Genomic DNA, 237,274 nt, shown 5'->3' with positions numbered 1-237,274 from the left:
TGGTGTTGAATCAGAAGCGCCAGCTCACAGCAGGTGCGGCCAGAGCAGTCCCGGCTGAAGCTGGGCGCTGCTGAACTTGGATTGAAAATCTTGACTTGGGCTCAGCCAGAGAGTGTATTGCTTATCAAACCACGACTTTTCCTTTCCGATGCGAGGACTTCTAGGACCTTGAATTCGGTTCTCATATAAAAAGACGAGAGTGCTGTTTTACAGAAACACAGGGAGGCTCAGCCTGAGGCCACATGGCACACCACGGCTGGCTCTTGGGACCCGCAATTCAAGCCCGGAGCCAGCTAAGGCCTCTGAGGGCGCAGCTCCCACGCCCCTCACAAACGTGGGTGGAGCTCGGTCAGCATCTGGCTCGGCATCCCCATCTGCCGTGCACCCCTGCCTTTCCAGCCTGCGGCTCGGCTCCCCTTGCCCAGCCCCACGGCGTGATGTCCTGGCTGCATCCGCCTTGGCTGGGGCTCCTCTGGGCATCCGGAGTTGCTGCTTCCTGGCTCCTTCCAGATGTTTACAGAAACTGCAGGTCCACAGAGGACAGATGGCTCTGCCCGCAGGGAGGACAGGCCCCTGGTGCCCCTTCCCACACATACCTGTGCCACTGGCCCCAGGTCTGGCTGTCCTGAGCTCTCCCTGCCTGGCCATGCTGATGAACATGCTCTTCCCAAGGAGCAGAGTCGGCGGGAAGAGGCAGTGGACCCACCCAGGGCGTGAAGATGCTTCTCAGAGTGAGGCCTGGGAAGCAGCTTTTGGCCCCAGGGCCAAGCAGTAGGAACTGACAAAGCACAGAGAGTCCACCTGTGTGCATAGCCGAGCTGCAAACTCAAGGTTGTCACATGAGAACCCTACCCACTGCCTCAAGGGAGAAAACGGCTTGGCTCTAGGAGTCAGGCCTGCGGTGGGGCCCAGGCAGCCCTCACTGGCTGAGACCCTTGCAGTGTTCTCGATGCTCAAGCCTTGTCCGCTTCCCTCGGGGCAGGGTATTACCTCGGCAGTTGGTGTTTGCGGCCGGGTGAATCTGTGCGCCGGGCTGCTCTGTGCGTTGTGGGAGGTTGAGCAGCATCCTTGGCCCCAACGATGGATGGCAGTCCCTCCCACCTGTCAGCCAACAGGCCCCAGAAGGTCAGGTGTCCCCCAGGCCACTGGGCACTACTGGGTTGTTAACCTGCACCTCCCATGCGACAAATGGTGCTAAGCATTGGGGACATGGCAGTGAACAATGACAGCTCTTCCCCAACATGGGCCACACATATCACGTCCCGGAATATGTGCTCTTGTGGCCGCCCCTGATCAGATACATCAGGAGACAGTGGACTCCCAGGTGCAGGGAGGGTCAGGGCTGAGGTGGAAGTGGGCAGGGGCAGTCGTGTGCTGCTTGGCTCCGGTGACACCTGGCCCAGCACCTGGTGGGTGAGGAGAGGCAAGTGAGATGCTGTGTCCTCAGTTGTCCTCCTCTCCACCTGGGAGGCATGTAATTCCCAGAAACCTCAGCAGGGGCTGACTCCGCACTGGCCAGAGCCGGCCCTACGCCACCCAGGAACCAACTGTGGCCCAAGGAAAGGGGTTTCCGTGAGGCTTGAGTGTGTCATGGCGCCCCTGCAGTTCTGGGGCTACCTTCCCTGGGCACGTTCCACCCAGTTCCTGAGCAAAGCAAAGAGGCAATGGCCACTGGGTCACCATCTACCATGAAGTCGGATTGCTCCCATGGGTTGGGTGGGTGTGAAGCTCGGCATCACCAGGGAGCTGTCGGGAGAGATGCTCACCCCAGTTCCCGCCTGCTGAGCTGTGGCTTTTGGGGAGGTGGTTTGAGCATTTGTAGTTTCCAAGGCCCCCAGAGCAGCTGTCCTGTGGCCGTTATCTGCCGCCACCGCACTAAACAAAGCACCTCCATTTCAACATCTCTGGGGAAGAGGATTCCAGAGAACACACTTCAGGGAAACGCACAATTTTACACGCCCAGCTAGCAGCCCTTTGCCCTTTAGTGAGAAAGGGTTGAGCTGTCCTTTTTCCTTCCTTTTAAAAAACATTTGGGCTGCGAGCGGTACCTCACGCCTGTATTCCCAGCATTTTGGAAGGCCGAGGCAGGGGGATCACTTGAGGTCAGGAATTTGAGACCAGTCTGGCCAACATGGTGAAGCTCTGTCTCTACCAAAAAATACAAAAATTAGCCAGGTGTGGCGGCGCACGCCTGTAATCCCAGCTACTTGGGAGACTGAGGTGGGAGAAATGCTTGAACCTGAGAGGCAGAGGTTGCAGTCATCTGAGATTGTGCCACTGCACTCCAGCCTGGGTGACAGTGGGACATCCTGTCTCTTAAAAAAAAAAAAAAAAAAAAGCAAGATGTGTTTCCCCCATCCCCCAAGGACCAGTGTTTGCCCGTCTGTGGGTAGCAGCACTGCACTGACAATGTGGGACTTTGGCCCGATGCCCTGAGATCCATCCGCGGTGTGACTGCAGAGCAGGATTCACAGGGTGGAGGCGCCACAATGGATCTGTGTCCCCGGAAAGAATATTTGCAGTTTCCAGTTGGACACTTTATGAATAAAATCACTATAAACATCTGTGTGATCTTTTCTGTGGACATAAGTTTTCATTCCTTTAAATAGTTAAAAGTGGGACTGCTGTGTCACATGGTAAGCACATGCTGCATCAGAGAAACTGCCACATTTTCCAGAGCAGACGGAGTCCCCTTGTGCCACATCGTTGCCATCCCTTACGATGTACTCAGTATTCTTTTTTTTTTGAGACGGAGTCTTGCTCTTGTTGCTCAGGCTGGAGTGCAATGGCACAATCTCAGCTCAATGCAACCTCTGCCTCCCGGGTTCAAGTGATTCTCTTGCCTCAGCCTCCTGAGTAGCTGGGATTACAGGCATAAGCCACCACACCCGGCTAATTTTTTGCAGTTTTAGTAGAGACGGGGTTTCACCATGTTGGTCAGGCTGGTCTCGAACTCCTGATCTCGTGATCCGCCCACCTCGGCCTCCTAAAGTGTTGGGATTGCAGGCGTGAGCCACTGCGCCCGGCCCTCAGTGTTCTTTATTTCAGCCATTCTGAGAGGTGTGTGGTGAAAACTCATTTTGAGTTTAGTCTGCACTTCCCTAGGGACTAAAAAGTTCAGCCTCTCTTAGTGTGCTCAGCTGCCATTCATGTTTGGCAGCATGTCTGTTCAAAACTTTTGCACAGTGTGCTTGTAGTCCCAGCTACTTGGGAGGCTGAGGTGGGAGGATCTCTTGAACCTAGGAGTTCCAGGTTGCAGTGAGCCATGATTGCATCACTGCGCTCCAGCCTGGGTGACACAGCGAGACACTCACAAAACAAAACAAAACCTACAAAAACCCAAAAACCCCCAAGACTTTTAGCACATTCCTTGATAGAAAATTTGAATTAGGGGAGGCAAAGGGAGACTGAAGACACACGGAGTTGGAGGGTGAAAGGGAAAAGTGCAGGGACAGAGTGGGGAGCTTGGGAGACTCAGGACAAGCCCCTGCATGCGTGAGCAGCTTGGGGGAGCTGGAAACTGACGGGCAATTCTGCAGAGAGTACAGGAGCTTTTCCCGAAATTCACAACAGCCCAATAAATCCTTCTTGCCTCTCAAGTGTCCCTAGGAGCACAGTTTGGGTACTAAGAAAAAAGTCTGTTAGTGAGTTTCACTTGCCCAAGACAGGGAATTTTTAAAGTTTCCTCATCTGTAAGATGGTGACAGTAACCCGCCTCATAGGTTACTGTGAGGAGTAAATGAGTTAAATACAGAGAGCATCCAGACTAGTACCTGGCACATAAGAAACTTTCACAGTATTAACTACCATCACCATCATCATCATCACCACAACCATAATCGCCACCACCATCGTCATCACCATCCCATCACCACCATCACATCACTATCATCACCATCACCACCATCCTCACCACCATCGTCACTATCACGATCATCACCATCACCATCGTCACCATCACCACCATCATCATCACCACCATCACCACAACCATAATTGCCACCACCATCCCATCACTATCATCACCATCACCACCATCCTCACCACCATCATCCCTATCATGATCATCACCATCACCATCACCACCACCACCACCACCATCATCTGAAAACTCTAAACCTGCTTTGCCCAAAGTCTACTCTTGGTGACACACCCGTTGTGTGAACCTTAAATAGGGAGCTCAGTCAAGGCCTCCTTGAGAAGATGACACAGTAGAGACCTAGATGCAGTGAGGCAGCCCTGAGACACTTGGGGAAGAGCAATTCAGGCAGAGGGAGCAGCAGGTGCAAGGCCATGGTGGTGTAAGAAAGCAGCACTGGGCATCGAGGCTGGAACAAGGAGGAGGAATGCAGTAGGAGATGAGGGCAGAGCAGGAACCAGGGCGAGGGTGCATCAGTGTGCGGGTGTGTGATGTGGGAGCATGCATGTGTGTGCGCACATTTGTTTGGGTGCATGTGTGTGCTGTTATTAGCTAGACATAGATCTCACAGTGCTCTGTGGGTCATAGCAAGGACTGTGGCTGTCTCTGGGCCCCACAGGAGCCCCTGGAGGCTCCACATTGAGAATGGTCTTCAGGCAAGGAAGGTGGAGGTGGGAGACGCCCACTGAGACGGCTGCTGCATGCATTCTGGTCTGAACCCAAGTGGGGTCGTGAGAGTCCTGGGAAGTGACGAACTCTGGGTGGAATTGGGGACTCCAGTAATTTCAGAGACCGTGCTAAGATCGCGGGTCCTCGGTGCCATGTGATGGGGGTGGGAGGATGACATGTAAAAGAGGTATCTGGAAATTAGCAAACTCAGAGTGTGGCTGTTTTGCGTGGCTATGCCCCTTTTCATGCTGCTGTGGTAACAGCAAAGAGGAGGATGATGACGCTGTGTCTGCCTCAGCAGACGGCACAAAGATGAAGTAAGGGAAGACCCAGATGGCCCTTGGAAGACATGTAAACTGTCACGATTGGAGCGACTGAGAATAAGGGGAGATGATGAAGCCAGCAAGCCCTAGCGGAACGGATAAGGGTTCCTCTAGGAACCAGCAGAGGCGCCCAGAACAACGTCTGTGCGGGCATCGGTCACATGACACAGAGAATTAACGGGCAGTGAACACAAAACGCAGACACACACAAGTCAGAGGCTCCTGGGTGATCTTGACCTCATCACTCTGGGATCTGGCCTGGGAAGGGACTGTTCAAAGAGACCCCAAAAGTGTCTCCAGTGAAAGGCCTGAGATTTTTATTATTTTCATTTCTTTCTTTTTTTTTTTTTTTTGAGACAAGAGTCTCGCTCTGTTGCCAAGGCTGGAGTGCAATGGCATGATCTCGGCTCACTGCATCCTCTGTCTCCTGGGTTCAAGTGATCCTCGTGCCTCAGACACCAAGTAGCTGGGATTATAGATGCGTGCCACCATGCTGGCTAATTTTTAAATTTTTAGTAGAGACAGGGTTTCACCATGTTGGCCAGGCTGGTGTCAAACACCTGACTTCAAGTGATCCACCTGCCTCGGCCTCCCAAAGTGCTGGGATTACAGGCGTGAGCCACCACAGCCAGCCAAGACCTAAGATTTTTTAAAATTACAGTTCTTATTTAGGTTTCATTTCATTTTACTTTTTTGAGATGGCGTCATGCTCCGTCGCCCAGGCTGGAGTACAGTGGTGCGATCTGGGCTTACTGCAACCTCCACCTCCCAGATTCAAGCGATTCTCCTGCCTCGGCCTCCTAAGTAGCTGGGATTACAGGCGTGTGCCACCACACCCAGCCTAGGTTTCAGTTTAAAAACCACATTTTTACTTTATCTCCAAGACTTGAGTTTGTAGAACTCCTTTTCTATGCCTGCCATGGGTTGAATTAGGCAAGATTATCCTGGGATAACAAGCCAACCTGAAAGAAAATGACAAAGTGTCAGTTCTTTTCTGGTTTGGCAGTGCTGTGTGCGTCTGTGGAAACGTCTGCAAAGCTAGAGAGAGAGAAATGCGCAAATGTGTGGAAGTGGCGTCCTCCCCCGTCAAACCTCTGGGGGAAGCACTGTGCAAGGTCTGGTGGACCTCTCCCAGGCCCTGCTTTGCACACTGTCACCGTGTGGCTGTGTGGCTCTGCACGGGGGCTGGGGCAGCACTGAGGGTGGCTGTTCCTGGAGGACGTGTCTGTCTTCCTTGCTCCTCGTCTACCCACAGGGCCTTAGGGGCTGAAAACTCACTTTTTTTTTTCCCCTAAAGGATGTGATGCCTTTTTTTTTTTTTTTTTTCCTAGACTGAGTCTTGCTGTATTGCCCAGCCTGGAGTACAATGGTGTGGTCTCAGCTCACTGCAACCTCTGCTTCATGGGTTTAAGTGATTCTCCTGCCTCAGCCTCCCAAGTAGCTGGGATTACAGGCATACAGGTACCTGCCACCACATCCAGCTAATTTTTGTTATTTTTAGTAGAGACAGGGTTTCACCACGTTGGCCAGGCTGATCTCAAACTCCTGACCTCAAGTGATCTGCCTGCCTTGGCCTCCTAAAGTGCTGGGATTACAGGCGTTAGTCACTGTGCCTGGCTGAGGATGTGATGCTGTCTTGGCGACCAGCTGTATGGTACACAGAGAGGTGTCTCCACTCTGTCCCCCACCCCTGGCCTCTTCAAATCCTGACAGAGGGTCAATGACAGCTCTTCCCTGTGGGATTAAGCCTTCATTTTCAGTGGATGACGAATCCTTTTCCCTCTCCACGGGAGCTTTACATCTCTAAGAAATCTCGAGTCGGAAAGTAAGCGTCTGGAAGGGAATGTGCCACCTGTCGCCCTCCTGGTGTTCTGGAAACCTCAGCAGGGCCACTCCTGCTCTCCTTCCTGCTCATTTCCCGGCATCCACACAGGGTGTTTTCTTCTAAAGATCTTGCTGGCACTTGCTGAGCCTCATGCTGCTGCAGCCAGCCAGTGACTCTTGCATCAGTGACTGGCACACATCTCCCTCTGCCCACCAGGTCTCAGAGGGTCACTGCTCTCAGCTCTGAACCAGCCCTGGCTTTGGTCGCTGGTGTGTGGCACAGATGCAGGTGACATGGAGCTTCGTAGTAGTCAGAACAAGCCCTTCCCTGCAGCAGCATCATGGTCACAGGCTGTCTTTGTCTGGGTTCCCCTAAGTGGGGGACAGACCTTGAGATGAGGATCTGCAAGTGGTTTATTGGGCAGATGATCTGGAAACATAGGTGGTGGGTGGGGAGGTGGAATGGGAAGACAGGAGGCGGAACAATAGGCATGACCAAGAAGGTCAGGACATAGGCGGCTGGAGCCGTCCTGCGGGGGATGCCAGGAGCCAGTGCAGAACACGCCCTGAAGTTGTCCTGACTGCAGAGTGGAGTGGCTGGAACATTCACCCCACCCTGTCACTGCTGAAGGCTGTCCCCACACATGGGTCAAGCAACTCTCGTAGCCGGAAAGAGCCATTAGCAGGTGAAAGTGAGGCTGTTTGCCTCAGTGGCCCACTGCTTCTCTGCCCTGTCTAGCCAGGTTGATGGTCCCCTCTGGTCTGGGGTAGCTCCTGCTGCTCAGGTGTCAGGCCTCTCTGCAGGGCCACTGCTAGCCCAGTGTGCTCCTGTGTAAACTCACACATGGTGCTCCTTTGGAGCAGGCTAAGGCCCAGGCTGGGGTGCATGACTGGGTGAGCTGAGCATGGGGGAAATGCAAGCCTCACTTGGGTTCTTGGCAAGGGACCCTTGATTGGTGAAGAAACCACACAACTGTGCCCAGGAGCCCTGCTTCTGTCTGGGTATAGGCTGCCCGGGGAGGTGTGATCTGGGAGGAACCTGCAACTCTCTCCTTGGAATCAAGGAGGTTCTGTAGGCATGACTTGGGTCCCCATTACCTTGGGTTCACAGAGATCTCATTCTGTTCCGCTTTCCCTCTACTTGAGGGTTTTGGAAACAAAAGCCTAGAACAGGCAGTGGTAGTGGCCAAACTTCCAGCCTGAAGCACGCTCACGTCACAAACTGACGTGTGCTGGACTCTGTGTCTAGCCTTTTTTTTTTTTTTTTTTTTTTTTTTCTTGAGACAAGGTCTGGCCCTGTCACCCAGGCTGGACACAATCATGGCTCATTGCATCCTCAGCCCCGCGGGCTTAACTGATCCTCCCACCTCAACTTCCCAAGTAGCTGGGACCACAGGCATGTGCCACCATGCCTAATTTTTAAATTTTTTGCAGAGACAAGGTCTCACTACGTTGCCAAGGCTGGTCTCGAACTCCTGGGCTCAAGTGATCTTCCCACCTTGGCCTCCCAAAGTGCTGGGATTACAGATGTGAGCTACCATGCCAGTCCCTGGTTTTTAAGCACTTCTCATGCTCTTTCATGTCTGATCTTCTCAAACTTGGTTCTATGGTTATCATTATTTTACACACAAAACTAAAGCTCAGAAAAGTTAGGCAACTTGTCTGATACCTGTCTCTGGTAAGAGGCAGAGCAAGGATTGGGATCTAGGCCTTGTTACTCAGAACACAGGGCAGGGTGGCTGGAGTTTCCTTCACATCCCCAGCCTGTGTCATGATGGATTTGCTTTCCTGGTTTTGAACATCACACACGTGGAATTTTCCGTACATCCTGGAGTGACTTCATTGTGCGCTTCATCCACATTGTTGCGGGTTGTGGTTGTGTGCCCTTTTCCATTGTTGCACAAAATCTCCTCTCTGTGAACATGCCACACTTACTTTTTAAAATCTTTTCTCCTATGGATGGACATCTGGGTCATTTCCAGTTTGGGGCCATCAGGAGGAAAGCTGCTGTGGGTAGTTTTGTTAATGTCTTCTGGTACACATAAGCTCTCATTTCTCTTGGGTGAGGTGAGGAATTAGTCAGTCATGGGATATTCGTATGTTTAGGTTTTGTAAATACTGCCAGTTTGCCAATGTGGTTGTATCAATTTTATGAGCAATGTATGAAGGTTCCAGCTGCGACATCCTTGACAAACTAAGTATCGTCAGTCCTTTTAATTTTAGCCATTCTTGGGTGGGTGAGAGCAGTGAAGAGCCATTCTTGACATGGAATGACAAGACCTAGTGTGCCAGAGGTGAAGGCCTGAGCGTCCAGGGGAGCATGAGCCTGTCTTCTATGCCCTGCTGTGCTACAGCAATGTTTCACTGTGCTCAGGAGGAAAACAGAGACAGCAGAGAAGCCGAGTGCTCCAAAGTGGGCAGAAATGAGACAGGCATAAATAAAGTGCTAGGCTAGGCCGGGCGCGGTGGCTCACGCCTGTAATCCCTGCACTTTGGGAGGCCGAGGCGGGCGGATCACGAGGTCAGTAGATCGAGACCATCCTGGCTAACACGCTGAAACCCCGTCTCTACTAAAATACAAAAAATTAGCCGGGCGCGGTGGCGGGCGCCTGTAGTCCCAGCTACTCCGGAGGCTGAGGCAGGAGAATGGCGCGAACCCGGGAGGCGGAGCTTGCAGTGAGCCGAGATGGTGCCACTGCACTCCAGCCTGGGCAACAGAGTGAAGACTCCGCCTCAAAAAAAAAAAAAAAAAAGTGCTAGGCTAATAGTGAGACTCTTAGATAATTTTGTCATTAGCTACAAAGAGGGCAGTGACAACATGATTTACACACACACACACACACACACACACACACACGGGGTGGGGTATCTGAAATATTAAGCAGCTAGTATGGTAGGGGCACTGCCTAATCAGTATGGATGCTGGCCAGGAGAGGATGTGTGTATGTGCTGGCTGGAAACTCAGTCCTGCTCATAGGTCATGATCTTAATGATTAAATAAGCCAAGAAATCCCAGAGGGCAGTGCCCGAGAGCACCCTGTTTGCTCTGTGGCTAGAACGCAGCACCCTGAAGTATCACCCATCAGGGTTAGAGGTGCTCGTGATGGTTTGGGCAAATACAAATATTAATCCAGAGTATCAGAGTCTGCATGAAAATACTGAAAAGTGAGGGTATACTCAACCGTTTGCAAGAAATACAAATGGGAACTGACAATAACTTAAGATAATTAGAGAGGCAGAGAGCACTGGGTTTTACTAAAATATTAAGACATTAATATTTCATGCGTCCTGTCTCCATGTCGGCAACTGCGCAAAGTACACGCGTTCAAGCGAAAGTGGGAAGGCTAATGGCCAGCCAGAGCTTCGGCGCTTGCACGCTCAGGCCACCGGGTGACGACTGCTTCCAATTCCGCGGCCTTTAAACCCCAGGTTGTTTTTTAAAAAACAAAACAAACAAACAAAAACACTATTTCTCTAAAAGTCACGATTCGAGCCCCACCTGAGGACGCAACGATCCGGCGCCAACTCCTTTATCTATAGATGAGTGACTTTACCAGAAGCGCCTATGCAAGACGCAGGGCCCCGCGCGGGCTGCTCCCACCTCTTTCTCTCCTTGCAGGGTACCGAGACCCTGGCTGGTGCAGCCGGCGGCCCCTCCGGCCCATCCGTCGGAAATGGTGAGTGGCTCCAGGGGCCGGGGTCTGCAGAACCTACCCCAGCGGGAATAGCAGCCCTACACAGTCGCGCTTAGACCCGCTGACCCCGCGTCTCTGCGCGAGGGACCAATCAGCCGCCAGCTAAGTTCACATACCCAGAAGGCCATTTTTGATTGGCTGGGCGCGGGCCAATCAGCGGGACTGGCGGGCGCGCGGGGACTGTTGGGCTCCTCAGAGGGTTTGATGTTGAGGTTTGGGTTGGTCTCGGGCTGGCTTCGGGCTGAGGCAGGAGGGAAAGGCGGGAGCCCGGGCGTCAGGGGCTGCGGACGATGTGTGTGTGAAAGGGCGCGTCAGCCATAAGAAGCCATACGCGTGCGAGCCGGTCCCCACTGCCCCCGCGGCGTTGTCACCATCATCATGAGGCCACTGGAGCAGCCTCGGGCGCTGCTGACGGGGATCCGGGCGCGGGGTGCGTCGGGCTCTGCAGGTTGGCACTCACACCCGGCGCGCAGGATGGCAGGCAAGTGCGTCCTGAATCCTGCCCGCGGGCACCCGACACCGCGTCTGTGAGTTCCCGGCCCGGCATTGCTGCATTACCTGTACGTAGGCAGAACTCTTGACCGCGACCCACAGGAACCTCACATTGGCATAAGCACAAAAACGCAACTGATGGTTCCACATAACTGAAAATACCAGAAGTAGGGCTTCAGGCATGGATGTATCCAGGTACGCACTGACCATGGTCCTGGAAGGTTTCTCTCCATTTTTCAGCTTCCTTCCCTTTTACTGGCTTCCTTGCGAAGGCAAGATGATCACCAGGACCTCCTGAGGTTTACATGTTATCAGATTATCAACCTCAACAGAAAGGAGTTTCTTTTTTCCCCAGCCTTCCAGGCTGGGCAGTGGTGAGTTGGGCCCACCTGAACTACCTGAGATGGGTGTGGGCCCCCTCCCCTACCAGGAATATAGCAGTGCTGTCTTTACCAGAAGGGGCCTTGGATGCTGTGGAGGGCAATGCCCCTATCCTCTGTTTTCAAGCATTAGCTGGGAGAGTTGATGCTTGAATCTATTACTCTAACAAAAAACAGCACTAATAATAACGGTTATTATGACAATGAAACCTGAAAACACTTGTATCACTCTTACGGTTTCCACAGTACAAAGCACTTTGATCCACCACTGTCAGGGAAGCAGGGCTTTGCACCCACTGGAGACGCTTTATCGGCCAACATTCAAGCAGTTTGTTGTGGGGTGGAACAGGGAAGAGTAACACAGGCTGTGTAACCCCAAATGCTTTGTCATCCCAGAGACAAAGCGCCTGGTTTTTTATAGTAGAAGGAGGTTTGTTAATGGACAGTTTGACGATGTTTTCCTTCAGTATTTCAGTAAGTTGGGGATGTCTGACAAACCATCCTAGGTGATGTGATTGGCAGCTCCATGTCTAGGAAGGTTCTCACCAGGTTGGAATGCTCCCATCTTTTCTGATGGTCCAAGCGCAAGTTTAGCTGGAGTCAGCTTGAAGTTGGTTGGCTTGGGAATGCAAGATTCCATGACAGCCAGCCCCCAGGATCCCCTAGACATGAACGCGTGAGCAAGCACACACCTGCTTCTGATGTCACCCTCACTCTTCTTGGGCTCAGAGGATCCTCCCCTGTCCCCTCCACCCCTGGGCTTTACTGTTAAGAGTCAGTTCTGAGAAGGCAGGCCCAGGCCTGTGCCCTAGCATCCCTGCCCCCTAGTTTACACAAACCCTAAGCTTTTCTGTTCTTCTTTTCTAGGAATAGCCCATTTCAAACCTACAAGAAAGAAGTGTGCCTCCCAGGTCATTCGGTAAGGAAAGCAAATCCTCAGCCACTTGGCCGTGACCCCAACATGCCCCTGTGGGGTGAGGAGAGCAGAGAATGTGGGTCCAGAAGCTGCATCCCATGAGAGAATGCTCCAAACACAAAAGTGTGGTTGCAGGAGCTATCCCTGGGCCTCCAGAACACCTGCCAGGCTGTCACAACACCTCAGAGTTCAGGAGGCCACCAAATGTACCTGCTCTGGGCATCAGCTTCTCCGTCTGCCCCTGGAGGTGATGGCAGCCCCTCTCCTTCCTGCCTGAGGGTGTTGCGAAGGTCACACGGGATGGATGTGGAAGCTCTTGCAGACCAGAGTGAGACAGATGGCCATAAAGGCAGTACTCATGGGCCCATAAGCTCTAAAGCTGCTTGTACATCCCCATTTTCAGAGGGGACCATGAGACTTGCTCATTGTAGCATGGCAGTAAATGGCCGAGAATCCCAGTGCACCTGGTTTGCAAGCTCTGGCAGATCCCCCTCCAAATGACCTTGGAGGCCTCAGGGCAAGCCATGGTAGCCTGCCTCTTTCCAAGCTGCAGTAGGAGCCAGGGACCCTGCCCCCGGACACCATCTTCCTGAGCACGGATCTACTGTGCCTGAGAGCCTCCTGTATCCCTGCAAATGCAGCATCAAACTCAGTTCTGTTGTTTCTGGATCTTACTCAGATGCACCCTGGCCCCTGGGCCGTCTGCTGTGAGTGCCAGACCAGATTCGGGGGCCGCCTACCTGTGCCCAGGGTGGAAGCAGCACTGCCTTACTGGGTCCCTCTGTCCCTGAGACCCCGAAAGCAGGTAGGTAACTTGAACCAGGAGGTCTTCACCTAGGGTCCAGGGTGAATGTCAGGGGACCAGTCACCCCTCAGAATTAGAAGTATTATATGAATGGATATTTTAACATTTCAAGAAGACAGTTTGATATTATTTATTTATTTTCATGTCAGATGGGTAATGTGCTGACATCGTAGCAAGGCCTGAGGGAGGCACACCTCATACATGTGCGTGAGTGCCCAGTTATCATACTTATGAACTGTAAAAGGATCTGTGATTTTTAAACAGTTTTTTCTAAAAACTAGACTTTTAGAGGTTTGATTGGCATATGATAAACTGCATGTGTGGAAAATGTACCATCTGGTAAGTCTTGCCATAGGTATTCCCCCCTGAACCCACCACCACCATCAAGATAATGAGCATATACACAACCCTTAACCATGTCCGTGGGCTCCTTTTAACTTTACCCAACATTCTGTACCCTGACATCCCCAGGCAAACACTGACCTGCTTTCTGTCACTGTAGATTAATTTGCATTTCTGAGAATTTTATATAAATGAGGTCATAGACTGTGTACTCTTTCGTCTGGCTTCTTTCACTTAGCATAATTATTTTGAGATTCTTCTACGTAATCATGGGCATCAATAGTCATTCTTTTTATTATTGAGTAATGCTGCATTATGTGAATAGACCATGGTTTATTCATTCACCCAGAAGGACATTTGGGTTGTTTCTACTTCTTATGTGTTACACACAAAGCTGCTATGAACATTTGTGTACAAGGCTTTGTACGCACATATGCCTTCATTCTTCTTGGGTAAATACCAAGGAGTGGAATTCCTGAATCATATGGTAGTTGTATATTTAACTTTAAAAAAGAAGTCTGTTGACTGTTTTCCACCATTTTACATTTCTACCAGCAGTATCTAAAGTTCCAATTCCTCCACATTGTCACCAACACTTGGTTTGGCTGATCTTTTAATTTGAGCCGTCTTAATAGGTGTCTATCTCATTATAGTTTTCATTTGTATACCCATCATAATTGGTGATGTCAAGGATCTCTTCATGTGCTTTTGATATCTGATGTCTTACTCGATGAAGCATCTGTTTAATTGTTTTGCCCCTTTATAAGAATTGCTTTTTTAAATTACTGAGTTTTGATAGTTCTTTATATATTCTAGATGCAAATTATTGATCTGAGATTCAATTTTTAAATATCTTTCCATGTCTTTGGCCTGTCTTTTTTTTTTTTTTCTGAGACTGGGTCTCACTCTGTTGCCCAGAATGGAGTGCACAATCTTGGCTCACTACAAACTTGAACTCCCCAGCTCAAGCAATCCTCCCGCCTCAGCCCTTCAAGTAACTGGAACCGCAGGTGTGCACCACCATACAAGGCTAATTTTGTTTATTTTTTATGGAGATGAGGTCTCACTTTGTTGCCCTGGCTAGTCTCAAACTCCTGGGCTCAAGTGAGCCACCTGTGTCGGCCTCCCAGTGTGCTGGGATCAGGGTGCGAGCCACCACACCTGACCTGGCTTGTCTTTTTATTCTCTTATCAGTATCTTTCAGAAAGAGAGAAGTTTTACCTTTTGGTGAAGTTCAGTTTATCAATTTCCATGTTTTCTGGATCTTGCCTAGATGTGCCTATCCCCAGCACAGCAGTGGATCATGCTTCAGGTGTCGTAGTTAACAGATCTTTGCTGAGCCAGAGGTCAGAAAAGGTTTTTTCTTATGTTTCCTTTTAGAAGTTTTATAATTTTATGTTTATTTCTGTGATCCATTTTGAGTTAATTTTTGTATATAGTGTGAGGTATGGATTTAATTTCTTTTTTTGGAGATAGAGTCTTGCTGTTTCGCCCAGGCTGGAGTGCAGGGGCATGATCTTGGTCATTCTTTTTATTACTGAGTAATGCTGCATTATATGAATAGATCACAGTCTATTCACTCACCCAGAAGGACATTTGGGTTGTTTCTACTTCTACCTCCACCTCCCAGATTCAAGCGATTCTTCTGCCTCAGCCTCCCAAGTAGCTGGGACTACAAGCACACACCACCATGCCTGGCTAATTTTTTGTATTTTTAGTAGAGACAGGGTTTCACCATGTTGGCCAGGCTGATCTTGAACTCCTGATCTCAGGTGATCCGCCCACCTCAGCCTCCCAAAGTGCTGGGATTACAGGCATGAGCCACCGTGCCCAGCCTTGAATTGGGTTTGTTTGCATATGACAGTCTAATTTTTCTAGCACCATCTATTGTAAGGGCTGTATTTTCTCTACTGACCTGCCTTTATACCTTTGTCAAAGATTAGTTGTTGCTGTAGTTTAGATGTTTGTCCCCTCAAACCTGATGATAAAATTTGATCTCCAGTGTTGGAGCTAGGGATCCCCAGTGTTGGAGGTATTTGGGTCACGGGGGACAGGTCCCTCCTGCGTGGATTGGTGCTGTCCTTATGGTGGTGACTCAGTTCTCTCTCTTCTAGTTCCCAAGAGAGCTGGTTGTTAAAAAGAGCCTGGCATCTCCTCCCCTCTTTCTGGCTTCCTCTCTCGTATGTGATCTCAACATATGTGGGCTCCCCTTCACCTTCCACCATGAGAGGAAGCAGACTCCCAATCTTGAACTTTCCAGCCATCAGAATCGTGAACCAGATAAACCTCTTTTCTTTTCTTTTTCTTTTTTTTTTTGAGACGGAGTCTTGCTCTGTCGTCTACACTGGAGTGCAGTGGCATGATCGATTTCAGCTCCCTGCAACCTCCGCCTCCCAGGTTCAAGTGAGTCCCCTGCCTCCTACCTCAGACCCCTGAGTAGTTGGGATTACAGGCACTCGCCACCATGCCCGGCTAATTTTTATATTTTTAGTAGAGATGGGGTTTCGCCATGTTGGCCAGGCTACTCTCAAACTTCTGACTTCAAGTGATCCACCTGCCTTGGCCTCCCAAAGTGCTGGGATTACAGGCATGAGCCACCACCACACCTGGCCAAGCCTCTTTTCTTAATAAAATACACTGCCTCAGGTATTCCTTTATAGCCACACAAGTGAACTAAGACAGTTGTTCATATATCTATGAATTTATTTCTGAACCCTCTTCTGATCTAATTGTCTATCTTTATGCTAATACTACACTGTCTTGATTATTGTGTCTTGACTTTATAATGTCTGGAAATCAAGTAGGGCTCATTTTCAAGCTTTGTTTTTCAGAGTTGGATATATATATATATATATTTGCATTTCCTTGTGAATTTTACAATCAGTTTGTCAATTTCTGCAAAAGCACCCTACTGGGATTTTGATTGGCACTGTATGGGCTTTGTAGATCAGTTTGAAGAGAATTGTCTTGTGAAAAATATTGAGTCTTTTGACCCATAAACATGATACATTTCTACATGTATTTAGGTTTTCTTTAATATTTCCCAGAAATATTTTGCAACTTTTATTATATAGGCTTTATATATTTTTTTGTCAGATTTACCCATAAGTATTTCATAATTTTGATGACATTGTTTTTGAATTTCAATGTATGACTTTGCATTGCTGGTATTTAGAAGTACAACTGATGTTTGTCTGTTGTTCTTGTATTCTACAATATTGCTAATCTTATTTATTGTAGTAGCTCTTTTTGTGGATTCCATCAGATATTCTACACAGATGATTGTGTCATCTGCAAGTAGAGATGGCTTTCTTTCTCCCTTTTCAATTTGGAGACTTTTATTTTTCTTGCTTAATACACTGGCTAGACCTTTCACTACAGTGTTGAATAGAGCAGTGAGGAGACATTCTTACCCTGCTTATGAGGGATGGCATTCAGTTTTTGTTTTTCTTTTCTTTTCTTTTCTTTTTTTTTTTTTTTTTTTTTTTGAGATGGAATCTCACTCTGCCGCCCAGGCTGGAGTGCAGTGGCATGATTTTGGTTCACTACAACCTCTGTCTCCCAGGTTCAAGTGATTATCTTGCCTTAGTCTCCCAGGTAGCTGGGTTGCAGATGCCTGCCACCACTCCCGGCTAATTTTTGTATTTTTAGTAGAGATGGGGTTTCACCATATTGACCAGTCTGGTCTCGAACTCCTGACCTTAAGTGATCCACCTGCCTTGGCCTCCCAAAATGCTGGGATTACTGGCATGAGCCACTGCTCCCGGCCTTCCCCCATGTCTGATAGCCCCTACCACTACGTGCAGGGCTGTAACTCCTCCTTCTGCTGTAACCTCCTCCTCATCCTGTTGCCCAAACCATATGCCTGGTCGAACCCGCAGCTGAGAGGTGGGACCACCCTGTCTTTCCGCTGGAGAGGCTGCAGGGTCACAGTGCCAAGGGTGGGCTGTAGGGAGGGTGAGGAACTGAGGCAAGAGTGTCATTTGCTATAATTCACATACATACGATTGTGTGCACATTCTTTTTTGAAAAATGCAAATGGTAGTGTACTGAACTCACAGTGCTGCATTTTCCTCACTTTACATCCTGTCTCAGAGTTTATTCCATGTCAGTCCAGACAGCTCTGTTCCATTCTTCCCAAGGCTGTCTATATCCTATTGCCCGATGTCTGTCATTTATTGTCTCTTACTGAAAGACATTCAGACTGTCCAGTCACTCCTGATAATGGTGCAGCGAATATTTCTATACATAGTAACTTTGCAGATGTGAAAGCATCCTCATAGGAAACATTCCTGCAAGTGGAATTGCCGCATCAAAGGCTGTCTGTTTTAGAACCTGATAGACTTTGTTAAGATGCCAGCAGAGCCCTCTTCATAGCTGAGAGCACCGAGGCACAGGGATGCTAAGTGTCATGCCCAAGGGCCCCAGCTGGAGACCACCAGGCCAGGACAGAGCCAGGTCTTCCAATACCAACCTGCGTGCTCTGCCAGGGCACAGGTGCAGATGAGGGGTAGGGAAGCCAGGTGAGCCACGGAGGTCCCGTGTTTCCCAACAATGGACATGTTGTAGACGGTAGACCACAGTCCCTTATCTGGAGTGGTTGGGTGTGCTTGTGGGTGGGAACAGCTCTCCAGGGCCTGCCCTGATACTAAGACCGAGCCAGGAGTCTTCTGGGGAATGGCTCCATCAGGGAGTCGCTTCTGGGGAATGGCTCCATCAGGGAGTCGCTGGGGGCAGGAGTGGCTCCATCCCCTTCTGAATCTTCTCCTCCCATCCTCTCTGTTAGAGTCAAAAGATGGTTCAGTTTTATATCCCCCAAACCACCAAGATGTGCCCCTGCCTATGCCATCGCTTTGGGGGCCGCCTCCCGATGCCTAGGGACCAGGCAGTGATGCCCTACTGGGTGCCCCAGGTTCTGAGGTCTCAGCAGCAGGTAAGGAGGAGGCGCACACTGCAGTGAGGACTGAAGAGTGAGGTGGGGGCCGGGAAAAGGGGAGACGGGAGGAAGAAGGGGAAGAGGGGTACCTGGGCTCTGCTCCCACAGAGGCCTCTGTGGTGTCCAGAGAAGATCCCCTGGCAATTGTGGCCATGGGCCTGGGAGCACAGAGGGCAGGTGTGGCTTAGGGAAGCCGGCTCAGTCTCCCACTGTGGTGTCCAGAGAAGATCCCCTGGCAGTTGTGGCCATGGGCCTGGGAGCACAGAGGGCAGGTGTGGCTCAGGGAGGCCAGCTCCGTCTCCCAGTTGGCACTGGAAGGGCAGGGCCGCGCTGCTTTCTGCAGAGGGCTGATTGTTCTGGCCCTCACTGCTGCTGCTGCTGCTTTCCTCCCTGTCTTCCTCCCACTCTGCATTCTCCTCGACCTCTCTCACCTCCCTGCCTCCTCCTTCTCACACCACCTCCCTTCCCTGGCCGGGCCCCTCCTCTGACTCTCTCTTCTGGCCCTGGCTGCATAGAGGGAGGTGAGAAGGAGGGTGCCCCGGATGGACCACCACCAGATGGCCTGTCCTCTCTGCTCTTGCTGGCTGCCTCCACAGCACTAGTTCTGGGCAGCGGCAGCAGGCCTCTTCCTAGCCCCCTGGGCCTCTCACTCCCCTGCTTTCCCCGTGTCCTGGGTGGTAGACAAGAGCTTCCTTCCTTCCCCCTGACTTCCAGTTGCTGGTTTTCCATCATTGGGTGGCAGGCTGTCCTCAGAGAAAAGAGCCTGCAGGCCTCATAAGGAGGAGCCCAGGGCTTTTATCTTGAGGCAGCCAGCACCCCTCCTGGAGGTTTGGAGTCCCAATCACCAGGCTCTCCCCCCTTGGAGGGTCACCAGGCTGACTGCTTGCCTCCATTCTTGTCTTTTAGATGGTCAGGAGGCAGGAGAGTTTGAAAGGCATCCAAGGTAACTCCAGTGTGCGTGTGTCTCATGTCATCCCTCTCCCCAGAAAGGCGGGGTTCGTGAGCATCATGGTGTATGGCGGGGGAACCTCTCATCCCCAGACACCTGCCCATAGTGTAACAGTGACATGCATGTGGCTTCCCTCCCCTGCTCAACAGCCATCCCTTGTCACCCACTACCTTCCCCCAGTGAGCCCAGAGAAACCTCTGCTCTACAGCAGACCCTACCCATCTGCCAGCAGCGGCTCTCCGGATGAAGCCAACTCCCAGCCTGGGCTTAGATGAGACCTAAAGTGGTTTTATTAAGCTCTAATCTTCTATAATTTATGACATAGTATGTGTGTGTATATATATTTATGACATAGTACATATTCCTATATATATCCTATTATATCCTCATACATTCATATATTCATGGCACATTGTATATTCAAAACACAAAACTTACGTCTCTATTCATTACATAGTATGCTCATACATTCATACATTTGTGACCTGGTGTATATACATTCACATGTTCATGATAGTCATAGTATATACTCACATTCATGTAGTCACAATACAATATGTATTCATATGAGGGGCCTTGAAAAAGTTTATGGGAAATGCATATAATATACCAGGTGCTGTGGCTCACACCTGTAATCCTAGCACTTTGGGAGGCTGAGGAGACTGGATTGCCTGAGCTCAGGAGTTTGAGACCAGCCTGGGCAGCATAGTGAAACCTTGTCTCTACTAAAATACAAAAAGTTAGCTGGGCGTGGTGGCACATGTCTGTAGTCCCAGCTACTTGGGAGGCTGAGGCATGAGAATTGCTTGAACCCGGGAGGCAGAGGTTGCAGTGAGCTGAGATCATACCATTGCACTCTAGGCTGGGCAACAGAGTAAGACTCTGTCTCCAAAAAAAAAAAAAAAAAAAAGAAAAAGAAAATGTATATAATTAAAAAAGCAATGAAACAATGTATGGATTTCAATTTTTTTTGCACCAGACTAAACTCATATTAACTTATTATAACATATCTGAACAGGGTCTAGTTTGAGGTGCTGAGAAGGAGAAGACATCAGTTTAAAAAGAGTCCCTGGCCGGGCGCGGTGGCTCAAGCCTGTAATCCCAGCACTTTGGGAGGCCGAGACGGGCGGATCACGAGGTCAGGAGATCGAGACCATCCTGGCTAACGCGGTGAAACCCTGTCTCTACTAAAAAAATACAAAAAACTAGCCGGGCGAGGTGGCGGGCGCCTGTAGTCCCAGCTACTCGGGAGGCTGAGGCAGGAGAATGGCGTAAACCTGGGAGGCGGAGCTTGCAGTGAGCTGAGATCCGGCCACTGCACTCTGCCCGGGCGACAGAGCAAGACTCCGTCTCAAAAAAAAAATAAAAAAATAGAAAAATAAAAAGAGTCCCTTTCAGAGCAGCATGAATTCTGCTAAGATTGAAGCCAGAACAAACATCATCTTTATGGTGAAGCTTGGGTGGAACAATGGTAAAGTCATTGATACTTTATGACAAGTTTATGGTGACAATGCACCACAGAACAGCAGTTTCCAGATGGGTGACTCATTTAAGAAGGGATGAGGCGATGTTGAAGGTGCAGCCTGCAGTGCCAGCCCATCCACATCAGTTTGTGAGAAAAAACATTCATCTTGTTCATGCCCCAAATAAAGAGGACTGATGATTACCAGCAGAAACACTAGCCAACAGCACAGACATCTCAACTGGCTCAGCTTACACAATTCTGACTGCAGAATCAAAGTTGAGCAAACCTTCCACGCTGAGGGCACCAAACCCATTATGTTCAGACCAGCTGCAGACAGGAACAGAGCTTTCAGTGGAAATTTTAAAGAAGTGGGATCAAAATCCTAAAATATTTCTTTGAAGAATTGTAACAGGAGATGAAACATGGCTTCGCCAGCACCATCCTGAAGACAACGCACAACCAAAGCAATGGCTGTCGAGGGCTGAACGTGGTCTTATCATGATAAGAGTGGGTGGGACAAGAGCAAAGGTCATGGCAACAGTTTTTTGGAATGCTCAAGGCATTTTGCTGGTTGACTTTCTGGAGGGCCAAAGAATGATAACATCTGCTTATTGATTGATTGATTGATTGACTGAGATGTAGTCTCGCTCTGTTGCCCAGGCTGGAGTGCAGTGGCACAATCTGGGCTCACCACAACTTCTGCCCCCTGGGTTCAAGTGATTCTCCTTCCTCAGCCTCCCGAGTAGCTGGGATTACAGGCGTGCGCCACCACCCCTGGCTAATTTTTGTATTTTTAGTAGAGACGGGGTTTCACCATGTTGGTCAGGCTGGTCTCAAACTCCTGACCTCATGATCCTCCCGCCTTGGCCTCCCAAAGTGCTGGGATTGCAGGCTTGAACCACTGTGTCCGGCCAACATTATTATGGGAGTGTTTTGAGGAAGTTAGCCAACGCTCTAGCAGAAAAACACTCTGGAAAGCTCCACCAGAGTCCCTCTCTACCACAGCAAGGCTCCCGCTCATTCCTCTTGTCAAACAAGGGCAAGTTTGTGAGAGTTTTGATGGGAAATTATTAGGCATCCACCTTACAGCCAAATTACAGTCCTGATTCGGCTCTTTCTGTCTTCTTTGTTTTCTAATCTTAAAACATCTTTAAAGGGCACCCATTGTCTTCAGTTAATAATGTAATAAAAGACTGCATTGATGTGTTTAAATTCCCAGGACCCTCAGCTCTTTCAAGATGGACTAAACGGCTGGTGTCATCACTGACAAAAGTGTCTTGACCTTGTGGAGCTTATGTTGAGAAACAAACTTGATATTTTTTATTTCTTTATTTTTATTTTGTTTTGGGATGGAGTATCATTCTGTCACCCAGGCTGGAGTGCAATGGCGTGATCTCGGCTCACTACAACCTCCGCCTCCTGGGTTCGAGCGATTCTCCTGCCTCAGCCTCCTGAGTAGCTGGGACTATAGGAGTGTACCACCACACCCAGCTGATTTTTGTATTTTTATTAGAGATGGGGTTTCACCATCTGCCAGGTTGGTCTTGAACTCCTGACTTCAGGTGATCCACCCACCTTAGCCTTCCAAAGTGCTGGGATGACAGGCGTGAGCCACTGTGCCTGACCTATTTTTATTTTTTAATTCCATCTTCTACAAACTTTTTACAGTCCCCTTATGTATTCGTAGTTAAGTATATTTACGTTTTTCTGTGTCTATGACCTGGTATGTAGATTGATCTATCTGTGACCTGGCATATATGTGTATTTCTGCTCTCATGACATAGTATATGGGGAGATCAGGACCTCCACCCCCACCATTACTTTCTTTGTCTCTAAAAGGAGTGGGCTGGATTTGATCTTGAAGGTGTTTCCTGGTGCGAAGGGCTGCCGTGTCTGTGTTTTCTGGGCTGGCATCACGTCCTTCCCTTGGTGCGCCGACTCTTTGCGGTGGGTTTGCTTTGATGGAATGTATGAATGAGTAAATCTATGAATGGGGTTGGGGTCCCTGGAAAAGGTGAGTGATTTGAGTGGAACCCCCGGAGGCAGGAGTCGGGGAATGCTTGGGAAACAAATAATCACCAACCAACTGCTCACCTCTTATGGCTCTTCGAACCGTATAATCACACATTTTTGGGTTTATTTTTATTAAATATTTTTGGCTTTGAAAACTTTGCATCTTTTAAAAAAAGCTAAAAGCTTAGTTGACATGCATCATCTGGTATCTGATACTTAAAATAAAAACAGCATTAATTTTTACTCCAATCATTGCTTTGCAGTTTAAGTGACTTATGTAAGTAACGTTTCAAGCCTCAAACCCATTCACGCCAGAAGATTTCCCAGCAGAGTTAAGAGAGCAGGGCTTGTTGCTGCCAAGAGAATTATGATCGTTCTCCCCTTTGGCCTCCAGTAGGGAGTGATTTAAAACTGTGAGACATTTTCTTTGGCCTCAAATCTGACTGATTTCCATTTTAACAAGAAAGTTCACGTTTCTGATCTTACATTTTTTCTTGTAAAGACGGACTTAGATGCTTTTCTCCTCTATGTTTTTGTGCCGTAATTTTTCATAAGGAAAGTATATTTATGATATTTATGTTAACATAATTAGTATATATTTTATATTAGTAGCATATTAACAGTGTAATAAAAAATAAAAACAAACTCTGGTATCTGGAGGATCACGTGCTGACCAGACCCCGTGTGGAAAGTGCTGAAGAGCATCAGGGAAATGGAAATGCCAGAATTCCATCTGTGCTTGTGGCGTTCCTTAAATTTTTATTATGGAAAATTTAAAATACTCCCTGAAGTGGAGATTGGCTTAAATCAGCATCACTCGGCTCCAGTCATTATCCAGTGTGGTTCCTCTGATCTTCACCACCCACTCCCGCTCCAAAAAAGATGATTTGGAAGCAAATCCTAGTTAGACGTTGTACATGTTCCATATGCGGTTCTAAAAGAGAAAGCCTCTTGAAAAACAGCCCCAAGGCCGGTGTTACCCAGGAAATCATAAACCCGCAAGATGGCCTTTATCTCGTTAGCTCCGGATCAGTGTCCCCACCCCGGGGCTGTGGCTGGGCCCTGGAAGTCCCCGTTTCCCAGAGGCTCTAGGGCTGGTGTTGCAGCCTCCTTGTGGCTCACAGAGTCCTGGGGAACACGCCCTGTCCTCATCCCACCTTTTCTGTGCCTAGCACCCCCGCTGGATGCATGCTCCTGGCACAACTGCTGGCGGATCTGCGGTGACGAGCGCCTGCTGCCCAAGTGCCAGCAGCTCCAGGCCCCCGACCAGGACGAGCTACCGGCTCGCCCAGTGTGTCTGCTGCGCCTTGCCCTCCTGACCCTCCTCCAGGCCATCCCGAGGGTCATTGTGGCCATTCGGTGAGCAGGTGGGGAATGGGGGACAGCGGGTGGCCCTGGCATGGTGATGTCCACCTGAGGGACGCTTGGTGACCGAGGGAGAGTTAGGGGCAGGGGTTAACTTGACAGGCAGCCGAGGCGGGGCGCTGTGAGTGTGTCCTGTGGCACTCTGCACGGCACAGGCTCTGCCCCGCCTCACCTAGAGATGCCAGGGCAGTCTGGGGGCGGCGGGGGCCTTGTAGGGGCGGCGGGGGCCTCGTGGGGGCGGCGGGGGCCTCGTGGGGCACTTCCACCCCTTCTCTGTTCCCAAGTTCTAAAATGGCCCTGCTCCCAGCAGGACACGGGTCCCAGTTTCCACACATTTCCGTTGTTATGTTGGGGTCGATGGCGCATCTTAACAGCCACTCGCCCTCCAGCCTCTGAGCTCTGAGCACCCCCTCAGGTATAGGGACCTCCTGCCTGTACCCCCAGCTCGAACCCTAGCCACCAGGCTCCGTACTAGAAAGCCCCTTTCCCTGGTCTCTAGTCCCTAGCCTCACCTAGGCTTCGAGTTTTTCCCCTGGCACTCTTGCTGCTCACAGCCATGGCTTTCTGCTGGGATCCCTCCCCCAGGAAGTCTCCAGGGCCACTCCCCAGGCCGCAGCAGGACTTCAGGGAACAGTTGCTTCTTCCTCCCCATTTACTCTCGGCCTAGGCAGTGGCTCCTCTGCAAAGCCTTCCTCCCCTCCTCCTCCCCGTCATTGCCCATTGCAGCTCCTTCCTGCCTGGAGGCCTGCGTCACCCTGCATGGACGTGGAGACCTGTGAACAAACGTGCACACACCATCGAATTTACATGCATTTACTTGTTTGCTCCTTGTCTCCTCCACGCAATTGGAAGAGGAAGATTCAAAATGTGCAGTGTCTGCAGATAGCTGCCAGGTGTCCTGCCCTATTTTCTAGTTGTTCACAGCAGGAGCTTAGCCCGGTCTTGGTCACTCTGCCACGGCTGGGAGTGGGAGCCCCTCCCCTGTTTTTTGGGTTATCCATTCTCATAGAGTTGGACATTACCTCCCGCTCCCTGGGCAGTCACAGTCGAGGCTGTGATGTGCATCAGGTAATGTGCATCAGGTATGGGTCCCTTGTGGGCCTGGGCGCCAGCCTCTCCAGGCCATGCATGGGGAAGGGGGCTGGGAGCGGGTACAGTGAGCTCTGTGTGGTCTCCGAGCATAAGCAGTACCTGGGCAACAGTGAGAGCTTTCCTTTGTCATTTTTCTTGTGGATTTATCTTTCTTTTTGTGTTTGGCAACTTGATGATCACATTTTGTTTGACTCCTTTGTACCCACACTGGGAGGAGCAAAGAAGAACACTTGGCCTTCAAGGATGGGCGAGGCCGGGTGCTGTGGCCCACACCCGCATCCCAGCCTTAAAGGATGGGCAAGGTGTGGTGGCCTACACCTGGATCCCAGCACTTTGGGAGGCTAAGGTGGGAGGATCACTTGAGCCCAGGAGTTCAAGACCAGCTTGGGCAACATAGCAAGACTCCATCTCTATACAAAATTAAAAAATTAGCTGAGTGTAATGCTGTGGTCCCAGTTACTTGGGAGAATGAGGTGGGAAGATTGCTTGAGCCCACGGTGGGAGGATCACTTGAGCCCAGGAGTTCAAGACCAGCTTGGGCAATATAGCAAGACCCCATCTCCATACAAAATAAAAAAATTAGCTGACTGTGGTGCTGTGGTCCCAGCTACTTGGGAGGATGAGGTGGAAAGATTGCTTGAGCCCAGGAGTTTGCAGTTGCAGTGAGCTGATTGTGTCAGTACACTCCAGCCTGGGCAACAGAGCAAGATCTTATCTCTAAAATAAATTTAAGAAACAATTTTAAAGGATCAATGTTAAGTAGATGGTCCGGGAACCCAAAAGGGAATTGCTGAACCCTGGCCTCAAGCTCAAATTACCTGGTAAGATGGAAGGAATGGAAGGAAGGAGAGAGGAAGAAAAAGAGAAAGATGCCTGGGCTTCATCTAGACATTTGGAGTAACTGTTCTGGGGAGGGCCTGGGCATGCTTTTGTTTTGAAGTTCCCCAGAAGTGCAGTCCAGGTGGAGACCCACCTGCATGTCGGTGCAGCTTCCTGTTTTTCCAGCCCCCGAATCCTGGCACTTGGAGGCCCCCATATTTTCCCATCCTCATCAACAGCTTGTCTAGAAAGTCCCAGGAAGCCACTCACCCTGTGGTGTTGGTGGTCCGTACGCTTCCATAGCAGGTGTCTGCTTCTGAGCCAAGCTGCCAGGGCAGCGGAACAGGCACCAACCAGCATCCCAGGGGAGGGCACAGCTTGTCCGGCTGGGATGTGTGGGTGCCCTGTGAGGTGCCGCAAGCCACACACCCAGCTTATCTCAGGGGAAGCCTCAGCTGCCGGTCTGCTGGCCTGGAGAGATGTGCTGCAGCAGCTGGGGGTGGAAGGAGAGAGTGGACTTAGGATCTCTCGGCAGGGAGCCCCCAAGAGCAGGGCGAGACCTGCCTTCATTTCACCTGTTCCCTTTACAGTTCTGCAAAGCCAGCATTATCATCCCTTTTCAGAAGAAGTGGGCACTGAGAGGTGGAATGCCTTGCCCTGGTCCCACAGCTGGAAAGTGATGTGGCCAGGACTGCATCCCACCCCTCGTCCCCGCACCCCTTTCCTGCCTGGGATTCCTCCAGCCCTGTGCACCGCGGAGTGCCTTTGCCTTCCACTCCTGGAGGTTCCCCAAGGGCATGCTGAGGGCAGCTGGTCTCAGCCTGGGGCCGGGTCCTAGTAACTGTCTCTCGCTTTGCTTTCCAGCCAGTTTTTTGGGATTTGAAGTTGGAATCTTCAGCTACTGTCAAGAATATCCACAAAAATATGTCACAATCAAGATCTTTAACGAGAGTCCTCCAATCAGGAGGCGTCTGTGACAGCCGCTGTTTTCTCATAGAACAGAATCCACACCCAGGATTCAACCCAAATTATTTCTCATCAGGTGATTCTTGGTTGTAGCGACGTTCATATGAATGTGGGTGAGATTCTGTTATGAATGTGGTCAATAAATGTTATTCGTGAAACTCTAAACTGGCCACCTCTTAAATGATATCCTCTGATTTCCCTTCATTAAGGGGGGACTTGTCCCCATCTCCGTGTCCCTGGGGGAGGGCAGCCATTTCCGAGTGTCTCTTCAGGGACAGCAGATCCACTGGACAAGGGTCCGAAAATGGTATCAGCACCTGTGTCAGGTGGGTCTCACTTTAAGTAGCAGAACATTGTATATGTGAATTGAATTTTAAAATCTGAGCTCTCTTTTACGTGTCATAAAATTCACTCTTAGAGTATACAATTCAGTGGTTTTTAATATATTTACAGTGTTGTGCAACCATCACCGTTCATTCTAGAACATTCACTGCAAAAAGTCCCATACCATTAAGCAGTCACTCCTTCCCGTCTCCCCCAACCTCTGGTGACTTCTGATCTACTTTCTGTCTCTGGATTTGCCTGTTCTGGGACATTTCATCTCAATGCTGTCATCCGATGAGTGGTCTTTTATGACTGCCTTCTTTCACTTGGCATTAAGCTTCATCCATGTTGAGGCGTATGTCAGTATGTCATTTCTTTTGATGGTTGAATTTTGGGTTGTTTCTGCTTTTCGGTGATTCTACTTTGTGAATAATATGGTTTGAACATTTACGTGCAAGTGTTTGTGTGGACAGAGGTTTGCATTTATCTGGGGTGTACGCCTGGGAGCAGAGTTACTCCATGTTTCATGTTTTGAGGAACTGAGCGGAACTGCTGGATCATATGTTACTCCATTTTTCATGTTTTGAGGAACTGAGTGGAACTGCTGGATCATATGTTACTCCATGTTTCATGTTTTGAGGAACTGAGCAGAACTGCTGGATCATATGTTACTCCATGTTTCATGTTTTGAGGAACTGAGCAGAACTGCTGGATCATATGTTACTCCGTGTTTCATGTTTTGAGGAACTGCCCAGCTCTTGTCCACAGCAGCTGTGCCATTTTCTATGCCCACCAGCAGTGCACCAGGGTTCCCATTTCCCTGCATCCTCACGACACTTGTTTCATCTGTGACTTTGCTGATAGCCATCCCAGCAGGTATGGAGTGGTGTCTCATTGTGGTTTCCATTTGCATTTTCCTAATAACTAATGATGTTGAACGTCTTTCCATGTGCTTGTTGGACATTTGTATAACTTCTTTGGAGAAGTGTCTATTCAAATACTTTGTCTATATATAGATACATAGATACACACACACATACACACACACACACACATATATATATAGATGTGCCCCTACACACATATATGTAGTTTTTAGACAGGGTCTCACTCTGTCACCCAGGCTGGAGTGCAGTGGTGCAGTCGTAACTCACCAAAGCCTTGGCCTCCTGGGCTCAAGGAATCCTCCTGCTTCAGCCTCTCATGTGGTTGGGAACACAGGCACATACCACCATACCCGGCTATTAATAGGTTTTTTTTTATTTTTGTGGAGACGGGGTCTCGCTTTATTGCCTAGACTGGTCTTGAACTACTGGGCTCAAACGATCTTCCTGCCTCTGCCTCCCACAGTGCTAGGATTACAGGCATGAGTCACCATGCCTGGCCTTTTGTCTACATTTTAATTGAGTTGTCTGTCCAACTTTTTATTATTGAGTTGTAAGTATTCTGTGTATATTCTGGATACTAGACCCATTTTCTTGATGATGTCCTTTGAAGTAGACGTGGGTTTTAAATTTTTGTGAAACACAGTTTATTTTTTCCTAGGTTGCATGGACTTTAGGTCGTATGCTTATAGCTAAGAAACCATTGCTGGATTCAAGATCACAGGGACTTGCACTTGTGTTTTCTTTTTTTTTTCTATTTTTTTTGAGACAGAGTCTTGCTCTGTTGCCCAGGCTGGAGTGCAGTGGTGTGATCTTGGTTCACTGCAGCCTCCACCTCTCGGGTTCAGACGATTCTCCTGCCTCAGCCTCCCAAGTAGCTGGGATTACAGGTACCTGCCACCATGCCCGGCTAATTTTTGTATTTTTAGTAGAGACAGGGTTTCTCCATGTTGGCCAGGCTGGTCTCGAACTCCTGACCTCAAGTGATCTGCCCGCCTTAGCCTTCCAAAGTGCTGGGATTACAGGTGTGAGCCACTGCACCTGGCCCTGTGTTTTCTTCTAAGAGTGTTATCGTTGTAGCTCTTACATTTAGGTTTTTAAAATCTATTTTGAGTTTAGTTTCTGTATATGGTATGAGGTAGATGTCCAGCTTCATTCTTTTGCTTGTGGATATCCAGTTGTCCTGCATAACACCATGAAATGATAAAAGTATAGAAATGGAGAGCAGATCAGTGGTTTCTGGGAGCTCAGGAAGGATCTGGGTCTGGTGGGAAGGAAGGGCCTGTGGTTATAGAGGGGCAGCATGAGGCCTTCTTGTGGCTGGAAACACATCAGTGGCAGTATTCTGGTTGCAGTATTGTACTGTGGTTTTGCCATGTGTTACCAGTTGGGGCAAACTGAATAAAGGATAACATGAGGTTTCTCTGTATTATCTCTCTCTTTTTTTTTTGAGACCGGGTCTCACCCTGTCGCCCAGGCTGGAGTACAGTGGCACGATCTTGCCTCACTGCAACCTCCGTTCCTTGGGCTCAAGCGATCCTCCTGCCTTAGCCTCCTGAGTAACTGGGATTACAGGCTTGCACCACCATGCCTGGCTAATATTAATATTTGGTTTCACCATGTTGGCCTGGCTGGTCTCAAACTCCTGACCTCAAGTGATCTGCCTGCCTCGGCCTCCCAAAATGCTGGGATTACAGTTGTGAGCCACCATTCCTGGCCTGTCTGTATTATTTGTTATATGTGTATGTGAGTCTATAATTATCTCAAAATGAGAAGTTTAATTGTAGAAGCAACACAATTCACTGTGAAAGACTTTAAGGATACAGAAAGGTACAAAGAAGAAAATAGAAACCACGCAGTTCCTCCCCGTGAGCAGATCTCTGTTATTACTGCCTGGGCAGGAAGGAAAGGACACATTCCTCCGGGGGTGACCAAAGGGAGGACGTAAAGGTGACAGACAGGCTTGGACAGTAGTTCGCACCTGTAATCCCAGCTACTCAGGAGCTGGGGAAGATTACTTGAGGCTGGGAGTTCGAGACCAGACTGGGCAACATAGCGAGAGTCTGTTTCTACAAAAATATAAAAATTAGCCAGGCATAGTGGTGCATGCCTGTAGTCCCAACTACTTGGGAGGCTGAGGCGGGAAGATCTCTTGAGCCCAGGACTTTAAGGCTACAATGAGCTGTGATCACACCGCTGCACTCCTGCCTGGGCAACACAGCAAGACCCTGTCTCTCTAAAAAAAAGTGTCAAACAGGAACCAGACTCTGGGATGCTTGAACTGGGGGGTCCACTTTAGAGACAAGGAAGAAAGATGTGGGGGTCTGAGATACACAGAACAAAGAGGGCTACAGTGAGTGGGCCAGGGCCTCGGGGTATCTTGGGCACATCCGTATCTCTGCAGTGGCCACCATGGAGGGCCTCTTGTCTTCCCTGGGGGAATGGAAGCTGTGTTCTCCTGGGGCACATCTTCAGTGGCCCTAGGGCAACATTAAACATAATTTATTCAATAGCAGATATTTATTGGATGCCTGGCACCAGGGAGACAGCATAAGAAGACATATGCTGCCCCCAGGATGCCACTGGGCTGCGGGGGTATTGTAATTGAGGTGAGGGTCGTTGTTGTCATGACTGAGGCACACATGAACACAAGGAGGGCCCAGGAGCGCTGTCAGTGACCTGCTATCCATTCCCACATTGCCACAAGGACCAGCAACCTCTGTCTGGGGTGTTCTTGCTGCGGGAGCCACTGCAGGGACAGGCTGGATGTACAGGAGGTGATGCCCCAGGAGCAGCCCTTGGTCGATGATGGGTGGGAGGTGTGGGTCAGCACTTCTGTCCCCTCACCCTTCGACAGGGATGGCTCTGGGCTGTGTTCCCAGCAGGACTGAGCCCCTACCACCCACAGGGGCCACCTTCTTGCCAACGTCCTTCATCCCAGCTCTCCTTCCTTGCCTCACCTCCCCACTCACTCACAGGGCTTCCTGCATCACCTCCCCCAAAAAACACTTGCACTCAATCCTTGCCTCAGGCTCTGCTTTTGGGGTGAAATCAAGATAAGACAAGGTGAGCAGACCCCATCTCACCAGTCAGGGAGGAAGCGCCATTGGAGCAGAGATCTGAAGACAATTCCAGGTAACCTGGCAATGAGAGGTGATGCCAGAGTGCCCGGGCACAGGCACAGCAGGGGGGGACAGTCTGGAGGTGACAGGTGGGGGCATTCCAGCCACATAAGCCATTTAGGGTGGCTGGGTCGTGGCATGGGCAGCCAAGAGCACTGGAGGATGAAGCGGATGGCAGAGAGCCGGGGAGGCTGCCAGGGCATCACACTTGTGTGGCTAAAGCCTGCACCACAGCCAGGTTGAGGGCATATTCGAGAAGGCTGTGAAGTCCTGGGCCCCCTGGCCCTGTCAGTGGCCGGGGAGGACAGGTCAAGGCAGTGGCCACAGCAGCCTGTGCCCACAGGCTGCATTTTGGAGAAACCACTCCAGCTGAAGTGTGTTGGATGGAATAGAGTGGCGAGAGTGGACACGGGAAGCCAGCTTGGAGGCTGCAGCAGGAAACCTGGTGGGGGACAACGGTGTCTGGACCTCGGTGGTGGTAGCAGTGGCTGTGTTCCAGGTGCATAGGGGTATTTGGCTCTGTTGTCTACATCTGTGAGGATGTGCTCTTGGGGAGTGGTACCTGAGGCTGCACCACATGTCCTGATTAACCCAGGGACAATGTTGCTGCAGCCCACACGGGACCATGGCTTCTATAGACGGACCCCAGGCAGCCCTCTGCCTGCAGGCATCGTCTTGAAACTTGGCGTTAGGAGCCACAAGAGGGCACTGTTGAGAGACTTTCGCATAGAAGCCCCAGAAGGCCAGGGCTGGAGGGGGCTTCAGTTGCCCAGGTCAGCCCTTGGTTTGTGGGAGAGGGAGCTGTGACTTCCTGGACCTGGTGAGGCCCAGGGAGGTGAAATGTGGGGTAAAGCTGTTTAAAGGGTTTTGGAGAAGATGCTCCTGTTGTCTGTACCCCAGACTCAAGTCAGGAGCCCAGAGAAACACTCTGTCCCTCCCTCCCCGTCTCCCCTCCACCCAGCCACACAGCCCTCCCTTCCTCCTCCCCTGCTCCCTTCCTTTATCCTCCCCTCTGCCTCTCTTCCCCTCACTCTGCCCCAGGCCATTAACTGGGTAATGACCACACAGCCCAGCCCTGCCCAGTGGAACTTTCTGCGATGGTGGAAAAGGTGGTCTGTACCATCTGGTTCAGGGGCCATGAACCACATGTGGCCGGAATCCCACTGGCCCAGCCAGGCTGCCATGGCAGGTGGAGGCACTGCAGTCTGCCCAGCCCAGCCCAACCCAGGTCTTGGTGGCTCCTCGGGCTGCTCCTGGCAGTGCCTGGCCCCATCTTCTGAGAGCTCTCTGGTGACCTATGTGCCAAGACTTGGGGCCTGGGAGGGGCCATGGGGACACTGGTCCAATCGCCTCATTCACAGATGGGGACACTGAGGCCCAGAGAGGGCCATGCCCTGTCCCAAGCCACACAGAAGCTGGTGGCACATGCGAGACTTGGCCTTGGCTCTCCTGCAGCCCATCCAGGTCACCTTTCCTTCGGCGGCCTCCCAGTTCCAGGTGGTGCCTCTCCATTTGTCCACTCTGGGGAGACCCTTTCTAAGCCTCCCCGTTGGAGGAACTGCAAATGGGTTGTGCTGCCTGGACACTGTAGCAAAGACCCCTGAGGTCACCCAGGCCCTTGAGGAAGCACCTCTGTGATCACTTAGTGATGTTTGGTCCAGGCTGGGCTGAGGCTCAGTGATGTGAGTATCATGGGGCTTTTGCGGCTGTCCCGGGGACTCTTGCTGTGCTTGACACACAGTAGGTGCTGCGTCAGTACTTGTTGATTTTGGATACCTGCTGTTTTCTCTGGTGGGCATTGCACTGGGGGGTCTGGGATCCCTGGGAGCCCACCGGGGCACTTGGAAGCTTCCTGCTTTCGTCATTTCCAAGAGAGAGAGTGCTGTTTGAGACCTGGTTTTTTTTTTTTTTTTTGAGACAGAGTCTCGCTCTGTAACCCAGGCTGGAGTGCAGTGGCGCGATCTCGGCTCACTGCAAGCTCCGCCTGCCGGGTTCACGCCATTTTCCTGCCTCAGCCTCCCGAGTAGCTGGGACTACAGGCACCTGACACCATGCCTGGCTAATTTTTTGTATTTTTAGTAGAGACGGGGTTTTACCGTGTTAGCCAGGATGGTCTCGATCTCCTGACCTTGTGATCTGCCTGCCATGGCCTGCCTCAGCCATGACAGGCGTGAGCCACCGCACCCGGCCGAGGCCCCGTTTTTATGTGAAAACAACAAACCTTCAGGCCAACCCATGGGCAGTGGAAGGGGCGGCATTCTGGAGGAGGCCAGCCTGGCATTCCAGATGTGGGGGATGTTGTCTCAGCACCAGTCAGGCAAGTGTGTCCTTCCCAGCACACTGGCAGGGTGTGAGATTCCAGGAATCACAGGACACCAGCTCCCGGGTCCCAGGTGGGAAGCAGGAGGTGGCGGAGAGCAGGTCTCCGTGTGCGTCTTCGTCCACTCTACCCTGGCTGCTGGGGTTCGTCCCTCATATTGCCGACAGCATGGGCTTTGGGCAGTGGGAGATCCTGGGTGCTGGGGTGCTTATAGCGCCAGGCAGAGTCCTCTAGGAGGTGATTGTAAAGCACAACTCCTCACCCATGTGAGCTTCAGGAGCCTCAGCCTCCTCCCTGCACCCCCAGCTGACCTCTGCTCTCTGTCTGAGCAAGGCCCCCCACCCACTGCCCGTTATCCTACCTTCTCTCCTTCCTCCCAGAAACCGTTCTGCCTATAAAAACAGGTATATGGATCTGAAATTTTTAAAAGGGGCAAAGATTAAAAAAAGAATCTAACCACCATGCATTTTCCCTCTTCTCTGCTCTGTGTTTCCTGTAAACTTATAGTTGACCTAAAAGTTTGATAGACTGGCTTGTCATATTTTCTGTAAGGTAGCTTCCTGGGCCGGGCTCTGTGCCCACCATACATGTGTCAGCAGGCTCGCGACGCTGTTGGCCTCACTCTTGAAATGCAAAGACTGACCAGGAGGCCCTGGCACGTCAGCCTGGGCCCAGCAGACCTTGCCCATGTCTGGCATCCCTTGGTGATCACGAACTGGATACACTGTTTCACTGGGGGCTACAGAATAGGACTGAAAAGCTTTTAGAGCCGGACACAGTGGCTCATACTTATAATCCCAGCTCTTAGGGAGGTAGAGATGGGAGGATCGCTTGAGCCCAGGAGTTTAAGAACTGCCTGGGCAATATACCAAGACCCTGTTCTCCACAAAACAGGGTGTAAGCTCTTGTGGTGTAATGAATATTCAGCAGGCTCCTCTGCTTAGATAAGGGAGTGTGTGTAAATTCCTGTGGTATAATGAACCTTCAGTAGGCTCCTCCCCCTAGATAAGGGAGTGTGTGTGTAAACACCTGTGGTGTAGTGAACCTTCATCAGGCTCCTCCGCTTTGCTGTCTGTTTCAGACATGAACTGTGAGTTGAATAGTCTGGTTCACATCCTGATTCCACAGCTTACTGTGTGTTGGATCTCCATGCCTCAGTTTCCTCATCTTTAGAATGAGGATGATAATAGCTCCTACCTCATAAGGTTGCTGTGATGATTTAATGAATTAATAATTATCAAGCACTTTTAACAGTGTCTGGCAGGCAAGTGCTCAGGAAGTGTTTGATAAATAAATGACTAAATCGTTGGTATTTACCATTGAGGTGCATTGTTTGCTCTGTGTGTTCACGAATGGTCCTGGACTCTGAGCATTGTGGTCCATGTTGCACGCGGCCCAGGGGATGGTGAAGGGCAGCGTTCTGGACAGCCCTGTCGTTGGACTGCTAATCTGACTCTCTTGTTTTGGTTTACACATTTTACGAGGTGCCTACTATGTGCTAGGGGACGCCTCAGCACCTTGTGGGCTGCTGACAACCAGTGTGAGGCCTCTTAATTGGCTTCTAACATAACTGCACTCTTCCTGAGCTGTTTAATGGCCTTGGATAACGAGCTCTCCCCATCTCAGTATTTGTTTAATGCTGTATTCATGGTCATGAATAGTGGCACCATTACTTTCAGGAGAACTGTAATGATGTATGCGTTTGGCGAAGTTTCCAGCTCCTGACCCTTAGGTGCTAGATCTGTTTGAGGCCATGTGAAATGTTTTGCGTCACTTGCAAGAAAGAAAAAAGAGGTGCTGTTTTTCCTCAGAAAAGGAAGAGGCATTTTACAGCCAAACCTTGTTAAACTGTGGAATATTTGTCAAAGACTATAGAAAACGAAAATGGACATTTCCAGTACTTCTCCTAAAGGAAGGAGTTGGACTTCTTACAACCAGAACAATGATTCTGTTCCTCCATTTGCTAATCTGTTCATCAGTACCCTCGTCCACTCATCCATCCATCCATCCATCCATCCACTCAACCATTCACCCAGCCAGCCAGCCAGTCACCATCCATTCATCTTCCTATCGCTCATCCATCCACCCACCCATCCACTCAACAATTCATCCACCATCCTTTCATTTACCCCTCCATTTACCCACCTACTCACCCACCCATCTACCCACTCATCCATTCATCCATTCACTCGCCCATATTCTCGTTCACCCACCCACTCATCTGTTCATCCATTTATCCATCCATCTATCCATCCATCCATCCATCCACCCACCCATCCACCCACCCATCCACGTACTCACCCATCCACCCAACCACTCATTCATCTATTATCTGTCTATCCATACACCTACCGATTGACTCATCCACCCATCGATGTAAAGTCAAAACATGGTTAGACCCAGCCATCGTAAGCCAGGGCTGCCTGTGTGTTTTTTTCTTTTGTGCATCTTGTGTCCCGTGTGTCTCCTTGCACTGGAGTGTCAGCTTCCAGAGACTGGGTACCGCAGATGATTTGCTCATCCTGAATGGGACACAGGTGGGGACAGGATGGGGGAGGGGGCAGGTAGGGCTGTGTGGGGGAGGGGTGGGGGCAGGGGAGTGGAGGAGAGGAGGAGCTTAGTTGGAGGGGCCTCTGAGACACTGAGGGATGACACTGGCTCGCTGGTTGGATGAAGAGTAACACTGAGCTGCCCAGGCTGAGACGCAGTCTAGGGTCCAACAGCCCTGGGGACAATTGGTGAACGTAGCCCTCTGGGCAAGGCCAGCGACTTCAACTTTCTGGATGTTCATTTTTCACCTGCTAAGTGAGGTAGTGCTGGTGACATGCTCAGCCAGTGCCAGGCACAGAGTGAGCTGCAGGTATTGAATGCATCCTCCATAGTAAGGTCATACTCTGAAGCAGGTACCACTGGCATCCCCATTTTCCAGATGAGGAAACGGGGGCACACAGCTGGACTTCGGCTCTGCTGCCTCTCACAGCGTAGATGTGAAATGTGCAGGGCCTGGGACAGCCGGAGCCCTGGAACTGCCCTTTGCTACCCAAGTCACTGTGACTTCCTTCCAGATCCCTGGGGTCCCTTAGGGTCCTGGTTCCAAGGGCTTGCTTGGAAGGAAGCCAAGAGGCTGTAATTTTCTACCTCTGGAAACAGTGAAAAGATGAAAAATGAAAAGATTATCATGTCATCATTTCTTTTCTATGGAAATAGTTACTTTCCTTCCCACCCACCCCACCTTCAACCACTCTAAATACGTTTCTTGGGATTTCCAAACATCTCTTTTACTTTTGTCCTCCCAGGTGAGAGAGAAGCTGATTACGACCAGGTCTGGCACAGAAAGCCCCTGTTTGTGCAATCCTGCATTCTTCCTTTTTAAATAAAATTTAAGACCATCTGAAACGACTTGCCATCTTGACCTCCCGGCTCTGGTTCTCGCTTGCGTTTCTGAAATGCATGAGTCCAGCCTGCTAATGTGCTGAAATGACTGTGCTCACCTTAGGGAAGTGTTAATGCCTTGAGCATTTTCCCACCAGTTGTCTTGCAGCTGGTGAGAAACATACACAACAACCTCGTCCATGAACTATGAGGTCACAGCCTTCCCATCCTTTTCAGGAGCTGCCATCTCAGCTCTTGATTCTAATGGATGGCAGCCACACTTGAAGATGCACCAGAGGAAGATGTAGATGCTCCCATCTGTGTTACCAGATGGGATGGTGTCTTTGGGAACTGATCTCAGACATGTCGTGGTGGCCAGCCTCCAGGATAGCCCCCAGATGCTGCCGTCCCTCTTTATAGAGAAGGCTATAGAAGCCCCCAGAGCCATCAGGAATTGGAGCTGATGCCTAAAGCCGGCAGCGACCAGAGCAGGGCGTTCAACCTTGCAGAGTTGTTAGGGCAAGAGGATGGCGGCAGGGGGTGGGCGCAGCACACCCTCCTCCCTATACCACCTCACTTTGTCTCCCACTGCCCCTCCCAGCATCAGCAGCCCAGGCCACTGTGTGTGCCAAGTCTCCTGTATACCTTTCTCCTTTTGCTGAGGAAATGCTATTATGAAGACAAAATGAGAATCAGTTACTTAGGGGCCAGGTGCAGTGGCTCATGCCTGCAATCCCAGCACTTTGGAAGGCCAAGGAGGGCAGATCACTTGAGCCTGGAAGTTTGAGACCAGCCTGGTCAACATAGTGAGACCCCATCTCTATAAAAATTAAAAAATTAGTCGGGCATGGTGGCACACGCCTGTAGTCCTAGCTATTCAGGAGGCTGAGGAAGATCTCTTGAACCTGGGAGGTCAAGCCTGCCATGAGCCGTGATCGCGCCACTGCACTCTAGCTTGGGTGACAAAGTGAGACCCTGTCTCAAAAATAAGCCCCACCCCCCAAAAAACCCAGTTACTTAGAGCTTTGCAGAAATCTTCAAAATCTATCAAAACCATCCCATCCAATATAAATTACTATACACATTTTAACGAGCTAAAATTTGCACATTTTTGGTAAATTATCAAATTTGGTAAGTTCCACAAGTTGGTTTCATCCAGCAAGATGCTCCCTTTGGGTAAGTGGCACGAGGAGAATCAACTCCAGTCAGGGCTGCCGCTCGCCCTGGCGGGCAGTCGGGACCCAGTTCTGTTGGGCTTTCTGAGGATGTGTGCAGGCTGCACCTAGGAAACTCGACAGGGGTTACTGCTGTCTGCCCACACTGTTGTGGGCTGTCCCACAGGGTGACGTGTCCTTGCATTTCTGTAGCTGGATGGCTTCTGCAGGTCCCATGAGGCAGTGGCAGAGAGGCTGGGCTGAAAGCAAGATATACATGGTGCAGATAGGCAGGGTGTTGGCTATACCCTGTGCACAGCTGGTTGGTGCAGAAATTGCTAGAGCAAAATGGCATCAAGGGCATGGAGTGTCCAACATGCCAGCCTCCAAGACTGACCTGCTCCTCCCCGCCATGCCCCGGGCTTTCCCACACACCTCCTTTGCTCACACAAACTCCCTTTCTATCCAAGCAGGATCACGTTTCTCCGACGCAAAGTGGAAAATGGGCCATTCCGTTGACCAACAGCCCGTTTGAACATCTTTCCATGGACTTTACTGACTGCTCCTAGGCCTAAGATTTGGGCGTAAAGCCATTAAGATTCATGGTAACATTTACATGTCAAGGGCAGTTTGGAGAATATTTACTGGCTGGTTTGCTGTGAAATTTGCGTGTGGTTTATACATTTGTCTTCAAACCGGCCAGACTTTCCAGGGTCTTCCCAAGGTCAGACACAGAAGTGCAATTGCTCATCACAGGATAAATGTGCATTACAGATGTCGAGGAGATGAAAACATTCCTTTTCCCGACATAAGCTATTTGTGGTTCTCTTTGTCCCTTTCTCTAGGCAAGTTTATTTTTCCTGACTGCCATTACTAACTAAACTCTGTCTGCCTCACTTACAAGCTCCTGGGAAGGAACCGAGTCTTGGGAGGTAAAATTGGATGATGGACTGTTTTCCAGACTAGGGCTTGAAGACACAACGCTTGTTGGCAGTTAACCAACTTCCTGGTGAGCCCCATATAGGAAATCTACGTTCAGCTTTTTAGGGAGAAATCCTGACTCTCTTATAGTGAATGAATATATGACACCAAACACTTCACTTGTCCATTTAACAAATATTTACCAAGCACTCACCACACATCAAGCGCCAGGCTTGGTACTGTACATGTGTGAAGTCATTTAGTTCTTTTCATAACCCTATGACATAGACTTTCTTCTCATTTTACAGGTGTGGTTAGTTGGTCGAAGAGAGAAGAGTAAACATTTCTTCCACCCTTACCTTCCTGCTATTTTTTCATACATTTCACTTCTACATGTATTACAAATGCCACAATACATTGTTATTGTATTTGCATTTTTGTTATTTCAGTATTTTATTATTAGTAGTAGTATTTGATATGGAGTCTTGCTCTGTCACCCAGGCTGGAGTGCAATGGTGCAGTCTCGACTCACTGCAACCTCCGCCTCCTGGGTTCCAGCGATTCTTCTGCCTCAGCCTCCTGAGTAGCTGGGATTACAGGTGCCCACCATGCCTGGCTAATTTTTGTATTTTTAATGGAGATGGGTTTTTGCCATATTGGTCAGTCTGGTTGCGAACTCCTGACCCCAAGTGATCCGTCCACCTCAGCCTCCCGAAGTGTTGGGAACACAGGCATGAGCCACTGCGCCTGGCCAGTATTGTTATTTTTAGACCTGTTTTTCCAAATAATTGTATTTGTATTGAACAGTTAATGATATTTCTTTGGCTATCCTAGGGTTTACAGTATACATCCATCTTTAATTTTTCACCATCTACCTACAAATAAGATATCATGCATGGATAATGTAAGAATTTCATAGTTCCAATTTCTTCCTCCCATCTTTTGTATATTATTGTCATACATGTACTTCTGAATCCATAATCCTTTGCTTCTATTTTTGCTGTAGACCAGGGGTGTCCAATCTTTTGACTTCTCTGGGCCACATTGGAAGAAGAATTGTCTTGGGCCACACATAAAATACACTAATGCTAATCATAGCTGATGAGCTAGAAAAAAAAAAAAATCACAAAAAATATCTGATCATGTTTTAAGAAAGTTTACAAATTTGTGTTGGGCCACATTCAAAGCCACCCTGGGCTGCGTGTGGCCTGTGGGCCATGGGTTGGACAAGCTTGCTTTAGACATTAAATATTTTTAGAGTGATTTAAAAGTTCTTTCGTACAAACCTTCGTTTGAACAATTTCCAGAGCTCTTCGTTTCTGTGTATAGAACCAAGTTTCTGTCTGGTTTCATGTTCCTTCTACCTGAAAAAGTTCCTTTAATTTATTGTAGCACGAGTCTACTGATAATTATTCATCTCAGATTTTGTTTTTCTGAAATGAAAAAATTACTTTCACTTACGAAAGATATTTTTCCCTGGGGTAGAAGTCTGTGCTGACAGTTATTTATCTCTCAGCACTTTAAAGATGACACTTCACTGTCCTCTAGATTATGTCGTTTCTGATGAGAAATCTGCTGTCATTCTTAACTTTGCTCTTTAGTTTCTTGGGCTGCCCTTAAATATGTTCTCTTTCTCTTTATTTTATTTATTTATTTATTTATTGAGACGGAGTCTCGCTCTGTTGCCCAGGCTGGAGTGCAGTGGTGCGATCTTGGCTCACCGCAAGCTCTGCCGCCCGAGTTCACGCCATTCTCCTGCCTCAGCCTCTGAGTAGCTGGGACTACAGGCGCCCGCCACCACGCCCGGCTAATTTTTTGTATTTTCAGTAGAGACAGGGTTTCACCGTCTTAGCCAGGATAGTCTCGATCTCCTGACCTCGTGATCCACCCGCCTCGGCCTCCCAAAGTGCTGGGATTACAGGCGTGAGCCACCGCGCCCGGCCTCTCTTTATTTTTTAGTAGTTTAAATATTATGTGTCTTTAAAATCCTGCTTGGGGTTCTCTTATCTTCTTGGATTTGTGAGTTGATGTCTTTGATTAGTTTTGTAAAATTCTCAGCCATTGACTCGGCAAATATATCTTCCACTGTTATTGTTCCCTCTTTTTCCTTCTGAGATTCCAGTCACATGTGTGTTAGATTATTTATATTGTTCCAAGGGTTTTAAAAACATCATTGTCATCATTGTTGCCCTCCTACCCCCCCTTTCCCCTCCTTCTTTTCCCCTTCCCCCTCTCCTCTCCTCTTTTCCACTTCTTCCTCCTTCCCTCCTCCTCTTTTCCCACTCCTCCCCGGCCCCTTCTCCTCCTCTCCCACTCCTCTCCCTCCCCTCCTCCTCCTTTTCCTCCCCTTCTCCTTCCCTTCCTCCCCCTCCCCCTCTCCTGCCCCTTCCTCCTTGTGTTTAGTTTGAATAATTTCTATTATGCTGTCTTAAGTTCGTTGTTCCTTTCCTCTACTGTGTGGAGTCCACTGATGTGCATGAGAAGGACGTTCTCTATCTCTGTCACCACCTATTTTTTTTTCATAGGGCTCACCTCATTTGTTTCTCCTCCCTCAGGCATGATCTCTTGAATTGATAACCGTTTCATCAATTTCATTTTCTTAGCTGTATAGTATGGCAGGATGAGTCTGGTATTTATTATTCTAGCATTGCCAGAACCATGCTTTTATTTCAAACTTGTCTATGCCTTTAATGTTTATTTCTTGTAGGTAGCATATCACTATATAGCATAAAGTAAGTAAGTCTCCTACTTACTTGGATCAGAACGAGCAGGATTTTTCTGAGTCTAGGCCAGCATTGAGAACAATCTCAGATACATTCTTTATGTGCTCATAGAGACTAGAGCTGGATGTTTCTGATGTGAAAAGGGAGTGATGGATGTGCAGTGTCAGGACTGCTGACTCTGGGATCAGACAGACCAGGTTCACATCCCAATTGGGCAGGACACTTAGCCTGTCTGAGGCTTGGTTTCCTCATGCATGGAAAGGAATGACAAATGATTGTTGTGAGAATTTTTTTTTTTTTTTTTTTTTTGAGACGGAGTCTGGCTCTGTCACCCAGGCTGGAGTGCAGTGGCGCGATCTCGGCTCACTGCAAGCTCCGCCTCCCGGGTTTACGCCATTCTCCTGCCTCAGCCTCCCGAGTAGCTGGGACTACAGGCGCCCGCCACCTCGCCCGGCTAGTTTTTTGTATTTTTTTAGTAGAGACGGTGTTTCACCGTGTTAGCCAGGATGGTCTCGATCTCCTGACCTCGTGATCCGCCCGTCTCGGCCTCCCAAAGTGCTGGGATTACAGGCTTGAGCCACTGCGCCCGGCCTGTTGTGAGAATTAACTGCAGTGATCCCTATCACCCTCTCTCTCTCCTTTACCACAGGCCTGGTGTTCAATAGATGCTGTTTTCTTTTTTTTTTTTTTTTTTGAGATGGAGTCTCACTCTGTCACCCAGGCTAGAGTGCAGTGGCACAATCTTAGCTCACTGCAACCTCTGCCTCCCTGGTTCAAGGGATTGTCCTGCCTCAGCCTCCTGAGGAGCTGAGATTATGGGTGTGCACCATCATGCCTGGCTAATTTTTGTGTTTTTCATAGAGACAGGGTTTCACCATGTTGGCCAGGCTGGTCTTGAACCTCAGGTGATCCACCCGCCTCGGCCTCCCAAAGTGCTGGGATTATAGGCATGAGCCACTGCACCTGGCCTCTTCAATAGGTGCTTGTTAAATACTTTTGAATGAATGGGAGTTTTGAAGTTCTATTGGTTTCTTAAAATAAATACCTAGTCTCAATTCATTCATTCAATTCCTTAAGATCCTGTATCTGGAAGATTCCACATGCCTTGCCACCAGTTTTACTGCCTCTCCTCATGCTTGCTTTCTCCAACCTGCTTTTTCAAATTAATTGGAGTATGTCAGTTTATGCAGCTGCCACCCTGTGATGATGCCATTTGTACTTTCTTTACCTGCTAATATAGACGTTCGATTTAGGAGACTCTGATAGTATAGAAAGCACCTGACTTAGGAGTCAGGAAAACAAACATTTTTTGCCAGCTTGTCTGCCATGTGACCTTGGACAAATCCTTTAGCCTTTTCTGAGCCTCAGTTTCTTAAGTCTGTAGAAGAGGGGGATAATAATTATAAAGAGGGATAAGGGGCCTGAGGTGTCGGAACCAGACCTAGAGGAGGTCCTCAAATACTTTTCTTTCTCATCCTCCAACCCCCAACCCCCACTTCTCCTGCGATTCCATTAGATGTAGGCAGGGGCTCCAGCCATCCAAAGATCCCCAGTGAGGATGGGTGGGAGAGGTAAGGAAAGAGAGGCGGGCACTGTGTTTTCTGGTCATCACCCGGCATTAGCTGTTACTTTTTTTTTTTTTTTTTTGAGACGAAGTCTCGCTCTGTAGTCCAGGCTGGAGTGCAGTGGCACGATCTCGGCTCACTGCAACTCCACCTCCTGGGTTCAAGCAATTCTCCTGCCTCAGCCTCCCGAGTAGCTGAGACTACAGGTGCATGCTGCTATGCCTGGCCAATGTTTTTGTATTTTGGTAGAGACGGGGTTTCACTGTGTTGCCCAGGCTGGTCGTGAACTCCTGAGGTCAGGCAGTCCGCCCACCTTGGCCTTCCAAAGTGCTGGAATTATAGGCACAAGCCACTATGCTGGGCCTTTTTTTTTTTTTTTTTTTTTGAGACAGTCTCTGTCACCCAGGCTGGAGTGCAGTCGTGCAATCTCAGCTTGCTGCAACCTCTGTCTTCCATGTTCGAGTGATCCTCCTGCCTCAGCCTCCCAAGTAGCTGGGATTACAGGTGCACACCACCACGCCTGGCTAATTTTTGTATTTTTAGTAGAGAGAGGGTTTCACCATGTTGGCCAGGCTGGTGTCGAACTCCTGACCTTGTGATCTCCCTGTCTCGGCCTCCCAAAGTGCTGGGATTATAGGCATGAGCCGTCGTGCCCACCCTAACTGTTACTTTTGATCTCCTTTCATACTCAGCTAAACTAACTTTTAATTCACTTCCTGTATTTGTCTCTACCCTCCTGGAAAGAAAGCAGAATATCAACCTTAGAATGCACAAGAATTGCAAAATTCTATCCCTAAAGAAAGATGGTCGTCTTTCTTTAGAGAACAAGCTCTGGGGGTGGGAAATTACTCTGCTGGTGCTCCCCAGGCTCCTCGCCTTCCGTATCTCCAAATCCTGACAGCCTGATTGTCAGCAAGGAGACAAATACGATCCCCGGACACTGCCCACAGAGCAGAGCAGCCTCCCCAGGGCCTCTGGACAGCGTGGGAAGCAGGTGGTTCAGGAAGAGAACCTCGTATCCCATTACTTGACTCAGTAGTAGGGTTTTCATGATCTTGTAACTCAACGTGTGTTCCATGGACCGGGTTTTTGCCTCCCTTGGAACCTAGAACAACAGAAATGCAGCCTCATTCCTGACTCCAGATGCAGAATCTGCACCTTAACCAGACCCAGGTGACATGTCTGTGCATTAAGGTTTCAGATGTCCTGCCTTGTATGGTCAATGAGGGGAGGTTGGGACGAGCCAGAGCTGCAGGCATGTAGGAGTGGGTGGCATTTGGTACAGTCTGGGGCTGTCAGGCAGGCTGGACAGCAGGTCCACAGGAGCCTGTGGAGAGGTGGCTCAAGTGGGAACAGCTCTGTGCCCAACAGGCTGTGACCCAGTTGAAAGCCTGCCTCCCATTCCTCCCCTAGTTATGGGGGCAGGGAAAGTGTCACCCTGTAGACAGGGACAAAGAGACTGCCCGGGTGTTCAGGGGATGCTGGAAATGCCAGTCTTTTGGCACCTGGAGACCTGGAGGGGGTCTTGTGCCCTGGTGGTGGATGGGGGTAAGGAGCAGCCTCTCCTGCTGCAGGGAGAGGAAACCCAGTTCAACCCTTTTCCCCAGCCTAGTGAACAGAGAGTCCCTGGCAGCTGTTCTTTGGAGATTTGCTTGTCTCTACTTCTTTTCTTTCTTTCTTTTTTTTTTTTTTTTTTTTTGAGACAGGGTTTCACTTTGTCACCCAGGCTGGAGTGCAGTGGTATAATCTCAGCTTACTGCAACCTCTGCCTCCCAGGCTCAAGCCATCCTCCCACCTCAGCTTCCCTAGTAGCTGACACTATAGGCACACACTACCATGCCTGCCTAATTTTTGTATTTTTTGTAGAGACAGGATTTCACCATGTTGCCCAGGCTGGTCTTGAACTACTAGACTCAAGTGATTCGTCCACCTCGGCCTCCCAAAGTGCTGGGATTACAGGTGTGAGCCACTGCACCTGGCCACATTATTTCTTTTTAAGAGATGGCACCTTGCTCTGTTGCGCAGGCTGGAGTGCAGTGGTGCAATTATAGCTCACTGCAGCATCGACCTCCCTGGCTCAAACTATCCTCGTGCCTCAACCTCCTGAGTAGCTGGTACTACAGGCATGCACCACCAAGCCTGGCTAATTTAAAGAAAAAAAAATTTAGAGATAGGGTCTTGCTGTGTTGCCCAGGCTGGTCTCAAACTCCTGGCCTCAAGTGATCCTCTCACCTTGGCCTCCAGAAGCATTGAGATAACAAGTGTGAGCCACCTTGCCCAGCCTATGTACATGTTTTTTAGGGACAGAGGTTTGCATTTCTCTTGGGTGTATACCTAGGAGTGGAACTGATGAATCATATGGTAAATCTATAGCTAACATTTTGAGGCACTGCCAAGCTGCTTTCAATAGCAGCTCCACTACTGCCTTCCCACCAGCATTGCGTGTGGAATCTAATTTCTTCTCATCCTTACCAACTATTGTCTGTCTTTTTTATTCTGGCCATCCTAGCAGACATGGTGTGGTAGCTCATTGCGATTGTGACTTGCTTTTTTCCTGATACATCCTCTCACGTGCTTATTGGTATCTATTCATTTCTGAAGCTTCTTTGGAGAAATATCTCTTCAATGCTTTGCCCCGTTTGTTTGTTTGTTTGTTTGTTTGTTTATTTAGAGACAGAGTCTTACTCTGTCTCCTAGGCTGGAGTGTAATGGCGCCATCTTGACTTACTGCAACCTCCGCTTCCTGGGTTCAAGCAATTCTCCTGCCTCAGCCTCCTGAGTAGCTGGGATTACAGACACGTGCCCCCACCCAGCTAATTTTTGTATTTTTAGTAGAGATGGGGTTTCACCATGTTGGCCAGGCTGGTCTTGAGCTCCTGACTTCGGGTGATCAGCCCACCACGGCCTCCCAAAGTGCTGGGATTACAGGCGCGAGCCACTGCCCCCAGCCCTTTGCCCCATTTTAAATTAGTTATTTTATTTTTATATTGTAAGCATTCTTTCTATATCTTGGATACATGTCCTTTATTTGTTATATCTATGTAATATTTTATAACCCACTTTTTTTTCCCCCACTACACAATATGCTATGACAATTTCCATGTCAGAGTTCCTTTATGATTTCATCTTCAGAAGCACAGCACTCCATGGCATGGTCTGGGGCACCGTGATGCATTTAATCACTACTTAATGTTAGTCATTTAGGTTACATGCCATCTTCTGATATTATGAACACGGCTACAAGAAACATCTTCATCGTCCAGTCTTTATATCAATCTGTGAATATTCCTTTGGTGTAATTTTCTAGAAGAACTTTCCTGGGTAAAAGGGTGTACCCAGGTTTAAGGCTTATGGTTGATAAATCACCCTCTAGAAAGATGGTTCCAATGTTCATCCCCCACCCAGGCGTGCATGAAAATGCTCATTTTGCTCATACCATATTGAGTCTTGGTCTAATTTTGGCAACTATTGAGAGTCTCGGTGAGCAGCAAACTCCTGGTCTGGAATTTCCCAAACTTTGTGCTATGAAAACACTAATCTAGAAGATGGTTGTTGCAGGGAAATCAATGCTAGTACAATAGTAGTTTTCTCTCTTAAAATGACTATTGTCTTGAAGGTAAGCACCATAGCAAATTTTGTGTGTGTGTGTGTGTGTGTGTGTGTGTGTGTGTGTGTGTGTGTGTATGGTTTTCATTAATTCATTTATTGAACAAGTATTTATCAGGCACCTGGGTTATCTTTTAGTTATTGAGTTTTAAAAATTAATGATATATTCTAGGCACAAGTCTCGTACTAGATATATGACAAGATGTCTAGTACAAGGTATTGCAAATATTTATTTCCATCCATGGATTATCTGTTCCCTCTTCGATAGTGTCCTCTGAAGCTTTTTGGGTTTGATGAGGTTTATATATATATTTTTCCTTTTGTTGCTTGTGGTTTTGGTGCCATAGCTAAGAATCCTTTGGAAATCCCCAAGGTCATGAATATTTATCCTCATGTTTTAAGAGCTTAAAGTTTGGGCTCTTACATTTAAGGGCTTGATCCACTTTGAGTTAATTTCTTGTGTATGGAATGGGATGGGGGTTCCCCCTTCACGCTCTTGCATGTGAACACGTTTTGGCTTCCTCGTTTAGAAGCCCTCTCTGAGTATTGTGGGGAGAACAAATCGTAGGAATGAGAAGGATGCCGGGAGATGGATTTCCCAGTCTTCGGTGAAAATCAGCCTTGAAGAAGGTCTGCTCCAGAGCCAGCCGATGAAGAAAGAACGTGATTGGAAAACCACAACTCAGCCACCATCATGGTAAGGATTGATTTTGGAAAGAGTCATCAGTAGATGCTAAAACTAGTGGGTGAACATTTCATGGGTAACAGGAATTTTACATGGTCTCCAAGAACCTCCTCACAGGATACTAATTACAAAGGGTGAAGTCTTAACTTTCAAATGAAGAAAGCTGGCAGACACCACCTTGATCGATGTCAGCATCTTCCAGGTGTGGACAGACAGACTTCATGGCCTCCCGACATGCAGCACCGAGAAGGATGCAACGTCACTTCTGCAGATTTCCTGCCTGGAATGCAAACCCTGAGTCTAACCATCGGGAAACATCAGGCAAACTCCAGCTGAAGTTATTCTGCCTAATAACTGGCCTGAGAGAAAGGCCAGAAAGACTGAGGAATGTTCCAGATGAAGGAGACTAAAGAGATAAAAAAGATGTGACAAGACTGCAATGCATAGTTCAGTATTTTCTTTGGTACACGAGCCTTTATTGGGACACTTGGTAAAATGGGAGACAGGTCAGCAGATTTGATAGTAACATTGTATCCAGGCAATCCTCCTGGTTTTGAGGATTGTGCTGTCTTGAGAAAGAGAATGTCTGTGTTTTCAGGAGATACACACTGAAGTATTTAGGGGCACCAGGAGTGTTACATCCTGAGTGTCAGATCTTTTTAAATTTTCACATCAACTTACTTTTATCCCTGTTTTCCAGATGATAAAACTGAGGCTCAGAGCCATGAGACGCAAGCTAGGGTGGAGGCAGCTCTGCTTGGTGCCTCTTCTCTTGCTGGTTTGTGCATCCACGCCTTCCCTCTGCCCATCTCCTTGGTGTGAGCAGGTGCAGCTCTGTTCTGGTCCCCGGTGTAGTCCCTGAGCCTGGCTCAACTGCCTGCCCTGTGATAGGAGCTCAGGAAATACCTTCTACATGAAGGGCCACTGTGGAACTTATCACAATTAATACCTCGACTTTGGGGCTGAACCTTGGCTCAAATTCCAGCTCTGCTACTGAGCTGTGTAACTTTGAATAAGTTAGTTAACCTCTCTGGGACACAATTTTCATATCTGATTCCTATCGCATGGGGGTTATGCTGAAGATCTAATAACACAGGCTGGGCATGGTGGCTCATGCCTGTAATCCCGGCACTTTGGGAGACTGGGGTGGATGGATCACCTGAGGTCAGGAGTTCGAGACCAGCCTGACCAATATGGTGAAACCCCATCTCTACTAAAAAAAATACAAAAATTAGCCGGATGTGGTGGTGTGCACCTGTGCACAGGTGGTGAACAGTTGTAATCCCAGCTGCTCGGGAGGCTGAGACAGGAAAATTGCTTGAACCCAGGAGGTGGAGGTTGCAGTGAGCTGAGATTGCACCATTGCACTCCAACCTGGGTGACAGAGCAAGACTCCTTTCCAAAAAAAAAAAAAAAAAAAAAAAAAAATCTGATGATACAATGATGTGGATAAAGTGCTTACTGCAACACCTGGCCTGGCACAGAGGTGCCGTTCACATTTAGTGAATGAATGAGCGAGCAGGTGAATGAATGAATTAAAGTTTCAAGTGGCCTCTACCTCCGGGGGACCCTGGCTTGTCCTTCAACAGTATTTATCGGAAGTGCCAGGGAGGAAATTTAATTTAACAAATGATGCATCCCCATCGTCTGTGTGCTTGTGCGTGTCCTTCCTGCTCTCTCTCCCACCCCGTGGAAGCTCCAGGCAGCGGCCCCTGCCTGCCTCATCCATGTCTTTCCCCAGCACACACACACTGTCGTGCGTGGCCGGCACACATGCCTCCTTGCTGACAACTTCTCCAGTTTCTCTTCGTGACATATTGGCTAGGTGTCTCCTGGTGCAAGGTTGTACCCAGGGCACTGAGAAACTGCGGCTTCCGATTTTGTCTGCCCTGCACCTCTAATTTCTTCTCCTGGCCCCCCTCCCCACCAATCTTGCTCATGTATGGGACTCCCTTGGCCCAGTCGTCCTCCTCCTGGAGCTCCCTTGGGCTCCTCTCCAGGGTGCTTCCCGCTCCCAGCTGCAGGGAGCCCACGTCCTCTGGTTCATGGGCCAGGCTTGGGCCTGCCCTTTGACCGGTACAGCACCTGCACTCTCGCATCACTGCCTGAGCCCAGCGAGGCCAGCCCACCCTACTTGCCTTACGGGAACCTCGTGCCTCGTTGACTTCCTCTGCTAACTGGCACTGGAGAGACTGGCAGCTCAGGACGTCCGAGGAGGGCTGCTGGGGTCCTGCAAGCCAGACACCAAGCAGGTGCTGCATCCCTGCCGGCCAGGAGGTGGTGCTGTCCCCCGGTTTATGGCTCGAGGTGAAGGGGAGCAGAGACTCTCCTGCTTGTCCCGAAAATGCTACCTTAAGATCAAGGGAAAACAATAGATATTTGGGCCAGTTATCTAGAAGGAAAAGTCAAATCAATGAGCACAGGCCTCTATTCAGGTCCAGCATCTGGGCTTTTAGGAACCATCTTAGAGTGAGGAAGGGGTTTTTTTGAGCCCTGCTTGGGAATCCTGCAGGAAAGGCTGAGACCCAGGGCTGCTTTTCTGAGGAATAGAGACGGTGGCTCTGGGCTGTGCACAGTCCCTGCCTCTTGCCCAGTGCTCCTGGGAAAGTGATGGGGCCCCCCGAGCCTCAGGTCCTCACCTGAGAAATAGAGATAAAAGTCTAGGCGCCATGGCATGGTTGAGGCATGGTCAGGCACCGTGGCATGGTTGAGGCGTGGCCAGGCGCCGTGGCATGGTTGAGGCGTGGCCGGGCACCGTGGCGTGGTTGAGGCGTGGTCAGGCACCGTGGCATGGTTGAGGCGTGGTCGGGCACCGTGGTATGGTCGGGCGTTGTGGCATGGTCGAGGGCTATAACTGAGCCCGTGAACATGCAGCATAGTCCCGGCCTGCTGCCTGGGATGCCCCCACTTCGACTGGGGTGTTTGTCCTGTTGCTATGGTCAGAGACTGTGGGGGCTCTGAGATACACTTGTCACTGAGAGGGGCTTTGTTGAAGAATGCAGCCCTCTTGATGTCTAGGGGAGTGGGCCCAACATTTATGGAACACCTGCCATGTTCAGGGGCCAAGCACGCAGATGAACACCGGACCCCGCCTCTGAGACTCACAGGGGTAAGCGTGTCCTGCTCCCTTTGGAGTTTCTGCAGAACACGGGCAGAGTGTGGTCTCTTCTGTCCCAGGTGCATTGGAGGAAATGACTTTTGAGCTGGGTGTTGAAGGACAATTAGGATTTCTTAGGGGGAAGTCATGTGGGAAGGGCATTTGACAGAGGGAACAGCCTAGATGGAGGTGTGGAGGCGGGACAGCATCCTGCGTGGCTGAAGGGCTGCGGGGCAGCCTGGAGGAGGAGGACAGGCGGTGTGTGCTGGGTCCCTGCGAGTGTGGGCATCGCCCTAGGCCCATTAGTGCAGGCTGGGATGTTCTTTAAGCCAGGGCAAAGAAATCCCTTACAATAAGGGACAAGCGCAGGCTGCACCAGTGTTTGCTCTCCTCTGAAAAAGGGCGGAGGCCACTGGCAAGGTTCCAGGTGGCTCTTCTCAGAGCCCAGAGATCTCAGCCTGAAAGTGCACAAAGAGAAAGAATTCTCGGATTCAGCAAATCTACTATTTATGTCTCTTCTCTTCCTGCTCCTTTTTTTTTGTTTTTGAGATGGAGTCTTGCTCTGTTGCCCAGGCTGGAATGCAATGGCGTGATCTCGGCTCACTGCAACCTCTGCCTCCCAGGTTCAAGCAATTCTCCTGCCTCAGCCTCCCGAGTAGCTGGGATTACAGGTACCTGCCACGACACCCAGCTAATTTTTATATTTTTAGTAGAGAAGGGGTTTCACCATGTTGGCCGGGCTGGTCTCAAACTCCCGACCTCAAACGATCTGCCTGCCTCGGCCTCCCAGAGTGCTGGGATTATAGGCGTGAGCCACCATGCCCGGCCTTCTGCTCCTTTATTTTTCATTTTCATTTTTATTTTTTTATGGCGATGGAGTCTTGCTCTGTTACCCAGGCTGGAATGCAGTGGTGCAGTCACAGCTCGCTGCAGCCTCAACCTCCTGGCCTTAAGCGATCCTCTGGCCTCAGCCTCCCAAAGTGCTGGGATTATGGGCGTGAGCCGCTGCACCTGGCCGTTGCCTCATGGTTTCTCCCTCTGCTCTCAAGGCTTGGGTGTTTTTTCTTTTCCTCCGACACTCTCTGCAGCTTCACGCTTGGGCAGGCGACTTGCGGAGCTGTCTTTGCTTTGGGTTCCTGGGCCTGGGGCCTAGGATACCTCTGTCCCTTGGACACCCCAGTCTTGTGCTCAGAGAACCACCCCTAGACTTCGGAGGCGGTCACAGGAGGTGGTCTTAGGCCCCAGGCCCCTTCCGACGCCTCCTCTGTGCTTTCTCCCACCCACCTGTGCCCACCACCCAGGCAAGGTTAAGTTTGTAAAAGCCCCTTTTGAATCTCCCAGAGTTTTATCTGGAGGGCCGTCTAAATCACTTCGAAGGCTGTTGGCTGAACTCAGTAAATAAACACAGGGAGCCCTGGGGTCGCTGTGACTTACGGTCTCCTTGTCATTTCCCTCCAGAATGCGCGTCAGCGAACAGTGCCTGCCATTCTAAGGGGCTCTTTGACTCTGAACACACACAGTCCCCTCCTGGGCTGATTCCCTGCACGCTGGCATTTGGCTTTCTGTAGAGAGCCAGCGTCAGCCGTGGCCAGGGTTGATTCACTGTGGTGGGGACAGTGCCAGGGTTGTCTGGGCTCAGGACGCAGGGATGGTGTGGCTGCCCTGCTGTGTCCATGTCGGGGGCGGGAGGGATCCTACTGGTGGCAGCACCCTTGGATTTAAATGCTTCGAGGTGACGCAGGGCAGGATGACTCTCCCCAGTCACGAAATCATCTCACTGGAGTGCTTGGGGGAGGGGGCAGGGCCGAGCGTCCGCCTTGCCTCGCAGAACAGCATTTTGGTTTTCACACTCACCACTGAAAAGTCATTAAATTGAAAGGAAACGTGCGCCCCATTCCCTCCGCAGTCACGCCAGCGCCGTCCCCAGGCACCCCACAGTGTAGCTTTTGTTCGGGGGTCCAGAGTGTAAAATTGGAGTGGCAGATTGTCGGTGCACACATTTAGAATTTCCTGGCTTTCATCAGCTGCGCCACTCAGATGACAATATTTAATCCCAAATGTTTCCTTCCCTTCCCCTACCGCCCATTTCATAAGTCAGAGGGCTTTGCCCCCACATTTACAAAGTAGACTTCTCTTCCATTTCTTCAACCATAATCAAAAGTATATTTACGATTTTTTCCCCCATGTATTTGCGATTATACAAACTCTCCTGAACATTTTAAGGGGCCTTTCTTAGGAGAAGTTGACTTCCTGGTTTTGAGTTGAATGTAACTCTCCTTTGCTGGCTTCTCCGCTCCCACCATTCATTTCATAAGGACAAGGTCATGCACATTTGAATTCTACGGGTCGGATCGCATAGCAGCAATCTTGTGCCATTTCAGTCCTTGGATGTGGCTGGAGTGATATTGCTCATTGATTTGAGTCAGGCAGTTTTTCTGTTTAGGAAGTTTTTTCATTGCAGTCATTTTTATTAAAGAAGGGTTTGTTGTAGATGAGAGAATTAGCTGAAATTTAAAACTTGAAGTTTCTTTTTGTTGCGTGGTCACTTTGTAGAATCCCTTGTTTAGCAAAACAGCCCTTCTGAGGCAACCCCACAAAAAGATTTTAAACAGCACGTCGCATCTGGATCCTCTGATACACAGGCACATATGCATACAATCACAGTTTACATTTTGCAGTGTGCTGGAGAGTCTCCCAAGTAACATTTCATATCAAAGAAAGCATGTGAAAGCACGTCTCCGGGAAGCACTTCGGAGTGAGAAGCAGGTGTGACTCCTTGGTGTGTCAACCCGAGCAGGTTCCGATCCTCTGGTATCACTGGGTCCTGGGTTCTGACACTCGAGTGGGTTCTGATACCTGGCTCAGACCCTGATGGGCTGATGGTGAGGTTCACATGTCCTGTGGCCAGGCTTCCGTGCCCAATGGTCCAGTCAGACAGCCATATGGGTGCTGCTGAGAAGGTGCTGGTGGACATGGTCAGCCTCTCCCATCAGCTGTCCTCAAGGGAAGCAGATTACCCTTGACAGTGTGGGTGGGCCTCATCCAATCAGAGGAAGGCCTTATGAGCAAACTCCGAGGTTTTTCTGGGATGGAGGAATTCTGCTTCAAGACCGCAGCATCAGCTTCTGCCTGGGTTTCCAGCCTGCCGGCCTGCCCTGTGAATTTCAGACTTGCCCGCCTCCACGGTAATTCCTAAACATCTCTCTCTCGCTCTCCACACACACGTGCATGCACATATTAAACCTCCTGTTAGTTCTGTTTCTCTGGAGAGCTGTGGCTGACACTGGCTGAGAGGAGCAAGGGCTTCAGGCTAGAGCTGTATAACAGTGGTCTCTGGCCACTGGGTGTCTGCAAACATCAGAAATGTGTTCTCCACGCCTCTCTAGGTCTCCTAGGGATTTTGGGTTGCTTTCCAATACACACATGTTCATGTGCGTGCATGTGTGTGGGCAGTGGCGTGTGCATGTTCATTCAGGACACACGCCACTGCAGGTGAATTCCCTGGTGGACACACCCCCTTCAGTAGACACAGGCTATAACGCCCACAGTCACTGCCTTGGGCAGGGTCCTGGGAGAGGGCGTCTCAGGCAGTGAAATTCTGAGTGGGTCATGATGACCTCTTATGGACCAAGGCTAACTCAATGGCGGCAAGCCCCGAATATCTACTCAGAGCAGGTGGCATTGTATGTGGGCCAAATGCAGAAGATGCTGGGGGACCGTGCAGCCTCATCGTCAGGTCCCCACCCAGCTCCTCCCCTTGTGAACTTGTACCTGAGCCAGCTGACTGACCCCCTACCCACCGGGCTGCAGGTGTAAAAGGGGGGTGAAATTAGCAGTTGTCTCATCGGAGGGTGGGGAGCAGGGGGTGGGGATGCGTTATGCAGGTGAAGCCCTCAGAAAGGTCCCCCACTTTGGGGCACTACATAGGATGAGTGCTTTCATTCTTAGGAGGACTAGCTTCTGCTTGGGGGTCAGGTGGAGTTGGGCTCATACTCCAGGCTGGCCCCTCACATGCTCTGTGGCTTTAGGGAAGCTCCTAAACCTCTCTGAGGCTCATCTGTAGGAAGGAAGTTAAGAGACCGAGATGTCTCATAGGCTTGCTGAGATGATTATGTTCAAAGAGAAGGAGGACAGTCTGTGGTGAGATGCCAGGCCTGGAGGAAGCTGTCATTGGCAGCCTGCTGTGCAGGGCACTGCTGTGTGTGCACACCTTGTTAGGGCCCAGCCAGGGCCAGGACAGTGAGGCACCTAGGTGTAAAACTGGAGGTGACGCGTGTTCTCAGGTGTCAACCCTGCATTGTATGGCTTTGAGAGTACCTCCTTAAATTTTGCAGCGGTGGGCACCTCTCTTGCTTCACCCTAGTCCTGGACCTGCACATTACCCCATGGAAATGCCAAAACAGTTTTGTAAGGCCAGGGGATCGGCCCCTTGCACAGATTAGGACAGAAGCTCAAAGAAATGGGAAAACAGACCCAAACCCCCTGCCCCCCGACCTCCCGGGCTACTGAGATCTTTGAAGTTGGTGACCGCACCTTATTCATCTCATGTAATCGCATACAGCACCTGGCATGTAGTGGGTGTCAAATAGATGCTTACATGTATTCAGTGAATGAAAGAGAAGAGGGAGGACTCAGACTCTGATATGGCTTCATAGGAACCTGGCCATCCACTCCACCCACCTGCCTTAGCAAAGTGCCCTTGGTGAGGCTGAGGGACTGGGCAGCCAGGACTCCCAAGGGGACCTTGTCAGAGGGGGAAACCACCTCCGACTGAGTGGCGAGTGCTGCTCTAGGACTGCCCTAAAACTGGATTTGAACAAAAGACCACATGCCGTATGACTCTGTTGGAATGAAATGTCCAGAACAGGCAAAGCCACAGTGGCGGGAAGCAGGTGAGTGGTTTCAGGGGCTGGGAGAGTGGGGCCAGGAAGTGGCTGCTCAGGGAGTGAGCGTCCTTTTGGGGTGATGAAAATGTTCTACAACTAGAGGGTGGCAATGGTGGCGTGGCTTTGTAAATGGGCTAAATGCCACGTACTTCTACATTTTAAAAATAGTTAGAATGATAGATTTTTTTTGAGACAGGGTCTTACTGTGTCTGGCAGGCTGGAGTGTAGTGGTGTGATCGTGGCTCACCGCAGCCTCAACCTCCCTGGGCTTAGGTGATCCTCCTGCCTCAGCCTCCCAAGTAGCTGGGACAACAAGTGTGTGCCACTACATCCCAGCTTTTTTTTTTTTTTTTTTGATAGAGGTGGGGTTTCCCTGTGTTGCCCAGGTTGGTTTTTTGTTTTTTGTTTTTTGTTTTTTTTTTGAGACAGAGTTTTGCTCTTGTAGCTCAGGCTGGAGTGCGATAGCATGATAGCTCACTGCAACCTCGTCCTCCTAGATTCAAGCAATTCTCCTGTCTCAGCCTCCTAAGTAGCTGGGATTACAGGCATGCATCACATCCAGCTAATCTTTTGTATATATTTTTTTCTTTTTGTAGAGACGGGTTTCACCTTGTTGGCCAGGCTGGTCTCAAACTCCTGACCTCAAGTGATCTGCTTGCTTCTGCCCTCCTTGGCCTCTCAAAGTGCTGGGATTATAGGCATGAGCCAGGCTAGTCTTGAACTCCTGGGCTCAAGCAGTCCACCTACCTTGGCCTCCCAAAGTGCTGATATTACAGGTATGAACCACCATGTCCAGCCTAAATTTTACATTATGTATATTTTACCACAATAAAACCCCTGGAATCAACAGAACACTTTGGGTGTAAGTGACAGAAACAAGATTGAGGCGAGGCAGTGAGTAGTTCCTAGAATGGAAGCTGAGGCTGAGCAACCAGATTGCAGGAAGGGTCTCAAAACTGCCAGACTCCGTGGCATCTCCACTCCTGCCTCGTTTTCCTCCATGACCAGCGTCCTCAGGCCACCAACACCTCTGGAGCTGAGGCTGGCAGAACGTGGTGGGGGCTCCTTCAAGAGCATGGCAGCTTCTAATGGACCCGCATGATTAGTTTCGGAGAAGCAGTTGCTGGAAGACAGCCGTGTGTGTCTGGGCTGGGGAGACCCAACATTTCAGAGCCACCAACCCTGCATCACTGACTGACAGGTGGCTGGGTACTGTGTCACCACTGTCTTCTAGGAATAAACATTTCTCAGTGACATCTCAGCTTTCCATGGGAAGTCTCTGTCTGTGTCTTGTTCTGGCTCATTTAAAGCAACTATCATTTATCAAATATCCTCCCCTCCAAAGCCTCCTGGATGCCTCCAAAGGCTTGGGCCAGATGGCAGAATTCACCAAAGATACAAAAGCCCCAACACGGGGATGCACTTGGAGAGGGATGAGAAGGTTCGTGTGGGGAAGGGGTCATGAGTGGGAGAGTTGGAATGGGAGAAGGAGAAGATGCTTCTAAGGTTCAATCTGAGATGCAGCTGGGGGTTTTCCAGCGAGAACTGGGCAGTTAAGGGATTATCTGGGGACTTGCAGACTTGCAGCTCTGCTCACCCGCAGCGTGGTCCCAGGAGTGCACAGCGTGCGTTTGGGGCGTGGCTGTGCCGGTTTGCAAATCCGTAGTAGGTACTTGTCCAACAATGGGTCTGTTGGTGGTTGGGTCTGTTGCTGCTGGAATGTCTGTTGGCTCAGCTTTTGACTAAAAGCCAGTGGAAGATCTCCTTGCCGGATCCCCCAAAATGTTTCACCCATTGTTCAGGAAAGAGATTGTGAGAGCTCTAAGAGAAACAAACAGAAAACCAACATCAAACATGAGTAGTGTCCTAGGGGATTTCCTTCCTAACCTTGGTTTTGGAATTAATCTGCTTTAGAAGTTCTTTGGTGTATGTGTGTGTATGTATGTGGGCACATGTATTTGTGTGTGTATGTGGGCACATGTATTGTGTATGTGTGTGTATGTGGGCACATGTATTGTGTATGTGTGTGTATGAAAAGAAAAATACTGAGAATAAAATGTTCTTATTTATTTAGTTATTTTGAGGCAGGGTCTCGCTCCATCACCTAGGCTGGAGTACAGCGGCCCAGTCACGGCTTGCTGCGGCCTTGCCTTCCAGTGATCCTCCCACCTCAGCCGTCTGAACAGCTGGTCCCACGGGTGTGCGCCACTACGCCTGGCTAATTTTTGCATTTTTTGGTAGAGATGGCATTTCGCCATGTTGCCCAGGCTGGTCTCGAACTCCTGGGCTCAAGTGATCCTTCTGCCTTGGCCTCCTAAAGTACTGGGATTACAGGCATGAACCACTGCACCCAGCCTATCATGCTGTAATAAAGAGCAATGTTGCTCGCCAGAGTTTCCTCTCTGTACGTTGGGGATACCCCTTGCTTAGGTAGAGGGGAGGGAAATTACTTTCCTTCTTACCTCTCCATTCTTCTTGTACACAGGCTTTGAAGGAATGAGAGAGAAGTGGGCCACTGCATTCTCATTCCTGTAAGGCTCTGTGCCAGGATTCGCTGCATCTGTGTATTTTGAGCCTTTTATTATTAACCAAAGTGATCTTGGTTGATAACAATACAAAGGCAAAGCTGGGAGTGCTCTGATTTCTAGCTTCAGCCCCTTATTCATTGATTCATTATTCGTTATTGATTAATACATAGTAATTCTTTATTTTAGTTGTCTTATCAGTTCCTCACTCCTGGAAGGTTGGAGAAGGGAAGGGTGTGGCACAGATTTCTTCTTGGAATTTTAAATTTTACTTTTAAATTATGGGTCCTTAATGACTCTTTCTAATGACTCCTGAATTCTTGTGATTCAACAGAGGGTATTAATCACAAATGTGTTTCTTTCTCCTTTTTTTTTGGTGAGGGTGGAGTCTTTATTTCTTTATAGATTGTTTTATAGATTATACAAGCCATGCAGTAATATATCTTCAAGGTTAAACATTCAAATAATTCTGAAGTTCAGAGAAAAAGGTGATACCCCCTATCCTCCCCAGATAATTGAAACCTGAATGGTTTAGGTGGCTCCTTCCTGGGCACTTCTGCACGTGTATGGAGAGTAAGCCTTTTCTCATAGGTTGCCGCATCAGTGGAAAAATCCCATACCTATTAATGGGTTCACTGGTATTTCCTAGCACCTGTTGTGTGTCAGGTGTAAAGCTGGGAGCTGAAGATTGAATAATGAACAAAAATGGTCCCCTCATTCCACAGCTCACAGGCTCCAGGCATATGATGCTGGAACTTAGTTTTTCCTTCCCATTTCACAAAATATCTAGGATTTCTCCCCACGTCTGTCTGCCCTGTACTCTTTAATGTCCAGAGGTAACATTGAATTTTGATGGACATCAAGTTGACTTCTAATTGATTTGCCATTATTAAAAAGCACAACAGCGGAAGTCTTGGTTTACGTCGCTTTGAGAACCTGAGTGTTTGATAAGATTTAAAATTTTTTGATGGCAGGACACAATACCCTGATAGGACAGGACACTATTACTTACAGCTGCAAATGGGAGCTGGCTGCCAGGGAGGACCATGCAGGGGACTGCACCCAGGGATGGGTAACAGTGAGCAGCTATAGCCAGCAGCTTACGTGTGGTCAGTGGAGTGGACTTAACTAGTTTTTGTGGGCTCCTGTGGACCAATTTGAAAAATTTCATGGGCTCCAGAGCATAGGGCTGTCCCTAGCTGTCAGGTTTACCTGGCCCTGGGGAGATAGGTAAGGTGTGTAGGGGCTCAGGGCATGAGCTCTGATAGGGCAGTGGATGGAGCATGGGCTTGTTCAAGAGGGGACTTGACAGCATCTCAGACTGGTTCGGGATAGGATTTTTATTTTATTTTATTTAAAAAAATATATATATATTTATTTATTTTTGAGATAGAGTCTTACTCTGTTGCCCAAGCTGGAGTGCAGTGGCATGGTCTTGGCTCACTGCAACCTCTGCCTCCCGGATTCAAGCGATTCTTGTGCCTCAGTTTCCTGAGTAGCTGGGATTACAGGCGCCATCACACCCAGCTAATTTTTGTATTTTTAGTAGAGACGGGGTTTCGCCATGTTTTCCAGGCTGGTCTTGAACTCCTGACCTCAACTGATTTGCCTGTCCCAGCCTCCCAAAGTGCTGGGATTACAGACGTGTGCCACTGTGCCCGGCCAGGACAGGACTCTAAAGGAACACTGTACTACACCTGGCCAATGCACAATAGACTTTAAATGAGTCTCAAGCAGGGGAATCACTGCATAGATTTCATTTTTTTTGGAAATGAAAGGTCTTGTGTATTTATTACTAAACCTAGGCAAACAACGTGTTCATAACAGATTCAGAGAAAAAGAAGTTCCCAGTAAAACATGTCTGACTCTCCAGACAGTGGTGACATTTTCAGCTTGATATGGTAACATGATTGTGACCTTCAGACAGCAGAAGTATGTGTGCCATCTCACGTGCAATTCCTGATAGACCCAGTTTGGTTCTTCTCCAGTGTCTCCTTTTGGAGTCGTACCTGACTTTGTTACCAGTTTTCATCTGAATCCACTGAGGAATGGGACGATTTTGTTTTTGTTTCTTGGCCAGGAATTGCTTAATTCTGAAAGTCTCATGAGAAGACATGGCAAGAAGTGGAGTCAAGCACACACCACAATGGCAGAGAAAGGAAGAGCGGTGGGTGGCTACTCCATAGATTTCTGAGACTGACCTTCTTTCCTATGAAGCTTCACTCTCTACACTCACAGTGAGTGAGTGAGAAGTGGTATATCTGGGTCATTCCTGGGCATGAATGAAAAGAGAACAAACAAATCCATTTTCTGGGTAAGAACAATAACAGCTCCCATCTGAATGTTGTGTAACAGTTTATAAAACATCTTCAGGTCCAAGGTCTCACTGAATCTTCACTGCAAACCTGTAAAACGGGTAAGGATATTTCTATCATCAAACAGATAAGGAACTGGAGACTCAGAGAAGTCAAGAAACTGGCCCAGGGTCACACAGCTCAGAAGTGGAGAGTGAAGGCTGGAATTGGGGTTTTGTGGTGCTTCATCTATGAGCTTTAAATTTCAGCCATCATGGGTTGTAGCTTCTCTGCTCCATGTTTGATCTTTGCTCCACGTGGGTTTCTCTGGCTGTTGCCATGAGTCTGAAGAACATGCCCATGGTCACACAGGACAACCACAGTCTTCAACAGAAAGTGCCGTGTCTCTGCTTCATGCCCGTGGTTGATTTTATGCCTGGAACAAGGACACTTTCCTATTCTAGGGGTACTATGCCATGGCAACCTTGAAAGGTTATAATATCACAGTATGAATGATTTCCAAACGTCCCTCGTAAACGCCCACCACGGCCCTAACACCTGGAGAAGTGAAGAAGGTCCAGAAGAGGAAAGACGCCCATTTCGTCAGGCGCATGTCACTCCACTTGAATTGTTTTTCATGAAGGCGAATGCTTTTCAATCGTCCAGGGCAGGGGTCCGTCACTTTCAAGCACACGTGATGTGCTGCTGTTTTAAAAATTAAATACGCAGAGTTGGCAGAATGGACACGGCCTTTCAGTTTTTTAATTTAAGGTTTAAAAGTGCTTTCACGCTGTAATCCCTGGGGGGACAGGAAAGGCTGTTTGCTACAGCCCGTGGCCTCCAGGAAATCTGGCCAGACCACCTACGGGAAATTAGCCTCCAGCACTCGGCTTAGCTGGGAGGTGACAGCAGCCCCCTCTCTCCACTGTGGCCCCGAAGTCCGAGCTACATAATCTAATCTTTCAAGATATTTTTCTCTGGAGAGGTAGGGAGCTGAGTAACTAAACAGACACACCACTGCTAATCCCTTTTTCCTGAGGCTGAAGGGTTTAACTCTTTGCCTTCTGTGTTAAGGCAGTGAGCTCAAAATGGGCTATTGGGATTGACATCAGAATTTTTTTTTTTTTTTTTTGAGACAGAGTCTCGCTTTGTCACCCAGGCTGGAGTGCAGTGGTGTGATCTCGGCTCACTGCAAGCTCTGCCTCCTGGGTTCACGCCATTCTCCTGCCTCAGCCTCCGAGTAGCTGGGACTACAGGTGCCCGCCACCATGCCCAGCTAAGTTTTTGTATTTTTAGTAGAGACGGGGTTTCACCGTGTTAGCCAGGATGGTCTCGATCTCCTGACCTCGTGATCCGCCCGCCTCAGCCTCCCGGAGTGCTGGGATTACAGGCGTGAGCCCCTGCGCCCGGCCGACATCAGAATTTTTTAAACAGCACTTGGTTTTGTGTTCTTTGTGCAAATGGAATAATCAGAGCTGACGCTCCTCCATTTCCCTGGACCTACCGTGTGTCTGGCACTGCTTTAAGTGCTTCAAAGAGAGCAACTAGGTTACTCCTACCTCAAGAAATGGGTACTATAATTATGCACAGAGATGTTAAGTACCTTGCCCAAGGTCACACAGTGGTGGGGAGCGGGTTCAAAGCCAGACCACTGCATGGGAGTCTGTGCTCTTCATCCCTGTGCTCCTTGTTAAACAGGAAGAGCTCAAAATGACTCTGAACTGTCCCCTCGTCAATTTTCTTTTACTCATTCATTCGTTCACTCGCCCAGTTTGTATTCAGCACCTTCAGTAAGCAAATGCCAAGATGGTTTAGATCAAGGCACCCATGGTCTTCCCAGGAGCTGACAGCCAGCTGTAGAAATGAACAAATCCATAACTAATTATGCTGCAGAAGGCAGAGGGCACCCACAACTGTGCTGGAGCCAGTGGAGCAAGGGGAAGATTTAGCCCAGAGGAAGCAGGAGAGTCAGGGAAGCCTTTTCTGCAGGATCAGGAGGAGGGAGAGCAGGCACCTGCCAGGATGAGGTGATGGGGTACATTCAGGGCAGTGCACTCTGGGAAACTCCCTGGGCCCAGCTGGTGTTGCCCCCTCCCTTGGAAGCTGGTAATCAGCATGGGGCCTACAAGAGGGAGCAGAGCCAAGGCAGAGAGGAACCTACGTTTTATTAGCTTGGCATGGGCAGGGTCTTAATCAGTCTCTTGAAAAAGCAGGCCAAATGAAGGATTTCACCTGACCTTATAGGTCAGTGTCTTTTGAGACAGCATTTCCAGGTGGTGTATGGTGCAGGGGATTCCCTCCTGACATCATAGGATGTAGGACTCTATTTCTGCTTGTCAAAGTCTGCATAGACTGCCCCTGACAAAGGCTTCTTTAGATAGCAGCTTTTGCTGTGAGGCTCAGCTGGCTTTATTCCACCCTCCCAACCCCAGAAGACTCTGGGGCTCCACTGAAGCCCCTCCCACTCCAGGACACAGGCTGGGGGCAGGTTCTTGACCCTCATCCATCACAATGCATCTACTTGCTGGTGTAGGATGTGAGTGGGTTCCAGCTGGTTCCATCCCAGTGGCAGCAGACAAACCATCCTTGCATTCTCTCTCCATGGTCTCAGCCTGGGGTGGCACATGGAGGGACCCCAGTGGAATGCCCCTCTCTTCAAGCCCAGGCTGAGATATTTTCCTTCAGTTTTGGCAGAGCTAGTGCTGAAAGCTGCTCTCAGCCTGCTGGGTTTAGAGGCCAATAGGCTCTGCAACAGGGGAGTACAAAGATATTTGGAATTGGAAGTTGCTGTCTGTTGTTTTGAAAGGTGCAAAATGTTTAAGTAATTACTTCCAAACGTGGAGACCATTTTCCTCCTCCCACCTGAGCTGGGTGTGCCTTCCTCCAGATTCGCCTGGTTTCTCCCTGCTCGATTTCCTTCCGCATCTTTATAGCCCCTTTCTTCCACCTGGTTTCTCCTTTGCTCCTCTCCCTCCCACTTGGAGCTTGGAGTGATTTCTAAGGGCGCCTCATTAATGACTTGGATTTCTCTTGACTACTTCTTTCTTCTCTTGTTTGTTTTCACTGTTTCTCTTAAATAACCATGTGGAGGGGGCCCTATTTGTTTTTCTTGCCTAGTGTCTCCCTGCCAGTCAGTTCTTCAGCAAACAAAGGCTTTGTGAGTCCCCAGGGCTTGCCAAGATGAGAGGGAAGGAAAGAGCTTTTCCCAGAGAGGAGTCCATCAGACACACCTGGGGGAAGGGCCCATTTGGAAGCACTCTTTTCCAGGTGGTGGAGCCTGCGAACAGCTGTCAGGTATAGATCAGGAAGCTGGGCATGCGGGGGCAGTTGCCTAGGGTCACACAGTACATGATGCAAGTGGTTTGAATCCATGGTCTGTCTACCCCAGCACCGTCCTATAGAGACATAATATGATCCATACGTGTGATTTTAAATTTTTCAGCAGCCACATTCTAAAGAGTGAAAGTGAAATTACGTTTGTTTATTTATTTATTTAGAGATGGAGCCTCACTCTGTTGCTCAGGCTGGAAGGCAGTGGCACAAGATCTCGGCTCACTGCAACCTCTGCCTCCTGGGTTCAAGTGATTCTCCTGTCTCAGCCTCCTCAGTAGCTGGGATTACAGGCACCTGCCACCATGCCTGGCTAATTTTTGTATTTTTAGTAGAGATGGGGTTTCTCTATGTTGCTCAGGCTGGTCTCAAATTCCTGGCCTCAAGTGATCTGCCCGCCTCGGCCTCCCAAAGTGCTGGGATTACAGGTGTGAACCACTGCGCCTGGCTGAAATTAATTTTAATAATATATTTTATTTAACTCATCATATCCAAAATATTACCCTGTCCACATGTAAGCAACAGTAGAATATTAATGAGATATTTACATTCTTTTTTTCATATGAAGCCTTTGAAATCCAGTGTGTGACTTACTCTGAGGTCTGTCTCAGTTCCAGCCATGTTTCAGGTGCTCTGAAGCCACAGCACGAACCATTTTCCACACCATGGTGTTTACGACTCCTTCTGTGTCCCTCATCCTTTGTTCCTGGGGAGGCCTATGTCTGCGTGGCTTAGTGGGGCTGGTGCTGACTCCAGGGATGGACAGCGCCATCTGAATCCTGCACTGCCTCTGGGTGGTTTGGGGCTCTTTGAATCTCAGCCACGTGCTTCCCCTACGTTTTCTCTCACAACCTTCACAGTTCTGCAGTGGGCCTCTCTCTTTTACAAACGAGGTAACTGAGGCTCAGAGGGGAAGAGCTGCCGACTCACCCAGGGTCACACAGTACGTGGCAAGGTGGGGACAGAAAAAAAAGCCCTTCCATCCCAGTTCACCGGACGCCAAGTCCTGCCCTCCTGATGATGTGGTTTGCAGTGTCAGACCCTAGAAGCTTTATGGGTTCCAGGATGCCCGATGCCCTTTGCATCTCCTTCTGAGACATTCTGGGCTTCCCTGGCTTAGGGCAAGCAGCAGGACTCAGCCTTCCACTGAGGGCCCCCTTTTGCCAAGCCCCAGAGCTGGTGGTCCAGCTTTCCTTGTGCCCAGTGCTCAGGGAATGCCCTGGCAGGCTGGTTGGCATAGTGCATGAGAACGCACCAGGGCGTCAGATTCCTCCCCACAAGAACAGTTACTAAAGAATGGGTCACCAGCCAGGCACAGTGGCTCACACACCTGTAATCCCAGTACATTGGGAGGCTGAGGCAGGAGGATCCCTTGAGCCCAGGAGTTTGAGACCAGCCTGAGCAACACAGCAAGACCCATCTCCAGAAAAAAAATACAAAAATAAGCTGGAGATGGTGATGCACACCTGTAGTTCTAGCTATTTGGGAGGCTGAAGTGGGAGGATCGCATGAGTCTGGGAGGTCTAGGCTGCAGTGGGATGTGATCATGCCATTGCACTCCAGCCTGGGCAAGAGAGCAAGACCCTGTCTCAAAAAAAAAAAAAAAGGAAGAAAAGAATGGGTCAGCATCCAATGATAGAATCTAACATTTATGGAACAATTACTAAGCATAGTGAACTGGGCAGGAGATTATAGACCCCCTCACATGGCATCCCTTTGATGTGTTCTGCCGGCAGTCTGGGAGCTGGCGCAGGATACCTCTCTGGAGTGTGTACATCATGTCATGTCTGTGTGAAATCAGCCGGGCTGGTGGCATTCATACCACAGCAATTGGCAAATGCTGCAAATCAGGGTTCCCTGACTTAAGAGCCGCTTGTTGGACACTGGCCTGCACACCACTGTGTCTTCCCAGAATAGGATCAGTTGAGCCTCTTGATTTTGTGGAAAGAAAGCTGAAGCAGCGTGACAAGTTCAAGTTCGACGTAAAGCCTGCCTAGGACCATTTCAAGGTATTTTTTTAATCAAGAAGGTAAAATTAATTTCAGACCCTTTCCTTGTCAAAGACAAAGAAAAAAAAAAAAGAAAAGTGGTCATGTACGTTCTTAGTCTTTCACTTTTATTTGCCTAGAGTGACCCTGGTTTTTTTTTTATTTCTCGAGAACTTTATTATATATTTTAATAACAAAAAATATTACTTTGGAACAATGGGGAAATATTGAAAGCATATCGTAAAAATAGTAAGTTGTCCTTAGAGGCAAATTTGCACACATGTGGATTAGTAGTTTTATAAAATGTATAATGTAACTATTTTTTTGATGCTAATTAAATGTACCAGTCACTGAAAAACTTTTTTTTTTTTTTAAATAAAGAGATTAGTCCTTTATGTGAACTCACTTTACCTAGCTTTCTAAATTTGGAAAGCAAGAAAATGGGAAGATATAAGAGAAAACAAGGTGAAAACATTACTTTTCGTTTTGATGTAATGCTGCTGAGCTTCAGCATCATCTTTGGAATCAGAGAATTCTGCTTGCACATTTATTCAACAAATATCTACGTCAGACTTTGTGCTAGGAACTGGGGAAACCCCAGAGAATAAGACCAGCGTGGTCCCAGCTTACATAGGCTTGAGCCCAGGAGGGGAGATGGACAAATGCTGTAGAACCACAATGTGGTTAGAATTATAAGGGGAGGCCGGGTGCGGTGGCTCAAGCCTGTAATTCCAGCACTTTGGGAGGCCGAGACGGGTGGATCACGAGGTCAGGAGATCAAGACCATCCTGGCTAACACGGTGAAACCCCGTCTCTACTAAAAAATACAAAAAAAAAAACTAGCCGGGCGAGGTGGCAGGCGCCTGTAGTCCCAGCTACTCGGGAGGCTGAGGCAGGAGAATGGCGTAAACTCGGGCGGCGGAGCTTGCAGTGAGCTGAGATCCGGCCACTGCACTCCAGCTTGGGCGACAGAGCGAGACTCCGTCTCAAAAAAAAAAAAAAAAAAAAAAAAAAAAAAAAAAAAAAAATTATAAGGGGAAGGTGCAGGTGCGCGGGAGTTTGTGAAAGGGAGCCCTAAGCTAGTAGAGGGTGGGATTGGTGTCTGCGCCCTGGGAAGTTGTCCCTGGAAAGTCATACTTATGCTGAACCTGAGGATGGAAGGAGATGGCTGGTGAAGAGCAGAGGAAAGGATGTTGTAAGTTGGGGGAACAGTGTGGGCCAGTAGGAGGGATAGCATGTGCGAAGACTCTGAGGCTGGAAGGCACTTGGTGAGTTTGACGCAAGTCTGCCCCAGGTGTAAAGTGATGGAAAAAGCCCCTTGTGGGAGGCCTAAGCTGTGGAAGGAGCCATATCTTTCAGTGCCCCGTCTGCACCCAACTGCCCAGTGGGCAGGCTTCGTGCCATGGTTGCCTGTGTTGTTAGATGCCAAGTTTCCATCCCAGAAGGCAGACCTGGAACTGGGTGTGTGGAGAGTCCTGGGAGCAACATGGAGAAAGGATGTCTTCCTGTGACAGCCTCTCCTTTCCTGTGAGCACCGTGAACCCCTGGCAGGGGTCTTCCTCCACTGGGCAATGCCTGGTTCTGGTTGTCTGCTGTGCTGTGCATCTCCTGGCACACAGATTTAGCTCGGTGGTTATGGCATATTCTGTTACTACTTTACCCAGTATCCATCCCTCCTTTTCCTTTCTGCCAAAACTGTCCCTCAGGGCACCCAGCCCCACTGCTGGCCTACGGTATGGTTTGGTCCCCACCCAAATCCCATGTCAAATTGTAATCCTCAGTGTTGGAGGAGGGGCCTGGTGGAAGGTGATTGGATCATGGGGGCGGACTTCCCCCTTGCTGTTCTCATGATAGTGAGTTATCATGAGATCTTGTTGTTCGAAAGTGTGTAGCACCTCCCTCTTGCCTCTCTCTCTCCTGCTGCCCTGTGAAGATGTGCCTGCTTCCCTTTCGCCTTCTGCCATGACTCTAAGTTTCCTGAGGCCTCCCCAGTTATGCTCCCTGTACAGCCTATGGAACTGTGAGTCAATTCAACCTCTTTTCTTCATAAATTACCCAGTCTCAGGTAGTTCCTTATAGTAATGTGAGAACGAGCTAATACAGACCATGACCTGTCTGACCCTGCAGCCCCCATTCATAAGTGAAGTATTACTGGAATGCAGCCACCCTTATTCATTGAGGGGCTGTGTCTGCTTTTGCATTACAGCAACAGGGTTGAGTAGTTTTTGTTTGTTTGTTTGCTTAATTTGGGAAGGAGAGCTTTATTTCTCATAAAGGGTTACAGCCTGCAGGGTGACCATTCTGACAGGCTGGGAAGCAGAAACAGACACTTCAAGGGAGGGGAGAAGGGAACAGGAATTTATGTAGAGCAGGGAGGCCAAATATACATATTCAATACGCTATAGGAGGAGTCATGAGTATTTATGAAAGGAGAAACACACATATGCACAATTGAGCTTCATGCTCCTTCATGGGCGCCATGTAGAAAAAATGGCGGCCTTGGCATAATCTGAGGGTGGAGCTTTCAGCACTCTGACGTCAAAGGTGAAGTGGAGGACAGGAAAACCCTCACTGTGCATCCTCCACACACTGGCCAGAACCACTCCGTGGTTGGTGGTCTCTTATCAGGCATAAAGGAGGAGCAGCCTCAAGTGGTAGGTGGATGGCTTTTGTAAGGACTGCTTTCTGTTTTGTAAGGACTCTTTCTGTTTAGCCCTTAGGGGAGAAAGTGAGATCATGGCTAGTGAGGGAGGGGTATAAGGAGTGTGTCTGACCCCCCAGGCCATCATGGCTGAGAACTCGGTTTTCAAGTTTACTCTGGGGTCCAGGGTTGAGTAGTTTTGATGGAAACTTTTACTTCCTCTTCCCAAGTATTATTATTATTGATTGATTCATTGATTGAGATGAGGTCTCGCTCTGTCGCCCAGGCTGGAGTGCAGTGGCATGATCACGGCTCATGGCAGCCTGGAATTCCTAGGCTCAAGTGATCCTCATGCCTTGGTCTCTCAAAGTGCTGGGACCACAGGGCTTAGCTACCACGACCAACCTCCAATTATTTTGGAGGCCCACAGATTTCTACCATTTGGTCCTTTATGAAAACGTTTGCTGCCCCTGGTCTAAGTCAACCATGATGATCCTGTTCTCGGATTTTCTGGTGTCCCTGGTGGCTGGTGCGCAGACCTGGAGTGTGAAACATTGAATGAATTCAGTAGCTTCCCTGAATCTCCATCTGGATCTGCGCACACTCTACGTACGTTATTTCAGATAATAGTCACAACAGCCTGTGAGGCAGGCACTATTGTTATCTGGGAGCTGGGGAAATGGAAGAACAGAGAGGCCTAGTAACCCACCAGAGATCACATAGCTTGTGAATGGTAATTGGGAATTTTTTTTTTTTTTTTTTTTTGAGACAAGGACTTGCTCTGTTGCTCATGCTGGAGTGCAGTGTGCAGTGGTGCAATCTCAGCTGACTGCAACCTCTGCCTCCTGGATTCAAGCAATTCTCCTGCCTCAGCCTCTCAAGTTGCTGGGACTGTAGGTGCGTGCCACCATGCTTGGCTAATTTTTCTATTTTTAGTTGAGAGGGGGTTTTGCCCATGTTGGCCAGGTTGGTCTCGAACTCCTGACCTCAAGTGATCCACCTGCCTCGACCTCCCAAAGTGCTGGGATTACAGGCAGGAACTCCTGTGCCCGGCGAGTAGCTGGGATTTGAATCCTGCCTGGCTCCCGAGTCTGGGTCTTAACCTCAGAACCCTGGAGTTGATGGCAGGTGGGAGTGGGCAGGAAGGTGGCAGTGCCGATTCCTACTGATTCCCAATAGGAATTAGGGTTCATGTTTAGAGAATGAGTTTGCCCAGGTCCTTGTTCCTGACCCTTCATGAAAGATCCATGTAGCATGGAGTAGGGGTTAAGCTCGGGGGCTTTGGGTCTGACCACCTGAGTTGAAATCCTAGTTCTACTGCTTACTGAGCCTCGGTCTCCCTATCTGTTGAATAGGGAAATAACATCAGGAACTCACAGGACTCCTGAAAGGGGTAGGTGGCTGATGATAGGATAAACACTTGGTATATAGTAAGTGTCCAATAAAACCAGCCATGATCGTTGACTCAAAACCAGTCTTTGGCAAAGAGAAAAACACAAGCTTAAACTCAACCATTTGGTGAGTCATTTATTAGGTCAGTACAAAAGTAAAAAGTAATCACGGTTTACTTTTGCACCAACCTGATATTAAAAAAATAATTAGAGGCTGGACATGGTGGTTCACATGTGTCATCCTAGCACTTTGGGAAGCTGAGGTGGGAGGATCGCTTGAGACTAGGAGTTGAAGACTACACCACTGCACTCCAGCCTGGGTGATGGAGCAAGAACCCACCTCTTAAAGGAAAAAAAATAAAAGACCAAAAAAAAAAAAAAAAAATTGGGAAGAGGAAGTAAAAACCATTGCATGAAGTCCAGTGTGGGGTAAACCTTTGACCTGTGAGTCCCAGTTTTATCAGTTTTTTCTTTTTTCTTTTTTGAGACAGAGTCTCACTTTGTCACCCAGGCTGGAGTACAGTGGTGCAATCATAGCTCACTGCAGCCTTGGCCTCCTGGGCTCAAGGGATTCTCCAACCTCAGCCTCCTGAGTAGTTGGGACTACAGGCACATGCCACCATGCCTGGCTAATTTTTGTTTTTTTTGTAGAGACGGGGTTTTGCCATGTTGCCCAGGCTACTCTCGAGCCCCTGAGGCCTCAGCCTCCCAAGGTGCTGGGATTACAGGCATGGGCCACCATACTTGGCCCCCTGTTTCATCTTTTAAAACATTTTTAAACTTTTTCCTAGCCTTCCCAACTCACGCACCAACCCCAGTTTTGTCTCGTTCATTTTGATAAGGGGTGCTTTGTTACTCCCACTTTTCTGCAGAGGAAAGTGAGGCTCGGGAAGGAACATTCTCTAGCTTGTGGTCTTTAGTGGGTGAGTGGCAGGTGGGTGCTGTGTGTGGAGCCCCGACCTTGCCCTCTCTGCCCAAAGTGGACAGCAGGTGGGCACTATGTGGCCAGTCCCAGCCCTGTCAGCAGAATCCACAATGATTTTTAATTCTCTCTGCAAAGAAGTGGAAATCCAGGCCCGAGTCACCTGCCAAGGACCACAGTGGGAGTTAAATCTGAACCCAGAGCAGAACTGGGAGCCATGGGGTTTGTGGTGTGAGGCCAAGGTTACCAGCTCAGGACTCATGATTTTAGCCTATGAATTTCTGTGGAGTCCGTTAATAAGCAAATGGATCTATTTAAGTGAAAATGCTTAGAGGCAGGGAATTTAATTACTCCATGACTTTTTCTTTTCTTTTTTATTGCTGAAATTAATTAAAAAATAATTTTGAAATGTATGGCTGACACTTTGCCAGGAACATGCTATGTGTAAAATCATTCCTCTCTACATCACGTATTCATAAACTCATTTTCATGAATTCATGTGTTCAGACTGGTCACCTGTTTCCACAGATCTTTTGGAGCCCACCTTCAGGGATGTTTTTTTTTTCTCAAACAAATTAAGATTTGTAACTTTTCCTTGAGGGAATAAAATCCTGATTGATACACACAGACTCACATTATCTATCTATCTATCTATCTATCTATCTATCTATCTATCTATCTGGTATATATTTATGAATGTGCATATATGTATGCATATATGTACTCTGTATGGATAAGTATGTATATTCAAATTATCTTGATACAGTTTTTTTTTTTTTTTTTGAGATCTCACTCTGTCGCCCAGGCTAGAGTGCACTGGCATGAACTCGGCTCATTGGGACCCCTGCCTCCCAGGTTCAAGCGATTCTCCTGCCTCAGCGTCCCACGTAGCTGGGATTACAGGCACACGCCACCACGCCTGGCTGATTTTTATATGGTAGAGATGGGGTTTCCCCATATTGTCCAGGCTGGTCTCAAACTCCTGACCTCAGGTGATCCGCCCACCGTGGCCTCCCAAAGTGCTGGGATTATAGGTATGAGCCACCTCGCCTGGCCCCTCTTAAAACTTTTTTCTACCTACTACCTAAAGTATACATACTCATTAAAGAAACGCATTTCCATCTTTTCAATAGGCAACCCTATTAAATGTGATGTCTTTCTTTCTCGTATCTGTTTTTTGATGCCTCAGTATGCATAGTTACAATTTTATAGTTTGCTTCTTTTGCTTGAAATTATAAGCATTTCCCCAGGTATTACACAATCTTTAAATTATTTTTGGTGGCTGCCTGATAGTTCATCAATTGGATGCTTAGGTGAATTAATCACATTCCTATTACTGAACCTCGAGCTGCTTCTAACTTTTCAATATTACCAATAGCATACAGCCATAAATAGCACAGTATAACATATTTTCTCCCTGCATTTAGTTTTATTTTCTTAGGAGTAGATTCCCCAAAGTGGGATTGCTGAATCAAAGAATGTGAATATTTCCTTACATGTTTTAATTTTTATTTTTTTGAGACAGGGTTTTGCTCTGTGTCCCAGGCTGGAGTGCAGTGGAAATCACAGCTGACTGTAGCCTTGACCTCCTGGCCTCCAGTGATCCTCCTGCCTCAGTCTCCCAAAGTACTGGGATTACAGGCGTGAGCCACCATGCCTGGCAAAGTATGAATATTTTGGAGGCTCAAAAATAACAGGAATAAAAATCATGACAGGAATTGATGTTTATTGGCATCACTGTCAATGGACGGGCCCTGCACTCTGTCTTTTTATCAGCATGAGCTCGCTGACCTTTCACAAAACCCCTCTGAGGAAGGTCCTGTGCTCCCTGAGCTCAGTGAGACCCTGCATCTGGGGAGGCTGAGCCAGACCTGAATCCACAGGCTTCACCACTGCCACTGGGCCTCCCACTTGTTTACAGCTTGGCCCATGTCTACACATCACCAGTTTTGCATTTTATTTTTTAATTAATTTTTTTTTTTTTCTGAGACAGGGTCTCACTCTGTTACTCAGGTTGGAGAGCAGTGGCATGATCCCAGCTCACTGCAACCTCCACCTTCTAGGCTCAAGCAATCCTCCTGCCATAACCTCATGATTAGCTGGTGCTGCAGGTATGTGTCACCATGCCCGCCTAATTAAATTTTTTTTTTTAAGAGATGGGGTCTCACTATGTTGCCCAGGCTGGTCTCAAACTTCTGGCCTCAAGCAATCCTCCTGCCTTGGCCTTCCAAAGTGTTGGGATTACAGACATGAGCCACTGCGCCGGGCCTGGCTTTGCATTTTATGGAACAATCGAGGGTTGCAATGAGGAGCTGTGTTGCTTCAGTCACAAGGAGGGTCCTTCCCAGGAGTCGCTGCAGTAACAAAACGAGGCACCTGCTCAGCTAGGCTGGGCCCCTCAGGTGGGGTCCTTCTTCTGAGCCGAGACTGGGGTGTCTGTGCATCTCAGGGGTCCTTCTTCCGAGCTGAGGTTGGGGTGTCTGTGTGTCTCGGGGCTGCCATAGCAAAGCGCCATACATCTGGAGGCTTAGAACAAGAGCCATTTATTGTCTCACAGTTCTGGTGATGAGAAGTCCAGAGTGGAGGTGTCAGTGGGCTGGTTCCTGGTTGTTATGGCCCCTTTAACAACGCGGGCACCTCTTAGGTTGTTCCCTGCCAGCTTCGGAGTGGTGGCTCTGGTGAGACGCAGTGGCTGCAGCTGTGATCTGGCTCCACACGCACAGAAATGCCATCCTCTCTCCTTGCTCTCTGGTGCCTCCTCCATCCCTTCCTCTCTCTGGAGCTTCTCAGGCACAAATGCATCAACCAGACAAGCAAGGGTCAGAGAGAGGAACATGGAAAAGCGAAGAAGGAAAAGCTGGCCCTGCCTGCCCACCTGCCCGAGGGGGAAGGTGCCGCGCTGTGGTTTTGTGGTGCGGGGGGGGTGGTGTGAGAACACCAAGCCGGCGTGGGGCTCAGTGAGGAAGGACATGCCAGGAGGAGCAGGTAACCTTCTCTCGCCACTGCTTCAAGACCCCCCAAATCCATCTCTAGGAGGACCCCTGTGTTGCCCTGTAAAATGTTGAACTGACCTCCTCTGAGACTCCACCCACTCAGCACATAATTTTGGAGGCCCACTTGGTGCCAGGCCCATGGTCCCGGGCAGTGACCACAGCAGCCCCCAACCTTGTTCCCGTGGACCCCCACTCCTCAGCCAACAACCCCCATGCATGGATTCATGTCCTGTGGTTGCAGAAACAGGGGGCTTCCAATAACACGAATCAATTCTTTCACGGTTCAGAAAGCCAGAAGTCACATTTCAAGGTGCCGCATGCCCTCTGAAACCTGTGGGGAAAATCTGATCTGTGCCCTTTTCTCGGCTTCTTGTTCCTTGGCGTTCCTTGGATGGTGGCTGCGTCACTCCAGTCCTGGCTCCGTCTCCATGTGGCCTCTTCCCCATGTGTCTGTGTCCTCTCTTCTTACAAAGACAGCAGTCGTTGGATGAGGGCCCACCCGCCTCCAGTATGATCTTGTCTTCACTTGATCACATCTGCAAAGACCCTCTTCCAAATAAGGTCACATCACAGGTACCAGCGGTTTAGGACTTGGGTATATCTCTGGGGACATGATGAAGCCCACCAATGGAGAAAATAAAGCAGGGAGAGGCAGTGCCAGGGTTGGAGGGGGAGCGTGATTTTGGAACCAGGGCTGCTCCAAGCATCTGCACGGTGTGGCTGAGGCGCCAACATCCCCATGTCCATGGCCTTAAGGTCCAGGACGAGTGACCCACCTGCTTCTGACCCAATGAGTACTGCTGTCCATCTCCACCCCCTTTTCATTTTATTCTTTCCCTTTGAAGCTGAGATGAAAGTCCCCGAGGGTGTCACTTGGGCACCAAGACCCCCCCGCCACCTCCCATTTTCTTGCCCCTTCTCTGCGCCCCGACGCTTGCCTGGCTTTGTAGGGCAGGGCTCTTTTCAGCCTGGGCTTCAGGTGAGAAGTTGACACATTCCCACCAAAGCTGCCTCATAAAAGCTGGAACTATATTGAGCAAAGGATTCCATCTCCTGTCCTCCGCCAGCGGCAGTGTGTACCCGGCTTTCATTCCTGGCCAAGTACTCCAGGGAGGTAGCACTGCAAGCCAGGTTTCTGAATAAATGTTTGCACTGTATAATTTTCCTTTGGTGTAAAGCATTCTGTGCACGCAGCAAGAAAGGTAGAAATAAAGCCAGTCTGGCTGCATGAAGATAGTGAATCTACGAGACTGAGGAAGGAGGAGAGGACGGACACTGAAGGAGGGAGGTTCACTGTGGCTGCTTTGGACGCCCCTTGGGGTTCCTTGTTTTTGCCCTGGAGCCGTGAAACAGGGCACCCCATGATGTATTTCAGGAGGGTGGAGAGAGGGACACATTTGTCCAGTTTCCCCTGTGCCTATTTGTTGCAAATGTTTCAGATAATTTTTTCACTTGTTAATGCTCCTTTTGTTTGAGATCATGAACTAGCTCTCGGATTTTCTTTTCTTTTCTTTGTGTTAATAGACTGTTTACTAGAACAGTTTGCAATTTATAGAAAATGAAGCCCTCAGTAGAGCTCCCCGCCCAGCCTCCAGCATTTTTACCATCTTGCCTTGGTGTGGTACGTGTGTGACAGGTGATGAGCCAGCATTGACACATTGTTATTGAATGAAGTGCATAGTTTACACGAGGCTTCCCTCTGTGTTGAACATGCTGTGGGTTTGGACACATGCATCCTGACACGTCTCCAGCATCGTAGTATCCACAGAGGAGTTTCACGGCTCTAAACCTCCTCTGTGCTCTGCCTGTTCATCCCTCCGCCTGTTCCCTTTCACCCTGCCAACCCTGATCGTTTTACTGTCTCCATAGATTTGCCTTTTCCAGAATGTCCTAGAGCTGGGAATCATATAGCATGCAGCCTTTTCAGGCTGGCTTCTTTCTTTCTTTCTTTTGTTTTGTTTGTTTATTTGTTTTTTGAGACGGAGTCTCACTCTGTTGCCCAGGCTGGAGTGCAGTGGCACAATATTGGCTCACTGCAACCTGCGCCTTCCCAGGTTCAAGCAATTCTCCTGCCTCAGCTTCCCGAGTAGCTGGGATTACAGGTGCCCACCACCATGCCTGGCTAATTTTTGTATTTTTAGTAGAGATGGGGTTTCACTATGTTGGCTAGGCTGGTCTTGAATTCCTGACCTCAAGTGATCTGCCCACCTTGGCCTCCCAAAGTATTGGGATTACAGGCATGAGCCACTGCACGTGGCCAGGCTGGCTTCTTTCTTATGCATTTTTATGCATTTAAGTTTCTTCCGTATCTCTTGAAAAAGCGTTTTATGGAAGTAAAACATGCATGCAGATAACGTGCACCAATCATACTTGTCAGTGCACCAAATTTTCACAGCATGAATCCACCCGTGTAATCAGTGCCAGACTCAGTGGCAGTCAGTGGCCAGCCCTGGGAAGGCCCCATATGCACTCTCAGTCACCCCCCGTCTCTTCTCACTGGAGGTGTCCACTCTGGTGGTCACCATGGTTTTTCCTGTTTGTGCATCTTTCCGTGTCTGGCTTCTTTCACTCACCATCGTATCTGTGAGATTCATCAGTGCCACTGGGCATGGTTGTAGGTGGCTCCTTTTCTTCTCTTTTCTTTTTTTTTTTTGAGACGGAGTCTCGCTCTGTCGCCCGGGCTGGAGTGCAGTGGCCGGATCTCAGCTCACTGCAAGCTCCGCCTCCCGGGTTCACGCCATTCTCCTGCCTCAGCCTCCCGAGTAGCTGGGACTACAGGCGCCCGCCACCTCGCCCGGCTAGTTTTTTGTATTTTTTAGTAGAGACGGGGTTTCACCGTGTTAGCCAGGATGGTCTCGATCTCCTGACCTTGTGATCCGCCCGTCTCGGCCTCCCAAAGCGCTGGGATGACAGGCTTGAGCCACCGCGCCTGGCCTTTCTTTTCTTTTTCTTTTGAGATGGAGTCTAGCTCTGTCGCCCAGGCTGGAGTGCAGTGGCATGATCTCTGCTCACTACAAGCTCCACCTCCCGGGTTCACACCATTCTCCTGCCTCAGCCTCCCGAGTAGCTGGGACTACAGGTACCCGCCCCCACGCCCGGCTAATTTTTTGTATTTTTAGTAGAGACGGGGTTTCACCATGTTAGCCAGGATGGTCTTGATCTCCTGACCTCATGATCCGCCTGTCTCGGCCTCCCAAAGTGCTGGGATTACAGGCGTGAGCCACCACGCCTGGCATGGTGGCTCCTTTTCACTACTGTCTGCTACTCCATCGCAAGCCTCTCCCTTGACTTTTTATTCATTCTATTACTGCTGGGTATTTGAATAGTGTCTAGTTTGGGACTATTATAAATCATGTTAGACCTGACTATGGGGGAGTGCAGATATACAACTACTTTCAACCCATGAACATGGCAATTCCAGATGGCTCATCTAATACATGTCTTTTGGCGAGCACATGCCCACATTTCTGTTGGGTGAGAGCAGGTTTCAATGACACCATTTTGCAGTAAGCATATGGTGAGGGGCTGGCTGCCACCATGCAGGCACTCTTCTCTGTGCATCTATGAATGATACACAGTTTGGCATCTCTTGAACTCTGAGGCCGACTAAGGGTGGGCTTTGGCTTAAAAATAGTTTTTCATTCTTTATGTCTATTGTCTTGGTTAATCTTTGAGCGTTAGGAGGTATGTGGGTGTGTTGACTTTGAGTGGGACTTCAATGCATGCCGTGATCAAGTAGGTTCTGGGGAACCCCAGATGTTTGCCCCGATACCCCTCCTTTTGTCCTCAGCTTATGTTTGGCTGTGGCCGCGTGCGGTGGCTCATGCCTGTAATCCCAGCACTTTGGGAGGCTGAGGTGGGCAAATCACTTGAGGTCAGGAGTTTGAGACCAGTCTGTCCAACATGATGAAACCCTGTCTCTACTAAAAACACAAAAATTAGCCGGGCATGGTGGCTCACGCCTGTAATCCCAGCACTTTGGGAGGCTGAGGTGGGCAAATCACTTGAGGTCAGGAGTCTGAGACCAGCCTGGCTAACATGGTGAAACCATTAGCTGGCCGTGGTGGTGCGCACTTGTAGTCCCAGCTACTTGGGAGGCTGGGATGGGAGAATTGCTTGAACCTGGGAGGTGGAGGCTGCAGTGAGCTGAGATTGCAAGACTGCACTCCAGCCTGGGTGACAGAGCGAGACCCTGTCTCAAAAAAAACAAAAAAGAATATTGGGGGGCCCTGCTCCTCACCTGGTTATTTCATGGTCCAGCTTTGAGGGTCCTGTCACTTGATTTTCAGTTTGATGAAGAAGCCATCAGGATGGGGAAGGCTTGGATTCCCCTTCACACCCAGAGCCATTCTCTCCAACAACCCAACTGGAGGTATTGCTGCCTCCCACAAAGAGATGAGAAAGGGTGTCTTGGCAATAATGTAACTACTGTTGATTGAGCACCTGCCTGGAATGTGCTGTATCCATACCTGAATATGAACACATATTCCAGGCACCATGCTGAGGATGACTGAGCCAGGTGGTTGGACTCTGCAGCCCACGTGCTTAGCTGTACCTTTCACAGGTTCTCAAAGCTCATGAAAGGGCAGCTGGGACTTTCTCAGATGGCATTCTAGCTTCTCATTGGTCAGTTTCTCATAACAGTGGTTGCATTTTCTAATTCTTCTGAAGACCTTAAAATTGTTCTTAGCATCTGCTCCCCTCTTCTGAAGATGCAGCCTCTTGGAAATTAGACGGAAGGTGCAGGCATCTCATATGGCCTTCGGGTGGGGCGTACCAATTCCCGGGGGGATCAGGTTTTTCTCAAGTTTGGGGAATTTTCCCCCCTTTTAGGTTCAGTGTTGAGTGTGATTCCCAAAGACTGCTGTGTGCCTTGATCTTGGCTGGTTCCTGTCCCTCTCAGCTCCCGGAGTCAGCGGTGTGTAGGGGACCTCCATCTGTTTCACTCTGCACTTGGCTGAGCCCTTTCAGCCCCATTATCTCAGTTGATTGAATCTTTTCTGCTGAAGTCCATGCAGCTGTAATGATCCCTCCAGCCTCCTGCCCAAGTTCACTGCCAGCCTTGGCACTTCTGTGTGTTCACACACTCCTGAGTGTTCTTCATCCTTTCACATGAACTAATTGTGTTTGGCTGATGGAAGATAAATAAACACGTCCAAGAACCCCAGGGATTTAAAATTGGCCAGATTATTAAGGCTCAATCTCATAATATTTTTGGCATAAGTATAAACTTAAAATTAATTTTGGTTGAATATCCCACTGGTAAAATCTGGACTTCTCCATTGCATTAAATATAATCTAACTGGATATGTTAAGTATCCTTTAAGTGAGTATTTAGTGGAATGTGCCGATATCATGCTGGCAGGGGCGGGAATACGGAGATGAACTAGAGCTGGGTCTTGCTGTCGAGTTGCTCACAGACTGATGAGTAAGTTCCATCCGTGGGGTACTCACTATGTGCAGATCCTCATGCTGAGACCCCACCTGTGTTAGTGCCAAGCTCAGTCCTATTATTTTCTAATATTTCAGGTGTTGAAGAAAGTGATCCTTTTTGTTTTGGCATTGATGGTAAAAACCATTTCTTCCAAGTCATTTTCTGCCAACAATTGCTTTTTCTTTCTTTTGGGCTATGTTGTTAGGATACATCTCTCCAAATGGGGTTATATGGCCATGGCAACATCTTTTTTTTTAGATGGAGTCTCACTTTCTCGCCCAGGCTGGAGTGCAGTGGTGCAGTCTTGTCTCACTGCCAGCTCTGCCTCCTGGGTTTATGCCGTTCTCCTGCCTCAGCCTCCCGAGTAACTGGGACTACAGGCACCCGCCACCGTGCCCGGCTAATTTTTTGTATTTCTTGGTAGAGATGGGGTTTTACCGTGTTAGCCAGGATGGTCTCGATCTCCTGACCTTGTGATCCACCTGCCTCAGCCTCCCAAAATGCTGGGATTACAGGCTTGAGCCACCATGCCCGGCCAGCAACATCTTTTTAAAAAATATTTACAATTGTTTTACAAATGTCATAAATTTTTTAAAAACTTTTTAAAAACGTTTAGGTTTAGGGTACACGTGTAGCTTCATTATATAGGCAAGTTGCATGTCATGCGGGTTTGGTGTAAAGATTATTTCGCTTCCCAGGTAATAAGCATAATATCTGATAGGTAGTTTTTCGATCCTCTCCCTCCTCTCACCCTCTACCCTCACATAGGCCCCAGTATCTATTTGATCCCTGATCCCTTCTTTTTGTCCATACATACTCAATATTTATCTCCTACTTATAAGTGAGAACATGCGGTATTTGATTTTCTGTTCCTGTGTTAGTTTGCTGAGGATACTGGCCTCCAGCTCCATCCATGTTGCCGCAAAGGACGTGATCTTGTTCTTTTTTGTGGCTGCACAGTATTCCATGGTGTATATACACCACATTTTCTTTATCCAGTCTACTGCTGATGGACATTTAGATTGATTCCATGACTCTGCCGTTGTGAACAATGCTGTAATGCAGACGTGTGCGTAAGTCTTTCCTGTAGAATGATTTATACTCCTTCGGGTATATACCCCATTATGGGGTTGCTGGGTTTTAAGTTCTTTGAGAAATTGCCTTACTTCTTTCCACAATGGCGGAACTAAGTTACATCCCCACCAGCAGTGTGTGGGCATTCCCTTTTCTCCCGACCTCAAGAGATCCACCCGCCTTGGCCTCCCAGAGTGCTGGGATTACAGGCGTGAGCCACCGCGCCTGGCCGATGGGTTCCTGTGTAACAGAGTTGCTGGTCCACCCCGGCCAGCTGAACTAGAAGGTCACTGATTTGTCTGCAGTGACTCAACTTCTGTTGCTCACAAAGCCTCCGCTCCCCTTCTCTCAGGGACAGTCTCTGGCATGTTGTCTAAACCTTCCTGGTGTCTCTCTTGAGTTTTGGCTTGCCATTGTTCATCTGTGGAGTTACCAGTGCGATGGTGGGTGACTGTCGTAAATGATGTATTCACTTACTGAAATTTGGTTGTGTCTGCCGAGTGCTTGGTTCAGTGGTGGGGCAGGCAATGCAGGGGTGAGTGCCGTCAATGTGGCTCCCTACTCCGAGTGCCCAATCTCGTGGATGAATCTCGGCAAAGCCTCAGTTGCTCCATTTGCAGAAAGGGCATGGGGTTATTTCCTGGCCTCTCTCCAGAATGAAACCGCTGAAAACACACTGGAAGCCCAATCATTTTAGCCTCCTCATTACCAAAATAATTTTGGGTGTGTCACGAGTTACAAATAGTGCAACCCAAATTAAGTGGCAAGAAATGTATTGGAATAGATGAAATTGTGGGAGGGATTTTGTTTTTCACTTTTGCTTTTGAAATGACTACAGCTTCATAGGAAATTACAAAAATAGCACATAGGGTCTCCTGAGCTCTCCCCGCAGCTCTCCCCAACAGGGGTGTCTTATGTAACAGCCGCAAAATAGCAGCCCCAGGAAATTGACGTTGGAACAATACTAGACTCCAGACCTTGTTCAGATTCCACTGGTTTTTACATGCATGTGTGTGTGTGTGTGTGTGTGTGTGTGTTTCTGTGCTCTTGGTCTCTTGTATAGATCTGTGTAACCACTACCACCATCAGGATACAAGATAATTTAATCACCAGAAAGGAGCTCGCTGGCACTACATGGGGGAGATTAAAAAAACTGACAAATAGGCTGGGTGCGGTGGCTCATGACTGTAATCCCAGCACTTTGGGAGGCTGAGGCGGGCGGATCATGAGGTCAGGTGTTTGAGAACAGCCTGGCCAACACAGTGAAACCTTGTCTCTACTAAAAATACAAAAAATTAGTGGGACGTGGTGGTGGGCACCTGTAATCCCTGCTACGCGGGAGGCTGAGGCAGGAGAATGGCTTGAACCCAGGAGGCGGAGGTTGCAGTGAGCCGAGATCACGCCATTGCACTCCAGTCTGGGCGACTGTGTGAGACTCCGTCTCAAAAAACAAACAAATAAATTTAAAAAAACCCCAAAACAAAAAACTGACAAATACAAATTGCATATATTTATGGTGGAAAACATGTTTTGAAATTTGTGTACATGGAGAAATGGCTAAATCAAGCTAAGTAACATGTATTACCTCACATACTCTCTCTTTTTTGTGTGTGTGTGAGAACACAATCTACTCTTGTATCAATTTTCATGTATATGATACATTGTTATTAACTATAGTTACCATGTTACTTAAATAGCTCTCTTGAACTTATTCTTTCTATGTAACTGAAATTTTGTATCTTTGGCCAACATTTTCCCAATCTCTTTCCCCCCACCCCAGCCCCTGGTAACCACTATTCCTCTCTACTTCTGTGAGTTCAACTTTTTCAGATTCCACAGATAAGCGAGATCATGCAGAACTTGTCTTTCTATGCAATATTATGTTTGTATTTTACTTAACATAATGACCTCCAGGTTTATTGATGTTGTTGCAAATGATAGGCCGAATAGTATTCCATTGAGTATATACAACACTACTTTTTCTTTGTCCATCCCTCCATGATGAGCACTTAGGTTGATCCTATATCTTCGCTGTTATGAATAGTGTTGCAATAGACACGGGAGTGCAGATGTCTTTTCAACATGCCAATTTCCTTTCTTCTGGATCTATTCCCTGTGGTAGGATTCCTGGATCCTATGATAGTTCTATTTTTAATAGTTTGAGGAACGTCCACACTGTTTTCCATAGTGGCTATACTAATTTACATTCCCATCAACAGTGTATGAAGGTTCCCAGGGGGAGAATTTTGAATGTTAAAAAATGTGATGTGATTAGAAAATGTTTATTATGAGAGAAAGACTTCTGATACATGACCTCTACCAGTCAGAAACGGGGATGATCTCTTTTTAGTTGTCTGCCAATTTTTGTTGCTTCCTTACTTTAATAACCTCTTCTCCATGGCTCCTTTCATTTTATTTTCCTAAAATTTCTACTTGCGTGTTGACTTGCATATCCATACCGCCTTTGCCGGACTTGTTTTAAGCAGGTTAGGGCTGAGGGCTTGGTTTCCTCATATCCTCCATGACAGCTAGGACTCGTGGTGGTTCAATAAATGCTTCAGTGAGTCTGTTCCTGTGAGGACAATGGGCCCACTGTTGGAGGGTGGAACGTGCAGGGCTCTGAAGTCAGAACTGCTGGGTTCAATCCCCGTTTCACCTGGTCATGGATGGGAGGGCGATTTGCTTAGCTGTCCTGCACCTTACCTCATCCTGAAAATGGAGGGAATGTGCTTCCTGGTACCCGGCCCTCGGAGGGTGCTCAGAAAAGGCTCGGCGGCTTCCTTCGTGTCCAGGGCAGAAGGATCTAGGGCTGCTTGAGGTATGGTTCCCTCAAATCCAGAGGTGCCACCCTCACTGTGTTTTCCTCACGGACTGGGAAGATGGAGAGAAGGACCGTGGGGGACTGGACAGAGCCGACGAGACTATCCCAAAGCGGAGGTGGCCCCGGCTGCGTGACGCACAGATGAGCACTGGGTGTCTCAACCTACGGAAATTCTGTGGATGTCTTGCTGTTTGTCTCCCGTCTGCACGATCGATTGTGTCAACAAACAGTGGGCAATTAGCTGCCCTCATTTTCGGAACCAAGCCACCGGGGAGCTGGTTGAACAGTCTCCCACTGCTTTGATTAAAGAGGTGCAGTTGCTGAGCCTTTAGGCCTTATTTCTGAAAAATGGATATGAAAGCGGTGGTTGGAGCTGCTTTTCCTCTTGGGATTTTCACATAAAATCAGAGACTAATCCCTCATCTAATACCAGTTTGGTAAGGGCTGGGTTAGAACATAGTCAACTCCACTTATGAACACCGGTTAAGATTTCTTTATAGAAAGCTATACTATTTTCAGAAGCATTTCAGACAAACATCCTAAGAAGACTTAGCAGGCTCAAGATGTTTACCTTGGACCTGAATCTTATTTCTAATTAACCGAGTCTTCAACAGTCCATCAGAGAATGCAGTTACCTGCCAAATTTCACACCTAAGGGGAAAAAATATTCCCAATAAAATTTTCCTTAAAAAAAAAAAATCCACTCACTTTTACCACTAAGACGTTCTCGGCATATTTAAATCAATCATTTTCCACGAACACACAGAAAACTAATGTTCTGGATCCCAAGCCTGTCTTTGTGGGTCATAGGTTTCCAGGAAGCCATTTTATTTGACGCTAAGCTTTCAGCAGACACTAAGGCAGGATTCAGCCGAGACCCAGGGGCGTGGAGCGTGCGAGTGCAGCCTGTCCAGGCTTTCCCGGCTGTGAACGGACATTCCTCTGATACCACATGTTTCGTGGGGAAAGTTTAAATGATCACATTGTTTTAATTCACCTTACAGAAACAACCGCTAATGGAAAGCCAAGTTTTCCTTTCTTTGGGTTAAAAAAGAAATCAGTTTCATTGAGAGGCTGGGGGTTTCTCTCTCCAGTCCACATTAGAGTTTATTTGGAGACATTCGGTTGGGCACGGTGTTTTTTCCTCAGACGTAAGCTTCCTGGGGTTGACCTGTGAGCTCCCTGGGGGTCCCACTATTCTCTGTTTTGTTTACTGCTCTCCACCTCCGTGGCACTGCGTAGACTCTTGTTGAGTATTTATCGAAAAAAAAATTTAAATGAAGGTGTCACAACTTGTTTTAGCAACAATTTCCTATATTTTAAAGATTTTACACACACACACACATAAACACACACACACGCACATACACACACACACACACACACACAGAGAGAGAGAGAGAGAGAAAAGCACAAGTTTGGATATTGTCATGGACCAGTCAGTAGAAACAGTCTTTTTCCTTTTACCTTTTACGTTGGCCTGAAAAAACAAAAACAAAACTACTCATGTCAGTGATTTAAATTCCTGAGTCTGTCCCACATGGTTTGGTGGTATTAGGCACATTGAAGAAGGAGGGTATGATACTCTAGAAAGAACCCTCAGCGTCACTGCTTTCAAGCTGTGTGGCCATTGAGAAGTTGCTTGCCCTCTCTGGGCTGAAGCTCCTCATCTGAGAAATGGTGGAGCTGGAGTTGGTGCTCTCGGGGGTTGTCAGCTCTCCAGCGCTGACATCCTGAGTGCAGAGGGATCAAGTGTACACAGGCCCAAGGTTAAGAATGAGAGGTGTGCTTTACTGCCTCTGTGTGGTGGTTAACCACCAGAGTAGGACAGGAGGTGACAACTATCTGATTTCCTAAAGGACTGGCCATTAATGAACATATTGAATTTCTTTTGTCGGCTTTTTTGTGTGTGTGTGTGGAATGGGAGGGAGTTCTTTTTATAATTACTTTTTTGTTTTCCTTGCACTTGGCTATCTAGAATTGAGGGATTTTGTCACTTATTTTCGTTTGAGATCTGAGATAACAAGTGTTTATTTATTTTTTTGTATTTATTCTTTATCCATTTTCAGAAAAAAATGGACATGTTTTACTTAAAAATACAAGACCTAGAAAGCATTAACCCAGAATAAAAGGCAAGTGAGAAGAGAGTAAAGTGGCAAAGATAGAAATCACATTAAAACATCTAGACTGAGGAGGCCGGGCGCGGTGGCTCATGCCTGTAATCCCAGCACTTTGGGAGGCTGAGGCGGGCGGATCATGAGGTCAGGAGTTTGAGACCAGCCTGGCTAACATGGTGAGACCCTGTCTCTACTAAAAATACAGAAATTAGCCCAGCCCGTAATCCCAACTACTTGGGAGGCTGAGGTAGGAGAATTGCTTGAACTCAGGAGGTGGAGGTTGCAGTGAACTGAGATCACGCCACTGCACTCCAGCCTGGGTGACTAGAGCAAGACTGTCGCAAAAAAAAAAACAAAAAACAAACAAAAAAAAAACTAGACTGAGGAAAGCTACAGCAATTAAAGACAAAATTAGCTTTGTGCTTCCTACCAGCCAAAGCAAAGAGCAAAACTAGGAAAATGCTGCTCTTGACATGAAATGCAGGGAAGCAAAAATCCAGAAGAGGGTGATAGTCCCGGGTTGCTTCACCAATTGCGAGCCCTCAATAGTTCTGGAACCTTCTCGCTCCCAGTATGAAAGGAATATTTTTGTGAGAGTTTGGAATCTGTTGCTAAAGTTCAAATGCAAGAGGCTGAAAGTTGTTGACCTTCAGTTCTAGGTAGTCAAGAAATGTTAAAATTTGCTGCCAAAAGTGTAGATAACGTTTGTTCCAGGAATTAAGAGTTGATAAAAACAAACTTTACTAAGAGGGCTCATGAGACAGGGGAAAAAGAACCTTGCAGGCGACGAGGCCTAGATTGGAATGGCAGCTCTGCGGATCATCTTTGTGTCTCAGGGTCAGCCCTGCAGCCGCTGTGAGCCTCAGCTTCTTCTTCTGCAAAATAAGAAAGTTCAGCCACGCTCCTTTGAGATCTGAGATAGGACAATTATGTGCGTGGGTCTATAATGAGCATCAGAAGGGAGCTATTTTGTTGTTGTTGTTCTCTGCAACCAGACTTGCTGAGGGCACAACACCCGGATAGCAGCAGTCGCCTTCAGACCTTTGTGTCCTGCTCCCTAGAAAGGAAACCGGCCTCTGCTTTTTACACCTCTTGAGAGGAAAAGGATCATTTCTCAGCATGTGGAATTACCCAACTGAAGCACGTTTCTGCGATCCGAGGCGCGCACGCTTGGCCGCAGGTGAAATCACCTCATGTATTCTCAGGCCCCACCACAGCTATCCCAAGGCTGCAACCTTGCAAAGATACTTCTGCAAGAAACTGTCCCTGGGCAAAAACGTTGCCACTTTCATTGGGGGAAAAATGGTTTCAAATATTGGCTTTTGTTTTTATGGAAAATGGTGAAAAATTTGAGGGAAAACCACAAAATGTTTTGCTTTTATTGAAACCACAAAAATTGATTAAATTTTTAGTCTAAAAAAACCCATTTTTTTGCTGAGCACTGAACTTTCTTCTTTGAAAGGCTCTACTTTACTTTCCTTTTTTTTTGAAATATCTCCTGAGAGCCTAATGAAAGGTCTTTCTGTTAGCTTGGCTGAGCCAAGCCCAGGCGTTCTGAAACTCAACACAGAAGTGTAGTTTTTGTGCCCAAACACAGCCTTGTGGGGATGTCTTCATGCACAGACCTCCAGACGCTGCTGAACTCTTCCCAAGTCCCCAGTGGGGCAGGAGCCTCTGAGGCTGTGAGCATTCCCTGGACAGCGCCTTGGGCACTCACTATTGATGGCGACCTCAACCAAATCGGCTGGTTTGTCTTGTTGGGCATGGCCGCTGCCTCCTGAATAAATGGAAAACCGTGTGCACAGTTTCTGCCTTCGCTAGCGAGGGCCTCGAAAGCCGACTTCACGAATTAATTGGTCCCCTGCCTGGTGGCTGGCTCGGGCTGTCCCTGGGCAGGAGACAAGCTGTCTGTCCAGGCTGAAATCTGTCTTTCACTGCGTCCACGGTGGACACATCGCTAGCTCAGCCAGGGCACCGCTATATTCACAAGACATTTCATTTTTCTTAATAAAGGAAGCTGGGGAATTCTTCTATGCCACGGGAGAGGGAATTGGTTTCTGGCCACCACAACAGGTTTGGTCTTAAGGCAAGTTGGGAGGTGCAGGAACCAGAGGCCCCTTGGGTATCTTTGTGGGTGTGGGGGGTCTAAATCAGCTCAGAGGCAGTCATTCAGACCTGGCGTGCAGAAGGGCCTGTTCGTGACCCAGAGTTATAGTGTTCCATCTACCCTGTCTCTATTTACTGATGTGCACTTTACCACAGGGACCTTCCGTTCCCGGCGTCAGACTCTTGGGCGTGTGTTCCGATTGCTCACCATCTCCTCCTGGCAGGTTCATTTGTCCTTCTGGGTCATGGCTTCCCCTTCTGTGAAATGGGGATCATGAGAGCCCCTGCCACATAGACTTATTGTGAGAGGTGAATGGAGCCATGGCCGGCGTGTAGTAAGTGCTACGTGGTATTATTTTAATGTTATAGAAATCATTATTCCTACCCTCCCTGCTGAATCCAAGTCTTATTTTATTTTACAACTGAAAAGATGACAAAGCAACAAAATTCAAGACAGATTTGAAAAACTAATTATCAATGATCTCCCACGTCCTGATGCAACAATCACATTCAACTTTTGCATTTTGCCTTAATGCCATTACCACGAATCATGATCACCTCAGTGTTGGAGCGCCACTGAGTAAGAGTTCCAGGTAAGCCTGGCATCACGCAGCCCGCTCACTGGCCCCGATGCTGGGAGACGTTCACTTCCCTTCCAGATGACAGACTAGAGGTTTGGAAAGTTGAGCCAACCCAAGGTCAATAGGCAGAGGCTGCAAGAATGTGATCCCTGACTTCAAGCTCTGCGTGTTTAACCACAATGCTACACAACTTCTGTTCCTCGTATAAGAGTTTTAAACCAACCGGCTTGCATCGTTTAAAAGAAAAAAGCAGGGAGTTTAAGTCTGAGCATTATTCTGATGTCTTCATACGAGGTGCAAAGCTGGAGAAGATTCAGTCCCTTGTCCGTATAGGAAAATCTTTCAACCTCACGGAGGTCCAGAGGGAATGGAGCCAAGAGCCCACCAGTTCTGGTGGATGTCCCTCCCCTGGCCAGCCCTGCACTGCATGCACTGCCCCCCGACACCAGTATCCCAGAGCCCATATCCAAAGTCCAGGAAAAGGCTCCAGAATGCTTCCCTCCTTTTCCTTCTCGAGGTCACTAACACTGAAATGATCCTCGGATACTTGATCTTCCCACAAAAGCTCACCCCTTCCCCGTTCTGTCCTGGATTATTATTTTTCAAAACACAGCCTGCCCATTTGTCCGGGTAAGAAGAGCACGTTAACAGGCAAAAACTGCTCTCCTGTTGGCTGACCTGTCATTTCATTCACTTTTGAATTTAATGTAAATATTGCACGATCACGGGCTTGGGTACAGTTCAGAGCAAATCTCTCTTTTGCTTCCTTATCTGATTATCTTTTAAGAAAACACCTCATTGTTCAGATTCAAGACTAACAAGTTTCCCCACATCCAGCTCCTCACCTCTTCATTTTTGTCTGTCCTGCTTAGCATCCTGTAATTACAGAAACATGTCTGTCAGCGATTTGCACATCTGATCATCAGATTTTCTCTTGTTCCCAGCTCTTCCTCCATCCACACCCCACCCCCACCCCATTCTGCCACATCTGGAGCAGTCCCCTGCCACTCCTTGCCCAACTGACTACTGACCTGTCTCCAGATCACATCTGTCTTTCCCAGTACTGGCTTCCTGACATGCTGGATCATAAACCAGTCAGACCCTAAATTCTGGTCATCTTGAATTCCTCTCTCCATAGACGGTAACTGTGGAACAGAGCTATTGCCTCATTTCTTCTAGTCTGGTTTGGCCATGCTAAACGATACGATTTTCAAAAGGTAAAATCAAGGCTCTTATGCAAGTATAACATGGACACATTTAAGAGATTTTACATACATCATTTATAAGTGATTGAGACACGAAAGCTGACTCAAAGAATGTGAAGAACAGGCATGAGGAAATCAGGAAGAACCGAAATGAATTCCTGAATAGGCACACACCTAGTTCATACCTCTAGGGCTGAAGATGTAATGCTTGGAACCAAGTTTTCTACAGGGCGAATTAATTATATCTCCATAGGGCAGAAGTAATTTGGATTCCTAGGGGTGAGACTCATGCATTACTCTCTGTGTTCTATAATGTCCAGAGTGGCTGAGCAGCCTGCTCCAGCAGCACACAGCTCTGCAGAACCAGATGACCCACAGGGCTTGCTAGACAATTCTCAGCATTCCAATTCGTATCATTGGAATCAATAAAATTAACTGATTTAAGTATCCACTGATACATGATGGGATATCATTGGAATCAGTGAAATTAACTGATTGAACAATCCATTGATACTTGATTGAATATTATTGAAATCAATAAAATTAAAATTAATTGATATTAATTGAGGTATCACTCCAATGATATCCAATAACCTTTTTTTTTTGCCCACTTCCCACTGTTTTATAATTTTTCTTCACAGTCATTTCCTGTTTAAATCTGTTCTGAATATTCAGTTGAAAGAACTGGAGTTTCCAAACCTCATTTTAGGAGAAGCTTAGGAGAACACAGGCAGGCAAGGGGAGCGGGAGGGAAATCACTTGTTCCAGGTAAAAAACGACACTTTTGCTCAGGAATTTCTTGGCGCAAAACCTTCCATGGTTCCCTCCTCCTGGCATGATAATTTCAGATTCTTCACATAGCATTTAAGCTTCTCTACAACCTGGACGTGATATGTGTTTGATCCTCAAAAACATTTGTTAAAATAATACTGGCAATGGCAAAACTTAAAGATTATGAAGCCACACAAAATGAAGACTAAAAGGCTCCCTCACTTCTGAAATCTCAGCCTGGACACAAGAAAAAAGAGTAACTGGTTAATAATCATTTATTCTTGACCGAGGGTCGACTTGAAGTTTATCTGAAAATCAACTTAACACATTTCATAGAAACACCCATTTCTTCCCTGAAGGAGGCTGTGAATAACATCAGTTCTTTCCCAGGACAGGTTTGGGGCAACTTTCCATTGTTCTCTCTAGAAAATTTCTGATGTATAAAATCATATTTATATTTACATCTGTACTTACATAGTTTTATACATAAATAATATCATTCTTCCTGTACCATTTTTTCAATACTTTAAAAAAATGTTAACAATGGATCCTGAGTATTGTTATAAAATATGTTTAATCTATCTTAGAGCTTTCTCTGTATCAGCACAGACAAAGCTACTCATTCTGGAATACAGACTATTGCACTGTTTAGAGGTTTTTTAATTTATTTATTCCTCACAAATTCTTCCAGCCTAATTTCCAACTATGTGGCTTCTCCCACTGAAGCCAGATACATTTATCCCCTTTCCTTAAAAACACCTTATCCAGGCCCGGCCTGCAATCCCAGCACTTTGGGAGGCCAAGGCAGGCGGATCACTTGAGGTCAGGAGTTTGAGACCAGGCTGGCCAACATGGTGAAACTTCATCTCTACTAAAAATACAAAATAATTAGCCAGGCATGGTGGTGTGTGCCTGTAATCCCAGCTACTCGGGAGGCTGAGGCAGGAGAATTGCTTGAACCTGGGAGGAGGTGAAGGTTGCAGTTAGCCGAGATCACACCACTGCACTATAGCCTGGGTGACAGAGCAAGACTTTGTCTCACAAAAACAAAACCAAAAACAACAACAACAACAACAACAAAAACCCCAAAAAACCCCCACCTTATCCATTCCTGTGAAGCTATCTTTCCATCCAATATTATTTTGTCTAATAGTAACATTCAAAATACAGGCACTGTTATGAGCCCCAAATTCCTGTGTTGAAGCCCTGACCCGCAACGTGCTGGTATTAGGAGCTGGGGCCTTTGGGAGGCGATTAGGCTTAGATGAGAGTGTGAGGGTGGGACCCTATAAGATACGCTAATCATGGGATTAGTTTCCTTATATGATGAGGACGAGACCAGCACTTCCTCTCTGTCTGGTGAGGTCACAGCAAGAAGGTACCTTTCTGCAGGTCAGGAAGAAAACCCTCATCAGGAGCGAAATCTGCTGGCACCTTGATCTTGGACTTCACAGTCTCCAGAACTATGAGAAATAATTCCTGTTGAAGTCACCCAAGCCATGGTATTTTGTTGTGGCAATTCAAGCTGCCTACGACCAGCACCAGCCAAGTGCAACAGAATGATTGGCATGGGTGTGGCTGTGCTGGTGGAGACTGGAGTCCTGCCCCTGCCTGGCATACCCGCCCTACTCAGAGGTCTAAGCCATCTGTCCCAGCCCAGCTGAATGTAGACCTTCCTTAGGAAGCCATCCTTGATGATATTTGCTAAAGTATAGTATTACAATTAAAACCATGACTCCACACAATTAGAGAATAAAAACATACCAGAGACTGATGACTAACTGATTGGGAAGGGAGACGATATGATGGCAAGACTGGAAACAGTAAGATGGCCAGGTGCATTCAGGAACGGGGGTTTGTAGATTCCATCGGGAAAGGCTTTTGGAATACGGTGTGATAAGATTAGCTACAAAGCTAGTTAATGTTATATGGGGCAATAAACAGTAACCTCTGACTGGGCATGGTGGCTCATGCCTGTAATCCCAGCACTTTGGGAGACCGAGGCAGGCAGATCACCTGAGGTCGGGAGTTCAAGACCAGCCTGGTCAACATGGTGAAACCCTGTCTCTACTAAAAATACAAAAATTAGCCAGGCGTGGTGGCAGGTGCCTGTAATCCCAGCTACACAGAAGGCTGAGGCAGGAGAATCACTTGAACCCAGGAGGTGGAGGTTGCAGTGAGCAGAGATCACACTACTGCACTCCAGCCTGGGCAACAAGAACGAGACTCTGTCTCAAAACAAAAGCAGAAACAAAATAAAAAAACAATAACCTCTGGGGTTGTTTTTTCTACCAACCAGGTTCATTTGCTACCCAGACAAAACTCATGTTCGTTTCTGTCAGTGTCTTTCAAGTGCCTCCCTTCCAAGAATGGCAACTCTCACCAGTGCCCACACCTCTCCTGCCAAGGGACAGGCTTCTCAAACAGCCTTTGGAAGCCCTGCACCCTCCCACTTCCTTCAGAGTGCTGGATCCAGAGTCCCAGCACCTGCCTGGTCAGCCCCCGGGGGTCCCTCACCTGCCCGGGTGCAGCTGGAGGTGCGGGAGGGGCTGAGGCTCGGGTCTGTGGCTGCCCCACTCTGAGGTTGGGGACCTCCCCTGAACAGAGGCAGAGTGAGCTCCATTGTGCCATCTGGGGAATTAGGGTTCCCCCAATACTTGCAGAAAATGTGAGCGTTCTGTGTGAAGCGGGAGGGTGGCAGGGGTACAGGGTGTCCCCAGAGGACCTGGGGGAGAGGCTCTGTGGCCAGGGCAGGGTGAGCGCAGCTGCATCATTCAGCCTTCTTCGGGCCGTGGCCGCAAGTTTGGACTTGATTGGATATTGAACCCGAGCACGATGTGCAGACTCACAGCCTGACCTAACTGGGCTGCATTTTCCGGGTATCTGTTTGGGGGGGCATAGGCTGATGTGGTTCAAATGGGGGCTCAGGAGGCCGGTTATGAGTTCAGAACTAGGGGCACTGCCCCTGGCCTTGTGGCTGTGCTGAGGCTCCTCCCCTGTGCACCTTTGCTTCTTTGTCACTGAGATGGGCACGATGACCATAGCCCTGATGCTTGGGGTGAGGCCAGGCCAGTCCTTGCCAATGCGCAGTGTGGCAGTACCTGCCAAGTGTACCGTCATTGCTGCTGTCCTCATGGGGTCTTCCTCTGAAGACTTCAAGATGCAGGTCTCTCCCCAGGCAGAGGGAGAGGTGGCACAGGTTTACATGGAGCTTGCCCGCCTCTGCGGATGGTCCCTGTGCCGAGTCAGGCCCGTGTTTCCCTGCAGGGTGCAGGGGATGTTAGCATCCAGTGGGGCAGGTGGCTAAGCATGAGACACTTCTCTATGGCACAAGCTGCCCAGACCAAAAATGGGAGAGCCAGAGGCAGGCCCACAGGGCAAGGCCGGTCTCAGATCCTCTGGAATGGAGTTCCTGAGTGGAGAGCACTGAGCGTGGAGGCATGGGGAGTGAAGCTGAACTCGATGGACCAGTTGGGCTCACCTTCCAGGCGACCCATCTGAAAACAAGCTGCTCCTGGAGGCCCCTGCAGGCCTGAGTTGCTTCGCTTCTGCAGCCTCCCAGTGGCCGCCTGTGGCTGCTGCAGTAAGGGCTTTCTTCCCGTGGTCTTCACAGCACTGCCAACCCTCCGCCCCCACCCAGTCTCCCCGGCTGCCCCCACACCTGCCTTGCTCATCCAGGGACTGCTGCCCACTGGCCTTCCCCACCCTGTGTACCGCATTCTATTGGCCAAGCAGGCCCAGGCTAGGGTCAAGGGCAGGGCCTTGGTCTGTGCTCTGTCCTCTGCCTGGAGGCTCTTTCTCCTTCACCTGCCTGGTTAATGTCTGTGCAGTGTTTTGATTTTAACTCCCAGGTCATTCCACCCCGACCTGCACTACACGTTCTTGGCGTTGGGCACCTTTCTCTCATGGGGCTTCCAGAGGCTGGGATTTCATCTGTGACTACTGCCTGTATTTGCCCCTCTCACTGGGATAGCAACATCCCAAGGGCAAAGGTCAGGCCTCCTTCCTTCCTCCTTCCAGGCCTTAGGTCCCCCTCTAGCACCCTGTCTGGCACGCTGTAGGTGCCCAGTGTATTCGTCGACTGACAGGATGAGCAGTGGCTCCAGGAGGAGAAAAGGAGCAGACAGTGACATTTTGTGTGACCCCCTTGGCCATTATTAGTCAGACTGGGGATAGACATTTGACTCCAGGTTGGCCAACAAATTCTCTCACTTAGAAATTTGGGATTCAGAGACACTGCTCTCTGGGGGTGACCTGAATGGTGGCACATCATTTGGGGGCCGTGGGGCATTCATATTCCACTGTGTGCATTCACAACCCCAGAAAGAGGGTCTGGAGTGGGAGAGAGGCAGGAGATACACACCCAAGAACACGGGACGCAGAGGTGAGTGGTCAAGTGGAGGGTGGCAGACAGACAGACAGACCGTGCCTGCCTCAATTCCTAAAGGCCTCTATCTGCCTGAGGGTCTTGTGAGCTTCCCGGGTCCCCTTACAGCAGAGCCTTCTCCTTGGCCCAAGCCAATTCAAGTCCGAATCTGTCCCCTACAAGTCTGCATCTGTTCCCTGCAACCCTAAGGGGCTTTTCCAAGACCCCTGTGCTCCCTAAAGCCAGCTACTGAGGGAGCAGGCCAGAAGGAGGCCAGAAACCCAGACAGCCTCATGTGTAGCACGAGCTGTCTTCAGCCCCAGTGTGAAACCCTCCCTCCTCCCATGTTCTCAGACAGCTGGGAGCGAAAGGGGCTCCATTCACCCTGTGCTCCAGAAAAGGATTTGCAGAACTTCATAAAGGGACAGAGCAGCCCAGTTGGGCAGGGTCTTGACAGGCATTCCACCCAGGGACATGTGGGCACTTGCGGAGCTGTGCAGACCTCCTTCAGGGTCCTGCCAGGGCCAGGACGCCAGGCCTGGCCCCAGGAGCTTTTATTGGCACTAACTTTCCATTTTGATCCACGTGACTGCTCCAAGCTTCCCCCCAGGATGGCGCTGGCTCCCCCTCCATATTCACACCTTATAAACGACCGTGGTGACCCAGCTGGGGTGCTTTTGGGAGGCGATGCACAGTCCTTGGTAACAGAGTAAATAACTCAGCAACATGTCCTTGCACTTTTTCAGCCTTCCTTCGGTCTCAGAAGAAATAAAACAACTTACTTAATGGCGTTCTTTAATCTTCTGCACCAGTGGCATTCTTTACAAGGTGTTATACAGAGTCCGTGTAAATCCAAACTGTGCAATGGGGTCAGTGTTTCTCAACAGGTGTTGGGTGGGTCTGGGGTAGGAGGTGCTTCCCCCACGGCCTGAACAAATACAGAAGCCGGAGCTTGCTTTCCAGCACCGCTCTCATTTACAAGTGAGAGAACGGCTTGCAGCCAGCTGCTAGGACCTTTTCTTCCTTCACACCCTACTTCCACTCCAGCTTGATACAATTCCAGACCGTGGAGATGGCAGGAGTGGACCTGGATCTCTGTGACAGTTCAACTAGGAAGCACGAAAAACCTCTGTCTCTCTCACACCCATTTCTCTCTGCTCGCCAACTCTGTTCTGTCTCCAAAACAGCTTCTTCCACATGGGAGCAGAAATTGAGGAGAGAAGCCATTTATTTCTCTTACTGTCTCCCGTCTTTGAAGAGGAGGAGGAAGTAGAAGTTGAAAAACAACAGGAATGAAGTCAGTGGCAAGACCAGCTGGTGCCACTGATGACCAGGCCTGAGGTTAAACTATTAACCCCACACTCTAACCACATGTGGTCTCAATCTATGACGACCCTTTCACGTGGAACCCCTAGAGCTGGAAGCCCTTAAAAGGGCCAGGAACTCTGTCTTCAGGGAGCTCGGCTCTTAAGACGCGAGTCCGCCGATGCTCCCGGCCGAATAAAAACCTCTTCCTTCTTTAATCCGGTGTCTGAGGAGTTTTGTCTACGGCTGGTCCTGCTACAAAATGCCTGCGCTAGAACCACGCATCTGACGGCTTCTGCTGGCCTTGGATGGGAGGGACGGCTCCTGTAACCAGCCCTGTGAAAAAAAATCTCAGAGGAAGACTCTGATTGGATCATGTGGGTCATGTGTCCACTGGACCAATCAGCTGTGACCATGGAGGCAGAGTCACAGGTGAATATGGCGGCCCCCACAAGAAAATGGACTTGGAGAAGGGAGAGAGAAGTGGTTTCTATCAAGAGGTGGGGTCATGCCTAGATGCTGGGTGACAAGACAGGAGAGGCCACTGCATGCCCCTAACATGGTCTTCCTCCTCCCTGGATCCCAGGGGGCTTCAGGGCTCCTGGAGCCCACAGCATCTCCAGCTGACAATGAGGGCATGGATGAAGGGGCCAAGCGTGGTAAACAACGTGTCCCCATCCTTGCCTCAGCCTTCCTGGACTCCATTACTGCCCAGCCGTGCACACAGTCCAAAGGATTATCCCAGCTTGGGGTCCCAGGATTCTCATTTGTGAAAAAGCCCAGATGTCAACAGGTCCTGATGGGTGAGTCACCCTACTGCCCCCTGCACCCCATGTGTGGTCTCTCTGATGCTTATGCTGATGTTCCACACGCTTTCATCTGCAGTGCCCAAATCTCAAGAGATCAGTACAGCAAAACAGTTTTTGTAGGTTTGTCTCAAACTAATTGGGTGGCAAAACTTGACCTGAGCTGATACGAATCTATTTAGATCTTTGTTTATCCCAATTAGTGAGGGATGTTCATATGTTTTCTTGAAGAACTATTAATGCGCTTGATTACAGGTACTTCTCCAGGCGCTTGTGAGGTGTTAAGATATACCTTATTGACTTCTAAAGTCCCCACACTCTAAACTGTGAAACACATCTGGCCCCAGAGGTTGCAGATAAAGGTTTGTGGACTGGGTAGAGTCCTGCCTCCTTGGCATACTGCTGGCAACCTTAGGTGGGGTAACAATAAAGCTGTCCTCCTAGGGTATTTTGACATTAAATGCAGAGGAAGCACAGAACAGAGTGGAGCAAAGTGCTCCTCTCATAAATGTTGGCTGTTAGCAGAACATGCTTTAGGTTGTTCAGTCTTTGTAGCATCTCTCTGAGGCTTAGTCACAGTCCATTTTACCCACGCAAAAGCTGAGGCTGGGAGAGGTTAAGTAACTCGCCTAAGGCAGCAAAGCTAGGAGGCAGGACCACCATGATGGCTGATTCCAGAACAAAGCAATTCTTAAATCACCTTGCAAGAAGTTGCATGGTTGCTAGTCTTTCTTGTGCTCACTGGGATTCATTTGTAGGTGAAACCCTCAAAGGTCATGTAATGGAAGCCAGTACATAATATGCTGGTCTTGTCCTAAGCAATTTATGCACATTACCTAATCCAATTCTTGCTACCCCTCTGTGAAGTCACTGATCTTGTTATTGCCATTTAACAGCAGGGAAACTGAGGCACAGAGCAGGTGAATAACTTGCCCTGGGTTATACAACCAGAAAGGGAGGAGGCCCTGATTAGAGCCCAGGTGGTCTCTCATTTTGCTTGAGGGTCTGCAAGCTTATCCATTCAACTGGGTTGCCTCAGTGTGAGGAGTGAAACACCTGTGTAAATAAGACCTTCCTTCCACACTTCCCCACTGTGCTTCAGTCTTCAGTTTCCAAAGCACTTTCCCTGGGTAAGTGCAAGGAGAAGGTGTTCTGTGTTATGGAGGCTCAGACAAGTCGAGTGATTAGCAAGAGGCACACTGACGATGTAGTGTATGTGCCACCCCACACTCCTGGGGGCTGTCTGATCAAGCTGAAGGGACTTAAGAGCAAATAACTCAAGGTGATAAGAGTGGCCACCAAGGTGATTACAGCACCACATGCACCTGCTGTGTCAGCCTTTGCTCAGTGAAGAGACCCTGGTTTCATGCTGAACAGTGCCTGGGAGTGATGTTTAACACATCTCCAGAATAAACCAGTGGCTTAGCATGGAGCATCAACACTGCTAATATCACAATACGAGAGACCAGACACTCTTGATGGCAAAGCACACCATGGTTTATGAAGCAGCTTTGCCCAAAACCTCAGCCCTGAATTTAATTGGGCCTCCTGATCCAACCACCAATTTTCAGGAAATATGAAGGACAGAAGCACAGGTTAGATGACACCATGGTGATGCAGCCAGCTGCACTTAGGCTATGGGAGACTCCGTTGGACAAATGTCCTGTTTTCTTTAACACTTCTTTCTCCATATATATATATGTATGTATACACACACACACACACACACACACACACACAGAGAGAGAGAGAATGAATAATCCATATAAGAAAAAGACAAAAGTCATATCAAGCTATTATAACTTGGGGCCTTTATTTGGATTCTGATTTGAACTGTTAGAAATAATGGATAATGTTATGAGGGACTGGAAATTAGAACACTGCCTAGATATTTGATAGCATTAAGAAACTACTGTTATGTTTGAGTGTGACAGTGGCACTGTAATCTGGGTGGATAGGGTAGGGGTGAAACAAGATTGGACAGGAGTTGATCACTGGCAAGGCTGGAAGCTGGGGAGAGATACACTGGGGTTTGTTACACTGCTGTTTGTATGGTTGCATGTATTTGAATTTTTCCATCAGAAAAAGTAAATAAAGGATTTGTTTACTTGCCTAAAGCAGTACCGCTCTTGGAAATGATTCAAACAATATAAAAGCAAAGTAAAACATTAAAGTGTCTAATTCTTCCAGTTAGTTTCCCTTTCAGGTAACCACTGTCTAAGAGTTTGATGTAAATCCTTCTAGGCTTTCTAATGTCTCTATAAACAATCATGTATCTTTATACTTTTTTTTTTTTATACAAATGGGATTATACTACACACATGTATCTGCAATGTGGCTTTTTCTCTGAGCAATGTCACGGCCAATCCTTCATGGTCTAGCTGCTTTTCTTTCTTTTTAACTTCACTGTATGCGTTTGTATGGATGTACCATGATTTATTTCACCATTCCCTTTGGGTAAACTTTTAGATTGATTTGAGCCTTTTGCTATTACAAGTCATGCTTTAGTGAATGTCCTTGCACATATACCTTCATGCATGTTTGTGAGGATTTGTGTCAAATGTGGTCTTAGAAGGAGAATTGTTCTGTTGGAACATGTGCGGCCAGAATGTCATCCATAAAATTGTCCTCTCTGATGCTAATGAAGTGGGCTATGTCCCTGCCCAGCCTTAAAAATATGGTTGAGTTTTCCCCCGATCATGTAAGAAGTACATGCATTTTAAAGGAATTTGGCAAATATAGAAAAGGAAAGAAGAAAGTAAACACCAGCCAGATTTCCACTTGTCATACTTATTGCTGTTCATTGAGATTGTTTCCAAGTGTTTGCTATTGAAAGTCATGCAGCAAGAACAGCCTTGTGTATAAATCTTTATCCACATTGTGCTCATTTCCTTAGGGGCTATTCTGCAGCAGGAATTACTGAGTAAAACGTTTGGGCTAATTTTAGGTTACCTGTACTATGCCATCAAGGCAAATACTAGGATGTTTGTATGAATGTTGACCACCACAAGCAATGCAGTAGAGGGCGTGTCTTCGTATATCTTGTCCAGTGTTCAGTATTACCACCAAACTATTATCTTTTTCTTTATTGCCCGTTTGCAATAAAATATGCTCTTTTACTTTTTCTCCTTTTGATTTGTGATGATCAATCAAGACCATAGGTTAATTACTAATATGGTTAGTGACACAGGCTCTGAACTTGGGCTACCTGAGCTCACAACCCAGCTACACCTTGTGGCTCACCTTTTTGCAGCCTCATCTTCTGCAGACTGGGAACATCATCGTATCTATTATGAAATGAGGCAATCCACATGAAGCACGGGGTCGAGTGTCTGAACACAGGGCAGGCGATGAGTTGTGACGACGGTGATATTGTCTACAAGAAAAACATGAGGTATGGGATTTTGGAGCTTGGGAAATAGCTGAGAAAACAAAACTTAGAAAGATTAGATTAGAGGTTAGGGTTATATGAGCAGTATCTTAAGGTATCTGAATTGGATGGAGATGGGGGAGAGCTCCCTGAGGGCTTCCTGGAAGAAGGGGAAGCTGAGCAGAGCCTCGAAGGGCAAGGACAGGGAGGTAGGGAAATGGAGCCAGCAAAAACAGGATGGATGGGGGTGTGCGTGCTCCCCTCCTTCTCTCCTGCCTGTCATTGTTCACGCTGGGCATCCATCACCCTGATGAGGGCCGAGGGGAGAGCTGGGCCAACGACCAACCACTGCACAGCAGGAATAAAAACACTTGACCCTCTGGTGGGAGGAATTCAGTTGGAGTGGGAAATTTTATTTTGAATAATTAGCTAATCACTGGGGAGATTTCATAACAAAGAGAAATATGGAAAAGTACTTTGCAGCAGAAAAAAATGAGCATCTCCCCCACCCCAATTCCATTAGCACCGACAGGAATAAAGCTCCTGTATTATACAATGCCTTGGTTTCTCAGAGGAAGCCTGCAGAGTGCGGAGTGCGTTTGTAAGGCGTGAAGAATGGGCTCGGCTGACTGCATGGCTGCTCTTCCGCTTGGGCTGGGTGGAGGTCCAGGAAACAGCAATGTCATCTTGAGAAGCCTCCCAGAAGCTGAACATGCCTAGAATTGGCACATGGTGGGGGTGGGAAGAGCTTTGCTGGTAGGAGGCCCCGGGGTGAGCAGAGTGGCGTTCCCCAAGGGCTGGAGGCATTGATGGCTGGAGGCATTGATATCGGAGGCTGAACTGGGCGATGGCAGTGGGTTCCTCAGTTCTTCTGACAATTCGGGGCCAGCTCCCTTGGGTCCAAGAAGCCCTAATGGGCAGAAGGAGGAGGTTGAGAAGATCACACGCAGAAATCCTGAGACACAGCCGGTGCTTTCTGAAGATCTGATAAAGAGTAGGGGGTCTGACAGTGAGGGTCCGAGGGAACTTGTGGGTTTGTCTGTAAATTAGGATGTTTTAGGGGTCCGGGGTCCTGGTTAGGCTGGTCTTGAGTGTTTAGTGTGGTTTTGGACAACATCATTATTTGGAGTCTGTAAAACGGGTATCATGATGTCCACCTCACAGTTGTGGTGGTAAGGAGGGGGACATATGTCAGGTGCTGTCTGGCCCTCTGTGCTGGGTGACAAGCCGTCCCAAAACACAAAGGCTTATAACAACAACCTTGAATTGTGTCTTGTGATTCTGTGAGCCGGTGGGGCCTGGCTGGTGGTTCTTCCACTGTCTGTCTTGGGGTCTCTCATGAGATTGCTGTGAGGTGGTGGCTGTGGCTGTGGCAGGAGTGTCCTCTCTCTCTAGGGATAATCCATGTGGCTGTTCTCTCCAATGGAATGACCTGGATTTCTCGCCTGACTCTCCAAGAGAGAGGAAGTGACACTGCTAGGTCCTTTTAATACCTGCTATGGAAGACCCAAAGGTAGCACTTCCTCTGCATTCTATTGGCCAAGCAGGCCCGGCCCAGGGTCAAGGGCAGGGGTGCAAGCTCAGCTTTCAATGGGTGGCCAGGGGTTCCTGTGTACAGGGTGGGTGGAGTCATTTGGGGGTATTTGGCGATCACCTTGCCCAGGGGCTTTACCCTGGGCAGACACTCAGATGCAAGGCATCTTACCATGACTGTGGCTAAAAGATTGGATTTTGCCACACTTGTTTGAAAATAACCTCTGCCCTGAGGCCCTGGACCTTCCTTTTGCAGCAGCTGTCCCCCAGTATCTCCCCTCCAGATGTCCTCATAATCCAGCAGCTAAGGGGGTAACACCTGGCATAGCTGGGGAGAACGCTGCTGGGACCAGTTCCAGTGAGTTCTGATCTGCTGCTGCCTGTGGTTGTTAAGTATTTTGTGTATCACCTGCAGGGCGGTCTCTCTGTATAGTAGCTGCTCGAGTAACGGGAGCGTCTTTCATTCCTACTCGTGTTGCTATTGTTATTTTGAGACAGGGGTTTAGACATTGCACTTTGGGAGCGAAAGAGAATCTGCTGCCAGCCTCCAGAAATTCTGCACGATTCAGTTTTCCTTTTGGAAAAAGCCCTAGGTGTCAAAAAGGAAAATCAACTCTTTTGGCTTGATTTTCTACTTGGTCAAGGTAATGAAAGCCCCAAGCTGCAAACTGAGAGAGAGTAGGACGACATCAACACAAAACCGACCTCTGTCCTGGCGGTCCCTTGGCTCTCCCTCTCTGACGGCCTGTTCCAGGCAGCCTTCACGCTGGCCCAGACCTGGGCCCTGGCCCAGCCTTCGGCCCCATTTCCTGAGCTTGCTGACTGAGCCGTCTCCTCAGCACTCGGGTGCACATTCCAGGGAATCTTGACAGCGAGGCCCTTTCTCCCAGCCCAATTTCAACAAACACAGGCAGACCACCACAATCCGGCTCGCGACGTGGGGCTGGCACCGCAGGCCTTGGCAGTGGGGAACACACATCTTCGGGCCAGGGCAGCAGATGTGGGCCTTCCAGGCCGCACCACCTCCAGGCAGAGCAGGAGGCCCTGGGGGTGGCCAGGAGGGGCTCAGAGCTGTTGCGGGGGCTGCGGTCTCTGCAAAGCGACTCTGGCACTCCTCCCTCGCTGGGGCGAAGCTGGTCTGTCAGGGCAGCCCATCAGAATGTCCAAATGCACTCTGCGATTCCCATGGCTGTGGCCCAAAAGCAACCTCCAGGCAGATGGGAAAGTCTGCCTTTTTGTGTGAACGTGAAACATTCTTTGAAGACTGCTCATCTTTGTGTCCTGTTTGGAAATGTCGGAGGCCTGAGAAAGTGGAAACTGCCTGTTCCATTAGGTTCCCAGGTCTGGAATCGGGAAGGATGGAATTTGGACTTTTCTTGGAAAGTCCACAAGAACTAAACCTGTTTAGAGAACATTTCCTGTTGGGAATGGCTAATGCCTGGAATGTGTTACTGAAGGTCTCTCTTTTTGGAGATTTTTATAAGGAAAATAACCTGACAGTTCTGGGGGGGATGATCATAGCTGTTCTTTTGGAGAACTGACCTCATCTGTATAATCTAAATTCCCCAACCTTTAACCACAGCAGACATGGCTGGTTGATCTCAGAACTCTGTCCCACTGACCTTAGATTTAGCCTCAGATTCCTCCTTCACACAGTTCTCCACTTTTAATCCGTCAAACTTGAGTGGAGACCTTTTTTTGTCACTTCTGGATTCCACTTTTGCTGTGTGCAAGGTTCCTTCCATGACCTTGTCCCTTGGGATGGTCTCTGTAGACCGTATTCCACCTGTCTTGTCATTACACCAAAGGTAAGGAATTTTTTGGTTTTAATGGTATGTTATTAGCTTTAATTTATTATAGAATAAATACTTGGCTTCAAGGCATTGAATTTAATTTTTGGTAAAATAATGGTATTTTACTGGTTTTAATAATGGTTTGTGCGTTACCGAAAGTTGCTCAGAACCTCAGGTCTATGATGGAAGGACATTTACAGAGATCTCCTGTCTTCTTTAGTTTCAGCTCCTTGTCACTGGCTTGCTTCCAGTTTCAGAGTTAACTATTAGAACCCCTGTTCCTAGGTGGACCATCTCCTCCTGGGCTCTGATATGAGGCCAGTCTATTTTTCTTTCTTTCTTTTTTTTTTTTTTTTTGTGAGACGGAGTCTTGCTCTGTCACCCAGGCTGGAGTGCAGTGGCTGGATCTCAGCTCACTGCAAGCTCCGCCTCCCGGGTTTACGCCATTCTCCTGCCTCAGCCTCCCGAGTAGCTGGGACTACAGGCGCCGCCACCTCGCCCGGCTAGTTTTTTTTGTATTTTTTAGTAGAGACGGGGTTTCACCGTGTTAGCCAGGGTGGACTCGATCTCCTGACCTCGTGATCCGCCCGTCTCGGCCTCCCAAAGTGCTGGGATGACAGGCTTGAGCCACCGCGCGCCCGGCCGAGGCCAATCTATTAAGACATTTAACGAGAGGAGGCTTAGGATTGCAGCTGAAAACCACCAAGGCCTTTGTTATACACTAACTTTCCTTTGTGGGCTTAAAAAATTACAGAAATATTAGAGTGTTATCTCAGTAGCTCCAAGAATCAGAGGGAAATTTAGGGGAAAAGTTTATTTGCGTAATACTTGTTCTTAGGAGTTCCATAGATGTGGGCATATTTTCAACCCAGGGATGCGTGTGGACGCAGTGATACATCGCATGCATTTGAGTTTATGTAAGCCAAACAAAAGCACAGGCGGCTGCTGTCTCTGAAACATAGCATAATAACACGATAAAGGGCAGCTGCCATCCACTGCACGAGAAACATGGAGTAGTGGAAGCATCTTTGGGGTTGGACTTGGGCAGATCCAGGTTCACATCCTGCTTCTACCAGGGAGCAACCGTGTGGCTCTGAGAACGTTTACTTCTCTGAGCTTTGGTTTTCAAATTAGTGCAATGGAATGATGATATGGATTAAATGAGATAGTAGTCACAAAAATGCCTAGCATGGTGTAGATTATATCTTAATAAAGCTGTTACTTAAAAAAGGGTGATGGGGTCCTGCTGAAAGGGAAAATATTAAATGGAAGGACATGTTTTTCTTTGTACATGGTGACCCTTCCATTGGTGCGTTGAGTTGAGAAGGTGTTAAAATGCTTGGAGCGTCTTAAGTTCTCGGCTCTGCTGCTGTGAGTGGTGCACAGCTATTCTGTTTGTCATTTCTTTCAGTGGGAAGCAGACGTGGTTTTTGTCCAACGAGGGCCGCCGTCTTCATCTGCTGCATGTTTCAGGGGCTGTGACTTGGCTGCTGTCGGCTTTACTTATGATGTTTACAAAATGGTTTTATTTTGGCTAAATTACCCACTTTGGTTAGGAACGATTGTTGCGAAGTTCAAACACATCAGAGTTGGAATTGTTGGCTCTGCTTCTTAAAGGATATGTGACTTTGGGCAAGGCTTCTTACCAGTCTGAGCTTCAGATTTCTTATCTGTGCAATGGGCACAAGAGCACCTAGGACAGCGGGTTGCCTGGAAGATCAGTGGGATCGTGTATATGCCCAACGGTATGTAGGGAGGAAAAGTGTCAAAGGGTTTCATAAAGGGTTTTATATATTCTATCGTGGTCATTAAGTTTGCGGTATTTAAAAATAGGTGTGTAAAAGATACACAGTGCAGATGTCAAGTCATTTTATGCACCAGTAACCCAGCATTCCCCTGAATGGGCAAGGGGATGTGACATTTGGATGAAGTTTTAACAAAACGAGTAAGAAAACTTGAATGGGAACCTCTGCGGAGAGCAGGGTCTTTTAGGAACTGATGAGCTGGGTTGAGACATCCTCCCCATCCCCCAGGAAAGAAATGTCCAGCCTCTCTAATATGTCCAGCCTCTCTAATATGTCCAGCTTCTCTAATATGTCCAGCCTCTCTAATATGTCCAGCTTCTCTAATATGTCCAGCCTCTCTGATGCCACCTGGTGGCTACCACTGAGGAGGCGAAAGAGGAAGAGGGTGTTTGAATGGACTGATGAGAGCAATAACTGACATTTGCCGAGCACTTTCTAGAAACACTGAATTGTGTTACCCTGCTGAATCCTGCCAATGACCGTAGGAGGTGTGACTCCAGGGACCACACTCTTAGCCCCTTGCTTGACTGTCATTTTGTCATCTAGTTTTGCACAGACACTGTCCAAACTGCATGTGTTTTGACTCGGCTGAGGATGGAGGGTAGGGCCATTATGTCTAATTATTCAGGTTGTGCACTGCACAACCCCAAGGGCTCCATTCTCTTCACAGATACAGATAGAAATGCTTATTATGACACTTTTCTGGCAGATGGCAGTCAAGTGACTTGTTCCAACAAAAAGTATATTGTGGCCATTTTTCTGACAGATTGAAGAAGGAAAATCTCTCTTGAATTCACACCAAAGTTCTGTATGGGCTGGTTGTAGCACGATTATTGGCTGGAGTCCCTGCCTGCTTCATCTGGAGGGAGGGAATTGTATTCTAATGGGGAAACTGGGGGCCATAATGTTGTCTCTATGTCTGCTAGCAAAGTCCCTACAGTCAAGTACAGCCTTGCTGTTATAACAGAGGCATTCCCAAGAGGCAGGGGAGCAGGATGGTTAAGAGCAGAGTGCCGAGATAGTTGGCCGGAGTTCAAAGTCTGGCTCTGCCCCCTATTGCTGTGTGTCTTTGGGCAACTTGCTTAATCTCTCTGGGCCTCAGTGACCACATCTGACATTGAATGACAATGACAGCACCTGCTTCACAGATCTGTGCTGAGTCTTAAATGAGCTGCTGTATATAAATCAGAACAGTACCTGGCTTGCATTAGGTGTTAGCTGTTTTTTTTTTTTTTTTTTTTTTTTTTTTTTTTTTTAAAGGTAGCCTAAGGCCTTTCTTACAGAAGTGTGGCTTTAAGAACATGAGCTGGTCCTTGGAATTTTTGTAGACTGACTTTCACTCAGTGGTATCTGGTCATTTGTAAGTTCCTGCATTTCATGAAGAAGATAGGTTTACAACTGGGGCAACTGTAAGGAAGAAGACCCAAATATTAACTCATGCAGCTTGTTCAAAAGAGGACTGACTTAGTACATTTCAGGCTCCCTCCATCACTGCCTAACAGCAACGACTGCACATTTTTACCTCCTAGATTTTGCTGTAATTTTGTAGATGGAATTTCATAAAGGGTTTTATATATTCTATCGTGGTCATTAAGTTTGCAGTATTTAAAAATAGATGTGTGAAAGATACACAGCGCAGGCTATAAAACACCCTCAAACGACATTAAAATGGGAACGAATCCATTCATTTGGGTTTCAGCTGAGTTTATCTTGTATTATGTATTTTTTAATATCCAAAGACCTGTAGAAATAGGTTATTGAGTAGGAAGTTGGCCAAGCCAGAGCTCTACACCATGTGGGCACTTGTGGGCACTGGCAAAGCCCTTGGAATTTGATCCTGATTGCAATGCAGTCATTTTCCACCTGCAAAAACAGTTCCTCCAGCATACCTGGGGTGGGGGTGGGGTTTATGTACTCCCACCTTCTCCAGCCTGGATCTTTCACTTTCCATTAGGCTCAATGTCCTCACATCGATGCTTATATGATGGACCTCTTAGAAAATATTTAATACATGTTTGCATTTCTAAACTTAAAAAAGTTTGCCCTGGTATTTGCCACCAGAACGCGATTAAATGAGCCATGTGAAATCAAACTCCAGGTCTCTGGGGTCTTGTACAACCCCTAAGATCTAGTAGGTCTTAACGAACTTTTGTGAAATGTATAGTTGGATGTATTTGGGCCCACATGTGAAGAGGGTGGACTTTAAGGTGGCAAATCTGAAGTCATTTGGCAGAGAACTCAGCATGACAGTCATGAGCCAGCACCTAAAGAGGACAGAGGGTGTGGGTGTGCACCAGTCCTGGTGTCAAACCCGTGATTTTCCAGCGGTGGTACCAGAGGCAGGTCTTATAACCTCTGTGAACCTCAGCTTCTCATCTACCAAATGGGAGCAATGATTCTACCTAGGCCTGTGAGGGTTTTTCTAAGAAATACATGAGTGAATGTAGACAAAGTGCGTAAGATTAAATGTGCATGGTAAGTGCTCAGTACGTGCTAGTTGCTACTGTTTCTAGAAATAATGATGATGCTGATAGTGATGGTGATGGTGAGGGTGATGATAACGGTGATAATGATGGTGGTGATGATAATGGATGGTGATGATGGTCGTGGTGGTGGAGGTCGTGAGGATGGCGATGATGATGGTGAGGGTGATGATGATAATGGATGATGATGATGGTGGTGGTGGTAGTGGTGGTGATGGTGATGGTGGTGATGATGATGGTGGTGGTGGTGGACCACCATGATAATGGTGAGTGTGATGATAATGGATGATGGTGGACGACAATGATGGTGGTGGTGGTGGTGGTGATGGTGGTGATGTTAATGATGATGGATGATGGTGGACGACGATGGTGGTGGTGGTGATGATAATGGATGGTGATGATGGTCGTGGTGGTGGAGGTGGTGAGGATGGCCATGATGATGGTGAGGGTGATGATGATAATGATGATGATGGTAGTGATGGTGATGGTGGTGATGGTGATGATGATGGATGATGGTGGTGGTGGTGATGATGATGATGGTGACAATGGTGATGATGGTGAAGATAATATTATGGTAATAGTTATGATGATGGTGATGACGATGGTGATAATAAGCGTTTCTTGGTAGGCTGAAGACTTTGACAGAATTTATTATTGCTTTCTAGGATGATTTGAAGGAATTCAGCCATTCCTGGATGTTTTCTCTGCTTATTACTGAAATGCCACTATTGATTTCTTCAGTGGGGCTCAGCCTCATAACCCTCCTCAATCCCCAAATGTATTCATTTTTCCTTTATGATATTGTCTTTACCTCTTGTTTAAGAAATCTTTTTCAAAATTTATAAAGCTATTTCCTATGTTTTCCTCCAAATTTTTAATTTTTTGCCTTTCATATTTAGTTATTTAATGTTTTCTATGAGACGAACTAGGAATTTAATTTTTATTACTTTATAATGGAATTCCTACATTGCCACATCTCCAAGTATCCTTTAGTGCTTTTTTTGTTGATCTGAACAGTTTTCAGATTGTTAGGGTTTTTTGTTTGTGTGTTTTGTTTTGTTTTTTTGAGACAGGGTCTCGCTGTGTCACCTAGACAGGAGTGCAATGGTGCAGTCATAGCTCACTGCAGCCTTGGCCTCCCAGGCTCAGATGGTCCTCTCATCTCAGCTTCCCAAGTAACTGGGATAACAGGCACTCGTCACTATGCCTGACTAATTTTTTTTTTTCTTTTTGTAATGATGGGGTCTTGCTGTGTTACCAGGGCTGGTCTTGAACTCCTGGGCTCAAGAAATCCTCCCACCTTGGCCTCCCAAAGTGCTGGGATTACAGACATGAGCCACCATGTCCAGCCCATTTGGGCTTTAAGACATTGGCCATGTGCCTCAGTATTGGAAAGGCAGCTTGTATCTTGTACTCTGCTGTGTGACTTCAGTAACTTTTCTTCTCTGAGCCTCAGTTTCCTCATCTGTAAATGGGGAGACTAACTGAGCCCTGTCTACCTTTCAGGAGTGCACTGAGGGCACATGACATAATATATGTGAAAGTGCTTTGCAAACTGCGAAGTGTTTTGGATGCTTCTGAGTCATGTGCTGGTGACCTTTGGAGAGCCTTCTCTCTATGAGATATGTGCATTTCGGGCTAGTCATTAATCCCAAATGGCCAGAGGAGGGGGGCTTTGAGCTCCATGGGCTTTGAAATTCCTGCAAGAGTTCTGTGTACTTTGTAAGTTATAGGCTGACTCATATTGTGCAATGGTTGTGACTCCTATTTTTTAATCATGAGCCTATGTGGAGACGGTGTGCAGAATCTCGAGTGATGTCACGTTGGGGGTTGCAGGAAAGATGTCTTACACACTCCAGAATCTAATCCTTCGTTTCCATGTTGGAAAATTAGTGACAGTATCTGCCATTTACTGAGTGCCCTTAATGTCCTAGTCACTTTATTTGTGTTAACTGCAAAGCAGCTACCATTATCCCTGTTTTACAGATGAGGAACCTATGGCGTGGAAATGTCAGTGTGAAGGGGCTGTCTCATGACCACAGAGCTTGGAAAAGGCAGAGTTACGAGTGGGATTCATGCTCTCTGACCCTAAAGTCCATGTTCTGTTTAGGGTACCATGGTGGCTTATCCGGTTTTTGTTTTCAGCCAACCAACTAACATCACTAACCAACCAACCAATGAACAATGATCCACCCACCCAACCAACTAACCAACCAACCAACCAACCAACCAGCTAATCAACAGCCAGCCAACAACAAGCCACCAACCACCAACCTTGCATGTTAGCATCAGTCACGTGCTCAGCCCTGAGCTTCGGGAGGGAGAGGACATTCTGTCCCCGCCCTGGAGGAACTCTGGGTCTGTGCCTCTTGCGCTGCATTCGATTGTCACTTCTTTGGGGCGGGAGTTACAACCTCGTGGCCTCTGTATTGTTAGTGCCCAGCACAGGGGTGCGTGGCCGTCTAGGATGGGAGTGGGTGTGGGGCTCAGTAAATATCACACACACACATGCTGTCACATACCCTCTCACACATGCACTCACACTTATGCACTCTTCACACACACTCGTACACATGCACTCACATTCACACACACACACACATGCTCTCACACACTCACATACATGTGCACTCACACACTTATGCACTCTTCACACACACTCATACACATGCACTCACATTCACACATACACTCACACATGCTCTCACACACATACATGTGCATTCACACACACACTTATGCACTCTTCACACATACACTCCATCACACACCTGCACTCACACACACTTATGCATTCCTCACATACACATAGACTCACATTTACAAATACACACATGCACTCACATTTATGCACTCTTCACACATACACATAGGCACTCATATATTCACACACACACTTGCACAAACTCACATTCACACATGCACTCACACATTCACACACGCACAGTCTCACATTCACACACACATGCAGTCACACAAACACATGCACTCATGCACTCACATATTCTCACATACATATGCACTCACACACACTCAAAACACATTCACCCTCAAAACACATGTCTGCATGCACACACTTGTCCAGAGTCACGCTCATACACTTGCACACTCCCTGTCACAAACTTTCACATACACATTCATTCTCAATCTCACACCCTCACTCTCATACTCTCATACACATATCCATGTACACTCTCACAGATAACTTTTATCTCTCTCACACACACACATACACACCCTTCCTTGAGCATGAAACACAACACGTAACACACTGTGGGAGGAAGGAAGGGGCCACACAGCTTTCAGAGCCTGAATTGGATGTGTTCAGGAGTCAGATCCCTACTAGGTGTCAGATCTGCGCTCTGGGTCAGATCCACACTCTGGGGTGAGATCCACGCTCAGGGTCAGATCTAAGCTTAGGGTCAGGTCCGAGCTCGGGGTCAGATCTGGGCTCTGGGGTCAGGTCTGTGCCCGGGGGTCAGGTCTGTACTGGGGGTTAGGTCCACACCTGGGGGTCAGATCCGTGTTGGAATCAGATCTGTGCTCTGCTTTGTGGTGGGTTCCATGCCATGCTGTAGGGTCAGCTCTGCCTCAGGTGGCTACGTGAAAAGCAGGTGGGATGGTGCCTGCCTGGAGCCCTCCCCTTCTTAGGGGAGCAGAGCAGCCTCTCTAGGGCCGCCGCCTCGCTTGGGGAAGCTGTCAGGGGCTCTGCGCGGGTGGTGGGTGGTGGGCTCGCCATAGCGGAAGGAGCCCTGAATTGGGGTCGGAGGTCTGAGCCCAGCTGTGCCACTCACACCTTGGGTGGCCTGGGCCGGCCTCAGCCACCGGGCTCTGCCCTCATTTTCTGCACACGGCCACTGAGGCCCAGGGCCCGAGCGCCCGCTCTCCAAAGCCCCTTCCTGGAAACTCTGGCGTTTCCCGTCTTTTCTGGCTGCTCATTAACAGGGCATTTTCATTTTCCAGTCCGCATTCCAGCTTCCTCCCGTGGGCCTCACCCCCTGGCAGGGAAGCGGGCGCTGCGCGGATTCTCCGAAAGGCCCCAGGAAAGGGCGAGGGGCCGGCAGGCGCCTTAAATGCCAGCCCCTCAGTGGGCACCAGGGACACCGCGCCTGGGTTCCGGGCCCCTCGGTCCCAGTCTGCTGGGAAACCGGGTGTTTTCTTACCCAAGCCTGAGTCACCGCCGGTGAAGTGGACGGTTGGAAAGTCTGGGGCTCAGGGCAGACCACACAGCGAGTGCGCGCAGCTCAGCCCCGGCCTGGACGGCCCCTCCCAAGGCCCCGCTGCGGGAGGGGCTGTGGGAGACCCGCGTGTCTTTCTCCCGTTTCTGGGGCTCGTGTGAGCTCCCTGGAGGCTGACAGATGCCGCCAGGCTCTGCTTCTCAGCCTGGCCTGGGGTCCCGGCGTCGAGCCGAGGAGAGAGTGAGAGATCCGCCCGCCCGTCGTGCGTGGCCAGCGGAGCCAGAGCCGGCGAGGAGGACAGCCTGGCTGCAAGGTCCTGTGCCACATTCGGGGAGGCTGCTCCCCATCCAGCGCCGGCCCGGTTTCAATCAGCCTCCTTCATCCGCACAGGCCAAGAAAAAGCTATAAAGTCAGAAGCCGCGCTGGCATCTGCTATGCGCGAGAACAGAGCAGATATTGTCCCCGGCTTCCAGTTCTCGGCGGCCCTCATTCTTGTTGGCCACACAAATGGTTCTAATCAGTTTTCAGAGGCTCTCCGTGGTGTTTTAAGATGTTTGCTCGCTGCATTCTTGGGCAAATTACCCTCCAGTCTTGAACGTCACCTTTCCACCTCCTTCCCCAGCTGAAGTGAAAGGGAGGATGAGGTGTGAGTCAGACGTGTGTGTGTACACGCCCGTGTGCCATGCATGTCCTTGGTAGATTTCAACTTCTGTGAGCCGAGAGGCAAGTCGGAGGAGCTGCCACCCCTGCCCAGGGCGAGGGTGTGAGGCTTCCTGATTATCTGTGGGACATCCATGTGGACGTCTCTCTCCTTGGAATTTGGGCAGTGTGGTCCAGCACCTTCCAGACTGCACCTCACCTCTCAGGTGACCCTTACCTGTCTGTGTGGCCACGTCCACTTTCTGGCCTTGTCCCCAGGGGTTTGGGGTCATTCTGGTCTGGGCCTCCAGGTTGGGGGTGATTATCGCTGTGTCAGCCACCCTCCTTCTGGTGAGGAAACAGGGCCTCAAGTCCTCTCTGATGTTGTCCTCCTGCTGCAGAGCGCTCAGAGGGTGGTGGTCAAACCCAAAGGCCTTTTCTGCTGAACTGTCAATGGAAAGGTGAACCCCGTGGGAGGGATGAGGGTCTCCTTGTTACCAAGCAAAGTGGGATTTGTTGACCCCGCAGCAAGTCGGAAGTCAGGCCCTAAGACGGGAGATTGAGCTCTCTCCCAACACCTTCACAAAAGTGTGTGTTGAAGAGTGAGGTCGTGTACACGTAAGACTTATGGCCTGATGTGCTTTCATCACACAATGGAAATGAGCCTGCAAAATCCCTCACGATGGGGCAAGAGCAGCTGCTGCCACACAGGGCCTGGGTGCCAGGCTCAGCGTTAAAGACCTCCGCGTTCCTGACCTTCTTCTGGTCTTTAAGACATTTTTCTTTTCAGTTGGGAAAAGGAGTGATACATTGATTGTCTGCAGTGTGTTCAGTCAGGAGGGAACTGTGGGGTCTGGGGAGGTGCTGGCTTCTTCCCTTCTCTTTCCCTCTCTCCCTTCCTCTTCCCTCCTCTTTTCTTCCCTCTTTCCTTCACTCCTTTCTTCCTTCTTCCTTTCGGTCTCCATTGTCAACCCACAGCCCTGACTCAGAGAACTGAGGGTATCAGAGATGGGTTTGGGAGGATGTCTAACAAATGTACCCATGATCCACCCGCCCCGAGACTGTATAACTGAGGGCAAAAAGTACAACATTCTTCACCGTACCTGTCACAGGTTGGGCTCTCTGGGAATCGATTCTGAGACAGTTTGGGGTACAAGTTTTTCTTTGGATCAATACCCGTGAAAGGAAGGCAGAACAAACAGGGTTGGGCGGAGGGAGAAGTAAGACTTTGACGTAATCTCATAGAACCTTGGCCAGTCTGGTGGGGTGCCTGGAGCAAGAACTATCTGTCCATCAGAGCATCTGCCTTGGACTAAACGCCAAGGTGCTTCCACTCCTGCCTTTTAGACATGAGATGTGGCTGCCCCAGGAAGGGTGCAGCTTGGGATAGGTGGCTCTCTGAAGCTGGAATAGGCCCCCAAAAGGGCCAGATGGCTAACTGACCACATTCCCTGCAGCTGAGGACCTCGGTGGTGCACCTTCATGTCTGAACAATTTTATTCTAGATCAACACATCCCATACTGCGCCCTAGAACCCTGAGAGCTCTGAGAAGGTGATAAAGAAGGGCCCATGAATTGTTTTAAAATTCCAAAACATGTCTTTACACTGACATAAAGCCACAGCCAAGAGTTGGCTTTGTCTTGGGCCAGACATGATGAGCATACACTGGCAGCTTCAGGTTACACAATGGAGATGTGCGCAGGGTGGAATCCCAGCTCAGATATTCTCCAGCTGAGGGAACTGGGGCAAGTCACTTAACCACTGCTTTGTAAAACGGAGTTGAAACCACACAAGCCCATCAGAGCTATGTGGATGAAATTGGAGTTAAATGAAATGGTACATGGGAGACGCTTGGTATAGATCCTAAGTGCATGTGTCTTTCGTTATTGTTATTTCTGTTGCCATCACAGTTACGCCAGCTGGAACTACATTTCCCAGATTTTTGTGTCTGTGGATCCAGGTCAGTAGGGGCTACAGGAGACCCTTCTTTATGCCCCGAAGGTGGCTACAGGGAAAGTCTTGTTGCAGCTCACACACATTGTCACCGATCTTTTCTCTCACCTGGCTGGTGTGGGGTGGCAGTTGTTTGTGGCTTCTCCAGCAACCTGGATTTTCCACTTTAGGTTTTGAAATCTAGGAATGGGGTGAGAGCAGCTTCATGATGAAAGGCACCATCTTTTCATGTGGGAGACCTGGATCAGCAAAATGGGAGACTGTGAGAAGCAGATGCGGGGCTGACTTGTCTTTGCTCTCCCTCATTTCACATCCATCCTCCTGACTGTCTGCCCTGCTGACTTCAGGCCCAGCACCAACCACAGCCCACAACCTTCCATGGAAGTCTTGGGAGTTTAACAGGCTCCCATGAATGAGTGACATTGAGTACCTATAACAAGTCCCTTGTTCTATATTTCTCAGTGTTTCCACTTCTGTGATTAAACCCTAAATGACACCACATCACCATCAGCACCATCATCCTTATTAGCACCATCACCATCATCATCACCTCACCATCAACACCGTCATCCTTATTAGCACCATCACCATCATCATCACCTCACCATCAGCACCGTCACCATTATTAGCACCATCACTATCATCACCACATCACCATCGACACTGTCATCATTTTCACTATCGCCGTCGTCACCTTCACCATCATCATCACCATCACCATCACTGACATCCTCGCCATCATTATCACCATCCTTACCGTAATCCTTACTGTTACTGCCACCATCCTTATCATCATATAAGTACTGTGTGCAGAACCGATTGCACCACTGGAGCTCCCATCCTTATCATCATTTACCATCCTCACTGTTACCATTATCACCATCATCCTCCTTACCATTACCATTCCCCCATCCTCCTTCTCCTCACCATCATTAATGTCACCGGCATCATCATCACCAACCCTACTATCATCATAATCATGATCATCTTCACCACCATCACCAAAATCATCATCGTTTTGCCATTGCCACAGTATCACCACCGCCACCATGATCCTCATCATCATGGGAAAGATGAATTAGACAACATCTATGTACAGAAAGTAGAGCTATATCAAGGAGGGCAGAAGTCACAGTTCACTTTTACAAAGAGCCACCTGACAATTAGGACTAGCATTTGGTCATGAACTCTAATGCCTGTAGTAGCCAGGCAGATAACATACCTGATTGGAATTTGGGGGTACATGGAAATGTGGAATGGTGAGACTATGACAGGCTGCCCGAAGATAATCAAATCCAAATTTTTACCAAACAAGGTGGTGGCCAAACAAGCCACCTGAGGGGTGAATCCAACTGAAGTCCCCAGTTTGCACCCACTGGACTAGAGGGTCGTTTTATTTAGTTTCAGTGATATTTCCATTCCTAGGTGAGGAGACAGAGAAAAACCATTTTTCAGGTAGTGGGAGGCCGAGGATCTGGTGGGAGGATTGCAGTGTAAGAAGCAGACAGATTTGGGTTTGGGTCCCAGGTCTAGATTGCAATGTTGGCCACTTTGGTCAACTTTTCTGAGCAGCAGTCCCCTCATATGAAATAAATAACCACAATAGTCCATCCCTCACCCCATTTGGCTGCCCTGAGATCAAAGGAGACAAGATTTGGAGAGCACTCACTGCATGCTTAGTGCATAGGACATGCTCAATGAATGCTAGCGATTATCGTAATTAGTTTTAGAGGATTCATTTCTAGGATGACCTGAAGTCTCCCTACACTCTCCCTCTCCCTGCTCATATAATATCACACACACATACATACACACACCCTCTCTCACACACACTCACATACATACACATTTTCACAGATACACTCAAAGTAAGGTAGACTCTTTAATAATCCAGTGTGCTGAGTCTGTGGATTACTGAGTAAGCATACAATTTATCCACTATATAAATTAATGAAACTGATGTCAAGAACAGTATCTCATGCTAAAAGTCCACACTTAATTCTTTCTCCTTCTACTACACACTCACACACATTCATTCACACTCCGCTTTCAATTCTGCAGCTCCTGTGATCTGCCTAATGTCAGAAGCAACCTTTCAATTGCGCATTCCTGGGGGAAATACTTTCTTTCCTCCTCCAGAAGAAAGATGCCTCATGATATCACTTGAGAAGAATGAACTCAAACTGAGGGCTCTCCGGGGACAAACTTTGACCTGGTGGTTTGCTGGTGCTGGCCTTTCTGAGTAAGGAGACCCACCCAGCATACCTTGCCCTCAGGCCACCCAGTCTTTCCCGCTGTCCTACAGGAAGGCTTCGGTTAAACATCCACAGTCGTGGGTGGGCTCCTTCCCATCGCGCTGCCCAACTGGGCAGTTCCTCCCCTTCATTGTGAGTTCATTGCTGTAATGGAAGAACCAAGGAAGGGAATGTCTTCTCTCATCCAAGGCTGTGGTGGCCTAAGCTTCTCTCTTAGGGGCTGGGTAGGAAGCCCAGTTTCTTCAGTTCTACTTGGGTCTTCGGCAGGAGATAGGCTGAAGAGCACAACACCCTTGCTTGGTGTATGGCAAACAGTCAACAGGTAAGTAGATGTTTTCCCTATTGAGCAGGCTTGTCCATTATTGAGCATGCAGTGCTCAGCTGTTGATTGTGCCCTCTCAGCACTCATCTCTCCTGTTACTAGCACCTGAGTTTCCCTTAAAAGAATCATGTTCCCTCCACTTCCAGTCCACCTGGTTTGAGGTGGGCATGTGACCCAGTGTCAGCCATGAGAACACTCCATCCTAGCCTGGGTGCGGTGGCTCATGCCTGTAATCCTAGCCCTTTAGGAAGCCAAGGCTGGAAGATCCCTTGAGGCCAGGAGTTCCAGAATACTCCACCCTTTCTGACCATTGTGATTGGTCCAGAAATGTTATTTATCCCAAATGACTAATTGAGATCCCTTGAGGAATCTTTTATTGTAGCCCTGAGAAAGAGAAATTCTCTTTGTCCTGGGATTGCTGAACTGTGAGGATTTGAGCTTGAGGATGCCAGAAGTTCCTTACCACCCCCAGGGATAGTCTACTTAAAATGACCCTGGCTCAGAGAAAACCATCAGAAGGACAGATTTGGAGACCAAGATTTGGAGACATTGTTTGAGCCTCTTCGTCTATGTTAATGGAAGCTAGACCTTCTGGTTAAGAGAAGCAGTTAATTTCCCCAATTGGCAAAAATCAGCTATTTACAAACTAAAGGGTCTCAGCTAATACAGGTCACATATTGAGGGATGCTTATAAATATACATAAAATTGCTTAGTCAGATTTAAAATCAGAATCTTATTGCGATAACAACAGTCATCATAGCTGGCATTCACTGAGGTCTTAGTGCCAAGAATTGTAGAAAGCATTTTTAATACTTTTCCTGAATAAATCATTAAGGCCACCCTGTGCCATGCATATTGTCACCGTCTCTATAATCATCATCATCATCGTCACTATTATGGACTGAATGTGCCCCCCACCCCAAATTTGCATGTTGAAGCCCTAACGTCCAACTTGATGGCATTTGGAAATGGGGCCTTTGACAGGTAATTAGGTTTGGATGAGGTCATGAGGGTGGAGCCTCCATGATGGGTTTAATGTCAGTATAAGAAGAAACACCAGAGTGTATGTGTACTGTCTCTCTCTCTCTCTCTCTTTCCTCCACTTCCCCTTCTGTCTCCCTCTCCCTTTTCCTCTCTCTCTTTCTTTCTCCTCGCCCTGTGAAGACACAGGGAAATGTAGCTGTCTACAAGTCAGGAAGACAGCCTTCACCAGAACCTGACCATGTTGGCACTGTGATCTTGAACTTCCCAGCCTCAAGAACTGTGAGAAATAAATTTCTGTTATTTAAGCCACCCAGTCTATGGTATTTTGTTGTGACAGCCTGAGAAGACTGAAATAGTCACCATCATTGCCATCACCACCATCATCATCACCATCACCATCACCATAACCATCACCATCATAATCACAATGGTATTTTGTTGTGACAGCCTGAGAAGACTGAAATAGTCACCATCATTGCCATCACCACCATCATCATCACCATCACCATCACCATAACCATCATCATCATAATCACCATCACCACCATTATCACCATAACCATCATCACCACCATTCACCATCATCATCATCACCATCACCACCGTTACCATCATCACCATCATTGCCATTATCATCACTATTATCACCATCATCATCACCATCATCACCATTATCCCCACCATCACCATCATCATCACTACCATTACTGATGCCACCATCATTACCATCACCATTATCACCATCATCACCATCACCACCATCACCATTGTCATCACCATCACCACCATCATCACCATTGTCATCACCATCACCATGATCATACCATCATCATCACCACCATCATCACCATCACCACCATCATCATCACCATCACCACCATCACCATTGTCATCACCCATCACCATCACCACCATCATCATCACCATTATCACCATCATCATCACCATCATCACCATTATCACCATCACCACCATCACCATCATCACCATCACTATCATCACCACCATTACTGATGCCACCATCATTACCATCACCATTATCACCATCATCATCACCACCATCATCATCACCATTATCACTGTCACCACCATCACCATTATCACTATCATCATCTCCATGATGCAAGTTTTGCATATTTCTACAAACATACATGTATTTTAATTCTCTGCTCCTTTGCTCAGGTGAACTCTCTTCACCTGGGAGGTGGTAGAAGGAATGAGTATGAGCTGGGGCTCTGGGGTTAGGCTGCCCAGGTTCACGTATGAGGTATTAACTGTAACTCCTGGATAAGTGGTTTAGCCTTCCCAAGACTTGTTCATACAATGGGAATGAAACCAGGCTTGCAGTACCGATATTGACTCACAGTTTCTAAGTCAGGTGTGCACAAATGTGTTTTTCCTTATTTGTAAATAATTAAACTGAACTCTTGAGGTTCTGTTTTCACTCAGAGCTGTGAGATCACATCTTTCTGTTCCAAGGAACTCATCCATATCTGGTTTAAAATTCTATCTCTTTTTTGTCAGGGGGTCAATTTTTTCTGCACCCTTTTTCCTTCCCTTTTTGCCAGGGGATGTAAGTTCCTACAGGGTTTATGCATCCTTCTAGCATACAGGATGGGACCCCTGGTTTGTGTCTTTCTCTGTTCTTGTTGGTGTTTCCTAAATGTAATTGCTGAGGAGGTATTTTAAAAATTGAGGTGACATTCATAGAAGTGTACAAACTTAACCATTTTAAAGTGTTCAGTTTGGTGAATTTAGTATATTCACGGTGTCCCCCAGGACTTTGGTGACACCCTTCCACATCAGGGTGGAGGAAGCAGTTGCTTCTGACTTAAGCATCACTCTCTTTTCCTGACCTCTTGAACAGTCGTTAATTGGGGGTGGTACCACCCAAGGGCTGTTGGGAAATGCACAGGATGGTTTTGGTTGTCATAGTGACTGGAGGAGCTGCTACATCTAGGCCCTGGGGCCAGGAGGGCAAACTGTTCTGCCATGATTGTGGCAGCTCTGCAGGGTCAAGAACCATCTGATGATGGCAGAGGTGCCCAGTAGAAACAACGTGGGGAATTTTATCCACGTCTGCCCTTTGCAGCAGATGTCTACCCCCACCCCCATCACTGCAGGGTTCAACAGTGCCCTGGCTGAGAACTTGCAGTCTTCCGAACGAAAGCAGCCGCAAGACTTCTGGTCAGGCTCCCGTTTCCCAGTCTGGGTAGAACTTCTCCTCTGCTGACTTTTGCTGGGGTTTCTCCTCCATGCTGTTCAGATTCCTCAGGCTGTATAATTATTACGTCATTTGGAGGTTCCAGATCCAATTGTCTGAGCAAGAGAAATATAGTTGGCCGGGCGCGGTGGCTCAAGCCTGTAATCCCAGCACTTTGGGAGGCCGAGGCGGGCGGATCACAAGGTCAGGAGATCGAGACCACAGTGAAACCCCGTCTCTACTAAAAATACAAAAAATTAGCCGGGCGCGGTGGCGGGCGCCTGTAGTCCCAGCTACTCAGGAGGCTGAGGCAGGAGAATGGCGGGAACCCGGGAGGCGGAGCTTGCAGTGAGCCGAGATCACGCCACTGCACTCCAGCCTGGGCAACAGCGTGAGACTCCGTCTCAAAAAAAAAAAAAAAAAAAAAAAGAGAAATATAGTTATGCAACTTCCAGCCAATATGCAAATTGTCTCCAGTTTGCAAGGGCAGGAGCTCTCCCCTCTCCCCAGACATCAGCCAGTGCAGTCAGGGTCGCACTCTGCTGGGCCTGACTCCCGTGGTTTGGGGGACATTTCTGTTCATCAGCACTGGGTCTAGGGTGGGGGCCAGTGGGCCGGGGAGCTGTGATGCTAATCACTCTCTTCTGCTTGCTTCGTTTTGTTTGTTTTAAAAATGACAGGAACATTGACTTTCTTTTTGTTGTACATGTTAACACATGTGTAGATTTGTGCAGCCCTCATTACAGTCAGGACACAAGCGGTTTCATCACTCCAAAAACTCCCGCGGGCCATCCCTGTGAAGTTTCACCCTCCCCTCATCACTCACTCTTGGCGCCCACTAATCAGTTCTTCATCACAAGAATTTCTTCTCTTCCAGAATGCCTTATAAATGGAACCCTAAGGGTATGGAACCTTTTGAGCCTCACTTTTTCCACTCAGCATAAGGCCTCTGATCCATCCGGGTCATTGTGTGTATCACTGATTCATCTGTCTTCTCTTTCTGAGTAACATTTCATTGTTTGGACGTACGACATTCCGTTTATCCGTTCACCAGTTGAAGGACATTTGGGTTCCTTCCAATGTGGGGTGATTATGAATAAAGCAGCTACAGACATTTGTGTGCAGGTTTTTGTGTGAACATTTGTCTTTATTTCTCTTGGGTAATTACCTCGGAGTGAGATTGCCGGGTCCTATGGTAGGTATATATTTAACTTTTAAAAAAACTGCCAGACTTCTCCAGGGTGACTGCACCATTTTACACTGTGAGCAGCATATGACTGTTCCTGTTTCTCCCTTTCTTCACTGGCACTTGGCATTGTTGCATTTTTCGTTTTAACTGTTTTAGCGAGTGTGCGATGGGGTGTCATCCTGGTCTTAATTTGCAATTCCCTGACGTCTAATGAGGGAGACCTGTTATGTACTTACTCATCATCCATGTATCCTCTCTGATGAAGCAGCTGTTAAAGTCTCTTGTCCATTTTGAATTGGGTTATTTTTCTTCCTGTTGAGGAAGAAAAATGAACTGCACGTATTTAGATCATAGAGTTTGGTGCTTTGATGTATGTAGTCACCTATGAAGCCATCACAGCAGTTCAGACAGGGAACATGCCATCACCTCCAGAGTGTTCTGGTGCCCTTTTGTCTTCTCTCTCACCCTCCCCCAACCTCTTTCCTGGGCAACTATTTTTTTTTTTTTTTTTGAGACAGAGTCTTGCTCTGTCACCCAGGCTAGAGTGCAGTTGTGCAAGCTTGGCTCACTGCAACCTCCGCTTCCCAGGCTCAAGCGATTCTCCTGCTTCAGCCTCCTGAGTAGCTGGGACTACAGGTGCCCGCCACCACACCCGGCTAATTTTTGTATTTTTAATAGAGATGGGGTTTCACCATGTTGGCCAGGCTGATCTTGAACTCCTGAGCTCAGGCAATCCTCCTGTCTCAGCCTCCCAAGGTGCTGGGATTACAGGTATGAGCCACTACACCTGGCCTAAACCTCTTTTCTTTATAAATTACCCAGCCTCAGATGTTTCCTTCATAGCAATGCAAGAATGGACTAGCACAGTAGTATTCCCTGATTATCCCTTTAGTGTCTGAGGGTCTTATTGAATACTTTCTTGAATTTCTAATACTGATAATATATGCCTTCTATTTTTCCTTGTCATTCTTGCTAGAATTTTATTAATTATTTTGAGTCAGCTTTTTGTTTCATTGATTTTTCTCTATTATTTTTCTCTTTTCAATCTCTTTGGTTTCTGCTTTTCTTACTGATTTCCTTCAACTCGCCCTGGCTGATTTTGCTCTGCTTTTTATAGTTTCTAAAGGTGGAAGCTCAGATGATCAGTCTCAGCCCTTTCTTCTTTTTTTAATGTAAGCATTTGATGATATAAATTTGTCTGCCAGCACTTTAGCTGAATTCCACAAATTTTATATCTTGTAGTTTCACCCTCATTCAATTAAAAATACTTTCCAACCTCCCTCCAGAGTTTCTCTTTGACCCATGAATAATTTAGAAGTGTTTTGTTTAATTTCCAAAGTTTTGGAAATTTTTTTATTTTTCTGTAACTGACTTCTGTTTTAATTTCATTATTTTCAGAGACCATACTTTGTATTATTACAATTTGAATTTTTTAAAATTACTTTAATTCTTTTAAATTAGTTGATGTTTTGTGTTAGGAACCAGAAAAATCGCTTTGTAATTTTTTTTTTTTTTTAAGAGACAAAGTCTTACCCTGTTGCCCAGGCTGGAGTGCAGTGGTGTGATGATAGCTCACTGCAGCCTCAGTCTCCTGGGCTTCAGTTACCCTCCTGCTTCAGCCCTCTGAGTAGCTGAGACCACAAGCAAGCGCTGCCACACCAGGCTAACTTCTAAATTTTTTGTAGAGACAGGATCTCACTATATTGCCCAGGCTGGTCTCAAACTCCTGGCCTCAAGTGATCCTCCTGCCTTGGCCTCCTAAAGTACTGAGATTAGGCAGGGTGTGGTAGTTCGCACCTGTAATCCTGATGCCCCTATCTCTACAAAACATTTAAAAACTAGCCAAATGTGTTGGTGTGTGCTTGTAGTCCCAGCTACTCAGGAGGCTGAGGCAGGAGGATCGCTTCAGCCCAGAGGTCGAGGCTGCAGTGAGCTGAGATTGTGCCACTGCACTCCAGCCTGAGTGACAGAACAAGACCTTGTCTCCCTTGTCTCAAGAGAAAAAAAAGTACTGGAATTACAGGTGTGGGCCACCATGCCCAGCCGTTGTGAATGTTCTATTTGTACTCAAAGAGAAGGTTTTTCTTTTTCTTCCTTTTTTGCTGTTGTTGGTGTGGTGTAAATGTAAATGACATCCAGTTGCTTGATGGTGCCATTCTGTTCATTTTTATCTTTGCTGACATCGTGTTTATTCTCTCAATTACCTAGAGAATAAGATTGAAGTCTCCAGCTACAAGTGATCATTTGTCTGTTTCTTCTTTTGGTCCTATCAATTTTTGCTTCATTATTTTCCTGATACATTGTTTTTCTCTGGCTGCTTTCAAGATTTTTTCTTTGTTTTTTGCTTTCAGCATTTTGACTCTGATGTGTCTAGGCATGGGTTTCTTTGAGTATATCCTTTTATGGGATTCACTGAACTTTTTGAATTTGGAGGTTTTGCTTTTTGACAAATTAGAGACGTTTCTTTCCTCCCATGTTTTTCTCTCCTGCTTTCTTTCCCTTCTCTGTCTAGAATTCCCACGATGTGGACATCAGGCATCTGGTACAGGTGCTTCAGTCTCTGTTTACTTGTCTTTTTCTGGTTTTAAAATTTTGCTTCTTTTTCCCTTTGTTATTCAGATTGGATGATTTCTATTAATTTATCCTCATATTTAATGACTCATTGCTCTGTTATCTTGATTTTGTTATTGAGCCCATCTGGTGAGTTTTAAAATTTTGGTTATCATATTGTTTAGTTCTAACAGTTCAGTTTGGTTTTTTTTTTTTTGCATACCTTCTCTTTCTTTACTTACACTTTCTATCTTTCCATTTGCTTTACCAGTGTTTGCCCTTACTTCTTGGAGTATTTCTATAATAACTGCTTCGAAGTCTTTTCTGATCATTCTTCTTCTTTCTTCTTTCTTCTTCTTTCTTCTTCATTTTTTTGAGATGCAGTCTCACTCTGTCGCCCAGTCTGGAGTGCGGTGGCATGATCTCGGCTCACTGCAACTTCCGCCTCCTGGGTTCAAGCTATTCTCCTGCCTCAGCCTCCCGAGTAGCTGGGATTACAGGCACCTGCCACCATGTCTGTCTAATTTTTGTATTTTTAGTAGGGACAGAGTTTCACCATATTGGCCAGGCTGGTCTTGTACTCCTGACCTCAAGTAATCTGCCCACCTCAGCCTCCCGAAGTGCTGGGATTACAGGCGTGAGCCACCATGCCTGGCTTTTTCTGATCATTCTAACGCTGTCATCATCTTGGTGTTGGGGTCTGTTCCTTATCCTGACTTGTGCAAGTTAAGACTTTCCTGTATTTTCATATGCTGAGTAACTTTGATCTGTATCCTGGAATTTTGCATCCTATATTATGAGGCTCTAGGTCTCGTGTAAATGCCATGGAGGATGCTGACAGTTTGGTTTCATTGGCCAATCAAGGTGTTTGGATTCAGGCAACAAGTTCCAAGCAGCCTTTGTGAGCTGTGCTCCCAGTGGTCACTCAGTCGTTGAAGCAGGGCAGTGCTCTTCAGAGCTGGCCTGTGCGTGCACCACCCAGTGGCCAGGCCTGGGCCTGGCGATGGTTTATCCTCGAGCTCAGTTCTCAGTGTCTTGGGTCTGCTGTGTAGGGTCAAATGCGTGCCTGTGCGGTTTAAGGGTGAGCCCAGGATTCATGAACAACTTTAAACTCTCTCTTTCCTGATCTCTGCCCTCTCTGCAATGTCCCCGGCATTTTTTGGGCTCCCTGGGGCTTCCTTTTGGGGTCGTCCACTCAGAAAGCTGAGATGTCAGTTATTCTGTTTTGCCACATACTTCTCATGACTGTGGCCAAGTCCGGGACTGGGAGGTGGGAGTACAGAGAGAGAGAGAGAGAGACAGAGCGAGAGAGAGAAGAGAGAGAGAGACAGAGCGAGAGCGAAAGCGAGAGAGAGGAGAGAGAGAGACAGAGCGAGAGTGAAAGCGAGAGAGAGAGAGAGAGAGAGAGAGAGAGAGAGAGAGAACACCTGGGGTCCCCCCGACCTCCTGCAAACACAGATTTTTCTTATCAGAGAGGAAGGTTCTGCCTACCCTGAGTTTCAGGGGCCCATGGGCCATGCTGTAGTCATTGTCATTAGTAAAGCCACGGACTTGTTGGACAACTGGGGGGTAACAGAACAGAAGAAACTAAAAAGGAAAATGGGATTTCCCTAATTGTCTCCCTTCCCTCTCTTGAAGCACTCTTTCTCTGAGCCTGATACCCGTGTTCAGTTTCAGGTCACTTTGAGTCTAGGCTGGGGATACTGGGGGAAATAATGGGAGACTCACCTCTAGTTCAGTGAAACTGAATTTTTTTCTAGTCTGCCTGCTGGGTCTACAGTTCAGAGTCCTCATACGACTGCTTCATGCATTCTTGTCGGACATCCCGGCTGCATTCAGTGGAGAAGACGGTGGAGAGTGCTGACTCCACCTCATCCTCCATCCCAGGCCCTTCTGATGGCTTCTTCACTGTTTTGGTTGGGACAGTTATGGCTGCAAGTGGAAGCCTGCTAAATTCAAAGCTTAAGTAAAACAGTGTTCATTTACTCACTTAACTGAACCGGGGAAAATGTAGGAATGGCTGGTCCCAGGGACGTCTAAATCCAGAAATGCAAATGCTGTCATATTGCCATCTCTCCCCTCCATCACAGGTCTCCACCTCTCTCTGAATTGTCATTCTGTTTCCTCAGCTGTGTTGAGGCTTGCTTCGTAAGTTGGGGTGCCTATGGCCAGGGAACACTCTGAGCTCTTATCCTTCCAGCATCGTCCTCAAATTTCCCCCAAATTCCAGATACAAATCAAAGTTACTCAGCATACAAAAAAATCGAGGGAAACCTTAACCAATTTAATGCATAAAAACAAGGAAGGGACAGAGAATATCTGTCCTGTTCTATGGTGGAAAATCCCAGGGCAGACTTTCACTGGACTGGCATAGATCACATGCCCACTCTTTGGGCCAATCATGTGCTGACATGTGTGGGTGCCCCGAGACTGGAGCTGGGCGGGGCAGTTTCCCCAAAGAAGGAAGCGAGGATAGAACACAGAGTGGAGTGCCTGTTACACTCCATGGTTTTACATGAAACTGAGTGTGCTTGAGAGAATAAAAGTCACTAGGGTGTGGCAGTGCCAGCAAGGGGGCGCGAGGGACTGGAACACAGGCAGGGGCAGGAGCTGGGAGGTCAGAGGCGGGTGGTAGAGTGGTTGTGATGGGATTTGAGGGGCCAGGAGCTTTTAAAAGTAGCATGAGAGCCGGGCCCGGTGGCTCACGCCTGTAATCCCAGCAGTTTGGGAGGCCGAGGCGGGTGGATCATGAGGTCAGGAGTTTGAAACCAGCCTGGCCAACATGGTGAAACCACATCTCTACTGAAAAAACAAAAATTAGTTGGGTGTGGTGACATAAGCCTGTAATCCCAGCTACCTGGGAGGCTGAGGCAGGAGAATCATTGCAACCCAGGGCGTAGAGGTTGCGGTGAGCCAAGATGGCGACAGAGCAAGACTTTGTTTAAAAAAAAAAAAAAAAAAGTAGCATGAGAAATTCATCGGGCCTCACCTCCACAAGCGGTTAAGATGGATGCTGCTCTGCTCCCTGGGGACTGACTCATTCCAGGGTGTGGGCTGCCAGTGTGACGTGGCTCAGCCTCCTGAGGCTCCTGAAAAATGTATAGGCTTTGGAGTCGGAGAGCTCAGGTCCAGCTGGACACTGCTGCTTATGAGCTGTGTGGCCTCAGTCTCCGCCTCCTTAAAATGGGTGTAGTCAATAGCAAAGAGATTGAATCAACCTAAATGCCCGTGAATGGTAGACTGGATAAAGAAAATGTGGTACATACACACCACGGAATATGACACAGCCATAAAAAAGAACGAGATAATGTCCTTTGCAGCAATATGGATGGAGCTGGAGGCCACTATCCTAAGCAAATCAATGCGGGAACAGAAAACCAAATAGTGCATATTCTCGCTTATAAGTAGGGGCTAAACATTGAATGCACATGGACACAAAGAGGGGAACAACCCACCTTCCTCCCATCCCATCTCCCACCCCTCTCCCTGACCCCTGGCAACCACTTATCTGTGTTCTATTTCTAAAATGTTATGTAACACTTTAAATGTTATGAAATGTTTTATGTAACGTTTCAAAAATGTTACATAAATGCAATCGTAGAGTAACCTTTTGGGATTGTCTTTTTTCATTTATCATAGTTTCCTGGAGGTCCTCCCAAGTTGTCCTGTGTGTCATTAGCTCCTTCTTTTTCTTCCTTTTTTCTTTTTTTTTTTGAGACGGAGTCTCGCCCTGTCACCCAGGCTGGAGTGCAGTGGCGCAATTTCGGCTCACTGCAAGCTCCGCCTCCCGGGTTCCTGCCATTCTCCTGCCTCAGCCTCCCGAGTAGCTGGGACTACAGGCGCCCGCCACCTCGCCCGGCTAATTTTTTTGTATATATATATTTTTTTTTTAGTAGAGACAGGGTTTCACCGTGTTAGCCAGGATGGTCTCGATCTCCTGACCTCGTGATCCGCCCGTCTCGGCCTCCCAAAGTGCTGGGATTACAGGCTTGAGCCACCGCGCCCGGCCTAGCTCCTTCTTTTTTCTTTTGTTCCTTTTTCTTGCTGAGTAGCACCCCACAGAGCGGATGAACCACAGTTCATGCCTTCACCTGTTGAAGGACAACTGGGCTTGTTCTACCTCTTGGCAATTACAGGCAAAGTTGGTATGAACATTTGTGTACAGATTTTGTGTGAACCTCAGTTTGAACTTCTCTGGGGTAAATGATCAGGAGAGCAAAGATCTGTGGACAAACGTGATCATTCTCTCCACTTTACAGGTGAGGGAGACTGTGGTTAGGGGAGGTGACTTGGCTGAGAACACTGGGCGGAGAGGTGGCAGGTCAGAGTGGCACCTGGGTGTGTCTGACCCAGCACCTGAACGCTTAGTGGCTACACTCAATGGCCTTCTTCCATGTCTGTCCTAGCCCAGACCCAGCACTGAGGGATGGAGGGGATGTAGAGTGGATGGGACTACCCCTCAATCACATGTGGCTCTAGTGTCCCCTCAGAGTCTTCTTCTCTGTCGCAGCTCTGGCTGTGGTAAGTGCATCCTCAACATTGCCTTTCTCATTTAAGTTGCAGCTCAGACTTCTCTTTGGCTGATGATTCTGGCTCAAGGACCCCCGCCCGGGCAGTGCTCCCGGGGGCCACAGCTCCAGTCCTCAGCAGGGCTGCCCAAGGCCTGTCCTGGCCATTCGCAGATGTGCCTTTTGTGTCTATTCCCTCGTGAGACTGGGAGTTGAGGGCTGGGTCTCCATTCGCTGACAGGTCCCTGGGGCTGTCACCCAGTACGTAGTGTGCCCGGTACGTAGTGTGCTCTTAGTAAGTATTTTACTACTGCCCAACAGCATTGTTTAGGAAGATGCGTGTTGATGCTGGGAAGGCTGGGCGGGCTGCTCTGGAGCTCTGAGACTGTGTATTACTGAAAATGAGCCCAAGAACGAACGTTCAGTAGCAGGAGTCTGAGGGTGAGACTTAGTGCCTGAGAATCTCTCATGATGCATCCAAAGTGGTGTGGGTGTTTTTTTGTTGTTGTGGGCTTTTTGTTATTGCTGTGGTTTTTTTTGTTGTTGGTGTGGGTGTTTTGTTGTCATTGTGGGTTTTTTTGTTGGTGTGGGTGTTTTTTTGCTGTGGGTGTTTTTTTGTTGGTGGTGTGTTTTTCGTTGTTGTTGTGAGTGTTTTTTGTTGGTGTGGGTTTTTTTTGTGGGTGTTTTTTGTTGGTGGTTTTTTTGTTGTGGGTTTTTTTGGTTGTTGTGGGGTTTTTTTGTTGATGTGGGTTTTTTGTTATTGTTGTGGGTGTTTTCTTGTTATGGGTGTTTTTTGTTGTGGGTGTTTTTTGTTGTTGTGGGTTTTTTTTGTTGTGTTTTTTTGTTTTGGTGTGGGTTTTTTTGTTGGTGTTTTTTTGTTTTGGTGTGGGTGTTTTTTGTTGTGGATTTTTTTGTTGTTGGTGTGGGTGTTTTTTTGTTGTTGGTGTGGGTGTTTTTTGTTGTTGGTGTGGGTGTTTTGTTGTGAGTGCTTTTTTGTTGTTGGGTTTTTTTTTGCTGTTGTGGCTGTTTTTGTTGGTGTTGGTGTTTTGTTGTGGGTTTTTTTTGTTGTTGACATGGGTGTTTTTTGTTGTGGGTGTTTTGTTGTTGTGGGTGTTTGTTGTTGTTATGGGTGTTTTTTTGTTGGTGTAGGTGTTTTTTTGTTGTGGGTGTTTTTTTGTCATGGTTTTTTTTTGTTGTTGGTGTTTTGTTGTTATGGTTTTTTGTTGTGGGTGTTTTTTTGTTGTTGGTGTGGGTGTTTTTAGTTGTCGTGGGTGTTTTGTTGTGGGTATTTTTTTGTTGTGGGTTTTTTTGTTGGCAGTGTGGATTTTTTTGTTGGGTGTATTTCTGTTGTTGTGTTTTTTTGTTGTTGGTGTGGGGTTTTTTGTTGTGGGTTTTTTTTGTCGGTGTTTTTTGTTGGTGGTGTGGGGTTTTTTTGTTGTTGTGAGTTTTTTTGTTGTGGGTGTTTTTTGTTGGTGTGGGTGTTTTGTTGTGGGTGTTTTTTGTTGTGGATTTTTTTTGTTGGTGGTGTTTTTTGTTGGTGGTGTGGGTGTTTTGTTGTGGGTGTTTTTTGTTGTGGGCTTTTTGTTGGTGGTGTGGGTGTTTTGTTGTTGTTGGTGTGGGTGTTTTGTTGTTATTGGTGTCATTTATTTTTGAAGCAGGTTTTGCTCTTTTGCTTAGGCTGGAGTGCAGTGGTGCAGTCACAGCTCACTGCAGCCTTGACCTCCTGGGCTCAAGTGATTCTCCTGCCTCAGCCTCTGAGTGGGACTACAGGTGTGAGCCCCCATGCCCGGCCTGGGTGGTGTTGTTTTTAGAGAGACTGTCCTTTGTTGAAATTAGATAACTCTGTGGTGTTTGTGGGTTCCACATGGTCAAATACCCCTGTATTTTATCTTACCAGTTTCAAGGTGCCCCCTGCACTGCCCCATGGTCGTCTTTGGTCGTTTTTATTGCAAAGTTTTGAGAAGTAATTTTCAAGCAGAAGTGGCACCAACTAAAGGGCCCGTGAGCGGCGATCTGTCAGTGATTGAGCCTGAGATCCGGGCTTTGTCTCCAGGGCCCCATCACCATCACCGCATCTGTCACCAATGGGCTGGGAGAGGTAAAACCCCAGGGATGCTCTCCTGTGGGTCCTGCAGTACAGATGCTGCTGAGCACCCTGACTGGCCAGGAGGAAGCCTGTCTTACAAGACCAATGTAATTGGCAAAAGCAAACAGGATGAGGCATTCGGTTGATTGGAAAACGATAAGAGTTCATGCTGGCCCACGGGGCTCAGGCAAGACTCTTCATTTGCAAGTCAGACAAACCACTTCGTTGGTCAGAATGGGCTGGGCTCTGCGGCAGTGGGAAACAGTTCCACGTGTCAGTGTCACAGTGCAACCAATGCTGATTTCTCACAGAGATATAGTCAACTGTGGGCGGGGGCTCCCCGGGACAGCTGCCGCCTATAAATGTGCTCAGCATCCAGGTGGCTTTGATCTAGGGGCACCTCCGTGTCAGCACGCACTTCCTCTAGGCTGGGCGAGGGAGAGCTGAAGAGCAGAGGTTCCAGCCACAGGATGCTTCTGCCCAGGGGGCACATGTCACCTCCATTCCCATTTGCTTGGCCAGAGCAGGTCATGTGGCCACACTTTACATCCAGGCTCAGGAAGAGGTGACTCTGGCTGTGGGTTGGCAGTAGTGGCTCCCACCTTCGAGGCTCTCCTGAACCGAAGAATACCAAGGCAGCAGAGAGGTCTGGCTTCAAACCCTGGCTCTGCTCACTGGTTCTTTTTTTCCTTTTTTCTTTCCTTTCCTTTCTTTTTTTTTTTTTTTACAGTCTCACTTTGTCTCCCAAGCTGGAGTGCAGTGGCACAATCTTGGTCACCGCAACCTCTGTCTCCCAGGTTCAAGTGATTCTTGTTCCTCAGCCTCTGAAGCAGCTGGAATTACAGGCATGTGCCACCACTCCTGGCTACTTTTTGTATTTCTAGTAGAGACAGGGTTTTACCATATTGGTCAGGCTGGTCTCAAACTCCTATTCTCAAGTGATCTGCCCACCTTGGCTTTCCAAAGTGCTGGGATTACAGGCATGAGCCACGTCACCTACTTGTTCTTGTGAGCTTTGTGCCCTGGTGTGAGCTGTTCACCTTTGTGCTGATGAATTTAATGTCGGCTTGACTGGGTGAAGGTAAGCCCAGGTAGCTGCTTAAACATGATTTCCAGGTGTGTCTGTGAGGGGGTTACTGGAAGAGGCCAGCATTTGAATTAGTGAACTGAGGAAAGCAGGTGGCCCTCCCCAGTGTAGGTGGGTGCCATTCAATCCATTGAGGGCCTGAATAGAACAAAAAGGCAGGGGACAGTGTGGTTTGCTCTCTGCCTGGCTGCTTGAACTGGGATATCCATCTCCTGCCTCAGCACTCCTGGTTCTCAGATCTTCAGATCTGGACTGGAATCTATGCCCTTGGCTCTCCAGCTGTCAGGCCTTCCCACCACACCGCTCGGAGCAACTATAACTGGACCAACTTCCAACTATAGCACCACCACCAGGCCTTCCTGGACCTCCAGCCTGCAGACAGCAGATTACGGGACTCCCCAGCCTCCATCGTGGCATGAGCCAATCCTTATAATACGTGTATATTGGTTCTGTTTCTCTGGAGAACCCTGATGAATGCAAACTCTGCATGCTTTGTTTCATCAGCTATAAAATGGGGACATAAATAGTGTTTCCTCGCAGGAGGGCTTCTGTGGGGTCGAATGTGTTAATCCACGTGCAGCACCCAGGACGGTGCTTGACATCTTGTAAGTGCTTAAGAAATGCGCATGGTCAGAATTCATACGAGACAGCATAAGGCAAGCAGGGCACTGCCTCGGCTCATGGGAAGGGCAGGTGGGGAGGTGGCTTAGAGGTGCCCAGAGCTGGAGACTGCAGCCTTATCAGGACCCTGTCTCTGTCTTCCCTTTCTGTTTTTGTGTATTGGTTCCCGTCTCTCAGGACAGCTATCCCACAGGAGTTCTTTTCCCCCTAGATCCACATAGAAAAATCCCAGGGAATAACATGATTGGTCTAGCTTGAGTCACATGCTGTTCTTTGGCTAATCACAATGGCCAGAGGGTGGAGTCCTATGATTGGCAACCCCACCACAAGGGAGGAGGGGCCATTCCACAACGAAGGGTTATGGGTTGGAGGAGGGGAAAAGAGGTGCTTGGCTGCTAAGGAGCCCCCGGACTCAGTGGATTTTGCTCAGCTAATGGCCCACCTCCTGCTGGTGGCTCCCTTGGCTCCTTTGTCTTACTGGCAGGGGTCTGAGGAAGAATGGGGCTCTTCCTGGCTACTCTCCCCTGCCTGTGCCTCATAGAGGCAGATTTGAATGGTAGCCTTCCTTACAGGCTATGAAGGGGATGGCTGGAGCCAAACTCAGACGGTCTAGATTATTTTTGTGATCACGCAGGAGCCTCGAGACCATGTAGGCGCCCAGTCGTGGTGCTGTGGGGTCTCTCCTTCCAGGCCTGGTTGGACTGGGCGTAAACCTGCCCAGCAGGCTTGGGGTCGGGGCGGAGGCTGACTCACTGTGTCCAAGCTCAGGACTCACTGTGTCCAAACTCTTGGAATCCAGGCTGCAGGCCCACACCCTGCACCTGCTGAGCCCAGAAGGCTGTCAGGCTCAACGCCCGGCCCCATGGCTGCAGATGCGACCTCGCTCTGTGAGGCCGGGTCTGCGAGGGAGCAGGACTGCCGAGGAGGTCTTGGCAGCCTCTGAGCCCCCTGCTACCCAGCATGGAGTGTGGAGCTGCATTCCAGGACATGTGAGATGCTCTCTGCAGCTGGAGAGGGGGCAAAATGAGGCTCTAGCAAGAACGGGGTTCAGGATCCGGCCAGTGGCCAAGAGTAGCAAGCCCTGGTGGACCCTCCAGCCCTGGAGAGGGGTGCTGGGAAGTGGCTGGGGAGGCCCCTGAGAGAGAGCACTGAGGGGGCCAAAGGGGATAGCCAGCCCCACCCACTCGTGTTCCCCATCTACTTTTCTGTCTTAAAGCTGCAGCATTGGTCCTAGCAGCATGACTGGCAGAAAGGGGGCCTTCGAGAAGTACTTGTTGAACACTGAATTTATTTAGAGCCATCCCAGGACCTGCCATTCCAACCACAGGACCTCAAGCAAGCCACATTGCCACTCTGAAACCCCACTTTCTCATGGATAAACTGGAACCACAAGGCTGATCTTTGCAAGGTGCTGCAAAGCACATGGTGAGGAAGTGCGTGCTCTGAGTCCCTCACATGCACCGTGCATACCTGGTTGCCTCTGCCCTCTCCATCATCCTAGGGCTGTGGAAAGTCTGCTCAGAATGTCTTCCGAATCCTTGGTTCATTAGCACTTGCAAAACATTATTAAATACACAACACCCTGAAAAATATTCAGTCTTGCTTTTGCCAGAACGTGTGGGATATGAAACCCACCCGGCCAGAGTATGTGGTTTTTCCCAGGTCTTTCTTTTTTTTGAGACAGAGTCTCGCTCTGTCACCCAGGCTGGAGTGCAGTGGTGTGATCTTGGCTCACGGCAACCTCTACCTCCCGGGTTCACACCATTCTCCTGTCTCAGCCTCCTGAGTAGCTGGGACTACAGGCACCCGCCACCACGCCTAGCTAATTTTTTGTATTTTTAGTAGAGACAGGGTTTCACCGTGTTAGCCAGGATAGTCTCCATCTCCTGACCTCGTGATCCATCCGCCTCAGCCTCCCAAAGTACTGGGATTACAGGCGTGAGCCGCTGCGCCTGGCCAGTTTTTCCGAGGTCTTTGTATCCAGGTACTGACTCTCCTCATCTCCAGCTATTCCCTGTTCTGGAGATGCCCCTGAGGTACTGGCATGAATCATCTTTCAGCCTAGCCGTGACCACCCTGCTGAAAAGTGGGGGTTCAGGGAAGTCAGCAAAAGCCATGAGGTCATGAAGGTCTCTCTGTGACAATGACTCTGGCCATTTTGTCCCGAGGGGTTTCTCTTTCCTTTTGTGGCTTCCTTGATCTCAGGCTACATTGTGGCTTTGTGGGTATGAAAATCCAATCCAGCCATGTCGCCAGAAATGTGTTTGGGGTGTTCATTTTCTACACCTTGAGCCAGGCACCAAGTGCGATAGAGCCTGCCAGCCAGGAGGTTCCACTCCATTTGTGGGGTGAGCCACATCCACAAGTGACAGGATACATCACGTGCTGTGAGATCCAGCAGGAAAGGAGAGGGACACAGAGCCAGGTAGATGTGGGTTCACATCCTGGCTTTGCACTTGATGGCTGTGACCATGGACAAGTTCCTTAACCTCTCTGAGTCTGTTTTCTCATCTGCAAAATGGAAATCGGAATATGCAAATTAAATGCAAATCTCAAATGCAAATTAAAGCCACAGTGGAATATATGCATTTCTCACCTATCAGATTGGCCAAAATTGAATAACTCACCATACTGGTGATGCAGAAATGGGCATTTTCATAAATTGTTGGTGAGAGGATAAGCTGACAGCATCTCTAAAGAAAGCACTTTGGAAATACCTATTGAGATGTACAGTCACATATCCTTTGACCCAGCAATTTCAGTTCTAGAGATTTATATTAAGATTATACTCATGGGTGCAGCACACCAACATGGCACAAGTATACATATGTAACAAACCTGCACGTTATGCACATGTACCCTACAACTTAAAGTATAATAATAATAAATAAATAAAAAAATTATACTCATACACAGATGGAATGATTATAACTATTTCAATTTCAGCATTGTTTGTGATAGCAAAAAAATAGAAGCACCCCAAGGATCTATCAATAAAAATATATTAAATCATTGTCGGTTTAGTCACACAATGATATATTATGTGGCTGTAAAATGGAATGAATCAGAAATTTACAAACTGACATAAAATGATTTCCATGTTGCAGACCATGTGAGAGCTTTCTGCTACATCCTGCCAGCCCACTTCTGATTTCTGTGGACAGTTTCCATGTATGCCAACTGCATCCCTTCCCAGGACTCTGCAGGCCTCAGGAATCTCCAAGCTGCAGCCAGAAGGGTGGGGAAGGTGAATTCCCCAGGAGGTATCCCTAGACCCATTAGGGAATGGGAGTCCATCCCTGCCTCTTGTCCTTTAGAGTAGGGGTCCCCAGTCCACCAGGCTGAGGACAGTACTGGTCCATGACCTGTTAGGAACCAGGCCACACAGCAGGAGTTGAGCAGCTGGCAAGTTAAAATTACTGCCTGAGCTCAGCCTCCTGTCAGATAAGCAGTGGCATTAGATTCTCATAGGAGTGCAAACCCTACTGTGAACTGCATATGCACGGATCTAGGTTGTGTGCTCCTTCAAGAATCTAATGCCTGGTGGTCTAAGGTGAAACAGTTTCATCCTGAAACCATCTCCCCCAGCCATCCATGGAAAAACTGTCTTCCATGAAACCGATCCCTGGTGCCAAAAAGACCGGGGATGGCTGCTTTAGAGGACAACTCAGGTACAGCTTGAAAAGTTCCTCGGAAGCTCCCAGCAGGGCTGAGTCCCAGCTTCCTGTGGCAATGATGAACTCAGTGACTAGGGCATGGGAAGAGCTCAACAAATGTTCTCTGAACTGAGCAACTGGTGATGAGAACTTGTTTTCACTGTATTAATTTTTTATAGTTGATTTCTATTTATGGTAAGTGATAGATGGCTTCTATTGTTTTTCTTTACTTTTTTTTTTTTGAGATGGAGTCTCGCTCTGTCGCCCAGGCTGGAGTGGAGTGGCACAATCTCATCTCACTGCAAGCTCCGCCTTCTGGCTTCACGCCATTCTCCTGCCTCAGCCTCCTGAGTAGCTGGGACTACAGGCGCCCGCTACAGCGTCTGGCTAGTTTTTTGTATTTTTAGTAGAGACGGGGTTTCACCATGTTAGCCAGGATGGTCTCGATCTCCTGACCTCGTGATCCGCCCACCTTGGCCTCCCAAAGTGCTGGGATTACAGGCATGAGCCACTGTGCCTGGCTGGCTTCTATTGTTGATGATAACATGAAGTTTCATTTTAAGATGCATTTAGGCTGGACCTGGTGGCATTTAGGTTGGAAGGCCAAGGCAGGAGGATAGCTTGAGCCCTGGAGTTTGAGACTAGCCTAGGCAACATATACTAGTGAGACCCCTTGTTTACAAAAAATAAAAAAATTTAACTGGGCATGCTGGTACCTGCCTGTGGTCCCAACTACATGGGAGGCTGCAGTGGGGGGGATTGGTTGAGCCTGGGAGGTTGGGCTGCAGTGAGCTGTGATTGTGCCACTGCACTCCAGTGTGGGTGACAGAGTGAGACCCCATCTCTGTATATGTATATATACATATATATATGTAGGTATATATATATATGTACTTATATCAGTTTGAAAAGTAATGAGTGAAATAAATCAGTCACAAAGGGTCACATATGATACAATCCCACTGATACGAAATGCCCAGAAGAGGGAGATCCTAGAGACAGAAAGTGGATGAGTGGTTGTCAGGGGCTGGGGAAGGTGTGCGGGGAGTGACTGCCCATGGAGATGAGGTTTCCTTTCGGGGTGATGAAAAGCTCTGGACCCAGATAGAGGTGATGGCTGCACAACACTGTGACTGTACTTAATACCGATGAATTGTGGACTTTACTGGGGTTAAAATAAATGTTGTTATGTGCATTTTACAGTAAAACGACAATAACAAAGTAATGGATGGATGTGACGTAAATGCCAGTACAGGTGGCCCTTGGTTAGGCGTTGTCCTGATGGGGTGAGAGGGTGGCTGAGGCTGGGGGGCCTGGGCTGGCCCCATCAATGGGCGGGCAGCTACAAGGTGCTCTTGCCTTCCAGTGCCTGGCCGTGCCCGCCCTGTCCCGTGGTTTCCAGCCAGGCTCCCTTTGATCTCCTGTCCGGGTTTCTTGTTGATGTTCTGAAACGGCAGCCCTGAGCGGGCAGCCCACTCTGTGAGGCTCAGTCTTGGAAGCTGGCCCTGCCTCAAGCCAAGTGAAGGTCAAAGAAAACAAGATTCATTTCCAGGGAGAAGCCAAAACTGTGTTTGCTGTAACATCAGGAATCAAATGACGATGTGGTCCCCCCCACCGTGGAAAAATACTTCCATCTAGTTTCTTCTATTAATAACGGTGGTCAGCCCGTAAAAATTAATGTGTCAACTGCCTCAGAGCCGAGCTGTCTCACAGCCTTTGATCCCCTCATCGCGGCTGCTGGCCCTCAACAATGTTTTCACTCCATATTTTCCCTTGATGGGTTTGCAGGAAGGTAATTAAATTATTAAAACTTTAATTGCCTTCCTGTATATAATTATCGCCTGCTAAAGGACACTTTTTATTCACAGGCTGAAAAGCCTGAGTTTTTCCCCCACTTTTTCTCTCCAGAAACAGCCTTGTGATGCATCTTCTGAGGCATTCCTGTGCTGTGGGATTTTTTTTTTTCTTTTCTGTCTTTAACATGGGTGAATGGGAAGTGGTGCTTTTTGATTCTAAGGATGAAGATGGAAGCTTTCTCTTTTCCCTCCCAATGCCCAGACCTTTTCTCACCCTGGCTTTTGTATGGAAGGGCCTGTCATCAATAGGGGCCAAAATACCATCTTCTGGGTATTGCTTTTTGTTAGGGATTTTGAGTCCCCCGGAAGGTGTTCTTAGTACAGACAAAAAAAGCCAGAGCTCAGAGAGGGGCCTGATTTGCTCCGGGTCACACAGCAGTTAGGCGGCAAGGATGATAGCCAAGGTGTGCTCTGGGCAAGTCAAAGACATATTTTGTCAATGGATTTTACCCTCTGCATACAGGATTACAGCATCTACAGGTTCTTATGATTTTTTCAAGAAACTTCCACCCTTCCCTGGATGGCACCATGGACCCACGCCCATGTAGCACAATGGTTTTCAACCTTGTCAAACCCAAGGATCCCTTCTAATGCAACTATTTTATAACAGTTCCTTTTTATTCTGAAATGGAATTCATATAACATCATGTACCTACAGATGGAATTTCAAAAATAATGTTGTAACTCAAATGAAAAAGAAACAAAAGGATCTTATGTATTTGAAATATGTATTTCAATATGTAAGGGCTCAGGGTCACCTATGCTAGAAGTCTTAACCAAGTAGTCAGCTGCTTCTACCTATCATGAGTGAATTTGGACTTTAAAGAAGATACTACTCGATGACATATTGTCAGGCCTGTCTATTGATACTTAAGATTTTTAGATAGGGATTAAATAAGTATATTTGCATATGGGCTCGCAGACTTGCCAAGAGGGTGGTAGCCTCAGAAGCAGCTCCTCTGAGTGCATGTGGGTGACTCAGATACCACAAGGGCTTGCCAACTTTCATTGTAATTTTCTGAACAATTTTTAATGAGGTTATGAGCCAAGCGAGTTGTAGTCTTCCTTTGATTTATGTGGTAGTTACATATTTGAAATATTCATAGTATGTTAAAATTATTTAAAAAATGCTTTGCATCTGTATATAAAAAGAGCCATGTCCCAGGCTCAGATAATTACTCAATGAACATTCATCTCTATGAGTGCCAAAAGTTGCACAGGGTGTAGGTCAAATTCTTGGTTGAATGAGGCTGTCTTGCCCATTGCAGGATGCCAAGTGGCCCTTGCTGCACCTCCTTCTGTAAATGCCAGTAACACCCCAGCAATGTTTCAACCAATAATGCCCTTAGTTTCCAAAACACCCTCTACGCAGCAGTATCACCCACATTGAGAATTTCCAATGCAAGGTAACATAGTGCCAGGAATTTGGGTAGCAGGAATTAGGAGTAAAACATTTAATTCTGTATCTTGATTTTGTGGGTCAGGAATTGGACAGGGCTCAGCTGGGTGATTCTTCTGCTCTTTGTCACATGGATGGAAGTCACTTGGTAATATTCAGCTGACAGATGGGTTATTCTGAGGGTCCCAAGGCTGCTTTACTCTCATGTCTGGCACCTTGGCAAGGAGAGCTGGAAGACTGGCTCAGCTACTGTCATCTACAGATGGCCTCTGCAGGGTGGTCTCAGAGTGGGTGAACTTTTTACATATCAGCTCAAGGTTCCTTCAGTGTGTTCACAGAAAACACTGAAGGTGGAAGCCTGCTTAGGATCAGTCCTTGGATGTCCCAGCTCATCACTGTCACAGTTCATTGGCCATCCAAGTCACAGGGGTGGCCTAGATTCAAGAGGAGAAGAATTAGACTCTGCCTCTCAAAGGGAGGAGGAGCAAAGACTTTGTGTCCATTTTAATTGGCCACGGCCCCTTCTTTTAGGCTATCTTCTATAGAATGAAGCTGACTTTTCTCAGTACAGCCATTTAGGTGCTGGGCTGATGCAGATGAAAAGGTTTCACTAACCATTAAAAACACAGAGTTAAAGCCATCCACACACCTACTTTCCAAACACAGCTCCAAAGCTGCATTCCCACTGCTGTGTTACAGCTCAGCAGCAGCTTCCAGCTTTGTCCCAAAGGCCTACAGTCTCAGCTCATGGGGCGGCCAGTCTGGAACCAAAGAAAACAAGTTGCGTTGCAGAGCGGCAACTGCACTGTGGAGCAGAATCCAAGCAGAGGTGATTCTCCTGAGGAACCCTAAGAAATTAATACCCAACTGGTGTCACTCTGCAGAAACCTCTTGTACTTTGAGTTGTCTCTCCAGAAATCTGATGTGCCTGTGGTAGGGTAATGGCCACCCAGGAAACCTCAGCCAACCTCAGGGCCACCCAGGCACTGGAACTGGAGGGCCTTCAGCAGGGGCTGGAGATGCTTGGGGGGCAGCAGCCAACTATTTTTTTTGAAAGCCTTATTGAAATAAAATTCACCTACCATACAGTGTGCCCATCTAAAGTGTATAATTCAGCAGTTTTTAGCATATTCACAGAGCTGTACCATCATCACCACTGTGTAACTCCGAAGCATTTTCATCATCACAAAGAGAATCCCTGCACCCAGTGAGCAGTTGCTTTCCACTTCCCGCTCTCCCCAGCCTGGGCAGCCACCTCTCTGCTTTCTGTGCCTGTGGATCAACCTGTCCTGGATGTTTAGAGAAATGGACTCACACACAATGCAGCTTTTGGTGCCTGTCTTCTTTTACTCAGCATCATGGCTTCAAGGTTCATCTATGATGCAGCCTGTGCCAGAGCTTCATTTCCTTTCATGTCTGAATCATATTCCATTGTGTGGAGAAACCTCGTTTTATTTATCTGTTCATCAGCTGGACATGGGGCTTGTTCCACTGTGAGACTATTAGGAATCAGGCTGCTGTGGACATTTGGTTCCTCGCTTGACAGACTGAGGTGCTTTGACGGGTGCCTGCCACTAACATGGGTGCTGGTGAGCAGCTCACCATGGACCTCACGTGTGGGCAGAGCTGTGAGGCCGGGAATGAGAAGTAATGTCCGGTCCCACTGGGTTCGGACATGCCCTTGGGCTTCTAAATACCTAAAGTTTTCCCGCTGAGATATTGAGGAGGCGTAAACAACAACATTCAGACCCTGCCCTTGTGATTTACCGCCTGCTTTCTGCTTAGGGAACCTGGTGCCTCCTGCCCATGCTCCTTCAAAATTCAGAACTAACTGTTCAATTTTGGAGAATGTGGGACCCAAAAGGAAGAATGATATGTACTTTATTTTTTTCTCCCATTGGAGTTTTTGTATATTTATGTAATTCCTTACAAATATGTATATATTATATATCTAAAAGTTATATATGTATAAATATGTATAATATACATATTTGTATATATTTAAAGCACACAGAATCCATTAAGGAAGATGTATTTCATAAAAGTTGCTTTGAGAACTTGCTGGTCATATGATGGGCTCTGTCATCTGTCTACACATGCACACGTACAAACACATACACCCACACACATGCACACACAGACACACATACACCCACACACGCATGCACACATGTACACACATCCACACCCACACATGCACACATGTCCACACACATACACCCACATGCACACGTACACACACACCCACATGCACATGTACACACCTGCACCCATATGCACACATGTACACACACCAACACATACATGCACACATGTACACACGCACACACCCCCAGACATGCACACATGTACTTACATCGACATACAAGCACACCTGCACACACGTGCACACACCCACACGTACACACACCCGCACACATGTACACACCCTCCCACACACCCACACATGCACACACATGGACACACACACCCAAACACATACATACATGTACACACCCACACCCACACACGAACACACACATGCACACAGGTACACACATACACCCCACACATGCACACATGTACACACACCCACACACATGCACGCATGTACATACACCCACACCCATGCACACATGTACACACCCACACCCATACATGCACGCATATACACACCAACACACATGTACACACCCCCACACATGCACGTATATACACACATGCACACACATGCACACGTGTGCACGTATATACACACATGCACACACATGCACACGTGTACACACATACACCCACACCCACACATGCACACATGCACACACATACACCCACACACGTACACACATACACCCACAGTCACACATGCACACATATACACACACACCCACACACATACACCCACACCCACACATGCACGCATATACACACACGCACACATGTACACCCACACACATGCACATGTATACACATACACCCACACACATGCACACACGTACACACATATACCCACACACATGCACACATGTACACACACATATTCATGCACATACGTGTGAACTCTACCCTGTCTCCAGGTCACACATGCATGAGGTATAATAAGAGGCATGACCAGATGTGCAAGGCTGAGGAAAGCTCCGTGAGGGTCATGGCTGGTGTAGGGTGGCAAGGCTGTGGTTTTGTGACAGGGCCATGGTGTGCCCTTGGCTCTTGGCCTGGGTGACCTTGGGAAGGCTAGTCCCCTGAGGTCGTCAATCCCTACTAACAGTGTGGCTCATGCTGTCCTGTGTGCCCCGAGAAGGGGCCCCTGACTCCAGGAGGGCTCCCTCCTCCAGGAAGCCAGCCTGTGGCATAGGCTGGAACTCCTGCTGGGGGTGTGTGGGTGGAAAAACAGCTCACAATGGGAAATGGGCCGGACCCGGCTGGGAGAGAGGAAGTGCCGTCCGCAGGCCCGTTTGGTCTCGGGGTAAGATTTCAAAGGTCTCTGTTTTGAAATTATGAGACCACCAAAAAAGCATGCCAGGGCCAAAAATGACTGTAAAAGGTAATAATTGTTAATAACTTGGCATCCACTCGGTCATTCGAGCAGCCTGGTTTTGGCAAACGTAAAGGACAACATTGTAAGCAATAGGAAGGCAACAGCCTGGCCCATAAAACCATTAACCGCACCATAACTGCATATTAAATGTGAGTTTTAATTCAATTTATAGTTTAAATAAGGATCTTTGCACCGGCTTAGAGGGAAGGAGGGATTGCGAGGCTCATAAAACACACGGAAACAGCGCTCTGCCCTTGGATCATCGCACAACGTCCTCAACCCTGGCCCTCCTGGGAGGTCGCCCTGGGTGTCCCTGTGTGCGGGGGACATTTTCAACACGGAGGGAGCCCAGTGGTGAGAGGCGGGTGCCCACGCCTCCTGGCTGGTCAGGACGGTGGGCCTCGGTTCTGTGGCCTCCAGGTCCACCGTCCCTCCTAGGTGGGCCGCCAGGTGCCAACCACTGCCGGGCGTTCTCTCTAGGTGGGATTTTGGTCTTGACCTTCAAGCTGCCCCAGCAGACCCCCGCGGCTCATTAGGGCGGGATTTGAGGAGTCATGGAAAGAAAGAGTCCTCACTTTGGGTGTTGGCAGGATTGTGAGCTGCTTTCCCTGGGGCCTGGGAGGAGCCGGCGCTGACTCCTGCGGTCCTTCGCTGCGCGCTTTCCGTCCAAGCAGCGGAGGTCAGGACTGTCAGATGCAATGGACTTCCGTCTAAAACACTCGCGACTCGCTCCTTCTCATTCCGTAAAAATTACATGTTGATAGTAGAAAATGTGGGCAATTCAGAACATTATCTTTAAGAAAATAAAAATCATGTGATTCTAATCCTTAGGGTAAATTCTAACCCTTAGGGGTAAATTCTGTTAACATTTTGATCTATTTGCTCTCGTTCATTTTTAAGCAAAAATATCTTTATTTTGCAGCAACAATAGTGGCCGCAGCCTGTTCTTACGGCGCACCAGGGACTGTGCCAGCTGCTTTCTGGAACTGGCTGCTTTAACAATGGGAGTCCCCTTGTGGGGTAGGTTTTTATGGACCCGTTAACCGGAGCCCAGGGGTACCAGGCAGCTGGTTCGTTGTACAGGGAGCATTTGATGAGGTTTGAATCCAGGTCTGCCCGATTCCAAAACTCATCCAGTCATTGCGCTCTGCGGATTCCTTAAATCCAATGGCTTGTTCAGGCCGGTTCAGCAGTTAGTTATGTCATTGCTATGTTTACCTGTGGATTTGTCCCTGTGGTTTCATGGGCTCGTTGAATGAGCGAAGCAGTGGATGGACGAATGTAGTCAACAGTGCACAAATGGCATTTCCAAGCTAGCCCCCTGCGGGGAGCCACGGGGATAAACAGTGCACCCCGGAAGTCCTTTTGCACTTGGGAAGCTCATTTTGTATGTTCCTAACAAATATAATGCTTTACATCATTATTTAATATTAACATTATTATCCAAGTTGCATTGCTTTCCAGCCTTTATCGTGTAAGGTTTTATTCCCAATGTTGGCTCAAATTTTTTATACACACACAGACACACACACACACACACACACACATATTTTTTTTGAGACAGGGTCTCACTCTGTCCCCCACGCTGGAGTGCAGTAGTGCGATTGTGGCTCACTGCAGCCTCAGCCTCCCAGGCTCAAACAATCCTCCCACCTCAGCCTCCCGAATAGCTGGGACTACAGGCACACACCACCATACCTAGCTAATAATTGTATTTTCTTTTTGTAGAGGACAGGGTTTTACCATATTTCCCAGGCTCAAACTCCTAGGCTCAATCAATCTACCAACCCCAGCCCCCAAAATACTGGGATTACAGTCAGGATCCACTACACTCTTCCGGCTCAAGTTATGTTTTTGGAAGGGATGTCATTTCATTTTATGAATAGTAATCCAAATAAAGAGATTAACATGTTAGAAAGAGAATTATCCAACACCAGGGACCCTGGAGCCCTCTCCCCACCTTCCCTGCACCCACGGCCCCTCCCGCTTCAGACCTCCACGGGAAAATGCCCCACAATGGCATCTCTGTTTTTCACTTCATTTGCGTCTCCCCTGCCTTGCCCATCAGTGTCTCAGTCCAACTCTTTCCCATCTGCAACCCCCTCCCAACACCACACCCACACATTCCTTCTGCCTGGAACACCCCTGGCCCTTTCCGTGGTCGACTCATTTTCATCCCCCATGTTTTGGCCTAAATGCCCCTTTCCCCACCACCCAGTCCAAGGCAGGTCCTCCCCTTCCTCAGTGCTTTCTGTCTTTACCTTCTGTCCCTTCTTTACCAGCTCCCATTGTGGTTTGCAGCCTGAGTTTTTATTTGTCTCACATCTGGCTCCTCCATCGGACCGTGAGCCCTGCAACAGTAGGGGCTGCTGCCTCTTGCGCACTGCTGCATCTTCAACATGTAGCACATGACCGTAAAGATTTGAGTGAATGAACGCACGAAAGGTCATTTCCAGGGGTTACTTTTCTGCATTGGGCTGATCTTTGGGATTTTACTACCCAGAATATGCTTGTAGATATTCGAGAGAAAAAGCTCATGAGCACTCGGGGTGTCCCTTCAAGTGGACACCTCGGCGACAAGTGGACACACTGAGCCGAGTTTCCTTGCACCTGCCCTGTGTCTCAGTGCTCTGTTGGGCAGCGGTTATGGCCAAGCAGCTATCATCATGGATGGACACCAGGTGGTGCAGCTGGCAGAGGGCGCTCAGTGCTGGTGGCCTGAGAGCCCTCCCTTCTACATTCTCCTATGGTCTGGGGGCCACGCCTGTACCCACCTTGGGGTTTTGCCTGGTGCCTCCTTCCTAGAACCTTCCCACCCCCACCCCAAGGCTCAGCTGAAGCCCACCACTCCAGTAACTGGTGAGTAAAGAAAATGTGGCCTATCCACACAGTGGACTAATACTCAGACATACAAAGGAATGAAGTGCGACAACATCGATGAACCTTGAAAACATCAGGCTAAGTGGAAGAAGCCAGTCACGAAAGACCACCATATTAGACTATCCTTGGCGTGCTCTAAAGAAATACCTGAGCCTGGGTAATTTATAAAGAAAAGAGTTTGAATTGGCTCCCAGTTCTGCAGGCTGTACAGGAAGTGTGGTGCTGGCATCTCCTTGGCTTCTGAGGAGACTTCAGGAAACTTACAATCACAGTGGCAGGTGAAGGGGGAACAGGACGTCACATGTCTGGAGCAGGAGCAAGAGAGAGAGTCAGGTGCCACACTTTTAAATGGCCAGATCTCACGAGAACTCACTCAGTATCTGGAGACCTGCACCGAGGGGGTGGTGCTAAACCATTCATGAGAAATCCACCCCCATGATCCGATTACCTTCAACCAGGCCCCATCTCCAATACTGGGAATTACAATTCAACATGAGATATGGGAGGGGACAAATGTCCAGACAATATCAGCCATAGACTGCATGAGTCCATGTCTGTGAATTTTCCATAAGAGGCAAATCCACAAAGACAGCAGAAAGCAGGGGCCAGGAGGAGAGGGAACAGGGAGTGGCTGCCAGTGGGCATGGGGTTTCTTTTCGGGTGATGGAAATGTCCTGGAATCTGATAGTGCTAATGGTTGCACAATTTTGGAAATATACTAGAAACCACTGAATTGCATACTTTAAAGGGGTGACTTTTTAGTATCTGAATTTTATCCCAATAATAAATAATCCATTTCTTCTTTGTGTCTGACTCCCACCCTTGGACTATAAGGCTATTGTTTTTTTCCAGTGAAATATTCCCAAAGTGTTGGCTCAAGAATAGCCAAGAAGGCTAACACATTGTACAGTTAAGTCTGAGGTCCTCCTGGGCAGAACAGTGGGAGTCTAATTAAAGGGGCTGGGGGCTTCTAGGGTTGTGGTTTTGTTTAGACTGGGAGGCACTGGTGAACTGGGGAGAAGGGCTTCCTACTGGGCCTCCCAGTTTCTCTCTGGCTCCTCCAGAGGGGCAGATGGGTAAAGGGCCTGCGGCCACTTCTGTGCTGGGAACAGAGCGTGGGGCAGGAGGTCTAAGTCAGGAGTTACCTGGTGCCTTCGAACTCTACAGCCCTGACGGCCCTGGGCTCCCTTAAGAGGCACCTGAAACTGTAAATCATCGGATCTCTGCTCCACCACTTCAGCTTTTTCTTCTTTAACATGGGGATGGTGATGAGGAGGGCTCAGTGAGTGAAGATGTTTCGAGTCCTCCCACCCAGGCTCGTGGTTGCAACTGCTGTGCCTAGAGGCTCTCAGCAAATCGGAGGGCAGCCACTGAAGGCAGCAGTCCTTCCCCTCCTAGAGCAAAGGAAGAAAAAGCACTAACCAGTTCCCCTTGCTTCCCCACCCAGTCTCACCATGATATGCACTGGAAGGGCTCAGGAGAACTGGGATCCACTCCTGGGTTAGCACCGGGGGAGCGTCGCTCTGTCCTGGGTTCTGGGATGGCCACGTGTAGGATGTGACGCCCCTCAGATGGACATTATTTTGTTTTTACCTAAAATTGGTGAATCTGAATGGGCAAATGTTCCCACAGTTTGAAAGTCAAGCTGGGATGGGCTGCTGAGACGCTCTGCTCCAGTTCCCATAGGTCCACCCGGACTCCGCCCCCTGCGCAGGGCAGCAGCCTCAGTGGGATCCGCTTCTCTGGGGCCCTTCCTGAGCCCCTGCAGCACATGTGGGCAGGAAGCAGAGTCTCTTTAAGAACAACTTGATTGCGGGAAATTTTATTCATCATAAAGTTCACTCATTTCAGGTGTGCAATTCAAAGATTTTTAGTAATTTTATCAAGTGGTGCAACCATCACCCCAAATCAGCTTGATAGCATCCTTACCGCCCCCCACTAAGTAAGATTCCCCAATGCCCATTGTCAACGAATCCCCGGCCCCCTGCAAACATGAAGCTCCTTCCTCTCTCTATGGATTTGCCTTTGATGGATATTCCATAGGAATGGAAGCTGCACTGCATGGCCTTTGTGACTGGCTCTTCCACTCTGCGTCATGTTTTCAGGGCTCCTTCAGGTTGTTACATGTGTCAGCCCTTCTTTGCTTCCTTTTTTTTTCTGAAACAGAGTTTCTCTCTTGTCGCCCAAACTGGAGTGCAGTGGCACGATCTCAGCTCACTGCAACCTCCGCCTCCACAGTTTAAGTAATTCTCCTGCCTCAGCCTCCCAAGTAGCCACCACACCGAGCTAATTTTGTATTTTTAGTAGAGAAGGGGTTTCACCATGTTGGCCAGGCTGGTCTTGAACTCCTGGCCTCAGGTAATGCACCTGCCTCGGCCTCCCAAAGTGCTGGGATTACAGGTGTGAGCCACCACACCCGGCCTCCTTCCTTCCTTGTTATGGTAAATAATATTGTGTGGTCTGAATCTGCCGTGTTTTGTTTATCTATTCATCTGTTGATAGACACTTGGCTGTTTCATAAAAGCAGATTCTTTTTTTCCCTTTCTTACACCCTATGTATATATGATTACATAAGTGAATACACATATATGTATCTGTGTGTATGTGGGTGTCTGCATCTGTGTGTGCATATATGTGTGCATATGTATATGTCTGTATGTGTGCATATATGGGTGTACTGTATGTATATATACATATGTGCGCATATGTGTGTGCTCAGGTATGTGTGCATGCACACACAAGCAAGTTTACATGCACGTTTGTATATATGTGTGCATGTTTGTGTGCATGTATATGAACATGTACACGTGCATACTATATAGCACGTAAATGCATGTTTATGCACATATACACACGTGTGCGTGTCCCTGGAGTGTGCCTATATGTTTATGTATGCGCATGTACACACGTGTGCGCGTCCCTGGAGTGTGTCTATATGCTTATGTATGCGCATGTACACACGTGTGCGTGTCCATAGAGTGTATCTATATGGTCTTGCACCTTGGTCACTTCACTTAACAACACACATGTGATGTGATTCTTCTTCAAATCATTGCCAGCACTGATTTACTGCCCTGCTTCCCAGCTGTGGGCACAGGCCCCTGGTGCATTTTCCTTCCTCCTGGTCTCTGTGTGTGGGGGTGCAGCCTTTGTCCCATCCCTTGGCCATGAGTAATAATACACCCAGTATGACCTTGTGCTGTTGGCACGGCACCCGGCAGTAGATGGTGAGCCCTTGGGGGCAGGGGCTGCCTGTCTCTGCCCCCTGAACCTGTCTGGCATGTGAAGGAGCTCGGGGCTTGTCTGTTACTGATCAGAGGAAGGTGCCTGTGGCCTTCACACGTGTTCTCCGAGGGCTTATCCTGGCTCGGATACTCTTGGCTTCTTTGATAAGGGAGGGGTGGGGCTGTCTTCCCGCTGCTGTGCCGCAATCTTGAGGACTCTGAGAAAGGACTCGTATTGGTGGGGAGACCTCCGTGGCCCCTGCTGCAGGTGCCCATGGCACGCATGTGATGTCCGCCCTGGAGGCTGTGGAAACTCCGTGGGGCCAGAGCAGAGCTTCACAGGCTTCTGATGGTGATGGAGGTGAGGGCTGTGGCGATGAAGGCAGGAGCTCACATTGGTGGCACATGTTCTGTGCCAGGCGCTCTTCTGAGCCCTGCACATGGATGGACCCATTGATTCTGCCCGAGGACTCCATGAAGGAGGTGTTGGTGCCATTTACAGACGAGAACAGTGGGCACTGAGCTGACACTCTGTGCACCTGCCGCGCCTCTTCCTCCCGCTTTCCAGCCTCACGCCTGCTCTGAAGTGACAACTGGAATACGGGTGACAACGAAACAAACCACGCATGTGCCAGGCTTCCTTAGGGACTTTACGCGTGCCCCATGGCAGTGCTGCGCCTTCCCATTCACAGATGAGACCAGCAAGGCCAGCAGGGAGGATGAGGGGCTGAGGCTGCACAGCTGGAAGGGGTGGCTGAGCAAGGCAGGATTTGAACTCAGCTCCAAGCCAGAGGTCAGCAGTGTCCTCCCCGTGTGCATTCAGGCTGTGTAGGGGGGTGGAGGGGAGCCGTAGCTCTGCCTCCCTGGAAAGTTCCCATTTCCTGCAGTGGGCTCTGGTCAGTGACCGGGCAGGTTCCTGCCCCTGCCCTCCCGGCCCCTGTCCTGGCCCAGGGCCCAACACTCCAGTCTGTTTTCCAGACAGGAAACATGAATCAAGATAGCATGACACACGAAACCGTAATTAGGGCTGTGCTGTGAGGCCCAGGGAGCCCTAACGAGTAGAGGCCTTTGCCATCGAACCTGCTGTGGGTGCCCTCCTTCCATCCTAGGAACCCTCTCCCCTGAAACAGCATCCCTCAGCCTCACTCCTCACCCAGGAGACCAACATGGGGAAGGGGTGGGGTAGGGAGGAAGAGGGAGAGGGAAGGAAAGGGAGAGACACACAGAGACAGAGGGAGAGAGAGACGGAGAGAGAGACGGAGAGAGAGACGGAGAGGGGGGAGAGAGGGAGAGAGAGATGGAGAGGGGGGAGAGATGGGGAGAGAGAGACGGAGAGAGAGACGGAGAGAGAGACGGAGAGGGGGGAGAGAGGGAGAGAGAGACGGAGAGAGAGACGGAGAGAGAGACGGAGAGGGGGGAGAGATGGGGAGAGAGACGGAGAGGGGGGAGAGATGGGGAGAGAGAAGGGGAGACAAAGGGAGAGATAAAGAGGAAGAGAGAGAGGAGGAGGAGAGAGAGGGAGAGCAGAGAGAGGTAGAAAGGGAGAGATTCATAAGAGGAAGAAAGGAGGGAGAGGGAGAGAGGGAGAGAGAGAGATGGAGGGAGAGAGAAAGGGGGAGAGGGAGAGAGAGACAGGGAGAGAGAGAGAGAAAGGGGGAGAGAGAGAGAGACAGAGGGGGAGAGAGACAGAGGGGGAAAGAGACAGAGGGGGAGAGAGAGAGACAGAGGGGGAGAGAGACAGAGGGGGAGAGAGAGAGACAGAGGGGGAGAGAGACAGAGGGGGAGAGAGAGAGACAGAGGGGGAGAGAGACAGAGGGGGAGAGAGAGAGACAGAGGGAGAGAGAGAGAGACAGAGGGGGAGAGAGAGAGACAGAGGGGGAGAGACAGAGACAGAGGGGGAGAGAGACAGAGGGGGAAAGAGACAGAGGGGGAGAGAGAGAGACAGAGGGGGAGAGAGACAGACAGAGGGGGAGAGAGACAGAGGGGGAGAGAGAGAGACAGAGGGGGAGAGAGACAGAGGGGGAGAGAGACAGAGGGGGAGAGAGAGAGACAGAGGGGGAGAGAGAGAGACAGAGGGGGAGAGAGACAGACAGAGGGGGAGAGAGACAGACAGAGGGGGAGAGAGACAGAGGGGGAGAGAGAGAGACAGAGGGGGAGAGAGACAGAGGGGGAGAGAGAGAGACAGAGGGGGAGAGAGACAGAGGGGGAGAGAGAGAGACAGAGGGGGAGAGAGACAGAGGGGGAGAGAGAGAGACAGAGGGGGAGAGAGACAGAGGGGGAGAGAGACAGACAGAGGGGGAGAGAGACAGAGGGGGAGAGAGAGAGACAGAGGGGGAGAGAGACAGAGGGGGAGAGAGAGAGACAGAGGGGGAGAGAGACAGAGGGGGAGAGAGACAGAGGGGGAGAGAGACAGAGGGGGAGAGAGAGAGACAGAGGGGGAGAGAGAGAGACAGAGGGGGAGAGAGAGAGACAGAGGGGGAGAGAGAGAGACAGAGGGGGAGAGAGACAGACAGAGGGGGAGAGAGACAGAGGGGGAGAGAGAGAGACAGAGGGGGAGAGAGAGAGACAGAGGGGGAGAGAGAGAGACAGAGGGGGAGAGAGACAGAGGGGGAGAGAGAGAGACAGAGGGGGAGAGAGACAGAGGGGGAGAGAGAGAGACAGAGGGGGAGAGAGACAGAGGGGGAGAGAGACAGAGGGGGAGAGAGACAGAGGGGGAGAGAGACAGAGGGGGAGAGAGAGAGACAGAGGGGGAGAGAGAGAGACAGAGGGGGAGAGAGAGAGACAGAGGGGGAGAGAGACAGAGGGACAGAGGAAGGTGGGGAGAGGAGGGAGAAAGGGAGGGAGGGAGAGAGAGGGAGTGGGGAGAGAGAGGGAGGGGGGAGAGAAGGAGGGAGAAAGGCAGGGAGGGAGAGAGAGGGAGTGGGGAGAGAGAGGGAGGGGGGAGAGAGAGGGAGTGGGGAGAGAGAGGAAGAGAGAAGGAGGGAGAGGGAGAGAGCTACACAGGGAAAGTGGAAGAGGGATGGGGAGGGAGGGAGAGCAGAGGGGCTCTCTGTGGCTGGTTTGATTGTGCTGTTTCTGATAACTCTGGCCCGACCGACTGTTGCTTATTCTGGACGTTTGCAGGGTCTCCGCGTTTAGGGCCCGTCTGAAGGTTTCTGTGACGGCCTCGGCGGCTCTAAGGGCAGGTGGCCCCGTGGCTTGTCCTAACTCTGAGGGGCTCCTCTCAGCCTCTGTGTGTTTTTGCCTCTGCCTCTGCCTCTGTCTCTGTCCCTGTCCTGTGCCTGCATCTTTCTGTTCCCTTCCCTATCTCTGTCATCTTTGTTTCTCATTTTCTTTTCTTGCCTTCTCCCTCCCCTAGTTTCTTGCCTCAAATAAAGGACACGGGAGACAGAAGGAAGCTTCGGAGACCTTCGCGCTGTGTGGAAGGCCTCTTCCGACCCAGCCTCCTCCCTGCGACCCCCACAGCTGCGCCCCCTGTGCCCCTCATCCCATCGCTCTCCTCTGTCCAGCCTCCCAGCCCTTCCTGCCCGCTGCTCCCTCCCTTCCTGCCCGAGACCCCCCAGAATCTTCCTCCTGGAAATGCCATTGCCCCCCTGGGGCCTGACCCTCGCTGGCAACCCTCCACTTCCCTGGTGGTCTTCCCTCTGGTCAGGCGGGTGAAAGGTCGCCAGCTGTTGGAGGGGCCAGGGTCTTTGAGGGCATCTAACTGGGTGTTCCCCACATGGGGGCCTTGAACCCCTAAGGGGCCCCGAGGGCCGCCGCAGCCATGGGGGGAGGATCCGTGCTCAGTTCCCTCCTTCATTCGTGATGCGTCCTCGCTCTGCACACGCCATCTCTGCTCCTTATGGGAAAACGCAGGCAGGCCTAGTGTGAAGTGGAGCCTCATCCTCTCTCTGTCCAGAGGGGACCACTGAGGACCGTGGAGTAAGGTCCGATGGAGATGGGCTGTTTCATCCCTGATTTCCTCACTTGGCAATGTAGTTTTGTAGCTCAGAGTGCAGCTCTTAATGGTCAGATCTGGGCCAGGCTGCTTAGCCCCCCTAAGTTGAGGGCACTTCCGTGAGCAGGGCAGGTCTGTTCTTTACCCTCGAGGGCTTTCCGTCCAGCGAGCAGACGTTGGACACCGTCCCGCGGGGACCTTCCATGACCCAGCTCAGATCTGTGAGAACGGCTGACCCGGCCTGCGGGTGAGGCAGGGCTTCCCTGAGCGGGTGGCCGCGGTGGGAGGATTGGCCAAAGAAGTCAGCGAGGGGCAGCAGGCAGAGAGACAGTGCGGGCAAGGGCCCTGTGGTGAGCAGAGCTTGGCGTGATCCTGGAGCAGGACCAGAGTGAGCAGAGAAACATGGAAGGTGAAGGCCGGGGTGAGTGGCAGAGCAGACCCTGCGGACTTTGCAGGCCCCCAGGAGCCTGGTCTTCCCCAGGCTGGGGTGGCCATGCCTTGTGCTATGGTGCCCGGTCTTGCCATGAAAGTGCCAGATGTCACCCCCTCAATCGGGGGAGGCTGTAGGGAAACCTGAAGTCCAGGCCTGCCTTGGCTGCCAGCAGCCTGGTGTCTGACAGTGCACCCAAGCTGGCTGGTGGGAGTCCTCTGAATGTCTGTCTTCAGTCCTTAGACTCTCAAGGCATGTGGCCTGAAAGGTTAGTGAATGCCACTCTGAGGCTTAGTGCTAGCGACACTCCACGTACCAGGGACTTGACCCTTTACCAGGAAGCCATGGATGGGACCCACCACAGCAAACCCGAGTTTCCACCTGTGGTGGGGGGTGGGGGCAGGCATTTCTCAGCACCCCCGCCTTGGGGAAGAGGGCTCCTTTCTTGAGGGGCATTCCCTGTGGTCCTGGGGGTAAAAGGGCCACTCTGTTGAACACAGCCCTCCTCAGGCAGTCTAATTGCCATTTAACCTTTGTGGAGCTTAATTAAGGATGTTTAGTCTGGGCAGCCTGCACTTGACTCAGTAGGTCACGCCCGTGGCCTTCCCTCCAGCCCACAGTGGCCCAGACGGACAGGCTATAGAGGCGTCCCAAGAGGAAGGGGAAAGGGAGGGTTTTGCTTCTGCACTTCTCAGCCCACGGAGGGTGTGGCCCGACAAGGGGGCCCTGGAGGGTGGGCTGGGAGGATGGCTGCCCCCAGATACGGGCACATTGCCCAGGGTGGCAGGGAGAGCTGAATGCATGCTCAGTGATTCACTCAGATAATATCTGACCTCAGAGTGTGTGTGTGCGCGTGTGTGCATGTGGGTGTGTGCCCACACCTTCCTCCCTGCTCACGCAGGAGGGGGTCAGAACTAGGGGTTTCCTCTCCATAGGTGGAGGTGTGGAAAATGGCAACTCCCAGCAGATCCCAGAGGCTGTGTAGTGCAGGGGTTGGCAAAGTCTTTTTTTTTTTTTTTTTTTTTGAGACGGAGTCTTGCTCTGTAGCTCAGGCTGGGGTACAATTGCGTGATCTCGGCTCACTGCAACCTCTGCCTCCCGAGTTCAAGCGATTCTCCCATCTCAGCCTCCCGAGTAGCTGGGATTACAGGCACCTGCCATCATGCCTGGCTAACTTTGGTATGTTTGTAGAGACGGGATTTCACCATGTTGGCCAGGCTGGTCTTGAACTCCTGACCTCAGGTGATCCGCCTGCCTTGGCCTCCCAAAGTGCTGGGATTACAGGCGTGAGCCACCAAGCCCAGCCTGGCAGTTTTTCTGTAAAGGGCCAGGTAGTGAATGTTGTAGGCTTTGCTGGTGTCTGTCCTGGTGTCTGCATAACTACTTGACTGCCTTGGGAACATGAAAGCAGGAACGGTGGATATGTAAATGAATGGGCGTGACTGAATGCCAGTGAAATTCACCACAAGAGGCAGTGGCCAGATTTGGCCAGAGGGTGCAGTGTTGACCACAGGTCTAGCGCTGGCACGACTTTCTGTGAGGAATCAGAGGGTAGAAAGATGAAGTCCCTGGTTCAAAGGCCCTGCAGGTTAATGTAGAATTTGCTCAGAATTCAGAGTGACCCTGCCATATAGATGTTCAAAACCCAGCTCTTGGAACCAGACAGGCCTAGGATTGAGACCTATTCTAAATTCTTAAGCCTCAGTGTCCTAATGGTAGACAATGCCGTGTTATCGGATCCACCCATTCCATTCATTCAACACACATGGTCTGAATCAAAGTAAACACATCCTTCTTTTCCTCCATTCCATGGCTATTCGTTGGATGTTCTCACTGGTCAGGTGCAGAGCTAAGGCAGTAATGAGGACATACGTGGTCCCCGTGTCCTACAGTGCCATCTTCCCTGAGGAAGCTTTGCAGACCATCAGCTGTGCAGTTCCTGGTGCTGGTTACAAATGTGATTCTGGGCCCTCCCTGAGTTTTGGAGTTTAGGAATTCCACAATCTCCCTACCACAGTCAGTTCTGCTAGGATGCTTGTCTAAAAACATGAATTTGTTCCAATATGATTGATATTTTAGGGAACAATTTGAACATCATGTGGATTTCAGCTGGCTTATACATGATTTTGTTGGGGAGAAACACTGGGTGGACACAGATGACTGCACTCAGCTGAGTCAGGCCACATAGGAACATGCAGGACACACAGACACACACGCACACACACACATGCACACATGCATGAACACACACATGCACCTCTGTATCCACACAGACATGTAAACGCATGCACATGCACACAGGTGGATATACATGCACGCACATGCACACACGCACAAACATGCACACATACATGCATACATGCACACACATGCACATACATGAACACACACATATGAATGAACAAGTGCACATACCCACACATGCACACATGCATACACACTTGCACACACACATGCATGAACACACACGTATGCATACACACACCTACTGGCCACTCAGTGCACCTCAAGTGTTAGGGCCACACCTATCCTCATCGGAGTTACAGCTTTCTATTTCATACAACTCTCCTTCTGCCATGCATAATAACTCAAAAACTGCAACCCTGCTCGAACCCCCTTCCCCAGCAAACTTTGCCTTTTTCAAGGTGAAACATTGTATCTGTTGTGGTCTTTATGTACTGTGTAACTATTGGTACCAATTTAATTAGATTCCTATCATTTGTAACGTGAGGTGTCACTGTTGAGGTTTCTGAATGCTGTTCTCCTAATCCCACTTTCTCCATAAGCTTTGTGACTTTGATATGCAGTCTTGCACATAGTGCAGTGATTTTAAGGAAAAAATATGCTACTTTGCAGTAACTGTATTTGTCACTGGGGCTTCCTGAGTTGTAATCCAGTATTTTTCTATCTGTGTTAATTAGGATGGGTTAGGCTTTACTGCAGTAAAAAATACGTCCTGAAATATCAACAGCTTCGTGCCATAAAGATTCACTTCTGTCTTGTACAAAGGCCAGTTCAAGTGAGTAGCTCTCCAGGGTTGCTGCCTCCATGCTGAGACTCAGGGATCCAGACTGTTTTCATCCATGGCCCCCACCCCCCACCATGCAGCCCCCATAATCACTGACAAAGTGAAAGAGAGACTTGCAGGATGTTTCCTACACTGGGCCTGGGAGGGGCCTCAAACACTTCCACCAGCACCCCATTGGTCAGAAATCAGTCTCATGGCACCCACCTAGCTACAAAAGAGACTGTGTGTCCAGGAAGGGGACCAGGGTCAATGAATACATCACAGTGTCTCAGCCACATCACGTTGTCTTGGTTCACTCACCTTCCAACATTTCCCTGGCACCGACTCAGAGCCAGGCAGTGCTCCAGGCTCTGGGATATAGTAGAGAAGATGAAAACCAAAATAAAACAGGACTATAGAAACAAATCCTCCCTCCATGGAGATTACATTCTAGGGGATAGGTAGATAGGTAATAATCTTTTAAAAGTAAACGTGATATTTGTCTGCTGGTGACATGGAGCCAAAAAGAACACATGGAAGTGAGAGAGAGAGTTTGCGGTGGAGGGCAGGCGGTGAGGGTGGCCTTACAACTTTAAATAGGATGGTTGCCCCACAGCCCTCTTGGAGAAGGTGGCATTAGAGAAAAATATTTAAAGACGTTAGACAGGGAGCCATGTGGAAACACGGGGTAAGAGTCCGTGTTGGGTGAGCAACAGTACAAAGGCCCTGGGCTAGGAGCAGACCTGGAAAATACCATGGGCTGCAAGGAGGCCAGTATGGCTGAGAGTGTCTGGGGGGCGTGGCTGTAGCAGGTGATGAGATCAGAGCACCATCAAAGCGCAGCTTGCTAAGGAACTTGCAGCCTATTTTCAAGACTGAGTTTGAGGCCGCTGAGAGTCATATGACAGCTGCCCTTATTCTCCGGGCACCCCATTCTAGCTCCTGACTCCCCTGCTGAACCCTGGGTGCCAGGTCCTTTGACAGATGGGAAATATGGGGCTCATGGAGGTCAAAGATGGCCATTGCCCAGAATTATTATAAGATGAAAATGAGAAAGCAGCTATATGTGCTGGGTCCACCCAGTGTCACTTTAGTGTAATGTGTAATGAATTCTGAGGCAGGTTTGGAGTGGTGGGTGGGGGGTTGGTAACCAAGGAAACAGCGAGTTACCCCTGCTACCTCTTTTTCCAGCTGGAAGTTTAGCATTCAGACCCTCTGTCTGAGGACAGCATCTCTTGCACACACTTAGGGCCCTCGGAGGGCTGCAGCCCGGGTGAGGACACTCTGTGATAGCCCTTCCTCTCCGGGAAGACGGCAGGCGGGGAAGCAGCAAATAATTAAATTGATGTCGACATTTATTGCTTGTGAAGCCGGTAAAAGCATCACATGGCCTGCTCATATAGCCATATGGCCTATTTACAGTCTCACATCATTTTTCTGGTAATCCAAACCAGCAAAGCGCTCTGATGCTCCTGTGTGTTCGGCTGAGAACTCCCCGCCACGAGGAGCTGGTCGGGGATGCGCTAAACCCTCCCTCTCTTGATGGGAGGGGGGGACCTTATTTACTTGGGTTCATGTGTTTTACTGATTGAGGGAAAATACCTTTTGGCTCTTGTCCAAAAGGTCAAACGCTGCAATCTTGGCATTTCTTGGACAAATGGCAGGGATCCCATGCGTGAGCTGTAGAAGCCAGCAACCTCGAATCAACAATTGCCCATGATGCCATGTCCCATGTTGATGCAGCTCAAACTTCCTCCAGATGTGTTTGAGTAAAGTATGAAGTGGGGTAGGCTCTGAGGGGAACAAGTCAATCACATGTTTCAAAATTTAAAATTCATGTACCTCTTCATCTGGCAGTTTCACCTCTAGGAACCCATGGTGCTAATTAACTTACAAATGTACCAAAGGCACAGGCGTTATCGCAATGGTTATTTAATTTGAAATGTTCAAATGAATATATTTCATTTAAAATTTAATGAATGAATATATGACGTGAATTGAACATTGGGATGCTGGCTGGGCGTGGTGGCTCACGCCTGTAATCCCAGCACTTTGGGAGGCCGAGGTGAGACCATCCTGGCTAACACGGTGAAACCCCATCTCTACTAAAAATACAAAAAAAAAAAAAACAAAACAAAACAAAAAACCAAAAAAACCCACAACTCAGCCAGACGTGTTGGTGGGCGCCTGTAGTCCCAACTTCTTGGGAGGCTGAGGCAGGAGAATAGCGTGAACCCGGGAGGCAGAGCTTGCAGTGAGCCGAGATCATGCCGTTGCACTCCAGCCTGGGCGACAGAGCGAGACTCCGTCTCCAAAAAAAAAAAAGGAAAAGAAAAGAAAAGAGATGCTGAAACTACTGGGAACTACAGAAGTGTCTGTTAGTAGATGATTATAAATAAATCAGGGCACATACCTGTGATGCAAGAATAGGTAGCTGTTAGAAATCGAGGGTGGTCTCTGAGAGCACAGGCAGCATGATCTCTAAGGTACAAGGTTTGAAAGAACGAGGCAGAATAAAGACTGCATTTAGAATAGGCCCATTTATCTAGATTTAAAAAAAAGAATCTTGATGCTGGTGTACACAAAGACAAATTCTGCAATAATAGGTAAGTTTTTTTGTTTTTTTTTTTCTTTCTTGAGACGAAGTCTCATTCTGTTGCCCAGGCTGGAGTGAAAAGGTGTGATCTTGGCTCACTGCAACCTCTCCCTCCTGGGTTCAAGTGATTCTCTTGCCTCAGCCTCCCAAGTAGCTGGCATTACAGGTGTGCACCATCATGCCCAGATAATTTTTGTCTTTTTTGTTTTACTAGAGACAGGGTTTCACCAGGTTGGCCAGGCTGGACTCAAAACTCCTGACCTCAAGTGATCTGCCCACCTTGGCCTCCCAAAGTGCTGGGATTACAGGTGTGAGCCACTGCACCTGGCCTCAGGTAAATATTAAAAGTGGTTTTGGTGATAAGGGAAACAGGGTCTTTAAAAAAAGTAATATGTATGCATTATTTTGTAGTAATAAAATGATTCCCATCCTGTAAAGGCAACCATTATAGAAGAAAGAATACTGGAATTGAACCCAGACCTTCTAAATCTGATCCCAGCTACCCACCTAAGAGCTGTGTGGTCTTGGGCACATGACAGTCTTAACCACTTTAAGATGTTATTTACTTGGTAGGGTTGGTGTAAGGTTTAAATAAGGTGATATTTGGTGACACTGTTAAGTGTGATATGATGTCACCCCATGGTCGGCAGTCTTGATATTTTTTCATCTTTATAATGTGTGTGTATGTGTGTGTGTGTGTGTCTAAGAAATAGAAATGGGCTTGGCCAACATAAGGACAAAAAGTGGGAAGTGAACAAAGGGAAGTTACTTGGAGGAATAAGATGGGAACACAGAAGAAAAGCTTAACAATCAGGTCCTGGGAAAGACTGGAACTGGAATGCTCTTATGACTTGGGAACTGGGGAGCAGGATCCATTAATTAGAGGAATCAGCTGTAACCATTTGTCTTCTTCATTTACTCTGCTCAGGATCCAAAGTCCCAGGACAGAGGCTGATTGGCTTAGTTTGGATCTGGTGCCCACCCCCAGACTTACAGAGGGTGGAGCACCTTGACTGACAGTAGGATTCACTAATGAGGGAGGAGGAAAATAGAAGAGTGGTCAACAAAAGAGAGATGGATTCTGCGTGAGCAGAAAGCCAAAATGAAACACATAAAATAGTGGTTGTTTTTCTTAAACAGTATTGAATTAGCCATGGTAGGCCAACTGCTATAATAAACAACCAGCATTGCAATGGCTTAATTCATATGTTTATTTCTCACTCTTGCTGCCCTCCAATGTTCTTGCTTCTCAGTCGGGTGGCTCTCCTGGGTGTCTGCTCCACACAGTCATTCAGGGACTCAGCTTCTTCCTGTAGCCTCCTCATCTTTCACTGCATCCACTGATCTGTCGCACAGACAAGGGAAGAGCTAACAGAGGGTACCCTTATGGGGTAGAGTCTGGTCATGTGACCATACCTAACCACAGTTGGAAAGTTGTCTCATTGTGTGTTGAGGAGAAAAGAAAAAAAACAGCTGGTGACTGACCTGCTGGGTCTGCTGTAGGTATCATAACATAGAACAAGTAATATTTTCATTCCTGGCCTGAGGCCCTGTGAGTTTAATGCTTTCACCTAAGGTGAGTTATTTCTTCTAAGTCTTATTTTATTCATCTAAAAAATGAGAATGTGGCTGGGTGCAGTGGCTTATGCCTGTAATCCCAGCACTTTGGGAGGCAGAGGTGGGCAGATAACGAGATCAGGAGTTCAGGACCAGCCTGGCCAACGTGGTGAAACCCTGTCTCTACTACAAGTACAAACATTAGCCAGGTGTGGTCACGGGCGCCTGTAATCCCAGCTACTCAGGAGGCTGAGGCAGGAGAATTGCTTGAACCGGGACCGGCGAGGCTGAGATTCCAGTGAGCCGAGATCACGCCACTGCACTCCAGCCTGGGCTACAGAGTGAGACTCTGTAATGAAAAAAAAAAAAAAAAGAGAATGTTGCAGAAGATATAAGGTTTTAAGCTTTTTCTTTGTCCAGATAACTTTCTCCGACTAAACTCAGTGAAGAACTAAACAACAGCTGCGGAACTGCTCCGGCTGACGTGGGGTGCAGCTGGGGGGCCCAAAGCCTGCACGCTCACCCTGCCCCTTCCTGGCGTGGCCCAGTGCAGACTGTTTATGGCTCTGGGCACCCCACGGGCAGGCTGTTGTTGACTTAGAAAGCCGCCAGTTAGGACGTGAGCTGCTAGTCTTTTGGACTCTTCAGGGAACTTTGAAAACTTTGCTCTGTTCTCACTTTGGAACTCTGAAGACATTTGAAACCAGGGCCACTTGGCACCCTCCCCGGCTGGCCCTGGGATGTGAATCCTCCCTGCTCAAAACCACCTGCTTGGCACTCCCTTACTGTACCACAATTTACTCATTTTTTTTTTTAACTGAGGGGAAATGTTTAGCATAATAAATCACGCGGTTCCAGCGTTCCCTGCGCCATTTCCATGAAGAGGGCATCCACAGACTTTCAGGCTGTGGAACACCGTGGGCAGAAGCTCTCACGGTGAAAGGGAAGCAGGTCTCCCCTGGGCATCTCCAAAGTCAGAGGAACATAATGGGCACATCTGCTTAGATTGGGAAAGAAAAGCCTCAAGGGCGAAGTGTGGATATCAGTTTACAGAGTGGGGAGACAGTTCCAAGCCACGGGACAGACTTTTTATTTTAAGTGACAATGATTTTGAAAGGGAATTTGTGTAATCCTGGCAATTTAGACATTAAGGTTTCAAAGCTCGAGTGGACCCAAAGTAAATATATACACATTTTCCACCAAATTCAAAAATAATAATCCTAAACCCCAAATGGCTTTAGTCTCATTTCTTGAATCGGTTGCTTCCTTCCTGAAGTGGAAGAGGTTGAAGAATCAGAGGAGAAAAGGACAAGCGGACGCCCTGGTGGGTTCAGGGGCCTTTGGCTTCTCCCCTGAACTGGATTCCAAATGTAGCTTGTGCTGCACTTCAAACTGTGAATGTCACCAACAGCCTCTTGAAATCGACAAGCCCGTCAGTGTTTTCTCCTTCTAGAGATGGCGTTAGAGTACCAAGGGACCCCGAAAATTGCCCACTTGGGATTAAAGTCTTAAAAATCAGCCAGGAATTCCCTACTCTAGTATTCTCAAGCTTCCTTGGAAATAAGTGTCCATGTCAGTAGACAGTGTTTACCTTCTGGGTTTATCTTGACAACCAGAGAGACTGGACACTGCCCTTAGTCAAGTGAGCTTTCTTTAGATCAGGAGAGAAGGAAGGAGATGGCGATTAAACAAGAGATGAGACCAGGCACAGTGGCTCACACCTGTAATCCCAGCACTCTGGGAGGCTGTGGTGGGTGAATCACTTGAGCCCAGGAATTCAAGACCAGCTTGGGAAATATGGCGAAACCCCATCTCTACCAAAAAAATAAAAAAGCAAAAATTAACCAGGCATGGTGGTGGGACATGTCTGTGGTCCCAGCTACTCAGGAGGTGGAAATAGGGTGTCACCTCAGCCTGGGGAGGTTGAGGCTGCAGTGAGCCGTGATTGTGGCACTGCACTCCAGCCTGGGTGACAGAGCGAGACTCTCAAAACAAAACAAATGAAGGATGAGTAATCTTTCTCCAGGTCTTCTGGGACCCTACCTTGCATCTAATGATGTGTCTCCAGGGAATCTTCTAGGGGCATCCACGTTTTCTGGGTTTGTAGATTAAAAAGCTGGGGTACACAGAGAACTCTGGCAGAGGTCTCACCAGGAGAAAGTGGGAGCACTTCAATAAAGTGTTAAGAAGAGTGCCGGCCTGGGAGGAAGATAGATCTAAATTTAAATCCCAGATGTGCCTCTTATTTTCCCCATGAACTTGGACACAGCAAAATTAGAAATGATAATGGTCATAGCTATCTCATATTGTGATAAAATGCCAGTGAAATGTTTAGCACTGTTCTGGAAGGTGGAGGTGCTTGGTCAATGGGAGCTTCTGTTATCTATGAATCCAACAGGAAAGTTCCTGCATCATGTACAAGGAGAGGGGATTTAATACAGGGCATCAGGTTTTTCTTTTCCTTTTTTTTTTCTTTTTTTTTTTTTTTGAGACAGAGTCTCGCTCTGTTGCCCAGGCTGCAGGGCAGTGGCGTGATCTCCGCTCATTGCAACCTCCGCCTCCTGGGTTCAAGTGATTCTTCTGCCTCAGACTCCTGAGTAGCTGAGATTACAGGCATGCGCCACCATGCCCAGCTAATTTTTGTATTTTTAGTAGAGACAGGCTTTCACCATATTGGTCAGGATGGTCTCAAACTCCTGAGACCTTGTGATCCGCCCGCCTCGACCTCCCAAAGTGCTGGGATTACTGGCGTGAGCTACCGTGCCCCGCCCAGGGGTTTTCAAGACTGTTGACAAGCTAGAGGAGTAAGGACCAGGGAAAGCTGTCACTTGTGCTCAGGAGTCACATGAAAGTTTGACAAACCAGGGAATTGTGGGACCACAGGAACTGCTGCGGATGGTACCAGCTGCCTGCAGCACTGAGGTGGGCGGCTGGCAGGACCTCCAGGCTGCCAAAGCTCACAAGTCCATCTGCCAGTGCAGTCCCGAGGAGCAATGGCTTCAGCCTTTCTTTCTCTTTTGTTTTTTTAGAGACAGATGAGGTCTCACTCTGTTGCCCCAGGCTGGCCTCCAATCCTGGGCTCAAGCTATCCTCCTGCCTTGGCCTCCCAAAGTGCTGGGCTTATAGGTGTGAGCCACAACGCCCAGCCAGGCTTCAGCCTTTCTCCCACTTCCCAGCTCTTGTATGGGAGGCTCTCAATGACGAAGTCTAATCTAGAACCATCTGGATGGCAAGGGATCCTGGGAAATGTAGTTTCCAGGCTTCCAGCCCCTGCAGTAGTTGCCATGATGTCCAGTATTGAGCGATAAGCTTGACCGCTGACATTGTAGAAGAAATCATGTAACTAAACAAGAAGACCGAGAGAAGTCTCGAAACAGCTGGAAACATCTACTTCAGACACCTGGTTATCCAATGGAAAAGTGCTATTGGAAGTCAGACTATGCCATCACAGTCCAAGATGTTGGAAGCCTGGCTTTGAGAGTCATTACATGCCCTGGAAGGTGTGGGCATGAAGGTTGCCTGACCAAGACGGAGCCCTTGAAGTGTGGTGCTTGGGTGGCCAGGCCCAACTGGTCTGCTCTGAGAAGTGACCCTGCCCCAGGACTCACCTTCTCTGTGCTTCTGTAGTGTCCTTTGTCTAAACCACGTGTGAGTCTGTTTTCTAATGGGTTTGCCCTGTAAAGTATCTTGTTCCTAAGTAGATTTTTAAAAAATCATTTTGAGGGTAAAGAATATTTTCAAATCTTCAAAACCCACAAGGAAACATTTCTTAAAAATAACACCAACAAAAAAATATGCTCATTAGGCAAAACTGAAAAACACAGAGAATTGAAAAAAGGAAAAGGTAGACGTTCTGGAATTTCACCATTCCCAATTCTTATGCACGACCTTCCGGAACTTCACCATTCCCAGTTCTTATGCACGACCTTCCGGAACTTCACCATTCCCAGTTCTTATGCATGACCTTCCGGAACTTCACCATTCCCAGTTCTTATGCACGACCTTCCGGAACTTCACCATTCCCAATTCTTATGCACGACCTTCTGGAATTTCACCATTCCCAATTCTTATGCACGACCTTCTGGAACTCCACCACTCCCAATTCTTATGCACTGTTCATATGTTGGTGGCTACACTTTCACTTTTTTCCCCTAATGCACACACATATATAAATGTGTGACTGTGTTAACACATTCATAAAAAGCTTCCGCACGCCTACTGCCTGCCAGGCACTGACTACATTATTCATCATTTATAATAATCATAAACCCGACGATCAGCTGTTGTTGGGGTGAAAATAGGTTTCCACACCTCATGTTCCAAGGTGGAAGTCTCCACACTGGGGCACCATTCCTATTCTCTCTGCCTTGGAAAGCTCTTCCCTGCAGTTGGCCCAGTCCGTGGAGCTGGTGTTGCGGGAGGCATGCTTTCCCAATCCTCCGTGCCACGGGTCGTACAGGGACAGACCCCACACAGGAGGCTGTGGTTTTGCTGCTCTGCTGGACTGTGGGGAGGTCTGTGTAATTTGGGGAGAAGTGTTAGCTACTCATAAACCAGCTGACCTAGAGGTATGTCTCCCAATTAGCTTTATCAATAATAAACATGATCTGTCCATCTCCATCTCCCTGTCCCTGCACTCATCTCTCTCGCTGCTCTCTGCTTGCTATGTGAAGAAAGGGAGATTGTGTATTGACCCCTATGTACTGTGTTGTGTTCACATGCATGGCCTAATTGATCCTGAGGAAGGCAAACAGTTGGTATCATTTTTAGATGGAGTCTCACTTTGTTGTCAGGGCTGGAGTGCAGTGGCATGATCTCGGCTCACTGCAGCCTCCACCTCCTGGGTTCAAGCGATTCTCCTGCCTGAGCCTCCCAGTAGCTGGGATTACAGGTGCCCATCACCACGCCTGGCTAATTTTTGTATTTTTTAATAGAGGTGGGGTTTCATCATGTTGGCCAGGCTGGTCTTGAACTCCTGACCTCAGGTGATCCGCCTGCCTTGGCCTCTCAAAGTGCTAGGATTACAGGCATGAACCACCACCCCCGGCCATAACCATTCTTTTAAGGTGAAAAAATTAGGGCACAGAGAAGCTAGTCACCTGCCTTTAGGTCACACAGCTAGGAAATGGTGATGTTGGGTTTTGTCTCAGCTCTTCCCTTTCTTCCTTTCTGTCTTCGTTTCTCTCTCTCTCTTTTCTTTCTTTCCTTCCTCCCTTCCTTCCCTTCCTTCCTTTTCAACTTTATTGAGAAATAATTCACACACCATATAATTTACCCATTTAAAGTGTACAACTCAATGGTTTTTTATATTCACAGAGTTGTGCAACTGTCACCATAGTCAATTTTAGAACATTTTCATCACCTCAAAAAGAAACCCTATTTTCACCCCCTCTATTTCCCTTTCCCTCTCCCCTGGCCCCTGACAACCACGAATCCACTCCTGTCTCTGTGATTTGCCTGTTCTGGACGTTTCCTAGAAATGGGCTCAGACAATAGGTGGCCTTTTGTGTCTGGCCTCTTTCACTCAGCGCGAGGGTTTCGAGGCTCGGCCGTGTTGCGGTGTGCGTCAGAACTGTATTTCTCTTTATTGATGAATAATATTCTCCCATGCGGATGTGCCTGTCTGTCAGCTGATGGCCACGTGGGCCTGTTGGCGATTTGAGTCAGCTCTTTCTCCTAAGACTCTTCTCCGCGCTCCCTCCCTGTGGGGCGGTGGATTTAGCTGAGGGCAACACGATGCCGCAGAGACTGGCCGGCTTCAGCTTCCGGGCAGGCCCCCATGACAGTTACTTACCCAACCTGCAATTTAGGCTCAGCCCAGAGAGCGGAGCAGCATGGGGCCTCCGGGGCCAGACGCCAGGGTAGCCTCAGTGTAATGAGAGCTGTCGTTCCCTCAGAGACGGGGAGGTGAGTGAGTGGGTTCAGAGGCAAGAAAGACAGTGTCGTAGCTCTCTCTTCCTCCCAGAACCCCATCTCCTGGGCCCAGCGTCGCGGCTCTGCTGGACAAATCCCCAGGGACTTTTCGGTGTGATCTGAGCCACCGGGCAAGCTCTGTTCCTTCTGCATTCCAGCACCTGAGCAGCAGAAGGTCCAGGACAAGCCGGAAAGAGGGAAGAGCTCCCTGCAGGCACGAGGAGCAGTCCCAGAGGGGGCGTCTGGCTGGGCAGCTCTGCCGAGTGCCCTTGGGACTGTGGGGTTTGCGTGGGACTGGCAGACAATACCCCAGAAGGGCCTCTGCCGCCACATGGATCTGTGTGTTCCTAGAGTCTGTGGTGAGCGGGAACGAGAGTGACCCAGTGTCGCCAAGGGACTTGCTGTGCTCAGCAGCCAGGGTGGCGGCAGAATGCTTCTGGAAGAGTCCTTCCTGCTCATGACCAGCTCTGAGTGGCTCCCGAGGCCAGACTGGCTTTGTTTGCCAATCTTGGGAGTCAAGGGAAACATGGCTCTTTCAGCTGCTTCAGCAAAAGAGAAGCTCTGAGCTCACATCAACAGGCTGCCAGGAACAGGAGCAGACACAGCAATGTAGCCATGGTGAGCCTGAGGTCAAGAAGGAAGAGGAGTCCATTAAGAAGAGGGACGGGGGCAGGGGCGGGGTGTGTGTGCAGTGTGTGCACCTGTGGTCCCAGCTGCCTGGGAGGCTGAGCGGGGAGGATCGCCCAGTTCAAGCCCAGCCTGGGCAAAACAGCAAGACCTTCATCTGAAAAAAAAAAAAAAGGCTTCTGTCTGCTTCTCCTTCTTCGTGTGACAGCAACTTATAAATCTGGAGGGAATAATTTATCCTATGAAGTGGGTAGTTTTATCCTCTTTTTTTCTGTTTTTGTTTTTATTTATTTTTATTGTTGTATTTTTTGTGGATGCATAGTAGGTGTATGTACTTGTGGGGTACGTGAGATGTTTTGGTACAGGCATGCGGTGCAGCGTAATCACATTGTGGAGAAGGGGGTGTTCGTCTTCTCAAACTTTTATCCTTTGTGTTACAGACAATTCAATTATACTCTTAGTTCTTTTATTTTATTTTATTATTATTTTGTTGAGATGGAGTGTCTCTCTGTTGTCCAGGCTGGAGTGTAATGGTGCAACCTCGGCTCAATGCAACCTCTGCCTCCCAGGTCTTAAGTGATCCCCCTGCCTCTGCCCCACAAATAGCTGGGATTACAAGCATCCACCACTATGCCCAGCTAATTTTTGTGTTTTTAGTAGAGTTGAGGTTTCACCATTTTGGCTAGGCTGGTCTCAAACTCCTGGCCTCAAGTGATCTACCTGCCTTAGCCTCCCAAAGTACTGGGATTACAAGCATGAGCCACTGTGCCTGGCCTCTCAGTTATTTTAAAATGTACAATTAGGTGATTATTGACTGCAGTCACCCTGATATACTATCAAATAGTAGGTCTTAATCAGTCTTTCTAGCTAGTTTTTTGTACTCCCACGAGACCATCGCCCTGCTGGCCCAACTGCCTCCCACTCCCCTCCCAGCCTCTGGTAGCCACGTTCTACTGTGTGTCCATGAGTTCAAGTGTTTTGATTTTTAGGTACCAAAAATAAATGAGAACATGCGATGTTTGTCTTTCTGTGCCTGGCTTATTTCACTTAACACGATGACCTCTAGCTCCATCCCTGTTGTTGTAAATGACAGGATCTTGTTCTTTTCTATGGCTGAATAATACTCCACTGTATGTACACGCCACATCTTCTTTATCCATTAACCTACTGGTGGCCACTTAGGTTGCCTCCAGGTCTTGGCTGTTATGAACAGTGCTGCAATAAACATGGGGGTGTGGATATCTCTTCAATATATTGGGTATCTAGCCAGCAAAGGGATGGCTAGGTCAGATGGTAGCTCTAGTTTTAGTTTTTTGAGGAACTTACAAACTGTTTTTCATAGTGGTTGTTCTAACTTACATTCCCATCAACAGTATACCAGGGTTCCCTTTTCTGCACATCCTCAGCAGCATTCATTATGACCTGTTTTTTGGATAAAAGCCACTTTAATGGGGGTGAGATGATATCTCATTGTAGTTTTGATTGGCACTTCTCTGACGATCAATGATGTTGAGATCCTTTTCAGACGCCTGTTTGCTATTTGTATGTCTTCTTTTGAGAAATATCTGCTCATATCTTTTGCCCGTTTTTTGATCAGATGATTAGATTTTTTCCTGTAGTGTTGATTGAGCTCCTTATACATTCTGATTATTAATCCCTTGTCAGATGAGTAGTTTGAAAATATTTTCTCCCATTCTGTGGGGTGTCTCCTCACTTCGTTGATTGTTTCCTTTGCTGTGCAGAAGCTTTTTAACTTGAGATGATCCCATTTGTCCATTTTTGCTTTGGTTGCTTGTGCTTGCGGGGTATTGCTCAATACGTTTTTGCCCAGACCAGTGTCCTGGAGATTTTCCCCAATGTTTTCTTATAGTATTTTCATAGTTTGAGGTCTTCAATTCAAGTGTTTAATCCATTTTGATTTGATGTTTGTATATGGAGTCTAGAGCTAGGGGTCTAGTTTCACTCTTCTGCATATGCATAGCCAGTTTTCTAGAACCATTTAGTGAAGAGACTGTCCCTTCCCCAGTAGATGTTCTTGGCACCTTTGTCAAAAATGAGTTCACTGTAGGTGTGTAGATTTGTTTCTGGGTTCCCTAGTCAGTTCCATGGGTCTATGTGTCTGTTTTTACGCCAGAGCCATGCTGTTTTGGTTACTAGAACTTTTCCTGTGGTTTTATGTTGACACATAATAATTGTACATATTTATGGGGAACAATGAGATGCTTTGATAAATAGATACGTTGTATAATGATCCAATCACGGTATTTAGCACTGCCATCATCTCAAACATTTATCGTTTCTTTGTGTTAAGAATGCTTAAGATTCTGTCTTCTAACTCTTTTGAAATATACCAAACAGTATTGTTACCTATAATCACCCTTCTTCCCATTAGCACACCAGAATTGATTCCTCATGTCTAATTGACCCTATACCCATTAACTACACTTTCTCCATCCCCAGGCCCCCTACCCTCCCCAGCCTCTGGTAACCACTGTTCTACGTTTCTGTAACATCTGCTTTTTGGATTCTGCATATGAGTGAAGTCATGCGTCACACAGAGTGTACCTTTCTGTGCCTGTGTCGTCCAGGTTAATCCATGTTGCCACAAATGACAGGATTGGCGTTTTTTTGTTTGTTTGTTTGTTTGTTTATTTGTTTTTTTTTGAAACAGGCTCTCACTCTATCACTCAGGCTGGAGTGCAGTGGCCAGATCTCGGCTCACGGCAACCTCTGCCTCCCGGGTTCAAGCAATTCTCCTCCTTCAGCCTCCCCAGTACCTAAATCACAGTCCTGTGCCACCACATCCAGCTAATTTTTGTATTTTTTGTAGGGATGGGGTTTCTCCATGTTGGTCAGGCTGGTATCTTGAACTCCTGGGCTCAAGTCATCTGCCCACCTCAGCCTCCCAAAGTGCTGGGATTGTGGGCATGAGCCACCATGCCTGGCCTGGATTGCATTCTCTTTTGTGGCTGAATAGTATTCCATTGTGTGTATAGCCAGATTTTCTTTATCCATTCATTTGTTGATGGACACTTGGGTTGATTCCAGATCTCGGCTATTGTGAATGGTGCTGCAATAAACACGGGAGTGCAGGTATCTCTTCCATATGCCGATTTCACTTACATTGGGCATATACCCAGCAGAGGAACTGCTGGGTCCTATGGCAGCTCTGCTGGGGGCTTTGAGGAGCCTCCACACCGTGCTCTGTCATGGCTGTACTAATTGGCATTCCCACCCACAGTGTACTAGCCTCCCCCTTTCCCCACATCCTCGCCAGCATCTGTGATCTTTTGTCTTTTTGATAGTAGCCTTTATTACTGGGGTGAGGCGATAGCTCACTGTGGTTTTGGTTTTTTACACAGGGTGATCTGAGACTCAGAGAGACTGAGGAACCTGCCTGAGGTCACCCAGCTGGTTGGCGGCAGAGGTGAGCTGTGGGCCCAGGTGTCTGGTCCCAGAAGCAGTGTCTGCCCACTGTGCTGCATGTCTGGGCTCACTGCCTGCTGGTTCCTGGCCCTGGTTGGTTTCTGGTGCACTTGAGGAGAGGTCCTGGAGGTTCCTCTGCCCAAAACAGTCTTTTTAAAAACATTGTGGTAAAATACGCATAACATACAATTTACTGTTGTAACCATTTTTAAGAGTTTAGTTCAGACATTAAGCATATTCACATTGCTTTGCAACCATCAACACCAACCATCTCCGTAGCTTTCTCACCTCCCAGACAGTAACTCTGTCCCCAAAATTAACTCCCCATTTTCCATCCTCCTTCCCGCTGACCCTGAGCACCCACCACGCTTCTTTTCGTTTCTATGATTTTAATGACTCTAGGTTCTTCATATAAGTGGAACTTACATCTAGCTGGGACTACAGGTGTGCACCAATATACCTGGCTAATATTTTATTAATATTTTTAAAATTTACTTTAAGTTCTGGGATACATGTGCTGAATGTGCAGGTTTGTTACATAGGTATACGTGTGCCATGGTGGTTTGCTGCACCTATCAACCTGTCATCTAGGTTTTAAGCCCTGCGTGCATTAGCTATTTGTCCTAATGCCCTCCCTCCTCTTGCCCCCTAACTCCCCGACAGGCCCCGGTGTGTGATGTTTCCCTCTCTGGTGTCCATGTGTTCTCATTGTTCAACTCCCAATTATGAGTGAGAACATGTGGTGTTTGGTTTTCTGTTCTCGTGTTAGTTTGATGAGGATGATGGTTTGTAGCTTCATCCATGTCCCTGCAATGGACATGAACTCATTCTATTTTATGGTTGCATAGTATTCCATGGTGTATATGTGCCACATTTTCTTTATCCAGTCTATCACTGATGGGCATTTGGGTTGGTCTGGCAGAGACGGAGTGGCCATCTCTGGCCAGGTGGTCTGGAACTCTGAGGCTCAAGGATTTCCGCGATGGGAATTCAGAACCCGAAGCTCAGAGGTACAATGGTTTTCTAAGGCGGTTGATTTTCCCACCTGGAAAACTGCCGTATCGTGTAACGTCTTTGGCGTTTTCCCTGGGTGGCTGGAGAGCCGTGGTTATAATGCTGTGAGCGTTACCACCCGAGGATGAGACCAGGAGCGACCTCTGAGGAAAAACATGTTCTGTGCCATGGAGGGCGGAGGGCAGCCGTGGTGCCGGAAGCTTCCATTGTCCTCTGCCCCAGCTTCCGGGTCTATGCCAAGTTACATTCTTGACGGCTCCCCCGTCTACAAACCTAAAGTGGAGGGTTGGAGGTAAATTCCCAAATGACTGTCCAAACCGCCAGCCAGTCACACTCCAGTTGCGGGAAAACGATTCCCGCAGGGCTAGCCCCACTCTTCCCCTCCCCAGGGAGGGCAGCTGCAGGCCCCAGCCTTGTGGCTCAAGTAGCATTTTAAAATTCAAACGGAATTCGGGCTCAAGTAGAATTTGGGCTTGGAGTGCCTGAACAATTGCTCCTGGATATCCCAATATAGGACACAGACTGGAAAGGTAAACTGAGGAAGGCTCCCAGAGGTGGCCTCCTGACCCCTGGTCCCCCCAGAGACTGGGAGCCTAGAGTCTGGGAGAGACAGTTCCCTGTGCAGAGCCCCCAGGTGCCAGGTCAGGCCCTGCCATCCTCTCCGGTGGCCCTGACTAAATAGGTCTCTGAGATTCACCCCAGGGCTGGTTCCCCACGGTGTCTGATCCCTCCGTGTTGTGCTGACAAGGAACAGACATCCCCAGTGGGGCCTGGGGGGTGGCTTGTCCTCCCCTCTCGGCCTCTGTCTTGGTGGCCCCTGCTTGGTGAGAGCAGCGCCTCCCTACTAGGTGTTGTGGGAGCAGGGCTGCGTGAGGGCGATGAAGGACCGTAAATAACCCCGGCTTCCTCCCAGAAAGGGGGGGCCTGGTCCCTCTCATCTTTAGCACATCAGGCTCCACCAGGCTGTGGCAACCTCTCCTCCTTCGCCCCCTCTGCCTTCCGCCCCCAAGGCTCCCAGGGGAGATCCAGGAGGGCAAAGGGCTCAGATCTTCCGAGGCCCAGCTTCCTGCCTTTAGAAAGTGAGGGCTGTGCCAGGAGATCCCGCAGAGTGGCCCAGGGCATGCTTGGGTTTTGGAAGACCTGGGTTCCAAATTACCCAGAGGCTTTCCTTCAAGAGACAGAGTCTGTCCCACGGCAGCTTCCCTAGGGTTGACGACAAGCAGCCACCTCCCTGGTGTGGCTGAGAGAGGCACAGTCTCCCCTACACTGTAAACAGCCAAACTGCATCTTGACCAAGCTTCAATCTTCTCCAGGGACCAAAAGCTGGAGCCTCTTAATGACAGCACAGATCCCAGCCTGGGGGTTTTATTTTAAGCCCAGTGAGAGTGACTTGATGAGCTCCTTTCTCTGGAAGAGCTTGCTGAAGCTTAGGGTGAAGGAGAGTGTGAGAGGCCCCCAGAGGGGTCTCAGCCTCCACACTGTGCATGCTATTTCCAGGACAAGAGGGCCTTGGTGAGGTGCTTAGGGATCTTGAGGGGAAGAGATTTTTCTAGGTGGACCCTAAATGAAGCCACAGGCATTCTTATTAAAGGGAGGGAGAGGGAGATTCCAAATGGAAGAGAAGAGGCCACGCACTGCTGAGCAGGGACTGGAGTGAAGTGGCCACAAGCCAAGGAGTGTGGTGGGTGCTAGAAGCCCAGAGAGATGTGGAAAGGGATTCTCCCTGGAGCCTCTAGAAGGAGCCAGCCCTGCCCATGCCTTGATTTTAGCCCAGTGAGGCTTGTTTTGGACTTCCGGTCTCCAGAAGGGTGGGAAGACAAGTGTGCTGTGTTAAGGTGCAGAGTCAGTGGTTTGTGACGGCAGCCCCAGGGAATGTGTGCAGAAGAATGGGGTCGCTCAGGGCCCCGAGGAGAGAGTATTGCGCCAAGGAGTGGGAGCTGGAGAAACAAAGCAGCTCCACCCGACGCACACCCGGCACAGCACTTTCCTCCTGGAAATCTGTAAAGAAAAGCTGGGTAATTTATAAAGAAAAGAGGTTTCATCAGCTCACAGTGCTGCAAGCTGTATAGGAAGCATAGTGCCAGCATCTGTTCAGCTTCTGGTGAGGCCTCAGGAAGGTTTCAGTCATGGCGGAAGGTGAACGGGGAGCCGGCATATCACATGTCGAAGTGGGAGCAAGAGGGAGAAGGAAGGAGGCCCCAGACTCTTTTATTTTATTTTATTATTTTTTTGAGACAGAGTCTTGCTCTGTCACCCAGGCTGGAGTGTAGTGGCATGATCTTCGCTCACTGCAACCTCTGCCTCCTGGGTTCAAACCATTCTGCTCGGCCTTCCAAGTAGCTGGGATTACAGGCATGCGCTACCATGCCCGGCTAATTTTTTTGTACTTTTAGTAGAGACGGGGTTTTGTCATGTTGGCCAGGCTGGTCTTGAACTCCTGATCTCAAGTGATCTGCCCACCTCGGTTCCCGAAAGTGCTGGGATTACAGGCGTGAACCACTGTGCCCTGCCCCAGACTCTTTTAAACAACCAGATCTTGTGTCAACTCACTGAGTGAGAACCCACTCGTCACCAAGGGACCATTCATGTTGGATCTTGCCCTCGTGATCCAACGCCTCCCACCAGGCTCCACTTCCAACATTGGGATTCACATTTCAACCTGAGATTTGGAGGAGCCTCCCATCCAACCTGTGTCACCTACTGGGTGCTAGCAACAGCATTATGCACTTTACTCACTTAAGGTATGTTGTGATGTGAACAAATCGGCATGTAGAAGAGTAGATGACCTGCTGCAATCTGGTGAAAAGGAATTTACCAAAAACATCTCTGGAAGGAGACACAGAGGGGCCAGCTGGGTGACAGGGAAGTGGTGGGCAGGGGATTTCTACTGGATGCTCTGTTTCCTTTTGCATTTTGAGTTACGTAAAAGTCTTACCTATTCAAAAAAATCTACTTAAAATGAAAGACATCAAGTAAGAACCACAGCATGAACTACTACTTTGGAGGGGAACCATAAAAAAATTATCCTCAACAAGCTGTGGTCTCTATCTGCTCCTTTCCCTTTCAAATCAAACTGTTCTCCTTAAGTGGAATTAGATAATGTTAAAAAAAAAAAAAAAGAGAGAATGAAAGAAAGAAAACAGAACTATCCTCTGTAGTCTCTTCCTTGCAGCCCTGAAGTCTCCAGTACTTTCTATTTTCCTAAGGACTTTTAAATGGACTGTAACATGACACCCAACAACTAAGAACTATGCCTCAGAATTTTGGGCAGTGGTACTATTGAAATGTTACAAAAGGAATTATTACTGGCCTATTACTCACTAATGTTATGCAAGGTATATGATAGTAGCTAAGACATGGGGTTTGGAGTCAAACAGATTGGAGACTGTTTTGAATAGACACATAAGCTGTGTGACCTTAGGCAAGTGAATCACCATCTCTGACCCTCAGTTTCCTCATTAGTAAAAAGGGGAGAATAATAGTACCTGCCTTGTAGGATTGCAGTGGGGGCGTGGCTGATGATGGTGATGGTGACAATGGTGACCCTCACGACTGCCACAAATCAGACGCAGGGTAGTGCTTATCCCCTGTCCCTGTGGTAAGACTGCCCTCTGATTTCTGGAACAAATGTCCCTTGGGTTTCATGGTCAGATGGGGGATGGAGTGTGGGCCGTGGAGCTCTGGCCTCGACGTTCTCCTCGGGAGCACGGCGCCGTGCTGGTGGCCTCCCGTGGTGCTCACACCAGTCTTACCGGCAGCTTCCCCTCCTTGCCCAGCCTTGAGCTTAATTCATCCACCGCCCTGCTTGGATCACTCTCGGCTCCTCACTGTGATGAATGTTCTCAATGTTTACCTTGTGGAGCCCACATTCTCTCGCCCTTCTTCCCTGTTCACCCCTGGGAAGATCCCTCAAGGGAGCCAATTAGCACCACGTTTTCAATGGCAGCCCCTCCTGGAATATGTGCAGTTTTATTTGATTTTCTTGTTGCCACCCAAGCATGGAATCCTCTCAGGGCTGGGCTGTACTCGTTTCACTGATGAACAACAAGAATAAATGCTGAGCTCACTTTATACCCAGAGCCCACTGTTCCCATCCACAGGAAGAGAATTTCAGGGATCTTGATATTATTGTTCTATACAGAAAGGAAAAAAATATCGCAGGAGCAAATGCGTTGAGAATGGGTGACTTTTTTTTTTTTAATGTTTAGAATATTATATTCACTTACAAACTGCTTCTGTGGGCCCAGGAGCCTAACTCATGTTTGTGGAACTAATTTAAATTTTCTACAGAGATTCCATAGCTCCTGCACCAAAGGGAAAACAGAACCCTTCCTGCTCCCTCCCCCACCATTGAAGAAGCCACACATAAAGTATTTGCTGCTGTAAAACAATTTTTTTTCTTAAATTTAGCTGCTTAAGACGACAATAAACATTTACTATCTTATACAGTTTCTGAGGGTTGGGAACTCAGGAGCAGCTCAGCTGGGTGGCTGTGGTCTCTCATGAGGCTGTAATACAAGATGGCAGTTGGGCTGCAGTCTCATCTGAAGGCTTGCCTGGGACTGGCAGATCTGCTTCCAAGGTGGCTCCCTCACATGGCTGTGGGCAAAAGGCCTCAGTTTCTTGCCACAGGGGACTTTCCATAGTGCTGGGTGTTTAAAGTAATATATTACAGCAAATCTGGGTCCTGAATCATATTTCTTTTTTTTTTCCCCTCCCTGAGATGGAGTTTTGCTCTATTGTCCAGGCTGGAGTGCGGTGGCACAATCTCAGCTCACTGCAGCCTCTGCCTCCCAGGTTCAAGCAATTCTCTTGTCTCAGCCTTTGAGTAGCTGGGACTGCAGGTGTGTACCATCATGCCTGGCTATTTTTTTTTTTTTTGTATTTTTAGTAGAGATAGGGTTTCACCATATTGGCCAGACTGGTCTCGAACTCCTGACCTCAAGTGATCTATCCACCTGGGCCTCCTAAAGTGCTGGAATTATAGGTGTGACTCACTGTGCCTGGCTCATGAATCATATTTCTGAGAGTTGTTTTGATTTTTCTTCTTTTTTTTTTTCTTAACGTTCCTGCACTCAAACTGCAAAGTTCATCTCTCCCTGCAATGTGCAGCCACTTATGTCTCTGCTCCATCTTGCTTGATTCTTGTTTTTTTATTTTTTTAGCCTGACTTCCTGGTGTTTCCCTTTGTCTCTGCATAGCTTAGTGTTCAGCCAATGACTTGGTTGGATGTTGTGCTCAAGCACCTTGAGCCTGAAGGCTTACGTTATCTTCGGTAGATCTGTCCGTAGGTTGGTGATATGGTTTGGCTGTGTCCCTGCCCAGAATCTCATCTTGAATTGTAATCCCCATAATCCCCACATGTCAAGGGAGAGATCAGGTGGGAGTAGCTGAATCATGGGGTTCCGTCTCCTTCCTGCCGTTTTGTGAAGAAGATGTCTTCCTTCCCCTTCGCCTTCCACCATGATTGTAAGTTTCCTGAGGCCTCCCCAGCCATGCTGAATTGTGAATCAATTAGACCTCTTTCCTTTCTAAATTCGCCAGACTTGGGCAGTTCTTTATAGCAGAGTGAGAATGGACTCAAACAGTTGGGGAGTGTGTTTAAAGTCCCCCAATTTTCAGATCTTCCTTTGCTTTCACTTCCTAGTGAGCTCCTTGGTTTCCTCTGGGCAGAAGCAGTTTTCTAGACAACCAGGGACCAGGGGCAATCTCATATCGATCTTCTATGCCTCTCTCGCGGACCTCTGACTGCTTTGCTGCTCAGCCCAGCTGAGACCTCAGCCTCTGGCCACCAAAGCTGTGATTGTTCTCCGCCTGTTTTCAGATCACCCCTGTTAGCTGACCAAGCCTTAGATTTTTATCCCCCGACCTCACATTCTGCTCCAGCTGGCGGCCCAGGCACTGGTTTTCAAAGCCAACTCCATGCTGGCAAAGCTGTATTTTCTGCTGATCAGGAAGGGTGGGGAGATGGGAGAGGCTCCAGGTAAGAAGGCAGCAACTCCCAGTGTTCTTACCCAAAGCTGAAGCTGTTTTTCTTTTTCTTTTTTTTTTTTTTTTTTTTTGAGATGAGTTTCTCTCTTGTTGCCCAGGATGATGATGTACAATGGTGTGATCTCAGCTCACTGCAACCTCTGCCTCCTGGGTTCAAGCGATTCTCCTTTCTCAGCCTCCCAAGTGGCTGGGATTACAGGTGCCCACTACCATGTCTGGCTAATTTTTGTATTTTTAGTATAGACAGGGTTTCGCCATGTTGGCCAGGCTGGTCTCGAACTCCTGACCTCAGGTGATCCACCCGCCTCAGCCTCCCAAAGTGCTGGGATTACAGATGTGAGCCACTGTGCCCAGCCTGAAGCTGTTTTTCAAGCATAGACTCTTCTCAGTTTGTTGTCTGCCTTTGGTTAATTTCCAGAACCCTGACATGGTTTTTTGTAACAATTTTGTCCAGTTTTACCCTTGCTTCTTCTAGAGAGCGTTTGCCATAGGCCTTGGTCTGCTCATGCAGCAACACTAGTCTCCAAGATCTCTGTCTCCTCCCACCCTCTTATGGACTTAGGGTTCATTCCTTAGCAAGAGATAAGGACTTAGGACTCAAATCCCGATGGGAAGTTGAGTTTTCAACATGTTGGCTCTTCATAGTGTATCCCCACAGTGTAAAACCACTGGATAAGGGCAAGAGGGCCTGGGCAGAGCCCTTATTAGGCATGGAAGGTGATTCAAAGACCCAGGAAGGGATCCCAGGCTCCTGGTAGATGGCTTCAGAGAGTAGAGCCAAGCGTGCTGCAGAGGGCGTGTGAGTGCCCTAGGGCTGCCGTAAGAAATGATAACAAATGACCACAAACAGGGTGACTTTAAACAGGCACTCTTCTCTGCAAGTTCTGGAGGCCAGAAACCTACAATCCAGGTGTCGTCAGGGTTGGTGCCTTCTTGTGAGCTCAGAAGGAGAATCTGTTGTCTCTATAGCCTCTGGTGTTGCTGGCCATCCTAGGACTTCCTTGGCTTGGAGATGCATCACTTTACTCTTAGCTCTGTCTTCCTGCCACACCTCCTCTGCAGCTATCTGTCTCTGCTCTCCTGTCTCCTAAAAGGACACTGGCAGTTGAGTTTCAGGTCACCCTGAATAATAAAGCATGACCTCATCTCAAAATCCTTAACAGAATTACATCTGCAAAGACTCTTTTTCCAAATAAGGTCAGGTTCACAGGGTCCAGGTGAACATGTCTGTTTCCATCATCTGAGGCTTGGGGCCTGGCATAACACCATGGATGGGGGCGCTGTCCCAAGTCCATGTCAGTGAAAGCCCAGGTGGGAAATGAGAGGACTCGGCAAACCCCAGGACAAGAGGAGTGAGTGTGGCAGGGAAAGGAGGGCTACAAGTTCTTCCCACTTCTCCCCTCGGGTCTGGATGGGCTCCGTGACTGCTGGGCCAACAGAATGTGGCAGAGTGACGCTGTCCAGATTCTAAGCCAGGCCTCAAGAGACAGGCCTCTTCCACTTCTGCCTCTGGGAAGGCTCACCTTTGAACACCTATTCAGGGTGAAGTCAGCCTCTGTGTACGAAGTCCAGTTAGTCTGATAGTGTCTTCCAAAGGGGCCACACATAGGTGTTCTGGCTGAAATCCCAGATGAGCCCAGCCTTCCAGCTAACCTGTCCAGACCCCAGATATGTGAACAAAGCCACCATGGACCCTCCAGGCCTGTGCACCCACCAGCTGAAGTCTCCCAGACCACACTCACTTCTGATACCAGCTACAAAGGTTTTGGGTCCCCAAGTCCACCCTTAGGTTTGATAATTTGCTGGAAGGACTCACAGAAATCAAAGCCAAACATGGCCATACTCATAGTTACAATAGATTACAGGATGAGATTTAAATTGGCCAAGGGTGCTTGGCGTGGTGGCTATGCCTGCAATCCCAAGCACTTTGGGAGGCTGAGGCAGGAGGATTGCTTGAGACCAGCCTGGGCAACATAGTGAGAGCCTGTCTTTACGAAAACAAGTAAAACAATTAGCTGGGCGTGGTGGCATGCTACTTGGGAGGCTGAGGTGGGGGCATTGCTTGAGCCTGGGAGGTCAAGGCTGCAGTAAGCTGTGATTGCACCACTGTATTCCAGCCTGGGAGATAGAGTGAGACCCTGTCTCAAAAAATAAAATAAAAATAAATCAGTCAAGGAGAGGGACACATGGGGCAGGGTCCAGGAGGGTTCCCTGCACAGGGCTTCCAACTGTCCCTCTCCGTGGAGTTGTGGCCAGTATTAACTCCTTGTGACAACAGTGTGTGATGGCACACACAGAGAGAGCATTGCCAACCAGGGATGCTCCCCCAGCCTCAGTGTCCAGAGTCTTTGCTGGGGCTTGGCCACGTGGGCACGGCTGACACCATGTGACTGACCTTAACTTCCAGCCCCTGTACAGGTCGAGCTCATACCGCATGGTCCAAAGCTCCTGCCATGGGTCTCATCATTAGCATAGACTGTTCAGTGTGGCCAAGGCCCCAGGTAAACAAAGATACACCAGGGAAGACTCTCCAAGGGCCTAGAGGTGACACCCCAGGAGCCGAGGGCAAAGGTCAGGCCTTCCGTGGGTCAGCTCAACCTTTTACTGCACATCCCTGGACGTCCTGAAGAAGGAAGCTTCACCCTCCGGGGCCTGCCCAAGCTGATGACTCATGGATTCAGGAGCTCTCCTAAAACCGCCGCTGCCACAGCCATTGGCTGTGGTGTCACGTGTTACCTGGCAATGAGTCATCGGCACAGTGAGGAAGTGCAAGGGTAGGGGGGAGTTCTCAGGGAACCCGAGGAGGCCACCCTCCTGGGAGTCACTGTCCCACCACAGATAGACAGAATGGCTTTGGGGTTGGATTGTCACTGCTGTATCTCAACACTGGGAGGGCACGTGACTGGAGCTGAGAATGCGAGCAGCTCCTCACCTCTGCCCATGATTGAAACTGAGAATGTGAGCAGCACCTCACCCCTGCCTGTGATTGAAATTGAGAATGTGAGCAGCACTTCACCCCTGCCTGTGATTGGAGCTAATGCCAGTAGCTCCTCACCCCTGCCTGTGATTGGAACTGAATATATGAGCCGCTCCTCACCCCTGTCTGTGATTGGAGCTAATGCCAGTAGCTCCTCACCCCTGTCTATGATTGAAACTGAGTATGTGAGCCGCTCCTCACCCCTGTCTGTGATTGGAGCTAATGCCAGTAGCTCCTCACCCCTGCCTGGAACTGAAACTGATAATGTGAGCAGCACCTCACCCCTGTCTGTGATTGGAGCTAATGCCAGTAGCTCCTCACCCCTGCCTGTGATTGAAACTGAGAATGTGAGCAGCTCCTCACCCCTGCCTTTCCATTTGTTGGTCCTGATCTTAGACTTGTGGGATCAAACTCCTCGCTTTAGTGAAACATCTTCTGGCTATTTCCAGAGTCACTGCTGAGGTCCCATAGACTGGGACAGTCACAAGGCGTAAGCAGAGTGAGAGGGACCCGCTCTGCTTCGGTGGGTGGGACGTCCTCTGTGCATTCCCTATTGGCCTGACAAGTCCCTGCCCAGGGTCTTGCATACACGAGGGACTCTGTAAAATTTTCTCAAGTGGTTGAACGTTTGGAGGCCAGGAAACACTCACTCTTTTTTTTTTTTTTTTTTTTTTTGAGACGGAGTCTTGCTCTGTCACCCAGGCTGGAGTGCAGTGGCCGGATCTCAGCTCACTGCAAGCTCCGCCTCCCAGGTTCACACCATTCTCCTGCCTCAGCCTCCCGAGCAGCTGGGACTACAGGCGCCCGCCACCTCGCCCAGCTAGTTTTTTTGTATGTTTTAGTAGAGACGGGGTTTCACCGGGTTAGCCAGGATGGTCTCGATCTCCTGACCTCGTGATTCACCCGCCTCGGCCTCCCAAAGTGCTGGGATTACAGGCTTGAGCCACCGCGCCCGGCCACACTCACTCTTAAGAACGAATGTGGCCCCAGCCATGACTATTAGAGTCACTGGAATAGGAATCCAAGCAGATGAGTACAGACAATCTAAGTCCTGCATTTAGGCTGAAAAGGTCAGTTGCCAAAATGCAGCACCAGAGTGAATGGGGTTGACTAAGAAAACCCCAGCAAACTCCAAGTGAAGGAACAGAATGGCACTGAAACCTCCCCACAGCCTCTGATTGTGGTGACACCAGCGGAAAGGATTACTGTCTGAAGTTGTATTTCCTGAAGTACATAGACCATGAGTCCATGAGATGCCGATTAATAATCAAGTCCAGGGGTCAGGTCTTCAGAGGCAATGCTACATCCCATGTGCCCCTCTCAGTAGTTGAAATTCACAACGCACGCTGGCACAGTAAATGCTCTGAGAAGCCCTGCAGGAAGACACGGGCCATTTTGTTTTACTCGGCATTTCCCAGACTCACTGGACTGTAGGCCCTTGGTAGTGTAGTGCCGGCAGATATCCCATAGGTCTTGTTTCTGTGCAACCACGCTGGAGAATGTCCGTTCCTAAGGAGGATGCTTCTGGGGGAGGTTTCCAGGTCAGGATGCGGTGGTGGTTTGGGGCCAGGATGCCCAGAGCCAAAAAAGGCAGAATAAGCCCAGATTCCTGAATGTAGTGAGAAGGCGAGCCATGCCGTCTCAGAGCCTGCAGGGCTTGGGTGTGAATTTGGCCCATGTAAGAGGGTCAAGGGCACCCCACAGGGTCCACGCCTTGCCTGTGCCTCATCGTCTGCCAGCGGACCCCATGAAGCCCTTGTTGTTCTTGGCCACTGCCAGGTCCCATGAGTCTGCAGCCTCCCAGGTTACTTCCCGGGAACAGCTGGCACAGGCCCAGGAGCAGATAAGCCAGGGCTCTGGGGGTACGGGCAGGCGGGGCAGATTGAGGACCAAAGGATGGGGGATGCCCACCAACCAGGCCTGAGAGGGGCTCCATGCTGCTCACACCCTCTCCCCTCACCTGCTGGGTCCCTGTAAACACCCTCAGGCCAGCCCTGGGCAACCTGAGAGGCATTCATATGGAAACCTCCGCCCAGCCTCGCCTCACATGCTGGGCCTGCAGTGGGGTGTGGAGCGCCGTGGTTTTGGAAGCAGCGGGGGCTTGTAACTTCCCTGGGACGTGTCAGAGCCTGCATGATGGAGGGCGGCCTGCAGGCCCTGGGCCCTGCTCAGCTAGGGCCCAAGTAAACACATCTCCGACAATCACAGAGCACACCAGCTGGAAAGAAGCCCAGAGGCTTGTGCAGTGCAAAACTCCTCAGTCCAACAGTGGGGAAACTGAGGCTTGGAGTGGGGAAGGGATTGCCCATGGCTGAGGCAGGCCTGGGGCCCCAGGCTGCGTCTCGATTCCAGGACTCCTTTGCACCCCCTGGGGGACATTCTGAAAGCCGAGCTGCCTCACAGTTGAACACGGGGCAGGCTTTCTTCCGCTTTGGTGTTGGTTTGTGTTAGGTGGGGAGTAATGATGATCAGTTTATTTGTTAAAACTCCCTCAACTTATAAAACAAAAGGAGAACAGTGGCAAATACAGTGATTCTTTCTTTCTTGAGTTTTCAAAACACAAAACTTAATTTTTCTAGAAACCTGATTACCTTCTGCAATTTTCCTTATTACTGCTTCTCCAATTAATTTTTCAAAATGGTGAGCATTTAAAAATGTTTGGCGGGGCGCAGTGGCTCACACATGTAATCCCAGCACTTTGGGAGGCTGAGGTGGAAGGATCGCTTGAGGCCTGGAGTTGGAGGCCAGCCTGGGCAATATAGCAAGACACTGTCTCTAATCTTTAATAAAAAAAGAAGTTTGATTATGGAAAATTTCAAGTGTACACAAAAGTAGAACAAAGTTCTGTGTACCCACCACCCAATGTTAACAAAGATCCCCTCACTGATCTTATTTCTATACTTCTACCCCGACAACCCCAAGCAGCACTATTTTGAAACAAATTCATGATCTATATTTTCACATCTAGCTATTTCAATATGTATCTCTAAAAGATAAGGAGCGCTCTCTTTTTTTAATGCAACATTTTATGTTTAGCTAATTTTAGACTTACATGCATTTGTAAGTAATAGCACAGAAGCTTTGTACACTTAGGACCTTTCCTGTTGACAGAACCATAATATTATTATACCTAGAATATGTAACAATAGTTACTCAATATCATCCCATATGCAAACAATGTTTGCATTTCCCAAATGACTCATAATTTTTCTTTTTATAGTTTGTTTGAATGATTAGCTTTTTTTTTTTTTTTTTTTTTTTTTTTGAGACGTAGTCTCGCTCTGTTGCCCAGGCTGGAGTGCAGTGCCCGGATCTCAGCTCACTGCAAGCTCCGGCTCCTGGGTTTACGCCATTCTCCTGCCTCAGCCTCCCGAGTAGCTGGGACTACAGGCGCCCGCCACCTCACCTGGCTGGTTTTTTGTGTTTTTTAGTAGAGACGGGGTTTCACCGTGTTAGCCAGGATGGTTTCAATCTCCTGACCTCGTGATCCGCCCGTCTCGGCCTCCCAAAGTGCTAGGATTACAGGCTTGAGCTACTGCGCCTGGCCTGAATGATTAGCTTTTAATTAATTAACAAGCTGTTCAAGGTAATCACATGTCCAAGTTGAGTGGCCAAATCTTGTTAATTAAACACTTTCAATTGCTTTATTGAGATACAGTTTGTGGACCATACAGTTCACTCAAAGTATACAACTCAGTGGTTATGTATTAGCTTTTTTTTTTTTTTGAGACAGAGTCTGGCTCTGTCACCCAGGCTAGAGTGCAGTGGCGCAATCTCGGCTCACTGCAGCCTCTGCCTCCTGGGCTCAAGCATTTCTCCCATCTCAGCCTCCCAAGTAGCTGGGACTACAGGTACATGCCACCATGGCTAGTTTTTGTATTTTTAGTAGAGACGGGGTTTCACCATGTTGGCCAGGCTGGTCTTGAACTCCTGGGCAAAGCTTTCTGCCTGCCTCAGCCTCCCAAAGTGTTGGGATTACAGGCGTGAGCCACGGTACGCAGACTGTATTAGTTTTTAATTTAAAATGTAATATACATGCATTGTAGATCATCCAAACAGTACTCTAGTAGAATGTTAAAATGAAAGCTTTCTGCTTATAGTCATCACTATCTATGGAAGGCTTCCTTTTTATCCTACAAGCTTAATAATAAAAATGATATATAGATGACAAACAAAAAAGGAAAAAAACCCTCTAACTACTGTACTTAGAAATAACAACCAAATTTATTTCAAACTTTTCCCCTTCTCTGAGGGTGCCTTTTTTAAAACAAAAAATTTAGCATCTCAGACTTCGTGTGCTCGCCTAAATATTATTGCAGGTTTATTGCTGAAGGATTTCTCTTGTTAACTCACTGAGCAAGACTCAAACGGCAGTCAGGAGTGTTCTGATTATCCCTGGAGTCCTAACCAACATATCCATGGGATAATTCAGGGGACTGGTGAAACTGGAGGGAAAACGATCACATCTTTATCTTCTCTAAGGCCCAACTGAAATTTAGCTTTTCCTTCCATGATGGCCATAGGCAGCAAGCCAATCACGTTAACAGAACCTGTCACTTTGTCACCAACAAAATCCCAGATATTTTCTCATCACATATAGCCATGGCTGCTTTTCCAAACTATAATTTGAGCTCAGTGCTACTTTGAGGTAAGGACGTTATCAGACTCTCTGTGAGATCCATGTTTCTAAAAAAGCACACATCTGACTATAGCACAATTTAAAATATTTGGTAACTATTTCAATGTAATTGTTTCTTTTGTAATTCCACACATTTTATACGTTTGAAAACATTCTGAGAAGGGCTTATTGGCTTTGTAAGACTTCCAGAGGGGTCTGAGGTCCCCAGAAGGTTAACAGCGCCTGGATTGGAGAGAAATGCTTTTTTTCCCTGAAGTCACTGATAATTTATTTTTAATTTTTAATTAAAAAAAAAAAAAAAAAAACAGGGCCTCTTTGCAGAGCTCAGCTGCCTCCTGCTTCTCACCCAAATCCTTTCTTGTTTTTCAGGGCCGAACACAACCGGCGCCAGGGTCCCGGGGAGAGAGGCAGCAGGAAGTGAGGCTGAGGGGCTGTCTGTGTTGCGCAGGGAGCCGGGCCGGGCTGTTTTCCATGGCTGCCGGCCCTCTCCTTAGATGAGTACACAGCTGCTTTTCACAGCGCTCAGCCTGCCCTCCTGGAGGGAGCATTTGAGGAGAAAATCCATCTCAACATCCACATGTTGTGTATGACTGGAACGCGGGGCAGGGCGAGGAAGACCAAAGCTCCCCCACTTTCAGGAGGCCACTCCCCCTTCTCTGCTGGACAGGGGCGAGCAGGAACCACGTTGGCTTTGGAAGTTCACAGGGCAGAGGATCAGGGCCACAGGAGGAACAAGATGGTGCAGCTGCAGGCACTTCCAAGTGACAAGAGACAGGCATGCATTCCAGGTGATCCGCGGGGCACCCACTCACAGGGCTTGGCAAGGTCCTGCAGTCATGGGGAACGTGAACGTTCTGACCCAGGCCTTCTGTCACTGGCCCCAAGCCCACATCGTTTCTGCGACAGCGTAACTGCCCAGTAAGTCATCTGCTTACCAGTGTCCCCCGAGCCAAGGACAGCGATGGAAAGCCGTGTGGAATCACTCCGGAAGAGGAACATCGGTGGCCCTTTAAGCAGGATGAAGTCGATCCTACAGGCCACCTGGTTTGCCACGTGGCACATGCTGTGCTAAGTGCTCCCCGTGATCTCGTTCAATCCCTGCAGAGCCCCTGGCGGCCGTCGTGGTATGGTTGGCACCAGCACGGACTCCAGAGCCCACCGCCTGGCCTATGGTCCCAGCTCTGCCCTTATTAGCGGTGGAACCTGGGCAGCAACTTAACCTCTCCGTGCCTCCGTTTCCTTATCCATAAAATAAGAATAGCACTGGTACCCCTGCACAGGGCTGCTGTGACAATCAAGTGAGCTAATATCTGCTTAGAGAAAGCCTGTTAACAGTCCATGCTTCCCATGACTGCAGTAACAAAGTCCTGCAAATTTAGAGGCTGAAAAGAACACAAGTTTTGGAAGCTAGAAGTCCGACATGCATCTCCCTGGGCTAGAATCAAGGTGTGGGCAGGGCCACTTCCTCCGAGGGCTCCAGAGGAGCATCCCTTCCTTGCCTTTTCCAGCTTCTAGAGGCCGCCTGCATTCCTTGGCTCATGGCCCCTCCTTCATCTTGAAGCAACATTGTATCTTTCTGACCTCAGCCTCTGTCATCACATCATCATTCTCCGATTCTCTATTCTGCCTCCTTCTTCCATATTTAAGGACCCTGTGATTACATTTGACCCACCTGGATAACCCAGGGGAATCTCCCTATTTTAAGGTCAGCTGATTGGCAGCCTGCGTTCCACCTGCTACCTGAATGCCCCTCTGCCACAGAAGGTAACATAGTCACAGGTTCCAGGGGTTCGGGTGGGGCCATTCTTGGGGCGTCATTAAACCCCCAAGCTCGTGGATGTCTCTGGGGGCTAGCTGCCACGTGTTACAGCCGTTACGCCTGAAATGTTTTCTGTTTTAGTGGTGCCTTCCCGAGGTTCCCTTTAAACATGGAAAACTTGAGGAAGTGAAACACATTCATTCATTTGCCAAACATTGAGCCCCAGGGAGCCGTGCTAGGCTCTGGGGATGCAGTGGTGGGCAAAACACAGTCCCTGCCTCATGGGATTTGAAATGAGTGTAGAGACAGGGGATTAGAAAGGAAATAAATAAAACTGAATGATCGATTGTGACGTGTGCCTTTGTGGAAACAGGGTGCCTCGCTGGAAATTAATGCAAGGGGAGCTAGTGTAGTCTGTGAAGGCTCCTTTGAGCAGGCAACATCTGAGCTGCCCTCTGAAGATGACAAGGATCCAAACGTGACAGGGAGAAGGAGGCGCCGCAGGCAGAGGACAAAGGTGCTAGATGGACCCAAAGGTGGGAATGGGCTTGGGTGAGAAAAGCTCATGCAGCTCGAGTGCAGGGCATGGGGGACCTGGGGGAGGTGGACTGGGGTCAGAGTTGGAGGTCAGGGGTCAGGGGCCCAGATCACAAAGCACCTGGCCTTGTGCTTGGAAATGGGGTTGCCAAGCTTGGAAGTTTGCATTTCATTCTGAAGTGTGAGACCAGGCATGGCCTAATTGAGATGCTGTATTCTATGTGTTCACACATCTGTGGAGTGGGAGGGTGCGGCCCTCAGTTTCTGAGACCCTTAGTTTGTCTCAGCCATCAAACCCTGCCTGGCACTGGAAGGTGGCAGCTGGGTGCGGCATTCTCAGTGGTACTGTTCTACGTAAGAACCACCTAGTTATCCATTCCCTACTTCCTGCGATTGACTGCCTGAGGTTGCCACTGCCCTGCCTGTGCCCTCTCCTGCTCAGCGTGTGATGGTTTGAATGTTTCTATCTCCCCGGATTCCTGTGTTGGAACCTAAGACCCCATGTGATGGTATTCGGAGGTGGGGACTTTAGAAGGTGATTAGGCCATGAGGGTCCCTCCCTTATTAATGGGGTCGGTGCCTTATAAAAGGCTTTGGAGAAATAGCCAGATCCTTTGCCCTTCTGTCTCCTCTGTCAGTTAAGGGCACAGGACTCCTCCCCTCTGAAGGGCACAGCAACAAGGCGCCACCATGGAAGCAGGGTCCAGGCCCTCACCCGACACGAAGCCTGCCAGGGCGTTGATCTTGGACATGCCAGCCTTCAGAGCAGGGTAAGTTCTGCTTTTTATAAATTACCCAGTCTCAGATATTTTGTTACAGCAGCAGGAATGGACTAAGACACAGTGCGTGCTGGTGACCTTGTGTAAATACCAAAAATGTCCCAATTGGCAGTTCCTGTCCCCACCTGATAGCTCCTCTCAGCCCACACGTGGGCAGACCAGGGGTGCTAGGGGGTCCTCAGTAGCCATGGATGGGAGTTGGAGGATAAATACCCCCAATTCCTCACCTTTTGGGTGGGATATGCTGAGAAGTGTTCTATACCATCTCCTGAGGTTCCCAGCAGGGCTGACCTAGTCAAAGGTCAAGTTATAAAGATTTTCCAGATGGCAATGGCTGAGTGTTAAGCCAAGCCCAGGGCTCTCTGAGGGAATGTCCTGTGTGGCTGCACAGGGTGTGCTGAAGCCCCACCGTCTTTTCTTGTAATAATTCCGCTTGTTTATTAACCTTATTTTATTTTTAAAAAATTGTTCTTAGCTTAAGCTAGCTCAAGTGGGTTTTATGTTACATACAACTAAGGAAGCTTTGACCAGGCAGGTATGAGAAGACTCAGAGGTTCCCTTTCCTGGGTAGCATTTTTCCATTTTAATGATGCTGCTTTGGAGATAGCACCAAAATGACTCTAATGGAGAAGACTTCAGGAAGGTCTCCTTTGGGAGACTTGGCAGCTCCACGTCTGGCCCAAGGTCCTGCTGGTCCTGGCCCAAAGCACCATTCCAGCCTCTAGACAGTGATGTCTTTGTCTTATTTTACACTGCTATAACAGAATGCCACAGGCTGGGAAATGAACAGACATTTATTTGGCTCCTGGTTCTAGAGGCTGGGAAGTCCAAGATCCAGGGGTTGCATCTGGTGAGGAACTTCTTGCAGTGTCATCCCACTGCAGAAGTGTCAGAGAGCCAGAGAGAGCAATGTGGCCAACTCATAGCCTCAGGCCCCTTGTAATTGTCATTAATCCTTCCATGGGGTGGAAAGATTGATGACCTAAACCCCTCCCATTAGGCCCCGCCTCCCAACATTGTTGCCCTGGGGATTAAGTTTGCAACACATGCTTTTTGGGGGATGGATTCAATACAGAGCAGTCTTGGATTCAGTTTTTCAGCAAGACTTACACACACCTTTCGATGGAAAGAAATGGGTCACAGAGAAGGCAGCATTTGGTCCAAAATCCCAAGGTTGAAAACCACCAAAGGCAACTTGCTTCCAAGGTTCCAACTGCATAATTCAGAAAAAAGACAACCTGACCATGGAAAGTGTTACCCGAATGCCTGGAGGGCAGCCTGGAGACTGCTGCAGAGGCCTTGGAACTATTTGGTGGCCCAAAGGATGGGAAATTATGACCATAAACAACCAAAGAGCAAATACAGAAGGGGAAAAATCTCCTGGATGAAGCAGGTATAGAAAATTGGTTTTTTTTCAGGCACAAACTCTCATCCACTGTCAGAGACTTTCTAGAGGCCTGGGATTGATGAGTGAGGTCTGACAAGGACACAGAGTGGGGAGAATGAACGGCAAGCTCTTGGCATGCTAGAAAGGAGAGTTCTCATTGGTATCACTATCTCTGCTCCTGTAGTGAGCTGTGCACAACATTATTTTGAAGCTGGAAAGGTAGTCTGGGGCCAGTTACACAAGAAGAGCTTTCAGTGCTGAGAATGAAAGAAGGAGCCTCGCTCTGTCGCCCAGGCTGGAGTGCAGTGGCGTGATCTCAGCTCACTGCAACCTCCGTCTCTCGAGTTCAAGCGCTACTCCTGCCTCAGCCTCCCAAGTAGCTGGGACTACAGGCATGTGCCACCACACCTGGCTAATTTTTGTGTTTTTAGTAGAGACACGGTTTTACCATGTTAGCCAGGCTGGTCTCAAACTCCTGACCTCAGGTGATCCACACACCTCAGCCTCCCATAGTGCTGGGATTATAGGCGTGAGCCACTGTGGCTGGCCTAACTTTGGTCTTTTAACATCTTTTTTTTTTGATGGGGTCTTGCTCTGTTGCCCAGGCTGGAGTACAATGGCGTGATCACGACTCACTGCACCCTCTGCCTCCTGGGTTCAAGCAATTCTCTGCTTCAGCCTCCCAACTAGCTGGGATTACAGGTACCCACTACCACACCCGGCTAATTTTTGTGTTTTTAGTAAAGACAGAGTTTTACCTTCTTGGTCAAGCTGGTCTTGAACTCCTGACCTCATGATCCACCTGCCTCGGCCTCCCAAAGTGTTGGGATTACAGGCGTGAGCTACCTCGCCTGGCCTTAACATCTTTATTTTTGGCTTTGTTCTTCCCCCAAACTGACACATCCTCCCCCTTGTCCCTTCCCTGAGTTGAAATCCCATTTCCTTCACCAATTTCAGTTCTACTTCCCCCGCCCCAACTCCTCCATGGGTCACCCTCATGCCAATGGCTTCTCCTCACTCTCTGTTAAAGGGGAAGCGTCCAGTGTGACCTGGCATTCATTCCCAAGTATACTCTCTGGTCGGTGATGTCATTGATCCAGGTCACCAACATACTCTTGAAGGATGCAGATTCAGCACATTTCTGGCCACTGCAGGAGACCCAGAGCAGTTGCTCACCCATGACTTGGTGTATGCATTCCAGAATGTTCTAGAACAACCCAATATGACTGGCTCCCAGAGTGGTACCACAGTGCCCTCTTTCTGGACTGGGCTGTCTTCTTCTTATGGGTCTCCAGCAGATGGGTGCCTGTTAGAGAATGTGGGAGGAGCTGAGCCTTGGGAGTAGCTGTGGCAGAACCTAGGGCAGGACTTTCACAGGGAGGTCTCTTAGTTCAAGGTCCGAGCACCTTCCTGTCCCCTGTGTTCTTGAGCCAGCTGGAATTTGGCTAAAGCAGTAATGGTTGACATTGTGATCAGTGGACTAGGAGGGATGTGGTCACTATGTCTGGAGTGAATGCTCTTGACACAAGCTTTTGTGCTTCTATAAGTAAAGCCAGATTCCTCCCACATCGTGTTTTTCTTCTCGATGCCAGAATTCAAAGTGCTCGCCATCACCTGCCACCATCAAGCCTCTAGCTTGGCAGTTGGTGGAAGTAGAGAGAAGAAGCAGACATGAAGTGAGGGATCAGGCCAGCTTTCTGGGTTTGAAGCCTGGGTCTGTGACTTACTAGACTGTGTAACTGTGGACAAATTACTTAACTTCTCTGGACATCATTGTCCGTTTCTGTAGAGTGGAATAATAAGAATCCCTCTCTTAAAGGGGTGCTGTGATGATTAATGGGTTTATACATGTTACGGCTTAGGAGAGTGCAGAGGAGACACCCAACCATTGTCCCAGCACCAAGAACTCCACTCATGGGGACAACATGAACCTGGCTTCTGAGGAAGTGTCTCCCCTCTGTCCCCCATTCACTCACAGCTTTCCAAACAATTTGCAAGAGTCCGTCTTCCCCAAGTCCTGGGGAGGCAAGATTCACAGCCTGTGTCCTAGAGAATAGAGAGAGGAGTTGCTTGGAGGGAGGCTGGTGTTTATTAGAGCTTCCGTTACTCTCTCTGCCTCTGTGGGCTTGACAAGTCACATGGGGGCCTGGAGACATTCAAATCTGAGTGGTTTTGTTCACATAAGAATAGATGAAGGACAACCAGCTGAGGTTTCGTAAGGATTTCCATGGCATCACTGGGGCACCAGGGAGCCTGCAGGTGGAACTCATGGCCTGGGAGTTGCTGGTGGGTGTTGGGCAGTGCTTGTCTGCACAGTGCATGGAAGGGGCAGGCAGGGAACCAAAGCTGTGGCTTGGGAAATGGTGAAGAAGCCCAGGAACAACTTGGAGCTGACATGTGCTCCTTCCCGGCTTCCTTCCGTCCTCCAGCTCCTGGAGGGGATGACTCCTCAGGGCGCATGGTCAGGTGCTGAGGGCCTGTGGTCAGCGGGAGAGGAGGTCCCGAGCACCCTTGAACTTCCTGCCGAGCTTGTCACTAGCTGACCAGGTGGTGTAGACAGCGACAAGAGAAGGGGCTTTTTGAAAAACCAACTGTTGAAGTGAAGACACATGAACCCAGCGCGCACCCCTGTGCTGTTGACCCTGGAGGGGCCTGGCTGCCTCCCGCCCTCACCCACCCATGCGGCACATTCCTGCTCCCTCTCCATGGCCCAGTTCAATTGTCACCTTCACCACACAGCTGTCCCCGACCATCCCCAGACACAAGTGCTCTCTTCCTTCTTTGGGCTTGTGAAACTCTTCTCAGCGGGCTGTGTCACCAGCCTCTGAAACACACCCCGGAACAGAGTGGGCCATCTGCGAAGGCTGGCCGAGGCGAAGGACAGATGGCTGCTGGGTGTGCTGGGGCACACTGTGTCCCCCCAAACTCATGTCCGTGCAGAACCTAAGACGATGACCTTATCTGGAAAGGGGGGCCTTTCAGATGTGATGAGGTCCTACCGGATTATGGTGGGTCTGAGTCTAATGATTGTGTCCTTATAGGAGAAGGGAATTCAGGCACACAGACACACACAGGGAAGCCGTGTGTTGAGGAGGCAGAGGTAGGAACAATGCAGCTGCAAATCCAGGATTTGGGTAACCACCAGGAGCCAGGAGAGGCAGGAAAAATCTTCCCCTAGAGGGAGCACAACCCTGCCCACACCGTGATTTTGGAATGGGCCCCCAGAACTGTGAGAGAATAACTCTGTCGTTTTGACCTCTGGCTGTGGTCCTTTGTTTTGACAGCCCCAGGACTCATCCAGGGGGACCCTGCTCCAGCCCGGATGCCCGGCTGTCAGGGTAGGTGGCCAGGGTCATATCACGTGCTGGATGCCCTGACCCCCTGCCCATCATGGCCAAGGCCCCGCCTTTAGCCCAGGTCAAGCACTTTGCTTCCTGTTGATCTGTTCTTGGCTAAAACTAGGGATGATGGTGAGGGGTGACACCCAGAGGCATCTCCACTGCAGAGTGGGGAGGACCTTTTAGTTTCCACAAGTGGCTGGGAGGGCGGACTCTGGAGTCTGACAGACCCAGGTTCAGATTCTGCCTCTGTTACTAGCTAAGCACAGTGAGCTTTGGGCTCCCTTCCCTTCTTCGAGCCTCAGTCTTCCCGTCTGTAAAGAATGGGACCGACAACAGTACCCCCGTCAAAGTGGTGTCCTTAGGATTAAATGAGATGGAAGAAGGCACATGCCACGGGGCCTGGGGCATCGCCAGGGCCTCTTGGTGTTCTCCATTGTTGTGTGGAGAGGTTGGCACCATGCTTGGCACATAGGACATGCTCCATAAACAGTCACGGCAGCAATTGTATTGATTCATGATGACAGAGGGAGTATTTGCAGTGTAGCCGTCCCCGGAAGTCAGGGTGAACAGTCCCGTAAGGCTCACCCCCAATTTTGAGGTTAATTTCCCTGGGAGCTGGGACCAAGGAGGGAGAGGGGAGCTTTGTTTGGTAACAGAGAAGATCTGCCCAGCGGCTCCCAGTGATGGTGGCTGATCAGCCCGATGGGACGCCTCGGCCCGGGAATGTTTTCTTTCCATCCGTCTCTCAGAGACATTCTCTTGCCAATCAGGGCGTTGGGAAGGCGGGTGGGGAACAATGGAACGCGTTGTCCTCACTCCCCGCTGCCTCGGCTTCGCCGACAGAGTTCACTCAGCGTGTAATCCTTGAGGCATGTGAAGCCCGCGGCAGCGAGGGAGGAGGAGAAGTCGCCCCGCGTCAGGGAATTAGAAACAGATTGCTGGACGGGGCCAACGTGTCCCAGGTGGGCCCTGCACGGGCACCACTGGCAAGTCTTCCTGGAAAGGTGTCCAAGAAATGTAGCCGGCTGCTGGGGCTGTTGCAGACTGATGTGGCTTTAATGACAAGGCCCCTTGTCAGGCTGGACTGACCCGGGGACAGAAGCAGCCCCTAGCGTGGAACCTTTTCCCTCTTACCTGCTCATCTGTCTTGACTTCCGTGTCCATAAAGGAGGCTGCTGTCTATGCATGCAGAGGGGAAAAACCCAGGTGGGTCAGGCTGGAGCTGGAGGTCGGAGGAAAGAGCAAGGCAGGAGCCTGCACCTGTTCCTGGCTTCACCAGTGACCCACGGTGTGACCTTGGCCTTGTCCCTCTTCCCTCTGCATCTCGGCTTCCTGTGTAGAATGTAAAAATGGGCACGAGAAGCCATGCTTGCACTGCATTAAGGAGACAGCAAGGGCACTGTCTCCTCAGGAGCTAGAATGCAGGAGAGGGGGCAAATGTGGAGAGAATTTAGTCCAGTAGTTCTTAGCCCTGACTGCAGGGCTGGGTCCACCAGGAGTTACCCAGCCCCTGCCTGGTTCGCTCAGGCAGGACCTGCAGGGCTGCATGTGGAGGATGGCCCTTAATAACCTCCCGGATGGCTCTAATGCAAAGTGAGTGTGAAGGGATGATCTGGGCTGGCTTCTCCCGAGCGCACACGTTCTCACAATTTCCACGCGATCTGTTTGCTCACCCGCTCCCTGTGCCTCCTGCTTCACTGTCTTCTTGCCTCCTCTTTCTGCAGCTCTCTGCACAGCACACTGGCTCCAAGTACAGCCTCTGCAGCCTGATCTTGGATGGAGCCTGCGTTTGCCACATCCCATCTGTGGGCCCTTTGTGCCTCAGTTTCTTCATCTGTGAACTGGGCACAGTCAGCTCCCTAACTCTCAGAGTAAATGTGTACAGCCCTCAGTGTCTGGCAGGCTGCAAGCTAGCCTGTCACCACGGGTGCTCCCAGTGTAGACCTTCTGCTCTTGGAGCCTGGCACAGCATGAGCTAGCCTGTCACCACAGGTGCTCCCAGTGTAGACCTTCTGTGGTGTTTGCCAGACTTGGAAGCTCCAGATGGGTGTTTTCAACAGAGATGGAGAGAGAGAGAGAGACAGAGAGAAAAAGAGAGACAGAGAGAGAGAGCTAGAGGGAGAGTGAGAGAGGGAGAGAGAAAGATTTAGTAGTAACTGCTCATCTTTTTGAGAAGTGTTTAGGATGACAGGTTGGGTGGGAGGGGAGGCCAAGAGGACAGTGCCTGCGTCTCCACCTCCTCAGGAGGGGACCCTGCGGGACATTGATGGGGCCACCCCTGCTTGGCTACACGGAGTTGGTTCCATACCTCCTCACCTTTTGGAGGAGGGAGTGGCTTTACTGCTATTAAGTTCAGGACAGACTCAGACTATTTGTTATTGTAAGTATTAGCATTTAACAATAATGATGATGGGCTCTCCCCAGGGTACGGGGCTCCCGGCAGTTATTTTTTGCCAGGCTCCTGTCTTTGTGGACAATCTGAATGACTCTAAAGTCATGTAGATTCTGGGGGCCCAATCTCATGAGACCTCAAACGAGACACAGTCCCCCTCCCACGATGGAGTGAGGGGGCAACAGGCATTCCACCTGCTCCTGGACTCATGATAGGGTTATGTCTGGATGAACCTGTCGTCAATTGAAAATATTCTAAACCGACTTACAATATTTTTAATGTATGATGGGTGTATCGGGATGTGACCCCATTGTAAGCAGAGAAGAATCTGTATGCTGCCCTGGTCAGTGGTGCCAGGCCTGGCCACTGGACTCTTCAGGGTGACTCCATACGTACAAGTCTTTTTTGTGTTTTTCTTTTGAGATGGAGTCTCACTCTGTTGCCCAGGCTGGAGTGCTGTGGCACAATCTTAGCTCGCTGCAAACTCTGCCTCCTGGGTTCAAGTGATTCTTGTGCCTCAGTGTCCCAAGTAGCTGGAATTGTAGATGCGTGCCACCACACCTGGCTATTTTTTGTATTTTTAGTAGAGATGAAGTTTCACCATGTTGACCAGGCTGGTCTCAATCTCCTGGCCTCTTGTGATCCACCTGCCTCGGCCTCCCAAAGTGCTGGGATTACAGGCGAGAGCCACCAGTCTTGAAGCGGCTCAGGGCATGTGGTCAACCTTTTGAAACAGTAGAGAGAAGTGAGAACAGAGGCTCACATGGGTCCCACCCTGGCTTGAGGCATACCACTTGGATGGCACTGCCCACCTAGCTCTAGGAAGGCCTGAGCTCCCTGCCTTCGGCGTGGCTCTTTTTCTTTTAAATCGCCATGGAGCTGGTTCTCTTTCCTTTGTGCTCTGTCCTGTTCTCTGACTCCAGTTCCTCTCTCCTCTCCTCCCTCTGGCAGTGTTTCTGATTTGCGCTGCTGGAAAGTAGCAGCAGTGACCAGTGACCCTTACACAAGGCAGGAAGAGGGGAGCTGGGGGGCCCAGACGCTGATGGGGGTGAGTGGGGAGGACAGGGCGGCCACACACCAGACAGGAAGGAATGCCCCTCCTCAGCCGTGGACTTGCTAGCTTTCCTGCAGGCTCTTACAGGCTATTTTCCCTAAGGGCGTATGAGTCATACCCAGAGCTCACCTCTAACTCCCCTTCTTCCACCCCATGTGCTGCCTCCAGGTCCTGCTCAATTCAGCTGAAGGACTATTTATCCAGCACCTCCCCTGTGATGTTTTTAGGAGAGTCGGCCAGAAAAAATTACAGAATCAAAAATCTGAGTATTGTCAAGGCTCTGGGAACTTGTTGCCAATTTGCTTTCTGTTCCCGTGGGTTGGGTGTGAGGCTGCCCTTTTCATCACACCGGCACCAGCACCAGGTGTGCTGTTTTATCAGGTTTTAAGAGATGTGTCTTTGGGGGACCGCTTGTCTCGCAGGGAATTGCCCTTCAAGTTGGAGTCAGGAAGGAGGAGGCCCAGGTCTTGGATGTGGAGGGAAGGCACTTTGGCTGAACGGAAGGAAGTAGAGATGTGGGAAATAGGAACTTTGATGCTCTGCTGGCTGGAGTGTGAACTGGAGCAAATCTTTTGAATCTCAAGCTGGTTCTGATGAGGCCAATGCACAGCTAATGTGGTTGGCACTATAGTGTTTCCAGCTCTACCCCAAAGACACCCACCAATGCCCAGAACCTATGAACATGTTACTTCACTTGGTAGAAGGTGCTTTGCAGATGTGATTAAGTTAAGGAGTTTGAGTTGGGAAGAGTATCCTGGATCATCAGGGTGGTCCCAATGTCATCACAAGGGTCCTTATGAGAACTGGGCAGGAGAGTTTGCATGAGAGGAGAGGTGAGAATAGAAATAGAGGTTGGAATGATGGGGCCACAAGCCAAGACACGTGGGCGGCCTTCAGGAGCTACAGAAGGCAAGAGGACAGCTTCTCTCCTGGGGCCTCTGGAGGGAGCTAGCCCTGCTGACCCCTTGATTTTTGCGCAGCAAGAAATCTCATTTTGGAATTCTGACCTTCAGAATAAATGTGGTGGTACTAAATCTGTGTTGTTTTAAGTCACTAAGTCAGTGATAATTTGTTGCAGCACCAATAGGAAGCTAATATACCCAGCAGCATTTTGCTTCCCTGTGCATATTTACATATATATATTTAAACAGAGGGGATCCCGCTGTGTTTCCCAGGCTGGTGTGCAGTGGCTATTCACAGGCGAGATCATAGTGACATAGACCCTTGAACTCCCAGGCTCAAGTGGTTCTCCTGCCTGTTTCCCAAGTACCTGGAACTATCGGTGCACACCTTCCCTGTATACATTTTGAGACGTCCTCACCATGTTCGTGAGGGGGCTTGGGTGAGGATGTGGTGGTGGTGTGGGGGTGCTGTGTGTGTGACCCCTGGGGGAGTGGTGAACGGGAAAGGGCCAGGGAGGCATATTATGGAACAAGATGCATCTTCACCCAAATTGGAAACTACGGGTCTGGTATGCACAGAGCACCCCCCGCAGGACCCACAAGATGCTTAGTGGGAAAACAGGACAAGAAATGATAAATAAAAAGCTCTCTTTGTTTGGTGAAGCAGGGTGTGGAAGGGGCCCCAGGGGAGTTCTCAGAAGCTGGGTAGACTTGGTCTTCCAGTCCAGGTGCTGATTTTCTGGCTGTGTTCCATTGGTGACAACTCTTTGAGTCCAGCGCTTTTCGGTATGAATATTATCCTCAAGAAGATGTTTTAAGCAATCCATACGCACACCACAGCCCAAGAACACCCTTACATCTGTGGAAGCTCATGAGGCAGGATAAGGTGCTGCCTGTCGGGGCTGCGAGCAGGGCCAGGGAGGGAGGGGCCTTTGTGAAGCCTCCCTGGGGAAGGGTCTCGCGTGGTCCAGTGACCGCAACGCACCCCGAGTTGAGCGGTAAGAGTTAATCCTTGCCACCTCCTGCCCTGGAGCCCCAGAACAGAAAGGAAGGGGTTTCCAGGAGCCCTTGAGAAGCAGAGGCTGGGAGGGCTGTGGGGAGCTTCCATCTGGGTGAAGGAGACACACTTCCCCCGGTCTCCTGTTAGGATTCAGCCATGGAAGCTCAGCTGGCCAGGTGGAGCCCGCGCGGCTGCCCAGTGGTGGGGATGCGGGTGTGATGGGGTGGGGGACCTGGTCTGACCTGGTGGTCTGGAGGTCTGACTGCGATCACCAGGCTCAGCACTAACGGAGTGGCAGGAAAGGGCCTGGATGCCCTGCTTAGAGCATGCTGTGATGGGACGTTTCAAGGCTGGGCTGCAGCAGCCAGGCTGCAGCAGAGGCAGCCCAGGGCTTCTGCCAGCATCCTAGTGAGGCCGGCCCCAGCTGGCTGCGTCCTGATGGCTGTGCCCCTCCCCGGATGGCCAGTGAGCTGGGGCTGGGGCTGCCCGTGCAGCAAGTCCAGGGTCCCCCCAGGCTCTCGCCTTCGCCCTGCCAAGCCCACCTCCAGAGAAGGGAGAGAGAGCCCCCTGCTTAGGAGGTGAGAAGCAAGTTCACTCAAAACGTCAGCCTCAGCAGAGCCTCTGCCTGCCGGCTTTCTAGATAAACACAGTGGTGTTTAAAAAATCCATGGGGAGGCGTTTTGGCCTGAAGGGAGGGAAGGTTCCAGGCCTCACTCTGAGCTGAGCTGGGATCTACGCATTCCCAGGACAAATTAAAGCCTCAGTCCACCGTGTCTGAGGGCCATTTCTAGGTTCTTCCGGGGGTCTTGCAACGGGAGGCAGCCACTTAGCCGGCCCTTGACCACAGCGGAGCGGCCTTTGCGGAGGCTGCTGGGTCCCCTGCTGCCACGTGGGACTTTATGGAAAAACTGAGCCCACGAGCACACGCAGAGGAAATTCCAGGGAGCGATGCTGACAGGCTTGTCTTGGAAAGCGGCTGGTTACTTTGGCCCCGGCCCAATTCTCCCGCTCTCCTCTGCACTGCCCTCCCACCCCCCAACTTTGCTTTTTCTCCCAAAAGAAAAAAATAACGAAACCAGAGAGGCACAACGGAATCAAACAGAAAAATCCCAACTTAAGAGAAAAGCGACACATCCCTAGGGGCATCAGATCACTAGGGCCCTCACAGGCGCTTGTCTGCTTGCTGGGTAAAGACTGACAGGCTGGCGCAGAGGGCCACCTACGAGGGCCAGGGGCAGGCACGTTAGAAGCTCCCATCTTCCGAGTCCTCACGACCTGCCAGCACTATCTTTTTTCTTGAGGCGTAGCTCAGCACTCACTGCGGCTCAGTGAGTTATCCCACATGTGTGTCCTGGCGTGACCATGCCCAGGTGGCAACACAGCCCACTCCCAGTGCCCTTGGGGCTCCCTGGTCCTCCCACTCAGCCAATGGCCTCCTGCAGCTGACTTTTGTCTTCAGCTTTATATCCACGGACTCTTACAGCGTGACCCATTTCGTGGAGGCTTCTTTCACTTACGACGTCTGGGTGGTCCCTCTGTGTGGCTGGGGATGGCAGGGGCTTGCTCTTTTCCTTTGCTGGGCAGAATTCCATTCTGTGAAGATGTCCCAGGTCACTGCGCCCCTGCCGGTTGATGCACAGGTGGGCTGTTTCCATTTTCTGGGCGCTTTGGATAAAAGTGCTATGAGCTTTCTTATGCAAAGTCTTTTGGTGACCGTATGTGTCTCAGCATGAAAATAGTTCCAGGACATGCATCCAAGTGTCAACATCCCACCTCATAGACTAGAAAACTGAGGCTCAAAGTTTTCATGCCTGGTTGCAAGTCCCAGAGTCGGGAGTGGGGCTGGGATTCAAACCAGATGCATGTGATGGAGACCTGCGCTCTGAGCGCTTGGTAATGTCTGCTCAGGGCACAGCGCCTCAGTGGCGAAGTGGCCAAGGACTCCAGGGTTTCAAAGCGCAGGAGGTATGTCTGGATGGGGGGCCCAGTTCCTCTTCGGCAGAGGAGCAGCTGGCTTATTCCGACCAGGTTTCGAGCCTTCCCTGCTCCCATCCTCTCTGAACCCCACCTAAGCCCCAGCTGTGCGCATACGGCTGGAGGGAGCCCCTGACAGCTGTATTATATGTCCTGGGGAAAGGCAGGATCTCTCGCCATTGGGGAAAATCCCTGTAAATCCTGTGACAAACAGCTCTAATCTGGTGTTTAATGCAGAGCCTGATGCCGGCTGCAGCGAGGGAGGGTGCACTGGCGCTGGGGAACCCGACTGTGCCAAGGCTGGAGGTGCATTTGGCCCCTGCGAGGCCATTGCCCTGCTGACCCTAAGCAGGCAGCCAGCAGGGCATGGCCGGAGGCTGCGCGGCTTTTCCACTGCACGGCTTGCTGACCTCGGGGTGTGTGGGGAATGGTGAGATAATCATGAGAAACCGGAGCTTGGCCTTGATGGATGTTAGCTGGCCTTAGCGTTTTCAGTTGTCCGAAATTGGGACACTCTGTCCCACAGGCACCTTATCTGAATACCTTATCAGAGGCCCTGGGGGCCAGATCCGTTTCAGAATTCAGAATCTGTTAGCTTTTAGAACGTTAAGTCAGTGCTTATGTTGTATGTCATTAGCATTCCTGTGGGATCCTGGGCCGGACGGGGCAGTGAGACTCACAAAAGTTTGTGCAGCCACCGCGTGGCGCACACAGCCATGGCTTGCCTCGCCTCAGCACGGGCGGCTTTGCTGACCATGGGCTGCGCTTACTGATGCCACTCAGATGCATGGGACCTCGGCATCTGCAAATTCAACTGCACACGCTCAGCACTGTGTGGGTGGCCTGGGGGTGTGAGTGTGGTGTGCGTGTTGTGTATATGACTGTGTGGAGTATGTGTTCTGTGTATGTGTGTTGTGTGTTGTGAATGTGTGTTGTATATGCAGTGTGTTGTGTGTATTGTGTCGTGTGCAAGTGTGTGGTATGTCTGTGTGGCATGTTGTGTGTGTTGTGCATGTATGTGTGTGTTGTGTGTTGCATGTGTACGTGATGTGGTTTGTGGTATGCGTGTGGTCTATGGCGTGCGTGTGTGTGTGGTGTGTCAGTGGTGTGTGCGTTGCATGCGTGTGTGCTGCATGTGTGAGTGTTGTGTATGTGGTGTGTGTTATATGAGTGTGCTGCATGCGTGTGTTATGTATATGGTGTGTGATATATATGTTCCTGTGTATGTGCTGCATGCATGTGTGGCATGTGTGTTGCATATTTGAATGTGTGTTGTGTATGTGGTGTGTGTTGCATGAGTGCCTTGTGTGTGTGTTGTGTATGTGGTGTGTGTGGCATGTGTGTATGTTGCATGCAGGAGTGTGTTGTGTGTGTTGTGTTACATGTGTATATATTGTGTATGTGATGTGTGTTGCACGTGTGTTATGTATGTGGTGTGTGCTGTGTTTGTGTGGTGTGTGCTTGTTGTTTATGTGGTGTGTGTGTGTGTTGTGTATGCGGCGTGTTGCGTGCATGTGTGTTGTGTATGTGTTGTGTGTTGCGTGAGTGTGTGGTGTGCATGTGAGAAGCTGCTGCTCTCTCAGTGGGTCCTGGTGAGCTCAGCCCACCTGGTGAGCATCTTTCTCAAGGAGGTGAGGGTCTCACCCCTGGAGAGGTGCATTTTTCTTGTGCCTTTTCCGGCCACTGCCTGTGCTTATGCAATGAAGGAATGGTCTATCCCCACGTGACAGTGAGAACAGCTGCTCGGGCTTGCGGGTTTGGGGTGTGATTTAATTGGCTTTCGATGGGTTTTGCCCTATGTGCTGACCAGTGACAGTAGCGATGCTAGTGAAATGAAACATCCCCATGGCTCCTCATTCCACCTTCATGACAACTCTGTAAGGTGCATGGAAGTTTGCATCCTGGCTGTTTAACTGATGGGGAACGGGGGGCTTATGGGGCCAGGCAGCCTGAGATCATGCAGCAAGCCTGGCAGGCCTGGCTGGGACTCACACCCGCCAGGCTGCCAGGGCTGCTGCGGACCCTGCGACCTTGTCATTTACCACTGAGTCACAAACCACTCAGACTTAGGGGATGGGAACAACAACATTCATTCATTTTCTACTCGTGAACTGCACTTCGGGCAGGGACCTGCAGGCATAGCTCATCTCTGTCCTGTGTGGTGTTAGCTGGGGGTGCTTCAAGCTTAGAGGTGAGTTGATGGTGGGGTTCTGGAATTTGCTGAAAGTGTGTTTACTCCTATGTCTGGTGTTGAGGCTGCTTGTTAACTGGAACCTTCATTAGGGTCTCTCATCTGGAACCTTTGCACACGGTCTGCCTCATGGCTGCTTGGGCTTCCTCCCACCATGGAGGCAGAGTTTGAAGCATACAGGGTGGACACTGGTGGCACTTCTGCGGTCTAGTCTTGGCAGTCATTTCTGCTGTACCTTACTGGTTGAGACAGTCACAGACTTCCTCTTGAACCTGGGCACAGGTTCCCCACCACTCGACTTGGGGAGCATCAAGGTCACATCCTAAAAAGAGCATGTGGCCTGAGATGTGTTGTGGTGGCCCTCTTTAGAAAATACAAATGGCCACCAAAGCTACTGCCTACCTCAGAAGTGTCCAGGGTCTCTGGGGGACATTCAGGTCCACTGCAGTCTTCAGAAGCCTCCTCCTGGGACTCAAACAGCCACATGCTGCCTGGGAGCCTCTGTGTGCATCTCAGACTTCCTGGACCCTTTAAGCTGAAGATACGTAGTGGCACTCTTATTGATAATAATCTTTAAAATAATTTAAAATATAATTTATATTTGTTCATTTATAAACAGATATATATTACACAATTATATTTATCATAAAGCTCCCATATCAATCATATATATCTATATAACTTTATATTTTATTTAGGTAATACATGTGTTATATATGATGTTTTTATTTATTAATTTTACATAATTGTTATATAGAACAAATTATATAATGAATATAAGTATATTTATATTTATTAATTAAAATGTTTATTTATATGAAACATTTTAGAATAAGTATAAAATTTACCATGTTAATTAGTGGTAATATATTACCTCTAAAGAAGATTAGACATTATAATCATATTGGGGATCTCTGTCTAAGTATTGGTTGTTCAAAAGTAGTTTCAGCAAGAACCATGCCTTTTCCAGGAGGAAGGATTTTCTAGGGACACATCTCGGGATATTTCTGGGGAGTTTTAGTCAGAGCTATAGGTTGTTTTCAGCACAATGGGCAGAGTTACTGGCTATGAAAAGGGAGCGGTCGGAAGATCTGCTGTCTAAGGCTCCTAGCTAGTGAGTTATCCCACGTTAGAATGGTTAACGGAGGGCGGTTATCCCACGTTAGAATGGTTAACGGAGGGGGGTTATCCCACGTTAGAATGGTTAAGGAGGGGGGTTATCCCACGTTAGAATGGTTAAGGAGGGGGGTTATCCCACGTTAGAATGGTTAACGGAGGGCGGTTATCCCACGTTAGAATGGTTAAGGAGGGGGGTTATCCCACGTTAGAATGGTTAACGGAGGGCGGTTATCCCACGTTAGAATGGTTAACGGAGGGCGGTTATCCCACGTTAGAATGGTTAAGGAGGGGGGTTATCCCACGTTAGAATGGTTAAGGAGGGGGGTTATCCCACGTTAGAATGGTTAAGGAGGGGGGTTATCCCACGTTAGAATGGTTAACGGAGGGCGGTTATCCCACGTTAGAATGGTTAAGGAGGGGGGTTATCCCACGTTAGAATGGTTAACGGAGGGCGGTTATCCCACGTTAGAATGGTTAACGGAGGGCGGTTATCCCACGTTAGAATGGTTAAGGAGGGGGGTTATCCCACGTTAGAATGGTTAACGGAGGGGGGTTATCCCACGTTAGAATGGTTAACGGAGGGCGGTTATCCCACGTTAGAATGGTTAACGGAGGGCGGTTATCCCACGTTAGAATGGTTAACGGAGGGCGGTTATCCCACGTTAGAATGGTTAATGGAGGGGGGTTATCCCACGTTAGAATGGTTAACGGAGGGGGGTTATCCCACGTTAGAATGGTTAACGGAGGGCGGTTATCCCACGTTAGAATGGTTAACGGAGGGCGGTTATCCCACGTTAGAATGGTTAACGGAGGGGGGTTATCCCATGTTAGAATGGTTAAGATTTGGGGGGGAAATCCCATAACAAACATAGAAACAAACAAAAAAAAGATTCCACATAGGCTCATGGATTGTCTAAATGCAAGAATGGACCATTTGGTTTAATTTCTTTAAAAAGTCATGGGCACCCAGAGCTGGAAGGAAGCGTGGAGACCAGGTAATCCTGTGCATCTTAAATTGGGAGGCGCGCAGCCCCAAGGGCAGATGGAACGGGCAGGGGGAGCCACAATGTAAACATGCTAAGCTTTGATTTTTCCTAGACACCAAGTAATCCAAAACATTTGCAATATTCAAACAAACATGGATATTCTTTGGAGTAAGATGTAAAATCTCCATAAGTTTTTAGGATAGAACAGAATACTTCAAAGAAATTCCACCAAGGCAGCAGGCTGACCTGAGCTGAGATCACAGATGCCCAGCTTCAGCCCCTCTGAGGTACCAGTCTGCTCTCTCTGCCCGGGAAGCTGCATGTTTGCTGGGAGGCCTGACTCCAGCTCTCTGCAACACTAGCTTCTTGAGCAAAAAATGCTGGGAAAAAAAAGAAAAAAGACCAAATAGAGGGTGCTGTTGTTTGTCTACCTCCACGAGGAGTTACGGCTACAGCTTCCAATGTTGGGCTGGTCTGAATTGAGATGTCCTATAGATGTGAGTACATGCTGGATTTTGAAGCTGCAGTATGAAAAAGAAGAGAGAAAAAGTCTTATTTATATTGATTACACAATGAAATGAAATATTGAAGGTATATTGGGATAAACAAATCTCCTTGGTTTCTTCTTTATTTATTTATTTATTTATTTATTTGAGGAGTCTCGCTCTGTCACGAGGCTGGAGTGCAATGGCGTGATCTTGGCTCACTGCAACCTCCGCCTCCCAGGTTCAAGTGATTCTCCTGCCTCAGCCTCCCGAGTAGCTGGGGTTACAGGCGCCCACCACCACACCCAGCTAATTTTTGTGTTTTTAGTAGAGACAGGATTTCACCACGTTGGCCAGGATGGTCTCAATCTCTTGACTTTGTGATCCACCCACCTCGGCCTCCCAAAGTGCTGGGATTACAGGCGTGAACCACCACGCCTGGCCTCTTCTTACATTTTTAACACATCTACTATAAAATTTAAAATTACTTCTGTGGCTCACATTGCATTTTTATTGACTGCTTTGGGCTAGAACATACGGTGTTTCCTTATGTAAAGGAGCCTGCAACCCTGTCCTTCATATCGCATCCTGGGGGACCAGTGTTTGGCAGAACGCAGAGTGGAAACATTGCTTTAGGTAACAGCTGTCTCTTTATGGACCTCCAAATAAACACTGGGCTTTCTCCCCTCCACCCTGTCCTGGTTCCTTCATACTGGGCATTCCCAACTCCCTTGAAGGTCTCAGACCAGCCCAGCCTCCAACACAGCTCAGAGCCCTTTAGGGTCAAGAGCATTCTTTGACCCTCCAGCCCCCACCCACCCAGCTCCCAGTGAACCCCTCCTTCTTGAAAGTCTTTCCACACTCACCCTTTCAGTAATAAATGTGGTAAATCAATAATTCACTCCCCAACAACCTTAATTCTGTTTTCTTACGTTGTTAAAAATAGCAGTGACCTGGCCCTTTTGTTGTTTCTTTAGGAGGTTGCTCTAAGCCTCTCATTGTGCAGGGGAGGCCAAGAGGGGAGGTGCATGCTCAGACTTGTGTCTGAAGTTGGCAGGAAGGCCAGACCCTGGTGGGAAATCAGGAAGCCTGGTCGTGCCTCACTTCTCCCAACTCTCAATTCATTCCATGTGCGGGGCTAGAGAGCCCCAATTTTTCACTATGTTCCAACACCCTGCGGCAGAAACTGTTGGTTACCAACACCAAAGCCCCGGTCAACGCCTTTCTTCAGCTACAAAGACGGGGTGAGCCAGATATGTGCATTCTCAGGCTTCTTCACAGCCAGGGTGCCTAGTGACCCTGTTCTGGTCAATAACTCAAGGGGGAGTCAGCAGGGGCTTTCAGGGAAGAACTTTCTTCCTGTATAAAGGAAAGGAAGCCGTGTGGGGACTCATGCAAAGAGTTCCTTTTTGTGCTATCCCAGCCCTGCTCCACTTCCTGCCATTGAATATAGTTGAGGTGGCTGGTGGTGCAGCAGCCACCTTGGGACCATGAGGTGATAATCCAGGGGAGAATAGTTGAGAACAGCAGAGCAGAAAGACAGAAAGGGCGTGGATAAGGATGGCACAATTGTGGTGCCAAGCCCACCCTAGAACCACCTATTTACTGGCTTTTAAAATTCAGATACAATGCTTTTGTTTTATCATCTAAGCCATCCTTCATCCTTGCATCAGAATGCCTCCTAACTGATACACACTCCACATTATTGCAGCGAGAAATAACTCATGCAACAGCCAAAACGTGTAGTATGAATTCATGTTACCACTACGCCAGAGAGTGACGGTCTCACTGTTCCAAAGCATCGATCGGTGTGACCTAAACCGTCACAGCAGTTACAGCTTCTTGAGGCCAGGCCTGGGGGCAGTTCACGAGCAGTGCCTCTTAAACATCCCGACGGCTCTGTGAACCAGCCTCTGTTCTTTCCTCTAGTGTGCAGAGGAGAAAACTGTGGCATGGAGAGAGAGAGTAACATGTCCAAGGTCGCACGGCTCTGTCATTTCTGAGCTGGAGGAGCCCAAATCTGAGCCCAGACCCTTAACAACTAACCTCTCCGTGCTTCCTATATGTCTTTTCTTGGAGGCAAGGCTGCTGTAATACTCCCAGCAAACCTCCTCTCCAAGAAATCCCAGCACAACTCTAAAAAACAGGAAAAGAATAAAAAGGAAACCTCTTTTTCAAGCAACACGGCGGTTCCATTTTTCAGACAACACACCCATTCCCCACTCCCAGGCAAGCCGCCTACTATTTATTTGGGGCGGCATCAAAGATGTCCGGTGTTGTAAGTTTTTCTTTCCTGCAGGTAGGCAGTTTCTAAATGGACAAATCACATTTTTGATCTGAAAATAACACATGAAAGACATAAAAAAGAAAAACAAATGTTCAGTAGGTTTGTAGGCTTTCCCTTCTGCCAATAAACAAAGGAGGCAGGACAAGTTGACTGGCCTCCAAACAGGAGAAGTGCTCATCAGAGAAGCTGGGGAGGGTTCCTGAAAAGGAACTTAGCTCAAATTTAGCTTGAATGAAACACTGAGTCATTTTCTTGTCTGGATAAACGTGGGGGAATAAGTCGGTCTTCTGGAGAGACGGGAGGTGAATTTGCTCTTCCAGAATATAACCCGGTCTTGTCAGTATCTCCCACAGCGTGGGTCTCTGTAACAACAGAGACATGAAATGGGACCGTTTCAACCAGTGTTTCAGCATTTTTTTCTCTTATTGGTACAATCAGAGTTCCCTCCCCAAATTGTTACTGGTTTCAAATGGAAACACTGATGAATTTAACATCACAGAACAAAAGAGTGACCATATACATTTTTAAAGTTTGATTTTTTTGGCTGGGTGTGGTGGCTCACACCTGTAATCTCAGCACTTTGGGAGGCTGAGGCAGGAGGATTACGAGGTCAGGAGTTTGAGACCAGCCAGACCAGAGCGAGACTCTGTTTCAAAAAACAAACAAAGAAACAAACAAACAAGTTTGATTTTTTAAGTTGTAGAATGAATGTAACTTGATTCTGAAATTTAATGAGGATAATCACGGTAATATTGAGCATTTTAAGTGCTTCCTGTATGCCAAGAATTTTGAAAAGTGGCCTGGGCATTAGCTTACTATCCTTCTAAGAATTTTATAAGTTGGTTCCAGTATTATCCCTGTTTTACAGATGGAAAAACTAAAGCCTAGGTGCCTTGTTTGAGATCACACAGCCAGCATTGGAAGAATTTGCATCTAATCTTAGGTCTGTCTGATTCCAGAGCTGTGTTCTTTAGACACCAATCTATTTTGAAATGAAGTGTCTTACATCAGGTCCTCACAAGAGTGGACCCTGAGACAAGATTTTTTTTTTTTTTCAGACGGAGTCTCACTCTGTTGCCCAGGCTGGAGTGCAGTGGTGTGATCTGGGCTCACTGCAAGCTCCGCCTGCTGGGTTCACACCATTCTCCTGCCTCAGCCTCCCCGAGTAGCTGGGACTACAGGCGCTGCCATCACGCCCGGCTAATTTTTTGTATTTTTAGTAGAGACGGGGTTTCACCGTGTTGGCCAGGATGGTCTCGATCTGACCTCGTGATCCGCCTGCCTCGGCCTCCCAAAGTGCTGGGATTACAGGCGTGAGCCACCGCGCCCGGCCAAGACAAGGATTTTGACGTAAGGGCTTTATCTGAAAAGTCCCCACAGGAAGTGCTGATAGGAAGCTGGGAATGAGAAGCAGGAAAGGGCCAAAAGCCAGTGCCGGGCATGTCCGTGAGCAGGTTATTATCATGGGCAACTGGGGCTCGATCCTGCTGGGGGGATGGCGTAGAAAGTTTTCCACCTGGGGGCTGAGGAAGCTGCCTGGTCCTGGTAGTCTCCGACCCTGCCCTCTATTCTTCCTGGGTTGCAGGCTGTTCTGGAGCCACGACCAGCCCAGCAGTCCCAACCTGCCCCTGCATGCCCTCCCATGCACCTTCGCCAGCAACTCTGGCAGAGGATTGCATGTACTGGTGGTAGAGAACTGTCAGTGCGCACAGGATGAGGCGTTCTGAGGAAACACAAGCCAGGGGTATCAACTGTGTGACGCTATGACAACAGAAGCTGCAGTCCAATTTGCCTAGTACCAGGACTCACAATGCAACATTTTGACTTATTTTTGCAGAATTGTAAGCACTGAAATAATAACAATTCACTATCACCAGAGTTTGTGTAACTTGGGGATGGCTTAATTTTAGAATGCTTATTAACATAATCGATGGATAATCGGATTACCTCAAGAGATGTTCAAATAAACACCCATTTCTATTAAAACCGGTAAAGAAGAATCCTCAGCAGCAGGAACAAAAAGGCTGTCTTCTAAATCAGGAGTTGTGTTCAGCTGAGCACCACACTAGTCACAAAACCACTTCAGACATCGCGCACACTCCCGTTACTATTTAATATTGCACCTGCCCAAAATAAATGAATTTTGAAAATTTGTAATGAAAAATGAATTCAGGCCAGACGCAGTGGCTTGCACCTGTAAATCCCAACACTTTGGGAGGCCAAGGCGGGCAGATTACGTGAGGTCAGGAGTTCTAGACCAGCCTGGCCAAAATGATGAAACTCTGTCTCTACTGAAAATACAAAAATTAGCCAGGCGTGGTGGCCCATGCCTGTAATCCCAGCTACTGAAGAGGCTGAGGTAGGAGAATCGCTTGAGCCCAGGAGGCGGAGGTTGCAGTGATCTGAGATGGTGCCACTGCCCTCCAACCTGGGCGACAGAGAAAGACTCCATCTGGAAAAAAAAAAAAAAATTAAATGAAATCGAGACTCTCATAAACATAGATCAATCCAAATAAATCAACTAACGTACCTTATTCTAATTGTTCTGAGTTCAGAACAAACTGAATATACCCTGAAATAATATTGTTACATGCCACCAATAACTTATAAAAACATATGTTAAAATATATTTAAAAGTTTTGTTCAGAATCACAACACAAAATGAGAAGTAGTCAAGAGTAAACTTAACAAGAAATGTAAGTAGTTACATGAAGAACACGATACAATTATGGAAATTAAAAATAAGAATTGATTAATCTGCTTATGGTCAAAATTTCAAAAATTAATGTATTCGTTAAATGTTGTCTTAAAACCAACCCCCACAGATATTAGATTGGACCTCATGAAATTTCCATTTTCGTAGGTCAAAGATGGATAAACATTGGTAATATCATATGGCTCCACTTAATATTCTTGAAATGTATTCTTCTAAATGAAATGCATATATTCTAAACAGGTAATAGATATATTTGATTTAGATATTCTAAATAGATAATAGATATACATACTGTATATAGACAATACATTCTAAATAGATAATAGAATATTCTACTGTGAAAGAATATTCTGAAGAAGACTAAGGAAGAGGGGTTTGCTTCCCTAGGTGTTTTTATTAAATTCTTCCAGATAATAGGGTCCTTATCAGGTTTTCATGTCTAACAGTCCTGCCTTTTCCTGGATGCCATAGGACAAAGAAAGCAGGACATGATTTTGAGAAATAATTTTTTTTTTCTTTCTGAATAGCATTAGGATGGTTGGTTTGCTGTCTGGAAGAAAGTCAATGTAGTAACCCACATCACATTATAGATTAAAACAATTTCTTCATTCATTAAGAATTAATTTGTAAAACGAACAGAAAATATGTTAGAAAAGTGTCTGCTTGGCTGGGCGTGGTGGCTCATGCCTGTAGTCTCAGCCCTTTGGGAGGCCGAGGTGGGCAGATCATTAGGTCAGGAGTTTGAAACCAGCCTGGCCAACATGGTGAAACCCCATCTCTACTAAAAATACAAAAATTAGCCGGGCGTGCTGGTGGGTACCTGTAATCCCAGCTGGTTGGGAGGCTGAGGCAGGAGAATTGCTTGAACCCGGGAGGCGGAGGTTGCGGTGAGCCAAGATCGTGCCATTGCACTCCAGCCTGGGCAGCAGAGCAAGATTCTGTCTAAAAAAAAAGGAAAAAAAAAGAAGAGTGTCTGCTTTATGCCTGAGATCTGGTTGGAAGAAACAGGCATGTATGCACATGCAGAGACACGTACACGCACACACACAACGCAGGCACACACACACACTCACTCATGCAGACACAGGCACACACCACAGAGGGGAAAGAAAGGCAGGTTTTGACAAGGTAAACATTTCAAACTTCAACCCAAAAGAATAGCCAGTTAATAGATCAGGGAAAACAAATATGACAAAGATATCTTTCACGGATTCTTATCAGTTTATATAAATTGTTTATAATAGATGACTGGATGGAGGGTAGATACAGAATATATGTAAGTCCCAAAGTAGAATTTGGAGGCAGCTTTTCTTTGATTGCTGGGTAGATTGAATAAATTAAAACAATAAAACGAATTAAACAAAAAATTTACTAAGATGAACAATTTCACATGTATAAAACTAGTGAAAATTTAACAAAAATATATGAGTATCTGTGTATATTTATGCATATATACAAACCTGTATATATGTGTGTGTATAGATCTGTATGTGTGTATATTTGTATATATATGAAGATATACACATATATATACACATGCCAATATATACATGCTAATATATGTACACTGATATATAGACATACCATACATACATATACACACACATACACATATATATCCCATACATACATATATATATCTCACTGGCATATAAATCAGTAACTGCAATGGCAATATTATGTTTTAAACATGCTCAGTATTTTTAAGTAATAAAATAGTTTCATGTGAAATACATACAACTTGAAAACACTCTTGTTCTGCCATCTTTTGTCCAGAGTGAGCCAGGCCTGAGCTCATTGGATAAGGCACTCCTCTGGCCTTCCCGATTGGTGGAGAGGTTGGCACATGCTCTACATTCATCCAATCAGAACTCAGCACAAGGCTTTTTTTGGTGGTGTGTGGAGCTGGGTGCTGCTTCTCTCTGGGGATGAGCAGAGGAGCATGGAGTCCCATAGATGGTGTTGGCAGCCACTGGTGACTTTGAAGAAAGCCAGGTTTGGGACAGAGCTGACACCATGAAAAGCCAAAGAGAGAGATATGCTATAGGTAACTGGTCTCTTATTTACAAAACGTGCACTCTTCTCCTCTTCCAACCTCCTGTTTAGATTCTATGTGTTTCAGATATCTCCTCCCATCGGTGGTTTACTTTTTAAAATTGCATATTTTAATGAACGAAAGTTTTAAATTTCGATGAAGTCCAGCTTATCAGTTGTTTCCTTTTTGATTAGTGCTTTTCGTGTCTGGTTTAAGAAATCTTTACTTATCCATTGATTTTTAAGGCAATGGTCCTTAAATGCTTCCACGTTTTATTTGAGGGGTGTGAGTTCACTTCGCATTCATGGCAAACAGAATAGCTGGCTTATTCCCTGACACCCTCACTTATTCGTGGATTTCAGCATTTTAACTTCCTCAGAGGGACGTCTGTCTCTTGTGGGGCTTTGGGAGAGAGGTGTAGGTTTATGGACTTGGGATGACTGGGTGAGATTCCCACCTCCGCTGGCAAGTGAATTCATTCAGATGGAAATTCTTAGGAAGATTTCCTTCGGTTTCAGATATAAAAGTGGAGAGTAGTTAGGTTTCACCAGAAAAGTGTGTCTTTGAGCTACAGGAGTTTTCAGACACTGTGTCTCTGTTTATAAAATAAACAATAAAAAGAGGACATGAGAGAATGAATTTTAATGAGATCATTGGCTGGGAGGGGCACCCAGTGTTCATTGTATCTCATTGCCCTGTGGAAAAAAAAGGAAGCCTAAAGCCACCATCATGTAAAAACAGTGGCAATTTTCAGACACAGCCCTCCCAAGATGACTCCGTAACAGCCTCTTCAAAGAGAAGAAAAGTTTGCTACATAAGAATCCAGACTTCTTTAACCATGTAACTAAAGAGAGCTAAAACATATAAAGCAGTTCCCTTTGACAGCAGAAATGTCTACCTTTCCTGACTATGCCTTCATCCTTTAAAAGAGAAACAAAAAAACATGGAAAGAAACTTTGTAGAAACCCTAGATGCAATTTGTTTTCTTGCTTTCCTCTCCCTTGCCTTATTTTTTTCTCTTTTATTTTTCCTTCCCCACATGTTCCATTCTCACTTGGTTACCTCCCTGTGTCAGAGGCGTGTGAACCAGAGCAACTCCATCTTAAATAGGGGCTGGTTTTTTGTTTGTTTGTTTTTGTTTGTTTGTTTGTTTTGAGACAGAGTCTCGCTCTGTCACCCAGCCTGGCGTGCAGTGGCGCGATCTCGGCTCACTGCAACCACTGCCTCCTGGGTTCACGCCATTCTCCTGCCTCAGTCTCCCGAGTAGCTGGGACTACAGGCACCTGCCACCAGGCCCGGCTAATTTTTTTTTGTAATTTTAGTAGAGACGGGGTTTCACCGTGTTAGCCGGGATGGTCTCGATCTCCTGACCTCGTGATCCACCCGCCTCGGCCTCCCAAAGTGCTGGGATTACAGGCATGAGCCACCGTGCCCGGCCATTCCTTCACTTCTTAACAAACTTGCTCTCACTTTACTCTGTGGACTCACCCTGAATTCTTTCTTGAATGAGACCCAAGAACCGTCTCTTGCGGTCTGGATTGAGACCCCTTTCCTGTAAGGCCTGGGCCCCTGGCTCTCAGTCCCTTTCTCTTTAAGGCGGGGTAATAACAACACTTACCTCCCAGGATTGTGGAGGAATCTGATGAGTGGGCACCAGAGGGTCTCAGAACAGTCCAGAAAGTCAACCAAAAATAAAATTCTAGCCCCCTAGAGCCATATGAATGGACCCTTACCCCTCCTCTTGACAAGGGCATTGGAACCTATTCAAATTATACAATATGTTGATTTTATATTTATTTATTTATTTATTTTGAGAGGGAGTCTTGCTCTTGCACCCAGGCTAGAGTGCAGTGGTGCGATCGTGGCTCACTGCAACCTCCGCTTCCTGTGTTCGAGTGATTCTCCTGTATCAGTCTCCTGAGTAGCTGAGATTACAGGCACCAGCCACCACGCCTGGCTAATTTTTGTATTTTAATAGAGACGGGGTTTCACCATGTTGGTTAGGCTGGTCTCGAACTCCTGACCTCAAATGATACACCTGCCTTGGCCTCCCAAAGTGCCGGGATTACAGGCATGAGCCACTGCGCCCAGCCTGTTGATTTGATTTTTTTATGAACAAGTTAATCCTTTGCCTTGGAGTTTTGTGATTAACCACGGGGCTGACATTTGACCTGTGTGGCCAAGAGTCTTGGCCCCTAACGGTTTGTTGAAAAAATCACTGACATGAGGCAGATTGATTAATAGGAGAAAAGACATGCAATTATTATTTAATTACTTAATGTGTATATACACAGGAGCCTTCAAAATGAAGACCCAACTCCCCAGCAAGGTATAAATGCTTATCTATCATCTTGGGGTTATAGGAAGAATGAGGGCCGAGAGCATGGCCCAAACCAGGTTATGGTGGAGAACCAGGTTTCCATGGCAAGACAGGTTATGAGAGGGAGAAAAGAAGAGGGTTGGCTGCAAATGGGGCCTTGTTATGTAGTTGAAGCCTCTTCCATAGCAGCCTTTAGAGATAATAGATGGTAAATGTCTCTTTTCAGAAACTTAAAGGTGCCAGACTCTCAGTTCATCTCTCCTAGATCTGAGAAAGGCCTAGAAGCGGAAGGCCTGGCTACATTAATGGAGATTCTTCGCAGATGCAATTTTTCCCCACAAAAGACAGCTTTGCAGGGCCACCTCTGTTGGCCCTGCAGCAGCCATTTCAAAATATGTCAAAGAAACATATTTTAGGGAAAATATTTTGATTCCATCACTTGACATTTTTCTATTTAATCCTGGAACTACTTTCCATCTATAAAAATGAACCAAAGACACCTGCTTAGGCCTCTTTCCAGCAATCAAACTGTGTTTCCAAGAAATACCAACTCCCAAAGACAGGAAACAGTCTGAGAAGTGGCCAGTAAGTGGATGCCATCATCAGATAGACAGACGCACGAGTAGGCTGCCCGTTTAGTAATATAAGTAAATAAGAAAAATGTCATCTCTTTTCAACTCCTCCTTATGAAAAGCTGTATGAAATAAAGCAGTAATGAAAGTTAAAATTTAGCCAAGACATTTGCCTAGCACATTTTATATCTGTGGTCTCTCTCAAGTACAAATATTAATAGTCTCAATTTATGGGTGAGGGAACTGAACTTGAAGACGTTGTGAGACTTACTGAAGGACCCACAGTCATTTTAGGAAGGTGTGCGAGAAAGGTGACAAAACAGATTGTGATTTACATAAGTAAATTTAGAAGCTGCCCCTTTTGATGTATAAAGTCTTCTAATCTTCTAAAAGGTTCCAGGACTCGGTGTGATTAGAGTGCAAGGTTTGTTACCCCCGCTGGGAGTTTCAGAGCCCTCTTTGGATGGGGCAAGAACAAAAGTCACAGCTGCTATCTGTGTCTGGACCCCGCAGCCACTCCTTATTTGGGTCATGACATCATGACTTTCTCAAGGGAGACGCTCCTCCCCACTTTCCTTCCTTGCAATTGGGCTGGACTGGCCTTGCCCCTTCCAGCTCCAGGATTGAACCCCTTTCCCAAGACCCGTGAATAATCACCGTTCATTCCACGAACACAGGGGTTAGGTTGGGGATGGGTGCATGACCCAGGTCATCAATCAGAGCAGATCATCAGGCAGCAGCCGGGAGTATGGGGTTACCACCAACACAGAGAGAGCCTCAAGAGAGGAGAAGGATGAGGCCTATGACACCATTTGCACCTTTGGGTTCTTCTGCTCCTAAAGCCGGGGTAGTTTTGAATAGGTCACGAGAAGAGTCCAGGTTGGCACAGGTTTGATTTGGATAGTTGAACAAAGGGTAGGAGGAAAATAATATGGAATGTCTTCTCACTATGAAACTGTCAGAGGTATGTGAACCAGAGCAACTCCATCTTGAATAGGGGCTGCGTAAAATGAGGCTGAGACCTACTGGGCTGCATTTCCTGATAGTTGAGATATTCTAAGTCATAGAATGGCATAGGAGGTTGGCACAAGACACAAGTCATAAAGACCTTGCTGATAAAATAGCCTGCAGTAAAGAAGCCGGCTAAAACCCACCAAAACCAAGATGGCACCGAGATTGACCTCTGGTCCTCATTGCTACACTCCCACCAGCTCCATGACAGTTTACAAATGCCATGGCAACATCAGGAAGTTACCATATATGGTCTAAAAAGGGGAGGCATGAATAATCCACCCCTTGTTTAGCATATCATCAAGAATAACCATAAAAATGGGCAACCAGCAGCCCTGGGGCTGCTCTGTCTGTGGAGTAGCCATTCTTTTATTTCTTTACTTTCTTAATAAACTTGCTTTCACTTTACAGACTCACCCTGAATTCTTTCTTGTGGGAGATCCAAGAACCTTCTCCTGGGGTCTGGGTTGGGATCCCTTTCCTGTAACAAAACCACCACTGCAAACATTATAACTGAGGAAATATGACAGTGAAAGAGATCAGACCTAACCGACCCCATCTTGCTTCTAACCTTTAAGCTATTCCTTGTTCATTCCTGGGCATAGGCTGAACTAACCTTGGGAAGGAATTCAGTTTATAGTTTGACTCTGAAACAAAACTGATAATAGCCCTTTCTTAAAAAGAACCCCCTTTTGCCTGGGACCCAGTCTGCCTTTGTAGGACTAACAAATTAGCTACAAGATTAGAAATTATGATTTAGAGGTCATGTAGCCTCTGGCTGTAAGAGTCTGAACCTCCCCAGATTGCTCCTGGGGATATCATCACTATTTTGAAACCTAAGATCAAAGCTTGAGATATTTTGCAAACCCTGCACTCGATGGATCAGCTGACACCACCCAGACCTGTAATGTGACTCAACCAGATCTGTGATCCTACCCAGGAACAAAAGACAGCAGTGAAACCCCACTTTGACCCCCTATGATTCCATCTCCAACCTGACCAATCAGCACTCCCCACTTCCCAAGCCCCTACCCGCCAAATTATCTTTAAAAACTCTGATCCTGCAATTCCCAGGAAAACTAACTTGAGTAATAATGAAACTTCCGTCTCCCGCAGTGCCGGCTCTGTATGAATTACTGTTTCTCTGTTGCAATTCCCTTGTCTTGATAAACTGGCTCTATCTAGGCAGCAGGCAAGGTGAACCCACTGGGCAGATGCAACTGTCCATCCTGTAACAGGGTTATCCTGTAGTGAGGTCATTAAAATCAAATGTTAAATATTCAGATAGTGTCACATTTTAGAGAAAATCCAGGCAATGTAAAAATGACCATCCCAAGAGACCCAGCGATGACAGCCTTAGACTTTGGCCCATCTGCCTCTTCTACCTCCTGGACCAGGATCAAGTCTTCTTGCTGAAGCCCAGTTCCTCCAGTTGTTGGGTGAGAGTCACAATCCTATCTAGAAGGGTTGTTACAAAGATTGAATGAGATGATACATGGCAAGTCCATGGCTCTGAAGAGCTGTACAAATATTTGTGGGGGAGTAGATGACTCAGGGTCCAAGCAGCCTGATTAATTCTGCTACTAATAAAATCACAGCAATAATAATAACTGCTACCAATTATTGAATAAGTCCTGCATAAATTAGCTTTTACTGCATAACAAATGGCTCAGGAACATAGCAGTTTAAAACAATACCTTTGTTTAATTCATAATTTTACAGCAGTTTGTGCCGGGACTATCTGGGTGGTTCTTCTGACGTCTGCCATTGTCTTCTGGATTGCATGGGGCTAGTTGGTCTGGGTGGGAGAGGCCTGAGCATGGACAGCTCACCTGTGCTTTGCATGGCCTCTCCTCCTGCAGCAGGCTAGCTGGGCTGCCCACTTGTAGGTGCAGAGTTCTAGAGAGAGGGAACAAGGCCTTTTGAGGCCTGGATTCAAGTCTGTTGCACCGTCACTTCTGCTACTTTCTATTTGGTTAAAGCAGGCAAAGACTAGCTCGGATGCAAGGGGTGGGAAAATAGAATTTACCTGTAACTTCCTGGGAGGAGATGCAACATCTCATTTCTAAGGCTGTGAAAACTCAGGGCCATGTTTTTCAGTCTACCACATTTACTTTGGTTCACATGCTGTTCCAAGTGCTTAATATGCACCATCAACTCATTTAACCCCTGTAATAATTGTGGGTAGTTATATTATTTATGTCGTTGTCATTGTTTTTATCATCCTGTGATGTATGGGGTATGTGGTTTTGAGATCTCAAGGTGTTTTCAGGTGGACATGGGAAGAAGTGGCCGAGACGTGAGCTCTTTTTCAGTAACTGAGACTTTGATGCTCCCAACCCATGGGGTCCTGTGAATGACTAGGGGGGATATTGACAGCAGCCATGAATGGCTGAATGGCTGCTCTGTCCATCCTCACAGCAAAGTTTCTAGTGCCAGGGCCATTGTGATCTTCATTTGCCAGAAGAAAAGACTGAGTCACAGAGGTTAAGTCCTGTGTTGAGGATACACATCTAGAAAGCAACAAAGATGAGGCCATCTGTTTTGGATGTCCTCCATGGGCCCTTTGGATCCATTTCCACCTTCTCACCCTGTCCTGTGCCCCAGGAGGCTGCCTTGCACAGGCTGCATTGGTGACTTCCCTATTTGCCACTTTCTGCTTGGGTTTGGCCAGTGGGAGGCATGGCAGAGGATCAGAGGGTGGCAGAAATGAGATCGGGGCATTGTTCCCTCAGCCTCATTTCTGCCTAGCACCTCTGCCCAAGGCCATAGCTCCTGTCACGTAACCCTCATTCTGTAGCTTCCTTCTCTGGGTTCTTGCACCTGTCACCCCTGCCATCCCCCTGTAGATCTGCACCCCCTGTGATACTACCTGGGGGTTCTGCACTATCCATTGTTGGCTTCCTTGAATTCTGCCTACACCTTTGGAATTCCCTTTGTTAAACTTTCTTCAAATTACCTTCTTTTAATGTATGCCATCTTATTCTTGCTGGGACCCTGATTAAAATGCCACCTGACTCAGTAGTCCCTATGTTTAATATTGAAAAGGTGAAAAGACTGGAATACTAATGACAAAATTGCTAGATGATACTCAGAGCTGAGATCCTTGAAGGATGAAATCAAGAGTCTAAGACGAAAATGAGACAAAGTGAGCTTGTCTTCATGCTGGCCAAAGGCACAAGGGCCTGTTTCTGTCTGGATGAACACCAAGCATTGAAAACTGTTTCTGTGTTATTTCCAAAGAGCTTGAATTGCATTTTAATTAATTTGCCTTGAAATTAACATACTCCACTTCTTCTTGAGCCAAACTCAAACTTTCCAGCATATCTTATTGCAAAGAAATGCTTCCATACATCAGGGTGAATGTGGCATTGGACACAGAGCAGAGAGGGAGATATTTATATATGAGTGTTTCATATTCTGATCTTGTGCAAAACTTTAAAAATATGTTTGTAAAAGGCATATTCCAGACTGGCAGCCAACAAATCCTCTGAGGACGTTCTGAGTGTGGCTATTCCTCTACCTCTAAGTGACACATCCGACCCAGGCACACCTGTTTATGCAGGATCGTGGGGACAGGAGAGGGAAGTTAAATTCGACCTGGGTTCTAGCCCAAGCTATGCCATGTACTAGCTGTGTGACCTATGGTATGTTATTTAGCCTCTTTGAGCCTCAGTTTCCTCATATGTAAGCTAAACCAAGAGATTCAAAGGGGAAGCAAAGAGAGAAAAGCTCCCCAGTGTGCTCTGGCAACCCCTCTACTCTCCAGCCACCATATTTTCCACTGGATGGTCTCTAGCTGGGACCTCAGCACCTATGAGGACCCCAGACCCTCAGATGTGCACTCATTGCCTGGACAGACTTGGAGTAGCCAAAGGACTGTCCACAGAAGTGGATCTTCTTATGGAAACGGCCAAGAAGTTTAATTGCAGAGTGACTGAGAGGATGTCTTGTGGAAGAATGCATTCAATTTTTTGTTTAAATTCTGACTGTACCGCTTATTATAATAGCTAAGTACCAGAAGGGAGGCGATCTCACTTTTCTGGTGCCCCCATTCCTGGATTGTGGGATGGGAACACTAATATCTCTCTCAGAAGGCTGCCAAGAGGGTTGAATAAGATGCAGTGCACATGAAGCCCTGAGCCATTGCCTAGCACGAAGTAAGAGCTCAAAACGTGGCAGCAGAAGCCAAGCAAAAAGAGAAACATATGTGTTCATGTACTCAGTAAGCATTTACCGCTCACCTGCCTAATGTTTAGATACTGTATGAAGCAGGCGATAGGACGATGAAGGAGGTTGACATCGTCTCTATCTTTAGAAGAAGACATTATAGGAATGAAACAAGTAGCTAAAGAATTACAAGTTTTAATAAGCCTAAGAAGAAAACAAGAAGAAAGAATCGAGGGAGGGCTCCTAATTTAGGGAGAGAGTGATCAAGAAAGGAAGTGGCATTTAAGTTGGACATCGTATTAGTTAAGGGGATGGCAGCTGCTATGCAGATAAACCCGAATCACAGTGCCTAACACGAGTTTATTTCTTGCTCATAGGATGCTTGACTATATGTGTTTGGCAGCATTTTTCCGATGGCGATTCAGGAACCCAGCTTCCCTTGGTCTTGAGCTCAGCCATAATAAGATGATACCAACATAAGGAAATCAATTATACTTTTATACACTAGCTATGAGCAACCTGAAAATGAAACTAAGAAAATTATTCCACTGACAATCGCATCAAAAAGAATAAAATGCTTAAGAATAAAGTTAGCTAAAGAAATGTAAAATGTCTACTCTGAAAAATGCAAAACATTGTTGAAAGATATTAAAAATACCTAAAGAAATGGAAACACATCCTGTGTTCATGGGTTGAAAGACTTAGTATTGTTATGACTGCAATACCTCTCAAATTGGTGCAGATTAAATGTAATTACTGTGAAAATCCCAGCTGGGTGTTTGGTAGAAATTGATACGGTGATTCTAAAATCATATAGAAATACAAGTCACCCAGAAAAGTCAAAAAAGTCTTGTGGCCGGGTGCGGTGGCTCACGCCTGTAATCCGAGCACCTTGGGAGGCCAAGGAGGGTGGATCACTTGAGGTCAGGAGTCCAAGATCAGCCTGGCCAACATAGAGAAAGCCCATCTCTATTAAATATACAAAATTAGCCAGGTGATAGTGGTGCGTGCCTGTAATCCTAGCTACTCGGGAAGCTGAGGCAGAGAATTGCTTGAGCCTGGGAGGCGGAGGTTGCAGTGAGCTGAGATTGTGCCACTGTGCTCCAGTCTGGGTGATAGAGTGAGACACTGTCTCAAAAAAGGGGGAAAAAAAAGTCTTGTAAAAGAAGATCAAAGCTGGATGATTCACCATTCTAATTCAAACCCCGCTACAACGCTACAGGAATCAAGACTGCGTGGCACTGGCATGAGGGGAGACATATGGGTCAATGGAACAGATAGAATGCGTTTAATAAATTCCATGGAATGAAATACATTTACTGGCAATTGCTTTTTAACAATGGGGAAAGAATAACAAATGGTGCTGGGACAACTACGTACCCACATGCAAAAGAGCAAAGTTGGACTCCGTTACCCTACACCACATAAAAAATAAACTTAAATGGTTCGTGTCCTTTGTAGGGACATAGATGAAGCTGGAAACCATCATTCTCAGCAAACTATCGCAGGGACAAAAAACCAAACACTGCATGTTCTCCCTCATAGGTGGGAATTGAACAATGAGAACACTGGGACACAGGAAACGGAACATCACACACCAGGGCCTGTCGTGGGGTGAGGGGAGGGGGAGGGATAGCATTAGGAGATATACCTAATGTAAATCACGAGTTAATGGGTGCAGCACAACAACCTGGCACATGTATACATATGTAACAAACCTGCACGTTGTGCACATGTACCCTAGAACTTAAAGTATAATAATAATAAAAAAACTCAAATGGATAAAAGACTGAAATACGAAAGCTGAAACTATAAAAATTCTAGAAAAAACATCAGTGAAAATCTTTACAACCTTGAATTAAGTCATTCTTTAAAAAAAAAAGACATAAAAATAAGCACACCCTCCTCAACTAATAAGTTATTCTTAATCAAAATTTTTTAAAAATATGCTTCAAAGAACATACTTAAGAAAGTTAGAAGAGAATCCATAGAATGGGAGAAAATATTTTTGGTGCATATGTCTGATAAGAGCCTAGTATACAGAATATAGAAAGATATATTTGGCAAACATATAAAGACAAATATAAAGATAATATAAAGACAAATAACCTAATTAAAATGTGGACAAAGGACCTAAATAGACAAAGCAGATATAGAGGGGGCCAATAAGCACATGAAAAGATGCTCTACAGCATTAAATATTAGGAAAATGCAACTCAAAACAACAAGATAACATTTTTATATCCACTAAGATGTCCATAAGGAAAAAGTCAAACAAAAACAGGTGTTGGTGAATATACAGAAAAATTGAAACCCTCACATGTTGGTGGTGGGAATATAAAATGCTGTAGCGGCCGGGCGCGGTGGCTCAAGCCTGTAATCCCAGCACTTTGGGAGGCCGAGACGGGCGGATTACGAGGTCAGGAGATCGAGACCATCCTGGCTAACCCGGTGAAACCCCGTCTCTACTGAAAAGTACAAAAAAAATCTAGCTGGGCAAGGTGGCGGGCGCCTGTAGTCCCAGCTACTAGGGAGGCTGAGGCAGGAGAATGGCATAAACCCGGGAGGTGGAGCTTGCAGTGAGCTGAGATCCGGCCACTGCACTCCAGCCTGGGCGACAGAGCGAGACTCCGTCTCAAAAAAAAAAAAAAAAAAAAATACTGTAGCTACTTTGGAAAGCGGTTAGGCCATTCCTCAATGAGTTAAACACAGAGTAATCGTATGATCTGGCAGTTCTACTCCTATTTGTATACTCGAGACCGTTGAAATTATGTCCACAAAGGTTGGATGCAGTGGCTCACGTCTGTAATCTCAGCACTTCAGAGGCCGAGGCAGGAGGATTGCTTGAGGCCAGGAATTTGAGACCAACCTGGGCAATGTAGTGATACCCTGTCTCTAAACATTTTTTTTTTTTTTTAATTAGCTGAGCATGGTGGTGTACAACTGTAGTCCCAGATACTTGAAAGGCTGAGGCGAGAGGATCACTTGAGTGAGCCCAGGAGTTGGACGTGGCAGTGAGCTGTGATCATGCTACAGTACTCCAGCCTGGGTGGGTGACAGAGCGAGACCCTGTCTGTAAAAAGCAAAAACATATGTCCCTACAGAAACAGGTTCACAAATGTTTTTAGAAGCAAGTAGTAACAACCCGGTGTTTATCAGTTGATAAATGAGTAAACAAAATATGATTTATCCATACAATGGAATACGATTCAGCAATAAAAATAAGTGAAGTACTGATACATGCCACAACATGGATGAACCTGGAAAACATGCTATGTGGAAGAAGCCAGTCACAAAGGCCACGTATTCTATGATTCTGTTTGTATGAAATGTCCAAATCCCTACAGGCAGAAAGCAGGTGTGTGGTTGCCAGGGGCGGGGCTGGGGTGGTTGTGGGCGTGGTTGCCAGGGGCGGGGCTGAGGTGGTCGTGGGAAAATGGGGAGTGATTGCCAGTGGGTATGGAGTTTCTTTCTGGAGGGATTAAATTTTTCTGGAATTAGGTTGCAGTGATGCCCTCACAACCCTAAATATAATGAAAGTACTAAAATGTACACTTTAAAAGGATGAATTTTATGGCACGGAAATTTTTATTTTTTTGAGCATATTAAAATTTTTTTAATTTTTATTTTGTGGGTATGTAGTAGGTGTATGACAAGGGAATTATACCTAAAAAAATGAATAAAAGATGTGAATAGACTATCAAAGAGGATATGAATGACAAATAAGCACATTAAAATATGCTCAACATCATTAGCCATTAGGAAAATGCAAATTAAAGCTGTAATGAGATACTTCTACATACTCATTGGAATGGCTAAAATTAAAAACATAAACTGAAAGCATCAAATGCTGGCAAGGCTGTGGAGCCCTGGGACTCTCCTCCATTACTGCTGGGAATGTGAATTGGCCCAGCGACTTGAGAGAACAGATGGACAGTTCCTTACAATGTCAAACAAGCATTTGCTCTATGACCCAGCAACTATACTCCTCAGTGTCTACTCAAGAGAGTACTCAAAAACGTGTCCATGGGCCAGGTGCAGTGGCCCACACCTGTAATCCCAGCACTTGGAGAGGCCGAGGTGGGAGGATCACTTGAGGCCAGGAGTTCAAGATGGCAAGACTCTATCTCTACAAAACAATTTTAAAAATTAGCCAGGCATGGCAGTGTGTGCCTGTAATTTCGGCTACTTGGAAGGTTGAGGCAGGAGAATCAGTTGAGCCCAGAAATTCCAGGTGGCAGTGAGCTCTGATTGCAGCACTGCACTGTAGCCTGGGCAACTGAGACCCTCATCTCTAAAGAAAAAGAAAAAAGGCCGGGCGCAGTGGCTCATGCCTGTAATCCCAGCACTTTGGGAGGCTGAGGCGGGCGGATCACAAGGTCAGGAGATTGAAACCATCCTGGCTAACACGGTGAAACCCCATTTCTACTAAAAATACCAAAAATTAGCTGGGTGTGGTGACTGGCGCCTGTAGTCCCAGCTACTCGGGAGGCTGAGGCAGGAGAATGGCGTGAACCCAGGAGGCGGAGCTTGCAGTGAGCAGAGATCGTGCCACTGCACTCCAGCCTGGGTGACTGAGTGAGACTCCATCTCAAAAAAGCAAAAAACAAACAAACAAACAAAAAGGGTCCGTGGATGTTCACAGTAGCGTATTCATCAGCACCAGATGGTGGAATCAGCTGCAAGTTCTTCAGTGGTAAATGGATGAAGATACGGGTAGGCACATCCATCTAGTGGGGGAACACTTGCCAATGAAAAGGGATGAACTATTCATACACACAACATGGCTGAATTTCAGATACGCTGGATTGCCTGAAAGAAAACTATCTCAAAGACTATGTCCTCCATTATTCCATTTACGTGAGATTCTGAGAAAACTATCTCAAAGACTACGTCCTCCATTATTCCATTTACATGAGATTCTGGAAAAGGCAACAGTACTGGGATGGAGGAAATGGTAGTGGTGGTCAGGGGTGGGGTGTGACTACACAGCTTCGGGATGGGAAATGTTTTTTGGTGATGAAATTATTCTGTTTTCTGACTGTGAGGCTGCTTACACAAATTTATGTATGAGTGAAAACTGGACACCAAAACAAACAGAAAAGGGCATACAATTGTATTGTGTGTTATGTTTTAAAATAAATTTTAAAAATGAAGAAAGACAAAACATAAAGCATAAACTACATTGCCAATTTTTTTTTGAGAGAGAGTCCTGCTCTGTCGCCTAGACTGGAGTGCAGTGGTGCCATTCCAGCTCACTGCAAACTCCACCCCCAGGTTCTAGCGATTCTCCTGCTTCAGCCTGCTGAGTAGTTGGGATTACAGGCGCGTGCCACCACGTCCAGCTAATTTTTGTATTTTAGTAGAGACAGGGTTTCACCACACTGGTCAGGCTGGTCTCCGACTCCTGACTTCAAGTTATCTGCCCGCCTCGGCCTCCCAAAGTGCTGGGATTACAGGTGTGAGCCATCATGCCTGGCCTGCCGATTTGTTTTTAAGTAATGGTTTGGGGAAAATAGATTATTTTGGTAGATTTAGAAAACAAATGACACATGTCCCTTGCATTTGAGTCTTGGTTGATGTTTCAGTTGGCCCCCACTAGGAGAACTATTGGAATGCCCAGCAGCCCAGGAGAAGGACTTTGAGTTTTGTCCTAAATGCCACGGGAAACCATCATCACAATGATCGTAAACATTCTCAGAATAACGTGGAGGGAAGGGATTCTTTCTTTAATAGGAAGAGAAACAAAACTCATTAATAGGCAATGACTTCTAAGGGCCACTTGTGACAGGCACCCACTCCCTGCTTGGGATTTCGCCTAAGGAAACAGGAAGAAGGTTCCAATGCTTTGTGGATTGGTTAATTTTTGTTTTGCCCCAAAACAAAAGGAAAACAGAAGGAAAAAACCATTTGCCAGTGTTACTGGCTGTGTTACTTTCATTTCTGTAGGATCTCAAGGCCAAATGTTGTCCTTCAGTGATCTGGGGGTCACACCCTGTCCCTTTCCATGAGTGCAAATAATCAAAAGTTGGCCTGTTCATTCTACTTTATCAGCAAATATCTTGTTTTTAAGGGTTTCCAGGAATTGTACCTACATTTTAATTCCTTTTCCAATTAGTCAGTACTCCAGTTGGAGGAACTGGCATTGATTATAACCACTCTGTGTACCAATGCCGCCTTCTCGATCCACTTTCCTTTCTTCTTTGTTTTCTAACTCACTGGCCTAAGAGACTAGTGGTGCTGCTAATTCTGCAGAGTTCACAAAGTTTCTTTCAAATACCGTTTTTTTCTCCTTGGGATTTGTTGAATGAATGAATGAGTCACCGTGAGATTTCAATCCAATAGATTTTTGTGTGTTTGCTTTCTGAGGAATGAAATGGAACGTCATGACTTGAAGGGCCCTTAGGGACATGTGGATGGGCTTCTACAAAACGTAATGCAACTTTGAGTGAGCGTTTCTGGACCGAGAGTCCGCATCTTTCAGAAGAATTTGAAAAGGCCCCAGGATCCCTTCAAAAGTTAATGACTGCTGACGGTTTCCCAGTGCCTTTTGCTGATGGCTGATTGGATGGGGGCCATATTTTAGGTGCCCTGACTGCCTCTTTCAGAGGTGGGCGGGGGCTGTCTGGAGGATGGAGTGAAGGTGGTCAGCTATGGGGCTGTGGCGGGGTGGGGGGGACAGCAGGGTTTTGAAGATGCATCTGTATTTGAGTCCCAGTATTTCACTTTGTGGAAATTGCTTGAGCTCTCTGAGCCTCCATTTCCTTATCTATAAGATGGGATCCAGGAAAATGTACTTCCTAGATCATACAATAGCTGAGGGGAAGGGAGGGTGTTCAATAATACAATGTACAAATGAAATAGTTATACACTGTTTATATATGAAAACTACTTCCTAGATCCTAGGGTAGCTGGGGGTTCAGTGATACAATGTACATATGAAATAGGTATACAATGTACATATATGAAAACTACTTCCTAGGTCCTAGGGTAGCTGGGGGTTTCAGTGATACAATGTGTATTTGAACATATATACAATTTATAGCTTGGATTTAATGATATATATATGAATATACATCCATGTATATTCATATTGTATATACATAGATATACTTCTATGTATATATGAATACATAGATACAATGTGTATGTATATACAATTATGACTGAAGCATAATAGTTCCTTTTCAGTGCAACTTTCTCCCGCTATGGTTATGACGGCTGTCATAGTAGTTGCCATTGATTGAGGGCTTACTATGTCTTAGTTACTCTCTCAAACTTTTTCCATGTGTTACTCCACTTAATCTGTCTAGGAAACCTTTGTAGTTGCTCCTTTTACACTCAAAGACTCCGAGAGGATAGATAACTTGTCTAAGGTCACACAGCTAGTGAGTGACAGAGCTGAGACTTGAACTCAAGTCTATCCGACATGGCCGGGAGCGGTGGCTCAAGCCTGAAAGTTCGTGGCACCAGCTACCAGGGAGGAATTGCATTCACTGTATGCCATGCTCCCTGCTTGAGCCCCAAGGGAAGCGGTGGGGTCTGGTGTTGGTACATCTGCCGGGTCTACCTTAAACACTGCCTGCCCCAACTACAGTCATGTGCATAGTGCCTGAGAGCCCAGCCGTTTTGGTGGATGTGGGCCAGGTCAGCAGAGACTGTGCAATCCATTCTGACTGTTAAGGTAGAGGTGATGCTAGGCTGAACCCCAGAGGACCCCTGAGGCTCTGGAACAGGTGAGGAAGGGGGATGTCTGGAGCCACCCCAAGGCCTGTGGCTCTCCCTGGCAGAGCTTTGCTGAGGCACATGCTGCTCTGTGTACACTTCTCTAGGAAAAATCACCACCTCCGCAGAGGCTTGTGTACCGGGAGGGGAGGTGCATTCACAAACAAATAAACAAAAACAAGACCCCAGTCACAAATAAATATGGACCGCTGCACTGCAGGGCTCCCCGCTTCCTGCTGGGCCACCTCTGCCCATCAGTGGGAACTGCAGCCCCGCCTGTCCCCCGCTGTGGTGTGTGAGCCCTGCAGGCTCAGAAACGCCACGCTGAGTCTCGGCTTCACCACCTAATGGTTGAGTAACTTGGCAAGCCTTTTAGCTCCACCGGCCTGAAAGTCCTCATCTATGTGTGACGTGGGGCTAATCCTTCCCTTAACAACACCCACCTAGCACACTGGTATGACCATGAAGTGAAATCCAGGACATTCTAAGAGGTTGCTGCATGGTGGGTATCTCCTTAATAAATGCTTTTCCTTCTAAGTGCTAAATAAATCTGAAAGAATAAATACACATGAACTTGGAAAGGAAAATTCGCTAGTCTCTCTGTGATTAGAACACACTGTGTCTCTGGGCTCCCTTCACTGTGCTGTAGTGTGAGCCTCACTGCGTGCTGGAATTGGAATTCACCCTTCTTGCCCTCCTGCTTGTCCTCCACGATGCACCCCCTTTAGGCTCTCAAATGCAACCATCACTGTGTTCTAGAATGGTGGCTCTCAAACTGGCTTCTTCCTTTGCAGTATGCAGCGTTCAGTGGCAGCCAGGGGTCATCTCAGAGAGCATGGGGGTTGGGGAGGTGGGCTGCAGACACGCTCTAGAGCCTGTGTGGCTGTGTGGTGTGGATTCCTTTCCTGGCATTGTGTTTATTCCATACAAGCCATGTTGCAAGGAATGGATTTCTACTAATTGTTCAGGCACCCACATGTTTTGCTCTTAAAAATCTAAGAGTAGGTTCAGGCTTCTCCAGTTGACTTTCCTACCCGCCTCCCAGTGTGCTTTCTTGCCTGGGGCCAGTGCTTAGGACATAGACATCTTAGGGGCCATTATTCAGATGTCCACAAATGGTAAAGAACATAATGGCGCTAGGAAAAGGTGAGAGCTTTACTACCCAAGCCACCTCCTTCTCCTGCTGTGCTTCCCATGGCACAGATCCATGACGGGCAACTGAAGGGAAGGGGACCTGCTGTCACTGCGCTGTGCTGGGGAGAAGGTTGGGGAGCAGAGCTGGAAGAGCAAATGCAAAAAACAGGTGCGGGGACATGAAAAGCTCCCAGCAAATGCTGTTTTGTTTGTAGCCCCGGAGGGAGGGGGCAGTGACCATCAGGAAAACAAAAGGCTTCAGTAGCAGAGGTCACTCCTTGGCCCATTAATCCTTTGTGCTGGGGCTTTTACAAGCTGTCAGACCTCCTCCTTTGGGTGTGAGGGAGGGGCTGAGCTCCCCCATTAGCTTTATGATGGCAGTTTTTCCTCCAGACACTGCAGGGAGGTAATGCTTTGAGGATTTCTTGAGTTTGTCCCATCTTTCCAGTTAATAGTGTATTTGAAATGCTCGTTGCCATGTGGGATGGGGAGGCAGCCTAACCCAAGGCCCTTTCTAATCTGGGTCCTGCTTAATTTATGAATGCCCTCAGCGTGTGACTCTGAATACCAGCCACATGGAATCACTTGCAATTTTCCTGAGGGACCCACACCCGGGCCTTTGCGTAGGCAGTTCCTTCTGCGCGGAGCGTGCATCTGACTGGTTCCTACCCATGCTTCAGAACACAGCTCAGATATGGAGCTGGAGTGAATCTATACCTGTCTCCATCTAGATCCCAGGTCTGTCTTCTTCTGGAATCCGGGTCTCTCTCCCTCTGAATGGCTTGGTCTTCACTACACGGCGGGACACACAGCCCCTTACCATGATCTGGGCTCCCCTATCCTACTTTTACCTCCTAGGACTTCCCCTCTAAAGCCCCCCGTCCAACTCCAGCCACTCTGGGCTCCTTCCTCACACCCACCATGCGTGTCCCCTCCCTGGCCTTTTGCACGTGCTATTCCTTCTGCCTGGATGTCTTTCTTCCAGGTGTCTTGGGACTTTCTCCCTTCCTCAAGATACTTGCTCTGAGCGCTTTAGGACTGTGGCCCTCCCTGCCCATACAAGGTGTCACCCTCAGTGCTCCACCGTCTTCAGCCCTGCTCTGATTTTAAAAACCACACCATGAGGTGACATCACCAATATTTGTTTCTTTTTCCCAATCTCCCCTGCCCCCACTAGTTGGCAAGTCCTACAGGTCCAGGACTTTGTCTAGTGCACTGCTGTATTCTCAGCCCCAAGATTAACACCTGACACATGGCAGGTGCTGAATAAGCATCTGTTGCGTGAAATAATGCCGGACTCTCTCCAGGGAAGTTATTGGCCCAAGGTCATGCAGCTATCGCTGATGTAGATCCCAGTACTAACCCGACTGAGAGAAAAGTATGCAACAAAAGTCAGAGTGTCATTGCATCTGTGCACATGATGGAATATTATTCTGCCATGAAAAGGAATGAATAGAGACACTTGCTACAACATGGATGAGCCTCACAAACATCATGCCGAGCGAAAGCAGCCAGATACACACAGTCACCCACTGCCTGGTTCTATTTAAAGGAAATGTTTAGAATGGGCAAATCCACAGAGACAGAACACAGGCTGCTGGTTGCCAATGGGGGAGGAAATAGGAAGCTTTTGCTTAACGGTGGTTTCCTTTTGAGGTGATTCAAATGCTTTAGAACTAGACAGAGATGGGGGCTGTACAACAATGTGAGTGAACAAAGTGACATTGAATCGTTCACTTCATTATAATTATTAAGATTGTTATTCTTTTAGACAGAGTCTCACCCTGTCATCCAGGCTGGAGAGCAGTGGCATGATCTGGGCTCATTGCAACCTCTGCCTCCTGGGTTCAAGTGATTCTTCTGCTTCAGCCTCCCGAGTAGCTGGGATTACAGGTGTGCACCACAATGCCTGGCTAATTTTTGTATTTTTAGTAGAGACAGAGTTTTGTCATGTTGCATTGGCTGGTCTCTAACTCCTTGACCTGAGGTCATCCACATACCTTGGCCTCCCAAAGTTCTGGGATTACAGGTGTGAGCCACCACACCCAGCCTGAATTGTTCACTTTAAAATGGTTACTTTTATGTTATATTAATTTCACCTCACTGAAAATAGCTCATGTATGTGTGCACACGCACACGCACACGCACACACACACACACACACAAGAGTCAATATCCTGGGTGTGACATTGTACTATATAGTTTTGTGAGATGTTACCATTGGGGCAAACTGGGTGAAGGGTACACGGGACCTCTCTGTATTATTTGTTACAACTGCATGTGAATCTATAATGATCTCAACATTTTAAGAAATGTTTTAAGAATTATTATTGCAGTAGAAGATTGAAGATACTTATGTAAACTTTAATTACTTTGAAGTATGAAATTCAACAAATACCTACCAAGTACACAGAGTGAGCAAAAGGCAGAGTGGGGCTGGTACCTCCGCCTGCCTGTGCCCTGGCACTGCCCTGGAGAGCGTGGGATTTCCAGGTCTTCCCCTCAGACTGTCTTAGGAGCAAAACACAGCAGCTGTCTCACTCCCCAGATCCCAGGGTTATCACGTTTATGCACATGAAGCCACTGAAGATGGAAAATAGACAAGTTACAGGGCCAAGGTTATGCCGAGGAGTAAAACAGGTTGATAAAAATGAAAATCAAGCTTCATCCAAACTGAAGCTGGCATGGGCTACAGAGTTCAGTGTGTTTGCCCTGTAGCTGGCATCAGCTGGAATCAAGTCCTTCTAACATACATTATGCAGTAAGAGATGGTTTGGATTATGAAGCTGTTTCTCAGGGTTGCCCAATTTGGAAGCAAAAGGGATTTTGAAGTAGACGGAGCTTAAGACAAAAAGCAGGGAGTTTAGCACAAACCCATTCTCACAAAATCCCTCCCAGGTGTTCCTGCTGAATAACCCCTCTTGCCACTGCGTGATTGGGCATCGCTATTCCCCGAGGGAAATGCACCTCAGCAGTGTCTTTGGGATTGGAGGGCCGAGTTCTCAGTCCTCACATTTACCCACTGGGGCTCCGAAGCGCCCATTTACAGGGGTTAGTTACAAAGGGAACATGGAGAAGGTACCTGCAAGGGGCTGGCAAAGCCGTAACCACTCTCAAAGGCATGATAATTTCTCCTGTTTAACAGAGAGGAAGCCTCAGCTCAGAGTCATGAGAAGGCAATTGTAGCTAACATTTTTTCATTATATTTATTTTTATGTTTATCTTCTTTTTAGGAAAAAATGATAGTAGCAGTTCATTTATGGTGGAGTATGTCATTACCATTTAAAATAAGCAAAAAAAGGCTGGGCGCGGTGGCTCAAGCCTGTAATCCCAGCACTTTGGGAGGCCGAGACGGGTGGATCACGAGGTCAGGAGATCGAGACCATCCTGGCTAACACCGTGAAACCCCATCTCTACTAAAAATACAAAAAAACTAGCCGGGCGAGGTGGCGGGCGCCTGTAGTCCCAGCTACTCGGGAGGCTGAGGCAGGAGAATGGCATGAACCCGGGAGGCGGAGCTTGCAGTGAGCTGAGATCCGGCCACTGCACTCCAGCCCGGGCTACAGAGCAAGACTCCGTCTCAAAAAAAAAAAAAAAAGGCAAAAAAAAAAAAAAAAAGAGTATATTTGGAGAAAACACTAAGTTGATGCAGATAGATAGAAATTGTAGACGGATGCTAAAACCATGGGTGAAAATGTACTGGGAACTGGGCAGTTACACCTCTCTGTGTATGTCCCTACAAATTAATGATTAATTACAAAGGAAAGATAAGAACCCTGGGGGACCCCACACCATAGCTAAGTGATCAAAATCCACATCACTGTTAATGGAACAAATAGCACCGTGTGCCTCTGATATGGGGCACTGAGAATGGAACGCCCCCACTTCTGGGGTGTTCCTGCTGCAAATGATAGCCAGAGTCTCATCACAAGGAAACAGCAGAATAACCCAAATTAGAGACACTTTATAAAGTAAGTGACTCCAAAAATGCCAATGATGTGAGAAACAGCAAAGGACTGAGGAATGTCTCTGATTAAAGGAGATTAAAGAGATGAGACAATTAAATGCAACACATTATCCCCCATTGGAAAATGTTGCTATGAAGGACATCATTGAGACAACTGGGGAAAATTGAATATGAACTGTGTACGAAAGCATAGCAGATTATTAGTGATAATGTTCCTAAATTTCACAATTGTATTGTAGTTCTTTCAGAGGATGGCACTGTTTTTAGAAGATGTATATTGAAGTACACATTTGATAGGGGTACTTGTGTCTAAAAGTACTCAAAAATGGTTCAGCAATAATAATAATTGTGTGTGTGTGTGTGTGTGTATGTGGAGAGAGAGGAGAGAGAAACAGAGAGAGAGAAAGAGAGAGCACTGTCAGAGGCATTGGAACCAGAGTAACTCCATCTTGAGTAGGAGCTGGGTAAAATAAGGCTGAGACCTACTGGGCTGCATTCCCAGGAGGTTAAGGCATTCTTAGACATAGGATGAGACAGGAGGATGGCACAAGATACAGGTCATAAAGACCTTGCTGATAAAACAGGCTGCAATAAAGAAACCAGCCGAAACCCACCAAGATGGCGATGAGCATGACCTCTGGTCGTCCTCACTGCTACACTCCAGCCAGCTCCATGACAGTTTACAAATGCCCTGGCAATGTCAGGAAGATACCCTGTATGGTCTAAAAAGAGGCATGAATAATCCACCCCTTGTTTAATATATCATCAAGAAATAACCGTGAAAATGGGCAACCAGCAGCCCTCGGGGTGCTCTGCCTATGGAGTAGCCATTCTTGATTGCTTTACTTTCTTCATAAACTTGCTTTCACTTTCCTCTATGGATTCAGCTCGAGTTCTTTCTTGCACAAGAGCCAAGAACCCTCTCTTGGGGTCTGAATCGAGACCCCTTTCTGGTAACAGCACTATTCCAGCAAAATGTTACTGGGTGGCTCTATGGGAAAGGCATATGGATGTTCCCTTACAACTTTCCTGTAGGCTTGACATTTTCCAAAATAAAATCTTTTCAAAAGACAAATAAAACACCTGGTAAATAAGCATAGATGCGATTTGCAGGTGTGGAGTGGGCACAGCACTACTCAGTCTCTGGTTGGGGAATACGGGATGAGTCAATCTCTTAGGAGTCTCCCGGCTTTCATGTTCAAGGGTACTATCCCCACCAGCAAATGAACCATTTTCATATTTTCCACTCATAAGGCACATATGAAAATTAGCTGGGGGAAATAAACAAAAAACCCCAAGTTTCGGCAAGTGTCCTCCAGGGGCCTATAAATGAACTCGTGTGCAGGTTCCTCTCATAAACAGGGTGCACAGACACACAGGCTGACTTCCTCCTCCACCGAGAGCTGCTGCAGCTTCACAACCATCTGCAGGGCATTCTTTTCTTTCGTTTTTTCCGTGCTTCTGGTGAGGTTTACTGGTGAGTTCTGTTTGCTCTTTGCCACCTCGCAGTCAGAGTTTTTCCAAGTGCTCATTGTTCCTGCTGAGTGCCTAACTGTTATTTCTCAGGCAGAATGAGCAGCCTCCTTAAACGTCTGGTTAGTTTCCAAGAGGGTCCTGGTGAGAAGCAGGGAATACCGGTCACTACCTGCAACCTTAGACAGCCAGGCAGCCCCAGGGCAAAATAAAACCTGCACCCTGGGCCTTGAAATGAAGCCCGAACACAATATCCTCTGCCACGAACACCCATGAATAATGGCCTTGCCTGCAACAATGTCTGGCACTGAGTCCAACCAAGCCAGCTGGGAGTTGTAATCCCAGGACAAGACACTGTGGTACACTGGTTTCCAGGACAGATCGCTCACTTGCAGATGCTCACCTGGAGATGCCTTAGGAAGAGGCAGGCTTCCAGTGAGATAGACCTGGAGGGTGGGATGAACCTCGAAAGCGCTCTGCTCAGCTGCACCAACCATCCCGGGTCCCCGTGCCAGACCCTCTTCAATGGAGAGGCCTGGTGCATGGGCTGGCACTGAGGGATGCCCTGGGAAGCCAGCTGCCAGGGTATTTGGGGAAAGGGTATGCCCTGCCACTGCATCTGGGGTTTGGGTGGGACCTGGGGTGCTGCATGACTAACAACCCCCCTGTGGCTGCTGCTGCTGCTCTGAGGTCTTCATTCCCTGGAACAGTCTGTCCCAGCACAAACCTGAGTTGCAGAACTCACTTCTGACACGGGGGCCTCTGAGGAAGACGCTGTTTCCACACATCTCATGAATTTTGCTGTAAAACTGAGCTGCTGCTGTTTAGGACAGTCCTGTGCTGAGGTCAATCAAACCCACTGTTTCCAAGTAGGGTTGGTATGCAGGCAGAGTGCGTGCTTGGACATTAGAGAGGAGAGGAATGTGCCAGCAATCACAAGTGCAGACAAACGGCACTGCCCAGCGCACCCCGATCAGAAGCAAATGTGTTCTCAGGGATGCTTGTCAATATGCCCTCGTCCCTTCTGTGTTGGCTGCTCCCTTGGGCTATGGGATTTGCCATTTTCTTCCACACTGGCAGCACCCTTCAGGCCACAAGAGAGCATCACCCCGAGACAGCGCTCACCTTCCTGTGGCTCTTCCAGGCAATGCTCTGCTATTTCCCATGAGTGCGAGAGACCTGCAGGGGCTTGGGGTGGACGGGAAGGTGACTGGGCCCTGCTGTTGACAAAGGCCCACTTGAAGGTGAAAAGATGGCCAAGAGATACCCTGGATGTGGAGGAATTGGAGCCACCTACACTGCTGATGGGAGTGAGACACGGTGCAGGGCCAAGGAAAACAGCCAGGCAGCTCTGTAGTAAGTGAAACACAAGAGTTCTAGGACCCAGAGATTTCTCTCCTGGGTGTGTACCTGAAAGAACCAAGCACAGGTGTTCAAACAACAGCTTGCACATGAATGTCCATAGCAGTATCACTGACAATGGGCAAAAGGCAGACACAACCCACACATCCGTCAATAGATATACAAAGGTGGTTCATCCACCCAATGGACTATCAGGCATTAAGAGGGAATGAAACTCTGACACTTGCTACAACCTGGATGAAGCCTGAAAACATGATGCTGAGTGGACAAAGCCAGACACAAAGGTCACAAATTGCATGATTGTATGTCTATGAAGTGTCCAGAATAGGCAACTCCACAGACAGAAAGCAGATTAGTGGCTGGCTGGGCGGAAGGGAATGGGGAGTCATCAATAAATTGGGTACAGGGCTTCCTTTTGGGGTGATAAAATGTTCTGGAACTAAATAGTGGTAATGTTTGCACAACATTATAAATGTACTAAATGTCACTAGTGGTTAAGTTATGTGCATTTTACCAAGTACAATTTTAAAAAGAAACAATTCTAATCACAGTGGACATTGCAAAGGGGCTTTTTAAAAACATTTTATTTATTTATTTATTTATTTTGAGACAGGGTCTCCCTCTGTCACCCAGGCTGGAGTGCAATGGCGCGATCTTGGCTCGCTGCAACCTCCACCTCCTGGGTTCAAGCAATTCTACTGTCTCAGCCTCCTGAGTAGCTGGGATTACAGGTGTGCACCACCACGCCCAGCTAATTTTGGTATTTTTAGTAGAGATGGGGGTTTCACCCTGTTGGTCAGGCTGGTCTCGAACTTCTGACCTCGTGATCTGCCCATCTCGGCCTCCCAAAGTGCTGGGATTACAGGTGTGAGCCACCGTGCCCGGCCGCAAAGGGGCATTTTTGATTCACAAAAGCATGGTGTAGATCTGCTTGCTGCAGGCATCCTGTGGGCAGCTGGGTTGTTTAGCCTTCAGAAGAGGGTGGTGGAGACACCCAGGATGAACAGAGGAAACGCTGATCACAGACAGCAAATGCTGACTGAACACTTACTAGACGCCAGGGGTGGTTCTTAGTGTTTATGTGTTTAAGTCTTTAAATCCACACAACTACCCCAGGAGGTAGGTTTTATTTTGTCTCCATTTTACATCTGAGGAACCGTAGGCACAGAGAGGTAAAATAATTCACCTTGGGGCGCAGAGAGAGCCCCTCGAAGATCTGGGATTTGCACCAGAAGTCCAGTCCACCTGTGAAGACATTGCTGCTGCTGAAGAGAAAAAATGCCTGCAGGGCCCAGGATTAGGGCTCTCAGCGCCCAACATTGTTTGGCAAGAAGACATCATATTTGGAATCACCAAAAGGTCCTCTAGTTCTCATGCTGAAGGGACTGTGGACGTCAGCTCCTTCAGCTTTGGCGTCTTCTCCCACGAGATGAAAAGTCTGGATCTGAGAAAGTGGGTGACCAGGATGGCGGCAGTAGGACGAGGGCAGGTGGGAGAGAGGAGTGGCCAGTGCCGCTCCACAGTCCTCCGAGCAGACTACTGAGGAAGCACCATGACTGTTCCCATTCTGTGCATTAGGGAACAGAGGCTCAGAAGGGTAAAGCCACTTGCTCAAGGTCAGATAGCTCAAAGATGAGGGGGCCAGAATTTAGACTCAAGGCTGACTGAGTTGAAGAGTCTGCTCCTTGCATTGCATCCAGCAGCTCTCTTGATGCTCCATGAAACACTCAGTGTCCTGTTTCTCATGCCAAATTCAGAAAGAAAGATACACAGAAACAAATAGAAGGTCGCTCATAATGATGTCATCCAGAGAGATCTATTGTGGCCCCTTTGATGTGCTATGTGCCATTTGAGTCTATGTTGATGCATAAATATACATATTTACATATTCTTATAAAATTGGGATCATGACAAATATATGGTTGTCTCATACTTTTAATATTTTGTTTATATTTCAGATTAATTCATTAGGAAAAAATCTGGTTTTTAAGGCCTGCATAATCTTCCATCATCTGGATCCCCCAGAATGTAAGTATTTCTGTTGTAACTGTATCTGCTGTTGAACATGTGGGTTTTATTTGTTTACAAAG

At 48.3% G+C, this 237,274-nt stretch overlaps 2 protein-coding genes and 1 non-coding gene across 17 annotated transcripts; 1 reads left to right on the top strand and 2 right to left on the bottom strand.

Moving 5' to 3' along the window:
- The first annotated feature begins 9,598 nt into the window (after positions 1 to 9,598).
- On the top strand, positions 9,599 to 187,572 carry C20H16orf95 (chromosome 20 C16orf95 homolog). 15 transcript variants are annotated; one of them, XR_012428655.1, is made up of 8 exons: positions 10,608 to 11,117; positions 12,170 to 12,221; positions 12,898 to 13,023; positions 23,901 to 24,087; positions 26,869 to 27,046; positions 27,180 to 27,296; positions 184,876 to 186,270; positions 187,441 to 187,572. XR_012428655.1 is itself a non-coding variant. In XM_065537553.1 (6 exons), the coding sequence occupies exons 1-6, from the start codon at positions 10,809 to 10,811 to the stop codon at positions 36,991 to 36,993; spliced, it is 699 nt and encodes a 232-aa protein (XP_065393625.1). In that variant the 5' UTR covers positions 10,608 to 10,808; the 3' UTR covers positions 36,994 to 37,015. The 15 variants fall into 15 exon arrangements, 9 of the variants coding, with proteins under 9 accessions (XP_073882728.1, XP_065393625.1, XP_073882729.1 ...); XR_012428652.1 differs by lacking the exons at positions 10,608 to 11,117; positions 187,441 to 187,572 and adding an exon at positions 9,599 to 10,412 and having other exon boundaries at positions 184,876 to 186,609; XR_012428656.1 differs by lacking the exon at positions 187,441 to 187,572 and having other exon boundaries at positions 10,608 to 10,911; positions 184,876 to 186,609.
- Positions 13,167 to 13,270, bottom strand: LOC123570727 (small nucleolar RNA U13). Its single transcript, XR_006694976.1, has one exon. It is a non-coding gene; the product is annotated as a small nucleolar RNA U13 (small nucleolar RNA).
- Positions 59,575 to 60,270, bottom strand: LOC135968792 (large ribosomal subunit protein eL39-like). Its single transcript, XM_065536895.1, has one exon. It carries the CDS (start codon positions 60,268 to 60,270, stop codon positions 60,043 to 60,045), a length of 228 nt encoding a protein of 75 aa, XP_065392967.1. The 3' UTR covers positions 59,575 to 60,042.
- Positions 187,573 to 237,274: the final 49,702 nt, after the last annotated feature.

The sequence above is a fragment of the Macaca fascicularis genome, chromosome 20, assembly GCF_037993035.2.
Source record: "Macaca fascicularis isolate 582-1 chromosome 20, T2T-MFA8v1.1".
NCBI lineage: Eukaryota > Metazoa > Chordata > Mammalia > Primates > Cercopithecidae > Macaca > Macaca fascicularis.
The sequence above is the reverse complement of the archived record's forward strand: the minus strand, read 5'-3'. Positions and strand labels throughout refer to the sequence as shown.

Coding starts and splice junctions, on each gene's coding strand:
- C20H16orf95 (XM_065537553.1), top strand. CDS start 10,809: ATGAGGCCACTGGAGCAGCCTCGGGCGCTGCTGACGGGGATCCGGGCG. Junction 12,222..12,897: donor TGTGCCTCCCAGGTCATTCG/GTAAGGAAAGCA, acceptor GATCTTACTCAG/ATGCACCCTGGCCCCTGGGC. Junction 27,047..27,179: donor CCCAAATTATTTCTCATCAG/GTGATTCTTGGT, acceptor CCCTTCATTAAG/GGGGGACTTGTCCCCATCTC.
- LOC135968792 (XM_065536895.1), bottom strand. CDS start 60,270: ATGTCTTCTCATGAGACTTTCAGAATTAAGCAATTCCTGGCCAAGAAA.